This window comes from Lepidochelys kempii, chromosome 14 (genome assembly GCF_965140285.1).
Source record: "Lepidochelys kempii isolate rLepKem1 chromosome 14, rLepKem1.hap1, whole genome shotgun sequence".
Classification (NCBI taxonomy): domain Eukaryota; kingdom Metazoa; phylum Chordata; order Testudines; family Cheloniidae; genus Lepidochelys; species Lepidochelys kempii.
In genome coordinates, this window is record NC_136393.1 from 45,210,052 (window position 1) to 45,451,440 (window position 241,389).

At 51.4% G+C, this 241,389-nt stretch overlaps 9 protein-coding genes and 3 long non-coding RNA genes across 23 annotated transcripts; all 12 read right to left on the reverse strand.

Annotated features, from left to right (window-relative positions):
• Window positions 1-2,276: 2,276 nt before the first annotated feature.
• Window positions 2,277-20,309, reverse strand: LOC140897863 (uncharacterized). Of its 5 annotated transcripts, none has more exons than XM_078848546.1 (5): window positions 20,104-20,309; window positions 9,006-9,176; window positions 8,087-8,213; window positions 6,885-6,998; window positions 2,277-6,596 (listed from the first exon to the last, which is right to left on the reverse strand). In XM_078848546.1, exons 2-5 carry the CDS (start codon window positions 9,099-9,101, stop codon window positions 4,057-4,059), a joined length of 2,877 nt encoding a protein of 958 aa, XP_078704672.1. In that variant the 5' UTR covers window positions 9,102-9,176; window positions 20,104-20,309; the 3' UTR covers window positions 2,277-4,056. The 5 variants fall into 5 exon arrangements, 4 of the variants coding, with proteins under 4 accessions (XP_078704672.1, XP_073167153.1, XP_078704673.1 ...); XM_073311052.2 differs by lacking the exons at window positions 9,006-9,176; window positions 20,104-20,309 and adding exons at window positions 8,733-8,820; window positions 9,658-9,880; XM_078848547.1 differs by lacking the exons at window positions 9,006-9,176; window positions 20,104-20,309 and adding exons at window positions 8,733-8,927; window positions 9,658-9,688.
• Window positions 20,310-43,362: 23,053 nt separating this feature from the next.
• Window positions 43,363-49,953, reverse strand: LOC140897864 (uncharacterized). Of its 2 annotated transcripts, none has more exons than XM_073311053.2 (3): window positions 49,827-49,953; window positions 49,089-49,202; window positions 43,363-48,798 (listed from the first exon to the last, which is right to left on the reverse strand). In XM_073311053.2, exons 1-3 carry the CDS (start codon window positions 49,951-49,953, stop codon window positions 46,688-46,690), a joined length of 2,352 nt encoding a protein of 783 aa, XP_073167154.1. In that variant the 3' UTR covers window positions 43,363-46,687. The 2 variants fall into 2 exon arrangements, with proteins under 2 accessions (XP_073167154.1, XP_073167155.2); XM_073311054.2 differs by having other exon boundaries at window positions 43,363-48,795; window positions 49,827-49,937.
• Window positions 49,954-56,240: 6,287 nt separating this feature from the next.
• Window positions 56,241-81,365, reverse strand: LOC140897868 (zinc finger protein 334-like). Of its 4 annotated transcripts, none has more exons than XM_078848552.1 (6): window positions 80,156-81,365; window positions 78,993-79,164; window positions 78,723-78,810; window positions 78,065-78,191; window positions 77,436-77,542; window positions 76,726-77,121 (listed from the first exon to the last, which is right to left on the reverse strand). In XM_078848552.1, exons 2-6 carry the CDS (start codon window positions 79,103-79,105, stop codon window positions 76,822-76,824), a joined length of 735 nt encoding a protein of 244 aa, XP_078704678.1. In that variant the 5' UTR covers window positions 79,106-79,164; window positions 80,156-81,365; the 3' UTR covers window positions 76,726-76,821. The 4 variants fall into 4 exon arrangements, with proteins under 4 accessions (XP_073167162.1, XP_078704678.1, XP_073167160.1 ...); XM_073311059.2 differs by lacking the exon at window positions 80,156-81,365 and adding an exon at window positions 79,715-79,793; XM_073311061.1 differs by lacking the exons at window positions 76,726-77,121; window positions 80,156-81,365 and adding an exon at window positions 56,241-56,938 and having other exon boundaries at window positions 78,993-79,283.
• A 14-nt stretch (window positions 81,366-81,379) lies between these two features.
• LOC144929323 (uncharacterized) lies at window positions 81,380-107,629 on the reverse strand. 2 transcript variants are annotated; one of them, XM_078848551.1, is made up of 4 exons: window positions 107,481-107,629; window positions 89,304-89,434; window positions 88,563-88,676; window positions 83,530-88,274 (listed from the first exon to the last, which is right to left on the reverse strand). In XM_078848551.1, the coding sequence occupies exons 1-4, from the start codon at window positions 107,627-107,629 to the stop codon at window positions 85,147-85,149; spliced, it is 3,522 nt and encodes a 1,173-aa protein (XP_078704677.1). In that variant the 3' UTR covers window positions 83,530-85,146. The 2 variants fall into 2 exon arrangements, with proteins under 2 accessions (XP_078704676.1, XP_078704677.1); XM_078848550.1 differs by lacking the exons at window positions 88,563-88,676; window positions 89,304-89,434; window positions 107,481-107,629 and adding an exon at window positions 81,380-81,431 and having other exon boundaries at window positions 85,141-88,544.
• On the reverse strand, window positions 104,874-108,631 carry LOC140897517 (zinc finger protein 707). The gene is made up of 6 exons (XM_078848553.1): window positions 108,432-108,631; window positions 107,719-107,882; window positions 107,449-107,536; window positions 106,791-106,917; window positions 106,162-106,268; window positions 104,874-105,847 (listed from the first exon to the last, which is right to left on the reverse strand). The coding sequence occupies exons 3-6, from the start codon at window positions 107,470-107,472 to the stop codon at window positions 105,548-105,550; spliced, it is 558 nt and encodes a 185-aa protein (XP_078704679.1). The 5' UTR covers window positions 107,473-107,536; window positions 107,719-107,882; window positions 108,432-108,631; the 3' UTR covers window positions 104,874-105,547.
• A 17-nt stretch (window positions 108,632-108,648) lies between these two features.
• Window positions 108,649-135,592, reverse strand: LOC140897876 (uncharacterized). 2 transcript variants are annotated; one of them, XM_073311070.1, is made up of 5 exons: window positions 135,143-135,592; window positions 134,873-134,960; window positions 118,013-118,139; window positions 117,280-117,393; window positions 112,247-116,991 (listed from the first exon to the last, which is right to left on the reverse strand). In XM_073311070.1, the coding sequence occupies exons 1-5, from the start codon at window positions 135,358-135,360 to the stop codon at window positions 113,864-113,866; spliced, it is 3,675 nt and encodes a 1,224-aa protein (XP_073167171.1). In that variant the 5' UTR covers window positions 135,361-135,592; the 3' UTR covers window positions 112,247-113,863. The 2 variants fall into 2 exon arrangements, with proteins under 2 accessions (XP_078704675.1, XP_073167171.1); XM_078848549.1 differs by lacking the exons at window positions 117,280-117,393; window positions 118,013-118,139; window positions 134,873-134,960; window positions 135,143-135,592 and adding an exon at window positions 108,649-110,148 and having other exon boundaries at window positions 113,858-117,185.
• Window positions 135,593-137,531: 1,939 nt separating this feature from the next.
• Window positions 137,532-144,971, reverse strand: LOC140897873 (uncharacterized). The gene is made up of 2 exons (XM_078848548.1): window positions 141,296-144,971; window positions 137,532-137,583 (listed from the first exon to the last, which is right to left on the reverse strand). Exon 1 carries the CDS (start codon window positions 144,626-144,628, stop codon window positions 141,302-141,304), a length of 3,327 nt encoding a protein of 1,108 aa, XP_078704674.1. The 5' UTR covers window positions 144,629-144,971; the 3' UTR covers window positions 137,532-137,583; window positions 141,296-141,301.
• Window positions 144,972-151,630: 6,659 nt separating this feature from the next.
• On the reverse strand, window positions 151,631-159,136 carry LOC140897880 (uncharacterized). 2 transcript variants are annotated; one of them, XR_013634579.1, is made up of 3 exons: window positions 155,886-159,136; window positions 155,465-155,550; window positions 151,631-152,344 (listed from the first exon to the last, which is right to left on the reverse strand). It is a non-coding gene; the product is annotated as an uncharacterized LOC140897880 (long non-coding RNA). The 2 variants fall into 2 exon arrangements; XR_012154845.2 differs by having other exon boundaries at window positions 155,465-159,136.
• A 609-nt stretch (window positions 159,137-159,745) lies between these two features.
• LOC140897872 (uncharacterized) lies at window positions 159,746-201,359 on the reverse strand. The gene is made up of 7 exons (XM_078848557.1): window positions 201,280-201,359; window positions 200,353-200,440; window positions 199,739-199,865; window positions 198,998-199,111; window positions 197,052-198,709; window positions 179,078-180,161; window positions 159,746-162,431 (listed from the first exon to the last, which is right to left on the reverse strand). Exons 2-7 carry the CDS (start codon window positions 200,374-200,376, stop codon window positions 161,023-161,025), a joined length of 4,416 nt encoding a protein of 1,471 aa, XP_078704683.1. The 5' UTR covers window positions 200,377-200,440; window positions 201,280-201,359; the 3' UTR covers window positions 159,746-161,022.
• Window positions 201,360-205,610: 4,251 nt separating this feature from the next.
• LOC140897878 (uncharacterized) lies at window positions 205,611-209,439 on the reverse strand. Its single transcript, XR_013634580.1, has 2 exons — window positions 208,753-209,439; window positions 205,611-206,324 (listed from the first exon to the last, which is right to left on the reverse strand). It is a non-coding gene; the product is annotated as an uncharacterized LOC140897878 (long non-coding RNA).
• A 4,289-nt stretch (window positions 209,440-213,728) lies between these two features.
• On the reverse strand, window positions 213,729-236,188 carry LOC140897871 (uncharacterized). The gene is given in 4 exon segments (XM_073311064.2): window positions 213,729-216,445; window positions 232,762-235,035; window positions 235,324-235,437; window positions 236,062-236,188. Coding segments are annotated over 4 exon segments (3,957 nt in total). The 3' UTR covers window positions 213,729-215,003.
• Window positions 223,595-231,101, reverse strand: LOC140897881 (uncharacterized). Its single transcript, XR_012154846.2, has 2 exons — window positions 227,430-231,101; window positions 223,595-224,308 (listed from the first exon to the last, which is right to left on the reverse strand). It is a non-coding gene; the product is annotated as an uncharacterized LOC140897881 (long non-coding RNA).
• Window positions 236,189-241,389: the final 5,201 nt, after the last annotated feature.

Below are 241,389 nucleotides of genomic sequence, written 5' to 3' on the forward strand. Positions count from 1 at the left end.
TTAACTGGAACAAGGAGGTTTTCAGGGATCACAAGGGAGAAAGATGTGAAAGGTCAGAACTAGTTAAATCTATACAATTAAAACATGCATTTTAAATCGTAAATTTGACCAATCTAAGAAAATGCGAAGCAAGCAGGTTTTCGCACCCCGCCCGCTATTGCAAGCGGTTCACAGTTCTTCGTAACCAGGATGGATTTCCTTCCCGCCTTGGTGTGTTCCCCAGTCCAAGGCCTCTGTGGCCCTTCAAGGCATATTGTTGACTTCTGTAAAGATGGGAGAGGAGAGGTGAAAATGGAGGCAATTCTCCCTTCTGCTTTTATACCATTCTCTTCTTTGAGATTCAAGCTCCAGCCAGGGGGCAGGCAACAATCAGTCTGTGGCCCAAGTGAGCGTCCAGCCGTCCTTCTGGGGAATTGTAACTCTCTTGTTCACAGCTCCACAGCTGGTGAATGGCCAGCTAAGCAATTAATGGCCACTTAGCACCTAGCTGGTCTGCAGGTACCATTGTCTCTAAAGAGCTAGTCTGTGGGCGTTTTCCAGCTTTCCAGCATGTAACAAACGTACAGCAAACTCTCAGAGCTCCATGGACAGGCAACAATCCGTCTGTGGCCCAAGTGAGCGTCCAGCCATCCTTCTGGGGAATTCGCAAAAAGAAAAGGAGGACTTGTGGCACCTTAGAGACTAACCAATTTATTTGAGCATGAGCTTTCGTGAGCTACAGCTCACTTCATCGGATGCATACCGTGGAAACTGCAGCAGACTTTATATATACACAGAGAATATGAACCAATACCTCCTCCCACCCCACTGTCCTGCTGGTAATAGCTTATCTAAAGTGATCATCAGGTTGGGCCATTTCCAGCACAAATCCAGGTTTTCTCACCCTCCACCCCCCCACACAAATTCACTCTCCTGCTGGTGATAGCCCATCCAAAGTGACAACTCTTTACACAATGTGCATGATAATCAAGTTGGGCCATTTCCTGCACAAATCCAGGTTCTCTCACCCCCTCACCCCCCTCCCAAAAACCACACACACAAACTCACTATCCTGCTGGTAATAGCTCATCCAAAGTGACCATTCTCCCTACAATGTGCATGATAATTAAGGTGGGCCATTTCCAGCACAAATCCAGGTTTTCTCACATCCCCCTCAACCCCATACACACACAAACTCACTCTCCTGCTGGTAATAGCTCATCCAAACTGACCACTCTCCAAGTTTAAATCCAAGTTAAACCAGAATATCTGGGGGGGGGAGGGGTAGGAAAAACAAGAGGAAATAGGCTACCTTGCATAATGACTTAGCCACTCCCAGTCTCTATTTAAGCCTAAATTAATAGTATCCAATTTGCAAATGAATTCCAATTCAGCAGTTTCTCGCTGGAGTCTGGATTTGAAGTTTTTTTGTTTTAAGATAGCGACCTTCATGTCTGTGATTGCGTCACCAGAGAGATTGAAGTGTTCTCCGACTGGTTTATGAATGTTATAATTCTTGACATCTGATTTGTGTCCATTTATTCTTTTACGTAGAGACTGTCCAGTTTGACCAATGTACATGGCAGAAGGGCATTGCTGGCACATGATGGCATATATCACATTGATGGATGTGCAGGTGAACGAGCCTCTGATAGTGTGGCTGATGTTATTAGGCCCTGTGATGGTGTCCCCTGAATAGATATGTGGGCACAATTGGCAACGGGCTTTGTTGCAAGGATAAGTTCCTGGATTAGTGGTTCTGTTGTGTGGTATGTGGTTGTTGGTGAGTATTTGCTTCAGGTTGCGGGGCTGTCTGTAGGCAAGGACTGGCCTGTCTCCCAAGATTTGTGAGAGTGTTGGGTCATCCTTTAGGATAGGTTGTAGATCCTTAATAATGCGTTGGAGGGGTTTTAGTTGGGGGCTGAAGGTGACGGCTAGTGGCGTTCTGTTATTTTCTTTGTTAGGCCTGTCCTGTAGTAGGTAACTTCTGGGAACTCTTCTGGCTCTATCAATCTGTTTCTTTACTTCTGCAGGTGGGTATTGTAGTTGTAAGAAAGCTTGACAGAGATCTTGTAGGTGTTTGTCTCTGTCTGAGGGGTTGGAGCAAATGCGGTTGTATCGCAGAGCTTGGCTGTAGACGATGGATCGTGTGGTGTGGTCAGGGTGAAAGCTGGAGGCATGCAGGTAGGAATAGCGGTCAGTAGGTTTCCGGTATAGGGTGGTGTTTATGTGACCATTGTTTATTAGCACTGTAGTGTCCAGGAAGTGGATCTCTTGTGTGGACTGGACCAGGCTGAGGTTGGTGGTGGGATGGAAATTGTTGAAATCATGGTGGAATTCCTCAAGGGCTTCTTTTCCATGGGTCCAGATGATGAAGATGTCATCAATACAGCACAAGTAGAGTAGGGGCTTTAGGGGACGAGAGCTGAGGAAGCGTTGTTCTAAATCAGCCATAAAAATGTTGGCATACTGTGGGGCCATGCGGGTACCCATAGCAGTGCCGCTGATCTGAAGGTATACATTGTCCCCAAATGTGAAATAGTTATGGGTAAGGACAAAGTCACAAAGTTCAGCCACCAGGTTAGCCGTGACATTATCGGGGATAGTGTTCCTGACGGCTTGTAGTCCGTCTTTGTGTGGAATGTTGGTGTAGAGGGCTTCAACATCCATAGTGGCCAGGATGGTGTTATCAGGAAGATCACCGATGGATTGAAGTTTCCTCAGGAAGTCAGTGGTGTCTCGAAGGTAGCTGGGAGTGCTGGTAGCGTAGGGCCTGAGGAGGGAGTCTACATAGCCAGACAATCCTGCTGTCAGGGTGCCAATGCCTGAGATGATGGGGCACCCAGGATTTCCAGGTTTATGGATCTTGGGTAGTAGATAGAATATCCTAGGTCGGGGTTCCAGGGGGGAATTGTAACTCTCTTGTTCACAGCTCCACAGCTGGCGAATGGCCAGCTAAGCAATTAATGGCCACTTAGCACCTAGCTGGTCTGCAGGTACCATTGTCTCTAAAGAGCTAGTCTGTGGGCGTTTTCCAGCTTTCCAGCATGTAACAAACGTACAGCAAACTATCAGAGCTCCATGGACAGCGCTGATAGACACATTTTAACAGGACAATAATATTCAGGAGATGATAACTTTTCCTATGATACTTCACAAGACATACTTTGGAGAAGATTTATCCTTTTGTAATCATGGTGACCATAAGAGTGTAGAACCGTGGTTCTCAAAAGTGTTTCATTGGCCCCCCCTTCTTTGTGTGTGTGGTCATTTACGCCCCGGCCCTCACAAGCACATATATGGCCACCCAGCTCTAAAGGCAGAGTCGTTGCTGGCGATGCGCCCGGCTCTGAAGACCTCCAGCAGCAGCACAGAAGTAAGGGTGACCGAGTGAAAAGTGATATTCCTCAATATCACTGTTCACAGCAGACTTATCACCCCATTGCCACCCTGACTTCTGCCCTGCTGCTCCACCTGGCTTTTGAGAGCCTGAGCATTCATCCCCACCTCCCAGATCGGCCAGGTCCTTCTTCAAGAGTCCCAGCCGGAGGTCACGCTTGACATATTCCTGTGCCTCCATTGGGAGGACGTGCCCCACAGTTTCAGAATTACTAGTGTAGACAGTCACCGTTGGGATCGGAACCCAAGATCGTAACACCTGCTCCTTTCTGTCTGCGGGATCCCCAGAGAAAATGTCCGAACAAGAGAGAGGAACAGATCTCACTGATATTAACCTTGCAAAATACATTTCAGTGATTTCAGCTATAAACATTCCCTCCATCCTTCAGCCCCTAACCCCAGTGATTTCAAGGAGAGGGAGCTGGAATTGGGAAGGTGACATGGGCGATGGGTATAATCTCTGAATTAACAGAATACAGGAACCCTTTGCATAAATTGTAAACCTCTAAAAAGATATAGCTAAACATAGACCACGACAGTTACCCCTCTTCCAAGTCTTTAACATGTTTACATTTCAAACTCTAGCTTCATGAAGGTGGAAACACTTTTAAAATCTCTCTCTAAAAGTTGAATCTCAGTCAATTACATACAAGTTGCTTAACCCTTTCTTGCCATGACTCACAGAAGTTTACATCTTGTGTGGATTCTTCCATGTTTAATGAGGTCTGACGTCCGTATGAAACTTTTCCCACAGTCCAAGCACTTGTGGGGTCTCTCTCCTGTATGGATTTTCTGATGATAACCAAGGGCTGATTTCCAAGTGAAACTTTTCCCACACTCCAAGCACTTGTGGGGTCTCTCTCCTGTGTGGTTTGCCTGATGATCAGCAAGATCTGACTTGCATATGAAACTTTCCCCACAATCCAAGCACTTGTGGGGTCTTGCTCCTTTGTGGATTGCCTGATGTTGAACAAGGTGTGACTTTCTTATGAAACTTTTCCCACAGTCCAAGCACTTATGGGGTCTCTCCCCTCTGTGGATTGCCTGATGTTGAACAAGATGTGACTTTCTTATGAAACTTTTCTCACAATGCAAGCACTTGTGGGGTCTCTCTCCTGTGTGGATTGCCTGATGACGAACAAGGTGTGACCTCTGCATGAAACTTTTCCCACAGTCCAAGCACTTGTGGGGTCTCTCTCCTTTGTGGATTGCCTGATGTTGAACAAGGTGTGACCTCTGCATGAAACTTTTCCCACAGTCAAAGCACTTGTGGGGTCTCTCTCCTTTGTGGATTGCCTGATGATTAACAAAGTGTGACATCTGCATGAAACTTTTCCCAGAATCAAACCACTTCTGGGGTCTCTCTTCTGTGTGGACTGCCCGATGTTTTACAAGGTATGACCTCTGCTTGAAACTTTTCCCACAGTCAAAGCACTTGTGGGGTCTCTCTTCTGTGTGGACTGCCTGATGTTGAACAAGCTGTGACTTTCTTATGAAACTTTTCCCACAATCTAAGCACTTGTGGGGTCTCTCTCCTGTGTGGATTGCCTGATGACGAACAAGGACTGATTTCCGCTTGAAACTTTTCCCACAGTCAAAGCACTTGTGGGGTCTCTCTCCTGTGTGGATTACCTGATGATCAGCAAGATCTGACTTGCAAATGTAACTTTTCCCACATTCCAAGCACTTGTGGGGTCTCTCTCCTGTGTGGATTGCCTGATGTTGAACGAGGCGTGACCTTCGTATGAATCTTTTCCCACAGTCCAAGCACTTGTGGGGTCTCTCTCCTGTGTGGATTGCCTGATGATTAGCAAGATCTGACTTGCATATGAAACTTTTCCCACAGTCCAAGCACTTGTGGGGTCTCTCTCCTGTGTGGCTTTTCTGATGATAACCAAGGGCTGATCTCCAAGTGAAACTTTTCCCACAGTCCAAGCACTTGTGGGGTCTCTCTCCTGTGTGGCTTTTCTGATGATAACCAAGGGTAGATCTCAAAGTGAAACTTTTCCCACAGTCCAAGCACTTGTGGGGTCTTTCTCCGCTGTGGATTCTCTGATGATTAACAAGGTTTGACCTCATTGTGAAACTTTTCCCACAGTCCAAGCACTTATGGGATCTTTCTCCTTTGTGAATTGTTTTATGTTTAAGAAGGTATGACCTCTGCATGAAACTTTTGCCACAGTCCAAGCACTTGTGGGGTCTCTCTCCTGTGTGGATTGCCTGATGACTAACAAGGTCTGATTTCCGCTTGAAACTTTTCCCACAGTGGAAGCACTTGTGGGGTCTTGCTCCTGTGTGGATTGCCTGATGTCGAACAAGGTCTGACCTGTGTATGAAACTTTTTCCACAATCCAAGCATTTATGGGGTCTCTCTCCTGTGTGGATTGCCTGATGTTTAACAAGGTGTGACCTGTGTATGAAACTTTTCCCACAATCCAAGCATTTATAGGGTCTCTCTCCTGTGTGGATTGCCTCGTGAATAACAAGGTCTGACCTCCATATGAAACTTTTCCCACAGTCCAAGCACTTATGGGGTCTCTCTCCTGTGTGGATTCTCTGATGATAAAAAAGGCCTGCTCTCCATGTGAAACTTTTCCCACACTCCAAGCACTTATGGGGTCTCTTTCCTGTGTGGACTGCCTGATGTTGAACAAGGGTTGACCTTCGTATGAAACTTTTCCCACAGTCCAAGCACTTGTGGGGTCTCTCTCCTGTGTGGCTTTTCTCATGTGAATTTAGTGCTGACTTTGAACTGAAACATTTCCCACATTCAACGCATTGAATGGGCTTGTCTACAGTGTGGCTTCTCCCATGGTTATTAAGATCTCTGTGCTTATTGAAGCTTTCCCCACTGGCCAAGCATTGAAATGGTTTCTCTCCCGTATGGACTGTCTGATGTGTAACAAGTTTTGATCTCACAATGAATCCTTTCCCACACTCAAGGCAGTGCCAGGGTGTCTCTTCCTTGGGTTTTGTCTGCTGCTCTCTGGGATTCTCGTCTCCTCCCCCACCATTCACAGATTCATCCACTTTCTTCCTGGGTTGGTTTATCAGAAGCCTCTCTGACCTGTGCCAATTTCCCCAGGCTTCTCCCTGATTCCAGCAAGGGGAAAAATTCCCTTCAGCTCTTCCCAAAAAGGTCCCCTGTGGTTCCACTTCCCCAGGAACTGCCTCATGATGATTCCCCTCCTTCTTCTCACTCGCTCGCTCAGCACCTGCTGGGAGAGACACAATCCAGAGAGGAGTCATTGTGCTGGGGAGAAAGAGGAATAGTACTGAGGGAAAAGCCAACACAAAGACTGAGCAATTGCATTCTGCCTCCACATCCCACCCTAACACTTACAAGGAAGGAGAGACGGGAAGGGTGGAATGGCGTGAGCAATATCTGCTGACCATAGCCCTGCTCTCGGTGAGATGTAGAAGAACTGAGGGCATTAGTCACATCATATTTTGGGATTCTCAACTTTTTCCTTCATTCCCTGGATGGTTTCTCTGTCAGTCCTCACCTGTGCTGGTGCATCTCCGAAGCCCTCTGTCCTTGAAATCCTGGAGATCGGACACCCACAGCTCTTCCCCTCGTTCCAGCCGGGCGATAAGCTCAGGTTTGGGAACGGGAAATCCTGTGCAGAAAGTGAAATGAGTCCAGATCAGGGTGCATGGACCATCAGTGGAGGATTTGTCACAAAGGACGTTCCGTGAGTGGAACCTGTCCCTGTGCTCTGCTGGAGGAACGTGGAATCCAAGAGGATGGGAACAGGGTCACTGAGCCCCCTTGTGCAGAGGACGTTGTCTGGGGAGGTGAATTGAATTATTACTACACCCTCACTAGGCGTTCCCAGGATCTGTGTGCTCTGGGGGCCTTGCTGACTCACACACGTCTGCACTTAAGACCCTGCCTCTTTCTAAACCTGCAGAGCCCAGAGCTCTCCCCATGCCTGGAGCTATTCCCAAGGAGGGAGATGAACAGAGATTGTATGTGTAGGCAAGAAACAACACAGAGAAGACAGGTTTCAGAGTAACAGCCGTGTTAGTCTGTATTCGCAAAAAGAAAAGGAGTACTTGTGGCACCTTAGAGACTAACCAATTTATTTGAGCATGAGCTTTCGTGAGCTACAGCTCACTTCATCGGATGCATACCGTGGAAACTGCAGCAGACTTGAAGAGTGGTCAGTTTGGATGAGCTATTACCAGCAGGAGAGTGAGTTTGTGTGTGGGGGGGTGGAGGGTAGAAAACCTGGATTTGTGCTGGAAATGGCCCAACTTGATGATCACTTTAGATAAGCTATTACCAGCAGGACAGTAAGGTGGGAGGAGGTATTGTTTCGTATTCTCTGTGTGTATATAAAGTCTGCTGCAGTTTCCACGGTATGCATCCGATGACGTGAGCTGTAGCTCACGAAAGCTCATGCTCAAATAAATTGGTTCGTCTCTAAGGTGCCACAAGTCCTCCTTTTCTTTTTACAGAGAAGACAATGCAGGTATATGCCCGTTTGAAAGCTGGAGGGGTGGGGATGGTTTAGCTTGTCCATTGGGTTTTGACTCCCATGTCCCAGTGGAGAGGGCACCGAAATGCATGTATTTCTCACATGGCAGCTGTGCATTATGGAACCCATTCGCCTCTGCTCCAACTGACCAGGGAAGAACCTGACCACATTAAGACACACACACCCCACAGCTTCTAATAACTGAGGGGACAGGAATCCCTTACCCAGCGAGGACACCGTCTCGTAGTTCTCCTGCATGACGTCCCTGTAGAGGGCTCTCTGAGCGGGGTCCAGAAGAGCCCCCTGCCCCTGGGTGAAATAAATAGACACCTCCTCGAAGGTCACTGGCATCTGAAACACCAAGAGTCCCCCACTCAGCACCTGCTGCCCCAGCCACCATCCCACTGCTCAGGGGAATGGAAAAAAAAACGTGAAGCTGTGGGAGGGCCAGAATAGCAAAATCCCACCCCCACCCTGCTCAGAGCAGCCAGGAGGCTTCAGGGGGCGGAGAAGGTGAGAGCTCCCTGTCCGCCCCAGCACACGGAGCACGCCAGGATCTTCTCATTTCCCACACGCCTGCCAGCCACAGACTGGGACAGGAAGCAGAGCTCTGAGCCGGGGACAGGGACAGGAATCCCGACAGCTTCCCTTCGTATTTCACAGCAGCCCCAGGCAAGTGGGGTCAGGCTCCAGCACTGGGAGCCTGAAAAATGTTCCCAGCCCTGCCAAGGTGGTTATATCCTGCCTGAGAAATGGGGGAATGTCCCCTCCCCATTTCCCTGCCACAATGGGCCTACTTAGTAAATCAGTAGGTTAATCAAACTTTGACTCCTCCCTCCCCCGCCCAGCAGCTCCCTGAAAATCCCCTACCTGAGCTGGCTCCAACACAGCCATTTCCCTTCTCTCTCCCCTGGAAGACTGGCTGATCTTTAGTGAAACGTGGACCTGATTCCTCTGCCTGTCAGGGCGAGAGGGAGGTTACAGAAGGGACTTCTGTCCATGTCACTCCCCGATTCCCCCAAGACTCTTCAGGCCCTCCCAGTAACAGCATCTCTGAGCCAAATGCTAAAAAAAGGAAAGAACCAAAAGGAAAGGCCACTTTGGGAGATTTCCCCCCTTTGCAGTGTAACCCCTCTCCCTTACCAGTAGCTGGAGCCCTCTGGTGGCATCACCTGAAGATTGAGCTGCTCTGGACTCCCCGGCAGCCCCCAGGGACAGGCAGGAAGAGGCTGATCCCATTGGTCCATCCGCACACCCCCCTGCCTGAGCCAGCAGTGACTCCGGTCTGACTCTGGTGTGGCTGAGATCTGAACCCTACAGGGAAATCAGACCAGGGCCCTGGGCAGCCCCCAACACTCAGGGCACACAGACCCCACCACCACAGGGGTGTCTGACAATAACACACTCAGAGCCGGGTGTGTGTGTCGTGGGGGGGGAGTTGAGGGGCGGTTGGGTTTTTTCCTTGTAGCTTCTGCACCCTGAGGGGTTAGACCCCTGATCGCTCCCAAAGCTGAGAAGAGCTTCTCTCCGCCCGCCTGCCCACATCCCCCCTTTCCCTCGCTGTGCCCCCCACTCACATCCTCCCCCATTCCCGACCTCGCTCCCCTCAGCCCCACAGTCCCCGATGCTCCTCCATTGCCCCATCTTCCCTTCCGTGCACCCCTGCCCCCATCCCAGCCTGCCCCCGGCATCCCCTGCACCCGCCTCCGGCCCCTCTTTATCCTCCTCCCCCTGCAGCCCAGATGTGACGGGGAAGGGGGCCGCTGCAAGGGGGGGATGGGAGGGTCTCTCTTACCTTCCCCCCGAGCGGGGCCCCCCGGGGCAGGGGCCGGGCCGGGAAGGGGCCCTGGCCGGGCTGGGGGCTCTGCCCTGGGAGAGGCTCCCGGGGAGCAGCGGGCAGGGCCCGGCTGGAGGTTCCCCTCTCCCGGCTGCAGCCCGGGCTCCGGGCTCCCAGCACCAGCCGCCGGGGCTCGGGGATCTCGCCGGGAGCCAGAGTCCCCGCAGCGGCTGCGAGTCACTTCCTGGGCCGGGCTGAGCCCCGCGATCCTCCCCCCAGAGCCACCCCCCAGCCGCTCCTGGGTCCTAGCGATCAACCCACAATAATCCAGCCCCCTGCCCAGCCCCTGCCCCCTGGGGGCCCAACCGCCCCTGGGCTCGGGGAGCTTCTCCCAGCAGTAAGGGGTCATCCCGACTCGAAACTTCTCCTGTCAGCATTCAGTCTCGCTCGCAGCCTCCCTGCAGGACTGACCGGGCACCGGCCGCTGGCTGATCAGCCCGTCTGCGGCAAACTTCTCTCCATATTGGGCTGGCAGAGGCCTTGCTCTCACCGCCTCTCTGGTCACCGGCTACTGGCCCAAAACCTCTGGTTGTTTGAGCTGACTGGGCCAGATTTGCAGAGGGGAGCGAGGGAAGGCAAAAGGAGAGAGAGCAGAAGTGGGGGTGGCATAATTGTTTAGACCACTGGCAGAGGTGAAAGTAAGCCGGTCTGATCCACTCTGGCGGACCCGGCAAGAGCCAGGACACCGCTGACTGCACCGGCAGGGGGCAGCTTCCCCAGGCCGGTGATGTGAAGGGCTCCGGCCACCGGTACCACAGCGGAGCCCTGGGCCCTTTAAATCGCCGCTGGAGCTCCGGGGGTCCCGGCTGCCGCTGCAGCTACTGCTCCTGCCCTGATTTCAAGGGCCCGAAGCTCCCAGCAGCTGCTCACGTACCAGGGGGAGTTCAGGATCTAGCCAAAATCAAAGTCAGTGGAGTTGAGGATGTCCGCTGGCTCCCCTTCTCTGGTTTGCCCTGCTGAGCGTGTCTTTCAAGACCAGGATGATGAAAGCCCAACAGTGCCATGCTGGGGCCCAGAAGACAGCGGGTGTGAGACGTACCCCAGGGTACAATCTGGACTGTTGAACTGCTTAATTCTCCATCCCAGGGCATGTTTTACACTGTTTCCCAGGCTGGATAAAGATCAATGAGTAAAACAAAAATCAGTGTTTTTATTTAAATTGGATTTTTTTTTGATAAAATGCTTTTTGAGGAAAAACCTTATCTAAAGATACGTTTAATTAAGATACATTGTAGCTCAAAGATATCTCATCCTGGAATAGGGATTGTAAATTCTAATTCTATAGTATGAGACAATATATTCATGGAATGTTTAAGAAAAGTTTTGTACATGAGTTCCAATAGTTGATGGATTAGGGACCCAATTTTATGGGGTTCCACAGGCTTCTGTATAGATTATTTAGGTTAATCTTTCCATCTACCCAGTGGGACTCAGTGCTCAGTCTAGAAGATCCCATCAGAGATGCTTAGTTTCCCAGTTCTCAAACTGTGGCTTTGTGTCTCCAGAGGTAACATGCTTGTTAACAGCCAAAATGTTTTAAAATAATATAGAGAGGTGAGAAATAACAGTCCTCACCTCTATTGTCCCTCTGCAAATTTGTGTACACAGAGTCAATCCCTTCCCTCTCTCCAAAAGTGCAAAGTTTCAAAAAGTTGAATGAATAGAAGAATGTTGGAGGTGGAATAGATCTGGACAAGGAGAAGTCTGGAGATAAATGTAAGAAACGATGGATATATGCTTTTCTGTTAAAATATTATATCTTTGCTGTTGAAGAAAAAAATCCAGAATACTTAACGTTGTTGTTTTAGTGAAATAAACAATTTAAATGTCTCTCTGGTGATGTTCTCCTCCACAGGGTGGCATGACTGAAATAATCAAACAATCATTCATTGTCTGATATAGCTGTAAAACTAACCTGAAAAGTTTTCAAAATAAATCTGTTTTAAAATGTATAGTGTGTATCTTCTAAAAATGCAACCTACATCTATCTCTGAGTTGTGTAGAATATCTATTAAGATCATAAAAACCAAAAATGCACTTTTCTGTAGAATACCATGATTAAATCGAGTCTTCCAGACTACTGATTTAAATCATGATTTAAATCAAATCCATCCTGCTGCATCGCTGTGTGAACCACGCTCTGCTCACACACAGCCACTAGCATTCAAACTCACTCCTGGCTGCACGGTACTGAGTGTGACTAGCCAGACACTCATGAAGTTACTAAAGGACTGAGCAACATCAGCCACTTTTCTGCTCCCAGCCTTGCACCCTGGTAATCTGCATCTTGGACTGCTCAGTCTGTTCACTGTGCTGGACAAACTCAATAATTAGTGGGTCATCCCCCCCCCACAAAGTGGTCGGATTAGGCCACAGCCTTGTTCTCTCAAGTCAAATCCCCCAAACACTTCGATGAAAACACACAGGTCCAAACAAAACACTAAAATCAGTTTATTAACTGGAACAAGGAGGTTTTCAGGGATCACAAGGGAGAAAGATGTGAAAGGTCAGAACTAGTTAAATCTATACAATTAAAACATGCATTTTAAATCATAAATTTTACCAATCTAAGGAAAATGTGAAGCAAGCAGGTTTTCGCACCCGCCCGCTATTCCAAGCGGTTCACAGTTCTTCGTACCCAGGAAGGATTTCCTTCCCGCCTTGGTGCGTCCTCCCCAGTCCAAGGCCCCTGTGGCCTTTCAAGGCATATCCTTGACATCAGTAAAGATGGGAGAGGAGAGGTGAAAATGGAGGCAATTCTACCTTCTGCTTTTATACCATTCTCTTCTTTGAGGTTCAAGCTCCAGCCAGGGGGCAGGCAACAATCAGTCTGTGGCCAAAGTGAGCGTCCAGCCGTCCTTCTGGTGAATTGTAACTCTCTTGTTCACAGCTCCACAGCTGGTGAATGGCCAGCTAAGCAATTAAGGGCCACTTACCACCTAGCTGGTCTGCAGGTACCATTGTCTCTAAAGAGCTACTTTGTGGGCGTTTTCCAGCTTTCCAGCATGTAACAAACATACAGAAAACTCTCAGAACTCCATGGACAGCGCTGATCGACACATTTTAACAGGACAATAATATTCAGCAGGCGATGACTTTTCCTATGAAACTTCACAAGACATACTTTGGAGAAGATTTATCCTTCTGTAATCGTGGTGACCATAAGAGTGTAGACCAGTGGTTCTCAAAAGTGGTTCATTGGCCCCCCCTTCTTTGTATCTGTGGTCATTTCTGCCCTCGCCCTCACAAGCACATATATGGCCACCCAGCTCTAAAGGCAAAGTCGTTGCTGGCGATGCGCTCAGCTCTGAAGGCCTCCAGCAGCAGCACAGAACTAAGGGTGACCGAGTGAAAAGTGATATTCCTCAATATCACTGTTCACAGCAGACTTATCACCCCATTGCCACCCTGACTTCTGCCCTGCTGCTCCACCTGGCTTTTGAGAGCCTGAGCATTCATCCCAACCTCCCAGATACGCCAGTTCCTTCTTCAAGAGTCCCAGCTGGAGGTCACGCCTCCCTTGACATATTCCTGTGCCTCCATTGGGAGGACATGCCCCACAGTTTGAGAATTACTAGTGTAGACAGTCACCATTGGGATCGGAACCCAAGATGGTAACAGCTGCTCCTTTCTGTCTGCGGGATCCCCAGAGAAAATGTCCGAACAAGAGAGAGGAACAGATCACACTGATATTAACCTTGCAAAACACATTTCGGTGATTTCAGCTATAAACCTTCCCTCCATCCTTCAGCCCCTAACCTCAGTGATTTCAAGGAGAGGGAGCTGGAATTGGGCAGGTGACATGGGCGATGGGTATAATCTCTGAATTAACAGAATACAGGAACCCTTTGCATAAATTGTAAACCTCTAAAAAGATATAGCTAAACATAGACCACGACAGTTACCCCTCTTCCAACATGCTTACATTTACATTACATTAACATGTTTACATTTCAAACTCTAGATTGATGAAGATGGAAACACTTTTAAAATCTCTCTCTAAAAGTTGAATCTCAGGCAATTACATACAAGTTGCTTAACCCTTTCTTGCCATGAGTCACAGAAGTTTACATCTTCTGTGGATTCTTCCATGTTTAACGAGGTCTGACGTCCGTATGAAACTTTTCCCACAGTCCAAGCACTTGTGGGGTCTCTCTCCTGTATGGATTTTCTGATGATAACCAAGGGCTGATTTCCAAGTGAAACTTTTCCCACACTCCAAGCACTTGTGGGGTCTTTCTCCTGTGTGGATTGCCTGATGTTGAATAAGGTGTGATCTCTGTATGAAACTTTTCCCACAGTCCAAGCACTTATGGGGTCTTTCTCCTGTGTGGATTGCCTGATGATTAACAACGTGTGACTTCCGCTTGAAACTTTTCCCACAGTCCAAGCACTTGTGGGGTTTTTCTCCTGTGTGGATTGCCTGATGTTTAACAAGGGTTGACCTCTCTGTGAAGCTTTTCCCACAGTCCAAGCACTTGTGGGGTCTCTCTCCTGTATGGATTTTCTGATGATAACCAAGAGCTGATTTCCAGGTGAAACTTTTCCCACACTCCAAGCACTTGTGGGGTCTCTCTCCTGTGTGGACTGCCTGATGTTTAGCAAGGGTTGACGCCTCTGTGAAACTTTTCCCACAGTCCAAGCACTTGTGGGTGTTCTCTCCTGTGTGGACTTCCCGATGTTTAACAAGGTGTGACCTCTGCTTGAAACTTTTCCCATAGTACAAGCACTTGTGGGATCTCTCTCCTGTGTGGCTTTTCTGATGATAACCAAGGGCTGATCTTGAAGTGAAACTTTTCCCACAGTCCAAGCACTTGTGGGGTCTCTCTCCTGTCTTGCTTTTCTGGTGATAACTAAGGGCTGATCTCGAAGTGAAACTTTTCCCACAGTCCAAGCACTTGTGGGGTCTTTCTCTGCTGTGGATTCTCTGATGATTAACAAGGTTTGACCTCGCTGTGAAACTTTTCCCACAGTCCAAGCCCTTATCGGATCTTTCTCCTTTGTGAATTGTTTTATGTTTAAGAAGGTATGACCTCTGCATGAAACTTTTGCCACAGTCCAAGCACTTGTGGGGTCTCTCTCCTGTGTGGATTGCCTGATGACTAACAAGGTCTGATTTCCGCTTGAAACTTTTCCCACAGTGGAAGCACTTGTGGGGTCTTGCTCCTGTGTGGATTGACAGATGTCTAACAAGGTCTGACCTATGTATGAAACTTTTTCCACAATCCAAGCATTTATGGGGTCTCTCTCCTGTGTGGATTGCCTGATGTTTAACAAGGTGTGACCTGTGTATGAAACTTTTCCCACAATCCAAGCATTTATGGGGTCTCTCTCCTGTGTGGATTGCCTCATGAATAACAAGGTCTGACCTCCATATGAAACTTTTCCCACAGTCTAAGCATTTATGGGGTCTCTCTCCTGTGTGGATTCTCTGATGATAAAAAAGGCCTGCTCTCCATGTGAAACTTTTCCCACACTCCAAGCACTTATGGGGTCTCTTTCCTGTGTGGACTGCCTGATGTTGAACAAGGGTTGACCTTCGTATGAAACTTTTCCCACAGTCCAAGCACTTGTGGGGTCTCTCTCCTGTGTGGCTTTTCTCATGTGAATTTAGTGCTGACTTTGAACTGAAACATTTCCCACATTCAACGCATTGAATGGGCTTGTCTACAGTGTGGCTTCTCCCATGGTTATTAAGATCTCTGCGCTTATTGAAGCTTTCCCCACTGGCCAAGCATTGAAATGGTTTCTCTCCCGTATGGACTGTCTGATGTGTAACAAGTTGTGATCTCACAATGAATCCTTTCCCACACTCAAGGCAGTGCCAGGGTGTCTCTTCCTTGCGATTTGTCTGCTGCTCTCTGGGATTCTCGTCTCCTCCCCCACCATTCACAGATTCATCCACTTTCTTCCTGGGTTGGTTCATCAGAAGACTCTCTGACCTGTGCCAATTTCTCCAGGCTTCTCCCTGATTCCAGCAAGGGGAAAAATTCCCTTCAGCTCTTCCCACAAGGGTCCCCTGTGGTTCCACTTCCCCAGGAACTGCCTCATGATGATTCCCCTCCTTCTTCTCACTCCCTCGCTCAGCACCTGCTGGGAAAGACACAATCCAGAGAAGAGTCATTGTGCTGGGGAGAAAGAGGAATAGCACTGAGGGAAAAGCCAACACAAAGACTGAGCAATTGCATTCTGCCTCCACATCCCGCCGAAACTCTTACAAGGAAGGAGAGACGGAAAGGGTGGAATGGCGTGAGCAATATCTGCTGACCATAGCCCTGCTCTCAGTGAGATGAAGAAGAACTGAGGGAGTTACTCACATCATATTTTGGGATTCTCAACTTTTTCCTTCATTCCCTAGATGGTTTCTCTGTCAGTCCTCACCTGTGCTGGTGCATCTCAGAAGCCTTCTGTCCTTGAAATCCTGGAGATCGGACACCCACAGCTCTTCCCCTCGTTCCAACCGGGCGATAAGCTCAGGTTTGGGAATGGGAAATCCTGTGCAGAAGGTGAAATGAGTCCGGATCAGGGTGCATGGAGCATTGGTGGAGGATCTGTCACAAAGGACGTTCCGTGAGTGGAACCTGTCCCTGTGCTCTGCTGAAGGAACTTGGAATCCAAGAGGATGGGAACAGGGTCACTGAGCCCCCTTGTGCAGAGGACGTTGTCTGGGGAGGTGAATTGAATTATTACTACACCCTCACTAGGCGTTCCCAGGATCTGTGCACTCTGGGGGCCTTGCTGACTCACACACAGGTCTGCACTTAAGACCCTGCCTCTTTCTAAACCTGCAGAGCCCAGAGCTCTCCCCATGCCTGGAGCTATTCCCAAGGAGGGAGATGAACAGAGATTTTATGTGCAGCCAAGAAACAAGACAGACAAGACAATGCGGATTTATGCATCCTTGAAAGCTGGAGGGTTGGGGATGGTTTAAATTGTCCATTGGGTTTTGACTCCCATGTCCCAGTGGAGAGGGCACCGAAATGCATGTATTTCTCACATGGCAGCTGTGCATTATGGAACCCATTCGCCTCTGCTCCAACTGACCAGGGAAGAACCTGACCACATTAAGACACACAGACCCCACAGCTTCTAATAACTGAGGGGACAGGAATCCCTTACCCAGCGAGGACACCATCTCGTAGTTCTCCTGCATGACGTCCCTGTAGAGGGCTCTCTGAGCGGGGTCCAGCAGAGCCCCCTGCCCCTGGGTGAAATAAATAGCCACCTCCTCGAAGGTCACCGGCATCTGAAACACCAAGAGTCCCCCACTCAGCACCTGCTGCCCCAGCCACAATCCCACTACTCATGGGAAAGGAAAAAAAAATGTGAAGCGGTGGGAGGGCCAGAGTAGCAGAATCCCACCCCCACCCTGCTCACAGCAGCCAGGAGGCTTCAGGGGGTGGAGAAGGTGAGAGCTCCCTGTCCGCCCCAGCACACGGAGCACGCCAGGATCTTCTCATTTCCCACACGCCTGCCAGCCACAGACTGGGACAGGAAGCAGAGCTCTGAGCCGGGGACAGGAACAGGAATCCCGACAGCTTCCCTTCGTATTTCACAGCAGCCCTGGGCAAGTGGGGTTAGGTTCCAGCACTGGGAGCCTGGAAAATGTTCCCAGCCCTGCCGAGGTGGTTATATCCTGCCTGAGAAATGGGGGAATGTCCCCTCCCCCTTACCCTGCCACAATGGGCCTACTTAGTAAATCAGTAGGTTTATCAAACCCTGACTCCTCCCTCCCACACCCAGCAGGTCCCTGAAAATGCCCTACCTGAGCTGGCTCCATCACAGCCATTTCCCTTCTCTGTCCTCTGGAACACTGGCCGATCTTTGGTGAAACGTGGACCTGATTTCTCAGCCTGTCGGGGCGAGAGGGAGGTTACAGAAGGGGCTTCTGTCCATGTCCATGTCCATGTCACACCCCAATTCCCCCCAGACTCTTCAGACTGTTGGGGACACTGGGGCATGGCCACTGGGTAACTCAAGTGGATGGAAGACCACGAGTGTCGATGAAGCCCCCTCGCACTACTCCCAAGTGTCCTTGCCCCCGCCCTCCCCCACCAGGAGGCACTCACAGCAGTTATGCTGAGGATCTGCAACAATATGTTGCAGAGTCAGACTGCCTGAAACTAAACAAGGCCAAACAGCGCAGATATGGATGAACAATGCTGAATAAAGCAGCTTTATGTATAGTTTAACAAATGATAAAAAAAACAAGGAAACTAGCTGGGAACTGGATTGGCTGGCTATATGGATACTTAGGGCAGCTTGCTATTGGATAAGTATGCTGAAGAAAGGATGTATAAAAGCCTCTGTAACTTCCTGCTCTGGGTACAGGATTTGAGATTCTAATCTCCCTGTACCTTTTTGAAACTTCAAATAAACTTTTCTGCTTCTCCACCCCGTTGTGATTATTGGGTGAAGCACACCGGGTAGCGAACCCCCTCTCCACTGCTGTTGCTCGCCTCTGGCACTGGGTGCCAGCAACAGCTTTTGGCGTCCCTGGGTGGGCGACGAGGCTGCTATTTAGCCTTGCCCGGACCCCTCCTGGAGGTCAAGGATTGCAGCGAGAACCGACGCCCAGCGCACACGCGTGAGTTCATCGGGGGCCTCGGAGGAGACGCGATTTGATCGAGCCTGGAGGGCACAACGCACTCATATAGTGGAGAAGCCGCTGTGGGCGACAGTGAGGAACCGGTCCCTTGGATAAGGTAGGAACCTTTGAAATCCGGATTGTATGCTCTGTTGGAACCTGGGGATGCCCAGAGTTACCCTGTAGGTATGGGACAGGGACAGAGCTCGGGGGTTAGGGCACAGTGTACGCCCCTAGAATACATTCTAGCAAACTGGAAGGTATTTAGTGCGGATCCGATGACTAAGAGCCAATTAAAACGATTCTGTACAGTTGGCTTGCCTCAATATCAACTAGAGGACCAGGAGTGGTGGCCACCAAGAGGGTCAATTAATTACAACACGATCCTCCAGTTACTCCTGTTCTGTCAGAGAACAAGAAAGTGGAATGAACATATGTATGCGCATTTGTTTCTGGCTTTATGTACTCAACCAGATATTTTACAGCACTCTAATTTGACTCCGACTGGTTCGTTAGTAGCTAATGTTAGTCCCCAGACCCCCACCCCCACTGTAATGGCAGAGGAGGTGTCCCCTTCGGCCCCCGCACCCCGGCCAGGAGGCACTCGCAGCAGTTATGCTGAGGATCTGCAACAATATGTTGTAGAGTCAGACTGCCTGAAACTAAACAAGGTCAAACAGGGCAGATATGGATGAACAATGCTGAATAAAGCAGCTTTATGTATAGTTTAACAAATGATACAAAAAACAAGGAAACTAGCTGGGAACTGGATTGGCTGGCTATATGGATACTTAGGGCAGCTTGCTATTGGATAAGTATGCTGAAGAAAGGATGTATAAAAGCCTCTGTAACTTCCTGCTCTGTGAACAGGATTTGAGATTCTATTCTCCCTGGACCTTTTTAACGCTTCAGATAAACTCTTCTGCTTTTCTCCACCCCGTTGTGATTATTGGGTGAAGCACACCAGGTAGCGAACCCCTCCCCTAACGCTGTTGCTTGCCTCTGGCACTGGGTGCGGGCAACAAGACCCTCCCAGTAACAGCATCTCTGAGCCAAATGCTAAAAAAAGGGAAGAACCAAAAGGGCCACTTTGGGAGATTTCCCCCCACTGCAGTGTAAACCCCTCTCCCTTACCAGTAGCTGGAGCCCTCTGCTGGCATCACCTGAAGATTGAGCTGCCCTGGACTCCCCGGCAGCCCCCAGGGACAGGCAGGAAGAGGCTGATCCCATTGGCCTATCCGCGCATCCCCCTGCCTGAGCCAGCAGTGACTCCGGTCTGACTCTGGTGTGGCTGAGATCTAAACTCTACAGGGAAATCAAACAAGGCCCTGGGCAGCCCCCAACACTCAGGGCACACAGACCCCACCACCACAGGGGTGTCTGACAATAACACACTGAGAGCTGAGTGTGTCGGGGGGGTGGGGGTTTCCTTGTAGCTTCTGCACCCTGAGGGGTTAGTCCCCTGATCACTCCCAAAGATGAGAAGAGCTTCTCTCCGCTCCTCCCACCTCGTCTCCCATGGGGCGGAGAAGCTGCCTGGGCATCTCCACCCGCCCGCCTCCCCACATCCCCCCTTTCCCTCGCTGTGCCCCCCACTCACATCTTCCCCCATTCCCGACCTCGCTCCCCTCAGCCCCACAGTCCCCGATCCTCCTCCATTGCCCCATCTTCCCTCCCGTGCACCCCTGCCCCCATCCCAGCCTGCCCCCGGCATCCCCTGCACCCGCCTCCAGCCCCTCTTTATCCTCCTCCCCCTGCAGCCCAGATGTGACGGGGATGGGCCCCGCTGCAAGGGGGGATGGGAGGGTCTCTCTTACCTTCCCTCCGTGCGGGGCCCCCCGGGGCAGGGGCCGGGCCGGGAAGGGGCCCTGGCCGATCTGGGGGCTCTGCCCTGGGAGTGGCTACCGGGGAGCAGCGGGAAGGGCCCGGCTGGAGGTTCCCCCCTCCCGGGCTCCGGGCTCCCAGCACCAGCCGCCGGGGCTCGGGGATCTCGCCGGGAGCCAGAGTCCCCGCAGCGGCTGCGAGTCACTTCCTGGGCCGGGCCTGAGCCCCGCGATCGCTCCCCCCAGAGCCGCCCCCCAGCCGCTCCTGGGTCCTAGCGATCAACTCACCGAAGGATCAGCATCCCGGTGCCCGGCTCCTGTTACACTCACAGGCTCCAAGGTCACAAGGGACCATCATGAGCATCTTGCCCAGGGGTTCTCACCACCAAATTTGGTGGCCTCAGAGAGTGGCCAGCAACTCTCGCTGGTGCCCGCTCTGACACTTGCCCCTAAAATCCTAATTAACTTTAGTAGAAACCAATAAATATGCACAGAGGTAAGAGGGAGGACACTCCTAGTGTGGGGAACTTTTCTAGCTGTCCCTCCCACATCCAAGGCCTCCTGCACAGGCCCTGGCTGTGTTGCAGGCAAGCCCAGGGTTGGACACTAACTCTGGTGTTGGTGTTTGAGGGGTTCCTCTCCCCAGCAGCTCCAGTGGACCTGGGCCAAGCCTGGGGAGGTAAAAAGGGGGAACACTCCTCCTAGTGTGGAGAACTTTTCTGGCTTCTACCAAGCCCCAGAGGAACTGGCAAGCAAAACGATCTGAGTCCTTTACCCAGAGGCCTGCATGAGCTCGAGCACCCCTCCCGCTGCCCGCTTCCACTCTGGACCCCTGTAACCCCAATGCTGGGCCCAGGGCTCCTGAGGTGCTTGACCCCCAATGTTGTGATCACTCAGGACAGCTGTCCCCATTGTGGGGTGTTCTCTCCACTCTGGATGCTTCCTTCATCATTGCACAGAGTTAAGAACAAATGCAATTTATTAAACAGGATGTAATACAAAAATAAGGAGAAAAGTGGGAAAGATGAAAGGAAAACATGTCATCCCGCTGTGTGGGGGGGAACCCCAAACAACACTCTCTGGAATGCCAGGGCCCTTCACAGTCTGTCCCTCCCACATCCCTCTGCCTCCAGCCGAGCCCTCCTCTCTCCTTAGCCCCTCCTGCTCTGCTCTAGCCCAGCCAGCTCCAGCTGACACAAAGGAGAGGACCCGGCTGCTGACTCCCTCATTGGCCTGCCTGCCCTGTCAATCAGGCTGACCTACAGCAATGTCCCCCCCCCCCGCCCCTTGTCAGTCTCAGGATCTTCATTTCTCATTGGCCCTTCCCCTTTCTTTTGGTGTTAGGAGACGGCCTAACTAATGGCCAACCCATTAAGTTTCAGTAAGGGGCCAACAATCCCCTTACTCCTATAAACATGAAAATCATAATTTCTTTATTGGTAACTAGTAAATCCGCTGCTGTGTAAAATGCAATTTCTATGTTTGCTAAAAATTTTCACAACCTCTCAGCTAGCGACTCAGGTTGCCAATTTGGGAATATTTTAAAAATGGACACTCAAGTCGGAGTGCTGCAACCTCCCCTGCCCCGCCTTTTCCCTCCAAGGTCCCATCCCTGCCCCACCTCTTCCCTCCAAGGCCCTGCTCCGACTCCACCTCTTCCTCCAAGGGTCTACCCGCCCTCCACTTCTCTTTCCCCCTTCCCTGCCTAGGTCAGGAAGGGCTTGTCTGTGGAGCCGGGGCTGGGAGCTGCAGCTGCCCAGTGCAGGTAGGAGGCAGCCCCGGCTGAGTCGGCTCTGATGGGAGTGATGACCCAGTGCCTCCCCACCCGCAGTAACTCGACTTTGGCTGTCCGGTCAGTAGATGTGATCGGACACTGTCAGGTCCCCTTTTCCACTGGACTTCATGGTTGAAAACCGGGCACCTGGCCACCCTAACAGCACCCACTGTGCCAGAAGTGCTGGGAACGCGTCAGGGACAAGTTCTGCTTTCCGATGGTGGAGGAAGGAACCAGGGGGCAGGTGGGTTAGACTCAGTTCTGACCAACGGGGAAGAATTCATTGGTTGAGATGAAATTACTGTAAAGTGGGTGCAGAACTAAAGACTGCACTCAGAGTAGTTATTTATGGTCTGGTCCCATACTGGGAGGGGAATGGTGCGGGGGGGGCGGAGGAGGGAGAAGCTCCAGCTGGCCTCCCTCGCTCTTTATGGGGAAGAGGGAGTGGGGGGGGCAGCCCAGCAGGGAACGGGGCCTAGATGGGGAGCAATTCACACAGAGCTTGTACGGCAGCCACGTTCCTGGGAGAGAGATGCTGCTGGAGTTGGCAGAGCGGGCTCTCAGTTCCCCACATTGCCCCTCCTAGGTCGGTGGAAGTGCTCCTGGTGAGGACACACCCCACCGACCCAAGGAGGACAGTGTGGACATCATCTACCGCAGTCATTACTGGAGTGGTTAGAAGTCAACCTAATACAGGTCAACTTAAGTTTGGAGTGTAGACGTACCCTTACAAGCAAAAGGATTTCTCTCACCCAAAAGCTTTCAGCAGTCCAAGCTCATTGGAAAGCCTTCCAGCTCGGACCACTCCCCCAGCTCAGTGATGCTCCTGTTGTCTTTCAAGAGATCTTGCTGCCCTGAGCAGAGATGGGGCCAGAACCCCTTTCCCCGCTTCTTGTACTCGGGTCCTTTATATTTGAAAAGTCTTTGCTGGGTCATGGGGTCAGGGAAGTCCATGGCATAAGTGACCTACACACTGTACTACAGATGAATTGTAAGTTTCTTTGTTTACCCCTTTCTTCCTGTTCATGGAAATCTCAGAGAATCCTTTAAGACTCAAAATCAGGGGAAGAAATTTACCCATTTTCTTCTGAAGTGGCTAAACCGGCTTTGCTTCTCGCCTCATGATTCAGCTGTATTAGTTACAAAAGTTTTAGCATCATCATAAAAGAAAGAGAACGAAAGAGAAAACAACCTTCCCATCTACAAATGATCTGGACGAAACCTAGAAAAAGCCGGGAAGCAATTTTACCAATAGATGGAAACGGGGCTCTAAGATCTGAAGGTCCAACTGTGCTTTGAAGTTCATTGAGATTTCCCTACCCACTCCAGGTCTGTGACACTTCCTTCTCCAGCCCTCTGGAGTCTGACTTAGACCATAGACATCAAAGCTGTGACTCCTAAGCATGGAGATCCGGGGACAGGGTGGTATGTGACACCGTGGGAGATGGAGGGATAGAACGGAGGCAGGTTAAACTTTCCATGGCTGGGACAGAGGCTGCTGTGTGAAGAGAGGAGCGTGACAGTGAGAGGGGAAGGAGGGAATCTCTTGTACTTGCCCCATTGCCCTGAAATAGCACAAAAGAGAAAACACCACATTTTATTGTCCCTTCTCCCACCTTTTTAGCATCTAGTTAATTCTGGCCCATAAGGGATAAAATGTACAAACACTAAATGCTTTTCAGCACGGCCTTGAGCAATGCGAGACTATTTGGGAATGAGACAACCTGGCCCCAAAGGGGGAACTCAGGGACTAGCAATCACTCTGCTAAAGGGAGGTCGGGGGTCAGAAACTGTGTTCCCTGCAGGCTACGCAGCTGCACTGCAGGCTATGGAGGGCCGTGGAGGCAGGCAGGGAGAGGAGCCCCTCCCCAGGCTTGGCCCAGGTCCACTGGAGCTGCTGGGGAGTGGAACCCCTCCCTCAGCCTGGCCCAGGACGCCGTGGCTGGGGAGAGCTGCCTCTGAACTGGCCCCAAACTACTGTGGTGAAAGGGCTGGGGGAGTCCTCTCTCCACTGCAGTCTGAACCCCAAACCCCTCATCCCCAGTCCCAACCCCCACATGCCTAGCCAGGGCACTCACCCCTCCGCACCCCATCCCTCTGTCCCAGCCCTGAACCCCCTCTCACACGTCAACCTCCACATCCCCAGCCCCACCCCAGAGCCCGCATCTGAATCCAGAGCCCTCACCCCCTTCACCTCATCCCTGTCCCAGTCCTGAGCCAGATCCCACACTCCAAATCCCTCGGCCCCACCCCCACCCCATGAATTTTGTTCTGTGCACCTATATGGAGATGATGTGTCACATACTGGTGCGTAGAACCAAATTCATTCCGCACTTGGACGTAAAAACTGAGGGAACACTGGTCAGAACGCATCAGATGCTGAGCGGGGTCCAGCAGAGCCCCCTGCCCCTGGGTGAAATACACAGCCACCTCCTCCAAGGTCACCGGCATCTGAAACAACAAGAGTCCCCCGCTCAGCACCTGCTGCCCCTGCCACAGTCCCACTAATCATGGCAAAGAAAGAAAAGAGTGAAGGGCCAGAGTAGCAGAATCCCACAGGCACCTGCTCAGAGCAGCCAGGAGGCTCCGAGGGCTGGGAGACGGTGAGAGCGCCTTGTCCCCCCAGCACACGGAGAAGGGGAGGGTCTTCTCATTTCCCACACGCCTGCCAGCCACAGGCTGAGACGGGAAGCAGAGCTCTGAGCCGGGGACGGGGACAGGAATCCCGACAGCTTCCCTTCATATTTCACAGCAACTGTTATGAATTATTCCAGTTAGGACATGTACAGCTCGTTTCTAAGCTGAGGCAACCAAATAAAGACAGACTGCAGAAGGAGACCCCAATTACAGGTTACACCAAGATTATATACTGTTGACAAAACATCCTGCCTGTGTACCTGGGGCGGGGCGTGGGGAGGGCGGGCACCTAACCCAATAAACAGGCCTTCTCCTTATCTATCACCAGTCCCCTGCAGCCACTTTCCTCCTGCAAAAAAGCTGAATTAGCAGCTATTTCAGGCACCTCGGCTGGTTCCTGTCTCCGTTGTTTCCCTTATCTTGAAACTGTCCAGCTGTCCACCCTGAAGGATCCTCCTCCCTTGGTACGTGATGTGCTCGCTTCTAGTTAATGGCCGACAGGAAACCCAAAATGGAGTCACATATGCTAACTCGGTTGATTTCCCCTGACAGTCCTTCCTTTTCTTATGTACGTCAGTAAACTATATCGGGACAGAATAACCTCGATGCAAGATTAAAATTTGCCGGCAGCACATACTACAGCATTGTAGGCATACAAAAAGTAATACAAAAAGAGAAACAGCCATAAGAAGGAGGTACAAAATACGCCTTCCCCAAGCCCCCAAGTCTGGCAGCCAGGAGGTGAGGTGTGGAGAGAGGAGCGTGTGGTGGAATCCGGTACTCGTGTCGTCAAGGGTGACACGGTGAAGTGAGGTGGCCTGCTGCATAAGGTTGTGGATATCGACTTCTACCCTGCTGTGTTGATTCACAAAGACACAACAGCTTGAGTTAACAAAAGCACAACCCCCGCCCCCCGGTTTGCAAGGAGATAGTCTAAGGCTAAGGGGTTCTGCAGTGTGGGCTGAGATAACTGAGTCACCTCCATTTGAAGGGTTGACAAGGCGTCTGCAGTGGCATTTGCCATTAATTCTAAGGCTGCAGAAATATTAACTGTAGGCTTTTCCAATTCACTCACCCCCACCCAGGGCAAAACCCAATGAACAAAGGAGTGAAAGCCTGTAGGCCGTTCAGAGAGAGGATTTGATGGGACATTTCGTCAGTTCCTCCATACCAGGTTCCCAATTTCCCCCTGGGCCAGTGTCTGGTGTACTGTAACAGCGGGTACTAAGGTGCATGTACCACACCAACCTGCCGGGAGGACCTTATAAGCCGTGTGGTTGCACAACCAGAACCAGCCTGATCCCTCAGGGACTGGCCACGGCACCCTGGAATACTTGGGGGGACTTGCCGCACCAGAGCTAATGCGGGTGGTATCATTGGACCCTACAAAGTTACCCACAAAAACTGTATTTTCGAAATTCTTACGTCATGACACACATAAAGCATAACTACCCTGGGCCACCATATCAATAGACCAAGTTTGGATTGTAACATTCCAGTTAAATGGAGTGTCTGTCCATAATCCGGCCAGAAGGGTTCGGTTGAGAGGGATAGGCTCCCTTACCAACGGGATTCCCTGACCTATGTACGTGGGGGTATGAATACAGAGCCAACACCGTATTCGGTTAACCCCCTGTGCTATAGCATGGGTTAAATCCAGGAAGTTGTTGCCTTCCCATCCGTGTAACGAACTCGAGAATAGAGAGGGGATTTCACAGGCCACCCATATCAGTATTTGCATCCTCCCGTGTACCACGCACAAAACAGGACAACAAATATAAGTCCAAGTAACAAGAAAACAAGAAGTCCTGATGGAGTCTTGAGATCCAGCAGAATCCGCTCATATTTGTGGGCCCACTGCGGAGACAGCGCTTGCGTTGTATGCTGCTTTAAGAGAACCTCAACTTCGTGGGGGACCCAGACAGGCAAAGGGTGCCCCAGAACAATAGGGCGTGACCGTTCCACCATAAGGGCTGCAGCGGCAATGGACCACACACAGGAGACCAACCCCCGAATGATCGGGTCTCATTGTACGGAATAGTAAGCTATGGGGCGTGGGCGATCCCCTAGGTACTGCAATAGGACACCACTGGCAGACTGGGGAATCAGTGTCAGGACAGTACTCGGATCAGGGACCGATAAACTGGGCGCCCATCTGGGCCCGGTTTTGGCTTTTTCACAGGAAGGATAGGAGCATTAGAATCATAGAATATCAGGGTTGGAAGGGACCTCAGGAGGTCATCTAGTCCAACCCCCTGCTCAAAGCAGGACCAATCCCCAATTAAATCATTCCACCCAGGGCTTTGTCAAGCCTGACCTTAAAAATTTCTAAGGAAGGAGATTCTACCACCTCCCTAGGTAACGCATGCCAGTGTTTCACCACCCTCCTAGTGAAAAAGTTTTTCCTAATATCCAACCTAAACCTCCCCCACTGCAACTTTAGACCATTACTCCTTGTCCTGTCATCCGCTACCACTGAGAATAGTCTAGATCCATCCTCTTTGGAACCACCTTTCAGGTAATTGAAAGCAGCTATCAAATCTCCCCTCATTCTTCACGGTCTGCTCACACACAGCTGCTAGCATTCAAACTCACTCCTGGCTGCACGGTACTGAGTGTGACTAGCCAGACACTCATGAAGTTACTAAAGGACTCAGCAACATCAGCTACTTTTCTACTCCCAGCCTTGCACCCCGGGAATCTGCATCTTGGACTGCTCAGTCTGTTCACTGTGCTAGACAAACTCAATAATTAGTGGGTCATCCCCCCCCACAAAGGGGTCGGATTAGGTCATAGCCTTGTTCACTCAAGTGAAATCCCCCAAACACTTCAAGGAAAACACACAGGTCCAGACAAAACACTAAAATCAGTTTATTAACTGGAACAAGGAGGTTTTCAGGGATCACAAGGGAGAAAGATGTGAAAGGTCAGAACTAGTTAAATCTATACAATTAAAACATGCATTTTAAATCGTAAATTTGACCAATCTAAGGAAAATACGAAGCAAGCAGGTTTTCGCACCCCGCCCGCTATTGCAAGCGGTTCACAGTTCTTCGTACCCAGGAGGGATTTCCTTCCCGCCTTGGTGTGTCCTCCCCAGTCCAAGGCCTCTGTGGCCTTTCAAGGCATATTGTTGACTTCTGTAAAGATGGGAGAGGAGAGGTAAAAATGGAGGCAATTCTCCCTTCTGCTTTTATACCATTCTCTTCTTTGAGATTCAAGCTCCAGCCAGGGGGCAGGCAACAATCAGTCTGTGGCCCAAGTGAGCGTCCAGCCATCCTTCTGGTGAATTGTAACTCTCTTGTTCACAGCTCCACAGCTGGTGAATGGCCAGCTAAGCAATGAATGGCCACTTAGCACCTAGCTGGTCTGCAGGTACCATTGTCTCTAAAGAGCTAGTCTGTGGGCGTTTTCCAGCTTTCCAGCATGTAACAAACGTACAGCAAACTCTCAGACCTCCATGGACAGCGCTGATAGACACATTTCAACAGGACAATAATATTCAGGAGATGATAACTTTTCCTATGATACTTCACAAGACATACTTTGGAGAAGATTTATCCTTCTGTAAACGTGGTGACCATAAGAGTGTAGACCAGTGATTCTCAAAAGTGTTTCATTGCCCCCCCCCTTCTTTGTATCTGTGGTCATTTCCGCCCCCGCCCTCACAAGCACATATATGGCCACCCAGCTCTAAAGGCAGAGTCGTTGCTGGCGATGCGCTCAGCTCTGAAGACCTCCAGCAGCAGCACAGAAGTAAGGGTGACCGAGTGAAAAGTGATATTCCTCAATATCACTGTTCACAGCAGACTTATCACCCCATTGCCACCCTGACTTCTGCCCTGCTGCTCCACCTGGCTTTTGAGAGCCTGAGTATTCATCCCCACCTCCCAGATACGCCAGTTCCTTCTTCAAGAGTCCCAGCCAGAGGTCACGCCTCCCTTCACATATTCCTGCGCCTCCATTGGGAGGACGTGTCCCACAGTTTGAGAATTACTAGTGTAGACAGTCACCGTTGGGATCGGAACCCAACATGGTAACAGCTGCTCCTCTCCGTCTGCGGGATCCCCAGAGAAAATGTCCGAGCAGGAGAGAGAAACAGATCTCACTGATATTAACCTTGCAAAACACATTTCGGTGATTTCAGCTATAAACATTCCCTCCATCCTTCAGCCCCTAACCCCAGTGATTTCAAGGAGAGGGAGCTGGAATTGGGAAGGTGACATGGGCGATGGGTATAATCTCTGAATACAGGAACCCTTTGCATAAATTGTTAACCTCGAAAAAGATATAGCTAAACATAGACCATGACAGTTACCCCTCTTCCAAGTCTTTAACATGTTTACATTTCAAACTCTAGCTTCATGAAGGTGGAAACACTTTTAAAATCTCTCTCTAAAAGTTGAATCTCAGTCAATTACATACAAGTTCCTTAACCCTTTCTTACCATGTGTCACAGAAATTTACATCTTGTGTGGATTCTTCCATGTTAAACGAGGTCTGATGTCCGTATGAAACCTTTCCCACAGTCCAAGCACTTGTGGGGTCTCTCTCCTGTATGGATTTTCTGATGATAACCAAGGGCTGATTACCAAGTGAAACATTTCCCACAGTCCAAGCACTTGTGGGGTCCTTCTCCTGTGTGGATTGCCTGATGATTAACAAGCTGTGACCGCCATGTGAAACTTTTCCCACAGTCCAAGCACTTATGGGGTCTCTCTCCTGTGTGGATTGCCTGATGATTAACAAGCTGTGATTTCTGCTTGAAACTTTTCCCAAAGTCCAAGCACTTGTGGGGTCTCTCTCCTGTGTGGTTTTTCTGATGATAACCAAGGCATGAACTCGAAGTGAAACTTTTCCCACAGTCCAAGCACTTGTGGGGTCTCTCTCCTGTGTGGCTTTTCTGATGATAACCCAGGCCTGAACTCGAAGTGAAACTTTTCCCACAGTCCAAGCACTTGTGGGGTCTTTCTCCACTGTGGATTCTCTGATGATTAATAAGGTTTGACCTCACTGTGAAACTATTCCCACACTCCAAACACTTATGGGATCTTTCTCCTTTGTGAATTGTTTTATGTTTAAGAAGGTATGACTTCTGCACGAAACTTTTCCCACAGTCCAAGCACTTGTGGGGTCTCTCTCCTGTGTGGTTTGCCTGATGACGAACAAGGTCTGATTTCCGCTTGTAACTTTTCCCACAGTCCAAGCACTTGTGGGGTCTCTCTCCTGTGTGGACTGCCTGATGTTGAACATGTTGTGACTTTGTTATGAAACTTTTCCCACAGTCCAAGCACTTGTGGGATCTCTCTCCTGTGTGGATTTTCTGATGATAACCAAGGCATGAACTCGAAGTGAAACTTTTCCCACAGTCCAAGCACTTGTGGGGTCTCTCTCCTGTGTGGCTTTTCTGATGATAACCAAGGCATGAACTCGAAGTGAAACTTTTCCCACAGTCCAAGCACTTGTGGGGTCTCTCTCCTGTGTGGCTTTTCTGATGATAACCAAGGCCTGAACTCGAAGTGAAACTTTTCCCACACTCCAAGCACTTGTGGGGTCTCTCTCCTGTGTGGATTGCCTGATGACGAACAAGGTCTGATTTCCACTTGTAACTTTTCCAACAGTCAAAGCACATGTGGGGTCTCTCTCCTGTGTGGCTATTCTCATGTGAATCTAGTGCTGACTTTGAACTCAAACATTTCCCGCATTCAACACATTGAATGGGCTTGTCTACAGTGTGGCTTCTCCCATGGTTATTAAGATCTCTGCGCTTATTGAAGCTTTCCCCACTGTCCAAGCATTGAAATGGTTTCTCTCCCGTATGGACTGTCTGATGTGTAACAAGTTGTGATCTCACAATGAATCCTTTCCCACACTCAAGGCAGTGCCAGGGTGTCTCTTCCTTGGGATTTGTCTGCTGCTCTCTGGGATTCTCGTCTCCTCCCCCACCATTCACAGATTCATCCACTTTCTTCCTGGGTTGGTTTATCAGAAGCCTCTCTGACCTGTGCCAATTTCCCCAGGCTTCTCCCTGATTCCAGCAATGGGAAAAATTCTCTTCAGCTCTTCCCAAAAAGGTCCCCTGTGGTTCCACTTCCCCAGGAACTGCCTCATGATGATTCCCCTCCTTCTTCTCACTCCCTCGCTCAACACCTGCTGGGAGAGACACAATCCAGAGAGGAGTCATTGTGCTGGGGAGAAAGAGGAATAGCACTGAGTGAAAAGCCAACACAAAGACTGAGCAATTGCATTCTGCCTCCACATCCCACCCTAACACTTACAAGGAAGGAGAGACGGGAAGGGTGGAATGGCGTGAGCAATATCTGCTGACCATAGCCCTGCTCTCGGTGAGATGAAGAAGAACTGAGGGCGTTACTCACATCATATTTTGGGATTCTCAACTTTTCCTTCATTCCCTAGATGGTTTCTCTGTGAGGGCTCACCTGTGCATCTGTATCTCAGAAGCCTTCTGTCCTTGAAATCCTGGAGATCAGACACCCACAGCTCTTCCCCTCGTTCCAGCCGGGCGATAAGCTCAGGTTTGGGAATGGGAAATCCTGTGCAGAAGGTGAAATGAGTCCAGATCAGGGTGCATGGACCATCGGTGGAGGATTTGTCACAAAGGACGTTCCGTGAGTGGAACCTGTCCCTGTGCTCTGCTGGAGGAACGTGGAATCCAAGAGGATGGGAACAGGGTCACTGAGCCCCCTTGCACAGAGGATGTTGTCTGGGGGGGTGAGTTGAATTATTACTACACCCTCACTAGGCGTTGCCAGGATCTGTGCGCTCTGGGGGCCTTGCTGACTCACACACAGGTCTGCACTTAAGACCCTGCCTCTTTCTAAACCTGCAGAGCCCAGAGTCCCCCCCATGCCTGGAGCTATTCCCAAGGCGGGAGATGAACAGGGATTGTATGTGCAGCCAAGAAACAACACACACAAGACAATGCGGATTTATGCCCCTTTGAAAGCTGGAGGGGTGGGGATGGTTTAGCTTGTCCATTGGGTTTTGACTCCCGTGTCCCAGTGGAGAGGGCACCGAAATGCATGTATTTCTCACATGGCAGCTGTGCATTATGGAACCCATTCGCCTCTGCTCCAACTGACCAGGGAAAAACCTCACCACATTAAGACACGCAGACCCCACAGCTTCTAATAACTGAGGGGACGGGAATCCCTTACCCAGCGAGGTCACCGTCTTGTAGTTTTCCTGCATGACGTCTCTGTAGAGGGCTCTCTGAGCGGGGTCCAGCAGAGCCCCCTGCCCCTGGGTGAAATAAATAGCCACCTCCTCGAAGGTCACCGGCATCTGAAACACCAAGAGTCCCCCTCTCAGCACCTGCTGCCCCAGACACAATCCCACTACTCATCGGAAAGGAAAAAAAAATGTGAAGCTCTGGGAGGGCCAGAGTAGCAGAATCCCACCCCCACCCTGCTCAGAGCAGCCAGGAGGCTTCAGGGGGTGGAGAAGGTGAGAGCTCCCTCTCCGCCCCAGCACACGGAGCACGCCAGGATCTTCTCATTTCCCACACGCCTGCCAGCCACAGACTGGGACAGGAAGCAGAGCTCTGAGCCGGGGACAGGGGCAGGAATCCTGACAGCTTCCCTTCGTATTTCACAGGAGCCCCAGGCAAGTGGGGTCAGGCTCCAGCACTGGGAGCCTGGAAAATGTTCCCAGCCCTGCCGAGGTGGTGATATCCTGCCTGAGAAATGGGGGAATGTCCCCTTCCCCTTTCCCTGCCACAACGGGCCTACTTAGTAAATCAGTAGGTTTATCAAACCCTGACTCCTCCCTCCCCCGCCCAGCAGCGCCCTGAGACTCCCCTACCTGAGCTGGCTCCAACACAGCATTTCCCTTCTCTGTCCCCTGGAAGACTGGCCGATCTTTGGTGAAACGTGGACCTGATTCCTCACCCTGTCGGGGCGAGAGGGAGGTTAAGGAAGGGGCTTCTGTCCATGTCACAGTCCCCGATCCTCCTCCATTGCCCCATCTTCCCTTCAGTGCACCCCTGCCCCCATCCCAGCCTGCCCCCGGCATCCCCTGCACCCGCCTCCGGCCCCTCTTTATCCTCCTCCCCCTGCAGCCCAGATGTGACGGGGGGGGGCCGCTGCAAGGGGGGGATGGGAGGGTCTCTCTTACCTTCCCTCCGAGCGGGGCCCCCCGGGGCAGGGGCCGGGCCGGGAAGGGGCCCTGACCGGGCTGGGGGCTCTGCCCTGGGAGAGGCTCCCGGGGAGCAGCGGGCAGGGCCCGGCTGGAGGTTCCCCTCTCGCGGCTGCAGCCCGGGCTCCGGGCTCCCAGCACCAGCCGCCGGGGCTCGGGGATCTCGCCGGGAGCCAGAGTCCCCGCAGCGGCTGCGAGTCACTTCCTGGGCCGGGCTGAGCCCCGCGATCGCTCCCCCCAGAGCCGCCCCCCAGCCGCTCTTGGGTCCTAGCGATCAACTCACCGAAGGATCAGCATCCCTGTGCCCGGCTCCTGTTACACTCACAGGCTCCAAGGTCACAAGGGACCATCATGAGCATCTTGCCCAGGGGTTCTAACCGCCAAATTTGGTGGACTCAGAGGGTGGCCAGCAACTCTCGCTGGTGCCCGCTCTCACACTTGCCCCTATAATCCCAATTAACTTTACTAGAAACCAATCAATATGCACAGAGGTAAGAGGGGGGAACACTCCTCCTAGTGTGGGGAACTTTTCTGACTTCTACCGAGCCCCAGAGGAAATGGCGAGCAAAAGGATCTGAGTCCTTTACCCAGAGGCTTGCATGACATCGAGGACCCGTCCCCCCCCCCCGCCGCCTGCTTCCACTATGGACCCCTGTAACCCCAAGGCTGGGCCCAGGGCTCCTGAGGTGCTCGACCCCCAACCTTGTGATCACTCAGGACAGCTGTCCCCATTGTGGGGTGTTCTCTCCACTCTGGATGCTTCCTTCATCATTGCACAGAGTTAAGAACAAATACAATTTATTAAACAGCAAGTAATATAAAAATAAAGAGAAAAGTGGGAAAGATGAAAGGAAAACATGTCACCACGCTCTGTGGGGGGGGAACCCCAAACAACACTCTCTGGAATGCCAGGGAACTTCACAGTCTGTCCCTCCAACGTCCCAGGCCTCCTGCCCAGACCCTGACTGTGCTGCAGGCATGCCCAGGGTTGGACACTAACTCTGGTGTTGGCTTCAGGCTCCAGGTAGTAGGACCCTTCTTCCTAGCGTCAGCTGCTTCCTGTCAGGGTTATGATCCCCCACCCAGTCTGGCCTGCAAGGCCTCTTGGTTGAGGGACTCTCCCTGCCCTGGGCCCTTTGCCCAGGGTCCCCTTCGCTCACTGCTCCTGGCTGCTCCAGTTTCCCTCTGCCTCCAGCCCAGCCCAGCCCTCCTCTCTCCTTAGCCCCTCCTGCTCTGCTCAAGCCCAGCCAGCTCCAGGTGACACAAGGGAGAGGACCCTGGCTGCTGACTCCCTCATTGGCCTGCCTGCCCTGTCAATCAGGCTGACCTACAGCATTGCCCCCCCCCCCACCCCTTGTCAGTCTCAGGATCTTCATTTCTCATTGGCCCTTCCCCTTTCTTTGGGGTTTGGAGCTAACTAATGGCCAACCCATTAAGTTTCAGTAAGGGGCCAACAATCCCCTTACTCCTATAAACATGAAAATCATAATTTCTTTATTGGCAGTTAGTAAATCCGCTGCTGTGAAAAAGGGTATTTCTATGTTTGTTAAAAATTTTCACAACCTCTCAGCTAGCGACTCGGGTTGCCAATTTGGAAATATTTTAAAAATGGACACTCAAGTCGGAGTGCTGCAACCTCCCCTGCCCCGCCCCTTCCCCCCAAGGTCCCATCCCTGCCCCACCTCTTCCCTTCAAGGCCCTGCTCCGACTCCACCTCTTCCTCCAAGGGTCTACCCGCCCTCCACTTCTCTTTCCCCCTTCCCTGCCTAGGTCAGGAAGGGCTTGTCTGTGGAGCCAGGGCTGGGAGCTGCAGCTGCCCAGTGCAGGTAGGAGGCAGCCCCGGCTGAGTCGGCTCTGATGGGAGTGATGACCCAGTGCCTCCCCACCCGCAGTAACTCGACTTTGGCTGTCCGGTCAGTAGATGTGATCGGACACTGTCAGGTCCCCTTTTCCACTGGACTTCATGGTTGAAAGCCAGGTACCTGGCCACCCTAACAGCACCCACTGTGCCAGAAGTGCAGGGAACGCTTCAGGGACAAGTTCTGCTTTCCGATGGTGGAGGAAGGAACCAGGGGGCAGGTGGGTTAGACTCAGTTCTGACCAACGGGGAAGAATTCATTGGTCGAGATGAAACTACTGTAAAGTGGGTGCACAAGTAAAGACTGCACTCAGAGTAGTTATTTATGGTCTGGTGTCAAACTGGGAGGGGAATGGTGCTGGGGGGGGCGGAGGAGGGAGAAGCTCCAGCTGGCCTCCCTCGCTCTTTTTGGGGAAGAGGGAGTGGGGGGGGGCAGCCCAGCAGGGAACGGGGCCTAGATGGGGAGCAATTCACACAGAGCTTGTACGGCAGCCACGTTCCTGGGAGCGAGATGCTGCTGGAGTTGGCAGAGCGGGCTCTCAGTTCCCCACATTGCCCCTCCTAGGTCGGTGGAAGTGCTCCTGGTGAGGACACACCCCACCGACCCAAGGAGGACAGTGTGGACATCATCTACCGCAATCATTACTTGAGTGGTTAGAAGTCAACCTAATACAGGTCAACTTAAGTTTGCAGTGTTGACGTACCCTTACAAGCAAAAGGATTTCTCTCACCCAAAAGCTTTCAGCAGTTCAAGCTCATTGGAAAGCCTTCCAGCTAGGACCACTCCCCCAGCTCAATGATGCTCCTGTTGTCTTTCAAGAGATCTTGCTGCCCTGAGTAGAGATGGGGCCAGAAGCCCTTTCCCCGTTTCTTGTACTTGGGTCCTTTATACTTGAAAAGTCTTTGCTGGGTCATGGGGTCAGGGAACTCCATTGCATAAGTGACCTACACACTCTACTACAGATGAATTGTAAGTTTCTTTGTTTACCCCTTTCTTCCTGTTCATGGAAATCTCAGAGAATCCTTTAAGATTCAAAATCAGGGGAAGAAATTTACCCATTTTCTTCTGAAGTGGCTAAACCGGCTTTGCTTCTCGCCTCATGATTCAGCTGTATTAGTTACAAAAGTTTTAGCATCATCATAAAAGAAAGAGAACGAAAGAGAAAACAACCTTCCCATCTACAAATGATCTGGAGCAAACCTAGAAAAAGCCGAGAAGTAATTTTACCAATAGATGGAAACGGGGCTCTAAGATCTGAAGGTCCAACTGTGCTTTGAAGTTCATTGAGATTTCCCTGCCCACTCCAGGTCTGTGACACTTCCTTCTCCAGCCCTCCGAAGTCTGACTAAGATCATAGACATCAAAGCTGTGACTCCTAAGCATGGAGAGCCGGGGACAGGGTGGTACATGACACCGTGGGAGATGGAGGGATAGAACGGAGGCAGGTTAAACTTTCCATGGCTGGGACAGAGGCTGCTGTGTGGAGAGAGGAGCGTGACAGTGAGAGGGGAAGGAGGGAATCTCTCGCACTCGCCCCATTGCCCTGAAATAGCACAAAAGCGAAAACTCCACATTTTACTGTCCCTTCTCCCACCTTTTTAGCATCTAGTTAATTCTGGCCCATAAGGGATAAAATGTACAAACACTAAATGCTTTTCAGCACGGCCTTGAGCAATGCGAGACTATTTGGGAATGAGACAACCTGGCCCCAAAGGGGGAACTCAGGGACTAGCAATCACTCTGCTAACGGGAGGTCGGGGGTCAGAAACTGTGTTCCCTGCAGGCTACGCAGCTGCACTGCAGGCTATGGAGGGCCGTGGAGGCAGGCAGGGAGAGGAGCCCCTCCCCAGGCTTGGCCCAGGTCCACTGGAGCTGCTGGGGAGTGGAACCCCTCCCTCAGCCTGGCCCAGGACCACAGGAGCCGCCGTGGCTGGGGAGAGCTGCCTCTGACCTGGCCCCAAACTGCTCTGGTGAGAGAGAGCTGGGGGAGTCCTCTCTCCACTGCAGTCTGAACCCCAAACCCCTCATCCCCAGTCCCAACCCCCACATGCCTAGCCAGGGCACTCACCCCTCCGCACCCCATCCCTCTGTCCCAGCCCTGAACCCCCTCTCACACGTCAACCTCCACATCCCCAGCCCCACCCCAGAGCCCGCACCTGAATCCAGAGTGCTCACCCCCCGCACCTCATCCCTGTCCCAGTCCTGAGCCAGTTCCCACACTCCGAATCCCTCGGCCCCACCCCCACCCCATGAATTTTGTTCTGTGCACCAATATGGAGATGATGTGTCACATACTGGTGCGTAGAACCAAATTCATTCCGCACTTGGATGTAAAAACTGAGGGAACACTGGTCAGAACCTATCAGATGCTGAGCGGGGTCCAGCAGAGCCCCCTGCCCCTGGGTGAAATACACAGCCACCTCCTCCAAGGTCACCGGCATCTGAAACAACAAGAGTCCCCCGCTCAGCACTTGCTGCCCCTGCCACAGTCCCACTAATCATGGCAAAGAAAGAAAAGAGTGAAGGGCCAGAGTAGCAGAATCCCACAGGCACCTGCTCAGAGCAGCCAGGAGGCTCCAGGGGCTGGGAGATGGTGAGAGCTCCTTGTCCCCCCAGCACACCGAGAAGGAGAGGGTCTTCTGATTTCCCACACGCCTGCCAGCCACAGGCTTAGACGGGAAGCAGAGCTCTGAGCCGGGGATGGGGACAGGAATCCCGACAGCTTCCCTTCATATTTCACAGCAACTGTTACGAATTATTCCAGTTAGGACACTTACACTTCGTTTCTAGGCTGAGGCAACCAAATAAAGACAGACTGCAGAGTGTCTCAGAGTTTGTAGGTTTATTATGCTCGAGCGTGGTACCGTTCTCTTAAGCTCAACGGGACCCCGATTACAGGTTACACAAAGATTATAAACTGTTGGCAAAACATCCTGCCTGTGAGCCTCGGGGCGCATAACCCAACAAACAGGCCTTTTCTTTATCTATCACCAATGCCCTGCAGCCACCTTCCCCCTGCAAAAAATCTGAATTAGCAGCTATTTCAGGCACCTCGGCTGGTTCCTGTCTCCTTTGTTTCCCTTATCTTGAAACTGTCCAGCTGTCCACCCTGAAGGATCCTCCTCCCTTGGTATGTGATGTGCTCACTTCTAGTTAATGGCCGAGAGGAAACCCAAAATGGAGTCACATATGCTAACTAGGTTGATTTCCCCTGACAGTCCCTCCTTTTCTTATGTACGTCAGTAAACTATATCGGGACAGAATAACCTCGATGCAAGATTAAAATTTGCCGGCAGCACATACTACAGCATTGTAGGCATACAAAAAGTAATACAAAAAGAGAAACAGCCATAAGAAGGAGGTACAAAATATGCCTTCCCCAAGCCCCCAAGTCTGGCAGCCAGGAGGTGAGCCAGCTCCAGGCCTCACGGAATCCAGTACTGGTGTCGTCAAGTGAGGTGAAGTGAGGTGGCCTGCTGAATAAGGCTGTGGATATCGGCTTCCACCCTGCGGTGTTGATTCACAAAGACACAACAGCTTGAGTTAACAAGAGCACAAATGCCCCCTGGTTTGCAAGGAGATAGTCTAAGGCTAAGGGGTTCTGCAGTGTGGGCTGAGATAACTGAGTCACCTCCATTTGAAGGGGAGACAAGGCGTCTGCAGTGGCATTTGCCATTAATTCTAAGGCTGCAGAAATATTAACTGTAGGCTTTTCCAATTCACTCACCCCCACCCAGGGCAAAAACCAACGAACAAAGGAGTGAAAGCCTGTAGGCCGTTCAGAGAGAGGATTTGATGGGACATTTCCTCGGTTCCTCCATACCAGGTTCCCAATTTCCCCCTGGGCTAGGGCCTGGTGTACTGTAACAGCGGGTACTAAGGTGCATGTACCACACCAACCTGCCGGGAGGACCTTATAAGCCGTGTGGTTGCACAACCAGAACCAGCCTGATCCCTCAGGGACCGGCCACGGCGCCCTGGAATACTTGGGGGGACTTGCCACACCAGAGCTAATGCGGGTGGTATCATTGGACCCTACAAAGTTACGCACAAAAACTGTATTTTCGAAATTCTTACGTCATGACACACATAAAGCATAACTACCCTGGGCCACCATATCAATAGACCAAGTTTGGATTGTAACATTCCAGTTAAATGGAGTGTCTGTCCATAATCCGGCCAGGAGGGTTCGGTTGAGAGGGATAGGCTCCCTTACCAACGGGATTCCCTGACCTATGTACGTGGGGGTATGAATACAGAGCCAACACCGTGTTCGGTTAACCCCCTGTGCTATAGCATGGGTTAAATCCAGGAAGCTGTTGCCTTCCCATCTGTGTACCGAACTCAAAAATAGAGAGGGGATTCCACAGGCCTCCCATACCAGTATTTGCATCCTCCCGTGTACGACGCACAAAACAGGACAACAAATATAAGTCCAAGTAACAAGAAAACAAACAGTCCTGATTGAGTCTCGAGACCCCAATAATTGAATCCAGCAGAACCCGCCCGTATTTGTGGGCCCACTGCGGAGAGAGCGCTTGCGTTGTATGCTGTTTTAAGAGAAACTCAACTTCGTGGGGGACCCAGACAGGCAAAGGGTGCCCCAGAACAATAGGGTGTGACCGTTCCACCATCAGGGCTGCAGCGGCAATGGACCGCACACAGGAGACCAATCCCCGAATGACCGGGTCCTATTGTTCTGAATAGTAAACTATGGGGCATGGGCGATCCCCTAGGTACTGCAATAGGACACCACTGGCCGACTGGGGAATCAGTGTCAGGATAGTACTCGGATCAGGGACCACTTGGTGGGGGGGTTATAACTATTTATCCCACGCAGATCTTGAACGAACCGATAAAATGGGCACCCATATAGGCCCGGTTTTGGCTTTTTCAAAGGATAGGAGCATTAGAATCATAGAAGTATAGAATCATAGAATATCAGGGTTGGAAGGGACCTCAGGAGATCATCTAGTCCAACCCCCTGCTCAAACAGGACCAATCCCCAATTAAATCATTCCAGGCAGGGCTTTGTCAAGCCTCACCTTAAAAACTTCTGAGGAACGAGATTCTACCACCTCCCTAGGCAACGCATTCCAGTGTTTCACCACCCTCCTAGTGAAAAAGTTTTTCCTAATATCCAACCTAAACCTCCCCCACTGCAACTTGAGACCATAACTCCTTGTCCTGTCATCTTCTACCACTGAGAATAGTCTAGAACCATCCTCTTTGTAGTGTTCGGCCCAAAACTGGACACAGTACTCCAGATGAGGCCTCACCAATGTCGAATAGAGGGGAACAATCACGTCCCTCGATCTGCTGGCTATGCCCCTACTTATACATCCCAAAATGCCATTGGCCTTCTTGTCAACAAGGGCACACTGCTGACTCATATCCAGCTTCTCGTCCACTGTCACCCCTAGGTCCTTTTCCGCAGAACTGCTGCCTAGCCATTCGGTCCCTAGTCTGTAGCAGTGCATTGGATTCTTCCATCCTAAGTGCAGGACCCTGCACTTATCCTTGTTGAACCTCATCAGATTCCTTTTGGCCCAATCCTCCAATTTGTCTAGGTCCCTCTGTATCCTATCCCTACCTGCCACCGTACCTACCACTCCTCCTAGTTTAGTATCATCCGCAAATTTGCTGAGAGTGCAATCCACACCATCCTCCAGATCATTTATGAAGATATTGAACAAAACCGGCCCCAGGACCGACCCTTGGGGCACTCCGCTTGATACCGGCTGCCAACTAGACATGGAGCCATTGATCACTACTTGTTGAGCCCGACAATCTAGCCAACTTTCTACCCAGCTTATAGTGCATTCATCCAGCCCATACTTCTTTAACTTCCTGACAAGAATACTGTGGGAGACCGTGTCAAAAGCTTTGCTAAAGTCAAGAAACAATACATCCACTGCTTTCCCTTCATCCACAGAACCAGTAATCTCATCATAGAAGGCGATTAGATTAGTCAGGCATGACCTTCCCTTGGTGAATCCATGCTGACTGTTCCTGATCACTTTCCTCTCGTCTACATGCTTCAGGATTGATTCCTTGAGGACCTGCTCCATGATTTTTCCGGGGACTGAGGTGAGGCTGACTGGCCTGTGGTTCCTAGGATCCTCCTTCTTCCCTTTTATAAAGATTGCCTTTACATTTGCCTCTCGTCTACATGCTTCAGGATTGATTCCTTGAGGACCTGCTCCATGATTTTTCCGGGGACTGAGGTGAGGCTGACTGGCCTGTGGTTCCTAGGATCCTCCTTCTTCCCTTTTATAAAGATTGCCTTTACATTAGCCCTTTTATAAAGATTGCTACATTAGCCTTTTTCCAGTCGTCCGGGACTTCCCCCGTTCGCCACGAGTTTTCAAAGATAATAGCCAATGCCTCTGCAATCACAGCCGCCAACTGCTTTAGCGCTCTCGGATGCAATGCATCCGGCCCTATGGACTTGTGCACGTCCAGCTTTTCTAAATAGTCCCTAACCACTTCTTTCTCCACTGAGGGCTGGTCACCTCCTCCCCATGCTGTGTTGCCCAGGGAAAGGAGAACTGCATGGAACCAAGACCTCCTGGCTTAAGTAGCTAGAGATAAGAAGGGAAATACCTTCCTCTGCCTCCTTCGGCAAGGGATATTGTTTTACAGAGGGAGGCGGCCCATCCCTTACCTGCAGACTGACTGGAGTGGCTGATTTAAGGAGGCCCACGTCGGTGGAACACACGCTCCACAAATTGGGTGGGAAGCTGGACAATTCTGTGGGGAGATTGGGAATCGGGGTAACCGAAGCCATAAGAGAAGCAACCGCCAAGTCCGGGATGGACATGTGAAGCCCCTCAGGGGCACAAAATATGTGGGCTCCCAGCTTGCTAAGCATATCCCACCCAAGGTTAGCGGGGCCTTCTGGCATAACAATAAATCTGTGTGACAACTTTAAAGAACCCAGCTCCACAGGGACGGGGCAGGATAGCGGAGCCGGCCACGGGTCGCCCTCAATATCCTGCACCCAGATCTTGGTATTAAAAAGAGAGCCCGGAACAAAAGTTAAAGTGGAAAGGGTGGCTCCGGTATCCACCAAAAAGGGTACAAACCGTTCCCCAATTTACAAGTAAATATGCGACTGCAATCCAAGATTCCATTCCAACTCTCCCACGGCTCCCAAAATCTCTGCCTCTCGTCACTGGGGATTATCGAAGTCCTGGGGAGCGTTAGGGGGAAAGGAGGAACCGGTCGCCGGCTGATCCTCCCAAGGAGCCCCTCGTGGAAGCAGGGGGTATTCCCTCTTCCAGTGCCCCGGTTGCTTACAATAATTACAGTTCCCGTTCCTTGTCCCACCACAGCCTCCTCCACATCCTGTCCCACGTCCGCATCCCCTCCCCCTTGTATTCCCGTGTCCCTGTCAGTGCTGCATCCCAGCTGCCAACATACTTACTTCCTCTCCTTTTGCTTACGTTTTTCCTTAGCTTTCTCCTTGCCCCTACCATTAAACACAAAAGTGGCCAGGCGAACTACTTCACTTAGGGCTTTCCCTGGCCAATCGGGAACATGTTTAGTTAAATACTTCTTTATGTCCGGTGCCGCTTGATCGACAAAGTAAGAGACCATCATCATGCGGCTAACCTCGGCTTCTGGCTCCACCCCTCCCCCATACATTCTAACCTGCTTAAACAAGCGGGCCAAACATGCAGATGGATGCTCGTTTAGGTCTTGCTGGTACTCTCTAATTTTTGACCAATTTGCCGTCTTACTACCCGCCCTACGGATGCTCTCCAGGAGCCCTTCCCGGGCAGCTGAGAGGCTGGCCCGGCCATTGAGGTCGTTAGGATCCCAACCTGGATCGGCTTCGGGCCAAGGGGTGCGATTCTCAGCGTCCCCCGCTCAACGCCGATTGGCGTCTAAAATAGAGTACTTCTCGTCAGGGGTAAATAGGGTTTGCAAAATAGCCTGGACGTCTGCCCAGTTAGGGTTAAATGCCGTAAGGACTGAACGGATAGTCTGTAGGACTCTTTCCGGATCGTCACGCAACCTCGGCATCTGTGACTGCCAGGTGACCAGGTCCCCAGGCCCAAAAGGGCGGTGGACCGTGACCATAGTGACACGGTCATTGCTCATCGCAACGGGTTGTTGTATCGGGTGCTTGAAGCGCAACTGGGGGTAGGGTTAGAGACGGGTATAGAGGGGCAACAGGAGGAGGAGTAGCGGGAAGAGACGGAGGAGGGAAAGCAGCATAGGGCGGAGCGGAACCTGCAAGCGGCATGCAAACTTTAGATCTGGTATCAGAGCCCAAAGTTGAGGGGCGCCTCTTATCTCGGGCGTATGCCCAATTATCCCATACATACCAATAATCCATTTCAGCTGGATGCTTGTCCTCCAGCTGTTGTCTAAGGCAGGTTAATTCATCCTGTGCAAAAGTTCCATCGGGTGGCCATCCAAAGGGCGTCTGAATAGTCAGCGCTGGCCACTAGACTTTATACAAAATTACAGTTCTCCTTTCACCTAACCCATGGGTGCCAGAAATATTTTTCCAATTCCCGAAAATCTCAGCCAAAGGGATTCCCCTGCTCACACTCTGCCCAGAGCCCATTCTAGGGCTACCAAAAAAACGACGAAGGTGCCAGCCTATCGCCTAAACGACAGCCCACACACCCGTTCCTCCGAGTTCTCGAAGGTGAACTCACCCAGTGCCGGCTGGAGTTATCCGAGGGAAGGAGTGCGGCTTCGCTTATGAGGGCGAGCCTAGAGTCCCAAACTGTTACGAGTTATTCCAGTTAGGACATGTACAGTTCATTTCTAGGCTGAGGCAACCAAATAAAGACAGACTGCAGAGTGTCTTACAGTTTGTAGGTTTATTACGCTCGAGCGTGGTACCATTCTCTTAAGCTGAACGGGACCCCGATTACAGGTTACACAAAGATTCTATACTGTTGGCAAAACATCCTGCCTGTGTGCCTCGGGGCGCATAACCCAACAAACAGGCCTTCTCCTTATCTATCACCAATCCCCTGCAGCCACCTTCCCCCTGCAAAAACGCTGAATTAGCAGCTATTTCAGGCATGTCGGCTGGTTCCTGTCTCCTTTGTTTCCCTTCTCTTGAAACTGTCCAGCTGTCCACCCTGAAGGATCCTTCCTTCCTTCCTTGGTACGTGGTGTGCTCGCTTCTAGTTAATGGCCGAGAGGAAACCCAAAATGGAGTCACATATGCTAACTAGGTTAATTTCCCCTAACAATTATGAACAGGAGGTTGCCAGGCACCTTTCCTACAACTTTCCTGTGACGAGATAACTGATTCTGTGGATGAAGGGAAAGCAGTGGACGTGGTGTTCCTTGGCTGTATTAAAGCTTTTGACACGGTCTCCCACAGTATTCTTGTCAGCAAGTTAAAGAAGTATGGGCTGGACGAATGCACGATAAGGTGGGTAGAAAATTGGCTAGATTGTCGGGCTCAACGGGTAGTGATCAATGGCTCCATGTCTAGTTGGCAGACGGTATCAAGCATAGTGCCCCAAGGGTCGGTCCTGGGGCCGGTTTTCTTTAATATCTTCATTAATGATCTGCAGGATGGTGTGGATTGCACCCTCAGCAAGTTTGCAGACGACACTAAACTGGGAGGAGAGGTAGATATGCTGGAGGGTAGGGATAGGATACAGAGGGACCTAGACAAATTGGAGGATTGGGCCAAAAGAAATCTGATGAGGTTCAACAAGGACAAGTGCAGAGTCTTGCACTTAGGACGGAACAATGCAATGCACTGCTACAGACTAGGGACCGAATGGCTAGGCAACAGTTCTGCAGAAAAGGACCTAGGGGTTACAGTGGACGAGAAGCTGGATATGAGTCAACAGTGTGCCCTTGTAGCCAAGAAGGCCAATGCCATTTTGGGATGAATAAGTAGGGGAACTGCCAGCAGATCGAGGGACGTGATCGTTCCCCTCTATTCGACGTTGGTGAGGCCTCATCTGGAGTACTGTGTCCAGTTTTGGGCCCCACACTACAAGAAGGATGTGGAAATATTGGAGAGTGTCCAGCGGAGGGCAAGAGAAATGATTAGGGGACTGGAACACATGACTTACGAGGAGAGGCTGAGGGAACTGGGATTATTTAGTCTACAGAAGAGAAGAATGAGGGGAGTTTTGAAAGCTGTTTTCAACTCCCTGAAAGGTGGTTCCAAAGAGGATGGATCTAGACTATTCTCAGTGGTAGCGATGACAGGACAAGGAGTAATGGTCTCAAGTTGCAGTGGGGGAGGTTTAGGTTGGATATTAGGAAAAACTTTTTCACTAGAAGGGTGGTGAAACACTGGAATGCGTTACCTAGGGAGGTGGTGGAATCTCCTTCCTAAGAAGTTTTTAATGTCAGGCTTGAGAAAGCCCTGGATGGGACGATTTAATTGGGGATCGGTCCTGCTTTGAGCAGGGGGTTGGACTAGATGACTTCCTGAGGTCCCTTCCAACCCTCATATTCTAGAATTCTAGGATTCTACCACATTCTAAAGGGCACTGTCCTCCGATCCCACTGAGGAGTACCAAAAGAAACTACACCAACTGCTCAAGAAACTCCCTGCTACAGTACGGGAACAAATCTACACAGACCCTCCCCTAGAGCCCCGACCAGGGGTATTCTATCTGCTACCCAAGATCCATAAACCTGGAAATCCTGGACACCCCATCATCTCAGGTATTGGCACTCTTACAGCAGGATTATCTGGCGATGTGGACTCTCTCCTCACACCCTATGCTACCAGCACTCCCAGCTATCTTCGAGACACCACCAACTTCCTGAGGAAACTACAACGTATTGGTGATCTTCCTGAAAACACCATCCTGGCCACCATGGATGTAGAAGCTCTTTACACCAATATTCCACATGAGGATGGGCTACAAGTTGTCAGGAACATTATCCCTGATGAGGCCACGGCACACCTGGTGGCTGAGCTTTCTGACTTTGTCCTCACCCACAACCATTTCAGACCTGGGGACAATTTATACTTTCAAGTCAGCGGGACTGCTAGGGGTACCCGCATGGCCCCACAGCATGCCAACATCTTTACGGCTGACTTAGAACAACGCTTCCTCAGCTCTCGTCCCCTAGCGCCCCCTCCTCTATTTGCACTACATTGATGACATCTTCATCGTATGGACCCATGGGAAGGAGGCCCTTGAAGAATTCCACCTGGATTTCAACAATTTCCACCCCAGCATCGACCTCAGCCTGGACCAGTCCACACAAGAGATCCTGGACACTACAGTGCAAATAAGTGATGGTCACATAAATATCACCCTATACTGGAAACCTAGTGACCTCTATACTTACCTACATGCCTCCAGCTCCTGAGGAAACAGACTGACAAAGCAAGATAGATACCCAGAAGTCACCTTCTACAGGACAGGCCCAACAAGGGAAATAACAGAACACCACTGGCCATCATGTACAGCCCCCAGCTAAAACCTCTCCAGCACATCATCAACGATCTACAACCTATCCTGGAAAAGGATTCCTCATTCTCACAGACCATGGGAGGCAGGCAGGTCCTTCCTCACAGACAGCTCCCAGTCTGAAGCAAATACTCACCAGCACCACACCACAGAAACACTAACCCAGGAACCAATCCCTGCAATAAATCCCATTGCCAAATCTGTCCCCATATCTACTCTAGCGACACCATCATAGGACCTAACCATATCAGCCATGTCATCAGGGGCACATTCACATGCACATCGATCAATGTGATCTATGCCATCATGGGCCAGCAATGCCCCTCTGCCACGTACATTGGCCAAACCGGACAGTCTCTATGTAAAAGAATAAATGGACACAAATACGACATCAGGAACGGTAACGTACAAAAGCCAGTAGGAGAACATTTCACTCGCCCTGGACATTCAATAACAGATTTAAAAGTAGCCATCCTTCAACCAAAACACTTCAAACACAGACTTCAGAGAGAAACTCCAGAGCGACAATTCATTTCAAACTTAAAACCAACAATTTGGGCCTGAAGCGGGCTCACTACAAAAGCAATTTTCCCTCTCTTGGTATTGACCCCTCCTCATCAGTCATTGGGAGTGGACCACGTTCATCCTGTGTGGATTCTCCCATTTTTAATGGGGTATGATCTCTGTCTGAAACTTTTCCCACAGTCCAAGCACTTATAGAGTCACTCTCCTGTGTGGATTCTCTGATGTTTAACCAGCGCCGGTCTCCATGTGAAACTTTTCCCACAGTCCAAGCACTTATAGGGTCTCACTCCTGTGTGGATTCTCTGATGTTTAACCAGCGCTGATCTCTGTATGAAACTTTTTCCACAGTCCAAGCACTTGTGGGGTCTCTCTCCTGTGTGGACTGCCTGATGATAAACAAGCTCTGACCTTCGTATGAAACTTTTCCCACAGTCCAAGCACTTGTGGGGTCTCTCTCCTGTGTGGATTACCTGATGTTGAACAAGGTGTGACTTTCTGATGAAACTTTTCCCACAATCCAAGCATTTGTGGGGTCTCTCTCCTGTGTGGAATTCCTGATGTTGAACAAGGTGTGACCTCTGCATGAAACTTTTCCCACAGTCAAAGCACTTGTGGGGTCTCTCTCCTTTGTGGATTGCCTGATGTTTAACAAGGTGTGACCTCTGCATGAAACTTTTCCCAGAGTCAAAGCACTTCTGGGGTCTCTCTTCTGTGTGGACTGCCCGATGTTTTACAAGGTATGACCTCTGCTTGAAACTTTTCCCACAGTCAAAGCACTTGTGGGGTCTCTCTTCTGTGTGGACTGCCCGATGTTTTACAAGGTATGCCCTCTGCTTGAAACTTTTCCCACAGTCCAAGCACTTGTAGGGTCTCTCTTCTGTGTGGACTGCCTGATGTTGAGCAAGGTGTGACTTTCTTATGAAACTTTTCCCACAATCCAAGCACTTGTGGGGTCTCTCTCCTGTGTGGATTGCCTGATGACGAACAAGGCGTGACCTTCGTATGAAACTTTTCCCACAGTCCAAGCACTTGTGGGGTCTCTCTTCTGTGTGGACTGCCCAATGTTTTACAAGGTCTGACCTCTCCTTGAAACTTTTCCCACAGTCAAAGCACTTGTGGGGTCTCTCTCCTGTGTGGATTGCCTGATGACGAATAAGGACTGATTTCCGCTTGAAACTTTTCCCACAGTCAAAGCACTTGTGGGGTCTCTCTCCTGTGTGGATTGCTTGATGATCAGCAAGATCTGACTTGCAAATGAAACTTTCCCCACAGTCCAAGCACTTGTGGGGTCTCTCTCCTGTGTGGACTGCCTGATGCTGAACAAGGCGTGATCTTCGTATGAAACTTTTCCCACAATCCAAGCACTTGTGGGGTCTCTCTCCTGTGTGGATTGCCTGATGTTGAATAAGGCGTGACCTTCGTATGAAACTTTTCCCACAGTCCAAGCACTTGTGGGGTCTCTCTCCTGTGTGGATTGCCTGATGATCAGCAAGATCTGACTTGCATATGAAACTTTTCCCACAGTCCAAGCACTTGTGGGGTCTCTCTCCTGTATGGATTTTCAGATGATAACCAAGGGCTGATCTCCAAGTGAAACTTTTCCCACAGTCCAAGCACTTGTGGGGTCTCTCTCCTGTGTGGATTGCCTGATGTTTAACGAGGGTTGACCGCTGTATGAAGCTTTTCCCACAGTCCAAGCACTTATGGGTTCTCTCTCCTGTGTGGATTGCCTGATGATTAACAAGTGCCGACCTCCATGTGAAACTTTTCCCACAGTCCAAACATTTATGGGGTCTCTCTCCTGTGTGGCTTTTCTCATGTGAATTTAGTGCTGACTTTGAACTGAAACATTTCCCGCATTCAACGCATTGAATGGTCTTGTCTACAGTGTGGCTTCTCCCATGGTTATTAAGATCTGTGCGCTTATTGAAGCTTTCCCCACTGGCCAAGCATTGAAATGGTTTCTCTCCCGTATGGACTGTCTGATGTGTAACAAGTTGTGATCTCACAATGAATCCTTTCCCACACTCAAGGCAGTGCCAGGGTGTCTCTTCCTTGGGATTTGTCTGCTGCTCTCTGGGATTCTCATCTCCTCCCCCACCATTCACAGATTCATCCACTTTCTTCCTGGGTTGGTTTATCAGAAGTCTCTCTGTCCTGTGCCAATTTCCCCAGGCTTCTCCCTGATTCCAGCAATGGGAAAAATTCCCTTCAGCTCTTCCCAAAAAGGTCCCCTGTGGTTCCACTTCCCCAGGAACTGCCTCATGATGATTCCCCTCCTTCTTCTCACTCACTCGCTCAGCACCTGCTGGGAGAGACACAATCCAGAGAGGAGTCATTGTGCTGGGGAGAAAGAGGAATAGCACTGGGCGAAAAGCCAACACAAAGACTGAGCAATTGCATTCTGCCTCCACATCCCACCCTAACATTTACAAGGAAGGAGAGAGGGGAAGGGTGGAATGGCGTGAGCAATATCTGCTGACCAGAGCCCTGCTCTCGGTGAGATGAAGAAGAACTGAGGGCGTTACTCACATCATATTTTGGGATTCTCAACTTTTTCCTTCATTCCCTAGATGGAATTTCTCTGTCAGGCCTCACCTGTGCTGGTGTATCTCCGAAGCCTTCTGTCCTTGAAATCCTGGAGATCGGACACCCACAGCTCTTCCCCTCGTTCCAGCTGGGCGATAAGCTCAGGTTTGGGAATGGGAAATCCTGTGCAGAAGGTGAAATGAGTCCAGATCAGGGTGCATGGACCATCGGTGGAGGATTTGTCACAAAGGACGTTCCGTGAGTGGAACCTGTCCCTGTGCTCTGCTGGAGGAACGTGGAATCCAAGAGGATGGGAACAGGGTCACTGAGCCCCCTTGCGCAGAGGACGTTGTCTGGGGAGGTGAGTTGAATTATTACTACACCCTCACTAGGCGTTGCCAGGATATGTGCGCTCTGGGGGCCTTGCTGACTCACACACAGGTCTGCACTTAAGCCCCTGCCTCTTTCTAAACCTGCAGAGCCCAGAGCCCTCCTCATGCCTGGAGCTATTCCCAAGGAGGGAGATGAACAGGGATTGTATGGGCAGTCAAGAAACAATACAGACAAGACAATGCGGATTTATGTCCCTTTGAAAGATGGAGAGGTGGGGATGGTTTAGCTTGTCCATTGGGTTTTGACTCCCGTGTCCCAGTGGAGAGGGCATCGAAATGCATGTATTTCTCATATGGCAGCTGTGCATTATGGAACCCATTCGCCTCTGCTCGAACTGACCAGGGAAGAACCTGACCACATTAAGACATGCAGATCCCACAGCTTCTAATAACTGAGAGGACGGGAATCCCTTACCCAGTGAGGTCACGGTCTCGTAGTTCTCCTGCATGACGTCCCTGTAGAGTGCTCTCTGAGCGGGGTCCAGCAGAGCCCCCTGCCCCTGGGTGAAATAAATAGCCACCTCCTCGAAGGTCACCGGCATCTGAAACACCAAGAGTCCCCCACTCAGCACCTGCTGCCCCAGCCACAATCCCACTACTCATGGGAAAGGAAAAAAAATGTGAAGCTCTGGGAGGGCCAGAGTAGCAAAATCCCACCCCTACCCTGCTCAGAGCAGCCAGGAGGCTTCAGGGGGCGGAGAAGGTGAGAGCTCCCTGTCTACCCCATCACACGGAGCACGGCAGGATCTTCTCATTTCCCACACGCCTGCCAGCCACAGACTGGGACAGGAAGCAGAGCTCTGAGCCGGGGACAGGAACAGGAATCCCGACAGGTTCCCTTCGTATTTCACAGCAGCCCCGGGCAAATGGGGTCAGGCTCCAGCACTGGGAGCCTGAAAAATGTTCCCAGCCCTGCCGAGGTGGTTATATCCTGCCTGAGAAATGGGGGAATGTCCCCTTCCCCTTTCCCTGCTACAACGGGCCTACTTAGTAAATCAGTAGGTTTATCAAACCCTGACTCCTCCCTCCCACACCCAGCAGCTCCCTGAAAATCCCCTACCTGAGCTGGCTCCATCACAGCCATTTCCCTTCTCTGTCCCCTGGAAGACTGGCCGATCTTTAGTGAAACGTGGACCTGATTCCTCAGCCTGTCAGGGCGAGAGGGAGGTTACAGAAGGGGCTTCTGTCCTGTCACACTCTGATTCCCCCGGCAGCCCCCAGGGACAGGCAGGAAGAGGTTGATCCCATTGATCCATCCGTGCACCCCCCTGCCTGAGCCAGCAGTGACTCCGGTCTGACTCTGGTGTAGCTGAGATCTGAACCCTACAGGGAAATCAGACCAGGGCCCTGGGCAGCCCCCAACACTCAAGGGCACACAGACCCCACCACCACAGGGGTGTCTGACAATAACACACTCAGAGCCGGGTGGGGGGGGGGGGGCTGGGTTTTTTTCCGTGTAGCTTCTGCACCCTGAGGGGTTAGTCCCCTGATCGCTCCCAAAGCTGAGAAGAGCTTCTCTCCGCCCGCCTGCCCACATCCCCCCTTTCCCTCGCTGTGCCCCCCACTCACATCCTCCCCCATTCCCGACCTCGCTCCCCTCAGCCCCACAGTCCCCCGATCCTCCTCCATTGCCCCATCTTCCCTTCCGTGCACCCCTGCCCCCATCCCAGCCTGCCCCCGGCATCCCCTGCACCCGCCTCCGGCCCCTCTTTATCCTCCTCCCCCTGCAGCCCAGATGTGACGGGGCGGGGCCGCTGCAAGGGGGGGATGGGAGGGTCTCTCTTACCTTCCCCCCGAGCGGGGCCCCCCGGGGCAGGGGCCGGGCCGGGAAGGGGCCCTGGCCGGGCTGGGGGCTCTGCCCTGGGAGAGGCTCCCGGGGAGCAGCGGGCAGGGCCCGGCTGGAGGTTCCCCTCTCCCGGCTGCAGCCCGGGCTCCGGGCTCCCAGCACCAGCCGCCGGGGCTCGGGGATCTCGCCGGGAGCCAGAGTCCCCGCAGCGGCTGCGAGTCACTTCCTGGGCCGGGCCTGAGCCCCGCGATCGCTCCCCCCAGAGCCGCCCCCCAGCCGCTCCTGGGTCCTAGCGATCAACCCACGACACTGCAGCATTCCTGTGCCCGGCTCCTGTTACACTCACAGGCTCCAAGGTCACAAGGGACCATCATGAGCATCTTGCCCAGGGGTTCTCACCACCAAATTTGGTGGCCTCAGAGGGTGGCCAGCAACTCTCGCTGGTGCCCGCTCTCACACTTGCCCCTATAATCCCAATTAACTTGACTAGAAACCAATCAATATGCAGAGAGGTAAAAGGAGGGAACACTCCTCCTAGTGTGGGGAACTTTTCTGGCTTCTACCAAGCCCCAGAGGAACTGGCAAGCAAAAGGATCTGAGTCCTTTACCTAGAGGCCTGCATGACATCGAGGACCCCTCCCTGCCCGGTTCCACTCGGACCCCCCTAACCCCAAGGCTGGGCCCAGGGCTCCTGAGGTGCTCGACCCCAAATCTTGTGATCACTCAGGACAGCTGTCCCCACTGTGGGGTGTTCTGTCCACTCTGGATGCTTCCTTCATCATTGCACAGAGTTAAGAACAAATACAATTTATTAAACAGCAAGTAATACAAAAATAAGGAGAAAAGTGGGAAAGATGAAAGGAAAACATGTCACCCCGCTCTGTGGGGGGGAACCCCAAACAACCCTCTCTGGAATGCCAGGGCCCTTCACAGTCTGTCCCTCCCACATCCCAGGCCTCCTGCCCAGACCCTGACTGTGCTGCAGGTATGCCCAGGGTTGGACACTAACTCTGGTGTTGGCCTCCAGGTAGTAGGACCCTTCTTCCTAGCGTCAGCTGCTTCCTGTCAGGGTTATGATCCCCCACCCAGTCTGGCCTGCAAGGCCTCTTGGCTGAGGGCCTCTCCTTGCCCTGGGCCCTTTGCCCAGGGTCCCCTTCGCTCACTGCTCCCTGCTGCTCCAGTTTCCCTCTGCCTCAAGCACAGCCCAGCCCTCCTCTCTCCTTAGCCCCTCCTGCTCTGCTCTGGCCCAGCCAGCTCCAGCTGACGCAAAGGAGAGGACCCCGGCTGCTGACTCCCTCATTGGCCTGCCTGCCCTGTCAATCAGGCAGACCCACAGCATTGCCCCCCACACCCCTTGTCAGTCTTAGGATCTTCATTTCTCATTGGCCCTTTGTTAGCCGATGGCCAAGGATGTTTGGTGAGGTGCCAGCTATGCCCGTTTTATACCATCCATGACTTTAACTGCTAGTACGCACTGTCCCTTCGCGGCGGGCAGCCCGGACTAGGCTGACGGATGCCCCAAGGACCTAAACACCCGTGACTTTAACTGCTAGAGCTCAGAGCTCGCAGTGGGCAGTCAGGATTGACTGACAGGCGCCCCAAGAGTTTGCCCCGTGGAGGCGGCACAACTCAACACTAGGCTCTTAGTACTCTTACCTAATGGCCAGGCTTTATAGCCAAAACGGCTGAGGTTCTTTAATTGTGTTGGCTGCTTTACAGTAAACCAGAGAAACAAGTCAGGCTTATGCACAAATGGTTACCAACATTTATTAAACTAGATTCTAATCATGTGCTTAAAAAATGTGGGTGCTTCTTACCCTCCTCGCATCTCTCGATTCCAGCGGTGCCAAGCTATTTCTATGTTTGCTAAAAATTTTCACAACCTCTCAGCTAGCGACTCGGGTTGCCAATTTGGGAATATTTTAAAAATGGACACTCAAGTCGGAGTGCTGCAACCTCCCCTGCCCTGCCTCTTCCCCCCAAGGTCCCATCTCTGCCCCACCTCTTCCCTCCAAGGCCCTGCTCTGACTCCATCTCTTCCTCCAAGGGTCTACCCGCCCTACACTTCTCTTTCCCCCTTCCCTGCCTAGGTCAGGAAGGGCTTGTCTGTGGAGCTGGGGGTGGGAGCTGCAGCTGCCCAGTGCAGGTAGGAGGCAGCCCCGGCTGAGTCGGCTCTGATGGGAGTGATGACCCAGTGCCTCCCCACCCACAGTAACTCGACTTTGGCTGTCCGGTCAGTAGATGTGATCGGACACTGTCAGGTCCCCTTTTCCACCGGACTTAATGGTAGAAAACCGGGCACGTGGCCACCCTAACAGCACCCACTGTGCCAGAAGTGCTGGGAACGCGTCAGGGACAAGTTCTGCTTTCCGATGGAGGAGGAAGGAACCAGAGGGCAGGTGGGTTAGACTCAGTTCTGACCAGCAGGGAAGAATTCATTGGTCGAGATGAAATTACTGTAAAGTGGGTGCAGAACTAAAGACTGCACTCAGAGTAGTTATTTATGGTCTGGTCCCAAACTGGGAGGGGAATGGTGCCGGGGAGGCGGAGGAGGGAGAAGCTCCAGCTGGCCTCCCTCGCTCTTTATGGGGAAGAGGGAGTGGGGGGGGGGGGGCAGCCCAGCAGGGAACGGGACCTAGATGGGGAGCAATTCACACAGAGCTTGTACGGCAGCCACGTTCCTGGGAGAGAGATGCTGCTGGAGTTGGCAGAGCGGGCTCTCAGTTCCCCACATTGCCCCTCCTAGGTCGGTGGAAGTGCTCCTGGTGAGGACACACCCCACCGACCCAAGGAGGATAGTGGGGACATCATCTACCGCAATCATTACTGGAGTGGTTATAAGTCAATCTAATACAGGTCAACTTAAGTTTGCAGTGTTGACGTACCCTTACAAACAAAAGGATTTCTCTAACCCAAAAGCTTTCAGCAGTCCATGCTCTTTGGAAAGCCTTCCAGCTCGGACCACTCCCCCAGCTCAATGATGCTCCTGTTGTCTTTCAAGAGATCCTGCTGCCCTGAGTAGAGATGGGGCCAGAACCCCTTTCCCCACTTCTTGTACTCGGATCCTATATACTTGAAAAGTCTTTGCTGGGTCATGGGGTCAGGGCACTCCGCGGCATAAGTGAGCTACACACTGAGCTACAGATGAATTGTAAGTATCTTTGTTTACCCCTTTCCTCCTGTTGGTGGAAATCTCAGAGAATCCTTTAAGACTCAAAATCCGGGGAAGAAATTTACCCATTTTCTTCTCCAGTGGCAAAACTGCCTTCACTTCTCGCCTCATTATTCGGCTGTATTAGTTACAAAAGTTTTAGCATCATCATAAAAGAAAGAGAACGAAAGAGAAAACAACCTTCCCATCTACAAATGATCTGGACCAAACCTAGAAAAAGCCGGGAAGCAATTTTACCAATAGATGGAAACGGGGCTCTAAGATCTGAAGGTCCAACTGTGCTTTGAAGTTCATTGAGATTTCCCTGCCAATTCCAGGTCTGTGACACTTCCTTCTCCAGCCCTCCGAAGTCTGACTAAGATCATAGACATCAAAGCTGTGACTCCTAAGCATGGAGAGCCAGGGACAGGGTGGTACGTGACACCGTGGGAGATGGAGGGATAGAACGGAGGCAGGTTAAACTTTCCATGGCTGGGACAGAGGCTGCTGTGTGGAGAGAGGAGCGTGACAATGAGAGGGGAAGGAGGGACAGTGAGAGGGGAAGGAGGGAATCTCTTGTACTTGCCCCATTGCCCTGAAATAGCACAAAAGAGAAAACACCACATTTTACTGTCCCTTCTCCCACCTTTTTAGCATCTAGTTAATTCTGGCCCATAAGGGATAAAATGTACAAACACTAAATGCTTTTCAGCACGGCCTGGAGCAATGCGAGACTATTTGGGAATGAGAGAACCTGGCCCCGAAGGGGGAACTCAGGGACTAGCAATCACTCTGCTAACGGGAGGTCGGGGGTCAGAAACTGTGTTCCCTGCAGGCTACGCAGCTGCACTGCAGGCTGTGGAGGGCCGTGGAGGCAGGCAGGGAGAGGAGCCCCTCCCCAGGCTTGGCCCAGGTCCACTGGAGCTGCTGGGGAGTGGAACCCCTCCCTCAGCCCGGCCCAGGACCACAGGAGCCGCCCTGGCTGGGGAGAGCTGCCTCTGACCTGGCCCCAAACTCCTGTGGTGAGAGAGGGCTGGGGGAGTCCTCTCTCCACTGCAGTCTGAACCCCAAACCCCTCATCCCCAGTCCCAACCCCCACATGTCTAGCCAGAGCACTCACCCCTCCGCACCCCATCCCTCTGTCCCAGCCCTGAACCCCCTCTCACACGTCAACCTCCACATCCCCAGCCCCACCCCAGAGCCCGCACCTGAATCCAGAGCCCTCACCCCCTGCACCTCATCCCTGTCCCAGTCCTGAGCCAGTTCCCACACTCCAAATCCCTCGGCCCCACCCCCACCCCATTAATTTTGTTCTGTGCGCCAATATGGAGATGATGTGTCACATACTGGTGCGTAGAACCAAATTCATTCCGCACTTGGACGTAAAAACTGAGGGAACACTGGTCAGAACACATCAGATGCTGAGCGGGGTCCAGCAGAGCCCCCTGCCCCTGGGTGAAACACACAGCCACCTCCTCCAAGGTCACCGGCATCTGAAACAACAAGAGTCCCCCGCTCAGCACCTGCTGCCCCTGCCACAGTCCCACTAATCATGGCAAAGAAAGAAAAGAGTGAAGGGCCAGAGTAGCAGAATCCCACAGGCACCTGCTCAGAGCAGCCAGGAGGCTCCGGGGGCTGGGAGTCGGTGAGAGCTCCTTGTCCCCCCAGCACTCGAAGAATGGGAGGGTCTTCTCATTTCCCACACGCCTGCCAGCCACAGGCTGAGACGGGAAGCAGAGCTCTGAGCCGGGGATGGGGACAGGAATCCTGACAGCTTCCCTTCATATTTCACAGCAACTGTTACGAATTATTCCAGTTAGGACACGTACAGCTTGTTTCTAGGCTGAGGCAACCAAATAAAGACAGACTGCAGAGTGTCTCAGCGTTTGTAGGTTTATTACGCTCAAGGGTGGTACCGTTCTCTTAAGCAGAGCGGGTCCCCGATTACAGGTTACACAAAGATTATATACTGTTGGCAAAACATCCTGCCTGTGAGCCTCGGGGCTGGGGCGGGGGGGTGGGGGGGAGGCCTAACCCAATAAACAGGCCTTCTCCTTATCTATCACCAATCCCCTGCAGCCACCTTCCCGCTGCAAACAGGCTGAATTAGCAGCTATTTCAGGCATGTCGGCTGGTTCCTGTCTCCTTTGTTTCCCTTCTCTTGAAACTGTCCAGCTGTCCACCCTGAAGGATCCTCCTCCCTTGGTACGTGATGTGCTCGCTTCTAGTTAATGGCCGAGAGGAAACCCAAAATGGAGTCACATATGCTAACTAGGTTGATTGCCCCTGACAGTCCTTCCTTTTCTTATGTACGTCAGTAAACTATATCGGGACAGAATAACCTCGATGCAAGATTAAAATTTGCCGGCAGCTCATACTACAGCATTCTAGGCATACAAAAAGTAATACAAAAAGAGAAACAGGCATAATAAGGAGGTACAAAATACGCCTTCCCCAAGCCCCCAAGTCTGGCAGCCAGGAGGTGAGCCAGCTCCAGGCCTCATGGAATCCGATACTGGTGTCGTCAAGGGTGACACGGTGAAGTGAGGTGGCCTGCTGCATAAGGGTGTGGATATCGACTTTCACCCTGCTGTGTTGATTCACAAAGACACAACAGCTTGAGTTAACAAGACACAACCCCCCCCCCCCCCCCCGGTTTGCAAGGAGATAGTCTAAGGCTAAGGGGTTCTGCAATGTGGGCTGAGATAACTGAGTCACCTCCATTTGAAGGGGAGACAAGGCGTCTGCAGTGGCATTTGCCATTAATTCAAAGGCTGCAGAAATATTAACTGTAGGCTTTTCCAATTCACTCACCCCCACCCAGGGCAAAAACCAACGAACAAAGGAGTGAAAGCCTGTAGGCCGTTCAGAGAGAGGATTTGATGGGACATTTCCTCGGTTCCTCCATACCAGGTTCCCAATTTCCCCCTGGGCTAGGGCCTGGTGTACTGTAACAGCGGGTACTAAGGTGCATGTACCACACCAACCTGCCGGGAGGACCTTATAAGCCGTGTGGTTGCACAACCAGAACCAGCCTGATCCCTCAGGGACCGGCCACGGCGCCCTGGAATACTTGGGAGGACTTGCCGCACCAGAGCTAATGCGGGTGGTATCATTGGACCCTACAAAGTTACCCACAAAAACTGTATTTTCGAAATTCTTACATCATGACACACATAAAGCATAACTACCCTGGGCCACCATATCAATAGACCAAGTTTGGATTGTAACATTCCAGTTAAATGTAGTGTCTGTCCATAATCCGGCCAGGAGGGTTCGGTTGAGAGGGATAGGCTCCCTTACCAACGGGATTCCCTGACCTATGTACGTGGGGGTATGAATACAGACCCAACACCGCGTTCGGTTAACCCCCTGTGCTATAGCATGGGTTAAATCCACGAAGCTGTTGCCTTCCCATCTGTGTACCGAACTTGAGAATAGAGAGGGGATTCCACAGGCCACCCATATCAGTATTTGCATCCTCCCGTGTACCACGCACAAAACAGGACAACAAATATAAGTCCAAGTAACAAGAAAACAAGAAGTCCTGATGGAGTCTCGAGATCCCAATAGTTGAATCGAGCAGAATCCGCTCGTATTTGTGGGCCCACTGCGGAGAGAGCGCTTGCGTTGTATGCTGTTTTAAGAGAACCTCAACTTCGTGGGGGACCCAGACAGTTAAAGGGTGCCCCAGAACAATAGGGCATGACCGTTCCACCATCAGGGCTGCAGCGGCAATGGACCACACACAGGAGACCAACCCCCGAATGATCGGGTCTCATTGTACGGAATAGTAAGCTATGGGGCGTGGGCGATCCCCTAGGTACTACAATAGGACACCACTGGCCGACTGGGGAACCAGTGTCAGGACAGTACTCGGATCAGGGACCACTTGGTGGGCGGTTATAACTTAACTATTTATTGCACACAGATCTTGAACGAACCGATAAACTGGGCTCCCATCTCGGCCCGGTTTTGGCTTTTTCACAGGAAGGATAGGAGTATTAGAATCATAGAATCATAGAATATCAGGGTTGGAAGGGACCTCAGGAGGTCATCTAGTCCAACCCCCTGCTCAAAGCAGGACCGATCCCCAATTAAAGCATTCCAGCCAGGGTTTTGTCAAGCCTTACCTTAAAAACTTCTGAGGAACGAGATTCTACCACCTCCCTAGGCAACGCATTCCAGTGTTTCACCACCCTCCTAATGAAAAAGTTTTTCCTAATATCCAACCTAAACCTCCCCCACTGCAACTTGAGACCATTACTCCTTGTCCTGTCATCTTCTACCACTGAGAATAGTCTAGAACAATCCTCTTTGGAACCACCTTTCAGGTAGTTGAAAGCAGCTATCAAATCTCCCCTCATTCTTCTCCTCTGCAGACTAAATCCCAGTTCCCTCAGCCTCTCCCTCAGCCTCTCCTTCTTGTAGTGTGGGGCCCAAAACTGGACACAGAACTCCAGATGAGGTCTCACCAATGTCGAATAGAGGGGAACGATCATGTCCCTCGATCTGCTGGCTATGCCCCTACTTATACATCCCAAAATGCCATTGGCCTTCTTGTCAACAAGGGCACACTGCTGACTCATATCCAGCTTCTCATCCACTGTCACCCCTAGGTCCTTTTCCGCAGAACTGCTGCCTAGCCATTCGGTCCCTAGTCTGTAGCGATGCATTGGATTCTTCCATCCTAAGTGCAGAACCCTGCACTTATCCTTGTTGAACCTCATCAGATTTCTTTTGGCCCAATCCTCCAATTTGTCTAGGTCCCTCTGTATCCTATCCCTACCTGCCACCATATCTACCACTCCTCCTATTTTAGTATCATCTGCAAATTTGCTAAGAATGCAATCCACACCATCCTCCAGATCATTTATGAAGATATTGAACAAAACCGGCCCCAGGACCAACCCTTGGGGAACTCCACTTGATACCGGCTGCCAACTAGACATGGAGCCATTGATCACTACCCGTTGAGCCCGACAGTCTAGCCAACTTTCTACGCACCTTATAGTGCATTCATCCAGCCCATACTTCTTTAACTTGCTGACAAGAATACTGTGGGAGACCGAGTCAAAAGCTTTGCTAAAGTCAAGAAACAATACATCCACTGCTTTCCCTTCATCCACAGAACCAGTAATCTCGTCATAGAAGGCGATTAGATTAATCGGGCATGACCTTCCGTTGGTGAATCCATGCTGACTTTTCCTGATCACTTTCCTCTCGTGTAAGTGCTTCAGGATTGATTCCTTGAGGACCTGCTCCATGATTTTTCTGGGGACTGAGGTGAGTCTGACTTCCTGTAGTTCCCAGGATCCTCCTTCTTCCCTTTTTTAAAGATTGGCACTACATTAGCCTTTTTCCAGTCGTCCGGGACTTCCCCCGTTTGCCACGAGTTTTCAAAGATAATGGCCAATGGTTCTGCAATCACAGCCGCGAACTCCTTTAGCACTCTCGGATGCAACACATCCGGCCCCATGGACTTGTGCACGTCCAGCTTTTCTAAATCGTCCCTAACCACTTCTTTCTCCACTGAGGGCTGGTCACCTCCTCCCCATGCTGTGTTGCCCAGGGAAAGGAGAACTGCATGGAACCAAGACCTCCTGGCTTAAGTATCTAGAGATAAGAAGGGAAATACCTTCCTCCGCCTCCTTCAGGAAGGGATATTGTTTTACGGAGGGAGGCAGCCCATCCCTTACCTGCAGACTGACTGGAGTGGCTGATTTAAGGAGGCCCACGTCGCTGGAACTCACGCTCCACAAATTGGGTGGGACGCTGGACAATTCTGTGGGGAGATCGGGAATCGGGGTAACCGAGGCCATAAGAGAAGCAACCACCGAGTCCGGGATGGAGATGTGAAGCCCCTCGGGGGCACAAAATTTGTGGGCTCCCAGCTTGCTAAGCATGTCCCACCCAAGGTTAGCGGGGCCTTCTGGCATAACAACAAATCTGTGTGACAACTTTAAAGAACCCAGCTCCACAGGGACGGGGCAGGATAGGGGAGCCGGGCACTTGTCACCCTCAGTATCCTGCACCCAGACCTTGGTATTAGAAAGAGAGCCCGGAACAAAAGTTAAAGTGGAAAGGGTGGCTCTGGTATCCACCAAAAAGAGTACAAACCGTTCCCCAATTTACAAGTAAATATGCGACTGCAATTGAAGATTCCATTCCAACTCTCCCATGGCTCCCAAAATATCTGCCTCTAGTCACTGGGGATTAGCGAAGTCCTGGGGAGCGTTAGGGGGAAAGGAGGAACCGATCGCCGGCTGATCCTCCCAAGGAGCCCCTCGTGGAAGCAGGGGGTATTCCCTCTTCCAGTACCCCGGTTGCTTACAATAATTACAGTTCCCATTCCTTGTCCCACCACAGCCTCCTCCCCGTCCTGTCCCACGTCCGCGTCCCCTCCCCCTTGTATTCCCGTGTCCCTGCCAGTGCTGATTCCCCAAGGGAACCTGCCATGCGGCTGCCAACATACTTACTTCCTCCTTCTTTTGCTTACATTTTTCCTTAGCTTTCTCCTCGTCCCTACCATGAAACACAAAAGTGGCCAGGTGAACTACTTCGCTTAGTGCTTTCCTTGGCCAATCAGGAACATGTTTAGTTAAATACTTCTTTATGTCCGGCGCCGCTTGATCGACAAAGTAAGAGACCATCATCATGCGGCTAACCTCGGCTTCTGGCTCCACCCCTCCCCCATACATTCTAACCTGCTTAAACAAGCGGGCCAAACATGCAGACGGATGCTCGTTTAGGTCTTGCTGGCACTCTCTAATTTTTGACCAATTTGCCATCTTACTACCCGCCCTACGGATGCTCTCCAGGAGCCCTTCCCGGGCAGCTGAGAGGCTGGCCCGGCCATTGTGGTCGTTAGGATCCCAACCTGGATTGGCTTCGGGCCAAGGGGTGCGATTCTCAGCGTCCCCCGCCCAACGCCGATTGGCGTCTAGAATAGAATACTTCTCGTCAGGGGTAAATAGGGTTTGCAAAATAGCCTGGACGTCTGCCCAGTTAGGGTTAAATGCCATTAAGGACTGAACGGATAGTCTGTAGGACTCTTTCCGGATCGTCGCGCAACCTCGGCATCTGTGACTGCCAGGTGACCAGGTCCCCAGGCCCAAAAGGGCGGTGGACCGTGACCATAGTGACATGGTCATTGCTCGTCGCAACGGGTTGTTGTATCGGGCGCTTGAAGCACTACAGGGGGTAGGGTTACAGGCGGCTATAGAGGGGCAACAGGAGGAGGAGTAGCGGGAAGAGACGGAGGAGGGAAAGCAGCATAGGGCGGAGCGGAACCTGCAAGCGGCATGCAAACTTTAGATCTGGTACCAGAGCCCAAAGTTGAGGGGCGCCCCTTATCTCGGGCGTATGCCCAATTATCCCATACATACCAATAATCCATTTCAGCTGGATCCTTGTCCTCCAGCTGTTGTCTAAGGCAGGTTAATTCATCCTGTGCAAAAGTTCCGTCCGGTGGCCATCCAAAGGGCGTCTGAATAGTCAGCGCTGGCCACTCGACTTTATACAAAATTACAGCTCTCCTTTCACCTAACCCAGGGGTGCCAGAAATATTTTTCCATTCCCGACCTTGCTCCCCTCACCCCACAGTTCCCCGATCCTCCTCCATTGCCCCATCTTCCCTCCAGTGCAACCCTGCCCCCATCCCAGTCTGTCCCCGGCATCCCCTGCACGCGCCTCCGGCCCCTCTTTATCCTCCTCCCCCTGCAGCCCAGATGTGACGAGGGGGGCCGCTCCAAGGGGGGGATGGGAGGGTCTCTCTTACCTTCGCTCCGAGCGGGGCCCCCCGGGGCAGGGGCCGGGCCGGGAAGGGGCCCTGGCCGGGCTGGGGGCTCTGCCCTGGGAGAGGCTCCCGGGGAGCAGCGGGCAGGGCCCGGCTGGAGGTTCCCCTCTCCCGGCTGCAGCCCGGGCTCCGGGCTCCCAGCACCAGCCGCCGGGGCTCGGGGATCTCGCCGGGAGCCAGGGTCCCCGCAGCGGCTGCGAGTCACTTCCTGGGCCGGGCCTGAGCCCCGCGATCGCTCCCCCCAGAGCCGCCCCCCAGCCGCTCCTGGGTCCTAGCGATCAACTCACCGAAGGATCAGCATCCCTGTGCCCGGCTCCTGTTACACTCACAGGCTCCAAGGTCACAAGGGACCATCATGAGCATCTTGCCCAGGGGTTCTCACCACCAAATTTGGTGGCCTCAGAGGGTGGCCAGCAACTCTCGCTGGTGCCCGCTCTCACACTTGCCCCTATAATCTAATTAACTTTAGTAGAAACCAATCAATATGCACAGAGGTAAGAGGGGGGAACACTCCCCCTAGTGTGGGGAACTTTTCTGACTTCTACCGAGCACCAGAGGAACTGGCAAGCAAAAGGATCTGAGTCCTTTACCCAGAGGCCTGCATGACATCGAGGACCCCTCCCCTCTCCCCCGCCCGCCCGCTTCCACTCTGGACCCGTAACCCCAAGGCTGGGCCAAGGGCTCCTGAGGTGCTCGACCCCCAATCTTGTGATCACTCAGGACAGCTGTCCTGACTGTGGGGTGTTCTCTCCACTCTGGATGCTTCCTTGATCATTGCACAGTTAAGAACAAATACAATTTATTAAACAGCAAGTAATATAAAAATAAAGAGAAAAGTGGAAAAGATGAAAGGAAAACATGTCACCTCGCTCTGTGGGGGGGAACCCCAAACAACCCTCTCTGGAATGCCAGGGCACTTCACAGTCTGTCCCTCCCACGTCCCAGTCCTCCTGCCCAGGCCCTGGCTGTGCTGCAGGCATGCCCAGGGTTAGACACTAACTCTGGTGTTGGCCTCAGGCTCTAGGTGGCAGGACCCTTCTTCCTAGCATCAGCTGCTTCCTGTCAGGGTTATGATCCCGCACCCAGTCTGGCCTGCAAGGCCTCTTGGCTGAGGGCCTCTCCTTCCCCTGGGCCCTTTGCCCAGGGTCCCCTTCGCTCACTGCTCCCGGCTGCTCCAGTTTCCCTCTGCCTCCAGCCCAGCCCAGCCCTCCTCTCTCCTTAGCCCCACCTGCTCTGCTCTAGCCCAGCCAGTTCCAGCTGACACAAAGGAGAGGACCTGGCTGCTGACTCCCTCATTGGCCTGCCTGCCCTGTCAATCAGGCTGAACTACAGCATTGCCCCTCCCCCACCCCCACCCCGTCAGTCTCAGGGTCTTCATTTCTCATTGGCCCTCCCCCTTTCTTTTGGTGTTGGGGAAGGCCTAAGTAATGGCCAACCCATTAAGTTTCAGTAAGGGGCCAACAATCCCCTTACTCCTATAAACATGAAAATCATAGTTTCTTTATTGGCAGTTAGTAAATCCGCTGCTGTGAAAAACGGTATTTCTACGTTTGCTAAAAATTTTTTCAACCTCTCAGCTAGCGACTCGGGTTGCCAATTTGGAAATATTTTAAAAATGGACACTCAAGTCGGAATGCTGCAACCTCCCCTGCCCCGCCTCTTCCCCCCAAGGTCCCATCCCTGCCCCACCTCTTCCCTCCAAGGCCCTGCTCTGACTCCACCTCTTCCTCCAAGGGTCTACCCGCCCTCCACTTCTCTTTCCCCCTTCCCTGCCTAGGTCAGGAAGGGCTTGTCTGTGGAGCCGGGGCTGGGAGCTGCAGCTGCCCAGTGCAGGTAGGAGGCAGCCCCGGCTGAGTTGGGTCTAATGGGAGTGATGACCCAGTGCCTCCCCACCCGCAGTAACTCGACTTTGGCTGTCCGGTCAGTAGATGTGATCGGACACTGTCAGGTCCCCTTTTCCACTGGACTTCATGGTTGAAAACCGGGCACCTGGTCACCCTAACAGCACCCACTGTGCCAGAAGTGCTGGGAACGCGTCAGGGACAAGTTCTCCTTTCCGATGATGGAGGAAGGAACCAGGGGGCAGGTGGGTTAGACTCAGTTCTGACCAGCAGGGAAGAATTCATTGGTCGAGATGAAACTACTGTAAAGTGGGTGCACAACTAAAGACTGCACTCAGAGTAGTTATTTATGGTCTGGTGTCAAACTGGGAGGGGAATGGTGCGGGGGGGGCGGAGGAGGGAGAAGCTCCAGGTGGCCTCCCTCGCTCTTTATGGGGAAGAGGGAGTGCGGGGGGGGCAGCCCAGCAGGGAACGGGGTCTAGATGGGGAGCAATTCACACAGAGCTTGAACCGCAGCCACGTTCCTGGGAGAGAGATGCTGCTGGAGTTGGCAGAGCGGGCTCTCAGTTCCCCACATTGCCCCTCCTAGGTCGGTGGAAGTGCTCCTGGTGAGGACACACCCCACCGACCCAAGGAGGACAGTGTGGACATCATCGACCGCAATCATTACTGGAGTGGTTATAAGTCAACCTAATACAGGTCAACTTAAGTTTGCAGTGTTGACGTACCCTTACAAACAAAAGGATTTCTCTCACCCAAAAGCTTTCAGCAGTCCATGCTCTTTGGAAAGCCTTCCAGCTCGGACCACTCCCCCAGCTCAATGATGCTCCTACTGTCTTTCAAGGGATCTTGCTGCCCTGAGTAGAGATGGGGCCAGAACCCCTTTCTCCACTTCTTGTACTCGGATCCTATATACTTGAAAAGTCTTTGCTGGGTCATGGGGTCAGGGAAGTCCGTGGCATAAGTGAGCTACACACTGTGCTACAGATGAATTGTAAGTTTCTTTGTTTACCCCTTTCTTCCTGTTGGTGGAAATCTCAGAGAATCCTTTAAGACTCAAAATCCGGGGAAGAAATTTACCCATTTTCTTCTCCAGTGGCTAAACCAGCTTTGCTTCTCGCCTCATTATTCGGCTGTATTAGTAACAAAAGTTTTAGCATCATCATAAAAGAAAGAGAACGAAAGAGAAAACAACCTTCCCATCTACAAATGATCTGGACCAAACCTAGAAAAAGCCGGGAAGTAATTTTACCAATAGATGGAAACGGGGCTCTAAGATCTGAAGATCCAACTGTGCTTTGAAGTTCATTGAGATTTCCCTGCCAACTCCAAGTGTCTGTGACACTTCCTTCTCCAGCGCTCCGGAGTCTGACTAAGATCATAGACATCAAAGCTGTGACTCCTAAGCATGGAGAGCCAGGGACAGGGTGGTACGTGACACCGTGGGAGATGGAGGGATAGAACGGAGGCAGGTTAAACTTTCCATGGCTGGGACAGAGGCTGCTGTGTGGAGAGAGGAGCGTGACAGTGAGAGGGGAAGGAGGGAATCTCTCGCACTCACCCCGTTGCCCTGAAATAGCACAGAAGCGAAAACTCCACATTTTACTGTCCCTTCTCCCACCTTTTTAGCATCTGGTTAATTCTGGCCCATAAGGGATAAAATGTAAAAGCAGTAAATGCTTGACTATCTGGGAATGAGACAACCTGGCCCCAAAGGGGGAACTCAGGGACTAGCAATCACTCTGCTAAAGGGAGGTCAGGCGTCAGAAACTGTGTTCCCGGCAGGCTACGCAGCTGCACTGCAGGCTATGGAGGGCCGTGGAGGCAGGCAGGGAGAGGAGCCCCTCCCCAGGCTTGGCCCAGGTCCATTGGAGCTGCTGGGGAGTGGAACCCCTCCCTCAGCATGGCCGAGGACCACAGGAGCCGCCGTGGCTGGGGAGAGCTGCCTCTGACCTGGCCCCAAACTCCTGTGGTGAGAGAGGGCTGGGGGAGTCCTCTCTCCACTGCAGTCTGAACCCCAAACCCCTCATCCCCAGTCCCAACCCCCACATGCCTAGCCAGAGCACTCACCCCTCCGCACCCCATCCCTCTGTCCCAGCCCTGAACCCCCTCTCACACATCAACCTCCAGATCCGCAGCCCCACCCCAGAGCCTGCACCTGAATCCAGAGCCCTCACCGCCTTCACCTCATCCCTGTCCCAGTCCTGAGCCAGTTCCCACACTCCGAATCCCTCGGCCCCACCCCCACCCCATTAATTTTGTTCTGTGCACCAATATGGAGATGATGTGTCACATACTGGTGCGTAGAACCAAATTCATTCCGCACTTGGACGTAAAAACTGAGGGAACACTGGTCAGAACGCATCAGATGCTGAGCGGGGTCCAGCAGAGCCCCCTGCCCCTGGGTGAAATACACAGCCACCTCCTCCAAGGTCACCGGCATCTGAAGCAACAAGAGTCCCCCGCTCAGCACTTGCTGCCCCTGCCACAGTCCCACTAATCATGGCAAAGAAAGAAAAGAGTGAAGGGTCAGAGTAGCAGAATCCCACAGGCACCTGCTCAGAGCGGCCAGGAGGCTCCAGGGGCTGGGAGACGGTGAGAGCGCCTTGTCCCACCAGCACAGGGAGAAGGGGAGGGTCTTCTCATTTCTCACATGCCTGCCGGCCACAGGCTGAGTCGGCAAGCAGAGCTCTGAGCTGGGGATGAGGACAGGAATCCCGACAGCTTCCCTTCATATTTCACAGCAACTATTACGAATTATTCCAGTTAGGACAGACACAGTTCGTTTCTAGGCTGAGGCAACCAAATAAAGACAGACTGCAGAGTGTCTCAGCGTTTGTAGGTTTATTACGCTCGAGCGTGGTACCGTTCTCTTAAGCAGAGCGGGACCCCGATTACAGGTTACACAAAGATTATATACTGTTGGCAAAACATCCTGCCTGTGTGCCTCGGGGCGGGGGGTGGGGTGGGGGAGGCCTAACCCAATAAACAGGCCTTCTCCTTATCTATCACCAGTCCCCTGCAGCCACCTTCCCGCTGCAAAAACGCTGAATTAGCAGCTATTTCAGGCATGTCGGCTGGTTCCTGTCTCCTTTGTTTCTCTTCTCTTGAAACTGTCCAGACTGTCCACCCTGAAGGATCCTCCTCCCTTGGTACGTGGTGTGCTCGCTTCTAGTTAATGGCCGACAGGAAACCCAAAATGGAGTCACATATGCTAACAGGGTTAATTTCCCCTAACAATTATGAACAGGAGGCTGCCAGGCAACTTTCCAACACCACAATCTAAAGGCCACTGTCCTCCGATCCCACTGAGGAGTACCAAAAGAAACTACATCAACTGCTCAAGAAACTCCCTGCAACAGCACGGGAACAAATCCCTGCAACAGCACGGGAACAAATCTACACAGACAGACCCCTAGAGCCCCGACCAGGGGTATTCTATCTGCTACCCAAGATCCATAAACCTGGAAACCCGGGACACCCCATCATCTCAGGCATCGGCACTCTTACAGCAGGATTATCTGGCGATGTGGACTCTCTCCTCACACCCTATGCTACCAGCACTCCCAGCTGTCTTCGAGACACCACCGACTTCCTGAGGAAGTGAGGAGGGCTTTAAACTAGGTTCACCGGGAGAAGGAGACCAAAGCCCTGAGGTAAGTGAGCAAGCAGGATACCGGGAGGAAGCACAGGCAGGAACGTCTGTGCGGGGAGCGCTCCTACCTCAAACTGAGAATGAGGGGCCATCAGCAGGTTATCTCAAGTGCCTATATACAAATGCACAAAGCCTTAGAAACAAGCAGGGAGAACTGGAGGTCCTGGTGAAGGCAAGGAATTATGACGTGATTGGAATAACAGAGACTCGGTGGGAAAACTCAATGACTGGAGTACTGTCATGGATGGTTATAAACTGTTCAGGAAGGACAGGCAGGGCAGAAAAGGTGGGGGAGTAGCACTGTATGTAAGGGAGCAGTATGACTGCTCAGAGCTCCGGTACGAAACTGCAGAAAAACCTGAGTGTCTCTGGATTAAGTTTAGAAGTGTGAGCAACAAGAGTGATGTCGTGGTGGGTGTCTGCTACAGACCACCGGACCCGGGGGATGAGGTGGATGAGGCTTTCTTCCGGCAGCTTGCAGAAGCTACTAGATCGCACGCCCTGGTTCTCATGGGCGACTTTAATCCTCCTGATATCTGCTGGGAGAGCACTACAGCGGTGCATAGACAATCCAGGAAGTTTTTGGAAAATGTAGGAGACAATTTCCTGGTGCAAGTGCTGGCGTAGCCAACTAGGGGGAGAGCTTTTCTTGACCTGCTGCTCACAATTCACCGGGAAGAATTAGTAGGGGAAGCAAAAGTGGATGGGAATCTGGGAGGCAGTGACCATGAGTTGGTCGAGTTCAGGATCCTGACACAGGGAAGAAAGGTAAGCAGCAGAATACGGACCCAGGACTTCAGGAAAGCAGACTTTGACTCCCTCAGGGAACTGATGGGTAGAATCCCCTGGGGGAATAACATGAGGGGGAAAGGAGTCCAGGAGAGCTGGCTGTATTTCAAAGAGTCCCTGTTGAGGTTACAGGGACAAACCATCCCGATGTGTCGAAAGAATAGTAAATATGGCAGGCGACCAGCTTGGCTTAACGGTGAAATCCTTGCGGATCTTAAACATAAAAAAGAAGCTTACAAGATGAGGAAGATTGGACAAATGACCACGGAAGAGTATAAAAATGTTGCTCGGGCACGTAGGAATGAAATCAGGAGGGCCAAATCGCACCTGGAGCTGCAGCTAACAAGAGATGTTAAGGGTAACAAGAAGGGTTTCTTCAGGTATGTTGGCAACAAGAAGAAAGCCAAGGAAAGTGTGGGCCCCTTACTGAATGAGGGAGGCAACGTAGTGACAGAGGATGTGGAAAAAGCTAATGGACTCAATGCTTTTTTTGCCTCTGTCTTTACGAACAAGGTCAGCTCCCAGACTGCTGCGCTGGGCAACACAGCATGGGGAGTAGGTGGCCAGCCCTCTGTGGAGAAAGAAGTGGTTAGGGACTATTTAGAAAAGCTGGACGTGCACAAGTCCATGGGGCCGGATGCGTTGCATCTGAGAGTGCTAAAGGAGTTGGCGGCTGTGATTGCAGAGGCATTGGCCATTAGTTTGAAAATTCATGGCGATCGGGGGAAGTCCCGGACGACTGGAAAAAGGCTAATGTAGTGCCCATCTTTAAAAAAGGGAAGGAGGAGGATCCTGGGAACTACAGGCCAGTCAGCCTTACCTTAGTTCCCGGAAAAATCATGGAGCAGGTCCTCAAGGAATCAATCCTGAAGCACTTGCATGAGAGGAAAGTGATCAGGAACAGTCAGCATGGATTCACCAAGGGAAGGTCATGCCTGACTAATCTAATCGCCTTCTATGATGACATTACTGGTTCTGTGGATGAAGAGAAAGCAGTGGATGTATTGTTTCTTGACTTTAGCAAAGCTTTTGACACAGTCTCCCACAGTATTCTTGTCAGCAAGTTAAAGAAGTATGGGCTGGATGAATGCACTATAAGGTGGGTAGAAAGTTGGCTAGATTGTCAGGCTCAACGGGTAGTGATCAATGGCTCCATGTCTAGTTGGCAGCCGGTATCAAGTGGAGTGCCCCAAGGGTCGGTCCTGGGGCCGATTTTGTTCAATATCTTCATAAATGATCTGGAGGATGGTGTGGATTGCACTCTCAGCAAATTTGTGGATGATACTAAACTAGGAGGAGTGGTAGATATGGTGGCAGGTAGGGACAGGATACAGAGGGACTTAGACAAATTGGAGGATTGGGCCAAAAGAAATCTCATGAGGTTCAACAAGGATAAGTGCAGGGTCCTGCACTTAGGATGCAAGAATCCAATGCACCGCTACAGACTAGGGACCGAATGGCTAGGCAGCAGTTCTGCGGAAAAGGACCTAGGGGTGACAGTGGATGAAAAGCTGGATAGGAGTCAACAGTGTGCCCTTGTTGCCAAGAAGGCCAATGGCATTTTGGGATGTATAAGTAGGGGCATAGCCAGCAGATCGAGGGACGTGATCGTTCCCCTCTATTCGACATTGGTGAGGCCTCATCTGGAGTACTGTGTCCAGTTTTGGGCCCCACACTATAAGAAGGATGTAGAAAAACTGGAGAGAGTCCAGCGAAGGGCTACAAAAATGATTAGGGGTCTGGAACACATGACTTATGAGGAAAGGCTGAGGGAACTAGGATTGTTTAGTCTGCAGAAGAGAAGAATGAGGGGGGATTTGATAGCTGCTTTCAGCTACCTGAGAGGTGGTTCCAAAGAGGATGGATCTAGACTATTCTCAGTGGTAGCGGATGACAGGACAAGGAGTAATGGTCTCAAGTTGCAGTGGGGGAGGTTTAGGTTGGATATTAGGAAAAACTTTTTTACTAGGAGGGTGGTGAAACACTGGAATGCGTTACCTAGGGAGGTGGTAGAATCTCCTTCCTTAGAAGTTTTTAAGGCCAGGCTTGACAAAGCCCTGGCTGGGATGATTTAATTGGGGATTGGTCCTGCTTTGAGCAGGGGGTTGGATTAGATGACCTCCTGAGGTCCCTTCCAACCCTGATATTCTTTGATTCTATGATTCTATGAAACTACAACGTATTGGTGATCTTCCTGAAAACACCATCCTGGCCACCATGGATGTAGAAGCTCTTTACACCAATATTCCACACAAGGATGGGCTACAAGCTGTCAGGAACATTATCCCTGATGAGGCCACGGCACACCTGGTGGCTGAGATTTGTGACTTTGTGCTCATCCACAACCATTTCAGATCTGGGGACTATTTATACCTTCAAGTCAGCAGCACTGCATGGCCCCACAGCATACCAACATCTTTATGGCTGACTTAGAACAACGCTTCCTCAGCTCTCGTCCCAGAGCGCCCCCTCCTCTATTTGCGCTACATTGATGACATCTTCATCATATGGACCCATGGGAAGGAGGCCCTTGAAGAATTCCACCTGGATTTCAACAATTTCCACCCCAGCATCGACCTCAGCCTGGACCAGTCCACACAAGAGATCCTGGACACTACAGTGCAAATAAGTGATGGTCACATAAATACCACCCTATACTGGAAACCTACTGACCTCTATACTTACCTACATGCCTCCAGCTTCCATCCAGGACACATCACACGATCCATTGTCTACAGCCATGCCCCAAGATACAACCACTTTTGCTCCAATCCCTCAGGCAGAGACAAACACCTACAAGATCTTTATCAAGCATTCTTAAAACTACAATACTCACAGACTGACAAAGCAAGATGGAGACCCAGAAGTCACCTTCTACAGGACAGGCCCAACAAGGGAAATAACAGAACACCACTGGCCATCATGTACAGCCCCCAGCTAAAACCTCTCCACCGCATCATCAACGATGTACAACCTATCCTGGAAAACGATTCCTCATTCTCACAGACAGTAGGAGGCAGGCCAGTCCTCGCTTACAGACAGCTCCCAATCTGAACCAAATACTCACCAGCAACTACACACCATACCACAGAAATGCTAACCCAGGAACCAATCCCTGCAACAAATCCCATTGCCAAATCTGTCCCCGTATCTACTCTAGCGACACCATCATAGGACCCAACCATAACAGCCACGCCATTGATAAAGAACCAGAAAACAACCCTATAATCATGTAAAGCTAGGCTTCTGTCTTTTTTCTATGCTTATCTGTCCTTTCCCTATGTTTATGGGTAGAAAGAATTTGAACTATGTGTAACCTGTACTCCCCGTTTGGGGAAGGAATTCCTTATACAGATGGGCCTCCATGTTCATACCTCAAGACTCAGACCAACAGGGGTTGACCGGTTTGAACTGGAAGAGATATCACAAAGTATGTTGAACCAAGCTATCAAAGCTCTACCTTGTTCTTTGTTCTGGGCTTCGCCATATTCCTCTGTGTAGGAATTGGTGAGCCCTTCAGCTGTTGTACTTGCTAGCATTAAAGTGCCTCTTTTTATCTAAGAGTCCTGACTCTGTGTTTGTTTGGCTAATACAGAAGTCCAGGGAAGGCTACCCTCCCAACCCTAGACGGGAGGGAAACTCTTTTTCCCTAACAAAATTGGGGGCTCGTCCGGGATTGCCGCTTCTCCGGACCGGTGGACGGTTGGGACTCTGAATCCTTCTTGCTGGCACCTGGGTTGCTTTAACCCTGAAGGCTTCCCGTCTCGCTTCCACCCGCTGCTTCGGCTAAATAAGGCATCCCTAAAGGCACTAGGGTCCAAACCTATTGGTGAACACCGGCCGGTGGGAACTTGGTGAGTTCTGAATTTTTCCTTTGTGATTGTCTAGACAACAGTCAGGGGTTCTGTCTTTTGGAAAAGACGGAAGGGGGGTCCAGTAGAATTGTCGATCCTTCTACGCCCCTGGGCTATATGTTAAAACATTATGATAGGGATATCAAGGCCTTACAATCGGACAGCAACAAAGCTGTGTATAAGTTTATATTTTTGTGTCAAGGTCCCTGGGTGGGAATGACGCAAGACGACCCAGAGCCAGGAAATCGCTGGCCGGGGGAAGGAACATTTGAGTTACATACTGTTGTTCAACTACGGAAAGCACTGTATGATTTGAAACCGCAGCAACTAAAGTATTCAGATGTATGGATAAGAGAGGCCGAACAGCGCAAAAGCACCAGTGGAACTACTAGTTTACGAATTGAGGAAGAAAAACTTAAAGCATGCGGCCTCCACCCTATAATCCAGGATCCGGTGATGCTGACCGGAAGCCAAAAACGCCAAAGTCTATTTATCCCCAACTCCCATTGAAAGAAGCAGGGGATCCTATACCACTGGAAGAATGTACCTGGATATGGGGTGGGATACCACCGCCCGGCCCCGACGCACCCACGTCCCCGGAGAGTGACCGGGCGCACTACAGAGAGAGGAGCGGCCCCGCTCTCCCGCTAGCTACTGATGCACCCACATCCGACACAGAGCAGGGGGATGCTCAGGAGGCTGGCACCTCTACAAGGGAGGTGGCAAATCTTGATCCGCGACACCTCAGTGATGCGACGCCTGCTAAAACCCGCTCTCAAGAGACACCTCAGGCAAAAGTTATTGGTGCTGTGATGGCTAGTGCAGTCCAAATGCCTATGCGACAACTACCAAGTGGTGTGGGGGGAACACAAATGGTGTATGTCCCTTTTACCAGCACGGATCTAATGAATTGGTCAGCTACTTTCCCCCCATTTCGAAAGTGTCCGGAAGAATTTATTAAAAAGTTGAAGGGTATTTTCACAATGTATAATTGTAACTATGATGATGTGGAGATGGTTTTGAATCAAGTACTAAGTGAGGGTGAGAAGGCAACGGTGTATAAGAAAGCCAGAGAGATGGTACAAGGCAAGGAGACATATCCGCAAGGGAAACCTGAAATGGATTGGGATGTTCCGGAAAACATTTGTGTGTGGGATAATATGAGAAAGCGAATTTTAGAAGCATTAGAGGAGAAGTCTAAGCCTGTTTATGATTGGGGAAAGGTGGATGCATGTGTTCAGAAGCACGATGAACACCCAGGGGAATTTTTCCACTGCCTGAGTAAGGTTTCAAAAAACCATGGCGGTTTAGATCCAACCTCCCCTGTAGCAAAAACACAAGTGATCAGCCAGTATGTAAAAAACTTATTACCATTCGCTCGGAAGTATGTGTGTAGTCAACCAGCTTATGAAAACAAAACGCTGGAGGAGGTGGTGGGTTTAGCAGCCCATGCTTGGAGGAATAGAAAGGAATTGGACACTAGGAGGTCCGAAAAGCTTCTTGATCTGCAGTTGCAAGGGTTCCAAGACAGCTCTCGGGGACGAGACGCCAGCCGTAGGAGGGGAGGCTTTCGAGGAAGAGGCGGAAGGGGAGGCAGCTCTACCCAGGGATGGGAACCATAAGGTCAGAACTTCCAGCCACGGCCCGGGAGGGCAGGGCCAGATGAGTGCCGGCGGTGCTGGCAAAAGGGACACTGGGCTGCCCAGTGTCCGAATTACCCCCCCGAGTCAGCTGACCCTCTTATGCAAGCCTACCAAAGGGTTCAGGAAAAGGGGCAAGAAGAAGGAGGTACTGATTGAAAGCTAGCTGCCCACAATGCCTCGCTCCCCCCGCCGGAAACCCCCTCCACTTCTTGGACAGTGCAGCTGGATGCAAACCATCTGGAACTTCCCGTTGTGGTGGGAGGAAAAACTTATTCAATGTTAGTTGACACCGGAGCAGATAGAAGTACTCTACAGGACCCCAACCTCCCTACTACTTCTGCAACTGTAAAGGCTATAGGCATTGGTGGCTCAGACGGAGAAATTGTTTTTCGCTCCGGGGGTCCATGCAGCTGCAAAGGCCGTCACTGCACAGTGTGGGTTGTGTCAACGATATAATCATCAGGGAGCAATCAAACCACAAGTTATGGGACATAGCAAACTACCTGAGTACCCATTTGCTGTGGTCCAGATAGACTTCATGGATTTACCACCAGTGACAGGACGAAAACACTTGCTTGTCCTGGTTGACCTTTTTTCAGGGTGGGTTGAGGCGTTCCCCACATCCGTTTTGCTACGGATACTGAAAAGCAGATGCAGTATCCGTAGCAAAGTGTCTCCTCAAGGATATTATTCCCCGCTTTGGAGTAATGACTCGTTTGGAAAGTGACCAAGGACCCCATTTCACTTCCCAAATTATTCAGCATATAGCGAAAGCCTTAGGCATAAAACAGGCCTTGCATACCCCCTATCATCCACAAAGCTCAGGAAAAGTGGAAAGGGTGAATGGGCTGATCAAAACCCAATTAGCAAAGCTATGTGAGCAAACTGGATTACAGTGGCCTGAAGTGTTACCCATAGTGTTAACCAACCAGTATAATACAGCCCATAGGAAACACTGGCTGACACCGTTTGAAATTCTATTTGGCCGACCCTTGCCAATCCCCCTAACCAATACAAACGGATTTGTCCCAGCGAAAACGTCGTTAATGGCGGGACAAGATAAGTTGGCGGGTTACTGTCGCATGTTGCAAGATGCGTTAAGTGACGCGTGGGCCAAAGTAAAGGATGCCCAACCTTTACCACTTGATACTTGTGGACACACTCTTTTTCCAGGTAACTTTGTCTGTGTTAAAATCCATCAAAGGAAGCATTGCCTGGAACCACGGTGGTCGGCCCCTGCTCAAGTCCTTCTGACTACTCCGACTGCGGTAAAGATCGAGGGCATTGATAGATGGGTGCACTGCAGCCACTGTAAAAAGGTTCCTGCTCCAACGTCTCCAACGACTGCCATCACAACCGCCGCTCCTACATGAACTGTGTACCGGTCGGTCAGCGGGATCAGAAGCAGTTACAGAATTCTGGGACATTGGTTATACTGTTACAAATTGTACTGCCTTGTGTTTTGTTTGTAGTTGTTAGTGTTTACAATGTATGTACGGTTACGGGCATTAACCTGGAACCTTGCCCTAGGGAGTTGGGACAAAAACACGTTTTTACAATTAGCCCAAAATCTAACCAACTCCTGGAATGTTAGTGACTGTTGGGTGCGTTCCGACTTCTCCTCACATTCATTGCAAGGGTTCCCCATTTTGCCGGTTCCAGTACTCCTTGATTCTTGGCAAAATGGTTTGGCGTGGTACGGCCAAAAGGGAAAAAGGGGCAGGGGACCCATGGATTTTAGGAAGTGGATCCCAAACCATCGCCCAGACTTGCTTGTTAAGGCCCCCTTGTGCGTAGAGAAGAGGTCACTGCACTCCCAAGGTAAAACCACTCTGGGAAAATACCCAAAGACCTCCACTCTGGGAAAATTCCTCTGTGTAGGAATTGGTGAGCCCTTCAGCTGTCGTATTTGCTAGCATTAAAGTGCCTCATTTTATCTAAGAGTCCTGACTCTGTGTTTGTTTGGCTAATACAGAAGTCCAGGGAAGGCTCCCCCCCAACCCTAGACGGGAGGGAAACCCTTTTTCCCTAACACCATCAGGGGCACATTCACCTGCACATCGATCAATGTGATCTATGCCATCATGGGCCAGCAATGCCCCTCTGCCACGTACATTGGCCAAACCGGACAGTCTCTACGTAAAAGAATAAATGGACACAAATACGACATCAGGAACGGTAACGTACAAAAGCCAGTAGGAGAACACTTCACTCTCCCTGGACATTCAGTAACAGATTTAAAAGTAGCCATCCTTCAACCAAAAAACTTCAAACACAGACTTCAGAGAGAAACTCCAGAGCGACAATTCATTTGCAAACTTAAAACCAACAATTTGGGCCTGAATAGGGACGGGAGTGGCTGGCTCACTACAAAACCAATTTCCCTCTCTTGGTATTGACCCCTCCTCATCAGTCATTGGGAGTGGACCTCGTCCATCCTGTGTGGATTCTCCCATTTTTAATGAGGTATGATCTCTGTCTGAAACTTTTCCCACAGTCTAAGCACTTGTGGGGTCTCTCTCCTGTGTGGATTATCTGATGATAAACAAGCTCTGAACTTCTTATGAAAGTTTTCCCACAGTCCAAGCACTTATGGGGTCTCTCTCCTGTGTGGATTGCCTGATGTTTAACAAGGTGTGACCTCTGCATGAAACTTTTCCCACAGTCAGAGCACTTGTGGGGTGTCTCTCCTGTGTGGCTTTTCTTATGTGATGTTCATGCTGCCTTTAACTGAAACGTTTCCCACACTCGAGGCACTGAATGGGCTTCTCTCCAGTGTGGCTTCTCCCATGGTTATTAAGATCTGAGAGTTTATTGAAGTTTTTCCCACAGTCCAAGCATTGAAGGGGTTTCTCTCCAGTATGGATTGTCTGATGTGTCACAAGCCGTGATCTCACAATGAATCCTTTCCCACACTCAAGGCAGTGCCAGGGTGTCTCTTCCTTGGGATTTGTCTGCTGCGCTCTGGGATCTTCATCTCCTCCTCCACTGTTAAGAGATTCATCCACTTTGTTCCTGGGGAGGTTTCCCAGAAGCCTCTCTGACCTGTGCCAATTTCCCCAGGCTTCTCCCTCTTCCGTGCAGTCATAAAAATTCCCTTCAGCTCCTCCCACCAAGGGCCCCTGTGGTTGCACTTCTCCAGGGACTTCCTGATGACGATTCCCCTCCTCATTCTCACTCCCTCGCTCAGCACCTGCTGGGAGAGACTCAACTGAGACAGGAGTCATTGTGAAAGGGAGAGAGAGGAATAGCACCGAGGGAAACCCAACAGAAAGACTGAGCAATTGGATTCTGCCTCCACATCCCACCCAAACACTGACAAGGAAGGAAAGCTGGGAAACAAACTCCTGCAGCTAAGAGGCTGGGTGGAATGCCGTGAGCGATAACTGCTGACTACAGCCCTGTCCTGGCTGAGATGAGGAAGAATTGAGGGCGTTATTCACACCTTATTTGGGGATTCTCAAACTTTTCCTTCATTCCCCAGATGGTCTCTGTGTCAGTCCTCACCTGTGCGGGTGCATCCCTTCCTTCCTCACAGGCCTGGAGATCGGGCACCCACGGCTCGTCCCCTTGCTCCAGCTGGGTGATCAGCTCAGGTTTGGAAATGGGAACTCCTGTGCAGAGGGTGGAATCAGACCAGATCAGGGTGCATGGAGCATTGGTGGAGGATCTGTCACAAAGGACATTCCGTGAGTGGAACCTGTCCCTGTGCTCTGCTGGAGGAACGAGAAATCCAAGAGGATGGGAACAGGATCACTGAGCCCCCTTGCGCAGGGGGACTTTATTAGGGAGGTGAGTTGAATTATTACTACACCCTTACTAGGCGTTCCAGGATCTGTGTACTCTGAGGGCTTTGCTGACTCACACAAAGCTCTGGACTTAAACCCCTCCTCTTTATAAACCTGCAGACCCCAGAGCCCTCTCCATAGCTGGAGCTATTCCCAGGGAGGGGGGTCCGTTGGGTTTTGACTACCATGTCCTCCTGGAGGGGGCACGGAGATGCAAGTGTCTCTCATGGCAGCTGTGCATTATGGAACCCATTCGCCCCTGATCTCACTGACCAGGGAAGAAACTGACCAAATTCAGATACACAGGCCCCACGGCTTCCAATAACGGAGGGGACAAGAATCCCTTACCCAGCGAGGTCACCGTCTTGTAGTTCTCCTGCATGACGTCCCTGTAGAGGGCTCTCTGAGCGGGGTCCAGCAGAGCCTCCTGCCCCTGGGTGAAATACACAGCCACCTCCTCCAAGGTCACCGGCATCTGAAACAACAAGAGTCCCCCACTCAGCACCTGCTGCCCCAGCCACAATCCCACTAATCATGGCAAAGAAAGAAAAACGTGAAGCTGTGGGTGGGCCAGAGTAGCACAATCCCACAGGCACCCTGCTCAGAGCAGCCAGGAGGTTCCAGGGACTGGGAGACGGTGAGAGCTCCATGTCCCCACAGCACACGGAGAAGGGGAGGGTCTCCTCATTTCCCACACGCTTGCCAGCCACGGGCTGAGACGGGAAGCAGAGCTCTGAGCCGGGGACAGGGACAGGAATCCTGACAGCTTCCCTTCGTATTTCACAGCAGCCTCTGGCCAGTAAGGTCAGACTCCAGCATTGGGAGTTTGGACAATGTTCCCAGCCCTGTGTAAGGGGGTTATATCCTGTTTGAGAATTGGGGGAATGTCCCCTCCACCGCTCTCCTTCCAGCAATGGGCCTACTCAGAAAATCAGCAGGTTTCTCACACCCTGTTTCCTCCCTGCCTCTCCCTCACCCGCCCAGCAGCTCCCTGAAAATCCCCTACCTGAGCTGGCTCCATCACAGCCATTTCCCTTCTCTGTCTCCTGGAAGACTGGCCGATCTTTAGTGAAACGTGGACCTGATTCCTCAGCCTGTCGGGGCGAGAGGGAGGTTACAGAAGGGGCTTCTGTCCATGTCACACCCCGATTCCCCCCAGACTCTTCAGAGCCTCCCAGTAACAGCATCTCTGAGCCAAATGTTAAAAAAAGGGAAGAACCCAAAGGGCCACTTTGGGGGATTGGCCCCCATTGCAGTGTAAGCCCCTCTCCCTTACCAATAGCTGGAGCCCTCTGGTGACAACACCTGATGAATGAGCTGCCCTGGACTCCCGCGGCAGCCCCCAGGGACAGGCAGGCAGAGACTGATCCCATTGGCCCATCCGCACATCCCCCTGCCTGAGCCAGCAGTGACTCCGGTCTCACTCTGGTGTGGCTGAGATCTGAATCCTGCAGGGAAATTAGACGAGAACCTCGGGCAGACCCCAACACTCATGAGACACTGACCCCACCAGCACGGGGGTGTCTGACAATGACACACTCTGAGCAGGGTGTGTGTGTGTGGGGGGGGGGGGCGGGTGGACACCCGGTTTTTGCTTTGTAGCTTCTGCACCCTGAGGGGTTAGTCCCCTGATCGCTCCCAAAGCTGGTTTGACCAGTTCCAGGAGAAGAGCTTCTCTCCGCCCCTCCCACCTCGTGTCCCATGGGGCGGAGAAGCTGCCTGGGCATCTCCCCCCGCCCGCCTCCCCACATCCCCCCTTTCCCTCGCTGTGCCCCCCACTCACATCTTCCCCCATTCCCGACCTCGCTCCGCTCAGCCCCGCAGTCCCCCGATCCTCCTCCATTGCCCCATCTTCCCTTCCGTGCACCCCTGCCCCCATCCCAGCCTGCCCCCGGCATCCCCTGCACCCGTCTCCGGCCCCTCTTTATCCTCCTCCCCCTGCAGCCCAGATGTGACGGGGGGGGCCGCTGCAGGGGGGGATGGGAGGGTCTCTCTTACCTTGCCCCCGAGCGGGGCCCCCCGGGGCAGGGGCCGGGCCGGGAAGGGGCCCTGGCCGGGCTGGGGGCTCTGCCCTGGGAGAGGCTCCCGGGGAGCAGCGGGCAGGGCCCGGCTGGAGGTTCCCCTCTCCCGGCTGCAGCCCGGGCTCCGGGCTCCCAGCACCAGCCGCCGGGGCTCGGGGATCTCGTCGGGAGCCAGAGTCCCCGCAGCGGCTGCGAGTCACTTCTGGGCCGGGCCTGAGCCCCGCGATCCTCCCACCAGAGCCGCCCCCCAGCCGCTCCTGGGTCCTAGCGATCAACCCACAGTAATCCAGCCCCTGCCCCCTGGGGACCCAACCGCCCCTGGGCTCGGGGAGCTTCTCCCAGCAGTAAGGGGTCATCCCGACTCGAAACTTCTCCTGTCAGCATTCAGTCTCGCTCGCAGCATCCCTGCAGGACTGACCGGGCACCGGCCGCTGGCTGATCAGCCCGTCTGCGGCAAACTTCTCTCCATATTGGGCTGGCAGAGGCCTTGCTCTCACCGCCTCTCTGGTCACCGGCTACTGGCCCAAAACCTCTGGTTGTTTGAGCTGACTGGGCCAGATTTGCAGGGGGGAGCGAGGGAAGGCAAAAGGAGAGAGAGCAGAAGTGGGGGTGGCATAATTGTTTAGACAGAGGTGAAAGTAAGCCGGTCTGATCCAGTCTGGCGGACCCGGCAAGAGCCAGGACACCGCTGACTGCACCGGCAGGGGGCAGCTTCCCCAGGCCGGTGATGTGAAGGGCTCCAGGCACCGGAACCACAGCGGAGCCCTGGGCCCTTTAAATCGCCGCTGGAGCCCCGGGGGTCCCGGCTGCCGCTGCAGCTACTGCTCCTGCCCTGATTTCAAGGGCCCGAAGCTCCCAGCAGCTGCTCAGGTACCAGGGGGAGTTCAGGATTTAGCCAAAATCAAACTCAGTGGAGTTGAGGATGTCCGCTGGCTCCCCTTCTTTGGTTTGCCCTGCTGAGCGTGTCTTTCAAGACCAGGATGATGAAAGCCCAACAGTGCCATGCTGGGGCCCAGGAGACAGCGGGTGTGAGACATACCCCAGGGTACAATCTGGACTGTTGAACTGCTTAATTCTCCATCCCAGGGCATGTTTTACACTGCTTCCCAGGCTGGATAAAAATCAATGAGTTAAACAAAAATCAGTGTTTTTATTTAAATTGGATTTTTTTTTTGATAAAATGCTTTTTGAGGAAAAAACTTATTTAAAGATACTTTTAATTAAGATACATTATAGCTCAAAGATATCTCATCATGGAATAGGGATTGTAAATTCTAATTCTATAGTATGAGACAATATATTCATGGAATGTTTAAGAAAAGTTTTGTACATGAGTTCCAATAGTTGATGGATTAGGGACCCAATTTTATGGGATTCCACAGCCTTCTGTATAGATTATTTAGGTTAATCTTTCCATTTACCCAATGGGACTCAGTGCTCAGTCTAGAAGATCCCATCAGAGATGCTTAGTTTCCCAGTTCTCAAACTGTGGCTTTGTGTCTCCAGAGGTAACATGTTTGTGAACAGCCAAAATGTTTTAAAATCAATTAATATAGAGAGGTGAGAAATAACAGACCTCACCTCTATTGTCCCCCTGCAAATTTCTGTACACAGAGTCAATCCCTTACCTCTCTCCAAAAGTGCAAAGTTTCAAAAAGTTGAATGAATAGAAGACTGTTGGAGGCGGAATAAATCTGGACAAGGAGAAGAAGTTTGGAGATAAATGTGAGAAACGATGGACATATGCTTTTCTGTTAAAATATTATATCTTTCCTGTTGAAGAAAAAAATCCAGAATACTTAACGTGGTTGTTTTAGTGAAATAAAACAATTTAAACGTCTGTCTGGTGATGTTCTCCTCCACAGGGTGGCATGAATGAAATAACCAAACAATGAAATAACCAAATGCAAATAAATGAAATGAAATAACCAAACAATCATTCATTGTCTGATTTAGCTTTAAAACTAACCTCAAAAGTTTGCAAATAAATCGGTGTTTTAAAATGTATAGTGTGTACCTTCTAAAAATGCAACCTACATCTATCTCTGAGTTGTGTAGAATATCATGGAGCAGGTCCTCAAGGAATCAATTCTGAAGCACTTAGAGGAGAGGAAAGTGATCAGGAACAGTCAGCATGGATTCACCAAGGGCAAGTCATGCCTGACTAATCTAATTGCCTTCTATGACGAGATAACTGGCTCTGTGGATGAAGGGAAAGCAGTGGACGTGGTGTTCCTTGACTTTAGCAAAGCTTTTGACACTGTCTCCCACAGTCTTCTTGTCAGCAAGTTAAAGAAGTTTCGGCTGGACAAATGCACTATAAGGTGGGTAGAAAATTGGCTAGATTGTCGGGCTCAATGGGGAGTAATCAATGGCTCCATGTCTAGTTGGCAGACAGTATCAAGCAGAGTGCCCCAAGGGTAGGTCCTGGGGCCGGTTTTCTTCAATATCTTCATTAATGATCTGGAGGATGGTGTGGATTGCACCCTCAGCAAGTTTGCAGATGACACTAAACTGGGAGGAGTGGTAGATATGCTGGAGGGTAGTGATAGGATACAGAGGGACCTAGACAAATTGGAGGATTGGGTCAAAAGAAATCTGATGAGGTTCAACAAGGACAAGTGCAGAGTCCTGCACTTAGGACGGAAGAATCCAATGCACCGCTACAGAGTAGGGACCGAATGGCTAGGCAGCAGTTCTGCAGAAAAGGACCTAGGGGTGACAGTGGACGAGAAGCTGGATATGAGTGAACAGTGTGCCCTTGTAGCCAAGGCCAATGGCATTTTGGGATGTATAAGCAGGGGGATTGGCAGCAGATCGAGGGACGTGATCGTTCCCCTCTATTCGACATTGGTGAGGCCTCATCTGGAGTACTGTGTCCAGTTTTGGGCCCCACACTACAAGAAGGATGTGGAAATATTGGAGAGAGTCCAGCGGAGGGCAACAAAAATGATTAGGTGACTGGAACACATGACTTACGAGGAGAGGCTGAGGGATCTGGGATTATTTAGTCTACAGAAGAGAAGAATGAGGGGAGATTTGACAGCTGCTTTCAACTACCTGAGAGGTGATTCCAAAGAGGATGGTTCTAGACTATTCTCAGTGATAGAAAATGACAGGACAAGGAGTAATGGTCTCAAGTTGCAGTGGGGGAGATTTAGGTTGGATATTAGGAAAAACTTTTTCACTAGAAGGGTGGTGAAACACTGGAATGCGTTACCTAGGGAGGGGGTGGAATCTCCTTCCTTAGAAGTTTTTAAGGTCAGGCTTGACAAAGCCCTTGCTGGGATGATGTAACTAGGGATCGGTCCTGCTTTGAGCAGGGGGTTGGACTAGATGACCTCCTGAGGTCCCTTCCAACCCTGATATTCTAGGATTCTATGATCTATTAAGATTATAAAAACCAAGAATGCACTTTTCTGTAGAATACCATGATTAAATCGAGTCTTCCAGACTAGTGGTTTAAATCAAATCCACCCTGCTGCATCGCTGTGTAAACAACAAACCCCTCCACGCTCTGCTCACACACAGCCACTGGCTGCACTGTACTGACTGTGACTAGCCAGACACTCATGAAGTTACTAAAGGACTCAGCAACATCAGCCACTTTTCTACTCCCAGCCTTGCACCCCCGGAATCTGCATCTTGGACTGCTCAGTCTGTTCACTCTGCTGGACAAACTCAATAATTAGTGGGTCACCCCCCCCGCCCCCCCGACAAAGGGGTCGGATTAGGTCGTAGCCTTGTTCTCTCAAGTCAAATCCCCCAAACACTTCAAGGAAAACACACAGGTCCAGACAAAACACTAAAATCAGTTTATTAACTGGAACAAGGAGGTTTTCAGGGATCACAAGGGAGAAAGATGTGAAAGGTCAGAACTAGTTAAATCTATACAGTTAAAACATGCATTTTAAATCGTAAATTTTACCAATCTAAGGAAAATGCAAAGCAAGCAGGTTTTCGCACCCCGCCCGCTATTGCAAGCGGTTCACAGTTCTTCGTACCCAGGAGGGATTTCCTTCCCGCCTTGGTGCATCCTCCCCAGTCCAAGGCCTCTGTGGCCTTTCAAGGCATATCCTTGATTTCTGTAAAGATGGGAGAGGAGAGGTGAAAATGGAGGCAATTCTCCCTTCTGCTTTTATACCATTCTCTTCTTTGAGATTCAAGCTCCAGCCAGGGGGCAGGCAACAATCAGTCTGTGGCCAAAGTGAGCATCCAGCCGTCCTTCTGGTGAATTGTAACTCTCTTGTTCACAGCTCCACAGCTGGTGAATGGCCAGCTAAGCAATTAAGGGCCACTTAGCACCTAGCTGGTCTGCAGGTACCATTGTCTCTAAAGAGTGAGTCTTCATTCTGGGCGTTTTCCAGCTTTCCAGCATGTAACAAATGTACAGCAAACTCTCAGAGCTCCATGGACAGCGCTGATAGACACATTTCAACAGGACAATAATATTCACCACTTGATAACTTTTCCTAGGATACTTCACAAGACATACTTTGGAGAAGATTTATCCTTCTGTAAACGTGGTGGCCATAAGAGTGTAGACCAGTGGTTCTCAAAAGTGTTTCACTGGCCCCCCCTTCTTTGTGTGTGTGGTCATTTACGCCCCCGCCCTCACAAGCACATATATGGCCACCCAGCTCTAAAGGCAGAGTCGCTGCTGGCAATGCGCCCGGCTCTGAAGGCCTCCAGCAGCAGCACAGAAGTAAGGGTGACCGAGTGAAAAGTGATATTCGTCAACATCACTGTTCACAGCAGACTTATCACCCCATTGCCACCCTGATTTCTGCCTTGCTGCTCCACCTGGCTTTTGAGAGCCTGAGCATTTATCCCCAACTCCCAGATAGGCCAGGTCCTTCTTCAAGAGTCCCAGCCAGAGGTCACGCCTCCCTTGACATATTCCTGTGCCTCCATTGGGAGGACATGCCCCACAGTTTGAGAATTACTAGTGTAGACAGTCACCATTGCGATCGGAACCCAAGATGGTAACACCTGCTCCTTTCTGTCTGTGGGATCCCCAGAGAAAATGTCCGAGCAGGAGAGAGGAACAGATCTCACTGATATTAACCTTGCAAAACACATTTTGGTGATTTCAGCTATAAACATTCCCTCCATCCTTCAGCCCCTAACCCCAGTGATTTCAAGGAGAGGGAGCTGGAATTGGGCAGGTGACATGAGCGATGGGTATAATCTCTGAATTAACAGAATACAGGAACCCTTTCCATAAATTGTTAACCTCTAAAAACATATAGCTAAACAGACCAGGACAGTTACCCCTCTTCCAAGTCTTTAACATGTTTACATTTTAAACTCTAGCTTCATGAAGGTGGAAACACTTTTAAAATCTCATTCTAAAAGTTGAATCTGAGTCAATTACATACAAGTTGCTTAACCCTTTCTTACCATGTGTCAAAGAAATTTAAATCTTGTGTGGATTCTTCCATGTTTAACGAGGTCTGACGTCCGTATGAAACTTTTCCCACATTCCAAGCACTTGTGGGGTCTCTCTCCTGTGTGGTTTTTCTGATGATAACCAAGGCCTGAACTCGAAGTGAAACTTTTCCCACATTCCAAGCACTTGTGGGGTCTCTCTCCTGTGTGGCTTTTCTGATGATAACCAAGGCCTGAACTCGAAGTGAAACTTTTCCCACAGTCCAAGCACTTGTGGGGTCTCTCTCCCGTGTGGCTTTTCTGATGATAACCAAGGCCTGAACTCGAAGTGAAACTTTTCCCACAGTCCAAGCACTTGTGGGGTCTCTCTCCTGTGTGGCTTTTCTGATGATAACCAAGGCCTGAACTCGAAGTGAAACTTTTCCCACAGTCCAAGCACTTGTGGGGTCTCTCTCCTGTGTGGCTTTTCTGATGATAACCAAGGCCTGAACTTGAAGTGAAAGTTTTCCCACAGTCCAAGCACTTGTGGGGTCTCTCTCCTGTGTGGCTTTTCTGATGATAACCAAGGCCTGAACTCGAAGTGAAACTTTTCCCACAGTCCAAGCACTTGTGGGGTCTCTCTCCTGTGTGGACGGCCTGATGACGAACAAGGCCTGATTTCCCCTTGAAACTTTTCCCACAGTCCAAGCACTTGTGGGGTCTCTCTCCTGTGTGGCTTTTCTGATGATAACCAAGGCCTGAACTTGAAGTGAAAGTTTTCCCACAGTCCAAGCACTTGTGGGGTCTCTCTCCTGTGTGGCTTTTCTGATGATAACCAAGGCCTGAACTCGAAGTGAAACTTTTCCCACAGTCCAAGCACTTGTGGGGTCTCTCTCCTGTGTGGCTTTTCTGATGATAACCAAGGCCTGAACTCGAAGTGAAACTTTTCCCACAGTCCAAGCACTTGTGGGGTCTCTCTCCTGTGTGGACGGCCTGATGACGAACAAGGCCTGATTTCCCCTTGAAACTTTTCCCACACTGCAAGCACTTATGGGGTTTTTCTCGTGTGTGGATTGCCTGATGATTAACAAGCTGTGACTTCCGCTTGAAACTTTTCCCACACTGCAAGCACTTATGGGGCCTCTTTCCTCTGTGGACTGCCTGATGTTGAACAAGGGTTGACCTTAGTATGAAACTTTTCCCACAGTCCAACCACTTGTGGGGTCTCTCTCCTGTGTGGATTGCCTGATGATGAACAAGGTCTGATTTCCGCTTGAAACTTTTCCTACAGTGCAAGCACTTGTGGGGTCTCTCTCCTGTATGGACTGCCTGATGACGAACAAGGTCTGATTTCCCCTTGAAACTTTTCCCACAGTGCAAGCACTTGTGGGGTCTCTCTCCTGTGTGGCTTTTCTGATGATAACCAAGGCCTGAACTCGAAGTGAAACTTTTCCCACAGTCCAAGCACTTGTGGGGTCTCTCTCCTGTGTGGGTTTTCTGATGATTACCAAGGCCTGAACTCGAAGTGAAACTTTTCCCACAGTCCAAGCACTTGTGGGGTCTCTCTCCTGTGTGGATTGCCTGATGATTAACAAGCTCTGACCGCCATCTGAAACTTTTCCCACAGACCAAGCACTTGTGGGGTTTTTCTCCTTTGTGAATTCTTTTATGTTTAAGAAGGTAAGATTTCTGCATGAAAATTTTCCCACAGTCCAAGCACTTATGGGGCGTCTTTCCTGTGTGGACTGCCTGATGTTGAAGAAGGGTTGACCTTAGTTTGAAACTTTTCCCACAGTCCAAGCACTTGTGGGGTCTCTCTCCTGTGTGGCTTTTCTGATGATAAGCAAGGCCTGATTTCCCCTTGAAACTTTTTCCACACTCCAAGCACTTGTGGGGTCTCTCTCCTGTGTGGCTTTTCTGATGATAACCAAGGGCTGATCTCCAAGTGAAACTTTTCCCACAGTCCAAGCACTTGTGGGGTCTCTCTGCTGTGTGCCTTTTCTGGTGATAACTAAGGGCTGATGTCGAAGTGAAACTTTTTCCGCAGTCCAAGCACTTGTGGGGTCTATCTCCACTGTGGATTCTCTGATGATTAACAAGGCTTGAGCTCACTGTGAAACTTTTCCCACACTCCAAACACTTATGGGATCTTTCTCCTTTGTGAATTGTTTTATGTTTAAGAACGTCTGATTTCCGCTTGAAACTTTTCCCACAGTCCAAGCACTTGTGGGGTCTCTCTTCTGTGTGGACTGCCTGATGTTGAACAAGGTCTGACCTGTGTATGAAACTTTTCCCACAATCCAGGCATTTATGGGGTCTCTCTCCTGTGTGGACTGCCTGATGTTTAACAAGGTGTGACCTGTGTATGAAACTTTTCCCACAATCCAAGCATTTATGGGGTCTCTCTCCTGTGTGGACTGCCTCATGAATAACAAGGTCTGACCTCCATATAAAGCTTTTCCCACAGTCCAAGCACTTGTGGGGTTTTTCTCCTTTGTGAATTCTTTTATGTTTAAGAAGGCATGATTTCTGCATGAAACTTTTCCCACAGTCCAAGCACTTATGGGGTCTCTCTCCTGTGTGGATTGCCTGATGACGAACAAGGTCTGATTTCTGCTTGAAACTTTTCCCACAGTCCAAGCACTTGTGGGGTCTCTCTTCTGTGTGGCTTTTCTCATGTGAATCTAGTGCTGACTTTGAACTGAAACATTTCCCGCATTCAACGCATTGAATGGGCTTGTCTACAGTGTGGCTTCTCCCATGGTCATTGAGATCTGTGCGCTTATTGAAGCTTTCCCCACTGTCCAAGCATTGAAATGGTTTCTCTCCCGTATGGACTGTCTGATGTGTAACAAGTTGTGATCTCACAATGAATCCTTTCCCACACTCAAGGCAGTGCCAGAGTGTCTCTTCCTTGGGATTTGTCTGCTGCTCTCTGGGATTCTTGTCTCCACCCCCACCGTTAAGAGATTCATCCACTTTCTTCCTGGGTTGGTTTATCAGAAGCCTCTCTGACCTGTGCCAATTTCCCCAGGCTTCTCTCTGATTCCAGCAATGGGAAAAATTCCCTTCAGCTCTTCCCAAAAAGGTCCCCTGTGGTTCCACTTCCCCAGGAACTGCCTCATGATGATTCCCCTCCTTCTTCTCACTCCCTCGCTCAGCACCTGCTGGGAGAGACACAATCCAGAGAGGAGTCATTGTGCTGGGGAGAAAGAGGAATAGCACTGAGGGAAAAGCCAACACAAAGACTGAGCAGTTGCATTCTGCCTCCACATCCCACCCAAACACTTACAAGAAAGGAGAGACAGAAAGGGTGGAATGGTGTGAGGAATATCTGCTGACCATAGCCCTGCTCTCGGTGAGATGAAGAAGAACTGAGGGCGTTACTCACATCATATTTTGGGATTCTCAACTTTTTCCTTCATTCCCTAGATGGTTTCTCTGTCAGTCCTCACCTTTGCTGGTGCATCTCAGAAGCCTTCTGTCCTTGAAATCCTGGAGATCGGACACCCACAGCTCTTCCCCTCGTTCCAGCCGGGCGATAAGCTCAGGTTTGGGAATGGGAAATCCTGTGCAGAAGGTGAAATGTGTCCAGATCAGGGTGCATGGACCATCGGTGGAGGATTTGTCACAAAGGACGTTCCGTGAGTGGAACCTGTCCCTGTGCTCTGCTGGAGGAACTTGGAATCCAAGAGGATGGGAACAGGGTCACTGAGCCCCCTTATGCAGAGGACATTGTCTGGGGAGGTGAGTTGAATTATTACTACACCCTCACTAGGCGTTCCCAGGATCTGTGCGCTCTGGGGGCCTTGCTGACTCACACAATGGTCTCGACTTCAGCCTGCCTCTTTCTAAACCTGCAGAGCCCAGAGCCCTCCCCATGCCTGGAGCTATTCCCAAGGAGGGAGATGAACAGAGATTGTATGTGCAGCCAAGAAACAATACAGAGAAGAAAAAACAATGCGGATTCATGCCCCTTTGAAAGCTGGAGGGGTGGGGATGGTTTAGCTTGTCCATTGAGTTTTGACTCCCGTGTCCCAGTGGAGAGGGCACTGAAATGCATGTATTTCTCACATGGCAGCTGTGCATTATGGATCCCATTCGCCTCTGCTGTAACTGACCAGGGAAAAACCTCACCACATTAAGACACGTAGACCCCACAGCTTCTAATAACTGAGGGGACGGGAATCCCTTACCCAGCGAGGTCACCGTCTCATAGTTCTCCTGCATGACGTCTCTGTAGAGGGCTCTCTGAGCGGGGTCCAGCAGAGCCCCCTGCCCCTGGGTGAAATAAATAGCCACCTCCTCGAAGGTCACCGGCATCTGAAACACCAAGAGTCCCCCACTCAGCACCTGCTGCCCCAGCCACAATCCAACTACTCATGGGAAAGGAAAAAAAAAACATGAAGCTGTGGGAGGGCCAGAGTAGCAGAATCCCACCCACACCCTGCTGAGAACAGCCAGGAGGCTTCAGGGGGCGGAGAAGGTGAGAGCTCCCTGTCCGCCCCAGCACAAGGAGCACGGCAGGATATTCTCATTTCCCACACGCCTGCCAGCCACAGACTGGGACAGGAAGCAGAGCTCTGAGCTGGGGACAGGGACAGGAATCCTGACAGCTTCCCTTCATATTTCACAGCAGCCCCAGGCAAGTGGGTTCAGGATCCAGCGCTGGGAGCCTGGAAAATGTTCCCAGCCCTGCCGAGGTGGTTATATCCTGCCTGAGAAATGGGGGAATGTCCCCTTCCCCTTTCCCTGCCACAATAGGCCTACTTAGTAAATCAGTAGGTTAATCAAACCCTCTCTCCTCCCTCCACCGCCCAGCAGCTCCCTGAAAATCCCCTACCTGAGCTGGCTCCAACACAGCCATTTCCCTTCTCTGTCCCCTGGAAGACTGGCCGATCTTTGGTGAAACGTGGTCCTGATTCCTCAGCCTGTCGGGGCGAGAGGGAGGTTACAAAAGGGGCTTCTGTCCGTGTCTCACCCCAATTCCCCCCAGACTCTTCAGATCCTCCCACTAACAGCATCTCTGAGCCAAATGCTAAAGAAAAGGGAAGAACCAAAAGGGCCACTTTGGGAGATTTCCCCCCATTGCAGTGTAAACCCCTCTGCCTTAACAATACCTGCAGACCTCTGGTGGTGTCACCTGAAGATTGAGCTGCCCTGGACTCCCCCGGCAGCCCCCAGGGACAGGCAGGAAGAGGCTTAACCCAATTGGCCCATCCGCGCACCCCCCTGCCTGAGACAGCAGTGACTCCGGTCTGACTCTGGTGTGGCTGAGATCTGAACCCTACAGGGAAATCAGACCACGGCCCTGGGCAGCCCCCAACACTCAGGGCACACAGACCCCACAACCACAGGGGTGTCTGACAATAACGCACTCAGAGCCGGGTGGGGGGTTTGGGTTTTTTCCTTGTAGCTTCTGCACCCTGAGGGGTTAGTCCCCTGATCACTCCCAAAGCTGAGAAGAGTTTCTCTCCGCCCGCCTGCCCACATCCCCCCTTTCCCTCGCTGTGCCCCCCACTCACATCCTCCCCCATTCCCGACCTCGCTCCCCTCAGCCCCACAGTCTCCCGATCCTCCTCCATTGCCCCATCTTCCCTTCCGTGCACCCCTGCCCCCATCCCAGCCTGCCCCCGGCATCCCCTGCACCGGCCTCCGGCCCCTCTTTATCCTCCTCCCCCTGCAGCCCAGATGTGACGGGGGCGGGTGCCGCTGCAAGGGGGGGATGGGAGGGTCTCTCTTACCTTCCCCCCGAGCGGGGCCCCCCGGGGCAGGGGCCGGGCCGGGAAGGGGCCCTGGCCGGGCTGGGGGCTCTGCCCTGGGAGAGGCTCCCGGGGAGCAGCGGGCAGGGCCCGGCTGGAGGTTCCCCTCTCCCGGCTGCAGCCCGGGCTCCGGGCTCCTAGCACCAGCCGCCGGGGCGCGGGGATCTCGCCGGGAGCCAGAGTCCCCGCAGCGGCTGCGAGTCACTTCCTGGGCCGGGCTGAGCCCCGCGATCGCTCCCCCCAGAGCCGCCCCCCAGCCGCTCCTGGGTCCTAGCGATCAACTCACCGAAGGATCAGCATCCCTGTGCCCGGCTCCTGTTACACTCACAGGCTCCAAGGTCACAAGGGACCATCATGAGCATCTTGCCCAGGGGTTCTCACCACCAAATTTGGTGGCCTCAGAGTGTGGCCAGCAACTCTCGCTGGTGCCCGCTCTCACACTTGCCCCTATAATCTAATTAACTTTAGTAGAAACCAATCAATATGCACAGAGGTAAGAGGGGGGAACACTCCCCCTAGTGTGGGGAACTTTTCTGCCTTCTACCGAGCACCAGAGGAACTGGCAAGCAAAAGGATCTGAGTCCTTTACCCAGAGGCCTGCATGACATCGAGGACCCCTCCCCTCTCCCCCGCCAGCCCGCTTCCACTCTGGACCCGTAACCCCAAGGCTGGGCCCAGGGCTCCTGAGGTGCTCGACCCCCAATCTTGTGATCACTCAGGAAAGCTGTCCCCACTGTGGGGTGTTCTCTCCACTCTGGATGCTTCCTTGATCATTGCACAGAGTTAAGAACAAATACAATTTATTAAACAGAAAGTAATATAAAAATAAAGAGAAAAGTGGAAAAGATGAAAGGAAAACATGTCACCTCGCTCTGTGGGGGGGGACCCCAAACAACCCTCTCTGGAATGCCAGGGCACTTCACAGTCTGTCCCTCCCACGTCCCAGTCCTCCTGCCCAGGCCCTGGGTGTGCTGCAGGCATGCCCAGGGTTAGACACTAACTCTGGTGTTGGCCTCAGGCTCTAGGTGGCAGGACCCTTCTTCCTAGCATCAGCTGCTTCCTGTCAGGGTTATGATCCCCCACCCAGTCTGGCCTGCAAGGCCTCTTGGCTGAGGGCCTCTCCTTCCCCTGGGCCCTTTGCCCAGGGTCCCCTTCGCTCACTGCTCCCGGCTGCTCCAGTTTCCCTCTGCCTCCAGCCCAGCCCAGCCCTCCTCTCTCCTTAGCCCCTCCTGCTCTGCTCTAGCCCAGCCAGCTCCAGCTGACACAAAGGAGAGGACCTGGCTGCTGACTCCCTCATTGGCCTGCCTGCCCTGTCAATCAGGCTGACCTACAGCATTGCCCCTCCCCCACCCCCACCCCCATCAGTCTCAGGGTCTTCATTTCTCATTGGCCCTCCCCCTTTCTTTTGGTGTTCGGGGAAGGCCTAAGTAATGGCCAACCCATTAAGTTTCAGTAAGGGGCCAACAATCCCCTTACTCCTATAAACATGAAAATCATAGTTTCTTTATTGGCAGTTAGTAAATCCGCTGCTGTGAAAAACGGTATTTCTACGTTTGCTAAAAATTTTTTCAACCTCTCAGCTAGCGACTCGGGTTGCCAATTTGGAAATATTTTAAAAATGGACACTCAAGTCGGAATGCTGCAACCTCCCCTGCCCCGCCTCTTCCCCCCAAGGTCCCAACCCTGCCCCACCTCTTCCCTCCAAGGCCCTGCTCCGACTCCACCTCTTCCTCCAAGGGTCTACCCGCCCTCCACTTCTCTTTCCCCCTTCCCTGCCTAGGTCAGGAAGGGCTTGTCTGTGGAGCCGGGGCTGGGAGCTGCAGCTGCCCAGTGCAGGTAGGAGGCAGCCCCGGCTGAGTTGGGTCTAATGGGAGTGATGACCCAGTGCCTCCCCACCCGCAGTAACTCGACTTTGGCTGTCCGGTCAGTAGATGTGATCGGACACTGTCAGGTCCCCTTTTCCACTGGACTTCATGGTTGAAAACCGGGCACCTGGTCACCCTAACAGCACCCACTGTGCCAGAAGTGCTGGGAACGCGTCAGGGACAAGTTCTGCTTTCCGATGGTGGAGGAAGGAACCAGGGGGCAGGTGGGTTAGACTCAGTTCTGACCAGCAGGGAAGAATTCATTGGTCGAGATGAAACTACTGTAAAGTGGGTGCACAACTAAAGACTGCACTCAGAGTAGTTATTTATGGTCTGGTGTCAAACTGGGAGGGGAATGGTGCGGGGGGGGCGGAGGAGGGAGAAGCTCCAGGTGGCCTCCCTCGCTCTTTATGGGGAAGAGGGAGTGGGGGGGGGGCAGCCCAGCAGGGAACGGGGTCTAGATGGGGAGCAATTCACACAGAGCTTGTACCGCAGCCACGTTCCTGGGAGAGAGATGCTGCTGGAGTTGGCAGAGCGGGCTCTCAGTTCCCCACATTGCCCCTCCTAGGTCGGTGGAAGTGCTCCTGGTGAGGACACACCCCACCGACCCAAGGAGGACAGTGTGGACATCATCGACCGCAATCATTACTGGAGTGGTTATAAGTCAACCTAATACAGGTCAACTTAAGTTTGCAGTGTTGACGTACCCTTACAAACAAAAGGATTTCTCTAACCCAAAAGCTTTCAGCAGTCCATGCTCTTTGGAAAGCCTTCCAGCTCGGACCACTCCCCCAGCTCAATGATGCTCCTACTGTCTTTCAAGGGATCTTGCTGCCCTGAGTAGAGATGGGGCCAGAACCCCTTTCTCCACTTCTTGTACTTGGATCCTATATACTTGAAAAGTCTTTGCTGGGTCATGGGGTCAGGGAACTCCGTGGCATAAGTGAGCTACACACTGTACTACAGATGAATTGTAAGTTTCTTTGTTTACCCCTTTCTTCCTGTTGGTGGAAATCTCAGAGAATCCTTTAAGACTCAAAATCCGGGGAAGAAATTTACCCATTTTCTTCTCCAGTGGCTAAACCAGCTTTGCTTCTCGCCTCATTATTCGGCTGTATTAGTAACAAAAGTTTTAGCATCATCATAAAAGAAAGAGAACGAAAGAGAAAACAACCTTCCCATCTACAAATGATCTGGACCAAACCTAGAAAAAGCCGGGAAGCAATTTTACCAATAGATGGAAATGGGGCTCTAAGATCTGAAGATCCAACTGTGCTTTGAAGTTCATTGAGATTTCCCTGCCAACTCCAAGTGTCTGTGACACTTCCTTCTCCAGCCCTCCGGAGTCTGACTAAGATCATAGACATCAAAGCTGTGACTCCTAAGCATGGAGAGCCAGGGACAGGGTGGTACGTGACACCGTGGGAGATGGAGGGATAGAACGGAGGCAGGTTAAACTTTCCATGGCTGGGACAGAGGCTGCTGTGTGGAGAGAGGAGCGTGACAGTGAGAGGGGAAGGAGGGAATCTCTCGCACTCACCCCGTTGCCCTGAAATAGCACAGAAGCGAAAACTCCACATTTTACTGTCCCTTCTCCCACCTTTTTAGCATCTGGTTAATTCTGGCCCATAAGGGATAAAATGTAAAAGCAGTAAATGCTTGACTATCTGGGAATGAGACAACCTGGCCCCAAAGGGGGAACTCAGGGACTAGCAATCACTCTGCTAAAGGGAGGTCAGGCGTCAGAAACTGTGTTCCCGGCAGGCTACGCAGCTGCACTGCAGGCTATGGAGGGCCGTGGAGGCAGGCAGGGAGAGGAGCCCCTCCCCAGGCTTGGCCCAGGTCCATTGGAGCTGCTGGGGAGTGGAACCCCTCCCTCAGCATGGCCGAGGACCACAGGAGCCGCCGTGGCTGTGGAGAGCTGCCTCTGACCTGGCCCCAAACTCCTGTGGTGAGAGAGGGCTGGGGGAGTCCTCTCTCCACTGCAGTCTGAACCCCAAACCCCTCATCCCCAGTCCCAACCCCCACATGCCTAGCCAGAGCACTCACCCCTCCGCACCCCATCCCTCTGTCCCAGCCCTGAACCCCCTCTCACACGTCAACCTCCACATCCCCAGCCCCACCCCAGAGCCTGCACCTGAATCCAGAGCCCTCACCCCCTGCACCTCATCCCTGTCCCAGTCCTGAGCCAGTTCCCACACTCCGAATCCCTCGGCCCCACCCCCACCCCATTAATTTTGTTCTGTGCACCAATATGGAGATGATGTGTCACATACTGGTGCGTAGAACCAAATTCATTCCGCACTTGGACGTAAAAACTGAGGGAACACTGGTCAGAACGCATCAGATGCTGAGCGGGGTCCAGCAGAGCCCCCTGCCCCTGGGTAAAATACACAGCCACCTCCTCCAAGGTCACCGGCATCTGAAGCAACAAGAGTCCCCCGCTCAGCACTTGCTGCCCCTGCCACAGTCCCACTAATCATGGCAAAGAAAGAAAAGAGTGAAGGCCAGAGTAGCAGAATCCCACAGGCACCTGCTCAGAGCGGCCAGGAGGCTCCAGGGGCTGGGAGACGGTGAGAGCGCCTTGTCCCACCAGCACAGGGAGAAGGGGAGGGTCTTCTCATTTCTCACATGCCTGCCGGCCACAGGCTGAGTCGGCAAGCAGAGCTCTGAGCTGGGGATGGGGACAGGAATCCCGACAGCTTCCCTTCATATTTCACAGCAACTATTACGAATTATTCCAGTTAGGACAGACACAGTTCGTTTCTAGGCTGAGGCAACCAAATAAAGACAGACTGCAGAGTGTCTCAGAGTTTGTAGGTTTATTACGTTCGAGCGTGGTACCGTTTTCTTAAGCAGAGCGGGACCCCGATTACAGGTTACACAAAGATTATATACTGTTGGCAAAACATCCTGCCTGTGTGCCTCGGGGCGGGGGGTGGGGTGGGGGAGGCCTAACCCAATAAACAGGCCTTCTCCTTATCTATCACCAGTCCCCTGTAGCCACCTTCCCGCTGCAAAAACGCTGAATTAGCAGCTATTTCAGGCATGTCGGCTGGTTCCTGTCTCCTTTGTTTCTCTTCTCTTGAAACTGTCCAGACTGTCCACCCTGAAGGATCCTCCTCCCTTGGTACGTGGTGTGCTCGCTTCTAGTTAATGGCCGACAGGAAACCCAAAATGGAGTCACATATGCTAACAGGGTTAATTTCCCCTAACAATTATGAACAGGAGGCTGCCAGGCAACTTTCCAACACCACAATCTAAAGGCCACTGTCCTCCGATCCCACTGAGGAGTACCAAAAGAAACTACATCAACTGCTCAAGAAACTCCCTGCAACAGCACGGGAACAAATCCCTGCAACAGCACGGGAACAAATCTACACAGACAGACCCCTAGAGCCCCGACCAGGGGTATTCTATCTGCTACCCAAGATCCATAAACCTGGAAACCCGGGACACCCCATCATCTCAGGCATCGGCACTCTTACAGCAGGATTATCTGGCGATGTGGACTCTCTCCTCACACCCTATGCTACCAGCACTCCCAGCTGTCTTCGAGACACCACCGACTTCCTGAGGAAGTGAGGAGGGCTTTAAACTAGGTTCACCGGGAGAAGGAGACCAAAGCCCTGAGGTAAGTGAGCAAGCAGGATACCGGGAGGAAGCACAGGCAGGAACGTCTGTGCGGGGAGCGCTCCTACCTCAAACTGAGAATGAGGGGCCATCAGCAGGTTATCTCAAGTGCCTATATACAAATGCACAAAGCCTTAGAAACAAGCAGGGAGAACTGGAGGTCCTGGTGAAGGCAAGGAATTATGACGTGATTGGAATAACAGAGACTCGGTGGGAAAACTCAATGACTGGAGTACTGTCATGGATGGTTATAAACTGTTCAGGAAGGACAGGCAGGGCAGAAAAGGTGGGGGAGTAGCACTGTATGTAAGGGAGCAGTATGACTGCTCAGAGCTCCGGTACGAAACTGCAGAAAAACCTGAGTGTCTCTGGATTAAGTTTAGAAGTGTGAGCAACAAGAGTGATGTCGTGGTGGGTGTCTGCTACAGACCACCGGACCCGGGGGATGAGGTGGATGAGGCTTTCTTCCGGCAGCTTGCAGAAGCTACTAGATCGCACGCCCTGGTTCTCATGGGCGACTTTAATCCTCCTGATATCTGCTGGGAGAGCACTACAGCGGTGCATAGACAATCCAGGAAGTTTTTGGAAAATGTAGGAGACAATTTCCTGGTGCAAGTGCTGGCGGAGCCAACTAGGGGGAGAGCTTTTCTTGACCTGCTGCTCACAATTCACCGGGAAGAATTAGTAGGGGAAGCAAAAGTGGATGGGAATCTGGGAGGCAGTGACCATGAGTTGGTCGAGTTCAGGATCCTGACACAGGGAAGAAAGGTAAGCAGCAGAATACGGACCCAGGACTTCAGGAAAGCAGACTTTGACTCCCTCAGGGAACTGATGGGTAGAATCCCCTGGGGGAATAACATGAGGGGGAAAGGAGTCCAGGAGAGCTGGCTGTATTTCGAAGAGTCCCTGTTGAGGTTACAGGGACAAACCATCCCGATGTGTCGAAAGAATAGTAAATATGGCAGGCGACCAGCTTGGCTTAACGGTGAAATCCTTGCGGATCTTAAACATAAAAAAGAAGCTTACAAGATGAGGAAGATTGGACAAATGACCACGGAAGAGTATAAAAATGTTGCTCGGGCACGTAGGAATGAAATCAGGAGGGCCAAATCGCACCTGGAGCTGCAGCTAACAAGAGATGTTAAGGGTAACAAGAAGGGTTTCTTCAGGTATGTTGGCAACAAGAAGAAAGCCAAGGAAAGTGTGGGCCCCTTACTGAATGAGGGAGGCAACGTAGTGACAGAGGATGTGGAAAAAGCTAATGGACTCAATGCTTTTTTTGCCTCTGTCTTTACGAACAAGGTCAGCTCCCAGACTGCTGCGCTGGGCAACACAGCATGGGGAGTAGGTGGCCAGCCCTCTGTGGAGAAAGAAGTGGTTAGGGACTATTTAGAAAAGCTGGACGTGCACAAGTCCATGGGGCCGGATGCGTTGCATCTGAGAGTGCTAAAGGAGTTGGCGGCTGTGATTGCAGAGGCATTGGCCATTAGTTTGAAAATTCATGGCGATCGGGGGAAGTCCCGGACGACTGGAAAAAGGCTAATGTAGTGCCCATCTTTAAAAAAGGGAAGGAGGAGGATCCTGGGAACTACAGGCCAGTCAGCCTTACCTTAGTTCCCGGAAAAATCATGGAGCAGGTCCTCAAGGAATCAATCCTGAAGCACTTGCATGAGAGGAAAGTGATCAGGAACAGTCAGCATGGATTCACCAAGGGAAGGTCATGCCTGACTAATCTAATCGCCTTCTATGATGACATTACTGGTTCTGTGGATGAAGAGAAAGCAGTGGATGTATTGTTTCTTGACTTTAGCAAAGCTTTTGACACAGTCTCCCACAGTATTCTTGTCAGCAAGTTAAAGAAGTATGGGCTGGATGAATGCACTATAAGGTGGGTAGAAAGTTGGCTAGATTGTCAGGCTCAACGGGTAGTGATCAATGGCTCCATGTCTAGTTGGCAGCCGGTATCAAGTGGAGTGCCCCAAGGGTCGGTCCTGGGGCCGATTTTGTTCAATATCTTCATAAATGATCTGGAGGATGGTGTGGATTGCACTCTCAGCAAATTTGTGGATGATACTAAACTAGGAGGAGTGGTAGATATGGTGGCAGGTAGGGACAGGATACAGAGGGACTTAGACAAATTGGAGGATTGGGCCAAAAGAAATCTCATGAGGTTCAACAAGGATAAGTGCAGGGTCCTGCACTTAGGATGCAAGAATCCAATGCACCGCTACAGACTAGGGACCGAATGGCTAGGCAGCAGTTCTGCGGAAAAGGACCTAGGGGTGACAGTGGATGAAAAGCTGGATAGGAGTCAACAGTGTGCCCTTGTTGCCAAGAAGGCCAATGGCATTTTGGGATGTATAAGTAGGGGCATAGCCAGCAGATCGAGGGACGTGATCGTTCCCCTCTATTCGACATTGGTGAGGCCTCATCTGGAGTACTGTGTCCAGTTTTGGGCCCCACACTATAAGAAGGATGTAGAAAAACTGGAGAGAGTCCAGCGAAGGGCTACAAAAATGATTAGGGGTCTGGAACACATGACTTATGAGGAAAGGCTGAGGGAACTAGGATTGTTTAGTCTGCAGAAGAGAAGAATGAGGGGGGATTTGATAGCTGCTTTCAGCTACCTGAGAGGTGGTTCCAAAGAGGATGGATCTAGACTATTCTCAGTGGTAGCGGATGACAGGACAAGGAGTAATGGTCTCAAGTTGCAGTGGGGGAGGTTTAGGTTGGATATTAGGAAAAACTTTTTTACTAGGAGGGTGGTGAAACACTGGAATGCGTTACCTAGGGAGGTGGTAGAATCTCCTTCCTTAGAAGTTTTTAAGGCCAGGCTTGACAAAGCCCTGGCTGGGATGATTTAATTGGGGATTGGTCCTGCTTTGAGCAGGGGGTTGGATTAGATGACCTCCTGAGGTCCCTTCCAACCCTGATATTCTTTGATTCTATGATTCTATGAAACTACAACGTATTGGTGATCTTCCTGAAAACACCATCCTGGCCACCATGGATGTAGAAGCTCTTTACACCAATATTCCACACAAGGATGGGCTACAAGCTGTCAGGAACATTATCCCTGATGAGGCCACGGCACACCTGGTGGCTGAGATTTGTGACTTTGTGCTCATCCACAACCATTTCAGATCTGGGGACTATTTATACCTTCAAGTCAGCAGCACTGCATGGCCCCACAGCATACCAACATCTTTATGGCTGACTTAGAACAACGCTTCCTCAGCTCTCGTCCCAGAGCGCCCCCTCCTCTATTTGCGCTACATTGATGACATCTTCATCATATGGACCCATGGGAAGGAGGCCCTTGAAGAATTCCACCTGGATTTCAACAATTTCCACCCCAGCATCGACCTCAGCCTGGACCAGTCCACACAAGAGATCCTGGACACTACAGTGCAAATAAGTGATGGTCACATAAATACCACCCTATACTGGAAACCTACTGACCTCTATACTTACCTACATGCCTCCAGCTTCCATCCAGGACACATCACACGATCCATTGTCTACAGCCATGCCCCAAGATACAACCACTTTTGCTCCAATCCCTCAGGCAGAGACAAACACCTACAAGATCTTTATCAAGCATTCTTAAAACTACAATACTCACAGACTGACAAAGCAAGATGGAGACCCAGAAGTCACCTTCTACAGGACAGGCCCAACAAGGGAAATAACAGAACACCACTGGCCATCATGTACAGCCCCCAGCTAAAACCTCTCCACCGCATCATCAACGATGTACAACCTATCCTGGAAAACGATTCCTCATTCTCACAGACAGTAGGAGGCAGGCCAGTCCTCGCTTACAGACAGCTCCCAATCTGAACCAAATACTCACCAGCAACTACACACCATACCACAGAAATGCTAACCCAGGAACCAATCCCTGCAACAAATCCCATTGCCAAATCTGTCCCCGTATCTACTCTAGCGACACCATCATAGGACCCAACCATAACAGCCACGCCATTGATAAAGAACCAGAAAACAACCCTATAATCATGTAAAGCTAGGCTTCTGTCTTTTTTCTATGCTTATCTGTCCTTTCCCTATGTTTATGGGTAGAAAGAATTTGAACTATGTGTAACCTGTACTCCCCGTTTGGGGAAGGAATTCCTTATACAGATGGGCCTCCATGTTCATACCTCAAGACTCAGACCAACAGGGGTTGACCGGTTTGAACTGGAAGAGATATCACAAAGTATGTTGAACCAAGCTATCAAAGCTCTACCTTGTTCTTTGTTCTGGGCTTCGCCATATTCCTCTGTGTAGGAATTGGTGAGCCCTTCAGCTGTTGTACTTGCTAGCATTAAAGTGCCTCTTTTTATCTAAGAGTCCTGACTCTGTGTTTGTTTGGCTAATACAGAAGTCCAGGGAAGGCTACCCTCCCAACCCTAGACGGGAGGGAAACTCTTTTTCCCTAACAAAATTGGGGGCTCGTCCGGGATTGCCGCTTCTCCGGACCGGTGGACGGTTGGGACTCTGAATCCTTCTTGCTGGCACCTGGGTTGCTTTAACCCTGAAGGCTTCCCGTCTCGCTTCCACCCGCTGCTTCGGCTAAATAAGGCATCCCTAAAGGCACTAGGGTCCAAACCTATTGGTGAACACCGGCCGGTGGGAACTTGGTGAGTTCTGAATTTTTCCTTTGTGATTGTCTAGACAACAGTCAGGGGTTCTGTCTTTTGGAAAAGACGGAAGGGGGGTCCAGTAGAATTGTCGATCCTTCTACGCCCCTGGGCTATATGTTAAAACATTATGATAGGGATATCAAGGCCTTACAATCGGATAGCAACAAAGCTGTGTATAAGTTTATATTTTTGTGTCAAGGTCCCTGGGTGGGAATGACGCAAGACGACCCAGAGCCAGGAAATCGCTGGCCGGGGGAAGGAACATTTGAGTTACATACTGTTGTTCAACTACGGAAAGCACTGTATGATTTGAAACCGCAGCAACTAAAGTATTCAGATGTATGGATAAGAGAGGCCGAACGGCGCAAAAGCACCAGTGGAACTACTAGTTTACGAATTGAGGAAGAAAAACTTAAAGCATGCGGCCTCCACCCTATAATCCAGGATCCGGTGATGCTGACCGGAAGCCAAAAACGCCAAAGTCTATTTATCCCCAACTCCCATTGAAAGAAGCAGGGGATCCTATACCACTGGAAGAATGTACCTGGATATGGGGTGGGATACCACCGCCCGGCCCCGACGCACCCACGTCCCCGGAGAGTGACCGGGCGCACTACAGAGAGAGGAGCGGCCCCGCTCTCCCGCTAGCTACTGATGCACCCACATCCGACACAGAGCAGGGGGATGCTCAGGAGGCTGGCACCTCTACAAGGGAGGTGGCAAATCTTGATCCGCGACACCTCAGTGATGCGACGCCTGCTAAAACCCGCTCTCAAGAGACACCTCAGGCAAAAGTTATTGGTGCTGTGATGGCTAGTGCAGTCCAAATGCCTATGCGACAACTACCAAGTGGTGTGGGGGGAACACAAATGGTGTATGTCCCTTTTACCAGCACGGATCTAATGAATTGGTCAGCTACTTTCCCCCCATTTCGAAAGTGTCCGGAAGAATTTATTAAAAAGTTGAAGGGTATTTTCACAATGTATAATTGTAACTATGATGATGTGGAGATGGTTTTGAATCAAGTACTAAGTGAGGGTGAGAAGGCAACGGTGTATAAGAAAGCCAGAGAGATGGTACAAGGCAAGGAGACATATCCGCAAGGGAAACCTGAAATGGATTGGGATGTTCCGGAAAACATTTGTGTGTGGGATAATATGAGAAAGCGAATTTTAGAAGCATTAGAGGAGAAGTCTAAGCCTGTTTATGATTGGGGAAAGGTGGATGCATGTGTTCAGAAGCACGATGAACACCCAGGGGAATTTTTCCACTGCCTGAGTAAGGTTTCAAAAAACCATGGCGGTTTAGATCCAGCCTCCCCTGTAGCAAAAACACAAGTGATCAGCCAGTATGTAAAAAACTTATTACCATTCGCTCGGAAGTATGTGTGTAGTCAACCAGCTTATGAAAACAAAACGCTGGAGGAGGTGGTGGGTTTAGCAGCCCATGCTTGGAGGAATAGAAAGGAATTGGACACTAGGAGGTCCGAAAAGCTTCTTGATCTGCAGTTGCAAGGGTTCCAAGACAGCTCTCGGGGACGAGACGCCAGCCGTAGGAGGGGAGGCTTTCGAGGAAGAGGCGGAAGGGGAGGCAGCTCTACCCAGGGATGGGAACCATAAGGTCAGAACTTCCAGCCACAGCCCGGGAGGGCAGGGCCAGATGAGTGCCGGCGGTGCTGGCAAAAGGGACACTGGGCTGCCCAGTGTCCGAATTACCCCCCCGAGTCAGCTGACCCTCTTATGCAAGCCTACCAAAGGGTTCAGGAAAAGGGGCAAGAAGAAGGAGGTACTGATTGAAAGCTAGCTGCCCACAATGCCTCGCTCCCCCCGCCGGAAACCCCCTCCACTTCTTGGACAGTGCAGCTGGATGCAAACCATCTGGAACTTCCCGTTGTGGTGGGAGGAAAAACTTATTCAATGTTAGTTGACACCGGAGCAGATAGAAGTACTCTACAGGACCCCAACCTCCCTACTACTTCTGCAACTGTAAAGGCTATAGGCATTGGTGGCTCAGACGGAGAAATTGTTTTTCGCTCCGGGGGTCCATGCAGCTGCAAAGGCCGTCATTGCACAGTGTGGGTTGTGTCAACGATATAATCATCAGGGAGCAATCAAACCACAAGTTATGGGACATAGCAAACTACCTGAGTACCCATTTGCTGTGGTCCAGATGGACTTCATGGATTTACCACCAGTGACAGGACGAAAACACTTGCTTGTCCTGGTTGACCTTTTTTCAGGGTGGGTTGAGGCGTTCCCCACATCCGTTTTGCTACGGATACTGAAAAGCAGATGCAGTATCCGTAGCAAAGTGTCTCCTCAAGGATATTATTCCCCGCTTTGGAGTAATGACTCGTTTGGAAAGTGACCAAGGACCCCATTTCACTTCCCAAATTATTCAGCATATAGCGAAAGCCTTAGGCATAAAACAGGCCTTGCATACCCCCTATCATCCACAAAGCTCAGGAAAAGTGGAAAGGGTGAATGGGCTGATCAAAACCCAATTAGCAAAGCTATGTGAGCAAACTGGATTACAGTGGCCTGAAGTGTTACCCATAGTGTTAACCAACCAGTATAATACAGCCCATAGGAAACACTGGCTGACACCGTTTGAAATTCTATTTGGCCGACCCTTGCCAATCCCCCTAACCAATACAAACGGATTTGTCCCAGCGAAAACGTCGTTAATGGCGGGACAAGATAAGTTGGCGGGTTACTGTCGCATGTTGCAAGATGCGTTAAGTGACGCGTGGGCCAAAGTAAAGGATGCCCAACCTTTACCACTTGATACTTGTGGACACACTCTTTTTCCAGGTAACTTTGTCTGTGTTAAAATCCATCGAAGGAAGCATTGCCTGGAACCACGGTGGTCGGCCCCTGCTCAAGTCCTTCTGACTACTCCGACTGCGGTAAAGATCGAGGGCATTGATAGATGGGTGCACTGCAGCCACTGTAAAAAGGTTCCTGCTCCAACGTCTCCAACGACTGCCATCACAACCGCCGCTCCTACATGAACTGTGTACCGGTCGGTCAGCGGGATCAGAAGCAGTTACAGAATTCTGGGACATTGGTTATACTGTTACAAATTGTACTGCCTTGTGTTTTGTTTGTAGTTGTTAGTGTTTACAATGTATGTACGGTTACGGGCATTAACCTGGAACCTTGCCCTAGGGAGTTGGGACAAAAACACGTTTTTACAATTAGCCCAAAATCTAACCAACTCCTGGAATGTTAGTGACTGTTGGGTGCGTTCCGACTTCTCCTCACATTCATTGCAAGGGTTCCCCATTTTGCCGGTTCCAGTACTCCTTGATTCTTGGCAAAATGGTTTGGCGTGGTACGGCCAAAAGGGAAAAAGGGGCAGGGGACCCATGGATTTTAGGAAGTGGATCCCAAACCATCGCCCAGACTTGCTTGTTAAGGCCCCCTTGTGCGTAGAGAAGAGGTCACTGCACTCCCAAGGTAAAACCACTCTGGGAAAATACCCAAAGACCTCCACTCTGGGAAAATTCCTCTGTGTAGGAATTGGTGAGCCCTTCAGCTGTCGTACTTGCTAGCATTAAAGTGCCTCATTTTATCTAAGAGTCCTGACTCTGTGTTTGTTTGGCTAATACAGAAGTCCAGGGAAGGCTCCCCCCCAACCCTAGACGGGAGGGAAACCCTTTTTCCCTAACACCATCAGGGGCACATTCACGTGCACATCTACCAATGTGATCTATGCCATCATGGGCCAGCAATGCTCCTCTGCCACGTACATTGGCCAAACCGGACAGTCTCTATGTAAAAGAATAAATGGACACAAATACGACATCAGGAACGGTAACGTACAAAAGCCAGTAGGAGAACATTTCACTCTCCCTGGACATTCAATAACAGATTTAAAAGTAGCCATCCTTCAACCAAAAAACTTCAAACACAGACTTCAGAGAGAAACTCCAGAGCGACAATTCATTTGCAAACTTAACACCATCAATTTGGGCCTGAATAGGGACTGGGAGTGGCTGGCTCACTACAAAACCAATTTCCCTCTCTTGGTATTGACCCCTCCTCATCAGTCATTGGGAGTGGACCACGTCCATCCTGTGTGGATTCTCCCATTTTTAATGAGGTATGATCTCTGTCTGAAACTTTTCCCACAGTCTAAGCACTTGTGGGGTCTCTCTCCTGTGTGGATTATCTGATGATAAACAAGCTCTGAACTTCTTCTGAAAGTTTTCCCACAGTCCAAGCACTTATGGGGTCTCTCTCCTGTGTGGATTGCCTGATGTTTAACAAGGTGTGACCTCTGCATGAAACTTTTCCCACAGTCAGAGCACTTGTGGGGTGTCTCTCCTGTGTGGCTTTTCTTATGTGATGTTCATGCTGCCTTTAACTGAAACGTTTCCCACACTCGAGGCACTGAATGGGCTTCTCTCCAGTGTGGCTTCTCCCATGGTTATTAAGATCTGAGAGTTTATTGAAGTTTTTCCCACAGTCCAAGCATTGAAGGGGTTTCTCTCCAGTATGGATTGTCTGATGTGTCACAAGCCGTGATCTCACAATGAATCCTTTCCCACACTCAAGGCAGTGCCAGGGTGTCTCTTCCTTGGGATTTGTCTGCTGCGCTCTGGGATCTTCATCTCCTCCTCCACTGTTAAGAGATTCATCCACTTTGTTCCTGGGGAGGTTTCCCAGAAGCCTCTCTGACCTGTGCCAATTTCCCCAGGCTTCTCCCTCTTCCGTGCAGTCATAAAAATTCCCTTCAGCTCCTCCCACCAAGGGCCCCTGTGGTTGCACTTCTCCAGGGACTTCCTGATGACGATTCCCCTCCTCATTCTCACTCCCTCACTCAGCACCTGCTGGGAGAGACTCAACTGAGACAGGAGTCATTGTGCAAGGGAGAGAGAGGAATAGCACCGAGGGAAACCCAACAGAAAGACTGAGCAATTGGATTCTGCCTCCACATCCCACCCAAACACTGACAAGGAAGGAAAGCTGGGAAACAAACTCCTGCAGCTAAGAGGCTGGGTGGAATGCCGTGAGCGATAACTGCTGACTACAGCCCTGTCCTGGCTGAGATGAGGAAGAATTGAGGGCGTTATTCACACCTTATTTGGGGATTCTCAAACTTTTCCTTCATTCCCCAGATGGTCTCTGTGTCAGTCCTCACCTGTGCGGGTGCATCCCTTCCTTCCTCACAGGCCTGGAGATCGGGCACCCACGGCTCATCCCCTTGCTCCAGCTGGGTGATCAGCTCAGGTTTGGAAATGGGAACTCCTGTGCAGAGGGTGGAATCAGACCAGATCAGGGTGCATGGAGCATTGGTGGAGGATCTGTCACAAAGGACATTCCGTGAGTGGAACCTGTCCCTGTGCTCTGCTGGAGGAACGAGAAATCCAAGAGGATGGGAACAGGATCACTGAGCCCCCTTGCGCAGGGGGACTTTATTAGGGAGGTGATTTGAATTATTACTACACCCTTACTAGGCGTTCCAGGATCTGTGTACTCTGAGGGCTTTGCTGACTCACACAAAGCTCTGGACTTAAACCCCTCCTCTTTATAAACCTGCAGACCCCAGAGCCCTCTCCATAGCTGGAGCTATTCCCAGGGAGGGGGGTCCGTTGGGTTTTGACTACCATGTCCTCCTGGAGGGGGCACGGAGATGCAAGTGTCTCTCATGGCAGCTGTGCATAATGGAACCCATTCGCCCCTGATCTCACTGACCAGGGAAGAAACTGACCAAATTCAGATACACAGGCCCCACGGCTTCCAATAACGGAGGGGACAAGAATCCCTTACCCAGCGAGGTCACCGTCTTGTAGTTCTCCTGCATGACGTCCCTGTAGAGGGCTCTCTGAGCGGGGTCCAGCAGAGCCTCCTGCCCCTGGGTGAAATACACAGCCACCTCCTCCAAGGTCACCGGCATCTGAAACAACAAGAGTCCCCCACTCAGCACCTGCTGCCCCAGCCACAATCCCACTAATCATGGCAAAGAAAGAAAAATGTGAAGCTGTGGGTGGGCCAGAGTAGCACAATCCCACAGGCACCCTGCTCAGAGCAGCCAGGAGGTTCCAGGGACTGGGAGACGGTGAGAGCTCCATGTCCCCACAGCACACGGAGAAGGGGAGGGTCTCCTCATTTCCCACACGCTTGCCAGCCACGGGCTGAGACGGGAAGCAGAGCTCTGAGCCAGGGACAGGGACAGGAATCCTGACAGCTTCCCTTCGTATTTCACAGCAGCCTCTGGCCAGTAAGGTCAGACTCCAGCATTGGGAGTTTGGACAATGTTCCCAGCCCTGTGTAAGGGGGTTATATCCTGTTTGAGAATTGGGGGAATGTCCCCTCCACCGCTCTCCTTCCAGCAATGGGCCTACTCAGAAAATCAGCAGGTTTCTCACACCCTGTTTCCTCCCTGCCTCTCCCTCACCCGCCCAGCAGCTCCCTGAAAATCCCCTACCTGAGCTGGCTCCATCACAGCCATTTCCCTTCTCTGTCTCCTGGAAGACTGGCCGATCTTTAGTGAAACGTGGACCTGATTCCTCAGCCTGTCGGGGCGAGAGGGAGGTTACAGAAGGGGCTTCTGTCCATGTCACACCCCGATTCCCCCCAGACTCTTCAGAGCCTCCCAGTAACAGCATCTCTGAGCCAAATGTTAAAAAAAGGGAAGAACCCAAAGAGCCACTTTGGGGGATTGGCCCCCATTGCAGTGTAAGCCCCTCTCCCTTACCAATAGCTGGAGCCCTCTGGTGACAACACCTGATGAATGAGCTGCCCTGGACTCCCGCGGCAGCCCCCAGGGACAGGCAGGCAGAGACTGATCCCATTGGCCCATCCCCCTGCCTGAGCCAGAAGTGACTCCGGTCTCACTCTGGTGTGGCTGAGATCTGAATCCTGCAGGGAAATTAGACGAGAACCTCGGGCAGACCCCAACACTCATGAGACACTGACCCCACCAGCACGGGGGTGTCTGACAATGACACACTCTGAGCAGGGTGTGTGTGTGTGGGGGGGGGGGCGGGTGGACACCCGGTTTTTGCTTTGTAGCTTCTGCACCCTGAGGGGTTAGTCCCCTGATCGCTCCCAAAGCTGGTTTGACCAGTTCCAGGAGAAGAGCTTCTCTCCGCCCCTCCCACCTCGTGTCCCATGGGGCGGAGAAGCTGCCTGGGCATCTCCCCCCGCCCGCCTCCCCACATCCCCCCTTTCCCTCGCTGTGCCCCCCACTCACATCTTCCCCCATTCCCGACCTCGCTCCCCTCAGCCCCGCAGTCCCCCGATCCTCCTCCATTGCCCCATCTTCCCTTCCGTGCACCCCTGCCCCCATCCCAGCCTGCCCCCGGCATCCCCTGCACCCGTCTCCGGCCCCTCTTTATCCTCCTCCCCCTGCAGCCCAGATGTGACGGGGGGGGCCGCTGCAGGGGGGGATGGGAGGGTCTCTCTTACCTTGCCCCCGAGCGGGGCCCCCCGGGGCAGGGGCCGGGCCGGGAAGGGGCCCTGGCCGGGCTGGGGGCTCTGCCCTGGGAGAGGCTCCCGGGGAGCAGCGGGCAGGGCCCGGCTGGAGGTTCCCCTCTCCCGGCTGCAGCGCGGGCTCCGGGCTCCCAGCACCAGCCGCCGGGGCTCGGGGATCTCGTCGGGAGCCAGAGTCCCCGCAGCGGCTGCGAGTCACTTCTGGGCCGGGCTGAGCCCCGCGATCGCTCCCCCCAGAGCCGCCCCCCAGCCGCTCCTGGGTCCTAGCGATCAACCCACAGTAATCCAGCCCCTGCCCCCTGGGGGCCCAACCGCCCCTGGGCTCGGGGAGCTTCTCCCAGCAGTAAGGGGTCATCCCGACTCGAAACTTCTCCTGTCAGCATTCAGTCTCGCTCGCAGCCTCCCTGCAGGACTGACCGGGCACCGGCCGCTGGCTGATCAGCCCGTCTGCGGCAAACTTCTCTCCATATTGGGCTGGCAGAGGCCTTGCTCTCACCGCCTCTCTGGTCACCGGCTACTGGCCCAAAACCTCTGGTTGTTTGAGCTGACTGGGCCAGATTTGCAGGGGGGAGCGAGGGAAGGCAAAAGGAGAGAGAGCAGAAGTGGGGGTGGCATAATTGTTTAGACAGAGGTGAAAGTAAGCCGGTCTGATCCAGTCTGGCGGACCCGGCAAGAGCCAGGACACCGCTGACTGCACCGGCAGGGGGCAGCTTCCCCAGGCCGGTGATGTGAAGGGCTCCAGGCACCGGAACCACAGCGGAGCCCTGGGCCCTTTAAATCGCCGCTGGAGCCCCGGGGGTCCCGGCTGCCGCTGCAGCTACTGCTCCTGCCCTGATTTCAAGGGCCCGAAGCTCCCAGCAGCTGCTCAGGTACCAGGGGGAGTTCAGGATTTAGCCAAAATCAAACTCAGTGGAGTTGAGGATGTCCGCTGGCTCCCCTTCTTTGGTTTGCCCTGCTGAGCGTGTCTTTCAAGACCAGGATGATGAAAGCCCAACAGTGCCATGCTGGGGCCCAGGAGACAGCGGGTGTGAGACATACCCCAGGGTACAATCTGGACTGTTGAACTGCTTAATTCTCCATCCCAGGGCATGTTTTACACTGCTTCCCAGGCTGGATAAAAATCAATGAGTTAAACAAAAATCAGTGTTTTTATTTAAATTGGATTTTTTTTTTGATAAAATGCTTTTTGAGGAAAAAACTTATTTAAAGATACTTTTAATTAAGATACATTATAGCTCAAAGATATCTCATCCTGGAATAGGGATTGTAAATTCTAATTCTATAGTATGAGACAATATATTCATGGAATGTTTAAGAAAAGTTTTGTACATGAGTTCCAATAGTTGATGGATTAGGGACCCAATTTTATGGGATTCCACAGCCTTCTGTATAGATTATTTAGGTTAATCTTTCCATTTACCCAATGGGACTCAGTGCTCAGTCTAGAAGATCCCATCAGAGATGCTTAGTTTCCCAGTTCTCAAACTGTGGCTTTGTGTCTCCAGAGGTAACATGTTTGTGAACAGCCAAAATGTTTTAAAATCAATTAATATAGAGAGGTGAGAAATAACAGACCTCACCTCTATTGTCCCCCTGCAAATTTCTGTACACAGAGTCAATCCCTTACCTGTCTTCAAAAGTGCAAAGTTTCAAAAAGTTGAATGAATAGAAGACTGTTGGAGGCGGAATAAATCTGGACAAGGAGAAGAAGTTTGGAGATAAATGTGAGAAACGATGGACATATGCTTTTCTGTTAAAATATTATATCTTTCCTGTTGAAGAAAAAAATCCAGAATACTTAACGTGGTTGTTTTAGTGAAATAAAACAATTTAAACGTCTGTCTGGTGATGTTCTCCTCCACAGGGTGGCATGAATGAAATAACCAAACAATGAAATAACCAAATGCAAATAAATGAAATGAAATAACCAAACAATCATTCATTGTCTGATTTAGCTTTAAAACTAACCTCAAAAGTTTGCAAATAAATCAGTGTTTTAAAATGTATAGTGTGTACCTTCTAAAAATGCAACCTACATCTATCTCTGAGTTGTGTAGAATATCATGGAGCAGGTCCTCAAGGAATCAATTCTGAAGCACTTAGAGGAGAGGAAAGTGATCAGGAACAGTCAGCATGGATTCACCAAGGGCAAGTCATGCCTGACTAATCTAATTGCCTTCTATGACGAGATAACTGGCTCTGTGGATGAAGGGAAAGCAGTGGACGTGGTGTTCCTTGACTTTAGCAAAGCTTTTGACACTGTCTCCCACAGTCTTCTTGTCAGCAAGTTAAAGAAGTTTCGGCTGGACAAATGCACTATAAGGTGGGTAGAAAATTGGCTAGATTGTCGGGCTCAATGGGGAGTAATCAATGGCTCCATGTCTAGTTGGCAGACAGTATCAAGCAGAGTGCCCCAAGGGTAGGTCCTGGGGCCGGTTTTCTTCAATATCTTCATTAATGATCTGGAGGATGGTGTGGATTGCACCCTCAGCAAGTTTGCAGATGACACTAAACTGGGAGGAGTGGTAGATATGCTGGAGGGTAGTGATAGGATACAGAGGGACCTAGACAAATTGGAGGATTGGGTCAAAAGAAATCTGATGAGGTTCAACAAGGACAAGTGCAGAGTCCTGCACTTAGGACGGAAGAATCCAATGCACCGCTACAGAGTAGGGACCGAATGGCTAGGCAGCAGTTCTGCAGAAAAGGACCTAGGGGTGACAGTGGATGAGAAGCTGGATATGAGTGAACAGTGTGCCCTTGTAGCCAAGGCCAATGGCATTTTGGGATGTATAAGCAGGGGGATTGGCAGCAGATCGAGGGACGTGATCGTTCCCCTCTATTCGACATTGGTGAGGCCTCATCTGGAGTACTGTGTCCAGTTTTGGGCCCCACACTACAAGAAGGATGTGGAAATATTGGAGAGAGTCCAGCGGAGGGCAACAAAAATGATTAGGTGACTGGAACACATGACTTACGAGGAGAGGCTGAGGGATCTGGGATTATTTAGTCTACAGAAGAGAAGAATGAGGGGAGATTTGACAGCTGCTTTCAACTACCTGAGAGGTGATTCCAAAGAGGATGGTTCTAGACTATTCTCAGTGATAGAAAATGACAGGACAAGGAGTAATGGTCTCAAGTTGCAGTGGGGGAGATTTAGGTTGGATATTAGGAAAAACTTTTTCACTAGAAGGGTGGTGAAACACTGGAATGCGTTACCTAGGGAGGGGGTGGAATCTCCTTCCTTAGAAGTTTTTAAGGTCAGGCTTGACAAAGCCCTTGCTGGGATGATGTAACTAGGGATCGGTCCTGCTTTGAGCAGGGGGTTGGACTAGATGACCTCCTGAGGTCCCTTCCAACCCTGATATTCTAGGATTCTATGATCTATTAAGATTATAAAAACCAAGAATGCACTTTTCTGTAGAATACCATGATTAAATCGAGTCTTCCAGACTAGTGGTTTAAATCAAATCCACCCTGCTGCATCGCTGTGTAAACAACAAACCCCTCCACGCTCTGCTCACACACAGCCACTGGCTGCACTGTACTGACTGTGACTAGCCAGACACTCATGAAGTTACTAAAGGACTCAGCAACATCAGCCACTTTTCTACTCCCAGCCTTGCACCCCCGGAATCTGCATCTTGGACTGCTCAGTCTGTTCACTCTGCTGGACAAACTCAATAATTAGTGGGTCACCCCCCCCGCCCCCCCGACAAAGGGGTCGGATTAGGTCGTAGCCTTGTTCTCTCAAGTCAAATCCCCCAAACACTTCAAGGAAAACACACAGGTCCAGACAAAACACTAAAATCAGTTTATTAACTGGAACAAGGAGGTTTTCAGGGATCACAAGGGAGAAAGATGTGAAAGGTCAGAACTAGTTAAATCTATACAGTTAAAACATGCATTTTAAATCGTAAATTTTACCAATCTAAGGAAAATGCAAAGCAAGCAGGTTTTCGCACCCCGCCCGCTATTGCAAGCGGTTCACAGTTCTTCGTACCCAGGAGGGATTTCCTTCCCGCCTTGGTGCATCCTCCCCAGTCCAAGGCCTCTGTGGCCTTTCAAGGCATATCCTTGATTTCTGTAAAGATGGGAGAGGAGAGGTGAAAATGGAGGCAATTCTCCCTTCTGCTTTTATACCATTCTCTTCTTTGAGATTCAAGCTCCAGCCAGGGGGCAGGCAACAATCAGTCTGTGGCCAAAGTGAGCATCCAGCCGTCCTTCTGGTGAATTGTAACTCTCTTGTTCACAGCTCCACAGCTGGTGAATGGCCAGCTAAGCAATTAAGGGCCACTTAGCACCTAGCTGGTCTGCAGGTACCATTGTCTCTAAAGAGTGAGTCTTCATTCTGGGCGTTTTCCAGCTTTCCAGCATGTAACAAATGTACAGCAAACTCTCAGAGCTCCATGGACAGCGCTGATAGACACATTTCAACAGGACAATAATATTCACCACTTGATAACTTTTCCTAGGATACTTCACAAGACATACTTTGGAGAAGATTTATCCTTCTGTAAACGTGGTGGCCATAAGAGTGTAGACCAGTGGTTCTCAAAAGTGTTTCACTGGCCCCCCCTTCTTTGTGTGTGTGGTCATTTACGCCCCCGCCCTCACAAGCACATATATGGCCACCCAGCTCTAAAGGCAGAGTCGCTGCTGGCAATGCGCCCGGCTCTGAAGGCCTCCAGCAGCAGCACAGAAGTAAGGGTGACCGAGTGAAAAGTGATATTCGTCAATATCACTGTTCACAGCAGACTTATCACCCCATTGCCACCCTGATTTCTGCCTTGCTGCTCCACCTGGCTTTTGAGAGCCTGAGCATTTATCCCCAACTCCCAGATAGGCCAGGTCCTTCTTCAAGAGTCCCAGCCAGAGGTCACGCCTCCCTTGACATATTCCTGTGCCTCCATTGGGAGGACATGCCCCACAGTTTGAGAATTACTAGTGTAGACAGTCACCGTTGCGATCGGAACCCAAGATGGTAACACCTGCTCCTTTCTGTCTGCGGGATCCCCAGAGAAAATGTCCGAGCAGGAGAGAGGAACAGATCTCACTGATATTAACCTTGCAAAACACATTTTGGTGATTTCAGCTATAAACATTCCCTCCATCCTTCAGCCCCTAACCCCAGTGATTTCAAGGAGAGGGAGCTGGAATTGGGCAGGTGACATGAGCGATGGGTATAATCTCTGAATTAACAGAATACAGGAACCCTTTCCATAAATTGTTAACCTCTAAAAACATATAGCTAAACAGACCAGGACAGTTACCCCTCTTCCAAGTCTTTAACATGTTTACATTTTAAACTCTAGCTTCATGAAGGTGGAAACACTTTTAAAATCTCATTCTAAAAGTTGAATCTGAGTCAATTACATACAAGTTGCTTAACCCTTTCTTACCATGTGTCAAAGAAATTTAAATCTTGTGTGGATTCTTCCATGTTTAACGAGGTCTGACGTCCGTATGAAACTTTTCCCACATTCCAAGCACTTGTGGGGTCTCTCTCCTGTGTGGTTTTTCTGATGATAACCAAGGCCTGAACTCGAAGTGAAACTTTTCCCACATTCCAAGCACTTGTGGGGTCTCTCTCCCGTGTGGCTTTTCTGATGATAACCAAGGCCTGAACTCGAAGTGAAACTTTTCCCACAGTCCAAGCACTTGTGGGGTCTCTCTCCCGTGTGGCTTTTCTGATGATAACCAAGGCCTGAACTCGAAGTGAAACTTTTCCCACAGTCCAAGCACTTGTGGGGTCTCTCTCCTGTGTGGCTTTTCTGATGATAACCAAGGCCTGAACTCGAAGTGAAACTTTTCCCACAGTCCAAGCACTTGTGGGGTCTCTCTCCTGTGTGGCTTTTCTGATGATAACCAAGGCCTGAACTTGAAGTGAAAGTTTTCCCACAGTCCAAGCACTTGTGGGGTCTCTCTCCTGTGTGGCTTTTCTGATGATAACCAAGGCCTGAACTCGAAGTGAAACTTTTCCCACAGTCCAAGCACTTGTGGGGTCTCTCTCCTGTGTGGACGGCCTGATGACGAACAAGGCCTGATTTCCCCTTGAAACTTTTCCCACAGTCCAAGCACTTGTGGGGTCTCTCTCCTGTGTGGCTTTTCTGATGATAACCAAGGCCTGAACTTGAAGTGAAAGTTTTCCCACAGTCCAAGCACTTGTGGGGTCTCTCTCCTGTGTGGCTTTTCTGATGATAACCAAGGCCTGAACTCGAAGTGAAACTTTTCCCACAGTCCAAGCACTTGTGGGGTCTCTCTCCTGTGTGGCTTTTCTGATGATAACCAAGGCCTGAACTCGAAGTAAAACTTTTCCCACAGTCCAAGCACTTGTGGGGTCTCTCTCCTGTGTGGACGGCCTGATGACGAACAAGGCCTGATTTCCCCTTGAAACTTTTCCCACACTGCAAGCACTTATGGGGTTTTTCTCGTGTGTGGATTGCCTGATGATTAACAAGCTGTGACTTCCGCTTGAAACTTTTCCCACACTGCAAGCACTTATGGGGCCTCTTTCCTCTGTGGACTGCCTGATGTTGAACAAGGGTTGACCTTAGTATGAAACTTTTCCCACAGTCCAACCACTTGTGGGGTCTCTCTCCTGTGTGGATTGCCTGATGATGAACAAGGTCTGATTTCCGCTTGAAACTTTTCCTACAGTGCAAGCACTTGTGGGGTCTCTCTCCTGTGTGGACTGCCTGATGACGAACAAGGTCTGATTTCCCCTTGAAACTTTTCCCACAGTGCAAGCACTTGTGGGGTCTCTCTCCTGTGTGGCTTTTCTGATGATAACCAAGGCCTGAACTCGAAGTGAAACTTTTCCCACAGTCCAAGCACTTGTGGGGTCTCTCTCCTGTGTGGGTTTTCTGATGATTACCAAGGCCTGAACTCGAAGTGAAACTTTTCCCACAGTCCAAGCACTTGTGGGGTCTCTCTCCTGTGTGGATTGCCTGATGATTAACAAGCTCTGACCGCCATCTGAAACTTTTCCCACAGACCAAGCACTTGTGGGGTTTTTCTCCTTTGTGAATTCTTTTATGTTTAAGAAGGTAAGATTTCTGCATGAAAATTTTCCCACAGTCCAAGCACTTATGGGGCGTCTTTCCTGTGTGGACTGCCTGATGTTGAAGAAGGGTTGACCTTAGTTTGAAACTTTTCCCACAGTCCAAGCACTTGTGGGGTCTCTCTCCTGTGTGGCTTTTCTCATGATAAGCAAGGCCTGATTTCCCCTTGAAACTTTTTCCACACTCCAAGCACTTGTGGGGTCTCTCTCCTGTGTGGCTTTTCTGATGATAACCAAGGGCTGATCTCCAAGTGAAACTTTTCCCACAGTCCAAGCACTTGTGGGGTCTCTCTGCTGTGTGGCTTTTCTGGTGATAACTAAGGGCTGATGTCGAAGTGAAACTTTTTCCGCAGTCCAAGCACTTGTGGGGTCTATCTCCACTGTGGATTCTCTGATGATTAACAAGGCTTGAGCTCACTGTGAAACTTTTCCCACACTCCAAACACTTATGGGATCTTTCTCCTTTGTGAATTGTTTTATGTTTAAGAACGTCTGATTTCCGCTTGAAACTTTTCCCACAGTCCAAGCACTTGTGGGGTCTCTCTTCTGTGTGGACTGCCTGATGTTGAACAAGGTCTGACCTGTGTATGAAACTTTTCCCACAATCCAGGCATTTATGGAGTCTCTCTCCTGTGTGGACTGCCTGATGTTTAACAAGGTGTGACCTGTGTATGAAACTTTTCCCACAATCCAAGCATTTATGGGGTCTCTCTCCTGTGTGGACTGCCTCATGAATAACAAGGTCTGACCTCCATATAAAGCTTTTCCCACAGTCCAAGCACTTGTGGGGTTTTTCTCCTTTGTGAATTCTTTTATGTTTAAGAAGGCATGATTTCTGCATGAAACTTTTCCCACAGTCCAAGCACTTATGGGGTCTCTCTCCTGTGTGGATTGCCTGATGACGAACAAGGTCTGATTTCTGCTTGAAACTTTTCCCACAGTCCAAGCACTTGTGGGGTCTCTCTTCTGTGTGGCTTTTCTCATGTGAATCTAGTGCTGACTTTGAACTGAAACATTTCCCGCATTCAACGCATTGAATGGGCTTGTCTACAGTGTGGCTTCTCCCATGGTCATTGAGATCTGTGCGCTTATTGAAGCTTTCCCCACTGTCCAAGCATTGAAATGGTTTCTCTCCCGTATGGACTGTCTGATGTGTAACAAGTTGTGATCTCACAATGAATCCTTTCCCACACTCAAGGCAGTGCCAGAGTGTCTCTTCCTTGGGATTTGTCTGCTGCTCTCTGGGATTCTTGTCTCCACCCCCACCGTTAAGAGATTCATCCACTTTCTTCCTGGGTTGGTTTATCAGAAGCCTCTCTGACCTGTGCCAATTTCCCCAGGCTTCTCCCTGATTCCAGCAATGGGAAAAATTCCCTTCAGCTCTTCCCAAAAAGGTCCCCTGTGGTTCCACTTCCCCAGGAACTGCCTCATGATGATTCCCCTCCTTCTTCTCACTCCCTCGCTCAGCACCTGCTGGGAGAGACACAATCCAGAGAGGAGTCATTGTGCTGGGGAGAAAGAGGAATAGCACTGAGGGAAAAGCCAACACAAAGACTGAGCAGTTGCATTCTGCCTCCACATCCCACCCAAACACTTACAAGAAAGGAGAGACAGAAAGGGTGGAATGGTGTGAGGAATATCTGCTGACCATAGCCCTGCTCTCGGTGAGATGAAGAAGAACTGAGGGCGTTACTCACATCATATTTTGGGATTCTCAACTTTTTCCTTCATTCCCTAGATGGTTTCTCTGTCAGTCCTCACCTTTGCTGGTGCATCTCAGAAGCCTTCTGTCCTTGAAATCCTGGAGATCGGACACCCACAGCTCTTCCCCTCGTTCCAGCCGGGCGATAAGCTCAGGTTTGGGAATGGGAAATCCTGTGCAGAAGGTGAAATGTGTCCAGATCAGGGTGCATGGACCATCGGTGGAGGATTTGTCACAAAGGACATTCCGTGAGTGGAACCTGTCCCTGTGCTCTGCTGGAGGAACTTGGAATCCAAGAGGATGGGAACAGGGTCACTGAGCCCCCTTATGCAGAGGACATTGTCTGGGGAGGTGAGTTGAATTATTACTACACCCTCACTAGGCGTTCCCAGGATCTGTGCGCTCTGGGGGCCTTGCTGACTCACACAATGGTCTCGACTTCAGCCTGCCTCTTTCTAAACCTGCAGAGCCCAGAGCCCTCCCCATGCCTGGAGCTATTCCCAAGGAGGGAGATGAACAGAGATTGTATGTGCAGCCAAGAAACAATACAGAGAAGAAAAAACAATGCGGATTTATGCCCCTTTGAAAGCTGGAGGGGTGGGGATGGTTTAGCTTGTCCATTGAGTTTTGACTCCCGTGTCCCAGTGGAGAGGGCACCGAAATGCATGTATTTCTCACATGGCAGCTGTGCATTATGGATCCCATTCGCCTCTGCTGTAACTGACCAGGGAAAAACCTCACCACATTAAGACACCACAGCTTCTAATAACTGAGGGGACGGGAATCCCTTACCCAGCGAGGTCACCGTCTCATAGTTCTCCTGCATGACGTCTCTGTAGAGGGCTCTCTGAGCGGGGTCCAGCAGAGCCCCCTGCCCCTGGGTGAAATAAATAGCCACCTCCTCGAAGGTCACCGGCATCTGAAACACCAAGAGTCCCCCACTCAGCACCTGCTGCCCCAGCCACAATCCAACTACTCATGGGAAAGGAAAAAAAAAACATGAAGCTGTGGGAGGGCCAGAGTAGCAGAATCCCACCCACACCCTGCTGAGAACAGCCAGGAGGCTTCAGGGGGCGGAGAAGGTGAGAGCTCCCTGTCCGCCCCAGCACAAGGAGCACGGCAGGATATTCTCATTTCCCACACGCCTGCCAGCCACAGACTGGGACAGGAAGCAGAGCTCTGAGCTGGGGACAGGGACAGGAATCCTGACAGCTTCCCTTCATATTTCACAGCAGCCCCAGGCAAGTGGGTTCAGGATCCAGCGCTGGGAGCCTGGAAAATGTTCCCAGCCCTGCCGAGGTGGTTATATCCTGCCTGAGAAATGGGGGAATGTCCCCTTCCCCTTTCCCTGCCACAATAGGCCTACTTAGTAAATCAGTAGGTTAATCAAACCCTCTCTCCTCCCTCCACCGCCCAGCAGCTCCCTGAAAATCCCCTACCTGAGCTGGCTCCAACACAGCCATTTCCCTTCTCTGTCCCCTGGAAGACTGGCCGATCTTTGGTGAAACGTGGTCCTGATTCCTCAGCCTGTCGGGGCGAGAGGGAGGTTACAAAAGGGGCATCTGTCCGTGTCTCACCCCAATTCCCCCCAGACTCTTCAGATCCTCCCAGTAACAGCATCTCTGAGCCAAATGCTAAAGAAAAGGGAAGAACCAAAAGGGCCACTTTGGGAGATTTCCCCCCATTGCAGTGTAAACCCCTCTGCCTTAACAATACCTGCAGACCTCTGGTGGTGTCACCTGAAGATTGAGCTGCCCTGGACTCCCCCGGCAGCCCCCAGGGACAGGCAGGAAGAGGCTTAACCCAATTGGCCCATCCGCGCACCCCCCTGCCTGAGACAGCAGTGACTCCGGTCTGACTCTGGTGTGGCTGAGATCTGAACCCTACAGGGAAATCAGACCACGGCCCTGGGCAGCCCCCAACACTCAGGGCACACAGACCCCACCACCACAGGGGTGTCTGACAATAACACACTCAGAGCCGGGTGGGGGGTTTGGGTTTTTTCCTTGTAGCTTCTGCACCCTGAGGGGTTAGTCCCCTGATCACTCCCAAAGCTGAGAAGAGCTTCTCTCCGCCCGCCTGCCCACATCCCCCCTTTCCCTCGCTGTGCCCCCCACTCACATCCTCCCCCATTCCCGACCTCGCTCCCCTCAGCCTCCCGATTCTCCTCCATTGCCCCATCTTCCCTTCCGTGCACCCCTGCCCCCATCCCAGCCTGCCCCCGGCATCCCCTGCACCGGCCTCCGGCCCCTCTTTATCCTCCTCCCCCAGCAGCCCAGATGTGACGAGGGGGGCCGCTCCAAGGGGGGGATGGGAGGGTCTCTCTTACCTTCCCCCCGAGCGGGGCCCCCCGGGGCAGGGGCCGGGCCGGGAAGGGGCCCTGGCCGGGCTGGGGGCTCTGCCCTGGGAGAGGCTCCCGGGGAGCAGCGGGCAGGGCCCGGCTGGAGGTTCCCCTCTCCCGGCTGCAGCCCGGGCTCCGGGCTCCTAGCACCAGCCGCCGGGGCGCGGGGATCTCGCCGGGAGCCAGAGTCCCCGCAGCGGCTGCGAGTCACTTCCTGGGCCGGGCTGAGCCCCGCGATCCTCCCCCCAGAGCCGCCCCCCAGCCGCTCCTGGGTCCTAGCGATCAACTCACCGAAGGATCAGCATCCCTGTGCCCGGCTCCTGTTACACTCACAGGCTCCAAGGTCACAAGGGACCATCATGAGCATCTTGCCCAGGGGTTCACACCACCAAATTTGGTGGCCTCAGAGTGTGGCCAGCAACTCTCGCTGGTGCCCGCTCTCACACTTGCCCCTATAATCTAATTAACTTTAGTAGAAACCAATCAATATGCACAGAGGTAAGAGGGGGGAACACTCCCCCTAGTGTGGGGAACTTTTCTGCCTTCTACCGAGCACCAGAGGAACTGGCAAGCAAAAGGATCTGAGTCCTTTACCCAGAGGCCTGCATGACATCGAGGACCCCTCCCCTCTCCCCCGCCAGCCTGCTTCCACTCTGGACCCGTAACCCCAAGGCTGGGCCCAGGGCTCCTGAGGTGCTCGACCCCCAATCTTGTGATCACTCAGGAAAGCTGTCCCCACTGTGGGGTGTTCTCTCCACTCTGGATGCTTCCTTGATCATTGCACAGAGTTAAGAACAAATACAATTTATTAAACAGCAAGTAATATAAAAATAAAGAGAAAAGTGGAAAAGATGAAAGGAAAACATGTCACCTCGCTCTGTGGGGGGGGACCCCAAACAACCCTCTCTGGAATGCCAGGGCACTTCACAGTCTGTCCCTCCCACGTCCCAGTCCTCCTGCCCAGGCCCTGGGTGTGCTGCAGGCATGCCCAGGGTTAGACACTAACTCTGGTGTTGGCCTCAGGCTCTAGGTGGCAGGACCCTTCTTCCTAGCATCAGCTGCTTCCTGTCAGGGTTATGATCCCCCACCCAGTCTGGCCTGCAAGGCCTCTTGGCTGAGGGCCTCTCCTTCCCCTGGGCCCTTTGCCCAGGGTCCCCTTCGCTCACTGCTCCCGGCTGCTCCAGTTTCCCTCTGCCTCCAGCCCAGCCCAGCCCTCCTCTCTCCTTAGCCCCTCCTGCTCTGCTCTAGCCCAGCCAGCTCCAGCTGACACAAAGGAGAGGACCTGGCTGCTGACTCCCTCATTGGCCTGCCTGCCCTGTCAATCAGGCTGACCTACAGCATTGCCCCTCCCCCACCCCCACCCCCATCAGTCTCAGGGTCTTCATTTCTCATTGGCCCTCCCCCTTTCTTTTGGTGTTCGGGGAAGGCCTAAGTAATGGCCAACCCATTAAGTTTCAGTAAGGGGCCAACAATCCCCTTACTCCTATAAACATGAAAATCATAGTTTCTTTATTGGCAGTTAGTAAATCCGCTGCTGTGAAAAACGGTATTTCTACGTTTGCTAAAAATTTTTTCAACCTCTCAGCTAGCGACTCGGGTTGCCAATTTGGAAATATTTTAAAAATGGACACTCAAGTCGGAATGCTGCAACCTCCCCTGCCCCGCCTCTTCCCCCCAAGGTCCCAACCCTGCCCCACCTCTTCCCTCCAAGGCCCTGCTCCGACTCCACCTCTTCCTCCAAGGGTCTACCCGCCCTCCACTTCTCTTTCCCCCTTCCCTGCCTAGGTCAGGAAGGGCTTGTCTGTGGAGCCGGGGCTGGGAGCTGCAGCTGCCCAGTGCAGGTAGGAGGCAGCCCCGGCTGAGTTGGGTCTAATGGGAGTGATGACCCAGTGCCTCCCCACCCGCAGTAACTCGACTTTGGCTGTCCGGTCAGTAGATGTGATCGGACACTGTCAGGTCCCCTTTTCCACTGGACTTCATGGTTGAAAACCGGGCACCTGGTCACCCTAACAGCACCCACTGTGCCAGAAGTGCTGGGAACGCGTCAGGGACAAGTTCTGCTTTCCGATGGTGGAGGAAGGAACCAGGGGGCAGGTGGGTTAGACTCAGTTCTGACCAGCAGGGAAGAATTCATTGGTCGAGATGAAACTACTGTAAAGTGGGTGCACAACTAAAGACTGCACTCAGAGTAGTTATTTATGGTCTGGTGTCAAACTGGGAGGGGAATGGTGCGGGGGGGGCGGAGGAGGGAGAAGCTCCAGGTGGCCTCCCTCGCTCTTTATGGGGAAGAGGGAGTGGGGGGGGGGCAGCCCAGCAGGGAACGGGGTCTAGATGGGGAGCAATTCACACAGAGCTTGTACCGCAGCCACGTTCCTGGGAGAGAGATGCTGCTGGAGTTGGCAGAGCGGGCTCTCAGTTCCCCACATTGCCCCTCCTAGGTCGGTGGAAGTGCTCCTGGTGAGGACACACCCCACCGACCCAAGGAGGACAGTGTGGACATCATCTACCGCAATCATTACTGGAGTGGTTATAAGTCAACCTAATACAGGTCAACTTAAGTTTGCAGTGTTGACGTACCCTTACAAACAAAAGGATTTCTCTAACCCAAAAGCTTTCAGCAGTCCATGCTCTTTGGAAAGCCTTCCAGCTCGGACCACTCCCCCAGCTCAATGATGCTCCTACTGTCTTTCAAGGGATCTTGCTGCCCTGAGTAGAGATGGGGCCAGAACCCCTTTCTCCACTTCTTGTACTTGGATCCTATATACTTGAAAAGTCTTTGCTGGGTCATGGGGTCAGGGAACTCCGTGGCATAAGTGAGCTACACACTGTACTACAGATGAATTGTAAGTTTCTTTGTTTACCCCTTTCTTCCTGTTGGTGGAAATCTCAGAGAATCCTTTAAGACTCAAAATCCGGGGAAGAAATTTACCCATTTTCTTCTCCAGTGGCTAAACCAGCTTTGCTTCTCGCCTCATTATTCGGCTGTATTAGTAACAAAAGTTTTAGCATCATCATAAAAGAAAGAGAACGAAAGAGAAAACAACCTTCCCATCTACAAATGATCTGGACCAAACCTAGAAAAAGCCGGGAAGCAATTTTACCAATAGATGGAAATGGGGCTCTAAGATCTGAAGATCCAACTGTGCTTTGAAGTTCATTGAGATTTCCCTGCCAACTCCAAGTGTCTGTGACACTTCCTTCTCCAGCCCTCCGGAGTCTGACTAAGATCATAGACATCAAAGCTGTGACTCCAAAGCATGGAGAGCCAGGGACAGGGTGGTACGTGACACCGTGGGAGATGGAGGGATAGAACGGAGGCAGGTTAAACTTTCCATGGCTGGGACAGAGGCTGCTGTGTGGAGAGAGGAGCGTGACAGTGAGAGGGGAAGGAGGGAATCTCTCGCACTCACCCCGTTGCCCTGAAATAGCACAGAAGCGAAAACTCCACATTTTACTGTCCCTTCTCCCACCTTTTTAGCATCTGGTTAATTCTGGCCCATAAGGGATAAAATGTAAAAGCAGTAAATGCTTGACTATCTGGGAATGAGACAACCTGGCCCCAAAGGGGGAACTCAGGGACTAGCAATCACTCTGCTAAAGGGAGGTCAGGCGTCAGAAACTGTGTTCCCGGCAGGCTACGCAGCTGCACTGCAGGCTATGGAGGGCCGTGGAGGCAGGCAGGGAGAGGAGCCCCTCCCCAGGCTTGGCCCAGGTCCATTGGAGCTGCTGGGGAGTGGAACCCCTCCCTCAGCATGGCCGAGGACCACAGGAGCCGCCGTGGCTGTGGAGAGCTGCCTCTGACCTGGCCCCAAACTCCTGTGGTGAGAGAGGGCTGGGGGAGTCCTCTCTCCACTGCAGTCTGAACCCCAAACCCCTCATCCCCAGTCCCAACCCCCACATGCCTAGCCAGAGCACTCACCCCTCCGCACCCCATCCCTCTGTCCCAGCCCTGAACCCCCTCTCACACGTCAACCTCCACATCCCCAGCCCCACCCCAGAGCCTGCACCTGAATCCAGAGCCCTCACCCCCTGCACCTCATCCCTGTCCCAGTCCTGAGCCAGTTCCCACACTCCGAATCCCTCGGCCCCACCCCCACCCCATTAATTTTGTTCTGTGCACCAATATGGAGATGATGTGTCACATACTGGTGCGTAGAACCAAATTCATTCCGCACTTGGACGTAAAAACTGAGGGAACACTGGTCAGAACGCATCAGATGCTGAGCGGGGTCCAGCAGAGCCCCCTGCCCCTGGGTGAAATACACAGCCACCTCCTCCAAGGTCACCGGCATCTGAAGCAACAAGAGTCCCCCGCTCAGCACTTGCTGCCCCTGCCACAGTCCCACTAATCATGGCAAAGAAAGAAAAGAGTGAAGGGTCAGAGTAGCAGAATCCCACAGGCACCTGCTCAGAGCGGCCAGGAGGCTCCAGGGGCTGGGAGACGGTGAGAGCGCCTTGTCCCACCAGCACAGGGAGAAGGGGAGGGTCTTCTCATTTCTCACATGCCTGCCGGCCACAGGCTGAGTCGGCAAGCAGAGCTCTGAGCTGGGGATGGGGACAGGAATCCCGACAGCTTCCCTTCATATTTCACAGCAACTATTACGAATTATTCCAGTTAGGACAGACACAGTTCGTTTCTAGGCTGAGGCAACCAAATAAAGACAGACTGCAGAGTGTCTCAGAGTTTGTAGGTTTATTACGTTCGAGCGTGGTACCGTTTTCTTAAGCAGAGCGGGACCCCGATTACAGGTTACACAAAGATTATATACTGTTGGCAAAACATCCTGCCTGTGTGCCTCGGGGCTGGGGGTGGGGTGGGGGAGGCCTAACCCAATAAACAGGCCTTCTCCTTATCTATCACCAGTCCCCTGTAGCCACCTTCCCGCTGCAAAAACGCTGAATTAGCAGCTATTTCAGGCATGTCGGCTGGTTCCTGTCTCCTTTGTTTCTCTTCTCTTGAAACTGTCCAGACTGTCCACCCTGAAGGATCCTCCTCCCTTGGTACGTGGTGTGCTCGCTTCTAGTTAATGGCCGACAGGAAACCCAAAATGGAGTCACATATGCTAACAGGGTTAATTTCCCCTAACAATTATGAACAGGAGGCTGCCAGGCAACTTTCCAACACCACAATCTAAAGGCCACTGTCCTCCGATCCCACTGAGGAGTACCAAAAGAAACTACATCAACTGCTCAAGAAACTCCCTGCAACAGCACGGGAACAAATCCCTGCAACAGCACGGGAACAAATCTACACAGACAGACCCCTAGAGCCCCGACCAGGGGTATTCTATCTGCTACCCAAGATCCATAAACCTGGAAACCCGGGACACCCCATCATCTCAGGCATCGGCACTCTTACAGCAGGATTATCTGGCGATGTGGACTCTCTCCTCACACCCTATGCTACCAGCACTCCCAGCTGTCTTCGAGACACCACCGACTTCCTGAGGAAGTGAGGAGGGCTTTAAACTAGGTTCACCGGGAGAAGGAGACCAAAGCCCTGAGGTAAGTGAGCAAGCAGGATACCGGGAGGAAGCACAGGCAGGAACGTCTGTGCGGGGAGCGCTCCTACCTCAAACTGAGAATGAGGGGCCATCAGCAGGTTATCTCAAGTGCCTATATACAAATGCACAAAGCCTTAGAAACAAGCAGGGAGAACTGGAGGTCCTGGTGAAGGCAAGGAATTATGACGTGATTGGAATAACAGAGACTCGGTGGGAAAACTCAATGACTGGAGTACTGTCATGGATGGTTATAAACTGTTCAGGAAGGACAGGCAGGGCAGAAAAGGTGGGGGAGTAGCACTGTATGTAAGGGAGCAGTATGACTGCTCAGAGCTCCGGTACGAAACTGCAGAAAAACCTGAGTGTCTCTGGATTAAGTTTAGAAGTGTGAGCAACAAGAGTGATGTCGTGGTGGGTGTCTGCTACAGACCACCGGACCCGGGGGATGAGGTGGATGAGGCTTTCTTCCGGCAGCTTGCAGAAGCTACTAGATCGCACGCCCTGGTTCTCATGGGCGACTTTAATCCTCCTGATATCTGCTGGGAGAGCACTACAGCGGTGCATAGACAATCCAGGAAGTTTTTGGAAAATGTAGGAGACAATTTCCTGGTGCAAGTGCTGGCGGAGCCAACTAGGGGGAGAGCTTTTCTTGACCTGCTGCTCACAATTCACCGGGAAGAATTAGTAGGGGAAGCAAAAGTGGATGGGAATCTGGGAGGCAGTGACCATGAGTTGGTCGAGTTCAGGATCCTGACACAGGGAAGAAAGGTAAGCAGCAGAATACGGACCCAGGACTTCAGGAAAGCAGACTTTGACTCCCTCAGGGAACTGATGGGTAGAATCCCCTGGGGGAATAACATGAGGGGGAAAGGAGTCCAGGAGAGCTGGCTGTATTTCAAAGAGTCCCTCTTGAGGTTACAGGGACAAACCATCCCGATGTGTCGAAAGAATAGTAAATATGGCAGGCGACCAGCTTGGCTTAACGGTGAAATCCTTGCGGATCTTAAACATAAAAAAGAAGCTTACAAGATGAGGAAGATTGGACAAATGACCACGGAAGAGTATAAAAATGTTGCTCGGGCACGTAGGAATGAAATCAGGAGGGCCAAATCGCACCTGGAGCTGCAGCTAACAAGAGATGTTAAGGGTAACAAGAAGGGTTTCTTCAGGTATGTTGGCAACAAGAAGAAAGCCAAGGAAAGTGTGGGCCCCTTACTGAATGAGGGAGGCAACGTAGTGACAGAGGATGTGGAAAAAGCTAATGGACTCAATGCTTTTTTTGCCTCTGTCTTTACGAACAAGGTCAGCTCCCAGACTGCTGCGCTGGGCAACACAGCATGGGGAGTAGGTGGCCAGCCCTCTGTGGAGAAAGAAGTGGTTAGGGACTATTTAGAAAAGCTGGACGTGCACAAGTCCATGGGGCCGGATGCGTTGCATCTGAGAGTGCTAAAGGAGTTGGCGGCTGTGATTGCAGAGGCATTGGCCATTAGTTTGAAAATTCATGGCGATCGGGGGAAGTCCCGGACGACTGGAAAAAGGCTAATGTAGTGCCCATCTTTAAAAAAGGGAAGGAGGAGGATCCTGGGAACTACAGGCCAGTCAGCCTTACCTTAGTTCCCGGAAAAATCATGGAGCAGGTCCTCAAGGAATCAATCCTGAAGCACTTGCATGAGAGGAAAGTGATCAGGAACAGTCAGCATGGATTCACCAAGGGAAGGTCATGCCTGACTAATCTAATCGCCTTCTATGATGACATTACTGGTTCTGTGGATGAAGAGAAAGCAGTGGATGTATTGTTTCTTGACTTTAGCAAAGCTTTTGACACAGTCTCCCACAGTATTCTTGTCAGCAAGTTAAAGAAGTATGGGCTGGATGAATGCACTATAAGGTGGGTAGAAAGTTGGCTAGATTGTCAGGCTCAACGGGTAGTGATCAATGGCTCCATGTCTAGTTGGCAGCCGGTATCAAGTGGAGTGCCCCAAGGGTCGGTCCTGGGGCCGATTTTGTTCAATATCTTCATAAATGATCTGGAGGATGGTGTGGATTGCACTCTCAGCAAATTTGTGGATGATACTAAACTAGGAGGAGTGGTAGATATGGTGGCAGGTAGGGACAGGATACAGAGGGACTTAGACAAATTGGAGGATTGGGCCAAAAGAAATCTCATGAGGTTCAACAAGGATAAGTGCAGGGTCCTGCACTTAGGATGCAAGAATCCAATGCACCGCTACAGACTAGGGACCGAATGGCTAGGCAGCAGTTCTGCGGAAAAGGACCTAGGGGTGACAGTGGATGAAAAGCTGGATAGGAGTCAACAGTGTGCCCTTGTTGCCAAGAAGGCCAATGGCATTTTGGGATGTATAAGTAGGGGCATAGCCAGCAGATCGAGGGACGTGATCGTTCCCCTCTATTCGACATTGGTGAGGCCTCATCTGAAGTACTGTGTCCAGTTTTGGGCCCCACACTATAAGAAGGATGTAGAAAAACTGGAGAGAGTCCAGCGAAGGGCTACAAAAATGATTAGGGGTCTGGAACACATGACTTATGAGGAAAGGCTGAGGGAACTAGGATTGTTTAGTCTGCAGAAGAGAAGAATGAGGGGGGATTTGATAGCTGCTTTCAGCTACCTGAGAGGTGGTTCCAAAGAGGATGGATCTAGACTATTCTCAGTGGTAGCGGATGACAGGACAAGGAGTAATGGTCTCAAGTTGCAGTGGGGGAGGTTTAGGTTGGATATTAGGAAAAACTTTTTTACTAGGAGGGTGGTGAAACACTGGAATGCGTTACCTAGGGAGGTGGTAGAATCTCCTTCCTTAGAAGTTTTTAAGGCCAGGCTTGACAAAGCCCTGGCTGGGATGATTTAATTGGGGATTGGTCCTGCTTTGAGCAGGGGGTTGGATTAGATGACCTCCTGAGGTCCCTTCCAACCCTGATATTCTTTGATTCTATGATTCTATGAAACTACAACGTATTGGTGATCTTCCTGAAAACACCATCCTGGCCACCATGGATGTAGAAGCTCTTTACACCAATATTCCACACAAGGATGGGCTACAAGCTGTCAGGAACATTATCCCTGATGAGGCCACGGCACACCTGGTGGCTGAGATTTGTGACTTTGTGCTCATCCACAACCATTTCAGATCTGGGGACTATTTATACCTTCAAGTCAGCAGCACTGCATGGCCCCACAGCATACCAACATCTTTATGGCTGACTTAGAACAACGCTTCCTCAGCTCTCGTCCCAGAGCGCCCCCTCCTCTATTTGCGCTACATTGATGACATCTTCATCATATGGACCCATGGGAAGGAGGCCCTTGAAGAATTCCACCTGGATTTCAACAATTTCCACCCCAGCATCGACCTCAGCCTGGACCAGTCCACACAAGAGATCCTGGACACTACAGTGCAAATAAGTGATGGTCACATAAATACCACCCTATACTGGAAACCTACTGACCTCTATACTTACCTACATGCCTCCAGCTTCCATCCAGGACACATCACACGATCCATTGTCTACAGCCATGCCCCAAGATACAACCACTTTTGCTCCAATCCCTCAGGCAGAGACAAACACCTACAAGATCTTTATCAAGCATTCTTAAAACTACAATACTCACAGACTGACAAAGCAAGATGGAGACCCAGAAGTCACCTTCTACAGGACAGGCCCAACAAGGGAAATAACAGAACACCACTGGCCATCATGTACAGCCCCCAGCTAAAACCTCTCCACCGCATCATCAACGATGTACAACCTATCCTGGAAAACGATTCCTCATTCTCACAGACAGTAGGAGGCAGGCCAGTCCTCGCTTACAGACAGCTCCCAATCTGAACCAAATACTCACCAGCAACTACACACCATACCACAGAAATGCTAACCCAGGAACCAATCCCTGCAACAAATCCCATTGCCAAATCTGTCCCCGTATCTACTCTAGCGACACCATCATAGGACCCAACCATAACAGCCACGCCATTGATAAAGAACCAGAAAACAACCCTATAATCATGTAAAGCTAGGCTTCTGTCTTTTTTCTATGCTTATCTGTCCTTTCCCTATGTTTATGGGTAGAAAGAATTTGAACTATGTGTAACCTGTACTCCCCGTTTGGGGAAGGAATTCCTTATACAGATGGGCCTCCATGTTCATACCTCAAGACTCAGACCAACAGGGGTTGACCGGTTTGAACTGGAAGAGATATCACAAAGTATGTTGAACCAAGCTATCAAAGCTCTACCTTGTTCTTTGTTCTGGGCTTCGCCATATTCCTCTGTGTAGGAATTGGTGAGCCCTTCAGCTGTTGTACTTGCTAGCATTAAAGTGCCTCTTTTTATCTAAGAGTCCTGACTCTGTGTTTGTTTGGCTAATACAGAAGTCCAGGGAAGGCTACCCTCCCAACCCTAGACGGGAGGGAAACCCTTTTTCCCTAACAAAATTGGGGGCTCGTCCGGGATTGCCGCTTCTCCGGACCGGTGGACGGTTGGGACTCTGAATCCTTCTTGCTGGCACCTGGGTTGCTTTAACCCTGAAGGCTTCCCGTCTCGCTTCCACCCACTGCTTCGGCTAAATAAGGCATCCCTAAAGGCACTAGGGTCCAAACCTATTGGTGAACACCGGCCGGTGGGAACTTGGTGAGTTCTGAATTTTTCCTTTGTGATTGTCTAGACAACAGTCAGGGGTTCTGTCTTTTGGAAAAGACGGAAGGAGGGTCCAGTAGAATTGTCGATCCTTCTACGCCCCTGGGCTATATGTTAAAACATTATGATAGGGATATCAAGGCCTTACAATCGGATAGCAACAAAGCTGTGTATAAGTTTATATTTTTGTGTCAAGGTCCCTGGGTGGGAATGACGCAAGACGACCCAGAGCCAGGAAATCGCTGGCCGGGGGAAGGAACATTTGAGTTACATACTGTTGTTCAACTACGGAAAGCACTGTATGATTTGAAACCGCAGCAACTAAAGTATTCAGATGTATGGATAAGAGAGGCCGAACGGCGCAAAAGCACCAGTGGAACTACTAGTTTACGAATTGAGGAAGAAAAACTTAAAGCATGCGGCCTCCACCCTATAATCCAGGATCCGGTGATGCTGACCGGAAGCCAAAAACGCCAAAGTCTATTTATCCCCAACTCCCATTGAAAGAAGCAGGGGATCCTATACCACTGGAAGAATGTACCTGGATATGGGGTGGGATACCACCGCCCGGCCCCGACGCACCCACGTCCCCGGAGAGTGACCGGGCGCACTACAGAGAGAGGAGCGGCCCCGCTCTCCCGCTAGCTACTGATGCACCCACATCCGACACAGAGCAGGGGGATGCTCAGGAGGCTGGCACCTCTACAAGGGAGGTGGCAAATCTTGATCCGCGACACCTCAGTGATGCGACGCCTGCTAAAACCCGCTCTCAAGAGACACCTCAGGCAAAAGTTATTGGTGCTGTGATGGCTAGTGCAGTCCAAATGCCTATGCGACAACTACCAAGTGGTGTGGGGGGAACACAAATGGTGTATGTCCCTTTTACCAGCACGGATCTAATGAATTGGTCAGCTACTTTCCCCCCATTTCGAAAGTGTCCGGAAGAATTTATTAAAAAGTTGAAGGGTATTTTCACAATGTATAATTGTAACTATGATGATGTGGAGATGGTTTTGAATCAAGTACTAAGTGAGGGTGAGAAGGCAACGGTGTATAAGAAAGCCAGAGAGATGGTACAAGGCAAGGAGACATATCCGCAAGGGAAACCTGAAATGGATTGGGATGTTCCGGAAAACATTTGTGTGTGGGATAATATGAGAAAGCGAATTTTAGAAGCATTAGAGGAGAAGTCTAAGCCTGTTTATGATTGGGGAAAGGTGGATGCATGTGTTCAGAAGCACGATGAACACCCAGGGGAATTTTTCCACTGCCTGAGTAAGGTTTCAAAAAACCATGGCGGTTTAGATCCAGCCTCCCCTGTAGCAAAAACACAAGTGATCAGCCAGTATGTAAAAAACTTATTACCATTCGCTCGGAAGTATGTGTGTAGTCAACCAGCTTATGAAAACAAAACGCTGGAGGAGGTGGTGGGTTTAGCAGCCCATGCTTGGAGGAATAGAAAGGAATTGGACACTAGGAGGTCCGAAAAGCTTCTTGATCTGCAGTTGCAAGGGTTCCAAGACAGCTCTCGGGGACGAGACGCCAGCCGTAGGAGGGGAGGCTTTCGAGGAAGAGGCGGAAGGGGAGGCAGCTCTACCCAGGGATGGGAACCATAAGGTCAGAACTTCCAGCCACAGCCCGGGAGGGCAGGGCCAGATGAGTGCCGGCGGTGCTGGCAAAAGGGACACTGGGCTGCCCAGTGTCCGAATTACCCCCCTGAGTCAGCTGACCCTCTTATGCAAGCCTACCAAAGGGTTCAGGAAAAGGGGCAAGAAGAAGGAGGTACTGATTGAAAGCTAGCTGCCCACAATGCCTCGCTCCCCCCGCCGGAAACCCCCTCCACTTCTTGGACAGTGCAGCTGGATGCAAACCATCTGGAACTTCCCGTTGTGGTGGGAGGAAAAACTTATTCAATGTTAGTTGACACCGGAGCAGATAGAAGTACTCTACAGGACCCCAACCTCCCTACTACTTCTGCAACTGTAAAGGCTATAGGCATTGGTGGCTCAGACGGAGAAATTGTTTTTCGCTCCGGGGGTCCATGCAGCTGCAAAGGCCGTCATTGCACAGTGTGGGTTGTGTCAACGATATAATCATCAGGGAGCAATCAAACCACAAGTTATGGGACATAGCAAACTACCTGAGTACCCATTTGCTGTGGTCCAGATGGACTTCATGGATTTACCACCAGTGACAGGACGAAAACACTTGCTTGTCCTGGTTGACCTTTTTTCAGGGTGGGTTGAGGCGTTCCCCACATCCGTTTTGCTACGGATACTGAAAAGCAGATGCAGTATCCGTAGCAAAGTGTCTCCTCAAGGATATTATTCCCCGCTTTGGAGTAATGACTCGTTTGGAAAGTGACCACCTAAAAAGTGAAACCCTTTTTCCCTAACACCATCAGGGGCACATTCACGTGCACATCTACCAATGTGATCTATGCCATCATGGGCCAGCAATGCTCCTCTGCCACGTACATTGGCCAAACCGGACAGTCTCTATGTAAAAGAATAAATGGACACAAATACGACATCAGGAACGGTAACGTACAAAAGCCAGTAGGAGAACATTTCACTCTCCCTGGACATTCAATAACAGATTTAAAAGTAGCCATCCTTCAACCAAAAAACTTCAAACACAGACTTCAGAGAGAAACTCCAGAGCGACAATTCATTTGCAAACTTAACACCATCAATTTGGGCCTGAATAGGGACTGGGAGTGGCTGGCTCACTACAAAACCAATTTCCCTCTCTTGGTATTGACCCCTCCTCATCAGTCATTGGGAGTGGACCACGTCCATCCTGTGTGGATTCTCCCATTTTTAATGAGGTATGATCTCTGTCTGAAACTTTTCCCACAGTCTAAGCACTTGTGGGGTCTCTCTCCTGTGTGGATTATCTGATGATAAACAAGCTCTGAACTTCTTCTGAAAGTTTTCCCACAGTCCAAGCACTTATGGGGTCTCTCTCCTGTGTGGATTGCCTGATGTTTAACAAGGTGTGACCTCTGCATGAAACTTTTCCCACAGTCAGAGCACTTGTGGGGTGTCTCTCCTGTGTGGCTTTTCTTATGTGATGTTCATGCTGCCTTTAACTGAAACGTTTCCCACACTCGAGGCACTGAATGGGCTTCTCTCCAGTGTGGCTTCTCCCATGGTTATTAAGATCTGAGAGTTTATTGAAGTTTTTCCCACAGTCCAAGCATTGAAGGGGTTTCTCTCCAGTATGGATTGTCTGATGTGTCACAAGCCGTGATCTCACAATGAATCCTTTCCCACACTCAAGGCAGTGCCAGGGTGTCTCTTCCTTGGGATTTGTCTGCTGCGCTCTGGGATCTTCATCTCCTCCTCCACTGTTAAGAGATTCATCCACTTTGTTCCTGGGGAGGTTTCCCAGAAGCCTCTCTGACCTGTGCCAATTTCCCCAGGCTTCTCCCTCTTCCGTGCAGTCATAAAAATTCCCTTCAGCTCCTCCCACCAAGGGCCCCTGTGGTTGCACTTCTCCAGGGACTTCCTGATGACGATTCCCCTCCTCATTCTCAGTCCCTCACTCAGCACCTGCTGGGAGAGACTCAACTGAGACAGGAGTCATTGTGCAAGGGAGAGAGAGGAATAGCACCGAGGGAAACCCAACAGAAAGACTGAGCAATTGGATTCTGCCTCCACATCCCACCCAAACACTGACAAGGAAGGAAAGCTGGGAAACAAACTCCTGCAGCTAAGAGGCTGGGTGGAATGCCGTGAGCGATAACTGCTGACTACAGCCCTGTCCTGGCTGAGATGAGGAAGAATTGAGGGCGTTATTCACACCTTATTTGGGGATTCTCAAACTTTTCCTTCATTCCCCAGATGGTCTCTGTGTCAGTCCTCACCTGTGCGGGTGCATCCCTTCCTTCCTCACAGGCCTGGAGATCGGGCACCCACGGCTCATCCCCTTGCTCCAGCTGGGTGATCAGCTCAGGTTTGGAAATGGGAACTCCTGTGCAGAGGGTGGAATCAGACCAGATCAGGGTGCATGGAGCATTGGTGGAGGATCTGTCACAAAGGACATTCCGTGAGTGGAACCTGTCCCTGTGCTCTGCTGGAGGAACGAGAAATCCAAGAGGATGGGAACAGGATCACTGAGCCCCCTTGCGCAGGGGGACTTTATTAGGGAGGTGATTTGAATTATTACTACACCCTTACTAGGCGTTCCAGGATCTGTGTACTCTGAGGGCTTTGCTGACTCACACAAAGCTCTGGACTTAAACCCCTCCTCTTTATAAACCTGCAGACCCCAGAGCCCTCTCCATAGCTGGAGCTATTCCCAGGGAGGGGGGTCCGTTGGGTTTTGACTACCATGTCCTCCTGGAGGGGGCACGGAGATGCAAGTGTCTCTCATGGCAGCTGTGCATTATGGAACCCATTCGCCCCTGATCTCACTGACCAGGGAAGAAACTGACCAAATTCAGATACACAGGCCCCACGGCTTCCAATAACGGAGGGGACAAGAATCCCTTACCCAGCGAGGTCACCGTCTTGTAGTTCTCCTGCATGACGTCCCTGTAGAGGGCTCTCTGAGCGGGGTCCAGCAGAGCCTCCTGCCCCTGGGTGAAATACACAGCCACCTCCTCCAAGGTCACCGGCATCTGAAACAACAAGAGTCCCCCACTCAGCACCTGCTGCCCCAGCCACAATCCCACTAATCATGGCAAAGAAAGAAAAACGTGAAGCTGTGGGTGGGCCAGAGTAGCACAATCCCACAGGCACCCTGCTCAGAGCAGCCAGGAGGTTCCAGGGACTGGGAGACGGTGAGAGCTCCATGTCCCCACAGCACACGGAGAAGGGGAGGGTCTCCTCATTTCCCACACGCTTGCCAGCCACGGGCTGAGACGGGAAGCAGAGCTCTGAGCCGGGGACAGGGACAGGAATCCTGACAGCTTCCCTTCGTATTTCACAGCAGCCTCTGGCCAGTAAGGTCAGACTCCAGCATTGGGAGTTTGGACAATGTTCCCAGCCCTGTGTAAGGGGGTTATATCCTGTTTGAGAATTGGGGGAATGTCCCCTCCACCGCTCTCCTTCCAGCAATGGGCCTACTCAGAAAATCAGCAGGTTTCTCACACCCTGTTTCCTCCCTGCCTCTCCCTCACCCGCCCAGCAGCTCCCTGAAAATCCCCTACCTGAGCTGGCTCCATCACAGCCATTTCCCTTCTCTGTCTCCTGGAAGACTGGCCGATCTTTAGTGAAACGTGGACCTGATTCCTCAGCCTGTCGGGGCGAGAGGGAGGTTACAGAAGGGGCTTCTGTCCATGTCACACCCCGATTCCCCCCAGACTCTTCAGAGCCTCCCAGTAACAGCATCTCTGAGCCAAATGTTAAAAAAAGGGAAGAACCCAAAGGGCCACTTTGGGGGATTGGCCCCCATTGCAGTGTAAGCCCCTCTCCCTTACCAATAGCTGGAGCCCTCTGGTGACAACACCTGATGAATGAGCTGCCCTGGACTCCCGCGGCAGCCCCCAGGGACAGGCAGGCAGAGACTGATCCCATTGGCCCATCCGCACATCCCCCTGCCTGAGCCAGCAGTGACTCCGGTCTCACTCTGGTGTGGCTGAGATCTGAATCCTGCAGGGAAATTAGACGAGAACCTCGGGCAGACCCCAACACTCATGAGACACTGACCCCACCAGCACGGGGGTGTCTGACAATGACACACTCTGAGCAGGGTGTGTGTGTGTGGGGGGGGGGGCGGGTGGACACCCGGTTTTTGCTTTGTAGCTTCTGCACCCTGAGGGGTTAGTCCCCTGATCGCTCCCAAAGCTGGTTTGACCAGTTCCAGGAGAAGAGCTTCTCTCCGCCCCTCCCACCTCGTGTCCCATGGGGCGGAGAAGCTGCCTGGGCATCTCCCCCCGCCCGCCTCCCCACATCCCCCCTTTCCCTCGCTGTGCCCCCCACTCACATCTTCCCCCATTCCCGACCTCGCTCCCCTCAGCCCCGCAGTCCCCCGATCCTCCTCCATTGCCCCATCTTCCCTTCCGTGCACCCCTGCCCCCATCCCAGCCTGCCCCCGGCATCCCCTGCACCCGCCTCCGGCCCCTCTTTATCCTCCTCCCCCTGCAGCCCAGATGTGACGGGGGGGGGCCGCTGCAGGGGGGGATGGGAGGGTCTCTCTTACCTTGCCCCCGAGCGGGGCCCCCCGGGGCAGGGGCCGGGCCGGGAAGGGGCCCTGGCCGGGCTGGGGGCTCTGCCCTGGGAGAGGCTCCCGGGGAGCAGCGGGCAGGGCCCGGCTGGAGGTTCCCCTCTCCCGGCTGCAGCCCGGGCTCCGGGCTCCCAGCACCAGCCGCCGGGGCTCGGGGATCTCGCCGGGATCCAGAGTCCCCGCAGCGGCTGCGAGTCACTTCTGGGCCGGGCCTGAGCCCCGCGATCGCTCCCCCCAGAGCCGCCCCCCAGCCGCTCCTGGGTCCTAGCGATCAACCCACAATAATCCAGCCCCCTGCCCCCTGGGGGCCCAACCGCCCCTGGGCTCGGGGAGCTTCTCCCAGCAGTAAGGGGTCATCCCGCCTCCAAACTTCTCCTGTCAGCATTCAGTCTCGCTCGCAGCCTCCCTGCAGGACTGACCGGGCACCGGCCGCTGGCTGATCAGCCCGTCTGCGGCAAACTTCTCTCCATATTGGGCTGGCAGAGGCCTTGCTCTCACCGCCTCTCTGGTCACCGGCTACTGGCCCAAAACCTCTGGTTGTTTGAGCTGACTGGGCCAGATTTGCAGGGGGGAGCGAGGGAAGGCAAAAGGAGAGAGAGGAGAAGTGGGGGTGGCAGAATTGTTTAGACAGAGGTGAAAGTAAGCCGGTCTGATCCAGTCTGGCGGACCCGGCAAGAGCCGGGACACCGCTGACTGCACCGGCAGGGGGCAGCTTCCCCAGGCCCGTGATGTGAAGGGCTCCGGCCACCGGTACCACAGCGGAGCCCTGGGCCCTTTAAATCGCCGCTGGAGCCCCGGGGGTCCTGGCTGCCGCTGCAGCTACTGTTCCTGCCCTGATTTCAAGGGCCCGAAGCTCCCAGCAGCTGCTCACGTACCAGGGGGAGTTCAGGATTTAGCCAAAATCAAACTCAGTGGAGTTGAGGATGTCCGCTGGCTCCCCTTCTCTGGTTTGCCCTGCTGAGCGTGTCTTTCAAGACCAGGATGATGAAAGCCCAACAGTGCCATGCTGGGGCCCAGGAGACAGCGGGTGTGAGACATACCCCAGGGTACAATCTGGACTGTTGAACTGCTTAATTCTCCATCCCAGGGCATGTTTTACACTGCTTCCCAGGCTGGATAAAAATCAATGAGTTAAACAAAAATCAGTGTTTTTATTTAAATTGGATTTTTTTTTTGATAAAATGCTTTTTGAGGAAAAAACTTATTTAAAGATACTTTTAATTAAGATACATTATAGCTCAAAGATATCTCATCCTGGAATAGGGATTGTAAATTCTAATTCTATAGTATGAGACAATATATTCATGGAATGTTTAAGAAAAGTTTTGTACATGAGTTCCAATAGTTGATGGATTAGGGACCCAATTTTATGGGATTCCACAGCCTTCTGTATAGATTATTTAGGTTAATCTTTCCATTTACCCAATGGGACTCAGTGCTCAGTCTAGAAGATCCCATCAGAGATGCTTAGTTTCCCAGTTCTCAAACTGTGGCTTTGTGTCTCCAGAGGTAACATGTTTGTGAACAGCCAAAATGTTTTAAAATCAATTAATATAGAGAGGTGAGAAATAACAGACCTCACCTCTATTGTCCCCCTGCAAATTTCTGTACACAGAGTCAATCCCTTACCTCTCTCCAAAAGTGCAAAGTTTCAAAAAGTTGAATGAATAGAAGACTGTTGGAGGCGGAATAAATCTGGACAAGGAGAAGAAGTTTGGAGATAAATGTGAGAAACGATGGACATATGCTTTTCTGTTAAAATATTATATCTTTCCTGTTGAAGAAAAAAATCCAGAATACTTAACGTGGTTGTTTTAGTGAAATAAAACAATTTAAACGTCTGTCTGGTGATGTTCTCCTCCACAGGGTGGCATGAATGAAATAACCAAACAATGAAATAACCAAATGCAAATAAATGAAATGAAATAACCAAACAATCATTCATTGTCTGATTTAGCTTTAAAACTAACCTCAAAAGTTTGCAAATAAATCGGTGTTTTAAAATGTATAGTGTGTACCTTCTAAAAATGCAACCTACATCTATCTCTGAGTTGTGTAGAATATCATGGAGCAGGTCCTCAAGGAATCAATTCTGAAGCACTTAGAGGAGAGGAAAGTGATCAGGAACAGTCAGCATGGATTCACCAAGGGCAAGTCATGCCTGACTAATCTAATTGCCTTCTATGACGAGATAACTGGCTCTGTGGATGAAGGGAAAGCAGTGGACGTGGTGTTCCTTGACTTTAGCAAAGCTTTTGACACTGTCTCCCACAGTCTTCTTGTCAGCAAGTTAAAGAAGTTTCGGCTGGACAAATGCACTATAAGGTGGGTAGAAAATTGGCTAGATTGTCGGGCTCAATGGGGAGTAATCAATGGCTCCATGTCTAGTTGGCAGACAGTATCAAGCAGAGTGCCCCAAGGGTAGGTCCTGGGGCCGGTTTTCTTCAATATCTTCATTAATGATCTGGAGGATGGTGTGGATTGCACCCTCAGCAAGTTTGCAGATGACACTAAACTGGGAGGAGTGGTAGATATGCTGGAGGGTAGTGATAGGATACAGAGGGACCTAGACAAATTGGAGGATTGGGTCAAAAGAAATCTGATGAGGTTCAACAAGGACAAGTGCAGAGTCCTGCACTTAGGACGGAAGAATCCAATGCACCGCTACAGAGTAGGGACCGAATGGCTAGGCAGCAGTTCTGCAGAAAAGGACCTAGGGGTGACAGTGGACGAGAAGCTGGATATGAGTGAACAGTGTGCCCTTGTAGCCAAGGCCAATGGCATTTTGGGATGTATAAGCAGGGGGATTGGCAGCAGATCGAGGGACGTGATCGTTCCCCTCTATTCGACATTGGTGAGGCCTCATCTGGAGTACTGTGTCCAGTTTTGGGCCCCACACTACAAGAAGGATGTGGAAATATTGGAGAGAGTCCAGCGGAGGGCAACAAAAATGATTAGGTGACTGGAACACATGACTTACGAGGAGAGGCTGAGGGATCTGGGATTATTTAGTCTACAGAAGAGAAGAATGAGGGGAGATTTGACAGCTGCTTTCAACTACCTGAGAGGTGATTCCAAAGAGGATGGTTCTAGACTATTCTCAGTGATAGAAAATGACAGGACAAGGAGTAATGGTCTCAAGTTGCAGTGGGGGAGATTTAGGTTGGATATTAGGAAAAACTTTTTCACTAGAAGGGTGGTGAAACACTGGAATGCGTTACCTAGGGAGGGGGTGGAATCTCCTTCCTTAGAAGTTTTTAAGGTCAGGCTTGACAAAGCCCTTGCTGGGATGATGTAACTAGGGATCGGTCCTGCTTTGAGCAGGGGGTTGGACTAGATGACCTCCTGAGGTCCCTTCCAACCCTGATATTCTAGGATTCTATGATCTATTAAGATTATAAAAACCAAGAATGCACTTTTCTGTAGAATACCATGATTAAATCGAGTCTTCCAGACTAGTGGTTTAAATCAAATCCACCCTGCTGCATCGCTGTGTAAACAACAAACCCCTCCACGCTCTGCTCACACACAGCCACTGGCTGCACTGTACTGACTGTGACTAGCCAGACACTCATGAAGTTACTAAAGGACTCAGCAACATCAGCCACTTTTCTACTCCCAGCCTTGCACCCCCGGAATCTGCATCTTGGACTGCTCAGTCTGTTCACTCTGCTGGACAAACTCAATAATTAGTGGGTCACCCCCCCCCGCCCCCCCGACAAAGGGGTCGGATTAGGTCGTAGCCTTGTTCTCTCAAGTCAAATCCCCCAAACACTTCAAGGAAAACACACAGGTCCAGACAAAACACTAAAATCAGTTTATTAACTGGAACAAGGAGGTTTTCAGGGATCACAAGGGAGAAAGATGTGAAAGGTCAGAACTAGTTAAATCTATACAGTTAAAACATGCATTTTAAATCGTAAATTTTACCAATCTAAGGAAAATGCAAAGCAAGCAGGTTTTCGCACCCCGCCCGCTATTGCAAGCGGTTCACAGTTCTTCGTACCCAGGAGGGATTTCCTTCCCGCCTTGGTGCATCCTCCCCAGTCCAAGGCCTCTGTGGCCTTTCAAGGCATATCCTTGATTTCTGTAAAGATGGGAGAGGAGAGGTGAAAATGGAGGCAATTCTCCCTTCTGCTTTTATACCATTCTCTTCTTTGAGATTCAAGCTCCAGCCAGGGGGCAGGCAACAATCAGTCTGTGGCCAAAGTGAGCATCCAGCCGTCCTTCTGGTGAATTGTAACTCTCTTGTTCACAGCTCCACAGCTGGTGAATGGCCAGCTAAGCAATTAAGGGCCACTTAGCACCTAGCTGGTCTGCAGGTACCATTGTCTCTAAAGAGTGAGTCTTCATTCTGGGCGTTTTCCAGCTTTCCAGCATGTAACAAATGTACAGCAAACTCTCAGAGCTCCATGGACAGCGCTGATAGACACATTTCAACAGGACAATAATATTCACCACTTGATAACTTTTCCTAGGATACTTCACAAGACATACTTTGGAGAAGATTTATCCTTCTGTAAACGTGGTGGCCATAAGAGTGTAGACCAGTGGTTCTCAAAAGTGTTTCACTGGCCCCCCCTTCTTTGTGTGTGTGGTCATTTACGCCCCCGCCCTCACAAGCACATATATGGCCACCCAGCTCTAAAGGCAGAGTCGCTGCTGGCAATGCGCCCGGCTCTGAAGGCCTCCAGCAGCAGCACAGAAGTAAGGGTGACCAAGTGAAAAGTGATATTCGTCAATATCACTGTTCACAGCAGACTTATCACCCCATTGCCACCCTGATTTCTGCCTTGCTGCTCCACCTGGCTTTTGAGAGCCTGAGCATTTATCCCCAACTCCCAGATAGGCCAGGTCCTTCTTCAAGAGTCCCAGCCAGAGGTCACGCCTCCCTTGACATATTCCTGTGCCTCCATTGGGAGGACATGCCCCACAGTTTGAGAATTACTAGTGTAGACAGTCACCGTTGCGATCGGAACCCAAGATGGTAACACCTGCTCCTTTCTGTCTGCGGGATCCCCAGAGAAAATGTCCGAGCAGGAGAGAGGAACAGATCTCACTGATATTAACCTTGCAAAACACATTTTGGTGATTTCAGCTATAAACATTCCCTCCATCCTTCAGCCCCTAACCCCAGTGATTTCAAGGAGAGGGAGCTGGAATTGGGCAGGTGACATGAGCGATGGGTATAATCTCTGAATTAACAGAATACAGGAACCCTTTCCATAAATTGTTAACCTCTAAAAACATATAGCTAAACATAGACCAGGACAGTTACCCCTCTTCCAAGTCTTTAACATGTTTACATTTTAAACTCTAGCTTCATGAAGGTGGAAACACTTTTAAAATCTCATTCTAAAAGTTGAATCTGAGTCAGTTACATACAAGTTGCTTAACCCTTTCTTACCATGTGTCAAAGAAATTTAAATCTTGTGTGGATTCTTCCATGTTTAACGAGGTCTGACGTCCGTATGAAACTTTTCCCACATTCCAAGCACTTGTGGGGTCTCTCTCCTGTATGGATTTTCTGATGATAACCAAGGGCTGATTTGCAAGTGAAACTTTTCCCACAGTCCAAGCACTTGTGGGGTCTCTCTCCCGTGTGGCTTTTCTGATGATAACCAAGGCCTGAACTCGAAGTGAAACTTTTCCCACAGTCCAAGCACTTGTGGGGTCTCTCTCCTGTGTGGCTTTTCTGATGATAACCAAGGCCTGAACTCGAAGTGAAACTTTTCCCACAGTCCAAGCACTTGTGGGGTCTCTCTCCCGTGTGGCTTTTCTGATGATAACCAAGGCCTGAACTCGAAGTGAAACTTTTCCCACAGTCCAAGCACTTGTGGGGTCTCTCTCCCGTGTGGCTTTTCTGATGATAACCAAGGCCTGAACTCGAAGTGAAACTTTTCCCACATTCCAAGCACTTGTGGGGTCTCTCTCCTGTGTGGCTTTTCTGATGATAACCAAGGCCTGAACTTGAAGTGAAAGTTTTCCCACAGTCCAAGCACTTGTGGGGTCTCTCTCCTGTGTGGCTTTTCTGATGATAACCAAGGCCTGAACTTGAAGTGAAAGTTTTCCCACAGTCCAAGCACTTGTGGGGTCTCTCTCCTGTGTGGATTGCCTGATGACGAACAAGGTCTGATTTCCCCTTGAAAGTTTTACCACAGTGCAAGCACTTGTGGGGTCTCTCTCCTGTGTGGACGGCCTGATGACGAACAAGGCCTGATTTCCCTTTGAAACTTTTCCCACAGTGCAAGCACTTGTGGGGTCTCTCTCCTGTGTGGCTTTTCTGATGATAACCAAGGCCTGAACTCGAAGTGAAACTTTTCCCACAGTCCAAGCACTTGTGGGGTCTCTCTCCTGTGTGGATTGCCTGATGATAACCAAGGCCTGAACCCGAAGTGAAACTTTTCCCACAATCCAAGCACTTGTGGGGTCTCTCTCCTGTGTGGATTGCCTGATGACGAACAAGGTCTGATTTCCACTTGAAACTTTTTCCACAGTGCAAGCACTTGTGGGGTCTCTCTCCTGTGTGGACTGCATGATGACGAACAAGGCGTGACCTTCGTATGAAACTTTTCCCACACTGCAAGCACTTATGGGGTTTTTCTCGTGTGTGGATTGCCTGATGATTAACAAGCTGTGACTTCCGCTTGAAACTTTTCCCACAGTCCAAGCACTTATGGGGCCTCTTTCCTCTGTGGACTGCCTGATGTTGAACAAGGGTTGACCTTAGTATGAAACTTTTCCCACAGTCCAACCACTTGTGGGGTCTCTCTCCTGTGTGGATTGCCTGATGATGAACAAGGTCTGATTTCCGCTTGAAACTTTTCCTACAGTGCAAGCACTTGTGGGGTCTCTCTCCTGTGTGGACTGCCTGATGACGAACAAGGTCTGATTTCCCCTTGAAACTTTTCCCACAGTGCAAGCACTTGTGGGGTCTCTCTCCTGTGTGGCTTTTCTGATGATAACCAAGGCCTGAACTCGAAGTGAAACTTTTCCCACAGTCCAAACACTTGTGGGGTCTCTCTCCTGTGTGGCTTTTCTGATGATTACCAAGGCCTGAACTCGAAGTGAATCTTTTCCCACAGTCCAAGCACTTGTGGGGTCTCTCTCCTGTGTGGATTGCCTGATGATTAACAAGCTCTGACCGCCATCTGAAACTTTTCCCACAGACCAAGCACTTGTGGGGTTTTTCTCCTTTGTGAATTCTTTTATGTTTAAGAAGGTAAGATTTCTGCATGAAAATTTTCCCACAGTCCAAGCACTTATGGGGCGTCTTTCCTGTGTGGACTGCCTGATGTTGAAGAAGGGTTGACCTTAGTTTGAAACTTTTCCCACAGTCCAAGCACTTGTGGGGTCTCTCTCCTGTGTGGCTTTTCTGATGATAACCAAGGCCTGATTTCCCCTTGAAACTTTTTCCACACTCCAAGCACTTGTGGGGTCTCTCTCCTGTGTGGCTTTTCTGATGATAACTAAGGGCTGATCTCCAAGTGAAACTTTTCCCACAGTCCAAGCACTTGTGGGGTCTCTCTGCTGTGTGGCTTTTCTGGTGATAACTAAGGGCTGATGTCGAAGTGAAACTTTTTCCGCAGTCCAAGCACTTGTGGGGTCTATCTCCACTGTGGATTCTCTGATGATTAACAAGGCTTGAGCTCACTGTGAAACTTTTCCCACACTCCAAACACTTATGGGATCTTTCTCCTTTGTGAATTGTTTTATGTTTAAGAACGTCTGATTTCCGCTTGAAACTTTTCCCACAGTCCAAGCACTTGTGGGGTCTCTCTTCTGTGTGGACTGCCTGATGTTTAACAAGGTCTGACCTGTGTATGAAACTTTTCCCACAATCCATGCATTTATGGGGTCTCTCTCCTGTGTGGACTGCCTGATGTTTAACAAGGTGTGACCTGTGTATGAAACTTTTCCCACAATCCAAGCATTTATGGGGTCTCTCTCCTGTGTGGACTGCCTCATGAATAACAAGGTCTGACCTCCATATAAAGCTTTTCCCACAGTCCAAGCACTTGTGGGGTTTTTCTCCTTTGTGAATTCTTTTATGTTTAAGAAGGCATGATTTCTGCATGAAACTTTTCCCACAGTCCAAGCACTTATGGGGTCTCTCTCCTGTGTGGATTGCCTGATGACGAACAAGGTCTGATTTCTGCTTGAAACTTTTCCCACAGTCCAAGCACTTGTGGGGTCTCTCTTCTGTGTGGCTTTTCTCATGTGAATCTAGTGCTGACTTTGAACTGAAACATTTCCCGCATTCAACACATTGAATGGGCTTGTCTACAGTGTGGCTTCTCCCATGGTCATTGAGATCTGTGCGCTTATTGAAGCTTTCCCCACTGTCCAAGCATTGAAATGGTTTCTCTCCCGTATGGACTGTCTGATGTGTAACAAGTTGTGATCTCACAATGAATCCTTTCCCACACTCAAGGCAGTGCCAGAGTGTCTCTTCCTTGGGATTTGTCTGCTGCTCTCTGGGATTCTTGTCTCCACCCCCACCGTTAAGAGATTCATCCACTTTCTTCCTGGGTTGGTTTATCAGAAGCCTCTCTGACCTGTGCCAATTTCCCCAGGCTTCTCCCTGATTCCAGCAATGGGAAAAATTCCCTTCAGCTCTTCCCAAAAAGGTCCCCTGTGGTTCCACTTCCCCAGGAACTGCCTCATGATGATTCCCCTCCTTCTTCTCACTCCCTCGCTCAGCACCTGCTGGGAGAGACACAATCCAGAGAGGAGTCATTGTGCTGGGGAGAAAGAGGAATAGCACTGAGGGAAAAGCCAACACAAAGACTGAGCAGTTGCATTCTGCCTCCACATCCCACCCAAACACTTACAAGAAAGGAGAGACGGAAAGGGTGGAATGGTGTGAGGAATATCTGCTGACCATAGCCCTGCTCTCGGTGAGATGAAGAAGAACTGAGGGCGTTACTCACATCATATTTTGGGATTCTCAACTTTTATCTTCATTCCCTAGATGGTTTCTCTGTCAGTCCTCACCTTTGCTGGTGCATCTCAGAAGCCTTCTGTCCTTGAAATCCTGGAGATCGGACACCCACAGCTCTTCCCCTCGTTCCAGCCGGGCGATAAGCTCAGGTTTGGGAATGGGAAATCCTGTGCAGAAGGTGAAATGTGTCCAGATCAGGGTGCATGGACCATCGGTGGAGGATTTGTAACAAAGGACGTTCCGTGAGTGGAACCTGTCCCTGTGCTCTGCTGGAGGAACTTGGAATCCAAGAGGATGGGAACAGGGTCACTGAGCCCCCTTATGCAGAGGACATTGTCTGGGGAGGTGAGTTGAATTATTACTACACCCTCACTAGGCGTTCCCAGGATCTGTGCGCTCTGGGGGCCTTGCTGACTCACACAATGGTCTCGACTTCAGCCTGCCTCTTTCTAAACCTGCAGAGCCCAGAGCCCTCCCCATGCCTGGAGCTATTCCCAAGGAGGGAGATGAACAGAGATTGTATGTGCAGCCAAGAAACAATACAGAGAAGAAAAAACAATGCGGATTTATGCCCCTTTGAAAGCTGGAGGGGTGGGGATGGTTTAGCTTGTCCATTGAGTTTTGACTCCCGTGTCCCAGTGGAGAGGGCACCGAAATGCATGTATTTCTCACATGGCAGCTGTGCATTATGGAACCCATTCGCCTCTGCTCTAACTGACCAGGGAAAAACCTCACCACATTAAGACACGTAGACCCCACAGCTTCTAATAACTGAGGGGACGGGAATCCCTTACCCAGCGAGGTCACCGTCTCATAGTTCTCCTGCATGACGTCTCTGTAGAGGGCTCTCTGAGCGGGGTCCAGCAGAGCCCCCTGCCCCTGGGTGAAATAAATAGCCACCTCCTCGAAGGTCACCGGCATCTGAAACACCAAGAGTCCCCCACTCAGCACCTGCTGCCCCAGCCACAATCCAACTACTCATGGGAAAGGGAAAAAAAAACATGAAGCTGTGGGAGGGCCAGAGTAGCAGAATCCCACCCACACCCTGCTGAGAACAGCCAGGAGGCTTCAGGGGGCGGAGAAGGTGAGAGCTTCCTGTCCGCCCCAGCACAAGGAGCACGGCAGGATATTCTCATTTCCCACACGCCTGCCAGCCACAGACTGGGACAGGAAGCAGAGCTCTGAGCTGGGGACAGGGACAGGAATCCTGACAGCTTCCCTTCATATTTCACAGCAGCCCCAGGCAAGTGGGTTCAGGATCCAGCGCTGGGAGCCTGGAAAATGTTCCCAGCCCTGCCGAGGTGGTTATATCCTGCCTGAGAAATGGGGGAATGTCCCCTTCCCCTTTCCCTGCCACAATGGGCCTACTTAGGAAATCAGTAGGTTAATCAAACCCTCTCTCCTCCCTCCACCGCCCAGCAGCTCCCTGAAAATCCCCTACCTGAGCTGGCTCCAACACAGCCATTTCCCTTCTCTGTCCCCTGGAAGACTGGCCGATCTTTGGTGAAACGTGGTCCTGATTCCTCAGCCTGTCGGGGCGAGAGGGAGGTTACAAAAGGGGCTTCTGTCCGTGTCTCCCCCCGATTCCCCCCAGACTCTTCAGATCCTCCCAGTAACAGCATCTCTGAGCCAAATGCTAAAGAAAAGGGAAGAACCAAAAGGGCCACTTTGGGAGATTTCCCCCCATTGCAGTGTAAACCCCTCTGCCTTAACAATACCTGCAGACCTCTGGTGGTGTCACCTGAAGATTGAGCTGCCCTGGACTCCCCCGGCAGTCCCCAGGGACAGGCAGGAAGAGGCTTAACCCAATTGGCCCATCCGCGCACCCCCCTGCCTGAGACAGCAGTGACTCCGGTCTGACTCTGGTGTGGCTGAGATCTGAACCCTACAGGGAAATCAGACCACGGCCCTGGGCAGCCCCCAACACTCAGGTCACACAGACCCCACCACCACAGGGGTGTCTGACAATAACACACTCAGAGCCGGGTGGGGGGGCTGGGTTTTTTTCCGTGTAGCTTCTGCACCCTGAGGGGTTAGTCCCCTGATCACTCCCAAAGCTGAGAAGAGCTTCTCTCCGCCCGCCTCCCCACATCCCCCCTTTCCCTCGCTGTGCCCCCCACTCACGTCTTCCCCCATTCCCGACCTCGCTCCCCTCAGCCCCACAGTCTCCCGATCCTCCTCCATTGCCCCATCTTCCCTTCCGTGCACCCCTGCCCCCATCCCAGCCTGCCCCCGGCATCCCCTGCACCCGCCTCCGGCCCCTCTTTATCCTCCTCCCCCTGCAGCCCAGATGTGACGGGGGGGGCCGCTGCAAGGGGGGGATGGGAGGGTCTCTCTTACCTTCCCCTCGAGCGGGGCCCCCCGGGGCAGGGGCCGGGCCGGGAAGGGGCCCTGGCCGGGCTGGGGGCTCTGCCCTGGGAGAGGTTCCCGGGGAGCAGCGGGCAGGGCCCGGCTGGAGGTTCCCCTCTCCCGGCTGCAGCCCGGGCTCCGGGCTCCCAGCACCAGCCGCCGGGGCTCGGGGATCTCGCCGGGAGCCAGAGTCCCCGCAGCGGCTGCGAGTCACTTCCTGGGCCGGGCTGAGCCCCGCGATCGCTCCCCCCAGAGCCGCCCCCCAGCCGCTCCTGGGTCCTAGCGATCAACTCACCGAAGGATCAGCATCCCTGTGCCCGGCTCCTGTTACACTCACAGGCTCCAAGGTCACAAGGGACCATCATGAGCATCTTGCCCAGGGGTTCTCACCACCAAATTTGGTGGCCTCAGAGGGTGGCCAGCAGCTCTCGCTGGTGCCCGCTCTCACACTTGCCCCTATAATCCCAATTAACTTTACTAGAAACCAATCAATATGCACAGAGGCAAGAGGGGGGAATACTGGCTAGCAAAAGGATGTGAGTCCTTTACCCAGAGGCCTGCATGACCTCGAGGACCCCTCCCCCCCGCCCGCTTCCACTCTGGACCCGTAACCCCAAGGCTGGGCCCAGGTCTCCTGAGGCGCTGGACCCCCAGTCTTGTGATCACTCAGGACAGCTGTCCCCACTGTGGGGTGTTCTCTCCACTCTGGATGCTTCCTTGATCATTGCACAGAGTTAAGAACAAATACAATTTATTAAACAGCAAGTAATACAAAAATAAGGAGAAAAGTGGGAAAGATGAAAGGAAAACATGTCACCCCACACTGTGGGGGGGAACCCCAAACAACCCTCTCTGGAATGCCAGGGAACTTCACAGTCTGTCCCTCCAACGTCCCAGGCCTCCTGCCCAGACCCTGACTGTGCTGCAGGCATGCCCAGGGTTGGACACTAACTCTGGTGTTGGCTTCAGGCTCCAGGTAGTAGGACCCTTCTTCCTAGCGTCAGCTGCTTCCTGTCAGGGTTATGATCCCCCACCCAGTCTGGCCTGCAAGGCCTCTTGGCTGAGGGTCTCTCCTTGCCCTGGGCCCTTTGCCCAGGGTCCCCTTCGCTCACTGCTCCCGGCTGCTCCAGTTTCCCTCTGCCTCCAGCCCAGCCCAGCCCTCCTCTCTCCTTAGCCCCTCCTGCTCTGCTCTAGCCCAGCCAGCTCCAGCTGACACAAAGGAGAGGAACCGGGCTGCTGACTCCCTCATTGGCCTGCCTGCCCTGTCAATCAGGCTGACCTACAGCATTGCCCCCCCGCACCTGTCAGTCTCAGGGTCTTCATTTCTCATTGGCCCTTCGCCTTTCTTTTGGTGTTCGGAGAAGGCCTAACTAATGGCCCACTCATTAAGTTTCAGTAAGGGGCCAACAATCCCCTTACTCCTATAAACATGAAAATCATAGTTTCTTTATTGGCAGTTAGTAAATCCGCTGCTGTGAAAAAGGGTATTTCTATGTTTGCTAAAAATTTTCTCAACCTCTCAGCTAGCGACTCGGGTTGCCAATTTGGAAATATTTTAAAAATGGACACTCAAGTCGGAGTGCTGCAACCTCCCCTGCCCCGCCTCTTCCCCCCAAGGTCCCATCCCTGCCCCACCTCTTCCCTCCAAGGCCCTGCTCCGACTCCACCTCTTCCTCCAAGGGTCTACCCGCCCTCCACTTCTCTTTCCCCCTTCCCTGCCGAGGTCAGGAAGGGCTTGTCTGTGGAGCCGGGGCTGGGAGCTGCAGCTGCCCAGTACAGGTAGGAGGCAGCCCCGGCTGAGTAGTCTCTGATGGGAGTGATGACCCAGTGCCTCCCCACCCGCAGTAACTCGACTTTACCCTAACAGTACCCACGGTGCCAGAAGTGCTGGGAACGCATCAGGGACAAGTTCTGCTTTCCAATGGTGGAGGAAGGAACCAGGGGACAGGTGGGTTAGACTCAGTTCTGACCAGCAGGAAAGAATTCATTGGTTGGCAGAGCGGGCTCTCAGTTCCCCACATTGCCCCTCCTCCATCAGTGGAAGTGCTCCTGGTGAGGACGCACCCCACCGACCCAAGGAGGACAGTGTGGACATCATGTACCTCAGTCATTAATGGAGTGGTTATAAGTCAGCCAAATACAGGTCAACTTAAGTTTGGAGTGTTGACGTACCCTTACAAGCAAAAGGATTTCTCTCACCCAAAAGCTTTCAGCAGTCCATGCTCATTGGAAAGCCTTCCAGCTCGGACCACTTCCCCAGCTCAATGATGCTCCTGTTGTCTTTCAAGGGATCTTGCTGCCCTGAGTAGACATGGGGTCAGAACCCCTTTCCCCGCTTCTTGTACTTGGATCCTTTATACTTGAAAAGTCTTTGCTGGGTCATGGGGTCAGGGAAGTCCGTGGCATCAGTGAGCTACACACTGTGCTACAGATGAATTGTAAGTTTCTTTGTTTACCCCTTTCTTCCTGTTGGTGGAAATCTCAGAGAATCCTTTAAGACTCAAAATCCGGGGAAGAAATTTACCCATTTTCTTCTCAAGTGGCTAAACCGGCTTCACTTCTCGCCTCATTATTCGGCTGTATTAGTTACAAAAGTTTTAGCATCATCATAAAAGAAAGAGAACGAAAGAGAAAACAACCTTCCCATCTACAAATGATCTGGACCAAACCTAGAAAAAGCCGGGAAGTAATTTTACCAATAGATGGAAACGGGACTATAAGATCTGAAAGTCCAACTGTGCTTTGAAGTTCATTGAGATTTCCCTGCCAATTCCAGGTCTGTGACACTTCCTTCTCCAGCGCTCCGGAGTCTGACTAAGATCATAGACATCAAAGCTGTGACTCCTAAGCATGGAGAGCCAGGGACAGGGTGGTACGTGACACCGTGGGAGATGGAGGGATAGAACGGAGGCAGGTTAAACTTTCCATGGCTGGGACAGAGGCTGCTGTGTGGAGAGAGGAGCATGACAGTGAGAGGGGAAGGAGGGAATCTCTCGCACTCACCCCGTTGCCCTGAAATAGCACAGAAGTGAAAACTCCACATTTTACTGTCCCTTCTCCCGCCTTTTTAGCATCTGGTTAATTCTGGCCCATAAGGGATAAAATGTAGAAAGAGTAAATGCTTGACTATCTGGGAATGAGACAACCTGGCCCCAAAGGGGGAACTCAGGGACTAGCAATCACTCTGCTAACGGGAGGTCGGGGGTCAGAAACTGTGTTCCCGGCAGGCTACGCAGCTGAACTGCAGGCTATGGAGGGCTGTGGAGGCAGGCAGGGAGAGGAGCCCCTCCCCAGGTTTGGCCCAGGTCCACTGGAGCTGCTGGGGAGAGGAACCCCTCCCTCAGCCCGGCCCAGGACCACAGGAGCCGCCGTGGCTGGGGAGAGCTGCCTCTGACCTGGCCCCAAACTGCTGTGGTGAGAGAGGGCTGGGGGAGTCCTCTCTCCACTGCAGTCTGAACCCCAAACCCCTCATCCCCAGTCCCAACCCCCACATGCCTAGCCAGGGCACTCACCCCTCCGCACCCCATCCCTCTGTCCCAGCCCTGAACCCCCTCTCACACATCAACCTCCAGATCCGCAGCCCCACCCCAGAGCCCGCACCTGAATCCAGAGCCCTCACCCCCTTCACCTCATCCCTGTCCCAGTCCTGAGCCAGTTCGCACACTCCAAATCCCTCGGCCCCACCCCCACCCCCACCCCATGAATTTTGTTCTGTGCACCAATATGGAGATGATGTGTCACATACTGGTGCGTAGAACCAAATTCATTCCACACTTGGACGTAAAAACTGAGGGAACACTGGTCAGAACACATCAGATGCTGAGCGGGGTCCAGCAGAGCCCCCTGCCCCTGGGTGAAATACACAGCCACCTCCTCCAAGGTCACCGGCATCTGAAACAACAAGAGTCCCCCGCTCAGCACTTGCTGCCCCTGCCACAGTCCCACTAATCATGGCAAAGAAAGAAAAGAGTGAAGGCCAGAGTAGCAGAATCCCACAGGCACCTGCTCAGAGCGGCCAGGAGGCTCCAGGGGCTGGGAGACGGTGAGAGCTCCTTGTCCCCCCAGCACACGGAGAATGGGAGGGTCTTCTCATTTCCCACACGCTTGCCAGCCACTGGCTGAGACGGGAAGCAGAGCTCCGAGCTGGGGACAGGGACAGGAATCCTGACAGCTTCCCTTCGTATTTCACAGCAGCCTCTGGCCAGTAAGGTCAGACTCCAGCATTGGGAGTTTGGACAATGTTCCCAGCCCTGCCGAGGTGGATATATTTCCCAGATGCCTGCCAGCCACAGGCTGAGTCGGCAAGCAGAGCTCTGAGCCGGGGACGGGGACAGGAATCCCGACAACTTCCCTTTGTATTTCACAGCAACTGTTACGAATTATTCCAGTTAGGACACGTACAGCTCGTTTCTAGGCTGAGGCAACCAAATAAAGACAGACTGCAGAGTGTCTCAGAGTTTGTAGGTTTATTACGCTCGAGCGTGGTACCGTTCTCTTAAGCAGAGCGGGACCCCGATTACAGGTTACACAAAGATTATATACTGTTGGCAAAACACCCTGCCTGTGTGCCTCGGGGCGGGGGGTGGGGTGGGGGAGGCCTAACCCAATAAACAGGCCTTCTCCTTATCTATCACCAGTCCCCTGCAGCCACCTTCCCGCTGCAAAAACGCTGAATTAGCAGCTATTTCAGGCATGTCGGCTGGTTCCTGTCTCCTTTGTTTCCCTTATCTTGAAACTGTCCAGCTGTCCACCCTGAAGGATCCTCCTCCCTTGGTATGTGATGTGCTCGCTTCTAGTTAATGGCCCACAGGAAACCCAAAATGGAGTCACATATGCTAACTCGGTTGATTGCCCCTGACAGTCCTTCCTTTTGTTATATACGTCAGTAAACTATATGAGGGCAGAATAACCTCGATGCAAGATTAAAATTTGCCGGCAGCTCATACTACAGCATTGTAGGTATACAAAAGTAATACAAAAAGAGAACCAGCCATAAGAAGGAGGTACAAAATACGCCTTCCCCAAGCCCCCAAGTCTGGCAGCCAGGAGGTGAGGTGTGGAGAGAGGAGCGTGTGGTGGAATCCGGTACTGGTGTCGTCAAGGGTGACACGGTGAAGTGAGGTGGCCTGCTGCATAAGGGTGTGGATATCGACTTCTACCCTGCTGTGTTGATTCACAAAGACACAACAGCTTGAGTTAACAAGAGCACAACCCCCCCTCCCCCCCGCCCCGGTTTGCAAGGAGATAGTCTAAGGCTAAGGGGTTCTGCAGTGTGGGCTGAGATCACTGAGTCACCTCCATTTGAAGGGTAGACAAGGCGCCTGCAGTGGCATTTGCCATTAATTCTAAGGCTGCAGAAATATTAACTGTAGCCTTTTCCAATTCACTCACCCACACCCAGGGCAAAAACCAACGAACAAAGGAGTGAAAGCCTGTAGGCCGTTCAGAGAGAGGATTTGATGGGACATTTCGTCGGTTCCTCCATACCAGGTTCCCAATTTCCCCCTGGGCTAGGGCCTGGTGTACTGTAACAGCGGGTACTAAGGTGCATGTACCACACCAACCTGCCGGGAGGACCTTATAAGCCGTGCGGTTGCACAACCAGAACCAGCCTTATCCCTCAGGGACCGGCCACGGCGCCCTGGAATACTTGGGAGGACTTGCCGCACCAGAGCTAATGCGGGTGCTATCACTGGACCCTACAAAGTTATCCACAAAAACTGTATTTTCGAAATTCTTACGTCATGACACACATAAAACATAACTACCCTGGGCCACCATATCAATAGACCAAGTTTGGATTGTAACATTCCAGTTAAATGGAGTGTCTGTCCATAATCCGGCCAGGAGGGTTCGGTTGAGAGGGATAGGCTCCCTTACCAACGGGATTCCCTGACCTATGTACGTGGGGGTATGAATACAGAGCCAACACCGTGTTCGGTTAACCCCCTGTGCTATAGCATGGGTTAAATCCAGGAAGCTGTTGCTTTCCCATCCGTGTACCGAACTCGAGAATAGAGAGGGGATTTCACAGGCCATCCATATCAGTATTTGCATCCTCCCGTGTACCACGCACAAAACAGGACAACAAATATAAGTCCAAGTAACAAGAAAACAAGAAGTCCTGATGGAGTCTCGAGACCCCAATAGTTGAATCCAGCAGAATCCGCTCCTATTTGTGGGCCCACTGTGGAGACAGCGCTTGCGTTGTATGCTGCTTTAAGAGAACCTCAACTTCGTGGGGGACCCAGACAGGCAAAGGGTGCCCCAGAACAATAGGGCGTGACCGTTCCACCATAAGGGCTGCAGCGGCAATGGACCACACACAGGAGACCGATCCCCGAATGACCGGGTCCTAAGGTAGGGAATACTAAGCTATGGGGCGTGGGCGATCCCCTAGGTACTGCAATAGGACACCACTGGCCGACTGGGGAATCAGTGTCAGGATAGTACTCGGATCAGGGACCACTTGGTGGGGGGTTATAACATAACTATTTATCTCACGCAGATCTTGAACGAACCAATAAACTGGGCGCCCATCTGGGCCCGGTTTTGACTTTTTCACAGGAAGGATAGGAGCATTAGAATCATAGAAGCATAGAATCATAGAATATCAGGGTTGGAAGGGACCTCAGGAGGTCATCTAGTCCAACCCCCTGCTGAAACAGGACCGATCCCCAATTAAATCATTCCAGCCAGGGCATTGTCAAGCCTGACCTTAAAAACTTCTAAGGAAGGAGATTCTACCACCTCCCGAGGTAACGCATTCCAGTGTTTCACCACCCTCCTAGTGAAAAAGTTTTTCCTAATATCCAACCAAAACCTTCCCCACTGCAACTTGAGACCATTACTCCTTGTCCTGTCATCCGCTACCACTGAGAATAGTCTAGATCCATCCTCTTTGGAACCACCTTTCAGGGAGTTGAAAGCAGCTATCAAATCTCCCCTCTTCTTCTCTTCTGCAGTCTAAATCCCAGTTCCCTCAGCCTCTCCCTCAGCCTCTCCTTCTTGTAGTGTGGGGCCCAAAACTGGACACAGTACTCCAGATGAGGCCTCACCAATGTCAAATAGAGGGGAACGATCACGACCCTCGATCTGCTGGCTATGCCCCTACTTAGACATCCCAAAATGCCATTGACCTTCTTGGCAACAAGGGCACACTGCTGACTCATATCCAGCTTCTCGTCCACTGTCACCCCTAGGTCCTTTTCTGCAGAACTGCTGCCTAGTCATTCGGTCCCTAGTCTGTAGCGGTGCATTGGATTCTTCCATCCTAAGTGCAGGACCCTGCACTTATCCTTGTTGAACCTCATCAGATTCCTTTTGGCCCAATCCTCCAATTTGTCTAGGTCCCTCTGTATCCTATCTCTACCTGCCACCGTATTTACCACTCCTCCTAGTTTAGTATCATCCGCAAATTTGCTGAGAGTGAATTCCACACCATCCTCCAGATCATTTATGAAGATATTGAACAAAACCGGCCCCAGGACTGACCCTTGGGGCACTCCTCTTGATACTGGCTGCCAACTAGACATGGAGCCATTGATCACTACCCATTGAGCCCGACAATCTAGCCAACTTTCTACCCACCTTATAGTGCATTCATCCAGCCCATACTTCTTTAACTTGCTGACAAGAATACTGTGGGAGACCGTGTCAAAAGCTTTGCTAAAGTCAAGAAACAATACATCTACTGCTTTCCCTTCATCCACAGAACCAGTAATCTCATCATAGAAGGCGATTAGATTAGTCAGGCATGACCTTCCCTTGGTGAATCCATGCTGACTGTTCCTGATCACTTTTCTCTTGTCTAAGTGCTTCAGGATTGATTCCTTGAGGACTTGCTCCATGATTTTTCTGGGGACTGAGGTGAGGCTGACTGGCCTGTAGTTCCCAGGATCCTCCTTCTTCCCTTTTTTAAAGATTGGCACTACATTAGCCTTTTTCCAGTCGTCCGGGACTTCCCCCGTTTGCCACGAGTTTTCAAAGATAATGGCCAATGCCTCTGCAATCACAGCCGCCAACTGCTTTAGCGCTCTCGGATGCAACGCATCCGGCCCCATGGACTTGTGCACGTCCAGCTTTTCTAAATAGTCCCTAACCACTTCTTTCTCCACTGAGGGCTGGTCACCTCCTCCCCATGCTGTGTTGCCCAGGGCAAGGAGAACTGCATGGAACCAAGACCTCCTGGGTTAAGTAGCTAGAGATAAGAAGGGAAATACCTTCCTCCGTCTCCTTCGGCAAGGGATATTGTTTTACGGAGGGAGGCGGCCCATCCCTTACCTGCAGACTGACTGGAGTGGCTGATTGAAGGAGGCCCACGTCGGTGGAACTCACGCTCCACAAATTGGGTGGGACGCTGGAGAATTCTGTGGGGAGATCGGGAATCGGGGTTAGTGAGGCCATAAGAGAAGCAACCGCCGAGTCCGGGACGGACATGTGAAGCCCCTCGTGGGCATAATATATGTGGGCTCCCAGCTTGCTAAGCATGTCTCACCCAAGGTTAGCGGGGCCTTCTGGCATAACAACAAATCTCTGTGACAACTTTAAGGAACCCAGCTCCAGACGGACGGGGCAGGATAGGGGACCTGGGCACGGGTCGCCCTCAATATCCTGCACCCAAACCTTGGTATTAGAAAGAGAGCCCGGAACAAAAGTTCAAGTGGAAAGGGTGGCTCCGGTATCCACCAAAAAGGGTACAAACCGTTCCACAATTTACAAGGAAATATGCGACTGCAATCCAAGATTCCATTCCAACTCTCCCACGGCTCCCAAAATCTCTGCCTCTCGTCACTGGGGATTATCGAAGTCCTGGGAAGCGTTAGGGGGAAAGGAGGAACCGGTCACCGGCTGATCCTGCCAAGGAGCCCCTCGTGGAAGCAGGGGGTATTCCTTCTTCCAGTGCCCCGGTTGCTTACAATAATAACAGTTCCCGTTCCTTGTCCCACCACAGCCTCCTCCCCGTCCTGTCCCACGTCCGCGTCCCCTCCCCCTTATATTCCCGTGTCCCTGCCAGTGCTGATTCCCCAAGAGAACCTGCAATGCGGCTGCCAACATACTTACTTCCTCCTTCTTTTGCTTACGTTTTTCCTTAGCTTTCTCCTCGTCCCTACCATTAAACACAAAAGTGACCAGGCGAACTACTTCGCTTAGGGCTTTCCCTGGCCAATCGGGAACATGTTTAGTTAAATACTTCTTTATGTCCGGCGCCGCTTGATCGACAAAGTAAGAGACCATCATCATGCGGCTAACCTCGGCTTCTGGCTCCACCCCTCCCCCATACATTCTAACCTGCTTAAACAAGCTGGCCAAACATGCAGACGGATGCTCGTTTAGGTCTTGCTGGCACTCTCTAATTTTTGACCAATTTGCCGTCTTACTACCCGCCCTACGGATGCTCTCCAGGAGCCCTTCCCGGGCAGCTGAGAGGCTGGCCCGGCCATTGAGGTCGTTAGGATCCCAACCTGGATCGGCTTCGGGCCAAGGGGTGCGATTCTCAGCGTCCCCCGCCCAACGCCGATTGGCGTCTAGAATAGAATACTTCTCGTCAGGGGTAAATAGGGTTTGCAAAATAGCCTGGACGTCTGCCCAGTTAGGGTTAAATGCCGTAAGGACTGAACGGATAGTCTGTAGGACTCTTTCCGGATCATCGCGAACCTCGGCATCTGTGACTGCCAGGTGACCAGGTCCCCAGGCCCAAAAGGGCGGTGGACGTGACCATAGTGACACGGTCATTGCTCGTCGCAACGGGTTGTTGTATCGGGCACTTGAAGCGCAACAGGGGGTAGGGTTACAGGCGGCTATAGAGGGGCAACAGGAGGAGGAGTAGCGGGAAGAGACGGAGGAGGGAAAGCAGCATAGGGCGGAGCGGAACCTGCAAGCGGCATGCAAACCTTAGATCTGGTACCAGAGCCCAAAGTTGAGGGGCGCCCCTTATCTCAGGCGTATGCCCAATTATCCCATACATACCAATAATCCATTTCAGCTGGATGCTTGTCCTCCAGCTGTTGTCTAAGGCAGGTTAATTCATCCTGTGCAAAAGTTCCGTCGGGTGGCCATCCAAAGGGCGTCTGAATAGTCAGCGCTGGCCACTCGACTTTATACAAAATTACAGCTCTCCTTTCACCTAACCCAGGGGTGCCAGAAATATTTTTCCAATTCCCGAGAATCTCAGCCAAAGGGGTTCCCCTGCTCACACTCTGCCCAGAGCCCATTCTAGGGCTACCAAAAGAACGCCTCAGGTGCCACCTTATCGCCTAAGCGACGGCCCACACGCCCGTTCCTCCGAGTTCTTGAAGGTGAACTCACCTGGTGCCGGCTGGAGTTGTCTGAGGGAAGGAGTGCGGCTTCGCTTACGAGGGCAAGCCTAGAGTCCCAAACTGTTACGAATTATTCCAGTTAGGACATGTACAGTTTGTTTCTAGGCTGAGGCAACCAAATAAAGACAGACTGCAGAGTGTCTCAGAGTTTGTAGGTTTCTTACGCTCGAGCGTGGCACCGCTCCGTTAAGCAGAGCGGGACCCCGATTGCAGGTTACACAAAGATTCTATACTGTTGGCAAAACATCCTGCCTGTGTGCCTCGGGGGGCCTAACCCAAAAAACAGGCCTTCTCCTTATCTATCACCAATCCCCTGCAGCCACCTTCCCCCTGCAAAAACGCTAAATTAGCAGCTATTTCAGGCATGTCGGCTGGTTCCTGTCTCCTTTGTTTCCCTTCTCTTGAAACTGTCCAGCTGTCCACCCTGAAGGATCCTTCCTTCCTTCCTTGGTACGTGGTGTGCTCGCTTCTAGTTAATGGCCGAGAGGAAACCCAAAATGGAGTCACATATGCTAACTAGCTTAATTTCCCCTAATAATTATGAACAGGAGGCTGCCACGCACCTTTCCTACAACTTTCCTATGACGAGATAACTGGTTCTGTGGATGAAGGGAAAGCAGTGGACGTAGTGTTCCTTGGCTTTAGTAAAGCTTTTGACATGGTCTCCCAGAGTATTCTTGTCTGCAAGTTAAAGAAGTATGGGCTGGACGAATGCACTATAAGGTGGGTAGAAAATTGGCTAGATTGTCAGGCTCAACGGGGAGTGATCAATGGCTCCATGTCTAGTTGGCAGCCGGTTATCAAGTGGAGTGCCCCAAGGATCGGTCCTGGGGCCGGTTTTGTTCAATATCTTCATAAATGATCTGGAGGATGGTGTGGATTGCATTCTCAGCAAATTTGCGGATGATACTAAACTAGGAGGAGTGGTAAATACGGTGGCAGGAAGGGATAGGACACAGAGGGACCTAGACAAATTAGAGGATTGGGCCAAAAGAAATCTGATGAGGTTCAACAAGGATAAGTGCAGGGTCCTGCACTTAGGATGGAAGAATCCAATGCACTGCTACAGAGTAGGGACCGAATGACTAGGCAGCAGTTCTGCGGAAAAGGATCTGGGGGTGACAGTGGATGAGAAGCTGGATATGAGTCAGCAGTGTGCCCTTGTTGCCAAGAAGGCCAATGGCATTTTGGGATGTATAAGTAGGGGCATTGGCAGCAGATCGAGGGACGTGATCGTTCCCCTCTATTCGACATTGGTGAGGCCTCATCTGGAGTACTGTGTCCAGTTTTGGGCCCCACACTGCAAGAAGGATGTGGAAATATTGCAGAGAATCCAGCGGAGGGCAACAAAAATGATTAGGGGACTGGAACACATGACTTATGAGGAGAGGCTGAGGGATCTGGGATTATTTAGTCTACAGAAGAGAAGAATGAGGGGAGATTTGATAGCTGCTTTCAACTACCTGAAAGGTGGTTCCAAAGAGGATGGATCTAGACTATTCTCGGTGGGAGTGGATGACAGAACAAGGAGTAATGGTCTCAAGTTGCAGTGGGGGAGGTTTAGGTTGGATATTAGGAAAAACTTTTTCACTAGGAGGGTGGTGAAACACTGGACTGCGTTACCTAGGGAGGTGGTGGAATCTCCTTCCTTAGGAGTTTTTAAGGTCAGGCTTGACAAAGCCCTGGCTGGGACGATTTAATTGGGGATCGGTTCTGCTTTGAGCAGGGGATTGGACTAGATGACCTCCTGAGGTCCCTTCCAACCCTGATATTCTAGGATTCTATGATCTATTAAGATTATAAAAACCAAGAATGTACTTTTCTGTAGAATACCATGATTAAATCGAGTCTTCCAGACTAGTGATTTAAATCAAATCCACCCTGCTGCATCGCTGTGTAAACAACAAACCCCTCCACGCTCTGCTCACACACAGCCACTGGCATTCAAACTCACTCCTGGCTGCACTGTACTGAGTGTGACTAGCAAGACACTCATGAAGTTACTAAACAAGACAGCAACATCAGCCAGTTTTCTACTCCCAGCCTTGCACCCCGGGAATCTGCATCTTAAACTGCTCAGTCTGTTCACTGTGCTGGACAAACTCAATAATTAGTGGGTCATCCCCCCGCCACAAAGGGATCAGATTAGGCCAAAGCCTTGTTCTCTCAAGTCAAATCCCCCAAACACTTCAAGGAAAACACACAGGTCCAGACAAAACACTAAAATCGGTTTATTAACTGGAACAAGTAGGTTTTCAGGGATCACAAGGGAGAAAGATGTGAAAGGTCAAAACTAGTTAGTTCTTAGTACCCAGGACAGATTTCCTTCCTGCCTTGGTGCGTCCTCCCCAGTCCAAGGCCCCGGTGGCCTTTCAAGGCATATCCTTGACTTCTGTAAAGATGGGAGAGGAGAGGTGAAAATGGAGGCAATTCTCCCTTCTGCTTTTATACCATTCTCTTCTTTGAGGTTCAAGCTCCAGCCAGGGGGCAGGCAACAATCAGTCTGTGGCCAAAGTGAGGGTCCAGCCATCCTTCTGGTGAATTGTAACTCTCTTGTTCACAGCTCCACAGCTGGTGAATGGCCAGCTAAGCAATTAATGGCCACTTAGCACCTAGCTGGTCTGCAGGTACCATTGTCTCTAAAGAGTGAGTCTGTGGGCGTTTTCCAGCTTTCCAGCATGTAACAAACATACAGCAAACTCTCAGAGCTCCATGGAGAGTGCTGATCGACACATTTTAACAGGACAATAATATTCAGCAGGCGATGACTTTTCCTAGCATACTTCACAAGACATACTTTGGAGAAGATTTATCCTTCTGTAATCGTGGTGACCATAAGAGTGTAGACCAGTGGTTCTCAAAAGTGTTTCATTGGCCCCCCCCTTCTTTGTGTGTGTCGTCATTTCCGCCCCCGCCCTCACAAGCACATATATGGCCACCCAGCTCTAAAGGCAGAGTCGCTGCTGGCGATGCGCCCGGCTCTGAAGGCCTCCAGCAGCAGCACAGAAGTAAGGGTGACTGATACTTCACAAGACATACTTTGGAGAAGACTTATCCTTTTGTAATCGTGGTGACCATAAGAGTGTAGACCAGTGGTTCTCAAATGTGTTTCATTGGCCCCACCTTCTTTGTGTGTGTGGTCATTTACGCCCCACCCTCACAAGCACATATATGGCCACCTTGCAAAACACATTTTGGTGATTTCAGCTATAAACATTCCCTCCATCCTTCAGCCCCTAACCCCAGTGATTTCAAGGAGAGGGAGCTGGAATTGGGCAGGTGACATGGGCGATGGGTATAATCTCTGAATTAACAAAATACAGGAACCCTTTGCATAAATTGTTAACCTCTAAAAAGATATAGCTAAATATAGACCACGACAGTTACCCCTCTTCCAAGTCTTTAACATGTTTACATTTCAAACTCTAGCTTAATGAAGGTGGAAACACTTTTAAAATCTCTGTCTAAAAGTTGAATCTGAGTCAATTACATACAAGTTGCTTAACCTTTTCTTGCCATGTGTCACAGAAGTTTACATCTTCTGTGGATTCCTCCATGTTTAACGAGGTCTGATGTCCGTATGAAACTTTTCCCACACTCCAAGCACTTGTGGGGTCTCTCTCCTGTATGGATTTTCTGATGATAACCAAGGGCTGATTTCCAAGTGAAACTTTTCCCACAGTCCAAGCACTTGTGGGGTCTTTCTCCTGTGTGGATTGCCTGATGATTAACAAGGTGTGACCGCCATGTGAAACTTTTCCCACAGTCCAAGCACTTATGGGGTCTTCCTCTTGTGTGCATTGCCTGATGATTAACAAAGTGTGACTTCCGCTTGAAACTTTTCCCACAGTCCAAGCACTTATGGGATCTTTCTCCTGTGTGGATTGCCTGATGTTTAACAAGGGTTGACCTCTCTGTGAAACTTTTCCCACAGTCCAAGCATTTATGGGGTCTCTCTCCTGTATGGATTTTCTGATGATTACCAAGGGCTGATTTCCAAGTGAAACTTTTCCCACAGTCCAAGCACTTGTGGGGTCTTTCTCCTGTGTGGATTGCCTGATGTTTAACAAGGTCTGACCTCCATCTGAAACTTTTCCCACAGTCCAAGCACTTGTGGGGTCTTTCTCCTGTGTGGATTGCCTGATGTTTAACAAGGTCTGACCTCTGCTTGAAACGTTTCCCACAATCAAAGCACTTGTGGGGTCTCTCTCCTGTGTGGACTGCCCGATGTTTTACAAGTACTGACCTCTGCTTGAAACTTTTCCCACAGTCAAAGCACTTGTGGGGTCTCTCTCCTGTGTGGATTGCCTGATGATTAACAAGCTCTGACCGCCATGTGAAACTTTTCCCACAGTCCAAGCACTTGTGGGGTTTTTCTCCTTTGTGAATTCTTTTATGTTTAAGAAGGTAAGATTTCTGCATGAAACTTTTCCCACAGTCCAAGCACTTATGGGATCTTTCTCCTTTGTGAATTGTTTTATGTTTAAGAAGGTTTGACCTCGCTGTGAAACTTTTCCCACAATCCAAGCACTTGTGGGGTCTCTGTCCTGTGTGGATTGCCTGATGATGAACAAGGTCTGATTTCCACTTGAAACTTTTTCCACAGTGCAAGCACTTGTGGGGTCTCTCTCCTGTGTGGATTGCCTGATGACGAACAAGGTCTGATTTCTGCTTGAAACTTTTCCCACAGTCCAAGCACTTGTGGGGTCTCTCTTCTGTGTGGCTTTTCTCATGTGAATTTAGTGCTGACTTTGAACTGAAACATTTCCCGCATTCAATGCATTGAATGGGCTTGTCTACAGTGTGGCTTCTCCCATGGTCATTGAGATCTGTGCGCTTATTGAAGCTTTCCCCACTGTCCAAGCATTGAAATGGTTTCTCTCCCATATGGACTGTCTGATGTGTAACAAGTTGTGATCTCACAATGAATCCTTTCCCACACTCAAGGCAGTGCCAGGGTGTCTCTTCCTTGGGATTTGTCTGCTGCTCTCTGGGATTCTTGTCTCCACCCCCACCGTTAAGAGATTCATCCACTTTCTTCCTGGGTTGGTTTATCAGAAGCCTCTCTGACCTGTGCCAATTTCTCCAGGCTTCTCCCTGATTCCAGCAAGGGGAAAAATTCCCTTCAGCTCTTCCCAAAAAGGTCCCCTGTGGTTCCACTTCCCCAGGAACTGCCTCATGATGATTCCCCTCCTTCTTCTCACTCCCTCGCTCAGCACCTGCTGGGAGAGACACAATCCAGAGAGGAGTCATTGTGCTGGGGAGAAAGAGGAATAGCACTGAGGGAAAAGCCAACACAAAGACTGAGCAATTGGATTCTGCCTCCACATCCCACCCAAACACTTACAAGGAAGGAGAGACGGGAAGGGTGGAATGGCGTGAGCAAAATCTGCTGACCATAGCCCTGCTCTCGGTGAGATGAAGAAGAACTGAGGGCGTTACTCATATCATATTTTGGGATTCTCAACTTTTTCCTTTGTTCCCTAGATGGTTTCTCTGTCAGTCCTCACCTTTGCTGGTGCATCTCCGAAGCCTTCTGTCCTTGAAATCCTGGAGGTCGGACACCCACAGCTCTTCCCCTCGTTCCAGCCGGGCGATAAGCTCAGGTTTGGGAATGGGAAATCCTGTGCAGAAGGTGAAATGAGTCCAGATCAGGGTGCATGGACCATCGGTGGAGGATTTGTCACAAAGGACGTTCCGTGAGTGGAACCTGTCCCTGTGCTCTGCTGGAGGAAGGTGGAATCCAAGAGGATGGGAACAGGGTCACTGAGCCCCCTTATGCAGAGGACATTGTCTGGGGAGGTGAGTTGAATTATTACTACACCCTCACTAGGCGTTCCCAGGATCTGTGCGCTCTGGGGGCCTTGCTGACTCACACACAGGTCTCGACTTCAGCCTGCCTCTTTCTAAACCTGCAGAGCCCAGAGTTCTCCCCATGCCTGGAGCTATTCCCAAGGAGGGAGATGAACAGAGATTGTATGTGCAGCCAAGAAACAATAGAGACAAGAAAAAACAATGCGGATTTATGCCCCTTTGAAAGCTGGAGGGGTGGGGATGGTTTAGCTTGTCCATTGAGTTTTGACTCCCGTGTCCCAGTGGAGAGGGCACCGAAATGCATGTATTTCTCACATGGCAGCTGTGCATTATGGAACCCATTCGCCTCTGCTCTAACTGACCAGGGAAAAACCTCACCACATTAAGACACGTAGACCCCACAGCTTCTAATAACTGAGGGGACGGGAATCCCTTACCCAGCGAGGTCACCATCTCGTAGTTCTCCTGCATGATGTCCTTGTAGAGGGCTCTCTGAGTGGGGTCCAGCAGATCCCCCTGCCCCTGGGTGAAATAAATAGCCACCTCCTCGAAGGTCACCGGCATCTGAAACACCAAGAGTCCCCCACTCAGCACCTGCTGCCCCAGCCACAATCCAACTACTCATGGGAAAGGAAAAAAAAACATGAAGCTGTGGGAGGGCCAGAGTAGCAGAATCCCACCCACACCCTGCTCAGAGCAGCCAGGAGGCTTCAGGAGGCGGAGCGGGTGAGAGCTCCCTGTCTGCCCCAGCACACGGAGCACGCCAGGATCTTCTCATTTCCCACACGCCTCTGAGCTGGGGACAGGGACAGGAATCCTGACAGCTTCCCTTCGTATTTCACAGCAGCCCCAGGCAAGTGGGTTCAGGATCCAGCGCTGGGAGCCTGGAAAATGTTCCCAGCCCTGCCGAGGTGGTTATATCCTGCCTGAGAAATGGGGGAATGTCCCCTTCCCCTTTCCTTGCCACAATGGGCCTACTTAGTAAATCAGTAGGTTTATCAAACCCTCTCTCCTCCCTTCCCCGCCCAGCAGCTCCCTGAAAATCCCCTACCTGAGCTGGCTCCAACACAGCCATTTCCCTTCTCTGTCTCCTGGAAGACTGGCCGATCTTTGGTGAAACGTGGTCCTGATTCCTCAGCCTGTCGGGGCGAGAGGGAGGTTACAAAAGGGGCTTCTGTCCGTGTCTCCCCCCGATTCCCCCCAGACTCTTCAGATCCTCCCAGTAACAGCATCTCTGAGCCAAATGCTAAAGAAAAGAGAGGAACCAAAAGGGCCACTTTGGGAGATTTCCCCCCATTGCAGTGTAAACCCCTCTGCCTTAACAATACCTGCAGACCTCTGGTGGCATCACCTGAAGATTGAGCTGCCCTGGACTCCCCCGGCAGCCCCCAGGGACAGGCAGGAAGAGGCTTAACCCAATTGGCCCATCCGCGCACCCCCCTGCCTGAGACAGCAGTGACTCCGGTCTGACTCTGGTGTGGCTGAGATCTGAACCCTACAGAGAAATCAGACCAGGGCCCTGGGCAGCCCCCAACACTCAGGGCACACAGACCCCACCACCACAGGGGTGTCTGACAATAATACACTCAGAGCGGGGTGTGTGTGTCGTGGGGGGGGGGGGTTAAGGGGGGTTGGGTTTTTTTCCGTGTAGCTTCTGCACCCTGAGGGGTTAGTCCCCTGATCACTCCCAAAGCTGAGAAGAGCTTCTCTCCGCCCGCCTCCCCACATCCCCCCTTTCCCTCGCTGTGCCCCCCACTCACGTCTTCCCCCATTCCCGACCTCGCTCCCCTCAGCCCCACAGTCTCCCGATCCTCCTCCATTGCCCCATCTTCCCTTCCGTGCACCCCTGCCCCCATCCCAGCCTGCCCCCGGCATCCCCTGCACCCGCCTCCGGCCCCTCTTTATCCTCCTCCCCCAGCAGCCCAGATATGACCGGGGGGGGGGGCCCGCTGCAAGGGGGGATGGGAGGGTCTCTCTTACCTTCCCCCCGAGCGGGGCCCCCCGGGGCAGGGGCCGGGCCGGGAAGGGGCCCTGGCCGGGCTGGGGGCTCTGCCCTGGGAGAGGCTCCCGGGGAGCAGCGGGCAGGGCCCGGCTGGAGGTTCCCCTCTCCCGGCTGCAGCCCGGGCTCCGGGATCCGGGCTCCCAGCACCAGCCGCCGGGGCTCGGGGATCTCGCCGGGAGCCAGAGTCCCCGCAGCGGCTGCGAGTCACTTCCTGGGCCGGGCCTGAGCCCCGCGATCGCTCCCTCCAGAGCCGCCCCCCAGCCGCTCCTGGGTCCTAGCGATCAACTCACCGAAGGATCAGCATCCCTGTGCCCGGCTCCTGTTACCCTCACAGGCTCCAAGGCACAAGGGACCATCATGAGCATCTTGCCCAGGGGTTCTCACCACCAAATTTGGTGGCTTCAGAGTGTAGCCAGCAGCTCTCGCTGGTGCCCGCTCTCACACTTGCCCCTATAATCCCAATTAACTTTACTAGAAACCAATCAATATGCACAGAGGCAAGAGGGGGGAATACTGGCTAGCAAAAGGATCTGAGTCCTTTACCCAGACGCCTGCATAACCTCGAGGACCCGTCCCCCCCCCCGCCCGCCCGCCCGCTTCCACTCTGGACCCCTAACCCCAAGGCTGGGCCCAGGGCTCCTGAGGCGCTGGACCCCCAGTCTTGTGATCACTCAGGACAGCTGTCCCCATTGTGGGGTGTTCTCTCCACTCTGGATGCTTCCTTCATCATTGCACAGAGTTAAGCACAAATACAATTTATTAAACAGCAAGTAATATAAAAATAAAGAGAAAAGTGGGAAAGATGAAAGGAAAACATGTCACCCCGCTCTGTGCGGGGGGAACCCCAAACAACCCTCTCTGGAATGCCAGGGCACTTCACAGTCTGTCCCTCCCACGTCCCAGGCCTCCTGCCCAGACCCTGACTGTGCTGCAGGCATGCCCAGGGTTGGACACTTACTCTGGTGTTGGCCACACGCCCTCAGGCTCTAGGTAGTAGGACCCTTCTTCCTAGCGTCAGCCTCTTCCTGTCAGGGTTATGATCCCCCACCCAGTCTGGCCTGCAAGGCCTCTTGGCTGAGGGCCTCTCCTTGCCCTGGGCCCTTTGCCCAGGGTCCCCTTCGCTCACTGCTCCCGGCTGCTCCAGTTTCCCTCTGCCTCCAGCCCAGCCCAGCCCTCCTCTCTCCTTAGCCCCCCCTGCTCTGCTCTCCCCCAGCCAGCCCCAGCTGACACAAAGGAGAGAACCCCGGATGCTGACTCGCTCATTGGCCTGCCTGCCCTGTCAATCAGGCTGACCTACAGCATTGCCTCCCCTCCGCTCCCGCCCCCACCCTTGTCAGTCTCAGGGTCTTCATTTCTCATTGGCCCTTCCCCTTTCTTTTGGTGTTCGGAGAAGGCCTAACTAATGGCCAACCCATTAAGGTTCAGTAAGGGGCCAACAATCCCCTTACTCCTATAAACATGAAAATCATAGTTTCTTTATTGGTAGTTAGTAAATCCGCTGCTGTGAAAAAGGGTATTTCTATGTTTGCTAAAAATTTTCACAACCTCTCAGCTAGCGACTCGGGTTGCCAATTTGGGAATATTTTAAAAATGGACACTCAAGTCGGAGTGCTGCAACCTCCCCTGCCCCGCCTCTTCCCCCCAAGGTCCCATCCCTGCCCCACCTCTTCCCTCCAAGGCCCTGCTCCAACTCCATCTCTTCCTCCAAGGGTCTACCCGCCCTCCACTTCTCTTTCCCCCTTCCCTGCCTAGGTCAGGAAGGGCTTGTCTGTGGAGCCGGGGCTGGGAGCTGCAGCTGCCCAGTGCAGGTAGGAGGCAGCCCCGGCTGAGTCGGCTCTGATGCGAGTGATGACCCAGTGCCTCCCCACCTGCAGTAACTCGACTTTACTCTAACAGTACCCACTGTGCCAGAAGTGCTGGGAACGCGTCAGGGACAAGTTCTGCTTTCCGATGGTGGAGGAAGGAACCAGGGGACAGGTGGGTTAGACTCAGTTCTGACCAGCAGGAAAGAATTCATTGGTTGGCAGAGCGGGCTCTCAGTTCCCCACATTGCCCCTCCTCCGTCAGTGGAAGTGCTCCTGGTGAGGACGCACCCCACCGACCCAAGGAGGACAGTGTGGACATCATCTACCTCAGTCATTACTGGAGTGGTTATAAGTCAGCCAAATACAGGTCAACTAAAGTTTGGAGTGTTGACGTACCCTTACAAGCAAAAGGATTTCTCTCACCCAAAAGCTTTCAGCAGTCCATGCTCATTGGAAAGCCTTCCAGCTCGGACCACTTCCCCAGCTCAATGATGCTCCTGTTGTCTTTCAAGGGATCTTGCTGCCCTGAGTAGACATGGGGTCAGAACCCCTTTCCCCGCTTCTTGTACTTGGATCCTTTATACTTGAAAAGTCTTTGCTGGGTCATGGGGTCAGGGAAGTCCGTGGCATCAGTGAGCTACACACTGTGCTACAGATGAATTGTAAGTTTCTTTGTTTACCCCTTTCTTCCTGTTGGTGGAAATCTCAGAGAATCCTTTAAGACTCAAAATCAGGGGAAGAAATTTACCCATTTTCTTCTCAAGTGGCTAAACCGGCTTCACTTCTCGCCTCATTATTCGGCTGTATTAGTTACAAAAGTTTTAGCATCATCATAAAAGAAAGAGAACGAAAGAGAAAACAACCTTCCCATCTACAAATGATCTGGACCAAACCTAGAAAAAGCTGGGAAGTAATTTTACCAATAGATGGAAACGGGACTATAAGATCTGAAAGTCCAACTGTGCTTTGAAGTTCATTGAGATTTCCCTGCCAATTCCAGGTCTGTGACACTTCCTTCTCCAGCCCTCCGGAGTCTGACTAAGATCATAGACATCAAAGCTGTGACTCCTAAGCATGGAGAGCCAGGGACAGGGTGGTACGTGACACCGTGGGAGATGGAGGGATAGAACGGAGGCAGGTTAAACTTTCCATGGCTGGGACAGAGGCTGCTGTGTGGAGAGAGGAGCATGACAGTGAGAGGGGAAGGAGGGACTCTCTCGCACTCACCCCGTTGCCCTGAAATAGCACAGAAGCGAAAACTCCACATTTTACTGTCCCTTCTCCCGCCTTTTTAGCATCTGGTTAATTCTGGCCCATAAGGGATAAAATGTAGAAAGAGTAAATGCTTGACTATCTGGGAATGAGACAACCTGGCCCCAAAGGGGGAACTCAGGGACTAGCAATCACTCTGCTAACGGGAGGTCGGGGGTCAGAAACTGTGTTCCCGGCAGGCTACGCAGCTGAACTGCAGGCTATGGAGGGCTGTGGAGGCAGGCAGGGAGAGGAGCCCCTCCCCAGGTTTGGCCCAGGTCCACTGGAGCTGCTGGGGAGAGAAACCCCTCCCTCAGCCCGGCCCAGGACCACAGGAGCCGCCGTGGCTGGGGAGAGCTGCCTCTGACCTGGCCCCAAACTGCTGTGGTGAGAGAGGGCTGGGGGAGTCCTCTCTCCACTGCAGTCTGAACCCCAAACCCCTCATCCCCAGTCCCAACCCCCACATGCCTAGCCAGGGCACTCACCCCTCCGCACCCCATCCCTCTGTCCCAGCCCTGAACCCCCTCTCACACATCAACCTCCAGATCCGCAGCCCCACCCCAGAGCCCACACCTGAATCCAGAGCCCTCACCCCCTTCACCTCATCCCTGTCCCAGTCCTGAGCCAGTTCGCACACTCCAAATCCCTCGGCCCCACCCCCACCCCCACCCCATGAATTTTGTTCTGTGCGCCAATATGGAGATGATGTGTCACATACTGGTGCGTAGAACCAAATTCATTCCACACTTGGACGTAAAAACTGAGGGAACACTGGTCAGAACACATCAGATGCTGAGCGGGGTCCAGCAGAGCCCCCTGCCCCTGGGTGAAATACACAGCCACCTCCTCCAAGGTCACCGGCATCTGAAACAACAAGAGTCCCCCGCTCAGCACCTGCTGCCCCTGCCACAGTCCCACTAATCATGGCAAAGAAAGAAAAGAGTGAAGGCCAGAGTAGCAGAATCCCACAGGCACCTGCTCAGAGCGGCCAGGAGGCTCCAGGGGCTGGGAGACGGTGAGAGCTCCTTGTCCCCGCAGCACAGGGAGAAGGGGAGGGTCTTCTCATTTCTCACATGCCTGCCGGCCACAGGCTGAGTCGGCAAGCAGAGCTCTGAGCTGGGGATGGGGACAGGAATCCCGACAACTTCCCTTCATATTTCACAGCAACTGTTACGAATTATTCCAGTTAGGACACGTACAGCTCGTTTCTAGGCTGAGGCAACCAAATAAAGACAGACTGCAGAGTGTCTCAGCGTTTGTAGGTTTATTACGCTCGAGCGTGGTACCGTTCTCTTAAGCAGAGCGGGACCCCGATTACAGGTTACACAAAGATTATATACTGTTGGCAAAACATCCTGCCTGTGTGCCTCGGGGCGGGGGGTGGGGTGGGGGAGGCCTAACCCAATAAACAGGCCTTCTCCTTATCTATCACCAGTCCCCTGCAGCCACCTTCCCGCTGCAAAAACGCTGAATTAGCAGCTATTTCAGGCATGTCGGCTGGTTCCTGTCTCCTTTGTTTCCCTTATCTTGACACTGTCCAGCTGTCCACCCTGAAGGATCCTCCTCCCTTGGTATGTGATGTGCTCGCTTCTAGTTAATGGCCGACAGGAAACCCAAAATGGAGTCACATATGCTAACTCGGTTGATTGCCCCTGACAGTCCTTCCTTTTGTTATATACGTCAGTAAACTATATGAGGGCAGAATAACCTCGATGCAAGATTAAAATTTGCCGGCAGCTCATACTACAGCATTGTAGGTATACAAAAGTAATACAAAAAGAGAACCAGCCATAAGAAGGAGGTACAAAATACGCCTTCCCCAAGCCCCCAAGTCTGGCAGCCTGGAGGTGAGGTGTGGAGAGAGGAGCGTGTGGTGGAATCCGGTACTGGTGTCGTCAAGGGTGACACGGTGAAGTGAGGTGGCCTGCTGCATAAGGGTGTGGATATCGACTTCTACCCTGCTGTGTTGATTCACAAAGACACAACAGCTTGAGTTAACAAGAGCACAACCCCCCCACCCCCCCACCCCCGGTTTGCAAGGAGATAGTCTAAGGCTAAGGGGTTCTGCAGTGTGGGCTGAGATAACTGAGTCACCTCCATTTGAAGGGTAGACAAGGCGTCTGCAGTGGCATTTGCCATTAATTCTAAAGCTGCAGAAATATTAACTGTAGCCTTTTCCAATTCACTCACCCACACCCAGGGCAAAAACCAACGAACAAAGGAGTGAAAGCCTGTAGGCCGTTCAGAGAGAGGATTTGATGGGACATTTCGTCGGTTCCTCCATACCAGGTTCCCAATTTCCCCCTGGGCTAGGGCCTGGTGTACTGTAACAGCGGGTACTAAGGTGCATGTACCACACCAACCTGCCGGGAGGACCTTATAAGCCGTGCGGTTGCACAACCAGAACCAGCCTGATCCCTCAGGGACCGGCCACGGCGCCCTGGAATACTTGGGGGGACTTGCCGCACCAGAGCTAATGCGGGTGCTATCACTGGACCCTACAAAGTTATCCACAAAAACTGTATTTTCGAAATTCTTACGTCATGACACACATAAAACATAACTACCCTGGGCCACCATATCAATAGACCAAGTTTGGATTGTAACATTCCAGTTAAATGGAGTGTCTGTCCATAATCCGGCCAGGAGGGTTCGGTTGAGAGGGATAGGCTCCCTTACCAACGGGATTCCCTGACCTATGTACGTGGGGGTATGAATACAGAGCCAACACCGTGTTCGGTTAACCCCCTGTGCTATAGCATGGGTTAAATCCAGGAAGTTGTTGCTTTCCCATCCGTGTACCGAACTCGAGAATAGAGAGGGGATTTCACAGGCCACCCATATCAGTATTTGCATCCTCCCGTGTACCACGCACAAAACAGGACAACAAATATAAGTCCAAGTAACAAGAAAACAAGAAGTCCTGATGGAGTCTCGAGACCCCAATAGTTGAATCCAGCAGAATCCGCTCCTATTTGTGGGCCCACTGTGGAGACAGCGCTTGCGTTGTATGCTGCTTTAAGAGAACCTCAACTTCGTGGGGGACCCAGACAGGCAAAGGGTGCCCCAGAACAATAGGGCGTGACCGTTCCACCATAAGGGCTGCAGCGGCAATGGACCACACACAGGAGACCGATCCCCGAATGACCGGGTCCTAAGGTAGGGAATACTAAGCTATGGGGCGTGGGCGATCCCCTAGGTACTGCAATAGGACACCACTGGCCGACTGGGGAATCAGTGTCAGGATAGTACTCGGATCAGGGACCACTTGGTGGGGGGTTATAACATAACTATTTATCTCATGCAGATCTTGAACGAACCAATAAACTGGGCGCCCATCTGGGCCCGGTTTTGACTTTTTCACAGGAAGGATAGGAGCATTAGAATCATAGAAGCATAGAATCATAGAATATCAGGGTTGGAAGGGACCTCAGGAGGTCATCTAGTCCAACCCCCTGCTGAAACAGGACCGATCCCCAATTAAATCATTCCAGCCAGGGCATTGTCAAGCCTGACCTTAAAAACTTCTAAGGAAGGAGATTCTACCACCTCCCGAGGTAACGCATTCCAGTGTTTCACCACCCTCCTAGTGAAAAAGTTTTTCCTAATATCCAACCAAAACCTTCCCCACTGCAACTTGAGACCATTACTCCTTGTCCTGTCATCCGCTACCACTGAGAATAGTCTAGATCCATCCTCTTTGGAACCACCTTTCAGGGAGTTGAAAGCAGCTATCAAATCTCCCCTCTTCTTCTCTTCTGCAGTCTAAATCCCAGTTCCCTCAGCCTCTCCCTCAGCCTCTCCTTCTTGTAGTGTGGGGCCCAAAACTGGACACAGTACTCCAGATGAGGCCTCACCAATGTCAAATAGAGGGGAATGATCACGACCCTCGATCTGCTGGCTATGCCCCTACTTAGACATCCCAAAATGCCATTGACCTTCTTGGCAACAAGGGCACACTGCTGACTCATATCCAGCTTCTCGTCCACTGTCACCCCTAGGTCCTTTTCTGCAGAACTGCTGCCTAGTCATTCGGTCCCTAGTCTGTAGCGGTGCATTGGATTCTTCCATCCTAAGTGCAGGACCCTGCACTTATCCTTGTTGAACCTCATCAGATTCCTTTTGGCCCAATCCTCCAATTTGTCTAGGTCCCTCTGTATCCTATCTCTACCTGCCACCGTATTTACCACTCCTCCTAGTTTAGTATCATCCGCAAATTTGCTGAGAGTGAATTCCACACCATCCTCCAGATCATTTATGAAGATATTGAACAAAACCGGCCCCAGGACTGACCCTTGGGGCACTCCTCTTGATACTGGCTGCCAACTAGACATGGAGCCATTGATCACTACCCATTGAGCCCGACAATCTAGCCAACTTTCTACCCACCTTATAGTGCATTCATCCAGCCCATACTTCTTTAACTTGCTGACAAGAATACTGTGGGAGACCGTGTCAAAAGCTTTGCTAAAGTCAAGAAACAATACATCTACTGCTTTCCCTTCATCCACAGAACCAGTAATCTCATCATAGAAGGCGATTAGATTAGTCAGGCATGACCTTCCCTTGGTGAATCCATGCTGACTGTTCCTGATCACTTTTCTCTTGTCTAAGTGCTTCAGGATTGATTCCTTGAGGACTTGCTCCATGATTTTTCTGGGGACTGAGGTGAGGCTGACTGGCCTGTAGTTCCCAGGATCCTCCTTCTTCCCTTTTTTAAAGATTGGCACTACATTAGCCTTTTTCCAGTCGTCCGGGACTTCCCCCGTTTGCCACGAGTTTTCAAAGATAATGGCCAATGCCTCTGCAATCACAGCCGCCAACTGCTTTAGCGCTCTCGGATGCAACGCATCCGGCCCCATGGACTTGTGCACGTCCAGCTTTTCTAAATAGTCCCTAACCACTTCTTTCTCCACTGAGGGCTGGTCACCTCCTCCCCATGCTGTGTTGCCCAGGGCAAGGAGAACTGCATGGAACCAAGACCTCCTGGGTTAAGTAGCTAGAGATAAGAAGGGAAATACCTTCCTCCGTCTCCTTCGGCAAGGGATATTGTTTTACGGAGGGAGGCGGCCCATCCCTTACCTGCAGACTGACTGGAGTGGCTGATTGAAGGAGGCCCACGTCGGTGGAACTCACGCTCCACAAATTGGGTGGGACGCTGGAGAATTCTGTGGGGAGATCGGGAATCGGGGTTAGTGAGGCCATAAGAGAAGCAACCGCCGAGTCCGGGACGGACATGTGAAGCCCCTCGTGGGCATAATATATGTGGGCTCCCAGCTTGCTAAGCATGTCTCACCCAAGGTTAGCGGGGCCTTCTGGCATAACAACAAATCTCTGTGACAACTTTAAGGAACCCAGCTCCAGACGGACGGGGCAGGATAGGGGACCTGGGCACGGGTCGCCCTCAATATCCTGCACCCAAACCTTGGTATTAGAAAGAGAGCCCGGAACAAAAGTTCAAGTGGAAAGGGTGGCTCCGGTATCCACCAAAAAGGGTACAAACCGTTCCACAATTTACAAGGAAATATGCGACTGCAATCCAAGATTCCATTCCAACTCTCCCACGGCTCCCAAAATCTCTGCCTCTCGTCACTGGGGATTATCGAAGTCCTGGGAAGCGTTAGGGGGAAAGGAGGAACCGGTCACCGGCTGATCCTGCCAAGGAGCCCCTCGTGGAAGCAGGGGGTATTCCTTCTTCCAGTGCCCCGGTTGCTTACAATAATAACAGTTCCCGTTCCTTGTCCCACCACAGCCTCCTCCCCGTCCTGTCCCACGTCCGCGTCCCCTCCCCCTTATATTCCCGTGTCCCTGCCAGTGCTGATTCCCCAAGAGAACCTGCAATGCGGCTGCCAACATACTTACTTCCTCCTTCTTTTGCTTACGTTTTTCCTTAGCTTTCTCCTCGTCCCTACCATTAAACACAAAAGTGACCAGGCGAACTACTTCGCTTAGGGCTTTCCCTGGCCAATCGGGAACATGTTTAGTTAAATACTTCTTTATGTCCGGCGCCGCTTGATCGACAAAGTAAGAGACCATCATCATGCGGCTAACCTCGGCTTCTGGCTCCACCCCTCCCCCATACATTCTAACCTGCTTAAACAAGCTGGCCAAACATGCAGACGGATGCTCGTTTAGGTCTTGCTGGCACTCTCTAATTTTTGACCAATTTGCCGTCTTACTACCCGCCCTACGGATGCTCTCCAGGAGCCCTTCCCGGGCAGCTGAGAGGCTGGCCCGGCCATTGAGGTCATTAGGATCCCAACCTGGATCGGCTTCGGGCCAAGGGGTGCGATTCTCAGCGTCCCCCGCCCAACGCCGATTGGCGTCTAGAATAGAATACTTCTCGTCAGGGGTAAATAGGGTTTGCAAAATAGCCTGGACGTCTGCCCAGTTAGGGTTAAATGCCGTAAGGACTGAACGGATAGTCTGTAGGACTCTTTCCGGATCATCGCGAACCTCGGCATCTGTGACTGCCAGGTGACCAGGTCCCCAGGCCCAAAAGGGCGGTGGACGTGACCATAGTGACACGGTCATTGCTCGTCGCAACGGGTTGTTGTATCGGGCACTTGAAGCGCAACAGGGGGTAGGGTTACAGGCGGCTATAGAGGGGCAACAGGAGGAGGAGTAGCGGGAAGAGACGGAGGAGGGAAAGCAGCATAGGGCGGAGCGGAACCTGCAAGCGGCATGCAAACCTTAGATCTGGTACCAGAGCCCAAAGTTGAGGGGCGCCCCTTATCTCAGGCGTATGCCCAATTATCCCATACATACCAATAATCCATTTCAGCTGGATGCTTGTCCTCCAGCTGTTGTCTAAGGCAGGTTAATTCATCCTGTGCAAAAGTTCCGTCGGGTGGCCATCCAAAGGGCGTCTGAATAGTCAGCGCTGGCCACTCGACTTTATACAAAATTACAGCTCTCCTTTCACCTAACCCAGGGGTGCCAGAAATATTTTTCCAATTCCCGAGAATCTCAGCCAAAGGGGTTCCCCTGCTCACACTCTGCCCAGAGCCCATTCTAGGGCTACCAAAAGAACGCCTCAGGTGCCACCTTATCGCCTAAGCGACGGCCCACACGCCCGTTCCTCCGAGTTCTTGAAGGTGAACTCACCTGGTGCCGGCTGGAGTTGTCTGAGGGAAGGAGTGCGGCTTCGCTTACGAGGGCAAGCCTAGAGTCCCAAACTGTTACGAATTATTCCAGTTAGGACATGTACAGTTTGTTTCTAGGCTGAGGCAACCAAATAAAGACAGACTGCAGAGTGTCTCAGAGTTTGTAGGTTTCTTACGCTCGAGCGTGGCACCGCTCCGTTAAGCAGAGCGGGACCCCGATTGCAGGTTACACAAAGATTCTATACTGTTGGCAAAACATCCTGCCTGTGTGCCTCGGGGGGCCTAACCCAAAAAACAGGCCTTCTCCTTATCTATCACCAATCCCCTGCAGCCACCTTCCCCCTGCAAAAACGCTAAATTAGCAGCTATTTCAGGCATGTCGGCTGGTTCCTGTCTCCTTTGTTTCCCTTCTCTTGAAACTGTCCAGCTGTCCACCCTGAAGGATCCTTCCTTCCTTCCTTGGTACGTGGTGTGCTCGCTTCTAGTTAATGGCCGAGAGGAAACCCAAAATGGAGTCACATATGCTAACTAGCTTAATTTCCCCTAATAATTATGAACAGGAGGCTGCCACGCACCTTTCCTACAACTTTCCTATGACGAGATAACTGGTTCTGTGGATGAAGGGAAAGCAGTGGACGTAGTGTTCCTTGGCTTTAGTAAAGCTTTTGACATGGTCTCCCAGAGTATTCTTGTCTGCAAGTTAAAGAAGTATGGGCTGGACGAATGCACTATAAGGTGGGTAGAAAATTGGCTAGATTGTCAGGCTCAACGGGGAGTGATCAATGGCTCCATGTCTAGTTGGCAGCCGGTTATCAAGTGGAGTGCCCCAAGGATCGGTCCTGGGGCCGGTTTTGTTCAATATCTTCATAAATGATCTGGAGGATGGTGTGGATTGCATTCTCAGCAAATTTGCGGATGATACTAAACTAGGAGGAGTGGTAAATACGGTGGCAGGAAGGGATAGGACACAGAGGGACCTAGACAAATTAGAGGATTGGGCCAAAAGAAATCTGATGAGGTTCAACAAGGATAAGTGCAGGGTCCTGCACTTAGGATGGAAGAATCCAATGCACTGCTACAGAGTAGGGACCGAATGACTAGGCAGCAGTTCTGCGGAAAAGGATCTGGGGGTGACAGTGGATGAGAAGCTGGATATGAGTCAGCAGTGTGCCCTTGTTGCCAAGAAGGCCAATGGCATTTTGGGATGTATAAGTAGGGGCATTGGCAGCAGATCGAGGGACGTGATCGTTCCCCTCTATTCGACATTGGTGAGGCCTCATCTGGAGTACTGTGTCCAGTTTTGGGCCCCACACTGCAAGAAGGATGTGGAAATATTGCAGAGAATCCAGCGGAGGGCAACAAAAATGATTAGGGGACTGGAACACATGACTTATGAGGAGAGGCTGAGGGATCTGGGATTATTTAGTCTACAGAAGAGAAGAATGAGGGGAGATTTGATAGCTGCTTTCAACTACCTGAAAGGTGGTTCCAAAGAGGATGGATCTAGACTATTCTCGGTGGGAGTGGATGACAGAACAAGGAGTAATGGTCTCAAGTTGCAGTGGGGGAGGTTTAGGTTGGATATTAGGAAAAACTTTTTCACTAGGAGGGTGGTGAAACACTGGACTGCGTTACCTAGGGAGGTGGTGGAATCTCCTTCCTTAGGAGTTTTTAAGGTCAGGCTTGACAAAGCCCTGGCTGGGACGATTTAATTGGGGATCGGTTCTGCTTTGAGCAGGGGGTTGGACTAGATGACCTCCTGAGGTCCCTTCCAACCCTGATATTCTAGGATTCTATGATCTATTAAGATTATAAAAACCAAGAATGTACTTTTCTGTAGAATACCATGATTAAATCGAGTCTTCCAGACTAGTGATTTAAATCAAATCCACCCTGCTGCATCGCTGTGTAAACAACAAACCCCTCCACGCTCTGCTCACACACAGCCACTGGCATTCAAACTCACTCCTGGCTGCACTGTACTGAGTGTGACTAGCAAGACACTCATGAAGTTACTAAACAAGACAGCAACATCAGCCAGTTTTCTACTCCCAGCCTTGCACCCCGGGAATCTGCATCTTAAACTGCTCAGTCTGTTCACTGTGCTGGACAAACTCAATAATTAGTGGGTCATCCCCCCGCCACAAAGGGATCAGATTAGGCCAAAGCCTTGTTCTCTCAAGTCAAATCCCCCAAACACTTCAAGGAAAACACACAGGTCCAGACAAAACACTAAAATCGGTTTATTAACTGGAACAAGGAGGTTTTCAGGGATCACAAGGGAGAAAGATGTGAAAGGTCAAAACTAGTTAGTTCTTAGTACCCAGGACAGATTTCCTTCCTGCCTTGGTGCGTCCTCCCCAGTCCAAGGCCCCGGTGGCCTTTCAAGGCATATCCTTGACTTCTGTAAAGATGGGAGAGGAGAGGTGAAAATGGAGGCAATTCTCCCTTCTGCTTTTATACCATTCTCTTCTTTGAGGTTCAAGCTCCAGCCAGGGGGCAGGCAACAATCAGTCTGTGGCCAAAGTGAGGGTCCAGCCATCCTTCTGGTGAATTGTAACTCTCTTGTTCACAGCTCCACAGCTGGTGAATGGCCAGCTAAGCAATTAATGGCCACTTAGCACCTAGCTGGTCTGCAGGTACCATTGTCTCTAAAGAGTGAGTCTGTGGGCGTTTTCCAGCTTTCCAGCATGTAACAAACATACAGCAAACTCTCAGAGCTCCATGGAGAGTGCTGATCGACACATTTTAACAGGACAATAATATTCAGCAGGCGATGACTTTTCCTAGCATACTTCACAAGACATACTTTGGAGAAGATTTATCCTTCTGTAATCGTGGTGACCATAAGAGTGTAGACCAGTGGTTCTCAAAAGTGTTTCATTGGCCCCCCCCTTCTTTGTGTGTGTCGTCATTTCCGCCCCCGCCCTCACAAGCACATATATGGCCACCCAGCTCTAAAGGCAGAGTCGCTGCTGGCGATGCGCCCGGCTCTGAAGGCCTCCAGCAGCAGCACAGAAGTAAGGGTGACTGATACTTCACAAGACATACTTTGGAGAAGACTTATCCTTTTGTAATCGTGGTGACCATAAGAGTGTAGACCAGTGGTTCTCAAATGTGTTTCATTGGCCCCACCTTCTTTGTGTGTGTGGTCATTTACGCCCCACCCTCACAAGCACATATATGGCCACCTTGCAAAACACATTTTGGTGATTTCAGCTATAAACATTCCCTCCATCCTTCAGCCCCTAACCCCAGTGATTTCAAGGAGAGGGAGCTGGAATTGGGCAGGTGACATGGGCGATGGGTATAATCTCTGAATTAACAAAATACAGGAACCCTTTGCATAAATTGTTAACCTCTAAAAAGATATAGCTAAATATAGACCACGACAGTTACCCCTCTTCCAAGTCTTTAACATGTTTACATTTCAAACTCTAGCTTAATGAAGGTGGAAACACTTTTAAAATCTCTGTCTAAAAGTTGAATCTGAGTCAATTACATACAAGTTGCTTAACCTTTTCTTGCCATGTGTCACAGAAGTTTACATCTTCTGTGGATTCCTCCATGTTTAACGAGGTCTGATGTCCGTATGAAACTTTTCCCACACTCCAAGCACTTGTGGGGTCTCTCTCCTGTATGGATTTTCTGATGATAACCAAGGGCTGATTTCCAAGTGAAACTTTTCCCACAGTCCAAGCACTTGTGGGGTCTTTCTCCTGTGTGGATTGCCTGATGATTAACAAGGTGTGACCGCCATGTGAAACTTTTCCCACAGTCCAAGCACTTATGGGGTCTTCCTCTTGTGTGCATTGCCTGATGATTAACAAAGTGTGACTTCCGCTTGAAACTTTTCCCACAGTCCAAGCACTTATGGGATCTTTCTCCTGTGTGGATTGCCTGATGTTTAACAAGGGTTGACCTCTCTGTGAAACTTTTCCCACAGTCCAAGCATTTATGGGGTCTCTCTCCTGTATGGATTTTCTGATGATTACCAAGGGCTGATTTCCAAGTGAAACTTTTCCCACAGTCCAAGCACTTGTGGGGTCTTTCTCCTGTGTGGATTGCCTGATGTTTAACAAGGTCTGACCTCCATCTGAAACTTTTCCCACAGTCCAAGCACTTGTGGGGTCTTTCTCCTGTGTGGATTGCCTGATGTTTAACAAGGTCTGACCTCTGCTTGAAACGTTTCCCACAATCAAAGCACTTGTGGGGTCTCTCTCCTGTGTGGACTGCCCGATGTTTTACAAGTACTGACCTCTGCTTGAAACTTTTCCCACAGTCAAAGCACTTGTGGGGTCTCTCTCCTGTGTGGATTGCCTGATGATTAACAAGCTCTGACCGCCATGTGAAACTTTTCCCACAGTCCAAGCACTTGTGGGGTTTTTCTCCTTTGTGAATTCTTTTATGTTTAAGAAGGTAAGATTTCTGCATGAAACTTTTCCCACAGTCCAAGCACTTATGGGATCTTTCTCCTTTGTGAATTGTTTTATGTTTAAGAAGGTTTGACCTCGCTGTGAAACTTTTCCCACAATCCAAGCACTTGTGGGGTCTCTGTCCTGTGTGGATTGCCTGATGATGAACAAGGTCTGATTTCCACTTGAAACTTTTTCCACAGTGCAAGCACTTGTGGGGTCTCTCTCCTGTGTGGATTGCCTGATGATGAACAAGGTCTGATTTCTGCTTGAAACTTTTCCCACAGTCCAAGCACTTGTGGGGTCTCTCTTCTGTGTGGCTTTTCTCATGTGAATTTAGTGCTGACTTTGAACTGAAACATTTCCCGCATTCAATGCATTGAATGGGCTTGTCTACAGTGTGGCTTCTCCCATGGTCATTGAGATCTGTGCGCTTATTGAAGCTTTCCCCACTGTCCAAGCATTGAAATGGTTTCTCTCCCGTATGGACTGTCTGATGTGTAACAAGTTGTGATCTCACAATGAATCCTTTCCCACACTCAAGGCAGTGCCAGGGTGTCTCTTCCTTGGGATTTGTCTGCTGCTCTCTGGGATTCTTGTCTCCACCCCCACCGTTAAGAGATTCATCCACTTTCTTCCTGGGTTGGTTTATCAGAAGCCTCTCTGACCTGTGCCAATTTCTCCAGGCTTCTCCCTGATTCCAGCAAGGGGAAAAATTCCCTTCAGCTCTTCCCAAAAGGGTCCCCTGTGGTTCCACTTCCCCAGGAACTGCCTCATGATGATTCCCCTCCTTCTTCTCACTCCCTCGCTCAGCACCTGCTGGGAGAGACACAATCCAGAGAGGAGTCATTGTGCTGGGGAGAAAGAGGAATAGCACTGAGGGAAAAGCCAACACAAAGACTGAGCAATTGGATTCTGCCTCCACATCCCACCCAAACGCTTACAAGGAAGGAGAGACGGGAAGGGTGGAATGGCGTGAGCAAAATCTGCTGACCATAGCCCTGCTCTCGGTGAGATGAAGAAGAACTGAGGGCGTTACTCATATCATATTTTGGGATTCTCAACTTTTTCCTTTGTTCCCTAGATGGTTTCTCTGTCAGTCCTCACCTTTGCTGGTGCATCTCCGAAGCCCTCTGTCCTTGAAATCCTGGAGGTCGGACACCCACAGCTCTTCCCCTCGTTCCAGCCGGGCGATAAGCTCAGGTTTGGGAATGGGAAATCCTGTGCAGAAGGTGAAATGAGTCCAGATCAGGGTGCATGGACCATCGGTGGAGGATTTGTCACAAAGGACGTTCCGTGAGTGGAACCTGTCCCTGTGCTCTGCTGGAGGAAGGTGGAATCCAAGAGGATGGGAACAGGGTCACTGAGCCCCCTTATGCAGAGGACATTGTCTGGGGAGGTGAGTTGAATTATTACTACACCCTCACTAGGCGTTCCCAGGATCTGTGCGCTCTGGGGGCCTTGCTGACTCACACACAGGTCTCGACTTCAGCCTGCCTCTTTCTAAACCTGCAGAGCCCAGAGTTCTCCCCATGCCTGGAGCTATTCCCAGGGAATATGGGAGATGAACAGAGATTGTATGTGCAGCCAAGAAACAATAGAGACAAGAAAAAACAATGCGGATTTATGCCCCTTTGAAAGCTGGAGGGGTGGGGATGGTTTAGCTTGTCCATTGAGTTTTGACTCCCGTGTCCCAGTGGAGAGGGCACCGAAATGCATGTATTTCTCACATGGCAGCTGTGCATTATGGAACCCATTCGCCTCTGCTCTAACTGACCAGGGAAAAACCTCACCACATTAAGACACGTAGACCCCACAGCTTCTAATAACTGAGGGGACGGGAATCCCTTACCCAGCGAGGTCACCATCTCGTAGTTCTCCTGCATGATGTCCTTGTAGAGGGCTCTCTGAGTGGGGTCCAGCAGATCCCCCTGCCCCTGGGTGAAATAAATAGCCACCTCCTCGAAGGTCACCGGCATCTGAAACACCAAGAGTCCCCCACTCAGCACCTGCTGCCCCAGCCACAATCCAACTACTCATGGGAAAGGAAAAAAAAACATGAAGCTGTGGGAGGGCCAGAGTAGCAGAATCCCACCCACACCCTGCTCAGAGCAGCCAGGAGGCTTCAGGAGGCGGAGCGGGTGAGAGCTCCCTGTCTGCCCCAGCACACGGAGCACGCCAGGATCTTCTCATTTCCCACACGCCTCTGAGCTGGGGACAGGGACAGGAATCCTGACAGCTTCCCTTCGTATTTCACAGCAGCCCCAGGCAAGTGGGTTCAGGATCCAGCGCTGGGAGCCTGGAAAATGTTCCCAGCCCTGCCGAGGTGGTTATATCCTGCCTGAGAAATGGGGGAATGTCCCCTTCCCCTTTCCTTGCCACAATGGGCCTACTTAGTAAATCAGTAGGTTTATCAAACCCTCTCTCCTCCCTTCCCCGCCCAGCAGCTCCCTGAAAATCCCCTACCTGAGCTGGCTCCAACACAGCCATTTCCCTTCTCTGTCTCCTGGAAGACTGGCCGATCTTTGGTGAAACGTGGTCCTGATTCCTCAGCCTGTCGGGGCGAGAGGGAGGTTACAAAAGGGGCTTCTGTCCTTGTCTCCCCCCGATTCCCCCCAGACTCTTCAGATCCTCCCAGTAACAGCATCTCTGAGCCAAATGCTAAAGAAAAGAGAGGAACCAAAAGGGCCACTTTGGGAGATTTCCCCCCATTGCAGTGTAAACCCCTCTGCCTTAACAATACCTGCAGACCTCTGGTGGCATCACCTGAAGATTGAGCTGCCCTGGACTCCCCCGGCAGCCCCCAGGGACAGGCAGGAAGAGGCTTAACCCAATTGGCCCATCCGCGCACCCCCCTGCCTGAGACAGCAGTGACTCCGGTCTGACTCTGGTGTGGCTGAGATCTGAACCCTACAGAGAAATCAGACCAGGGCCCTGGGCAGCCCCCAACACTCAGGGCACACAGACCCCACCACCACAGGGGTGTCTGACAATAATACACTCAGAGCGGGGTGTGTGTGTCGTGGGGGGGGGGGGTTAAGGGGGGTTGGGTTTTTTTCCGTGTAGCTTCTGCACCCTGAGGGGTTAGTCCCCTGATCACTCCCAAAGCTGAGAAGAGCTTCTCTCCGCCCGCCTCCCCACATCCCCCCTTTCCCTCGCTGTGCCCCCCACTCACGTCTTCCCCCATTCCCGACCTCGCTCCCCTCAGCCCCACAGTCTCCCGATCCTCCTCCATTGCCCCATCTTCCCTTCCGTGCACCCCTGCCCCCATCCCAGCCTGCCCCCGGCATCCCCTGCACCCGCCTCCGGCCCCTCTTTATCCTCCTCCCCCAGCAGCCCAGATATGACCGGGGGGGGGGCCCGCTGCAAGGGGGGATGGGAGGGTCTCTCTTACCTTCCCCCCGAGCGGGGCCCCCCGGGGCAGGGGCCGGGCCGGGAAGGGGCCCTGGCCGGGCTGGGGGCTCTGCCCTGGGAGAGGCTCCCGGGGAGCAGCGGGCAGGGCCCGGCTGGAGGTTCCCCTCTCCCGGCTGCAGCCCGGGCTCCGGGATCCGGGCTCCCAGCACCAGCCGCCGGGGCTCGGGGATCTCGCCGGGAGCCAGAGTCCCCGCAGCGGCTGCGAGTCACTTCCTGGGCCGGGCCTGAGCCCCGCGATCGCTCCCTCCAGAGCCGCCCCCCAGCCGCTCCTGGGTCCTAGCGATCAACTCACCGAAGGATCAGCATCCCTGTGCCCGGCTCCTGTTACCCTCACAGGCTCCAAGGCACAAGGGACCATCATGAGCATCTTGCCCAGGGGTTCTCACCACCAAATTTGGTGGCCTCAGAGTGTAGCCAGCAGCTCTCGCTGGTGCCCGCTCTCACACTTGCCCCTATAATCCCAATTAACTTTACTAGAAACCAATCAATATGCACAGAGGCAAGAGGGGGGAATACTGGCTAGCAAAAGGATCTGAGTCCTTTACCCAGACGCCTGCATAACCTCGAGGACCCGTCCCCCCCCCCCCCCGCCCGCCCGCCCGCTTCCACTCTGGACCCCTAACCCCAAGGCTGGGCCCAGGGCTCCTGAGGCGCTGGACCCCCAGTCTTGTGATCACTCAGGACAGCTGTCCCCATTGTGGGGTGTTCTCTCCACTCTGGATGCTTCCTTCATCATTGCACAGAGTTAAGCACAAATACAATTTATTAAACAGCAAGTAATATAAAAATAAAGAGAAAAGTGGGAAAGATGAAAGGAAAACATGTCACCCCGCTCTGTGCGGGGGGAACCCCAAACAACCCTCTCTGGAATGCCAGGGCACTTCACAGTCTGTCCCTCCCACGTCCCAGGCCTCCTGCCCAGACCCTGACTGTGCTGCAGGCATGCCCAGGGTTGGACACTTACTCTGGTGTTGGCCACACGCCCTCAGGCTCTAGGTAGTAGGACCCTTCTTCCTAGCGTCAGCCTCTTCCTGTCAGGGTTATGATCTCCCACCCAGTCTGGCCTGCAAGGCCTCTTGGCTGAGGGCCTCTCCTTGCCCTGGGCCCTTTGCCCAGGGTCCCCTTCGCTCACTGCTCCCGGCTGCTCCAGTTTCCCTCTGCCTCCAGCCCAGCCCAGCCCTCCTCTCTCCTTAGCCCCCCCTGCTCTGCTCTCCCCCAGCCAGCCCCAGCTGACACAAAGGAGAGAACCCCGGATGCTGACTCGCTCATTGGCCTGCCTGCCCTGTCAATCAGGCTGACCTACAGCATTGCCTCCCCTCCGCTCCCGCCCCAACCCTTGTCAGTCTCAGGGTCTTCATTTCTCATTGGCCCTTCCCCTTTCTTTTGGTGTTCGGAGAAGGCCTAACTAATGGCCAACCCATTAAGGTTCAGTAAGGGGCCAACAATCCCCTTACTCCTATAAACATGAAAATCATAGTTTCTTTATTGGTAGTTAGTAAATCCGCTGCTGTGAAAAAGGGTATTTCTATGTTTGCTAAAAATTTTCACAACCTCTCAGCTAGCGACTCGGGTTGCCAATTTGGGAATATTTTAAAAATGGACACTCAAGTCGGAGTGCTGCAACCTCCCCTGCCCCGCCTCTTCCCCCCAAGGTCCCATCCCTGCCCCACCTCTTCCCTCCAAGGCCCTGCTCCAACTCCATCTCTTCCTCCAAGGGTCTACCCGCCCTCCACTTCTCTTTCCCCCTTCCCTGCCTAGGTCAGGAAGGGCTTGTCTGTGGAGCCGGGGCTGGGAGCTGCAGCTGCCCAGTGCAGGTAGGAGGCAGCCCCGGCTGAGTCGGCTCTGATGCGAGTGATGACCCAGTGCCTCCCCACCTGCAGTAACTCGACTTTACTCTAACAGTACCCACTGTGCCAGAAGTGCTGGGAACGCGTCAGGGACAAGTTCTGCTTTCCGATGGTGGAGGAAGGAACCAGGGGACAGGTGGGTTAGACTCAGTTCTGACCAGCAGGAAAGAATTCATTGGTTGGCAGAGCGGGCTCTCAGTTCCCCACATTGCCCCTCCTCCGTCAGTGGAAGTGCTCCTGGTGAGGACGCACCCCACCGACCCAAGGAGGACAGTGTGGACATCATCTACCTCAGTCATTACTGGAGTGGTTATAAGTCAGCCAAATACAGGTCAACTAAAGTTTGGAGTGTTGACGTACCCTTACAAGCAAAAGGATTTCTCTCACCCAAAAGCTTTCAGCAGTCCATGCTCATTGGAAAGCCTTCCAGCTCGGACCACTTCCCCAGCTCAATGATGCTCCTGTTGTCTTTCAAGGGATCTTGCTGCCCTGAGTAGACATGGGGTCAGAACCCCTTTCCCCGCTTCTTGTACTTGGATCCTTTATACTTGAAAAGTCTTTGCTGGGTCATGGGGTCAGGGAAGTCCGTGGCATCAGTGAGCTACACACTGTGCTACAGATGAATTGTAAGTTTCTTTGTTTACCCCTTTCTTCCTGTTGGTGGAAATCTCAGAGAATCCTTTAAGACTCAAAATCAGGGGAAGAAATTTACCCATTTTCTTCTCAAGTGGCTAAACCGGCTTCACTTCTCGCCTCATTATTCGGCTGTATTAGTTACAAAAGTTTTAGCATCATCATAAAAGAAAGAGAACGAAAGAGAAAACAACCTTCCCATCTACAAATGATCTGGACCAAACCTAGAAAAAGCTGGGAAGTAATTTTACCAATAGATGGAAACGGGACTATAAGATCTGAAAGTCCAACTGTGCTTTGAAGTTCATTGAGATTTCCCTGCCAATTCCAGGTCTGTGACACTTCCTTCTCCAGCCCTCCGGAGTCTGACTAAGATCATAGACATCAAAGCTGTGACTCCTAAGCATGGAGAGCCAGGGACAGGGTGGTACGTGACACCGTGGGAGATGGAGGGATAGAACGGAGGCAGGTTAAACTTTCCATGGCTGGGACAGAGGCTGCTGTGTGGAGAGAGGAGCATGACAGTGAGAGGGGAAGGAGGGACTCTCTCGCACTCACCCCGTTGCCCTGAAATAGCACAGAAGCGAAAACTCCACATTTTACTGTCCCTTCTCCCGCCTTTTTAGCATCTGGTTAATTCTGGCCCATAAGGGATAAAATGTAGAAAGAGTAAATGCTTGACTATCTGGGAATGAGACAACCTGGCCCCAAAGGGGGAACTCAGGGACTAGCAATCACTCTGCTAACGGGAGGTCGGGGGTCAGAAACTGTGTTCCTGGCAGGCTACGCAGCTGAACTGCAGGCTATGGAGGGCAGTGGAGGCAGGCAGGGAGAGGAGCCCCTCCCCAGGTTTGGCCCAGGTCCACTGGAGCTGCTGGGGAGAGAAACCCCTCCCTCAGCCCGGCCCAGGACCACAGGAGCCGCCGTGGCTGGGGAGAGCTGCCTCTGACCTGGCCCCAAACTGCTGTGGTGAGAGAGGGCTGGGGGAGTCCTCTCTCCACTGCAGTCTGAACCCCAAACCCCTCATCCCCAGTCCCAACCCCCACATGCCTAGCCAGGGCACTCACCCCTCCGCACCCCATCCCTCTGTCCCAGCCCTGAACCCCCTCTCACACATCAACCTCCAGATCCGCAGCCCCACCCCAGAGCCCACACCTGAATCCAGAGCCCTCACCCCCTTCACCTCATCCCTGTCCCAGTCCTGAGCCAGTTCGCACACTCCAAATCCCTCGGCCCCACCCCCACCCCCACCCCATGAATTTTGTTCTGTGCGCCAATATGGAGATGATGTGTCACATACTGGTGCGTAGAACCAAATTCATTCCACACTTGGACGTAAAAACTGAGGGAACACTGGTCAGAACACATCAGATGCTGAGCGGGGTCCAGCAGAGCCCCCTGCCCCTGGGTGAAATACACAGCCACCTCCTCCAAGGTCACCGGCATCTGAAACAACAAGAGTCCCCCGCTCAGCACCTGCTGCCCCTGCCACAGTCCCACTAATCATGGCAAAGAAAGAAAAGAGTGAAGGCCAGAGTAGCAGAATCCCACAGGCACCTGCTCAGAGCGGCCAGGAGGCTCCAGGGGCTGGGAGACGGTGAGAGCTCCTTGTCCCCGCAGCACAGGGAGAAGGGGAGGGTCTTCTCATTTCTCACATGCCTGCCGGCCACAGGCTGAGTCGGCAAGCAGAGCTCTGAGCTGGGGATGGGGACAGGAATCCCGACAACTTCCCTTCATATTTCACAGCAACTGTTACGAATTATTCCAGTTAGGACACGTACAGCTCGTTTCTAGGCTGAGGCAACCAAATAAAGACAGACTGCAGAGTGTCTCAGCGTTTGTAGGTTTATTACGCTCGAGCGTGGTACCGTTCTCTTAAGCAGAGCGGGACCCCGATTACAGGTTACACAAAGATTATATACTGTTGGCAAAACATCCTGCCTGTGTGCCTCGGGGCGGGGGGTGGGGTGGGGGAGGCCTAACCCAATAAACAGGCCTTCTCCTTATCTATCACCAGTCCCCTGCAGCCACCTTCCCGCTGCAAAAACGCTGAATTAGCAGCTATTTCAGGCATGTCGGCTGGTTCCTGTCTCCTTTGTTTCCCTTATCTTGACACTGTCCAGCTGTCCACCCTGAAGGATCCTCCTCCCTTGGTATGTGATGTGCTCGCTTCTAGTTAATGGCCGACAGGAAACCCAAAATGGAGTCACATATGCTAACTCGGTTGATTGCCCCTGACAGTCCTTCCTTTTGTTATATACGTCAGTAAACTATATGAGGGCAGAATAACCTCGATGCAAGATTAAAATTTGCCGGCAGCTCATACTACAGCATTGTAGGTATACAAAAGTAATACAAAAAGAGAACCAGCCATAAGAAGGAGGTACAAAATACGCCTTCCCCAAGCCCCCAAGTCTGGCAGCCTGGAGGTGAGGTGTGGAGAGAGGAGCGTGTGGTGGAATCCGGTACTGGTGTCGTCAAGGGTGACACGGTGAAGTGAGGTGGCCTGCTGCATAAGGGTGTGGATATCGACTTCTACCCTGCTGTGTTGATTCACAAAGACACAACAGCTTGAGTTAACAAGAGCACAACCCCCCCACCCCCCCACCCCCGGTTTGCAAGGAGATAGTCTAAGGCTAAGGGGTTCTGCAGTGTGGGCTGAGATAACTGAGTCACCTCCATTTGAAGGGTAGACAAGGCGTCTGCAGTGGCATTTGCCATTAATTCTAAAGCTGCAGAAATATTAACTGTAGCCTTTTCCAATTCACTCACCCACACCCAGGGCAAAAACCAACGAACAAAGGAGTGAAAGCCTGTAGGCCGTTCAGAGAGAGGATTTGATGGGACATTTCGTCGGTTCCTCCATACCAGGTTCCCAATTTCCCCCTGGGCTAGGGCCTGGTGTACTGTAACAGCGGGTACTAAGGTGCATGTACCACACCAACCTGCCGGGAGGACCTTATAAGCCGTGCGGTTGCACAACCAGAACCAGCCTGATCCCTCAGGGACCGGCCACGGCGCCCTGGAATACTTGGGGGGACTTGCCGCACCAGAGCTAATGCGGGTGCTATCACTGGACCCTACAAAGTTATCCACAAAAACTGTATTTTCGAAATTCTTACGTCATGACACACATAAAACATAACTACCCTGGGCCACCATATCAATAGACCAAGTTTGGATTGTAACATTCCAGTTAAATGGAGTGTCTGTCCATAATCCGGCCAGGAGGGTTCGGTTGAGAGGGATAGGCTCCCTTACCAACGGGATTCCCTGACCTATGTACGTGGGGGTATGAATACAGAGCCAACACCGTGTTCGGTTAACCCCCTGTGCTATAGCATGGGTTAAATCCAGGAAGTTGTTGCTTTCCCATCCGTGTACCGAACTCGAGAATAGAGAGGGGATTTCACAGGCCACCCATATCAGTATTTGCATCCTCCCGTGTACCACGCACAAAACAGGACAACAAATATAAGTCCAAGTAACAAGAAAACAAGAAGTCCTGATGGAGTCTCGAGACCCCAATAGTTGAATCCAGCAGAATCCGCTCCTATTTGTGGGCCCACTGTGGAGACAGCGCTTGCGTTGTATGCTGCTTTAAGAGAACCTCAACTTCGTGGGGGACCCAGACAGGCAAAGGGTGCCCCAGAACAATAGGGCGTGACCGTTCCACCATAAGGGCTGCAGCGGCAATGGACCACACACAGGAGACCGATCCCCGAATGACCGGGTCCTAAGGTAGGGAATACTAAGCTATGGGGCGTGGGCGATCCCCTAGGTACTGCAATAGGACACCACTGGCCGACTGGGGAATCAGTGTCAGGATAGTACTCGGATCAGGGACCACTTGGTGGGGGGTTATAACATAACTATTTATCTCATGCAGATCTTGAACGAACCAATAAACTGGGCGCCCATCTGGGCCCGGTTTTGACTTTTTCACAGGAAGGATAGGAGCATTAGAATCATAGAAGCATAGAATCATAGAATATCAGGGTTGGAAGGGACCTCAGGAGGTCATCTAGTCCAACCCCCTGCTGAAACAGGACCGATCCCCAATTAAATCATTCCAGCCAGGGCATTGTCAAGCCTGACCTTAAAAACTTCTAAGGAAGGAGATTCTACCACCTCCCGAGGTAACGCATTCCAGTGTTTCACCACCCTCCTAGTGAAAAAGTTTTTCCTAATATCCAACCAAAACCTTCCCCACTGCAACTTGAGACCATTACTCCTTGTCCTGTCATCCGCTACCACTGAGAATAGTCTAGATCCATCCTCTTTGGAACCACCTTTCAGGGAGTTGAAAGCAGCTATCAAATCTCCCCTCTTCTTCTCTTCTGCAGTCTAAATCCCAGTTCCCTCAGCCTCTCCCTCAGCCTCTCCTTCTTGTAGTGTGGGGCCCAAAACTGGACACAGTACTCCAGATGAGGCCTCACCAATGTCAAATAGAGGGGAACGATCACGACCCTCGATCTGCTGGCTATGCCCCTACTTAGACATCCCAAAATGCCATTGACCTTCTTGGCAACAAGGGCACACTGCTGACTCATATCCAGCTTCTCGTCCACTGTCACCCCTAGGTCCTTTTCTGCAGAACTGCTGCCTAGTCATTCGGTCCCTAGTCTGTAGTGGTGCATTGGATTCTTCCATCCTAAGTGCAGGACCCTGCACTTATCCTTGTTGAACCTCATCAGATTCCTTTTGGCCCAATCCTCCAATTTGTCTAGGTCCCTCTGTATCCTATCTCTACCTGCCACCGTATTTACCACTCCTCCTAGTTTAGTATCATCCGCAAATTTGCTGAGAGTGAATTCCACACCATCCTCCAGATCATTTATGAAGATATTGAACAAAACCGGCCCCAGGACTGACCCTTGGGGCACTCCTCTTGATACTGGCTGCCAACTAGACATGGAGCCATTGATCACTACCCATTGAGCCCGACAATCTAGCCAACTTTCTCCCCACCTTATAGTGCATTCATCCAGCCCATACTTCTTTAACTTGCTGACAAGAATACTGTGGGAGACCGTGTCAAAAGCTTTGCTAAAGTCAAGAAACAATACATCTACTGCTTTCCCTTCATCCACAGAACCAGTAATCTCATCATAGAAGGCGATTAGATTAGTCAGGCATGACCTTCCCTTGGTGAATCCATGCTGACTGTTCCTGATCACTTTTCTCTTGTCTAAGTGCTTCAGGATTGATTCCTTGAGGACTTGCTCCATGATTTTTCTGGGGACTGAGGTGAGGCTGACTGGCCTGTAGTTCCCAGGATCCTCCTTCTTCCCTTTTTTAAAGATTGGCACTACATTAGCCTTTTTCCAGTCGTCCGGGACTTCCCCCGTTTGCCACGAGTTTTCAAAGATAATGGCCAATGCCTCTGCAATCACAGCCGCCAACTGCTTTAGCGCTCTCGGATGCAACGCATCCGGCCCCATGGACTTGTGCACGTCCAGCTTTTCTAAATAGTCCCTAACCACTTCTTTCTCCACTGAGGGCTGGTCACCTCCTCCCCATGCTGTGTTGCCCAGGGCAAGGAGAACTGCATGGAACCAAGACCTCCTGGGTTAAGTAGCTAGAGATAAGAAGGGAAATACCTTCCTCCGTCTCCTTCGGCAAGGGATATTGTTTTACGGAGGGAGGCGGCCCATCCCTTACCTGCAGACTGACTGGAGTGGCTGATTGAAGGAGGCCCACGTCGGTGGAACTCACGCTCCACAAATTGGGTGGGACGCTGGAGAATTCTGTGGGGAGATCGGGAATCGGGGTTAGTGAGGCCATAAGAGAAGCAACCGCCGAGTCCGGGACGGACATGTGAAGCCCCTCGTGGGCATAATATATGTGGGCTCCCAGCTTGCTAAGCATGTCTCACCCAAGGTTAGCGGGGCCTTCTGGCATAACAACAAATCTCTGTGACAACTTTAAGGAACCCAGCTCCAGACGGACGGGGCAGGATAGGGGACCTGGGCACGGGTCGCCCTCAATATCCTGCACCCAAACCTTGGTATTAGAAAGAGAGCCCGGAACAAAAGTTCAAGTGGAAAGGGTGGCTCCGGTATCCACCAAAAAGGGTACAAACCGTTCCACAATTTACAAGGAAATATGCGACTGCAATCCAAGATTCCATTCCAACTCTCCCACGGCTCCCAAAATCTCTGCCTCTCGTCACTGGGGATTATCGAAGTCCTGGGAAGCGTTAGGGGGAAAGGAGGAACCGGTCACCGGCTGATCCTGCCAAGGAGCCCCTCGTGGAAGCAGGGGGTATTCCTTCTTCCAGTGCCCCGGTTGCTTACAATAATAACAGTTCCCGTTCCTTGTCCCACCACAGCCTCCTCCCCGTCCTGTCCCACGTCCGCGTCCCCTCCCCCTTATATTCCCGTGTCCCTGCCAGTGCTGATTCCCCAAGAGAACCTGCAATGCGGCTGCCAACATACTTACTTCCTCCTTCTTTTGCTTACGTTTTTCCTTAGCTTTCTCCTCGTCCCTACCATTAAACACAAAAGTGACCAGGCGAACTACTTCGCTTAGGGCTTTCCCTGGCCAATCGGGAACATGTTTAGTTAAATACTTCTTTATGTCCGGCGCCGCTTGATCGACAAAGTAAGAGACCATCATCATGCGGCTAACCTCGGCTTCTGGCTCCACCCCTCCCCCATACATTCTAACCTGCTTAAACAAGCTGGCCAAACATGCAGACGGATGCTCGTTTAGGTCTTGCTGGCACTCTCTAATTTTTGACCAATTTGCCGTCTTACTACCCGCCCTACGGATGCTCTCCAGGAGCCCTTCCCGGGCAGCTGAGAGGCTGGCCCGGCCATTGAGGTCATTAGGATCCCAACCTGGATCGGCTTCGGGCCAAGGGGTGCGATTCTCAGCGTCCCCCGCCCAACGCCGATTGGCGTCTAGAATAGAATACTTCTCGTCAGGGGTAAATAGGGTTTGCAAAATAGCCTGGACGTCTGCCCAGTTAGGGTTAAATGCCGTAAGGACTGAACGGATAGTCTGTAGGACTCTTTCCGGATCATCGCGAACCTCGGCATCTGTGACTGCCAGGTGACCAGGTCCCCAGGCCCAAAAGGGCGGTGGACGTGACCATAGTGACACGGTCATTGCTCGTCGCAACGGGTTGTTGTATCGGGCACTTGAAGCGCAACAGGGGGTAGGGTTACAGGCGGCTATAGAGGGGCAACAGGAGGAGGAGTAGCGGGAAGAGACGGAGGAGGGAAAGCAGCATAGGGCGGAGCGGAACCTGCAAGCGGCATGCAAACCTTAGATCTGGTACCAGAGCCCAAAGTTGAGGGGCGCCCCTTATCTCAGGCGTATGCCCAATTATCCCATACATACCAATAATCCATTTCAGCTGGATGCTTGTCCTCCAGCTGTTGTCTAAGGCAGGTTAATTCATCCTGTGCAAAAGTTCCGTCGGGTGGCCATCCAAAGGGCGTCTGAATAGTCAGCGCTGGCCACTCGACTTTATACAAAATTACAGCTCTCCTTTCACCTAACCCAGGGGTGCCAGAAATATTTTTCCAATTCCCGAGAATCTCAGCCAAAGGGGTTCCCCTGCTCACACTCTGCCCAGAGCCCATTCTAGGGCTACCAAAAGAACGCCTCAGGTGCCACCTTATCGCCTAAGCGACGGCCCACACGCCCGTTCCTCCGAGTTCTTGAAGGTGAACTCACCTGGTGCCGGCTGGAGTTGTCTGAGGGAAGGAGTGCGGCTTCGCTTACGAGGGCAAGCCTAGAGTCCCAAACTGTTACGAATTATTCCAGTTAGGACATGTACAGTTTGTTTCTAGGCTGAGGCAACCAAATAAAGACAGACTGCAGAGTGTCTCAGAGTTTGTAGGTTTCTTACGCTCGAGCGTGGCACCGCTCCGTTAAGCAGAGCGGGACCCCGATTGCAGGTTACACAAAGATTCTATACTGTTGGCAAAACATCCTGCCTGTGTGCCTCGGGGGGCCTAACCCAAAAAACAGGCCTTCTCCTTATCTATCACCAATCCCCTGCAGCCACCTTCCCCCTGCAAAAACGCTAAATTAGCAGCTATTTCAGGCATGTCGGCTGGTTCCTGTCTCCTTTGTTTCCCTTCTCTTGAAACTGTCCAGCTGTCCACCCTGAAGGATCCTTCCTTCCTTCCTTGGTACGTGGTGTGCTCGCTTCTAGTTAATGGCCGAGAGGAAACCCAAAATGGAGTCACATATGCTAACTAGCTTAATTTCCCCTAATAATTATGAACAGGAGGCTGCCACGCACCTTTCCTACAACTTTCCTATGACGAGATAACTGGTTCTGTGGATGAAGGGAAAGCAGTGGACGTAGTGTTCCTTGGCTTTAGTAAAGCTTTTGACATGGTCTCCCAGAGTATTCTTGTCTGCAAGTTAAAGAAGTATGGGCTGGACGAATGCACTATAAGGTGGGTAGAAAATTGGCTAGATTGTCAGGCTCAACGGGGAGTGATCAATGGCTCCATGTCTAGTTGGCAGCCGGTTATCAAGTGGAGTGCCCCAAGGATCGGTCCTGGGGCCGGTTTTGTTCAATATCTTCATAAATGATCTGGAGGATGGTGTGGATTGCATTCTCAGCAAATTTGCGGATGATACTAAACTAGGAGGAGTGGTAAATACGGTGGCAGGAAGGGATAGGACACAGAGGGACCTAGACAAATTAGAGGATTGGGCCAAAAGAAATCTGATGAGGTTCAACAAGGATAAGTGCAGGGTCCTGCACTTAGGATGGAAGAATCCAATGCACTGCTACAGAGTAGGGACCGAATGACTAGGCAGCAGTTCTGCGGAAAAGGATCTGGGGGTGACAGTGGATGAGAAGCTGGATATGAGTCAGCAGTGTGCCCTTGTTGCCAAGAAGGCCAATGGCATTTTGGGATGTATAAGTAGGGGCATTGGCAGCAGATCGAGGGACGTGATCGTTCCCCTCTATTCGACATTGGTGAGGCCTCATCTGGAGTACTGTGTCCAGTTTTGGGCCCCACACTGCAAGAAGGATGTGGAAATATTGCAGAGAATCCAGCGGAGGGCAACAAAAATGATTAGGGGACTGGAACACATGACTTATGAGGAGAGGCTGAGGGATCTGGGATTATTTAGTCTACAGAAGAGAAGAATGAGGGGAGATTTGATAGCTGCTTTCAACTACCTGAAAGGTGGTTCCAAAGAGGATGGATCTAGACTATTCTCGGTGGGAGTGGATGACAGAACAAGGAGTAATGGTCTCAAGTTGCAGTGGGGGAGGTTTAGGTTGGATATTAGGAAAAACTTTTTCACTAGGAGGGTGGTGAAACACTGGACTGCGTTACCTAGGGAGGTGGTGGAATCTCCTTCCTTAGGAGTTTTTAAGGTCAGGCTTGACAAAGCCCTGGCTGGGACGATTTAATTGGGGATCGGTTCTGCTTTGAGCAGGGGGTTGGACTAGATGACCTCCTGAGGTCCCTTCCAACCCTGATATTCTAGGATTCTATGATCTATTAAGATTATAAAAACCAAGAATGTACTTTTCTGTAGAATACCATGATTAAATCGAGTCTTCCAGACTAGTGATTTAAATCAAATCCACCCTGCTGCATCGCTGTGTAAACAACAAACCCCTCCACGCTCTGCTCACACACAGCCACTGGCATTCAAACTCACTCCTGGCTGCACTGTACTGAGTGTGACTAGCAAGACACTCATGAAGTTACTAAACAAGACAGCAACATCAGCCAGTTTTCTACTCCCAGCCTTGCACCCCGGGAATCTGCATCTTAAACTGCTCAGTCTGTTCACTGTGCTGGACAAACTCAATAATTAGTGGGTCATCCCCCCGCCACAAAGGGATCAGATTAGGCCAAAGCCTTGTTCTCTCAAGTCAAATCCCCCAAACACTTCAAGGAAAACACACAGGTCCAGACAAAACACTAAAATCGGTTTATTAACTGGAACAAGTAGGTTTTCAGGGATCACAAGGGAGAAAGATGTGAAAGGTCAAAACTAGTTAGTTCTTAGTACCCAGGACAGATTTCCTTCCTGCCTTGGTGCGTCCTCCCCAGTCCAAGGCCCCGGTGGCCTTTCAAGGCATATCCTTGACTTCTGTAAAGATGGGAGAGGAGAGGTGAAAATGGAGGCAATTCTCCCTTCTGCTTTTATACCATTCTCTTCTTTGAGGTTCAAGCTCCAGCCAGGGGGCAGGCAACAATCAGTCTGTGGCCAAAGTGAGGGTCCAGCCATCCTTCTGGTGAATTGTAACTCTCTTGTTCACAGCTCCACAGCTGGTGAATGGCCAGCTAAGCAATTAATGGCCACTTAGCACCTAGCTGGTCTGCAGGTACCATTGTCTCTAAAGAGTGAGTCTGTGGGCGTTTTCCAGCTTTCCAGCATGTAACAAACATACAGCAAACTCTCAGAGCTCCATGGAGAGTGCTGATCGACACATTTTAACAGGACAATAATATTCAGCAGGCGATGACTTTTCCTAGCATACTTCACAAGACATACTTTGGAGAAGATTTATCCTTCTGTAATCGTGGTGACCATAAGAGTGTAGACCAGTGGTTCTCAAAAGTGTTTCATTGGCCCCCCCCTTCTTTGTGTGTGTCGTCATTTCCGCCCCCGCCCTCACAAGCACATATATGGCCACCCAGCTCTAAAGGCAGAGTCGCTGCTGGCGATGCGCCCGGCTCTGAAGGCCTCCAGCAGCAGCACAGAAGTAAGGGTGACTGATACTTCACAAGACATACTTTGGAGAAGACTTATCCTTTTGTAATCGTGGTGACCATAAGAGTGTAGACCAGTGGTTCTCAAATGTGTTTCATTGGCCCCACCTTCTTTGTGTGTGTGGTCATTTACGCCCCACCCTCACAAGCACATATATGGCCACCTTGCAAAACACATTTTGGTGATTTCAGCTATAAACATTCCCTCCATCCTTCAGCCCCTAACCCCAGTGATTTCAAGGAGAGGGAGCTGGAATTGGGCAGGTGACATGGGCGATGGGTATAATCTCTGAATTAACAAAATACAGGAACCCTTTGCATAAATTGTTAACCTCTAAAAAGATATAGCTAAATATAGACCACGACAGTTACCCCTCTTCCAAGTCTTTAACATGTTTACATTTCAAACTCTAGCTTAATGAAGGTGGAAACACTTTTAAAATCTCTGTCTAAAAGTTGAATCTGAGTCAATTACATACAAGTTGCTTAACCTTTTCTTGCCATGTGTCACAGAAGTTTACATCTTCTGTGGATTCCTCCATGTTTAACGAGGTCTGATGTCCGTATGAAACTTTTCCCACACTCCAAGCACTTGTGGGGTCTCTCTCCTGTATGGATTTTCTGATGATAACCAAGGGCTGATTTCCAAGTGAAACTTTTCCCACAGTCCAAGCACTTGTGGGGTCTTTCTCCTGTGTGGATTGCCTGATGATTAACAAGGTGTGACCGCCATGTGAAACTTTTCCCACAGTCCAAGCACTTATGGGGTCTTCCTCTTGTGTGCATTGCCTGATGATTAACAAAGTGTGACTTCCGCTTGAAACTTTTCCCACAGTCCAAGCACTTATGGGATCTTTCTCCTGTGTGGATTGCCTGATGTTTAACAAGGGTTGACCTCTCTGTGAAACTTTTCCCACAGTCCAAGCATTTATGGGGTCTCTCTCCTGTATGGATTTTCTGATGATTACCAAGGGCTGATTTCCAAGTGAAACTTTTCCCACAGTCCAAGCACTTGTGGGGTCTTTCTCCTGTGTGGATTGCCTGATGTTTAACAAGGTCTGACCTCCATCTGAAACTTTTCCCACAGTCCAAGCACTTGTGGGGTCTTTCTCCTGTGTGGATTGCCTGATGTTTAACAAGGTCTGACCTCTGCTTGAAACGTTTCCCACAATCAAAGCACTTGTGGGGTCTCTCTCCTGTGTGGACTGCCCGATGTTTTACAAGTACTGACCTCTGCTTGAAACTTTTCCCACAGTCAAAGCACTTGTGGGGTCTCTCTCCTGTGTGGATTGCCTGATGATTAACAAGCTCTGACCGCCATGTGAAACTTTTCCCACAGTCCAAGCACTTGTGGGGTTTTTCTCCTTTGTGAATTCTTTTATGTTTAAGAAGGTAAGATTTCTGCATGAAACTTTTCCCACAGTCCAAGCACTTATGGGATCTTTCTCCTTTGTGAATTGTTTTATGTTTAAGAAGGTTTGACCTCGCTGTGAAACTTTTCCCACAATCCAAGCACTTGTGGGGTCTCTGTCCTGTGTGGATTGCCTGATGATGAACAAGGTCTGATTTCCACTTGAAACTTTTTCCACAGTGCAAGCACTTGTGGGGTCTCTCTCCTGTGTGGATTGCCTGATGACGAACAAGGTCTGATTTCTGCTTGAAACTTTTCCCACAGTCCAAGCACTTGTGGGGTCTCTCTTCTGTGTGGCTTTTCTCATGTGAATTTAGTGCTGACTTTGAACTGAAACATTTCCCGCATTCAATGCATTGAATGGGCTTGTCTACAGTGTGGCTTCTCCCATGGTCATTGAGATCTGTGCGCTTATTGAAGCTTTCCCCACTGTCCAAGCATTGAAATGGTTTCTCTCCCATATGGACTGTCTGATGTGTAACAAGTTGTGATCTCACAATGAATCCTTTCCCACACTCAAGGCAGTGCCAGGGTGTCTCTTCCTTGGGATTTGTCTGCTGCTCTCTGGGATTCTTGTCTCCACCCCCACCGTTAAGAGATTCATCCACTTTCTTCCTGGGTTGGTTTATCAGAAGCCTCTCTGACCTGTGCCAATTTCTCCAGGCTTCTCCCTGATTCCAGCAAGGGGAAAAATTCCCTTCAGCTCTTCCCAAAAAGGTCCCCTGTGGTTCCACTTCCCCAGGAACTGCCTCATGATGATTCCCCTCCTTCTTCTCACTCCCTCGCTCAGCACCTGCTGGGAGAGACACAATCCAGAGAGGAGTCATTGTGCTGGGGAGAAAGAGGAATAGCACTGAGGGAAAAGCCAACACAAAGACTGAGCAATTGGATTCTGCCTCCACATCCCACCCAAACACTTACAAGGAAGGAGAGACGGGAAGGGTGGAATGGCGTGAGCAAAATCTGCTGACCATAGCCCTGCTCTCGGTGAGATGAAGAAGAACTGAGGGCGTTACTCATATCATATTTTGGGATTCTCAACTTTTTCCTTTGTTCCCTAGATGGTTTCTCTGTCAGTCCTCACCTTTGCTGGTGCATCTCCGAAGCCTTCTGTCCTTGAAATCCTGGAGGTCGGACACCCACAGCTCTTCCCCTCGTTCCAGCCGGGCGATAAGCTCAGGTTTGGGAATGGGAAATCCTGTGCAGAAGGTGAAATGAGTCCAGATCAGGGTGCATGGACCATCGGTGGAGGATTTGTCACAAAGGACGTTCCGTGAGTGGAACCTGTCCCTGTGCTCTGCTGGAGGAAGGTGGAATCCAAGAGGATGGGAACAGGGTCACTGAGCCCCCTTATGCAGAGGACATTGTCTGGGGAGGTGAGTTGAATTATTACTACACCCTCACTAGGCGTTCCCAGGATCTGTGCGCTCTGGGGGCCTTGCTGACTCACACACAGGTCTCGACTTCAGCCTGCCTCTTTCTAAACCTGCAGAGCCCAGAGTTCTCCCCATGCCTGGAGCTATTCCCAAGGAGGGAGATGAACAGAGATTGTATGTGCAGCCAAGAAACAATAGAGACAAGAAAAAACAATGCGGATTTATGCCCCTTTGAAAGCTGGAGGGGTGGGGATGGTTTAGCTTGTCCATTGAGTTTTGACTCCCGTGTCCCAGTGGAGAGGGCACCGAAATGCATGTATTTCTCACATGGCAGCTGTGCATTATGGAACCCATTCGCCTCTGCTCTAACTGACCAGGGAAAAACCTCACCACATTAAGACACGTAGACCGCACAGCTTCTAATAACTGAGGGGACGGGAATCCCTTACCCAGCGAGGTCACCATCTCGTAGTTCTCCTGCATGATGTCCTTGTAGAGGGCTCTCTGAGTGGGGTCCAGCAGATCCCCCTGCCCCTGGGTGAAATAAATAGCCACCTCCTCGAAGGTCACCGGCATCTGAAACACCAAGAGTCCCCCACTCAGCACCTGCTGCCCCAGCCACAATCCAACTACTCATGGGAAAGGAAAAAAAAACATGAAGCTGTGGGAGGGCCAGAGTAGCAGAATCCCACCCACACCCTGCTCAGAGCAGCCAGGAGGCTTCAGGAGGCGGAGCGGGTGAGAGCTCCCTGTCTGCCCCAGCACACGGAGCACGCCAGGATCTTCTCATTTCCCACACGCCTCTGAGCTGGGGACAGGGACAGGAATCCTGACAGCTTCCCTTCGTATTTCACAGCAGCCCCAGGCAAGTGGGTTCAGGATCCAGCGCTGGGAGCCTGGAAAATGTTCCCAGCCCTGCCGAGGTGGTTATATCCTGCCTGAGAAATGGGGGAATGTCCCCTTCCCCTTTCCTTGCCACAATGGGCCTACTTAGTAAATCAGTAGGTTTATCAAACCCTCTCTCCTCCCTTCCCCGCCCAGCAGCTCCCTGAAAATCCCCTACCTGAGCTGGCTCCAACACAGCCATTTCCCTTCTCTGTCTCCTGGAAGACTGGCCGATCTTTGGTGAAACGTGGTCCTGATTCCTCAGCCTGTCGGGGCGAGAGGGAGGTTACAAAAGGGGCTTCTGTCCGTGTCTCCCCCCGATTCCCCCCAGACTCTTCAGATCCTCCCAGTAACAGCATCTCTGAGCCAAATGCTAAAGAAAAGAGAGGAACCAAAAGGGCCACTTTGGGAGATTTCCCCCCATTGCAGTGTAAACCCCTCTGCCTTAACAATACCTGCAGACCTCTGGTGGCATCACCTGAAGATTGAGCTGCCCTGGACTCCCCCGGCAGCCCCCAGGGACAGGCAGGAAGAGGCTTAACCCAATTGGCCCATCCGCGCACCCCCCTGCCTGAGACAGCAGTGACTCCGGTCTGACTCTGGTGTGGCTGAGATCTGAACCCTACAGAGAAATCAGACCAGGGCCCTGGGCAGCCCCCAACACTCAGGGCACACAGACCCCACCACCACAGGGGTGTCTGACAATAATACACTCAGAGCGGGGTGTGTGTGTCGTGGGGGGGGGGGTTAAGGGGGGTTGGGTTTTTTTCCGTGTAGCTTCTGCACCCTGAGGGGTTAGTCCCCTGATCACTCCCAAAGCTGAGAAGAGCTTCTCTCCGCCCGCCTCCCCACATCCCCCCTTTCCCTCGCTGTGCCCCCCACTCACGTCTTCCCCCATTCCCGACCTCGCTCCCCTCAGCCCCACAGTCTCCCGATCCTCCTCCATTGCCCCATCTTCCCTTCCGTGCACCCCTGCCCCCATCCCAGCCTGCCCCCGGCATCCCCTGCACCCGCCTCCGGCCCCTCTTTATCCTCCTCCCCCAGCAGCCCAGATATGACCGGGGGGGGGGCCCGCTGCAAGGGGGGATGGGAGGGTCTCTCTTACCTTCCCCCCGAGCGGGGCCCCCCGGGGCAGGGGCCGGGCCGGGAAGGGGCCCTGGCCGGGCTGGGGGCTCTGCCCTGGGAGAGGCTCCCGGGGAGCAGCGGGCAGGGCCCGGCTGGAGGTTCCCCTCTCCCGGCTGCAGCCCGGGCTCCGGGATCCGGGCTCCCAGCACCAGCCGCCGGGGCTCGGGGATCTCGCCGGGAGCCAGAGTCCCCGCAGCGGCTGCGAGTCACTTCCTGGGCCGGGCCTGAGCCCCGCGATCGCTCCCTCCAGAGCCGCCCCCCAGCCGCTCCTGGGTCCTAGCGATCAACTCACCGAAGGATCAGCATCCCTGTGCCCGGCTCCTGTTACCCTCACAGGCTCCAAGGCACAAGGGACCATCATGAGCATCTTGCCCAGGGGTTCTCACCACCAAATTTGGTGGCCTCAGAGTGTAGCCAGCAGCTCTCGCTGGTGCCCGCTCTCACACTTGCCCCTATAATCCCAATTAACTTTACTAGAAACCAATCAATATGCACAGAGGCAAGAGGGGGGAATACTGGCTAGCAAAAGGATCTGAGTCCTTTACCCAGACGCCTGCATAACCTCGAGGACCCGTCCCCCCCCCCCCCCCCGCCCGCCCGCCCGCTTCCACTCTGGACCCCTAACCCCAAGGCTGGGCCCAGGGCTCCTGAGGCGCTGGACCCCCAGTCTTGTGATCACTCAGGACAGCTGTCCCCATTGTGGGGTGTTCTCTCCACTCTGGATGCTTCCTTCATCATTGCACAGAGTTAAGCACAAATACAATTTATTAAACAGCAAGTAATATAAAAATAAAGAGAAAAGTGGGAAAGATGAAAGGAAAACATGTCACCCCGCTCTGTGCGGGGGGAACCCCAAACAACCCTCTCTGGAATGCCAGGGCACTTCACAGTCTGTCCCTCCCACGTCCCAGGCCTCCTGCCCAGACCCTGACTGTGCTGCAGGCATGCCCAGGGTTGGACACTTACTCTGGTGTTGGCCACACGCCCTCAGGCTCTAGGTAGTAGGACCCTTCTTCCTAGCGTCAGCCTCTTCCTGTCAGGGTTATGATCTCCCACCCAGTCTGGCCTGCAAGGCCTCTTGGCTGAGGGCCTCTCCTTGCCCTGGGCCCTTTGCCCAGGGTCCCCTTCGCTCACTGCTCCCGGCTGCTCCAGTTTCCCTCTGCCTCCAGCCCAGCCCAGCCCTCCTCTCTCCTTAGCCCCCCCTGCTCTGCTCTCCCCCAGCCAGCCCCAGCTGACACAAAGGAGAGAACTCCGGATGCTGACTCGCTCATTGGCCTGCCTGCCCTGTCAATCAGGCTGACCTACAGCATTGCCTCCCCTCCGCTCCCGCCCCCACCCTTGTCAGTCTCAGGGTCTTCATTTCTCATTGGCCCTTCCCCTTTCTTTTGGTGTTCGGAGAAGGCCTAACTAATGGCCAACCCATTAAGGTTCAGTAAGGGGCCAACAATCCCCTTACTCCTATAAACATGAAAATCATAGTTTCTTTATTGGTAGTTAGTAAATCCGCTGCTGTGAAAAAGGGTATTTCTATGTTTGCTAAAAATTTTCACAACCTCTCAGCTAGCGACTCGGGTTGCCAATTTGGGAATATTTTAAAAATGGACACTCAAGTCGGAGTGCTGCAACCTCCCCTGCCCCGCCTCTTCCCCCCAAGGTCCCATCCCTGCCCCACCTCTTCCCTCCAAGGCCCTGCTCCAACTCCATCTCTTCCTCCAAGGGTCTACCCGCCCTCCACTTCTCTTTCCCCCTTCCCTGCCTAGGTCAGGAAGGGCTTGTCTGTGGAGCCGGGGCTGGGAGCTGCAGCTGCCCAGTGCAGGTAGGAGGCAGCCCCGGCTGAGTCGGCTCTGATGCGAGTGATGACCCAGTGCCTCCCCACCTGCAGTAACTCGACTTTACTCTAACAGTACCCACTGTGCCAGAAGTGCTGGGAACGCGTCAGGGACAAGTTCTGCTTTCCGATGGTGGAGGAAGGAACCAGGGGACAGGTGGGTTAGACTCAGTTCTGACCAGCAGGAAAGAATTCATTGGTTGGCAGAGCGGGCTCTCAGTTCCCCACATTGCCCCTCCTCCGTCAGTGGAAGTGCTCCTGGTGAGGACGCACCCCACCGACCCAAGGAGGACAGTGTGGACATCATCTACCTCAGTCATTACTGGAGTGGTTATAAGTCAGCCAAATACAGGTCAACTAAAGTTTGGAGTGTTGACGTACCCTTACAAGCAAAAGGATTTCTCTCACCCAAAAGCTTTCAGCAGTCCATGCTCATTGGAAAGCCTTCCAGCTCGGACCACTTCCCCAGCTCAATGATGCTCCTGTTGTCTTTCAAGGGATCTTGCTGCCCTGAGTAGACATGGGGTCAGAACCCCTTTCCCCGCTTCTTGTACTTGGATCCTTTATACTTGAAAAGTCTTTGCTGGGTCATGGGGTCAGGGAAGTCCGTGGCATCAGTGAGCTACACACTGTGCTACAGATGAATTGTAAGTTTCTTTGTTTACCCCTTTCTTCCTGTTGGTGGAAATCTCAGAGAATCCTTTAAGACTCAAAATCAGGGGAAGAAATTTACCCATTTTCTTCTCAAGTGGCTAAACCGGCTTCACTTCTCGCCTCATTATTCGGCTGTATTAGTTACAAAAGTTTTAGCATCATCATAAAAGAAAGAGAACGAAAGAGAAAACAACCTTCCCATCTACAAATGATCTGGACCAAACCTAGAAAAAGCTGGGAAGTAATTTTACCAATAGATGGAAACGGGACTATAAGATCTGAAAGTCCAACTGTGCTTTGAAGTTCATTGAGATTTCCCTGCCAATTCCAGGTCTGTGACACTTCCTTCTCCAGCCCTCCGGAGTCTGACTAAGATCATAGACATCAAAGCTGTGACTCCTAAGCATGGAGAGCCAGGGACAGGGTGGTACGTGACACCGTGGGAGATGGAGGGATAGAACGGAGGCAGGTTAAACTTTCCATGGCTGGGACAGAGGCTGCTGTGTGGAGAGAGGAGCATGACAGTGAGAGGGGAAGGAGGGACTCTCTCGCACTCACCCCGTTGCCCTGAAATAGCACAGAAGCGAAAACTCCACATTTTACTGTCCCTTCTCCCGCCTTTTTAGCATCTGGTTAATTCTGGCCCATAAGGGATAAAATGTAGAAAGAGTAAATGCTTGACTATCTGGGAATGAGACAACCTGGCCCCAAAGGGGGAACTCAGGGACTAGCAATCACTCTGCTAACGGGAGGTCGGGGGTCAGAAACTGTGTTCCTGGCAGGCTACGCAGCTGAACTGCAGGCTATGGAGGGCAGTGGAGGCAGGCAGGGAGAGGAGCCCCTCCCCAGGTTTGGCCCAGGTCCACTGGAGCTGCTGGGGAGAGAAACCCCTCCCTCAGCCCGGCCCAGGACCACAGGAGCCGCCGTGGCTGGGGAGAGCTGCCTCTGACCTGGCCCCAAACTGCTGTGGTGAGAGAGGGCTGGGGGAGTCCTCTCTCCACTGCAGTCTGAACCCCAAACCCCTCATCCCCAGTCCCAACCCCCACATGCCTAGCCAGGGCACTCACCCCTCCGCACCCCATCCCTCTGTCCCAGCCCTGAACCCCCTCTCACACATCAACCTCCAGATCCGCAGCCCCACCCCAGAGCCCACACCTGAATCCAGAGCCCTCACCCCCTTCACCTCATCCCTGTCCCAGTCCTGAGCCAGTTCGCACACTCCAAATCCCTCGGCCCCACCCCCACCCCCACCCCATGAATTTTGTTCTGTGCGCCAATATGGAGATGATGTGTCACATACTGGTGCGTAGAACCAAATTCATTCCACACTTGGACGTAAAAACTGAGGGAACACTGGTCAGAACACATCAGATGCTGAGCGGGGTCCAGCAGAGCCCCCTGCCCCTGGGTGAAATACACAGCCACCTCCTCCAAGGTCACCGGCATCTGAAACAACAAGAGTCCCCCGCTCAGCACCTGCTGCCCCTGCCACAGTCCCACTAATCATGGCAAAGAAAGAAAAGAGTGAAGGCCAGAGTAGCAGAATCCCACAGGCACCTGCTCAGAGCGGCCAGGAGGCTCCAGGGGCTGGGAGACGGTGAGAGCTCCTTGTCCCCGCAGCACAGGGAGAAGGGGAGGGTCTTCTCATTTCTCACATGCCTGCCGGCCACAGGCTGAGTCGGCAAGCAGAGCTCTGAGCTGGGGATGGGGACAGGAATCCCGACAACTTCCCTTCATATTTCACAGCAACTGTTACGAATTATTCCAGTTAGGACACGTACAGCTCGTTTCTAGGCTGAGGCAACCAAATAAAGACAGACTGCAGAGTGTCTCAGCGTTTGTAGGTTTATTACGCTCGAGCGTGGTACCGTTCTCTTAAGCAGAGCGGGACCCCGATTACAGGTTACACAAAGATTATATACTGTTGGCAAAACATCCTGCCTGTGTGCCTCGGGGCGGGGGGTGGGGTGGGGGAGGCCTAACCCAATAAACAGGCCTTCTCCTTATCTATCACCAGTCCCCTGCAGCCACCTTCCCGCTGCAAAAACGCTGAATTAGCAGCTATTTCAGGCATGTCGGCTGGTTCCTGTCTCCTTTGTTTCCCTTATCTTGACACTGTCCAGCTGTCCACCCTGAAGGATCCTCCTCCCTTGGTATGTGATGTGCTCGCTTCTAGTTAATGGCCGACAGGAAACCCAAAATGGAGTCACATATGCTAACTCGGTTGATTGCCCCTGACAGTCCTTCCTTTTGTTATATACGTCAGTAAACTATATGAGGGCAGAATAACCTCGATGCAAGATTAAAATTTGCCGGCAGCTCATACTACAGCATTGTAGGTATACAAAAGTAATACAAAAAGAGAACCAGCCATAAGAAGGAGGTACAAAATACGCCTTCCCCAAGCCCCCAAGTCTGGCAGCCTGGAGGTGAGGTGTGGAGAGAGGAGCGTGTGGTGGAATCCGGTACTGGTGTCGTCAAGGGTGACACGGTGAAGTGAGGTGGCCTGCTGCATAAGGGTGTGGATATCGACTTCTACCCTGCTGTGTTGATTCACAAAGACACAACAGCTTGAGTTAACAAGAGCACAACCCCCCCACCCCCCCACCCCCGGTTTGCAAGGAGATAGTCTAAGGCTAAGGGGTTCTGCAGTGTGGGCTGAGATAACTGAGTCACCTCCATTTGAAGGGTAGACAAGGCGTCTGCAGTGGCATTTGCCATTAATTCTAAAGCTGCAGAAATATTAACTGTAGCCTTTTCCAATTCACTCACCCACACCCAGGGCAAAAACCAACGAACAAAGGAGTGAAAGCCTGTAGGCCGTTCAGAGAGAGGATTTGATGGGACATTTCGTCGGTTCCTCCATACCAGGTTCCCAATTTCCCCCTGGGCTAGGGCCTGGTGTACTGTAACAGCGGGTACTAAGGTGCATGTACCACACCAACCTGCCGGGAGGACCTTATAAGCCGTGCGGTTGCACAACCAGAACCAGCCTGATCCCTCAGGGACCGGCCACGGCGCCCTGGAATACTTGGGGGGACTTGCCGCACCAGAGCTAATGCGGGTGCTATCACTGGACCCTACAAAGTTATCCACAAAAACTGTATTTTCGAAATTCTTACGTCATGACACACATAAAACATAACTACCCTGGGCCACCATATCAATAGACCAAGTTTGGATTGTAACATTCCAGTTAAATGGAGTGTCTGTCCATAATCCGGCCAGGAGGGTTCGGTTGAGAGGGATAGGCTCCCTTACCAACGGGATTCCCTGACCTATGTACGTGGGGGTATGAATACAGAGCCAACACCGTGTTCGGTTAACCCCCTGTGCTATAGCATGGGTTAAATCCAGGAAGTTGTTGCTTTCCCATCCGTGTACCGAACTCGAGAATAGAGAGGGGATTTCACAGGCCACCCATATCAGTATTTGCATCCTCCCGTGTACCACGCACAAAACAGGACAACAAATATAAGTCCAAGTAACAAGAAAACAAGAAGTCCTGATGGAGTCTCGAGACCCCAATAGTTGAATCCAGCAGAATCCGCTCCTATTTGTGGGCCCACTGTGGAGACAGCGCTTGCGTTGTATGCTGCTTTAAGAGAACCTCAACTTCGTGGGGGACCCAGACAGGCAAAGGGTGCCCCAGAACAATAGGGCGTGACCGTTCCACCATAAGGGCTGCAGCGGCAATGGACCACACACAGGAGACCGATCCCCGAATGACCGGGTCCTAAGGTAGGGAATACTAAGCTATGGGGCGTGGGCGATCCCCTAGGTACTGCAATAGGACACCACTGGCCGACTGGGGAATCAGTGTCAGGATAGTACTCGGATCAGGGACCACTTGGTGGGGGGTTATAACATAACTATTTATCTCATGCAGATCTTGAACGAACCAATAAACTGGGCGCCCATCTGGGCCCGGTTTTGACTTTTTCACAGGAAGGATAGGAGCATTAGAATCATAGAAGCATAGAATCATAGAATATCAGGGTTGGAAGGGACCTCAGGAGGTCATCTAGTCCAACCCCCTGCTGAAACAGGACCGATCCCCAATTAAATCATTCCAGCCAGGGCATTGTCAAGCCTGACCTTAAAAACTTCTAAGGAAGGAGATTCTACCACCTCCCGAGGTAACGCATTCCAGTGTTTCACCACCCTCCTAGTGAAAAAGTTTTTCCTAATATCCAACCAAAACCTTCCCCACTGCAACTTGAGACCATTACTCCTTGTCCTGTCATCCGCTACCACTGAGAATAGTCTAGATCCATCCTCTTTGGAACCACCTTTCAGGGAGTTGAAAGCAGCTATCAAATCTCCCCTCTTCTTCTCTTCTGCAGTCTAAATCCCAGTTCCCTCAGCCTCTCCCTCAGCCTCTCCTTCTTGTAGTGTGGGGCCCAAAACTGGACACAGTACTCCAGATGAGGCCTCACCAATGTCAAATAGAGGGGAACGATCACGACCCTCGATCTGCTGGCTATGCCCCTACTTAGACATCCCAAAATGCCATTGACCTTCTTGGCAACAAGGGCACACTGCTGACTCATATCCAGCTTCTCGTCCACTGTCACCCCTAGGTCCTTTTCTGCAGAACTGCTGCCTAGTCATTCGGTCCCTAGTCTGTAGCGGTGCATTGGATTCTTCCATCCTAAGTGCAGGACCCTGCACTTATCCTTGTTGAACCTCATCAGATTCCTTTTGGCCCAATCCTCCAATTTGTCTAGGTCCCTCTGTATCCTATCTCTACCTGCCACCGTATTTACCACTCCTCCTAGTTTAGTATCATCCGCAAATTTGCTGAGAGTGAATTCCACACCATCCTCCAGATCATTTATGAAGATATTGAACAAAACCGGCCCCAGGACTGACCCTTGGGGCACTCCTCTTGATACTGGCTGCCAACTAGACATGGAGCCATTGATCACTACCCATTGAGCCCGACAATCTAGCCAACTTTCTACCCACCTTATAGTGCATTCATCCAGCCCATACTTCTTTAACTTGCTGACAAGAATACTGTGGGAGACCGTGTCAAAAGCTTTGCTAAAGTCAAGAAACAATACATCTACTGCTTTCCCTTCATCCACAGAACCAGTAATCTCATCATAGAAGGCGATTAGATTAGTCAGGCATGACCTTCCCTTGGTGAATCCATGCTGACTGTTCCTGATCACTTTTCTCTTGTCTAAGTGCTTCAGGATTGATTCCTTGAGGACTTGCTCCATGATTTTTCTGGGGACTGAGGTGAGGCTGACTGGCCTGTAGTTCCCAGGATCCTCCTTCTTCCCTTTTTTAAAGATTGGCACTACATTAGCCTTTTTCCAGTCGTCCGGGACTTCCCCCGTTTGCCACGAGTTTTCAAAGATAATGGCCAATGCCTCTGCAATCACAGCCGCCAACTGCTTTAGCGCTCTCGGATGCAACGCATCCGGCCCCATGGACTTGTGCACGTCCAGCTTTTCTAAATAGTCCCTAACCACTTCTTTCTCCACTGAGGGCTGGTCACCTCCTCCCCATGCTGTGTTGCCCAGGGCAAGGAGAACTGCATGGAACCAAGACCTCCTGGGTTAAGTAGCTAGAGATAAGAAGGGAAATACCTTCCTCCGTCTCCTTCGGCAAGGGATATTGTTTTACGGAGGGAGGCGGCCCATCCCTTACCTGCAGACTGACTGGAGTGGCTGATTGAAGGAGGCCCACGTCGGTGGAACTCACGCTCCACAAATTGGGTGGGACGCTGGAGAATTCTGTGGGGAGATCGGGAATCGGGGTTAGTGAGGCCATAAGAGAAGCAACCGCCGAGTCCGGGACGGACATGTGAAGCCCCTCGTGGGCATAATATATGTGGGCTCCCAGCTTGCTAAGCATGTCTCACCCAAGGTTAGCGGGGCCTTCTGGCATAACAACAAATCTCTGTGACAACTTTAAGGAACCCAGCTCCAGACGGACGGGGCAGGATAGGGGACCTGGGCACGGGTCGCCCTCAATATCCTGCACCCAAACCTTGGTATTAGAAAGAGAGCCCGGAACAAAAGTTCAAGTGGAAAGGGTGGCTCCGGTATCCACCAAAAAGGGTACAAACCGTTCCACAATTTACAAGGAAATATGCGACTGCAATCCAAGATTCCATTCCAACTCTCCCACGGCTCCCAAAATCTCTGCCTCTCGTCACTGGGGATTATCGAAGTCCTGGGAAGCGTTAGGGGGAAAGGAGGAACCGGTCACCGGCTGATCCTGCCAAGGAGCCCCTCGTGGAAGCAGGGGGTATTCCTTCTTCCAGTGCCCCGGTTGCTTACAATAATAACAGTTCCCGTTCCTTGTCCCACCACAGCCTCCTCCCCGTCCTGTCCCACGTCCGCGTCCCCTCCCCCTTATATTCCCGTGTCCCTGCCAGTGCTGATTCCCCAAGAGAACCTGCAATGCGGCTGCCAACATACTTACTTCCTCCTTCTTTTGCTTACGTTTTTCCTTAGCTTTCTCCTCGTCCCTACCATTAAACACAAAAGTGACCAGGCGAACTACTTCGCTTAGGGCTTTCCCTGGCCAATCGGGAACATGTTTAGTTAAATACTTCTTTATGTCCGGCGCCGCTTGATCGACAAAGTAAGAGACCATCATCATGCGGCTAACCTCGGCTTCTGGCTCCACCCCTCCCCCATACATTCTAACCTGCTTAAACAAGCTGGCCAAACATGCAGACGGATGCTCGTTTAGGTCTTGCTGGCACTCTCTAATTTTTGACCAATTTGCCGTCTTACTACCCGCCCTACGGATGCTCTCCAGGAGCCCTTCCCGGGCAGCTGAGAGGCTGGCCCGGCCATTGAGGTCGTTAGGATCCCAACCTGGATCGGCTTCGGGCCAAGGGGTGCGATTCTCAGCGTCCCCCGCCCAACGCCGATTGGCGTCTAGAATAGAATACTTCTCGTCAGGGGTAAATAGGGTTTGCAAAATAGCCTGGACGTCTGCCCAGTTAGGGTTAAATGCCGTAAGGACTGAACGGATAGTCTGTAGGACTCTTTCCGGATCATCGCGAACCTCGGCATCTGTGACTGCCAGGTGACCAGGTCCCCAGGCCCAAAAGGGCGGTGGACGTGACCATAGTGACACGGTCATTGCTCGTCGCAACGGGTTGTTGTATCGGGCACTTGAAGCGCAACAGGGGGTAGGGTTACAGGCGGCTATAGAGGGGCAACAGGAGGAGGAGTAGCGGGAAGAGACGGAGGAGGGAAAGCAGCATAGGGCGGAGCGGAACCTGCAAGCGGCATGCAAACCTTAGATCTGGTACCAGAGCCCAAAGTTGAGGGGCGCCCCTTATCTCAGGCGTATGCCCAATTATCCCATACATACCAATAATCCATTTCAGCTGGATGCTTGTCCTCCAGCTGTTGTCTAAGGCAGGTTAATTCATCCTGTGCAAAAGTTCCGTCGGGTGGCCATCCAAAGGGCGTCTGAATAGTCAGCGCTGGCCACTCGACTTTATACAAAATTACAGCTCTCCTTTCACCTAACCCAGGGGTGCCAGAAATATTTTTCCAATTCCCGAGAATCTCAGCCAAAGGGGTTCCCCTGCTCACACTCTGCCCAGAGCCCATTCTAGGGCTACCAAAAGAACGCCTCAGGTGCCACCTTATCGCCTAAGCGACGGCCCACACGCCCGTTCCTCCGAGTTCTTGAAGGTGAACTCACCTGGTGCCGGCTGGAGTTGTCTGAGGGAAGGAGTGCGGCTTCGCTTACGAGGGCAAGCCTAGAGTCCCAAACTGTTACGAATTATTCCAGTTAGGACATGTACAGTTTGTTTCTAGGCTGAGGCAACCAAATAAAGACAGACTGCAGAGTGTCTCAGAGTTTGTAGGTTTCTTACGCTCGAGCGTGGCACCGCTCCGTTAAGCAGAGCGGGACCCCGATTGCAGGTTACACAAAGATTCTATACTGTTGGCAAAACATCCTGCCTGTGTGCCTCGGGGGGCCTAACCCAAAAAACAGGCCTTCTCCTTATCTATCACCAATCCCCTGCAGCCACCTTCCCCCTGCAAAAACGCTAAATTAGCAGCTATTTCAGGCATGTCGGCTGGTTCCTGTCTCCTTTGTTTCCCTTCTCTTGAAACTGTCCAGCTGTCCACCCTGAAGGATCCTTCCTTCCTTCCTTGGTACGTGGTGTGCTCGCTTCTAGTTAATGGCCGAGAGGAAACCCAAAATGGAGTCACATATGCTAACTAGCTTAATTTCCCCTAATAATTATGAACAGGAGGCTGCCACGCACCTTTCCTACAACTTTCCTATGACGAGATAACTGGTTCTGTGGATGAAGGGAAAGCAGTGGACGTAGTGTTCCTTGGCTTTAGTAAAGCTTTTGACATGGTCTCCCAGAGTATTCTTGTCTGCAAGTTAAAGAAGTATGGGCTGGACGAATGCACTATAAGGTGGGTAGAAAATTGGCTAGATTGTCAGGCTCAACGGGGAGTGATCAATGGCTCCATGTCTAGTTGGCAGCCGGTTATCAAGTGGAGTGCCCCAAGGATCGGTCCTGGGGCCGGTTTTGTTCAATATCTTCATAAATGATCTGGAGGATGGTGTGGATTGCATTCTCAGCAAATTTGCGGATGATACTAAACTAGGAGGAGTGGTAAATACGGTGGCAGGAAGGGATAGGACACAGAGGGACCTAGACAAATTAGAGGATTGGGCCAAAAGAAATCTGATGAGGTTCAACAAGGATAAGTGCAGGGTCCTGCACTTAGGATGGAAGAATCCAATGCACTGCTACAGAGTAGGGACCGAATGACTAGGCAGCAGTTCTGCGGAAAAGGATCTGGGGGTGACAGTGGATGAGAAGCTGGATATGAGTCAGCAGTGTGCCCTTGTTGCCAAGAAGGCCAATGGCATTTTGGGATGTATAAGTAGGGGCATTGGCAGCAGATCGAGGGACGTGATCGTTCCCCTCTATTCGACATTGGTGAGGCCTCATCTGGAGTACTGTGTCCAGTTTTGGGCCCCACACTGCAAGAAGGATGTGGAAATATTGCAGAGAATCCAGCGGAGGGCAACAAAAATGATTAGGGGACTGGAACACATGACTTATGAGGAGAGGCTGAGGGATCTGGGATTATTTAGTCTACAGAAGAGAAGAATGAGGGGAGATTTGATAGCTGCTTTCAACTACCTGAAAGGTGGTTCCAAAGAGGATGGATCTAGACTATTCTCGGTGGGAGTGGATGACAGAACAAGGAGTAATGGTCTCAAGTTGCAGTGGGGGAGGTTTAGGTTGGATATTAGGAAAAACTTTTTCACTAGGAGGGTGGTGAAACACTGGACTGCGTTACCTAGGGAGGTGGTGGAATCTCCTTCCTTAGGAGTTTTTAAGGTCAGGCTTGACAAAGCCCTGGCTGGGACGATTTAATTGGGGATCGGTTCTGCTTTGAGCAGGGGGTTGGACTAGATGACCTCCTGAGGTCCCTTCCAACCCTGATATTCTAGGATTCTATGATCTATTAAGATTATAAAAACCAAGAATGTACTTTTCTGTAGAATACCATGATTAAATCGAGTCTTCCAGACTAGTGATTTAAATCAAATCCACCCTGCTGCATCGCTGTGTAAACAACAAACCCCTCCACGCTCTGCTCACACACAGCCACTGGCATTCAAACTCACTCCTGGCTGCACTGTACTGAGTGTGACTAGCAAGACACTCATGAAGTTACTAAACAAGACAGCAACATCAGCCAGTTTTCTACTCCCAGCCTTGCACCCCGGGAATCTGCATCTTAAACTGCTCAGTCTGTTCACTGTGCTGGACAAACTCAATAATTAGTGGGTCATCCCCCCGCCACAAAGGGATCAGATTAGGCCAAAGCCTTGTTCTCTCAAGTCAAATCCCCCAAACACTTCAAGGAAAACACACAGGTCCAGACAAAACACTAAAATCGGTTTATTAACTGGAACAAGTAGGTTTTCAGGGATCACAAGGGAGAAAGATGTGAAAGGTCAAAACTAGTTAGTTCTTAGTACCCAGGACAGATTTCCTTCCTGCCTTGGTGCGTCCTCCCCAGTCCAAGGCCCCGGTGGCCTTTCAAGGCATATCCTTGACTTCTGTAAAGATGGGAGAGGAGAGGTGAAAATGGAGGCAATTCTCCCTTCTGCTTTTATACCATTCTCTTCTTTGAGGTTCAAGCTCCAGCCAGGGGGCAGGCAACAATCAGTCTGTGGCCAAAGTGAGGGTCCAGCCATCCTTCTGGTGAATTGTAACTCTCTTGTTCACAGCTCCACAGCTGGTGAATGGCCAGCTAAGCAATTAATGGCCACTTAGCACCTAGCTGGTCTGCAGGTACCATTGTCTCTAAAGAGTGAGTCTGTGGGCGTTTTCCAGCTTTCCAGCATGTAACAAACATACAGCAAACTCTCAGAGCTCCATGGAGAGTGCTGATCGACACATTTTAACAGGACAATAATATTCAGCAGGCGATGACTTTTCCTAGCATACTTCACAAGACATACTTTGGAGAAGATTTATCCTTCTGTAATCGTGGTGACCATAAGAGTGTAGACCAGTGGTTCTCAAAAGTGTTTCATTGGCCCCCCCCTTCTTTGTGTGTGTCGTCATTTCCGCCCCCGCCCTCACAAGCACATATATGGCCACCCAGCTCTAAAGGCAGAGTCGCTGCTGGCGATGCGCCCGGCTCTGAAGGCCTCCAGCAGCAGCACAGAAGTAAGGGTGACTGATACTTCACAAGACATACTTTGGAGAAGACTTATCCTTTTGTAATCGTGGTGACCATAAGAGTGTAGACCAGTGGTTCTCAAATGTGTTTCATTGGCCCCACCTTCTTTGTGTGTGTGGTCATTTACGCCCCACCCTCACAAGCACATATATGGCCACCTTGCAAAACACATTTTGGTGATTTCAGCTATAAACATTCCCTCCATCCTTCAGCCCCTAACCCCAGTGATTTCAAGGAGAGGGAGCTGGAATTGGGCAGGTGACATGGGCGATGGGTATAATCTCTGAATTAACAAAATACAGGAACCCTTTGCATAAATTGTTAACCTCTAAAAAGATATAGCTAAATATAGACCACGACAGTTACCCCTCTTCCAAGTCTTTAACATGTTTACATTTCAAACTCTAGCTTAATGAAGGTGGAAACACTTTTAAAATCTCTGTCTAAAAGTTGAATCTGAGTCAATTACATACAAGTTGCTTAACCTTTTCTTGCCATGTGTCACAGAAGTTTACATCTTCTGTGGATTCCTCCATGTTTAACGAGGTCTGATGTCCGTATGAAACTTTTCCCACACTCCAAGCACTTGTGGGGTCTCTCTCCTGTATGGATTTTCTGATGATAACCAAGGGCTGATTTCCAAGTGAAACTTTTCCCACAGTCCAAGCACTTGTGGGGTCTTTCTCCTGTGTGGATTGCCTGATGATTAACAAGGTGTGACCGCCATGTGAAACTTTTCCCACAGTCCAAGCACTTATGGGGTCTTCCTCTTGTGTGCATTGCCTGATGATTAACAAAGTGTGACTTCCGCTTGAAACTTTTCCCACAGTCCAAGCACTTATGGGATCTTTCTCCTGTGTGGATTGCCTGATGTTTAACAAGGGTTGACCTCTCTGTGAAACTTTTCCCACAGTCCAAGCATTTATGGGGTCTCTCTCCTGTATGGATTTTCTGATGATTACCAAGGGCTGATTTCCAAGTGAAACTTTTCCCACAGTCCAAGCACTTGTGGGGTCTTTCTCCTGTGTGGATTGCCTGATGTTTAACAAGGTCTGACCTCCATCTGAAACTTTTCCCACAGTCCAAGCACTTGTGGGGTCTTTCTCCTGTGTGGATTGCCTGATGTTTAACAAGGTCTGACCTCTGCTTGAAACGTTTCCCACAATCAAAGCACTTGTGGGGTCTCTCTCCTGTGTGGACTGCCCGATGTTTTACAAGTACTGACCTCTGCTTGAAACTTTTCCCACAGTCAAAGCACTTGTGGGGTCTCTCTCCTGTGTGGATTGCCTGATGATTAACAAGCTCTGACCGCCATGTGAAACTTTTCCCACAGTCCAAGCACTTGTGGGGTTTTTCTCCTTTGTGAATTCTTTTATGTTTAAGAAGGTAAGATTTCTGCATGAAACTTTTCCCACAGTCCAAGCACTTATGGGATCTTTCTCCTTTGTGAATTGTTTTATGTTTAAGAAGGTTTGACCTCGCTGTGAAACTTTTCCCACAATCCAAGCACTTGTGGGGTCTCTGTCCTGTGTGGATTGCCTGATGATGAACAAGGTCTGATTTCCACTTGAAACTTTTTCCACAGTGCAAGCACTTGTGGGGTCTCTCTCCTGTGTGGATTGCCTGATGACGAACAAGGTCTGATTTCTGCTTGAAACTTTTCCCACAGTCCAAGCACTTGTGGGGTCTCTCTTCTGTGTGGCTTTTCTCATGTGAATTTAGTGCTGACTTTGAACTGAAACATTTCCCGCATTCAATGCATTGAATGGGCTTGTCTACAGTGTGGCTTCTCCCATGGTCATTGAGATCTGTGCGCTTATTGAAGCTTTCCCCACTGTCCAAGCATTGAAATGGTTTCTCTCCCATATGGACTGTCTGATGTGTAACAAGTTGTGATCTCACAATGAATCCTTTCCCACACTCAAGGCAGTGCCAGGGTGTCTCTTCCTTGGGATTTGTCTGCTGCTCTCTGGGATTCTTGTCTCCACCCCCACCGTTAAGAGATTCATCCACTTTCTTCCTGGGTTGGTTTATCAGAAGCCTCTCTGACCTGTGCCAATTTCTCCAGGCTTCTCCCTGATTCCAGCAAGGGGAAAAATTCCCTTCAGCTCTTCCCAAAAAGGTCCCCTGTGGTTCCACTTCCCCAGGAACTGCCTCATGATGATTCCCCTCCTTCTTCTCACTCCCTCGCTCAGCACCTGCTGGGAGAGACACAATCCAGAGAGGAGTCATTGTGCTGGGGAGAAAGAGGAATAGCACTGAGGGAAAAGCCAACACAAAGACTGAGCAATTGGATTCTGCCTCCACATCCCACCCAAACACTTACAAGGAAGGAGAGACGGGAAGGGTGGAATGGCGTGAGCAAAATCTGCTGACCATAGCCCTGCTCTCGGTGAGATGAAGAAGAACTGAGGGCGTTACTCATATCATATTTTGGGATTCTCAACTTTTTCCTTTGTTCCCTAGATGGTTTCTCTGTCAGTCCTCACCTTTGCTGGTGCATCTCCGAAGCCTTCTGTCCTTGAAATCCTGGAGGTCGGACACCCACAGCTCTTCCCCTCGTTCCAGCCGGGCGATAAGCTCAGGTTTGGGAATGGGAAATCCTGTGCAGAAGGTGAAATGAGTCCAGATCAGGGTGCATGGACCATCGGTGGAGGATTTGTCACAAAGGACGTTCCGTGAGTGGAACCTGTCCCTGTGCTCTGCTGGAGGAAGGTGGAATCCAAGAGGATGGGAACAGGGTCACTGAGCCCCCTTATGCAGAGGACATTGTCTGGGGAGGTGAGTTGAATTATTACTACACCCTCACTAGGCGTTCCCAGAATCTGTGCGCTCTGGGGGCCTTGCTGACTCACACACAGGTCTCGACTTCAGCCTGCCTCTTTCTAAACCTGCAGAGCCCAGAGTTCTCCCCATGCCTGGAGCTATTCCCAAGGAGGGAGATGAACAGAGATTGTATGTGCAGCCAAGAAACAATAGAGACAAGAAAAAACAATGCGGATTTATGCCCCTTTGAAAGCTGGAGGGGTGGGGATGGTTTAGCTTGTCCATTGAGTTTTGACTCCCGTGTCCCAGTGGAGAGGGCACCGAAATGCATGTATTTCTCACATGGCAGCTGTGCATTATGGAACCCATTCGCCTCTGCTCTAACTGACCAGGGAAAAACCTCACCACATTAAGACACGTAGACCCCACAGCTTCTAATAACTGAGGGGACGGGAATCCCTTACCCAGCGAGGTCACCATCTCGTAGTTCTCCTGCATGATGTCCTTGTAGAGGGCTCTCTGAGTGGGGTCCAGCAGATCCCCCTGCCCCTGGGTGAAATAAATAGCCACCTCCTCGAAGGTCACCGGCATCTGAAACACCAAGAGTCCCCCACTCAGCACCTGCTGCCCCAGCCACAATCCAACTACTCATGGGAAAGGAAAAAAAAACATGAAGCTGTGGGAGGGCCAGAGTAGCAGAATCCCACCCACACCCTGCTCAGAGCAGCCAGCAGGCTTCAGGAGGCGGAGCGGGTGAGAGCTCCCTGTCTGCCCCAGCACACGGAGCACGCCAGGATCTTCTCATTTCCCACACGCCTCTGAGCTGGGGACAGGGACAGGAATCCTGACAGCTTCCCTTCGTATTTCACAGCAGCCCCAGGCAAGTGGGTTCAGGATCCAGCGCTGGGAGCCTGGAAAATGTTCCCAGCCCTGCCGAGGTGGTTATATCCTGCCTGAGAAATGGGGGAATGTCCCCTTCCCCTTTCCTTGCCACAATGGGCCTACTTAGTAAATCAGTAGGTTTATCAAACCCTCTCTCCTCCCTTCCCCGCCCAGCAGCTCCCTGAAAATCCCCTACCTGAGCTGGCTCCAACACAGCCATTTCCCTTCTCTGTCTCCTGGAAGACTGGCCGATCTTTGGTGAAACGTGGTCCTGATTCCTCAGCCTGTCGGGGCGAGAGGGAGGTTACAAAAGGGGCTTCTGTCCGTGTCTCCCCCCGATTCCCCCCAGACTCTTCAGATCCTCCCAGTAACAGCATCTCTGAGCCAAATGCTAAAGAAAAGAGAGGAACCAAAAGGGCCACTTTGGGAGATTTCCCCCCATTGCAGTGTAAACCCCTCTGCCTTAACAATACCTGCAGACCTCTGGTGGCATCACCTGAAGATTGAGCTGCCCTGGACTCCCCCGGCAGCCCCCAGGGACAGGCAGGAAGAGGCTTAACCCAATTGGCCCATCCGCGCACCCCCCTGCCTGAGACAGCAGTGACTCCGGTCTGACTCTGGTGTGGCTGAGATCTGAACCCTACAGAGAAATCAGACCAGGGCCCTGGGCAGCCCCCAACACTCAGGGCACACAGACCCCACCACCACAGGGGTGTCTGACAATAATACACTCAGAGCGGGGTGTGTGTGTCGTGGGGGGGGGGGTTAAGGGGGGTTGGGTTTTTTTCCGTGTAGCTTCTGCACCCTGAGGGGTTAGTCCCCTGATCACTCCCAAAGCTGAGAAGAGCTTCTCTCCGCCCGCCTCCCCACATCCCCCCTTTCCCTCGCTGTGCCCCCCACTCACGTCTTCCCCCATTCCCGACCTCGCTCCCCTCAGCCCCACAGTCTCCCGATCCTCCTCCATTGCCCCATCTTCCCTTCCGTGCACCCCTGCCCCCATCCCAGCCTGCCCCCGGCATCCCCTGCACCCGCCTCCGGCCCCTCTTTATCCTCCTCCCCCAGCAGCCCAGATATGACCGGGGGGGGGGCCCGCTGCAAGGGGGGATGGGAGGGTCTCTCTTACCTTCCCCCCGAGCGGGGCCCCCCGGGGCAGGGGCCGGGCCGGGAAGGGGCCCTGGCCGGGCTGGGGGCTCTGCCCTGGGAGAGGCTCCCGGGGAGCAGCGGGCAGGGCCCGGCTGGAGGTTCCCCTCTCCCGGCTGCAGCCCGGGCTCCGGGATCCGGGCTCCCAGCACCAGCCGCCGGGGCTCGGGGATCTCGCCGGGAGCCAGAGTCCCCGCAGCGGCTGCGAGTCACTTCCTGGGCCGGGCCTGAGCCCCGCGATCGCTCCCTCCAGAGCCGCCCCCCAGCCGCTCCTGGGTCCTAGCGATCAACTCACCGAAGGATCAGCATCCCTGTGCCCGGCTCCTGTTACCCTCACAGGCTCCAAGGCACAAGGGACCATCATGAGCATCTTGCCCAGGGGTTCTCACCACCAAATTTGGTGGCCTCAGAGTGTAGCCAGCAGCTCTCGCTGGTGCCCGCTCTCACACTTGCCCCTATAATCCCAATTAACTTTACTAGAAACCAATCAATATGCACAGAGGCAAGAGGGGGGAATACTGGCTAGCAAAAGGATCTGAGTCCTTTACCCAGACGCCTGCATAACCTCGAGGACCCGTCCCCCCCCCCGCCCGCCCGCTTCCACTCTGGACCCCTAACCCCAAGGCTGGGCCCAGGGCTCCTGAGGCGCTGGACCCCCAGTCTTGTGATCACTCAGGACAGCTGTCCCCATTGTGGGGTGTTCTCTCCACTCTGGATGCTTCCTTCATCATTGCACAGAGTTAAGCACAAATACAATTTATTAAACAGCAAGTAATATAAAAATAAAGAGAAAAGTGGGAAAGATGAAAGGAAAACATGTCACCCCGCTCTGTGCGGGGGGAACCCCAAACAACCCTCTCTGGAATGCCAGGGCACTTCACAGTCTGTCCCTCCCACGTCCCAGGCCTCCTGCCCAGACCCTGACTGTGCTGCAGGCATGCCCAGGGTTGGACACTTACTCTGGTGTTGGCCACACGCCCTCAGGCTCTAGGTAGTAGGACCCTTCTTCCTAGCGTCAGCCTCTTCCTGTCAGGGTTATGATCCCCCACCCAGTCTGGCCTGCAAGGCCTCTTGGCTGAGGGCCTCTCCTTGCCCTGGGCCCTTTGCCCAGGGTCCCCTTCGCTCACTGCTCCCGGCTGCTCCAGTTTCCCTCTGCCTCCAGCCCAGCCCAGCCCTCCTCTCTCCTTAGCCCCCCCTGCTCTGCTCTCCCCCAGCCAGCCCCAGCTGACACAAAGGAGAGAACTCCGGATGCTGACTCGCTCATTGGCCTGCCTGCCCTGTCAATCAGGCTGACCTACAGCATTGCCTCCCCTCCGCTCCCGCCCCCACCCTTGTCAGTCTCAGGGTCTTCATTTCTCATTGGCCCTTCCCCTTTCTTTTGGTGTTCGGAGAAGGCCTAACTAATGGCCAACCCATTAAGGTTCAGTAAGGGGCCAACAATCCCCTTACTCCTATAAACATGAAAATCATAGTTTCTTTATTGGTAGTTAGTAAATCCGCTGCTGTGAAAAAGGGTATTTCTATGTTTGCTAAAAATTTTCACAACCTCTCAGCTAGCGACTCGGGTTGCCAATTTGGGAATATTTTAAAAATGGACACTCAAGTCGGAGTGCTGCAACCTCCCCTGCCCCGCCTCTTCCCCCCAAGGTCCCATCCCTGCCCCACCTCTTCCCTCCAAGGCCCTGCTCCAACTCCATCTCTTCCTCCAAGGGTCTACCCGCCCTCCACTTCTCTTTCCCCCTTCCCTGCCTAGGTCAGGAAGGGCTTGTCTGTGGAGCCGGGGCTGGGAGCTGCAGCTGCCCAGTGCAGGTAGGAGGCAGCCCCGGCTGAGTCGGCTCTGATGCGAGTGATGACCCAGTGCCTCCCCACCTGCAGTAACTCGACTTTACTCTAACAGTACCCACTGTGCCAGAAGTGCTGGGAACGCGTCAGGGACAAGTTCTGCTTTCCGATGGTGGAGGAAGGAACCAGGGGACAGGTGGGTTAGACTCAGTTCTGACCAGCAGGAAAGAATTCATTGGTTGGCAGAGCGGGCTCTCAGTTCCCCACATTGCCCCTCCTCCGTCAGTGGAAGTGCTCCTGGTGAGGACGCACCCCACCGACCCAAGGAGGACAGTGTGGACATCATCTACCTCAGTCATTACTGGAGTGGTTATAAGTCAGCCAAATACAGGTCAACTAAAGTTTGGAGTGTTGACGTACCCTTACAAGCAAAAGGATTTCTCTCACCCAAAAGCTTTCAGCAGTCCATGCTCATTGGAAAGCCTTCCAGCTCGGACCACTTCCCCAGCTCAATGATGCTCCTGTTGTCTTTCAAGGGATCTTGCTGCCCTGAGTAGACATGGGGTCAGAACCCCTTTCCCCGCTTCTTGTACTTGGATCCTTTATACTTGAAAAGTCTTTGCTGGGTCATGGGGTCAGGGAAGTCCGTGGCATCAGTGAGCTACACACTGTGCTACAGATGAATTGTAAGTTTCTTTGTTTACCCCTTTCTTCCTGTTGGTGGAAATCTCAGAGAATCCTTTAAGACTCAAAATCAGGGGAAGAAATTTACCCATTTTCTTCTCAAGTGGCTAAACCGGCTTCACTTCTCGCCTCATTATTCGGCTGTATTAGTTACAAAAGTTTTAGCATCATCATAAAAGAAAGAGAACGAAAGAGAAAACAACCTTCCCATCTACAAATGATCTGGACCAAACCTAGAAAAAGCTGGGAAGTAATTTTACCAATAGATGGAAACGGGACTATAAGATCTGAAAGTCCAACTGTGCTTTGAAGTTCATTGAGATTTCCCTGCCAATTCCAGGTCTGTGACACTTCCTTCTCCAGCCCTCCGGAGTCTGACTAAGATCATAGACATCAAAGCTGTGACTCCTAAGCATGGAGAGCCAGGGACAGGGTGGTACGTGACACCGTGGGAGATGGAGGGATAGAACGGAGGCAGGTTAAACTTTCCATGGCTGGGACAGAGGCTGCTGTGTGGAGAGAGGAGCATGACAGTGAGAGGGGAAGGAGGGACTCTCTCGCACTCACCCCGTTGCCCTGAAATAGCACAGAAGCGAAAACTCCACATTTTACTGTCCCTTCTCCCGCCTTTTTAGCATCTGGTTAATTCTGGCCCATAAGGGATAAAATGTAGAAAGAGTAAATGCTTGACTATCTGGGAATGAGACAACCTGGCCCCAAAGGGGGAACTCAGGGACTAGCAATCACTCTGCTAACGGGAGGTCGGGGGTCAGAAACTGTGTTCCTGGCAGGCTACGCAGCTGAACTGCAGGCTATGGAGGGCAGTGGAGGCAGGCAGGGAGAGGAGCCCCTCCCCAGGTTTGGCCCAGGTCCACTGGAGCTGCTGGGGAGAGAAACCCCTCCCTCAGCCCGGCCCAGGACCACAGGAGCCGCCGTGGCTGGGGAGAGCTGCCTCTGACCTGGCCCCAAACTGCTGTGGTGAGAGAGGGCTGGGGGAGTCCTCTCTCCACTGCAGTCTGAACCCCAAACCCCTCATCCCCAGTCCCAACCCCCACATGCCTAGCCAGGGCACTCACCCCTCCGCACCCCATCCCTCTGTCCCAGCCCTGAACCCCCTCTCACACATCAACCTCCAGATCCGCAGCCCCACCCCAGAGCCCACACCTGAATCCAGAGCCCTCACCCCCTTCACCTCATCCCTGTCCCAGTCCTGAGCCAGTTCGCACACTCCAAATCCCTCGGCCCCACCCCCACCCCCACCCCATGAATTTTGTTCTGTGCGCCAATATGGAGATGATGTGTCACATACTGGTGCGTAGAACCAAATTCATTCCACACTTGGACGTAAAAACTGAGGGAACACTGGTCAGAACACATCAGATGCTGAGCGGGGTCCAGCAGAGCCCCCTGCCCCTGGGTGAAATACACAGCCACCTCCTCCAAGGTCACCGGCATCTGAAACAACAAGAGTCCCCCGCTCAGCACCTGCTGCCCCTGCCACAGTCCCACTAATCATGGCAAAGAAAGAAAAGAGTGAAGGCCAGAGTAGCAGAATCCCACAGGCACCTGCTCAGAGCGGCCAGGAGGCTCCAGGGGCTGGGAGACGGTGAGAGCTCCTTGTCCCCGCAGCACAGGGAGAAGGGGAGGGTCTTCTCATTTCTCACATGCCTGCCGGCCACAGGCTGAGTCGGCAAGCAGAGCTCTGAGCTGGGGATGGGGACAGGAATCCCGACAACTTCCCTTCATATTTCACAGCAACTGTTACGAATTATTCCAGTTAGGACACGTACAGCTCGTTTCTAGGCTGAGGCAACCAAATAAAGACAGACTGCAGAGTGTCTCAGCGTTTGTAGGTTTATTACGCTCGAGCGTGGTACCGTTCTCTTAAGCAGAGCGGGACCCCGATTACAGGTTACACAAAGATTATATACTGTTGGCAAAACATCCTGCCTGTGTGCCTCGGGGCGGGGGGTGGGGTGGGGGAGGCCTAACCCAATAAACAGGCCTTCTCCTTATCTATCACCAGTCCCCTGCAGCCACCTTCCCGCTGCAAAAACGCTGAATTAGCAGCTATTTCAGGCATGTCGGCTGGTTCCTGTCTCCTTTGTTTCCCTTATCTTGACACTGTCCAGCTGTCCACCCTGAAGGATCCTCCTCCCTTGGTATGTGATGTGCTCGCTTCTAGTTAATGGCCGACAGGAAACCCAAAATGGAGTCACATATGCTAACTCGGTTGATTGCCCCTGACAGTCCTTCCTTTTGTTATATACGTCAGTAAACTATATGAGGGCAGAATAACCTCGATGCAAGATTAAAATTTGCCGGCAGCTCATACTACAGCATTGTAGGTATACAAAAGTAATACAAAAAGAGAACCAGCCATAAGAAGGAGGTACAAAATACGCCTTCCCCAAGCCCCCAAGTCTGGCAGCCTGGAGGTGAGGTGTGGAGAGAGGAGCGTGTGGTGGAATCCGGTACTGGTGTCGTCAAGGGTGACACGGTGAAGTGAGGTGGCCTGCTGCATAAGGGTGTGGATATCGACTTCTACCCTGCTGTGTTGATTCACAAAGACACAACAGCTTGAGTTAACAAGAGCACAACCCCCCCACCCCCCCACCCCCGGTTTGCAAGGAGATAGTCTAAGGCTAAGGGGTTCTGCAGTGTGGGCTGAGATAACTGAGTCACCTCCATTTGAAGGGTAGACAAGGCGTCTGCAGTGGCATTTGCCATTAATTCTAAAGCTGCAGAAATATTAACTGTAGCCTTTTCCAATTCACTCACCCACACCCAGGGCAAAAACCAACGAACAAAGGAGTGAAAGCCTGTAGGCCGTTCAGAGAGAGGATTTGATGGGACATTTCGTCGGTTCCTCCATACCAGGTTCCCAATTTCCCCCTGGGCTAGGGCCTGGTGTACTGTAACAGCGGGTACTAAGGTGCATGTACCACACCAACCTGCCGGGAGGACCTTATAAGCCGTGCGGTTGCACAACCAGAACCAGCCTGATCCCTCAGGGACCGGCCACGGCGCCCTGGAATACTTGGGGGGACTTGCCGCACCAGAGCTAATGCGGGTGCTATCACTGGACCCTACAAAGTTATCCACAAAAACTGTATTTTCGAAATTCTTACGTCATGACACACATAAAACATAACTACCCTGGGCCACCATATCAATAGACCAAGTTTGGATTGTAACATTCCAGTTAAATGGAGTGTCTGTCCATAATCCGGCCAGGAGGGTTCGGTTGAGAGGGATAGGCTCCCTTACCAACGGGATTCCCTGACCTATGTACGTGGGGGTATGAATACAGAGCCAACACCGTGTTCGGTTAACCCCCTGTGCTATAGCATGGGTTAAATCCAGGAAGTTGTTGCTTTCCCATCCGTGTACCGAACTCGAGAATAGAGAGGGGATTTCACAGGCCACCCATATCAGTATTTGCATCCTCCCGTGTACCACGCACAAAACAGGACAACAAATATAAGTCCAAGTAACAAGAAAACAAGAAGTCCTGATGGAGTCTCGAGACCCCAATAGTTGAATCCAGCAGAATCCGCTCCTATTTGTGGGCCCACTGTGGAGACAGCGCTTGCGTTGTATGCTGCTTTAAGAGAACCTCAACTTCGTGGGGGACCCAGACAGGCAAAGGGTGCCCCAGAACAATAGGGCGTGACCGTTCCACCATAAGGGCTGCAGCGGCAATGGACCACACACAGGAGACCGATCCCCGAATGACCGGGTCCTAAGGTAGGGAATACTAAGCTATGGGGCGTGGGCGATCCCCTAGGTACTGCAATAGGACACCACTGGCCGACTGGGGAATCAGTGTCAGGATAGTACTCGGATCAGGGACCACTTGGTGGGGGGTTATAACATAACTATTTATCTCATGCAGATCTTGAACGAACCAATAAACTGGGCGCCCATCTGGGCCCGGTTTTGACTTTTTCACAGGAAGGATAGGAGCATTAGAATCATAGAAGCATAGAATCATAGAATATCAGGGTTGGAAGGGACCTCAGGAGGTCATCTAGTCCAACCCCCTGCTGAAACAGGACCGATCCCCAATTAAATCATTCCAGCCAGGGCATTGTCAAGCCTGACCTTAAAAACTTCTAAGGAAGGAGATTCTACCACCTCCCGAGGTAACGCATTCCAGTGTTTCACCACCCTCCTAGTGAAAAAGTTTTTCCTAATATCCAACCAAAACCTTCCCCACTGCAACTTGAGACCATTACTCCTTGTCCTGTCATCCGCTACCACTGAGAATAGTCTAGATCCATCCTCTTTGGAACCACCTTTCAGGGAGTTGAAAGCAGCTATCAAATCTCCCCTCTTCTTCTCTTCTGCAGTCTAAATCCCAGTTCCCTCAGCCTCTCCCTCAGCCTCTCCTTCTTGTAGTGTGGGGCCCAAAACTGGACACAGTACTCCAGATGAGGCCTCACCAATGTCAAATAGAGGGGAACGATCACGACCCTCGATCTGCTGGCTATGCCCCTACTTAGACATCCCAAAATGCCATTGACCTTCTTGGCAACAAGGGCACACTGCTGACTCATATCCAGCTTCTCGTCCACTGTCACCCCTAGGTCCTTTTCTGCAGAACTGCTGCCTAGTCATTCGGTCCCTAGTCTGTAGCGGTGCATTGGATTCTTCCATCCTAAGTGCAGGACCCTGCACTTATCCTTGTTGAACCTCATCAGATTCCTTTTGGCCCAATCCTCCAATTTGTCTAGGTCCCTCTGTATCCTATCTCTACCTGCCACCGTATTTACCACTCCTCCTAGTTTAGTATCATCCGCAAATTTGCTGAGAGTGAATTCCACACCATCCTCCAGATCATTTATGAAGATATTGAACAAAACCGGCCCCAGGACTGACCCTTGGGGCACTCCTCTTGATACTGGCTGCCAACTAGACATGGAGCCATTGATCACTACCCATTGAGCCCGACAATCTAGCCAACTTTCTACCCACCTTATAGTGCATTCATCCAGCCCATACTTCTTTAACTTGCTGACAAGAATACTGTGGGAGACCGTGTCAAAAGCTTTGCTAAAGTCAAGAAACAATACATCTACTGCTTTCCCTTCATCCACAGAACCAGTAATCTCATCATAGAAGGCGATTAGATTAGTCAGGCATGACCTTCCCTTGGTGAATCCATGCTGACTGTTCCTGATCACTTTTCTCTTGTCTAAGTGCTTCAGGATTGATTCCTTGAGGACTTGCTCCATGATTTTTCTGGGGACTGAGGTGAGGCTGACTGGCCTGTAGTTCCCAGGATCCTCCTTCTTCCCTTTTTTAAAGATTGGCACTACATTAGCCTTTTTCCAGTCGTCCGGGACTTCCCCCGTTTGCCACGAGTTTTCAAAGATAATGGCCAATGCCTCTGCAATCACAGCCGCCAACTGCTTTAGCGCTCTCGGATGCAACGCATCCGGCCCCATGGACTTGTGCACGTCCAGCTTTTCTAAATAGTCCCTAACCACTTCTTTCTCCACTGAGGGCTGGTCACCTCCTCCCCATGCTGTGTTGCCCAGGGCAAGGAGAACTGCATGGAACCAAGACCTCCTGGGTTAAGTAGCTAGAGATAAGAAGGGAAATACCTTCCTCCGTCTCCTTCGGCAAGGGATATTGTTTTACGGAGGGAGGCGGCCCATCCCTTACCTGCAGACTGACTGGAGTGGCTGATTGAAGGAGGCCCACGTCGGTGGAACTCACGCTCCACAAATTGGGTGGGACGCTGGAGAATTCTGTGGGGAGATCGGGAATCGGGGTTAGTGAGGCCATAAGAGAAGCAACCGCCGAGTCCGGGACGGACATGTGAAGCCCCTCGTGGGCATAATATATGTGGGCTCCCAGCTTGCTAAGCATGTCTCACCCAAGGTTAGCGGGGCCTTCTGGCATAACAACAAATCTCTGTGACAACTTTAAGGAACCCAGCTCCAGACGGACGGGGCAGGATAGGGGACCTGGGCACGGGTCGCCCTCAATATCCTGCACCCAAACCTTGGTATTAGAAAGAGAGCCCGGAACAAAAGTTCAAGTGGAAAGGGTGGCTCCGGTATCCACCAAAAAGGGTACAAACCGTTCCACAATTTACAAGGAAATATGCGACTGCAATCCAAGATTCCATTCCAACTCTCCCACGGCTCCCAAAATCTCTGCCTCTCGTCACTGGGGATTATCGAAGTCCTGGGAAGCGTTAGGGGGAAAGGAGGAACCGGTCACCGGCTGATCCTGCCAAGGAGCCCCTCGTGGAAGCAGGGGGTATTCCTTCTTCCAGTGCCCCGGTTGCTTACAATAATAACAGTTCCCGTTCCTTGTCCCACCACAGCCTCCTCCCCGTCCTGTCCCACGTCCGCGTCCCCTCCCCCTTATATTCCCGTGTCCCTGCCAGTGCTGATTCCCCAAGAGAACCTGCAATGCGGCTGCCAACATACTTACTTCCTCCTTCTTTTGCTTACGTTTTTCCTTAGCTTTCTCCTCGTCCCTACCATTAAACACAAAAGTGACCAGGCGAACTACTTCGCTTAGGGCTTTCCCTGGCCAATCGGGAACATGTTTAGTTAAATACTTCTTTATGTCCGGCGCCGCTTGATCGACAAAGTAAGAGACCATCATCATGCGGCTAACCTCGGCTTCTGGCTCCACCCCTCCCCCATACATTCTAACCTGCTTAAACAAGCTGGCCAAACATGCAGACGGATGCTCGTTTAGGTCTTGCTGGCACTCTCTAATTTTTGACCAATTTGCCGTCTTACTACCCGCCCTACGGATGCTCTCCAGGAGCCCTTCCCGGGCAGCTGAGAGGCTGGCCCGGCCATTGAGGTCGTTAGGATCCCAACCTGGATCGGCTTCGGGCCAAGGGGTGCGATTCTCAGCGTCCCCCGCCCAACGCCGATTGGCGTCTAGAATAGAATACTTCTCGTCAGGGGTAAATAGGGTTTGCAAAATAGCCTGGACGTCTGCCCAGTTAGGGTTAAATGCCGTAAGGACTGAACGGATAGTCTGTAGGACTCTTTCCGGATCATCGCGAACCTCGGCATCTGTGACTGCCAGGTGACCAGGTCCCCAGGCCCAAAAGGGCGGTGGACGTGACCATAGTGACACGGTCATTGCTCGTCGCAACGGGTTGTTGTATCGGGCACTTGAAGCGCAACAGGGGGTAGGGTTACAGGCGGCTATAGAGGGGCAACAGGAGGAGGAGTAGCGGGAAGAGACGGAGGAGGGAAAGCAGCATAGGGCGGAGCGGAACCTGCAAGCGGCATGCAAACCTTAGATCTGGTACCAGAGCCCAAAGTTGAGGGGCGCCCCTTATCTCAGGCGTATGCCCAATTATCCCATACATACCAATAATCCATTTCAGCTGGATGCTTGTCCTCCAGCTGTTGTCTAAGGCAGGTTAATTCATCCTGTGCAAAAGTTCCGTCGGGTGGCCATCCAAAGGGCGTCTGAATAGTCAGCGCTGGCCACTCGACTTTATACAAAATTACAGCTCTCCTTTCACCTAACCCAGGGGTGCCAGAAATATTTTTCCAATTCCCGAGAATCTCAGCCAAAGGGGTTCCCCTGCTCACACTCTGCCCAGAGCCCATTCTAGGGCTACCAAAAGAACGCCTCAGGTGCCACCTTATCGCCTAAGCGACGGCCCACACGCCCGTTCCTCCGAGTTCTTGAAGGTGAACTCACCTGGTGCCGGCTGGAGTTGTCTGAGGGAAGGAGTGCGGCTTCGCTTACGAGGGCAAGCCTAGAGTCCCAAACTGTTACGAATTATTCCAGTTAGGACATGTACAGTTTGTTTCTAGGCTGAGGCAACCAAATAAAGACAGACTGCAGAGTGTCTCAGAGTTTGTAGGTTTCTTACGCTCGAGCGTGGCACCGCTCCGTTAAGCAGAGCGGGACCCCGATTGCAGGTTACACAAAGATTCTATACTGTTGGCAAAACATCCTGCCTGTGTGCCTCGGGGGGCCTAACCCAAAAAACAGGCCTTCTCCTTATCTATCACCAATCCCCTGCAGCCACCTTCCCCCTGCAAAAACGCTAAATTAGCAGCTATTTCAGGCATGTCGGCTGGTTCCTGTCTCCTTTGTTTCCCTTCTCTTGAAACTGTCCAGCTGTCCACCCTGAAGGATCCTTCCTTCCTTCCTTGGTACGTGGTGTGCTCGCTTCTAGTTAATGGCCGAGAGGAAACCCAAAATGGAGTCACATATGCTAACTAGCTTAATTTCCCCTAATAATTATGAACAGGAGGCTGCCACGCACCTTTCCTACAACTTTCCTATGACGAGATAACTGGTTCTGTGGATGAAGGGAAAGCAGTGGACGTAGTGTTCCTTGGCTTTAGTAAAGCTTTTGACATGGTCTCCCAGAGTATTCTTGTCTGCAAGTTAAAGAAGTATGGGCTGGACGAATGCACTATAAGGTGGGTAGAAAATTGGCTAGATTGTCAGGCTCAACGGGGAGTGATCAATGGCTCCATGTCTAGTTGGCAGCCGGTTATCAAGTGGAGTGCCCCAAGGATCGGTCCTGGGGCCGGTTTTGTTCAATATCTTCATAAATGATCTGGAGGATGGTGTGGATTGCATTCTCAGCAAATTTGCGGATGATACTAAACTAGGAGGAGTGGTAAATACGGTGGCAGGAAGGGATAGGACACAGAGGGACCTAGACAAATTAGAGGATTGGGCCAAAAGAAATCTGATGAGGTTCAACAAGGATAAGTGCAGGGTCCTGCACTTAGGATGGAAGAATCCAATGCACTGCTACAGAGTAGGGACCGAATGACTAGGCAGCAGTTCTGCGGAAAAGGATCTGGGGGTGACAGTGGATGAGAAGCTGGATATGAGTCAGCAGTGTGCCCTTGTTGCCAAGAAGGCCAATGGCATTTTGGGATGTATAAGTAGGGGCATTGGCAGCAGATCGAGGGACGTGATCGTTCCCCTCTATTCGACATTGGTGAGGCCTCATCTGGAGTACTGTGTCCAGTTTTGGGCCCCACACTGCAAGAAGGATGTGGAAATATTGCAGAGAATCCAGCGGAGGGCAACAAAAATGATTAGGGGACTGGAACACATGACTTATGAGGAGAGGCTGAGGGATCTGGGATTATTTAGTCTACAGAAGAGAAGAATGAGGGGAGATTTGATAGCTGCTTTCAACTACCTGAAAGGTGGTTCCAAAGAGGATGGATCTAGACTATTCTCGGTGGGAGTGGATGACAGAACAAGGAGTAATGGTCTCAAGTTGCAGTGGGGGAGGTTTAGGTTGGATATTAGGAAAAACTTTTTCACTAGGAGGGTGGTGAAACACTGGACTGCGTTACCTAGGGAGGTGGTGGAATCTCCTTCCTTAGGAGTTTTTAAGGTCAGGCTTGACAAAGCCCTGGCTGGGACGATTTAATTGGGGATCGGTTCTGCTTTGAGCAGGGGGTTGGACTAGATGACCTCCTGAGGTCCCTTCCAACCCTGATATTCTAGGATTCTATGATCTATTAAGATTATAAAAACCAAGAATGTACTTTTCTGTAGAATACCATGATTAAATCGAGTCTTCCAGACTAGTGATTTAAATCAAATCCACCCTGCTGCATCGCTGTGTAAACAACAAACCCCTCCACGCTCTGCTCACACACAGCCACTGGCATTCAAACTCACTCCTGGCTGCACTGTACTGAGTGTGACTAGCAAGACACTCATGAAGTTACTAAACAAGACAGCAACATCAGCCAGTTTTCTACTCCCAGCCTTGCACCCCGGGAATCTGCATCTTAAACTGCTCAGTCTGTTCACTGTGCTGGACAAACTCAATAATTAGTGGGTCATCCCCCCGCCACAAAGGGATCAGATTAGGCCAAAGCCTTGTTCTCTCAAGTCAAATCCCCCAAACACTTCAAGGAAAACACACAGGTCCAGACAAAACACTAAAATCGGTTTATTAACTGGAACAAGTAGGTTTTCAGGGATCACAAGGGAGAAAGATGTGAAAGGTCAAAACTAGTTAGTTCTTAGTACCCAGGACAGATTTCCTTCCTGCCTTGGTGCGTCCTCCCCAGTCCAAGGCCCCGGTGGCCTTTCAAGGCATATCCTTGACTTCTGTAAAGATGGGAGAGGAGAGGTGAAAATGGAGGCAATTCTCCCTTCTGCTTTTATACCATTCTCTTCTTTGAGGTTCAAGCTCCAGCCAGGGGGCAGGCAACAATCAGTCTGTGGCCAAAGTGAGGGTCCAGCCATCCTTCTGGTGAATTGTAACTCTCTTGTTCACAGCTCCACAGCTGGTGAATGGCCAGCTAAGCAATTAATGGCCACTTAGCACCTAGCTGGTCTGCAGGTACCATTGTCTCTAAAGAGTGAGTCTGTGGGCGTTTTCCAGCTTTCCAGCATGTAACAAACATACAGCAAACTCTCAGAGCTCCATGGAGAGTGCTGATCGACACATTTTAACAGGACAATAATATTCAGCAGGCGATGACTTTTCCTAGCATACTTCACAAGACATACTTTGGAGAAGATTTATCCTTCTGTAATCGTGGTGACCATAAGAGTGTAGACCAGTGGTTCTCAAAAGTGTTTCATTGGCCCCCCCCTTCTTTGTGTGTGTCGTCATTTCCGCCCCCGCCCTCACAAGCACATATATGGCCACCTTGCAAAACACATTTTGGTGATTTCAGCTATAAACATTCCCTCCATCCTTCAGCCCCTAACCCCAGTGATTTCAAGGAGAGGGAGCTGGAATTGGGCAGGTGACATGGGCGATGGGTATAATCTCTGAATTAACAAAATACAGGAACCCTTTGCATAAATTGTTAACCTCTAAAAAGATATAGCTAAATATAGACCACGACAGTTACCACTCTTCCAAGTCTTTAACATGTTTACATTTCAAACTCTAGCTTAATGAAGGCGGAAACACTTTTAAAATCTCTGTCTAAAAGTTGAATCTGAGTCAATTACATACAAGTTGCTTAACCTTTTCTTGCCATGTGTCACAGAAGTTTACATCTTCTGTGGATTCCTCCATGTTTAACAAGGTCTGATGTCCGTATGAAACTTTTCCCACACTCCAAGCACTTGTGGGGTCTCTCTCCTGTATGGATTTTCTGATGATAACCAAGGGCTGATTTCCAAGTGAAACTTTTCCCACAGTCCAAGCACTTGTGGGGTCTTTCTCCTGTGTGGATTGCCTGATGATTAACAAGGTGTGACCGCCATGTGAAACTTTTCCCACAGTCCAAGCACTTATGGGGTCTTCCTCTTGTGTGGATTGCCTGATGATTAACAAAGTGTGACTTCCGCTTGAAACTTTTCCCACAGTCCAAGCACTTATGGGATCTTTCTCCTGTGTGGATTGCCTGATGTTTAACAAGGGTTGACCTCTCTGTGAAACTTTTCCCACAGTCCAAGCATTTATGGGGTCTCTCTCCTGTATGGATTTTCTGATGATTACCAAGGGCTGATTTCCAAGTGAAACTTTTCCCACAGTCCAAGCACTTGTGGGGTCTTTCTCCTGTGTGGATTGCCTGATGTTTAACAAGGGTTGACCTCTCTCTGAAACTTTTCCCACAGTCCAAGCATTTATGGGGTCTTTCTCCTGTGTGGATTGCCTGATGACTAACAAGGCCTGATTTCCGCTTGAAACTTTTCCCACAGTGCAAGCACTTGTGGGGTCTTGCTCCTGTGTGGATTGCCTGATGAATAACAAGGTCTGACCTCCATCTGAAACTTTTCCCACAGTCCAAGCACTTGTGGGGTCTTTCTCCTGTGTGGATTGCCTGATGTTTAACAAGGTGTGACCTCTGCTTGAAACGTTTCCCACAATCAAAGCACTTGTGGGGTCTCTCTCCTGTGTGGACTGCCCGATGTTTTACAAGTACTGACCTCTGCTTGAAACTTTTCCCACAGTCAAAGCACTTGTGGGGTCTCTCTCCTGTGTGGATTGCCTGATGACTAACAAGGACTGATTTCAGCTTGAAACTTTTCCCACAGTCAAAGCACTTGTGGGGTCTCTCTCCTGTGTGGCTTTTCTGATGATAACCAAGGGCTGATCTCGAAGTGAAACTTTTCCCACAGTCCAAGCACTTGTGGGGTCTTTCTCCTGTGTGGGTTCTCTGATGATTAACAAGGTTTGACCTCGCTGTGAAACTTTTCCCACAGTCCAAGCACTTATGGGATCTTTCTCCTTTGTGAATTGTTTTATGTTTAAGAAGGTTTGACCTCGCTGTGAAACTTTTCCCACAGTCCAAGCACTTGTGGGGTCTCTCTCCTGTGTGGATTGCCTGATGAGTTACAATGTCTGATTTCCGCTTGAAACTTTTCCCACAGTGCAAGCACTTGTGGGGTCTTGCTCCTGTGTGGATTGCCTGATGTCTAACAATGTCTGACCTGTGTATGAAACTTTTCCCACAATCCAAGCATTTATGGGGTCTCTCTCCTGTGTGGACTGCCTTATGTTTAACAAGGTGTGACCTCTTTATGAAACTTTTCCCACAATCCAAGCATTTATGGGGTCTCTCTCCTGTGTGGATTGCCTCATGAATAACAAGGTCTGATCTCCATGTGAAACTTTTCCCACAGTGCAAGCACTTATGGGGTCTCTTTCCTGTGTGGATTACCTGATGTTGAACAAGGGTTGACCTTCGTATGAAACTTTTCCCACAGTCCAAGCACTTGTGGGGTCTCTCTCCTGTGTGGATTGCCTGATGACTAACAAGGACTGATTTCTGCTTGAAACTTTTCCCACAGTCCAAGCACTTGTGGGGTCTCTCTCCTGTGTGGCTTTTCTCCTGTGAATTTAGTGCTGACTTTGAACTGAAACATTTCCCGCATTCAACGCATTGAATGGGCTTGTCCACAGTGTGGCTTCTCCCATGGTTATTAAGATCTCTGCGCTTATTGAAGCTTTCCCCGCTGTCCAAGCATTGAAATGATTTCTCTCCCGTATGGACTGTCTGATGTGTAACAAGTTGTGATCTCACAACGAATGCTTTCCCACACTCAAGGCAGTGCCAGGGTGTCTCTTCCTTGGGATTTGTCTGCTGCTCTCTGGGATTCTCGTCTCCTCCCCCACCATTAATTGATTCATCCACTTTCTTCCTGGTTTGGTTTATCAGAAGCTTCTCTGACCTGTGCCAATTTCCCCTGGCTTCTCCCTGATTCCAGCAAAGGGAAAAATTCCCTTCAGCTCTTCCCAAAAAGGTCCCCTGTGGTTCCACTTCTCCAGGAACTTCCTCATGATGATTCCTCTCCTTGTTCTCACTCGCTCGCTCAGCACCTGCTGGGAGAGACACAATCCAGAGAGGAGTCATTGTGCTGGGGAGAAAGAGGAACAGCACTGAGGGAAAAGCCAACACAAAGACTGAGCAATTGGATTCTGCCTCCACATCCCACCCAAACGCTGACAAGGAAGGAGAGACGGGAAGGGTGGAATGGCGTGAGCAATATCTGCTGACCATAGCCCTGCTCTCGGTGAGATGAAGAAGAACTGAGGGCGTTACTCATATCATATTTTGGGATTCTCAACTTTTTCCTTCATTCCCTAGATGGTTTCTCTGTCAGTCCTCACCTGTGCTGGTGCATCTCCGAAGCCTTCTGTCCTTGAAATCCTGGAGGTCGGACACCCACAGCTCTTCCCCTCGTTCCAGCCGGGCGATAAGCTCAGGTTTGGGAACGGGAAATCCTGTGCAGAAGGTGAAATGAGTCCAGATCAGGGTGCATGGAGCATTGGTGGAGGATCCGTCACAAAGGACATTCCGTGAGTGGAACCTGTCCCTGTGCTCTGCTGGAGGAAGGTGGAATCCAAGAGGATGGGAACAGGGTCACTGAGCCCCCTTGCGCAGAGGACGTTGTCTGGGGAGGTGAGTTGAATTATTACTACACCCTCACTAGGCGTTCCCAGGATCTGTGCGCTCTGGGGGCCTTGCTGACTCACACACAGGTCTGCACTTAAGACCCTGCCTCTTTCTAAACCTGCAGAGCCCAGAGCTCTCCCCATGGCTGGAGCTATTCCCAAGGAGGGAGATGAACAGCGATTTTATGTGCAGCCAAGAAACAACACAGACAAGACAATGCGGATTTATGTCCCTTTGAAAGCTGGAGGGGTGGGGATGGTTTAGCTTGTCCATTGGGTTTTGACTCCCGTGTCCCAGTGGAGAGGGCACCGAAATGCATGTATTTCTCACATGGCAGCTGTGCATTATGGAACCCATTCGCCTCTGCTCCAACTGACCAGGGAAGAACCTGACCACATTAAGACACACACACCCCACAGCTTCTAATAACTGAGGGGACGGGAATCCCTTACCCAGCATGGTCACCGTCTCGTAGTTCTCCTGCATGACGTCCCTGTAGAGGGCTCTCTGAGCGGGGTCCAGCAGAGCCCCCTGCCCCTGGGTGAAATAAATAGCCACCTCCTCGAAGGTCACCGGCATCTGAAACACCAAGAGTCCCCCACTCAGCACCTGCTGCCCCAGCCACAATCCCACTACTCATGGGAAAGGAAAAAAAAACGTGAAGCTGTGGGAGGGCCAGAGTAGCAGAATCCCACCCACACCCTGCTCAGAGGAGCCAGGAGGCTTCAGGGGGTGGAGAAGGTGAGAGCTCCCTGTCCGCCCCAGCACACGGAGCATGCCAGGATCTTCTCATTTCCAACGCGCTTGCCAGCCACAGACTGGGACAGGAAGCAGAGCTCTGAGCCGGGGACAGGGACAGGAATCCCAACAGCTTCCCTTCGTATTTCACAGCAGCCCCAGGCAAATGGGGTCAGGCTCCAGCACTGTGATCCTGGAAAATGTTCCCAGCCGTGCCGAGGTGGATATATCCTGTCTGAGAAATGGGGGAATGTCCCCTCCCCCTTTCCCTGCCACAATGGGCCTATTTAGTAAATTGGTAGGTTTATCAAACCCTGTCTCCTCCCTCCCCCGCCCAGCAGCTCCCTGAAAATCCCCTACCTGAGCTGGCTCCATCACAGCCATTTCCCTTCTCTGGCCCCTGGTAGAGTGGCCGATCTTTAGTGAAACATGGACCTGATTCCTCTGCCTGTCGGGGCGAGATGGAGGTTACAGAAGGGGCTTCTGTCCATGTCACACCCCGATTCCCCCCAGACTCTTCAGACCCTCCCAGTAACAGCATCTCTGAGCCAAATGCTAAAAAAAGGGAAGAACCAATAGGGCCAATTTGGGAGTCTGGCCCCGATTGCAGTGTAAACCCCTCTCCCTTACCAATAGCTGGAGGCCTCTGGTGGCATCACCTGAAGATTGAGCTGCCCTGGACTCCCCCGGCAGCCCCCAGGGACAGGCAGGAAGAGGCTGATCCCATTGGTCCATCCGCACACCCCCCTGCCTGAGCCAGCAGTGACTCCGGTCTGACTCTGGTGTGGCTGAGATCTGAACCCTACAGGGAAATCAGACCAGGGCCCTGGGCAGCCCCCAACACTCAGGGCACACAGACCCCACCACCACAGGGGTGTCTGACAATAACACACTCAGAGCCAGATCTGTGGGGGCGCTGGGTTTTTTCCTTGTAGCTTCTGCACCCTGGGCGGTTAGTCCGTGATCACTCAGAAACCTGAGAAGAGTTTCTCTCCGCCCCTCCCACCTCGTGTCCCATGGGGCGGAGAAGCTGCCTGGGCATCTCCCCCCGCCCGCCTCCCCACATCCCCCCTTTCCCTCGCTGTGCCCCCCACTCACGTCTTCCCCCATTCCCGACCTCGCTCCCCTCAGCCCCACAGTCCCCGATCCTCCTCCATTGCCCCATCTTCCCTTCCGTGCACCCCTGCCCCCATCCCAGCCTGCCCCCGGCATCCCCTGCACCCGCCTCCGGCCCCTCTTTATCCTCCTCCCCCAGCAGCCCAGATGTGACGGGGATGGGCCCCGCTGCAAGGGGGGATGGAAGGGTCTCTCTTACCTTCCCTCCGAGCGGGGCCCCCCGGGGCAGGGGCCGGGCCGGGAAGGGGGCTGGGGGCTCTGCCCTGGGAGAGGCTCCCGGGGAGCAGCGGGCAGGGCCCGGCTGGAGGTTCCCCTCTCCCGGCTGCAGCCCGGGCTCCGGGCTCCCAGCACCAGCCGCCGGGGCTCGGGGATCTCGCCGGGAGCCAGGGTCCCCGCAGCGGCTGCGAGTCACTTCCTGCGCCGGGCCTGAGCCCCGCGATCCTCCCCCCAGAGCCGCCCCCCAGCCGCTCCTGGGTCCTAGCGATCAACCCACAATAATCCAGCCCCCTGCCCAGCCCCTGCCCCCTGGGGGCCCAACCGCCCCTGGGCTCGGGGAGCTTCTCCCAGCAGTAAGGGGTCATCCCGACTCGAAACTTCTCCTGTCAGCATTCAGTCTCGCTCGCAGCCTCCCTGCAGGACTGACCGGGCACCGGCCGCTGGCTGATCAGCCCGTCTGCGGCAAACTTCTCTCCATATTGGGCTGGCAGAGGCCTTGCTCTCACCGCCTCTCTGGTCACCGGCGACTGGCCCAAAACCTCTGGTTGTTTGAGCTGACTGGGCCAGATTTGCAGGGGGGAGCGAGGGAAGGCAAAAGGAGAGAGAGCAGAAGTGGGGGTGGCATAATTGTTTAGACCACTGGCAGAGGTGAAAGTAAGCCGGTCTGATCCAGTCTGGCGGACCCGGCAAGAGCCGGGACACCGCTGACTGCACCGGCAGGGGGCAGCTTCCCCAGGCCGGTGATGTGAAGGGCTCTGGCCACCGGTACCACAGCGGAGCCCTGGGCCCTTTAAATCGCCGCTGGAGCCCCGGGGGTCCCGGCTGCCATTGCAGCTACTGCTCCTGCCCTGATTTCAAGGGCCCGAAGCTCCCAGCAGCTGCTCACGTACCAGGGGGAGTTCAGGATTTAGCCAAAATCAAAGTCAGTGGAGTTGAGGATGTCCGCTGGCTCCCCTTCTCTGGTTTGCCCTGCTTAGCGTGTCTTTCAAGATCAGGATGATGAAAGCCCAACAGTGCCATGCTGCGGCCCAGGAGACAGCGGGTGTGAGACGTACCCCAGGGTACAATCTGGACTGTTGAACTGCTTAATTCTCCATCCCAGGGCATGTTTTACACTGCTTCCCAGGCTGGATAAAAATCAATGAGTTAAACAAAAATCAGTGTTTTTATTTAAATTGGATTTTTTTTTTGATAAAATGCTTTTTGAGGAAAAACCTTATCTAAAGATACGTTTAATTAAGATACATTGTAGCTCAAAGACAGGTTTCAGAGGAACAGCCGTGTTAGTCTGTATTCGCAAAAAGAAAAGGAGTACTTGTGGCACCTTAGAGACTAACCAATTTATTTGAGCATGAGCTTTCGTGAGCCACAGCTCACTTCATCAGATGTGTACCGTGGAAACTGCAGCAGACTTTATATACACACAGAGAATATGAAACAATACCTCCTCCCACCCCACTGTGGGGTGGGAGGAGGTATTGTTTCATATTCTCTGTGTGTATATAAAGTCTGCTGCAGTTTCCACGGTACACATCTGATGAAGTGAGCTGTGGCTCACGAAAGCTCATGCTCAAATAAATTGGTTAGTCTCTAAGGTGCCACAAGTACTCCTTTTCTTGTAGCTCAAAGATATCTCATCATGGAATAGGGATTGTAAATTCTAATTCTATAGTATGAGACAATATATTCATGGAATGTTTAAGAAAAGTTTTGTACATGAGTTCCAATAGTTGATGGATTAGGGACCCAATTTTATGGGGTTCCACAGGCTTCTCTATAGATTACTTAGGTTAATCTTTCCATCTACCCCATGGGACTCAGTGCTCAGTCTAGAAGATCCCATCAGAGATGCTTAATTTCCCAGTTCTCAAACTGTGGCTTTGTGTCTCCAGAGGTAACATGCTTGTTAAAAGCCAGAATGTTTTAAAATAAATTAATATAGAGAGGTGAGAAATAACAGACCTCACCTCTATTGTCCCTCTGCAAATTTGTGTACACAGAGTCTATCCCTTCCCTCTCTCCAAAAGTGCAAAGTTTCAAAAAGTTGAATGAATAGAAGACTGTTGGAGGCAGAATAGATCTGGACAAGGAGAAGAAGTCTGGAGATTAATGTGAGAAATGATGGACATATGCTTTTCTGTTAAAATATTATATCTTTGCTGTTGAAGAAAAAAATCCAGAATACTTAACGTAGTTGTTTTAATGAAATAAAACAATTTAAACGTCTGTCTGGTGATGTTCTCCACCACAGGGTGGCATGACTGAAATAACCAAACAATGAAATAACCAAAAGCAAATAAATGTAATGAAATAACCAAACAATCATTCATTGTCTGATATAGCTGTAAAACTAACCTGAAAAGTTTTCAAAATAAATCTGTTTTAAAATGTACAGTGTGTACCTTCTAAAAATGCAACCTACATCTATCTCTGAGTTGTGTACAATATCTATTAAGATTATAAAAACCAAGAATGCACTTTTCTGTAGAATACAATGATTAAATCGAGTCTTCCAGACGAGTGATTTAAATCATCATTTAAATCAAATCCACCCTGCTGCATCGCTGTGTGAACACCAAACCCCTCCACGCTCTGCTCACACACAGCCACTAGCATTCAAACTCACTCCTGGCTGCACTGTACTGACTGTGACTAGCAAGACACTCATGAAGTTACTAAAGGACTCAGCAACATCAGCCACTTTTCTACTCCCAGCCTTGTACCCTGGGAATCTGCATCTTGGACTGCTCACTCTGTTCACTGTGCTGGACAAACTCAATAATTAGTGGGTCATCCCCCCACCCCCCACAAAGGGGTCGTATTAGGCCACAGCCTTGTTCTCTCAAGTCAAACCCCCCAAACACTTCAAGAAAAACACACAGGTCCAGACAAAACACTAAAATCAGTTTATTAACTGGAACAAGGAGGTTTTCAGGGATCACAAGGGAGAAAGATGTGAAAGGTCAGAACTAGTTAAGTCTATACAATTAAAACATGCATTTTAAATCCTAAATTTGACCAATCTAAGGAAAATGCGAAGCAAGCAGGTTTTCGCACCCTCCCGCTATTGCAAGCGGTTCACAGTTCTTCGTACCCAGGATGGATTTCCTTCCTGCCTTGGTGCATCCTCCCCAGTCCAAGGCCCCTGTGGCCTTTCAAGGCATATCCTTGACTTCTGTAAAGATGGGAGAGGAGAGGTGAAAATGGAGGCAATTCTCCCTTGTGCTTTTATACCATTCTCTTCTTTGAGGTTCAAGCTCCAGCCAGGGGGCAGGCAACAATCAGTCTGTGGCCAAAGTGAGCGTCCACCCATCCTTCTGGTGAATTGTAACTCTCTTGTTCACAGCTCCACAGCTGGTGAATGGCCAGCTAAGCAATTAATGGCCACTTAGCACCTAGCTGGTCTGCAGGTACCATTGTCTCTAAAGAGTGAGTCTGTGGGCGTTTTCCAGCTTTCCAGCATGTAACAAAAACATACAGCAAAAAGAAAAGGAGGACTTGTGGCACCTTAGAGACTAACCAATTTATTAGAGCATAAGCTTTCGTGAGCCACGAAAGCTTATGCTCTAATAAATTGGTTAGTCTCTAAGGTGCCACAAGTCCTCCTTTTCTTTTTGCGAATACAGACTAACATGGCTGCTACTCTGAAACATACAGCAAACTCTCAGAGCTCCATGGACAGTGCTGATAGACACATTTTAACAGGACAA

Bases quoted from the DNA above. Each gene is read 5' to 3' on its own strand.
- LOC140897863 (XM_078848546.1), bottom strand. From the start codon at position 9,101: ATGGGATCAGCCTCTTCCTGCCTGTCCCTGGGGGCTGCCGGGGAGTCC. The intron at 8,214-9,005 runs GTAAGGGAGAGG...TTGGTGTTTCAG, and splicing joins CCAGAGGGCTCCAGCTACTG to ATGCCAGTGACCTTCGAGGA. The intron at 6,999-8,086 runs GTAAGGGATTCC...CTTTCTGCACAG, and splicing joins CGAGACGGTGTCCTCGCTGG to GATTTCCCGTTCCCAAACCT.
- LOC140897864 (XM_073311053.2), bottom strand. From the start codon at position 49,953: ATGCCGGTGACCTTCGAGGAGGTGGCTATTTATTTCACCCAGGGGCAG. The intron at 49,203-49,826 runs GTAAGGGATTCC...CCTTCTGCACAG, and splicing joins CGAGACCGTGACCTCACTGG to GATTTCCCATTCCCAAACCT. The intron at 48,799-49,088 runs GTGAGGCCTGAC...TGTCTCTCCCAG, and splicing joins TCGGAGATACACCAGCACAG to CAGGTGCTGAGCGAGTGAGT.
- LOC140897868 (XM_073311058.1), bottom strand. From the start codon at position 79,210: ATGAGTGTTGGGGTCTGCCCGAGGTTCTCGTCTAATTTCCCTGCAGGA. The intron at 77,543-78,064 runs GTAAGGGATTCT...CCCTCTGCACAG, and splicing joins CAAGACGGTGACCTCGCTGG to GAGTTCCCATTTCCAAACCT. The intron at 77,122-77,435 runs GTGAGGACTGAC...CTCTCCCAGCAG, and splicing joins GAAGGGATGCACCCGCACAG to GTGCTGAGCGAGGGAGTGAG.
- LOC140897517 (XM_078848553.1), bottom strand. From the start codon at position 107,472: ATGGCTGTGATGGAGCCAGCTCAG. The intron at 106,269-106,790 runs GTAAGGGATTCT...CCCTCTGCACAG, and splicing joins CAAGACGGTGACCTCGCTGG to GAGTTCCCATTTCCAAACCT. The intron at 105,848-106,161 runs GTGAGGACTGAC...CTCTCCCAGCAG, and splicing joins GAAGGGATGCACCCGCACAG to GTGCTGAGTGAGGGAGTGAG.
- LOC144929323 (XM_078848551.1), bottom strand. From the start codon at position 107,629: ATGCTGTTACTGGGAGGCTCTGAAGAGTCTGGGGGGAATCGGGGTGTG. The intron at 88,677-89,303 runs GTAAGGGATTCC...CCTTCTGCACAG, and splicing joins TGAGACGGTGACCTCGCTGG to GATTTCCCATTCCCAAACCT. The intron at 88,275-88,562 runs GTGAGGACTGAC...TGTCTCTCCCAG, and splicing joins TCTGAGATGCACCAGCAAAG to CAGGTGCTGAGCGAGGGAGT.
- LOC140897876 (XM_073311070.1), bottom strand. From the start codon at position 135,360: ATGAGTGTTGGGGTCTGCCCGAGGTTCTCGTCTAATTTCCCTGCAGGA. The intron at 118,140-134,872 runs GTAGGGGATTTT...TTGGTGTTTCAG, and splicing joins CTGTGATGGAGCCAGCTCAG to ATGCCGGTGACCTTCGAGGA. The intron at 117,394-118,012 runs GTAAGGGATTCC...CCTTCTGCACAG, and splicing joins TGAGACGGTGACCTCGCTGG to GATTTCCCATTCCCAAACCT.
- LOC140897873 (XM_078848548.1), bottom strand. From the start codon at position 144,628: ATGACTCCTCTCTGGATTGTGTCTCTCCCAGCAGGTGCTGAGCGAGGG.
- LOC140897872 (XM_078848557.1), bottom strand. From the start codon at position 200,376: ATGGCTGTGTTGGAGCCAGCTCAG. The intron at 199,112-199,738 runs GTAAGGGATTCC...CCTTCTGCACAG, and splicing joins CGAGATGGTGACCTCGCTGG to GATTTCCCATTCCCAAACCT. The intron at 162,432-179,077 runs GTTTCATACGGA...AGTGTGGGAAAG, and splicing joins GTGCTTGGAGTGTGGGAAAA to GATTCATTGTGAGATCACAA.